At 37.4% G+C, this 288358-nt stretch overlaps 2 protein-coding genes and 1 pseudogene across 5 annotated transcripts; 2 read left to right on the forward strand and 1 right to left on the reverse strand.

Annotated features, from left to right (window-relative positions):
• The first annotated feature begins 67076 nt into the window (after window positions 1-67076).
• APOOL (apolipoprotein O like) lies at window positions 67077-185128 on the forward strand. Of its 4 annotated transcripts, XM_032620768.1 has the most exons (10): window positions 67118-67158; window positions 107350-107586; window positions 109895-109999; window positions 138858-138977; window positions 141880-141934; window positions 143428-143526; window positions 149569-149660; window positions 171783-171896; window positions 173507-173624; window positions 184563-185128. In XM_032620768.1, the coding sequence occupies exons 1-10, from the start codon at window positions 67144-67146 to the stop codon at window positions 184649-184651; spliced, it is 1044 nt and encodes a 347-aa protein (XP_032476659.1). In that variant the 5' UTR covers window positions 67118-67143; the 3' UTR covers window positions 184652-185128. The 4 variants fall into 4 exon arrangements, with proteins under 4 accessions (XP_032476660.1, XP_032476662.1, XP_032476659.1 ...); XM_032620769.1 differs by lacking the exon at window positions 107350-107586 and having other exon boundaries at window positions 67077-67158; window positions 171783-171920; XM_032620771.1 differs by lacking the exon at window positions 107350-107586 and having other exon boundaries at window positions 67077-67158.
• A 4481-nt stretch (window positions 185129-189609) lies between these two features.
• Window positions 189610-220580, reverse strand: SATL1 (spermidine/spermine N1-acetyl transferase like 1). Its single transcript, XM_032618932.1, has 6 exons — window positions 220248-220580; window positions 202749-202800; window positions 191595-191675; window positions 191095-191196; window positions 190500-190540; window positions 189610-189837 (listed from the first exon to the last, which is right to left on the reverse strand). Exons 1-6 carry the CDS (start codon window positions 220578-220580, stop codon window positions 189610-189612), a joined length of 837 nt encoding a protein of 278 aa, XP_032474823.1.
• A 17743-nt stretch (window positions 220581-238323) lies between these two features.
• LOC116747124 lies at window positions 238324-286251 on the forward strand (annotated as a pseudogene).
• The last annotated feature ends 2107 nt before the right edge of the window (window positions 286252-288358 follow it).

The following is a 288358-nucleotide window of genomic DNA, read 5'->3' on the forward strand; positions in this document are numbered from 1 at the left end:
ACCTATCTTTAGTGGTATGTCTGGATTCCTTTTTGTTTTTTGTGTATATCTATTATAGGTTTTTTATTTGTGGTTACTGTGAGGTTTTAATATAGCCATATATATATGTAAGTGGAGCCAAGGTCCTATATATATATATCTATAGCAGTATATAGTAATCATATATATATGATTGTTTTAAGTTGCTGATCTCTTAATTTCAAATGCATTTTTAATGACCTTACATTTGTATTCTCTTCCCCTCATGCTTACTGTTTTTGATATCATATTTTACATCTAATTGTTTTGGGTATCCCTTGTTTCCTTATTGTGGATATAGATGATTTTACTACTTTTTCCTCTAACATTCCTACTAGCATTGTTTGTGGATGATTTCTTACCTTTATTGTATGTTTGCCTTTACCAAGGAGCTTTTTCATTCTGTAATTTTCTTGTTTCTTGTTGTACCCATTTCCTTTTCATCTAGAGAAGTTTCTTTAACATTTGTTGTAAAGCTTGTTTAGTGGTACTGAACACTTTTAGCTTTTGATTGTCTATGAAGCTTTTGATCTCTCCTTCAAATTTGAATGAGAGCATTGCTGGGTAGACTGTTCTTGGTTTTTTCCTTTCATCACTTTAAATACATTATACCTCTTCCTTCTGGCTTACAGAGTTTGTGCTTAATATCAGCTGATAGCTTTTTGCAAAGTCCCATGTTTCTTATTCATTGCTTTCCCCTTTCTACTTTTAGTATCCTCTCTTTATCTTTATTTTTTTTGTCATTTTACTTACAGTGTGTCTTGGTGTATTCCCCTTTGAGGTCATTCTGTATGGGATTCTCTGAGCTTCCTGGACTTGGATGACTGTTTCCTTTCCCATATGCAGGAAGTTTTTAGCCATTATGTCTTCAAATATATTTTTGGTCCCTTTTATTCTCTCCCTTCTCATTCTGGGACCCTTGTAATGAGAATATTAGTGCACTTGATGTTGTCCCAGAGGTCTCTTAAGCTGTCTTCATTTCTTTTCATTCTTTTTTCTTTTCAGCTTCAGTGATTTCTACTACTGTCTCTTCCAGCTTACTGATTCATTCCTCTGTATCATTTAGTCTACTGTTGATTCCTACTAGTGTATTTTTCATTTTAGTTATTGTATTCTTCATGTCTATTTGGTATTCTTTATATTTTCTAACTCTTTGTTAAAATCTTCCAACTTCTTGCTCTGTGCATTCTTCTCCTGAGTTCTTTCATCTTTATGATCATTACCCTGAACTCTTTCTCTGGTAGATTTCTTATCTCCACTTCACTTAGTTCTTCTTCTTGGGTTTTGTCTTGTTCTTTATTCTGGGACATGTTCCTCTGCCACCTCATTTTTTCTGAGTTGCTGCTTGTATTTTTATTTATCTGGTAGGTTAGTTATTCTCCTGACCTTGGAGAAGTGGCCTTCTGTAGGAGACGTCCTATTTGTCCCAGCAATGCACTCTCCTCTCATTGCCAATGCTATATGCTCTAGGGTTTCCCACTTTGAGGGCTGCATGGGTCCTTCTGCTATAGTGGGCCAACTATGTGGTGGTCTGGTAGGCTCAGTTGGCCCCTAGTCTGGCTGGTTTCCTGGTCCTGCCTTATGCAGAGGCTGCTGGTTGCTGGTTGGCAGGGCCTCTTCACGAGGAGGCTGACTGGAGCATCCCAGGGGTACCTGGAGCTAGTTCTGGCTTAGTAATGGGTAGAGTCAAGGTCCAGAAGACTCTGGGGCTGTTGCTCTCCCACTGGTAGGTGAATACATGTCCTGGGCTTATGGCTGAACTACTGGCAAGCAGAACCGGGTCTTTAATTTTTACTTGTCTGAGAACTTTGGGGATCCCCGCGTTGGTGTCAGATCACTTATGGAAGGGGCACAGTTCCTGACACAGCTGGGTACATCGTTTGGGGTGTTACAAATCTTGTTTTTGCCTGCTAGTGGGCAGGGCCAGAGCCCAGCTGGTCCCAGGGTAAGGTCTGGTTGCTGTGGGTGGGCTGGGTCTGAAGGCTGTGGGATTGTGGTTTTCTTGCTTCTGGTATCTGCCCCCTTGTGGATCAGCCTGATCCAGAGGTTAAAGCAGACTTCCTGGAGGGCAGGGTTGGTGCCTGCCCACTGGTGGGTGGAGCTGGGTCCTGGCCCTCTTCTGGGCAGTACTGTCTAGACATACATAGAGTTATGTCTAGAAGCAGCTGTGGACTCAGGAAGTCTTTAGGCAACCTGTCTGCTGATGGATGGGGCTGTGTCCCTGCACAGTTAGCTGCTAGGCCTGTTGTGTCCCAGCACTGGCACCCCTAGCCTGTTGGGTGGGGCCAGGTCTTGGTGCTAATGAGCTAGGGGGAAGATACCATAATGGCACCAGCCTGCACCAGTGTCCATGAGGTAGAAGAAACTCCAAAGTATGGCTGCCATCAGTATCTGTGTCTCCTGGGTGAGCTGCATCCACTGCCTGCCTCTCTGGGGGATGCTCCAAAATCAGCAGGTAGGTCTGGCCTAGGCTCCTATAAAATTACTGCTATTGCCCTGGGTCCTGGAGCATGTGAGATTTTGTTTGTGCCCTTTAAGAGTGAAGTCTCTACTTTCCTCAGCTGTGTGAGACTCCCAAAAGTAAACCCCACTAGCATTTAAAGCCAAATCCTCTGGGGGTTCCTCTCCCTGGTGCAGGACCCCAGGCTTAGAACTGTCATTACTGTGGGTGTACCTCTACAATGTAATTATTCTTCAGTTTTGTGTCAGCCACCTGGGGATATGGGACTAGATTATATCACAAATCTGCCCCTCCTTCCTGTCTTCTTGTGGTTCCTTCTTTGTGTCTTTGTTGTAGATCTTTTCTGTAGCTTCCTGTCTTTTTCATTGTGAATTTGTATTGTGTATTTGTGATTTTTCTGTGCTCATGAGAAGAGCTCATGTTCTTTCTACTCTGCCATCTTGGCTGATCCTCTCCTAGTATAATATTTCTCCTATGTCTTTTGATCAGAGCATTTATTCTATTGATATTTAAAGTGATTATTGAGAGGCATGTAGTTATTGCCATTTTATTACTTGTTTTTCAGTTGTTTTTATAGTTATTCCTTGTTCCTTTCTTATTCTTTTTGTTTCTCTTATTGTGGATTGATGATTTTGTTTTGTAGCATGCTTGGATTCCTTTCTTGATGCTTTTTGTGTATCTATTGTAGGTTTTTGATTTATGGTTACCATGGGGTTCGTATATATTGACCCATAATTGTATCTACTTGATTTGAACTTGTAGTCATGTAAGTTCAAATACATTCTAAAAGATCTGCATTTTTACTCCCCTCCTCTAAATTTTGTTTTTGATGTCATATTTTACATCTTCATGCTTATCCCTTAACTGATTATGGTAGTTATAGTTGTTTTCACAATTTTTTTTTTGTCTTTTAATCGACATACTGGCTTATTTAAGTGATCTTCAATCCTTTCTATATGTTTCCCTTTCTGGGATTTTCCCTTTCCTATAGATTCTTACTTCTTTTCCATTTAGAGAAGACCTTTCAACATTTCTTCTAGGGTAGCTTTAGTGTTGCTGAATTCTTTTAGTTTTTCTTGTCTGAGAAGTTCTTTGTCTCTGCTTCTATTCTAAATGATAATTTAGTGACATTGTGTATTTATTTATTTATTTATTTTTAGTAGGGACTTTATTTCCTTCCTTCCTTTCTCTTTCTCTCCTTCCTTCCTTCTTTCCTTCCTTCCTTCCTCCTTCCTTCCTTCCTTCTTCCTCCCTTCCTTCCTTCCTTCCTTCCTTTCTTTCTTTCTTTCTTTCTTGGCTATGTTGGGTCTTTCTTGCTGCATGCGGGCTTTCTCTAGTTGTGGCGAGTGGGGGCTACTCTTTGTTGTGGTGCACGGGCTTCTCGTTGCAGTGACTTCTCTTGTTGCAGACCATGGGCTCTAGACATGTGGGCTTCAGTAGTAGTGGCACGCAGGTTCAGTAGTTGTGGCTCATGGGCTTAGTTGCTCCACGGCATGTGGGATCTTCTCAAACTGGGGCTCAAACCTGTGTCCCCTGCATTGACAGGTGGATTCTTAACCACTGAGCCACCAGGGAAGTCCCAGCATTGTGTTTTTAATTTCAAATTCCACTTGTTCATTGTTGATATATAGGAAAGTGATTGACATTTATATATTACCATTGTATCCTCAACCTTGCTGTAATTGCTATTAGTAATAACAATAATAATTGTTATTATTAGTAGTAACTAATAATGATTGTTATTATTAGTTCCAGATGTTGTTAGATTTATACCAATTCCATTATTTGGAGTCTTTAATATAAATGATATTTTGTCTTTAATTTTAAATTCTTCTTGTTAATATCTGGTATATAGGAAAACAAGTGATGTCTGTACATTAACCTTGCATCCTACAAACTTGTTAAATTCACTAATTGGCAGGAGATGCTTTTCCCAATTCTTTCATATTTTCTATACAAACAATCATGTATCTATGGAAAAATATAGTTGTATTTCTTCCTTCCAAATCTGTGTAGTTTTTAATTCATTTTTTTCTCTTACTTCATTGTGTAGGGCTTCCAGTATGATGTTGAAAAGGTGGGGTAAGAAGGGAAATCCTAGTCATGCTCCTCCTCTTAGGGGAAAAGCTTCAAGTTTCTTACTATTAAGTATGGTGTTTGCTGTAGGATTTTTTTTTCTCTATGTTCTTTATCAAGTTGAGGAAGGTTCTCTCTATTCATAGTTTGCTGAGAGTTTCATCATGAATTGGTGTTGGAGTCTAATGCTTTTCCTGCAACTTTTGATATGATTGTATAATTTTTCTTCCTTCATTTGTTAATATGATGGATAACATTCATTGATTTTTCTAATGTATTACCAGCTTCACATACCTAGGATGAATCCCATTGACTGTGGTGTATAATTATTTTTTATAAGTTGTTAGATTCAACTTGTTAATATATTGTTGAAAATGTTTGCAACTATGTTCATGAAGGGTGGTGGTCTCTAGTTTTCTTGTGATGCTTTGTGTGGCTTTGGTATTAAGTAATGTTGGCCTCATAGAATGAGTTAAGAAGTATTCTCTCTACGTTTATATTCTGGAAAAGATTGTAGAGAATTGGTATAATTTTCTCTTCAAATATTTGGCAGAATTCACCAGTGAATACATCTGGGCCTGTGCTTTCTCCTTTGGAAGCTTATTAAATATTGATTCAATTTCTTTAATAAATATAATACTATTTATATTGTCTCTTCCTTCCTGTGTGAGTTTTTGCAGATTGTGTTTCTCAAGGATTTGGTCCATTTCATCTAGGTTATCAAATTTATGGCCATAAAGTTGTTCATATTATTGCTTTATTATCCTTTTAATGGTAGTGAGATCTGTAGTAATATCCCATCTTTCATTTCTGATACTAGTAATTTGATTTCTGTCTTTCTCTCTCTCTCTCTTTTGAGTAGCTCATCTAGAGAAGTACCAAATTTATTGATCTTTTCAAAGAACCAGGTTTTGGTTTTGTTGATTTGCTCTATAGATTTTTCTTGTTTTCAATTCTTTGATTTCTGTTCTAATTTTTATTTATTCTTTTCTTCTGCTTACCTTAGATTTAATTTTTACTCTTCCTAGCTCTAAATTTTCCTCTAATCACTGCTTTCACTGTATTTCATAAATTTTGATAAGTTCTACTTTCATTTTCATTTAGTTCAAGATATTTAAATTTTTTTCTGGAGATTTCTACTTTGACCCATTGTGTTATTTAGAAGTGTGCTGTTTAATTTTTGAATTTTTCAGATATCTTTCTGTTGTTGAATTCCAATTTAATTCCATTATTTCCCGAGAACAGATGTCATATGACTTTTATTCTTTTAAATTTGTTAATGTGTGTTTGATGATCTCAAGTGTGGTCTATATTAATGAATGTCCAAGGTGAGCTTCAGAAGAATGTGTACTTTGCTGTATTTGGATGTAGTAGTCTATAGGTGTTAATTATATATAGTTGATCAATGGTGCTGTTGAGTTAATCTAAATCCTTATTAATTTTAATGGGTGCTTGAATTTTACATTTCTGATAAAAGGATGTTAAAGCCTCCAAGTACACTATTGGACTCTTCTCTTTATCCTTGCACTCATATCAATTTTTGCCTCACATGTTTTGATGCTGTGATGTTAGGCACATTAAAGACTGTTATGTCCTCTTGGAGAATTAACCTCTTTATCATTATGTAATTCCATGCTCTGAATTCTACTCTACCTGAAATTATTGTAGCTACTCTAGCTCTCTTTTGATTAGTGTAAATTTAGTATATCTTTCTCCATTATTTTCCTTTTATTTTATATGTACCTGTATATTAAAGAGTGCTTCTGATAGACAACCTGTTGGGTCATTTGTTTTGATTCACTCTGACAATCTCTTTTAATTGGGGTATTTAAAGCCATTGACATTTGAAGTCATTATTGATATATCTTGATTAATATCTACTATATTTCTTACTGTTTTCTATTTATTATCCTTGTTCTTTGTTCAGATTTTTGTTGTTCACTCTTTTTCTGCCTTTGTGGTTTTAACTGAGCATTTTATAAGATTTCATTTTCTGTCTTGTCTTAGTTGAATTATATTTTTAAACTTTTTTACAGTTGCCCTAGAGTTTGCAAGATATATCTACAATTAATCCAAGTCCACTTTCAAATAACACTCAACCACATCACTGGTTAGTGTAAGTATCTTATAATAACAAAATGGTCCTAATTCCTCTATTCTTTTATACCATTGCTGTTACCCATTTCACTTATACAATAGCTATAAATATTCAATGTATTTTTGCTACTATTATTTTGAGAAAATTGGTATCTCTTAGATCAATTCTGAATAATAAAAATAAAAGCTTATATTTTACTTTCACTCATTCCTTCTCCAGTATTCTTCCTTTATATATATATATATAGATCCAAGGTTCTGACCTGTATCATTTCCCTTCTCTCTGAAGAACTTCTTTTAACATTTCTTGTAAAAATTCCCTCAAATTTTTTGCCTCAAGGTCTTTAATTATCCTTCACTTTTGAAGGATAGATAATTTCACAAGATAAAGAATTCTAGGTTAGTGGGGTTTTTTCCTCTTAAGGCTTTAAATATTTCAATCTATTGTCTACTTGCTTGCATGTTTTCTGAGAAGTTGGATATAATTTTTTTTTTTTTTTTTTTTGCAGTACCTGGGCCTCTCACTGCTGTGGCCTCACCCGTTGCAGAGCACAGGCTCTGGATGCACAGGCTCAGTGTCCATGGCTCATGGGCCCAGCTGCTCCATGGCATGTGGGATCTTCCCAGACCGGGGCACGAACCCGTGCCCCCTGCATTGGCAGGCAGACTCTCAACCACTGCGCCACCAGGGAAGCCCCTGGATATCATTCTTATATTTGCTTCTCTCTAGGTAAACTGTTTTTTTTGCACTTGTCTCCTTTCAAGAATTATTCCTTTTCTTAAATTTCCCACAATTTGAATATGATATGCCTAGGTGAAGGGTTTTTTGCTTGTTTCTTTGGCATTTATCCTGATTGGTGTTCTCTGACATTTCTGGATCTGTGGTTTGATGTCTGACAATATTGGGGAATTCTCAGGCATTATTGCTTCAAATATTTCTTCTGTTCTTTTGGTATTCTCACTAAACATATGTTACACCTTTGTAATTGTCCCATAGTTCTTGGATATTCTGTTCTATCTTTTTTTTTTCTTTGTTTTTCAGTTTGGGGAAATTTCTATTGACATATACTCAAGCTCCAAGGTTCTTTCCTCAGCTGTATGCAGTCTACTAATGAGCCCATCAAAGGTATTCTTCATTTCAGTTACAGTGTTTTTGATCTCTAGTCTTTTTGATTCTTCAAAAAGAAGAATTTTCACTTTTCTATTTGTGTTACCCATTTGTTCTTGCATGTTGCTTACTTCTTCCATTAGAACCCTTAGCATATTAAACATAGCTGTTTTGATTTCTCAGTATGATAATTCTAACATCCCTGCCGTATCTCAGTCTGGTTCTGATGCTTGCTCTGTCTCATTAAATATGTGATTTTGCCTGTTAGTGTGTCTTGTAATTTTTTTGTTGAAAGCTAGACATCATGCACTGGGCAAAGAGAACTTTGGCAAATAGGCCTTTACTGATTTAGTGGTAAAGCTGGAGGGAAAGGAAGCACTTATATTTCTGAGATTTAGCCTTAGTTTTTGGTGAGCCTGTGACCTTGGGCTGTGACCTTCATAGGTGCCTCTTAGTGTTTTTCTCCACCTTTGTTGGGACAGGATGGTTAGTAGGCTCTGGAATTTGGTATTTCCCACCCCCCCACCTGGAAGATAGAGCAGACTGGAGTAAGGTATTTCATTTCCTCCAGGTAGGTTAGAGTCTGATAAAACCCTAATAGGTAAGGCTCAGTAAAATATTTTTTCTTGAATTCAGAGCTTCTAAGAGCTGAATGCTCTGGTCCATTTTAAAATGGCTGCTTTTCACCTTCCCTTGCTTGAAGCATAAAGGAATTTTTTCTTTGATATTCACTGTAAGAACCTGGTAGGACCCCTGCTGGTAAAACTCACAAAAGTGTGAGGGTCTCCATATTACTGGACCCTCTCCCCCAGAGTTTGTAAATTTCAGGCATATCCATGCTATATCTCCAGCAATTCATCAATTATAGTCTAGGTTTTTCTACCCCAGTATTGGTTCCCAGGAAGGCTTCTGCTGCTCATAATGAAAATTATGCTCTGATAAGTTGTGATTCTCTTTATCCACTTGTTGGTCTTTCCAATTTTGGGGGCAGCAATTTGTCCTGTGACCTCGCTTTTATGATGTATCTAAGAAGACTTGTTGATTTTTCAGTTTGTTCAAGATTTTTACTTTTTGTTAAGATGGAGCAATGACTTCCAAGCTATTTACATTCCACATTGGAAATAGGAAGTCCTTCTGGGTTTGAGTTATTACATCTTAGTGAAAAAATAGAATGCAGAGCATGTCTGATGCAATTTTAAACATTCGAATATCTTTCATGTCAAATCTAATCAAACCAATATATAATTCTCATTGAGATCCTGACAGCTTGTGGTCATATTCCTTTTACTTTTGTCCTCGAATGAAGTAATTTTCTACACTCTGAAATGCACATAACAGAAAAAGTTTTTTTTTTTATGCTTGCAGTTATTATATTGCATTTGTTCTTATCCTCTGATAAGGACAACATCTAGCACTAAGTCATAGGATTTAAAAAATAGCTTTTTAAATTATCATATGATTTTGTGAAATTGAGGTTTTTTATGACTCTTGATTTGCCTCTACTTTATTAGAGTGACCATACTCTTAGTTAATATCCACAGCATTGCAAACAGATAAAAATCCATACAAATTATAAATTTGTGTAAATTACAAATGCTACCTCTGACAAGAGCACTAAATCCTGATTTTCAGTGAGGCATTAAAGAATGTTTATATCTGATATGAGTACCATGCCTAAATAACTTGCATAAAACTGTAATGGGGAAAAAATAATTTCAGTATGTTAAGAAACCTCTTTCATCAGAGAGGACATATATTCCTCCTTAATAAGGTATAAAGATACACCAAAAATTAGGAGGAAATTCAGTTTGCATTGAATAAATTTAGAATAATTATAGATTTAGCTTAAAGATTTACTTGGTATATAATTCCCTGACATCAGGCAGGCTGGAGGGAGGGTAGAAGGAGAGTCAAGAAGTGGAGAGAAAAAAATGCTGACCTCAGTTGATATTTTCAGCATTTCCATCACATAAACCCTGCCAAACTCTTTTTTTATTATTATTATTTTTTAATTAATTTATTTATTTTTGGCTACATTAGGTCTTTGTTGCTGTGAGTGGGCTTTCTCTAGCTGTGGTGAGCAGAAGTTACTCTTCATTTTGGTGCATGGTTTTCTCATTGCAGTGGCTTCTCTTTTGCAGAGCATGGGCTCCAGGTGTGCGGGCTCAGTAGTTGTGGCTCATGGGCTTAGTAGTTGTGGCTCACGGGCTTAGTTGCTCTGTGGGATCTTCCCCACCCAGGGCTCAAACGCCCCTGGCATTGGCAGGTGGATTCTTAACAATTGCGCCACGAGGGAAGTCCCCCTGACAAACTCTTTGAATCTTTTGCTTTTCGTTAAATCACTACGTACTTTAAGACTGCTTGGCACTTACTGTGAATCTCCCCAATTTCTTAAACTCTTAGTACCAGTCCTTTGCAAATTTTTGTTTTTTAATCAGCTTGCGCACCTGGGGAATATGGCATGTTACAGGTTAATTACCTATAAGGAAGATATCTTAATTGCACAGAACTCTTCTGTAGGAGATAAGAAAATAAAACTCAACCTTTTTTTCTGGTGGTATATCATGTGAAAATTAAGTATTTATTAACTATAAAGTGACCTTTGGGTATGTATGGGAATTCAGCTGTTCATGTTCCCAAGCAGAGCTCCACTGAATACTCTTCAGTTTTCTGGCTGATAGTCCCATAGCACAAGAGAGCATTAACTTAATTTCAGTGAAGGTGACACTTGTTAAAATGTATTGTTTTTCAGGGTTTTTATTTTATTATTGAAGATGTTTTAGTTTTGAACTGATATAGATTATACCTTCCAGATGGAGTTCATCTGGAAGCAAAGTTTTCTAAAAATAATGCTTCTTTCAGGGTAGTCAGTTGGAACTTAGCTCTGCCAGTATGCGGATATTAAAACTTTAATGAAAATGTATATAACAACACTCAAGTAATATTTACTCTGTATTAGGAAAATATGGAGAGGAAAAAATAAGAAACTAAGAATCATCCATACTCTCTATAATTCCAGTAACCAGAGGCAACTTTTCTTATACAGACATAACTTGGAGGTATTGTGGTTGTGTTCCAAGCCACCACAATAAAACAAATATCACAATAAAGTGAATCACAAAATTTTTTTGGTTTCCCAGTGCATATAAAAGTTATGTTTACACTATACTGTAGTCTATGTGTGCAATAGTATTATGTTTGAAAAAACCAATGTACATAATTTAAAAATGCTTTATTGATAAAAAATACTAACCATTATCTGAGCCTTTAAGTCGTAGTAGTAGCATCAAAGGTCACAGATCACAGATCACAATAACAAATATAATGAAAACTTTTGAATCATTGTCAGAATTGAAACACTGTCAAAATGTGACACAGAGACATGAAGTGAGCAAATGCTGTTAGAAAAATGGTGCTGCTAGACTTGTTTGATTCAGGGTTGCCACTAAGCTTCAACTTGTAAAGAATGCAATATTTGCAAAACACAATAAAGTGAAGCACAAAAAATGACATATGCCTATATATGCTTCTAGATAATTTTATCTGCATAAACACAGGCAATTATATCTTTTTCCTTTTACAACTTTGCATTATCCATGTACAGTTTTCAGGACTCTGGCGTTTATTAGTAAAGTATGTGATTTGATTCTAACAGTAACTGAGTAAAGGATTAAAGCATTTGGGGGAGGGGTTTTTATTAAATAGCTCAGACATTCAGTCCCAAGTCCCTCACAGGAATACTATTCACAAAATTGATCAAGTCTAATTAACAGATCTATTTTTAATATCTATTGCTCATTAATTCACTCATTCAACACATATTTTTCTAGCATAAATTATGTGCAAAACACTGTGTTTTGTGCCAAAGGGGATTCAGGGATGTTTCAGACAACATCTTTCTATTTAGCTTTGTTTCAAAGTTGGAAATATCAAAGGGGAGGAATTTTTTCAGAGAATCACTATTGAAGATACACAAATGCTAGTAAGTTCTTTTAAGATTCTGGACTAACAGTTATCTTTACACTAATGGATATTTCATATCAAAAGGGTAATTTAGAAAATAGAGAATTAAGGCACTAAAAGGTGAAGACAATAATTCTGGAGTCAATCATGAGGCCAACTAATTGCTCTTGATGGTGGATGCATTCAGGTCTCTAGGCACTAGCTCCAGCCCACCATAGCCCATGATGAGCTAGGGACCTTATAGGACAGGTAGAAAGAAGTATATCAATTATTTTATAAAGATTTAAAAGATCGTCCTTGTCACCTGACCACCTTTCTAAGTCATGTGTGACCCAAAGACAGAACTACTCTTCCTATTCATCTTTTTTTCCTATTCACCTTTTTATTTCTCACTTGTAATACAGTTTTTTTTTTTTTCTTTTTGCGGTACGCAGGCCTCTCACTGCTGTGGCCTCTCCCGTTATGGACGGAGCACAGGCTCTGGACGCGCAGGCTCAGTGGCCATGGCTCATGGGCCCAGCCACTCCGCAGCATGTGGGATCTTCCCGGACCGGGGCACGAACCCGTGTCCCCTGCATCGGCAGGCGGACTCTCAACCACTGTGCCACCAGGGAAGCCCTGTAATACATTTTTTTTTTTTTTTTTTTTTTTTTTTTTTTTTTTTTTTTAAACATCTTTATTGGGGTATAATTGCTTTACAATGGTGTGTTAGTTTCTGATTCACAACAAAGTGAATCAGCTATACATATACATATGTTCCCATATGTCTTCCCTCTTGCGTCTCCCTCCCTCCCACTCTCCCCTTCCCACCCTTCCAGGCTGTCACAAAGCACCGAGCTAATATCCCTGTGCCTTGCGGCTGCTTCCCCCCAGCTATCTACCTTACTACGTTTGTTAGTGTGTATATGTCCATGACTCTCTCTCGCCCTGTCAAAACTCACCCTTCCCCCTCCCCATATCCTTAAGTCCGTTCTCCAGTAGGTCTGCGTCTTTATTCCTATCTTACCCCTAGGTTCTTCATGACATTTTTTTCCCTTAAATTCCATATATATGTGTTAGCATACGGTATTTGTCTTTTTCTTTCTGACTTACTTCACTCTGTATGACAGATTCTAGGTCTATCCATCTCATTACAAATAGCTCAATTTCATTTCTTTTTAAGGCTGAGTAATATTCCATTGTGTATATGTGCCACATCTTCTTTATCCATCCATCCGATGATGGGCGCTTAGGTTGTTTCCATGTCCTGGCTATTGTAAATAGAGCTGCAATGAACATTTTGGTACATGACTCTCTTTGAATTTTGGTTTTCTCAGGGTATATGCCAAGTAGTGGGATTGCTGGGTCATATGGTAATTCTATTTGTAGTTTTTTAAGGAACCTCCATACTGTTCTCCACAGTGGCTGAACCAATTCACATTCCCACCAGCAGTGCAAGAGTGTCCCCTTTTCTCCACACCCTCTCCAGCATTTATTGTTTCTTGATTTTTTGATGATGGCCATTCTGACTGGTGTGAGATGATATCTCATTGTAGTTTTGATTTGCATTTCTCTAATGATTAATGATGTTGAGCATTCTTTCATGTGTTTGTTGGCATTCTGTATATCTTCTTTGGAGAAATGTCTATTTAGGTCTTCTGCCCATTTTTGGATGGGGTTGTTTGTATTTTTGTTATTGAGCTGCATGAGCTGCTTGTAAATTTTGGAGATTAATCCTTTGTCAGTTGCTTCATTTGCAAATGTTTTCTCCCATTCTGAGGGTTGTCTTTTGGTCTTGGTTATGGTTTCCTTTGCTGTGCAAAAGCTTTGAAGTTTCATTAGGTCCCATTTGTTTATTTTTGTTTTTATTTCCATTACTCTAGGAGGTGGGTCAGAAAGGATCTTGCTGTGATTTATGTCATAGAGTGTTCTTCCTATGTTTTCTTCTAAGAGTTTGATAGTTTCTGGCCTTACATTTAGGTCTTTAATCCATTTTGAGCTTATTTTTGTGTATGGTGTTAGGGAGTGATCTAATCTCATACTTTTACATGTACCTGTCCAGTTTTCCCAGCACCATTTATTGAAGAGGCTGTCCTTTCTCCACTGTACATTCCTGCCTCCTTTATCAAAGATAAGGTGTCCATATGTGCGTGGGTTTATCTCTGGGCTTTCTATCCTGTTCCACTGATCTATCTTTCTGTTTTTGTGCCAGTACCATACTGTCTTGATTACTGTTGCTTTGTAATATAGTCTGAAGTCAGGGAGCCTTATTCCTCCAGCTCCTTTTTTCGTTCTCAAGATTGCTTTGGCTATTCGGGGTCTTTTGTGTTTCCATACAAATTGCAAAATTTTTTGTTCTAGTTCTGTGAAAAATGCCAGTGGTAGTTTGATAGGGATTGCATTGAATCTGTAGATTGCTTTGGGTAGTAGAGTCATTTTCACAATGTTGATTCTTCCCATCCAAGAACATGGTATATCTCTCCATCTATTTGTATCATCTTTAATTTCTTTCATCAGTGTCTTATAATTTTCTGCATACAGGTCTTTGGTATCCTTAGGTAGGTTTATTCCTAGATATTTTATTCTTTTTGTTGCAATGGTAAATGGGAGTGTTTTCTTGATTTCACTTTCAGATTTTTCATCATTAGTATATAGGAATGCCAGAGATTTCTGTGCATTAATTTTGTATCCTGCTACTTTACCAAATTCATTGATTAGCTCTAGTAGTTTTCTGGTAGCATCTTTAGGATTCTCTATGTATAGTATCATGTCATCTGCAAACAGTGACAGCTTTACTTCTTCTTTTCCAATTTGGATTCCTTTTATTTCCTTTTCTTCTCTGATTGCTGTGGCTAAAACTTCCAAAACTATGTTGAATAAGAGTGGTGAGAGTGGGCAACCTTGTCTTGTTCCTGATTTTAGTGGAAATGCTTTCAGTTTTTCACCATTGAGGATGATGTTTGCTGTGGGCTTGTCATATATGGCTTTTATTATGTTTAGGAAAGTTCCCTCTATGCCTACTTTCTGGAGGGTTTTTATCATAAATCGGTGTTGAATTTTGTCGAAAGCTTTCTCTGCATCTATTGAGATGATCATATGGTTTTTCTCCTTCAATTTGTTAATATAGTTTATCACATTGATAGATTTGCGTATATTGAAGAATCCTTGCATTCCTGGAATAAACCCCACTTGATCATGGTGTATGACCCTTTTAATGTGCTGTTGGATTCTGTTTGCTAGTATTTTGTTGAGGATTTTTGCATCTATGTTCATCAGTGATATTGGCCTGTAGTTTTCTTTCTTTGTGACATCCTTGTCTGGTTTTGGTATCAAGGTGATGGTGGCTTCGTAGAAGGAATTTGGGAGTGTTCCTCCCTCTGCTATATTTTGGAAGAGTTTGAGAAGGATAGGTGTTAGCTCTTCTCTAAACGTTTGATAGAATTTACCTGTGAAGCCATCTGGTCCTGGGCTTTTGTTTGTTGGAAGGTTTTTAATCACAGTTTCAATTTCAGTGCTTGTGATTGGTCTGTTAATATTTTCTATTTCTTCCTGATTCAGTCTTGGCAGGTTGTGCATTTCTAAAAATTTGTCCATTTCTTCCAGATTGTCCATTTTATTGGCATAGAGTTGCTTGTAGTAATCTCTCATGATTTTTTTTATTTCTGCAGTGTCAGTTGTTACTTCTCCTTTTTCATTTCTAATTCTATTGATTTGAGTCTTCTCCCTTTTTTTCTTGATGAGTCTGGCTAGTGGTTTATCTATTTTGTTTATCTTCTCAAAGAACCAGCTTTTAGTTTTATTGATCTTTGCTATTGTTTCCTTCATTTCTTTTTCATTTATTTCTGATCTGATTTTTATGATTTCTTTCCTTCTGCTAGCTTTGGGGTTTTTTTGTTCTTCTTTCTCTAATTGCTTGAGGTGCAAGGTTAGGTTGTTTATTCGAGATGTTTCCTGCTTCTTAAGGTGGGCTTGTATTGCTATAAACTTCCCCCTTAGAACTGCTTTTGCTGCATCCCATAGGTTTTGGGTCGTTGTGTCTCCATTGTCATTTGTTTCTAGGTATTTTTTTATTTCCTCTTTGATTTCTTCAGTGATCACTTCATTATTAAGTAGTGTATTGTTTAGCCTCCATGTGTTTGTATTTTTTACAGATCTTTTCCTGTAATTGATATCTAGTCTCATGGCGTTGTGGTCGGAAAAGATACTTGATACAATTTCAGTTTTCTTAAATTTACCAAGGCTTGATTTGTGACCCAAGATATGATCTATCCTGGAGAATGTTCCATGAGCACTTGAGAAAAATGTGTATTCTGTTGTTTTTGGATGGAGTGTCCTATAAATATCAATTAAGTCCATCTTGTTTAATGTATCATTTAAAGCTTGTGTTTCCTTATTTATTTTCATTTTGGATGATCTGTCCATGGGTGAAAGTGGGGTGTTAAAGTCCCCTACTATGAATGTGTTACTGTTGATCTCCCCTTTTATGGTTGTTAGTATTTGCCTTATGTATTGAGGTGCTCCTATGTTGGGTGCATAAATATTTACAATTGTTATATCTTCTTCTTGGATCGATCCCTTGATCATTATGTAGTGTCCTTCTTTGTCCCTTTTAATAGTCCTTATTTTAAAGTCTATTTTGTCTGATATGAGAATTGCTACTCCAGCTTTCTTTTGGTTTCCATTTGCATGGAATATCTTTTTCCATCCCCTTACTTTCAGTCTGTATGTGTCTCTAGTTCTGAAGTGGGTCTCTTGTAGACAGCATATATAAGGGTCTTGTTTTTGTATCCATTCAGCCAATCTGTGTCTTTTGGTGGGAGCATTTAGTCCATTTACATTTAAGGTAATTATCGATATGTATGTTCCTATTTCCATTTTATATATTGTTTTGGGTTCGCTACTATAGGTCATTTCCTTCTCTTGTGTTTCGTGTCTAGAGAAGTTCCTTTAGCATTTGTTGTAAAGCTGGTTTGGTGGTGCTGAACTCTCTCAGCTTTTGCTTGTCTGTAAAGGTTTTAATTTCTCCATCAAATGTGAATGAGATCCTTGCTGGGTAGAGTAGTCTTGGTTTCAGGCTATTCTCCTTCATCACTTTCAGTATGTCCTGCCACTCCCTTCTGGCTTGTAGGGTTTCTGCTGAGAGGTCCGCTGTTAACCTTATGGGGATTCCCTTGTGTGTTATTTGTTGTTTTTCCCTTGCTGCTTTTAATATGCTTTCTTTGTATTTAATTTTTGACAGTTTGATTAATATGTGTCTTGGCGTGTTTCTCCTTGTATTTATCCTGTATGGGACCCTCTGTGCTTCCTGGACTTGATTAACTATTTCCTTTCCCATATTAGGGAAGTTTTCAACTATAATCTCTTCAAATATTTTCTCAGTCCCTTTCTTTCTTTCTTCTTCTTCTGGAACCCCTATAATTCGAATGTTGGTGCGTTTCATGTTGTCCCAGAGGTCTCTGAGACTGTCCTCAGTTCTTTTCATTCTTTTTTCTTTATTCTGCTCTGCAGTAGTTATTTCCACTACTTTATCTTCCAGGTCACTTATCCGTTCTTCTGCCTCAGTTATTCTGCTATTGATCCTATCTAGAGTGATTTTAATTTCATTTATTGCATTGTTCATCGTTGCTTGTTTCATCTTTAGTTCTTGTAGGTCCTTGTTAACTGTTTCTTGCATTTTGTCCATTCTACTTCCAAGATTTCGGATCATCCTTACTATCATTATTCTGAATTCTTTTTCAGGTAGATTGCCTATTTCCTCTTCATTTGTTAGGTCTGGTGGGTTTTTATCTTGCTCCTTCATCTGCTGTGTGTTTTTCTGTCTTCTCATTTTGCTTATCTTACTGTGTTTGGGGTCTCCTTTTTGCAGGCTGCACTTTCGTAGTTCCCGTTGTTTTTGATGTCTGTCTCCAGTGGCTAAGGTTGTTTCAGTGGGTTGTGTAGGCTTCCTGGTGGAGGGGACTAGTGCCTGTGTTGTGCTGGATGAGGCTGGATCTTGTCTCTCTAGTGGGCAGGTTCACGTCTGGTGGTGTGTTTTGGGGTGTCTGTGGCCTTATTATGATTTTAGGCAGCCTCTCTGCTAATGGGTGGGGTTGTGTTCCTGTTTTGCTAGTTGTTTGGCATAGGTTGTCCAGCACTGTGGCTTGCTGGTCGTTGAGTGAAGCTGGGTGCTGGTGTTAAGATGGAGGTCTCTGGGAGATTTCCGCTGTTTAATATTATGTGGAGCTGGGAGGTCTCTTGTTGACCAGTGACCTGAAGTTGGCTCTCCTACCTCAGAGGCAGAGCCCTGACTCCTGGCTGGAGCACCAAGAGCCTTTCATCCACACGGCTCAGAATAAAAGGGAGAAAAAGTAGAGAGAATTAGTAGAAGTATGAGGAAAGAAAGAAGGAAAGGAGGAAAGGAAGGAAGGAAGAAAGAAGCAAAGAAGGAAAGAAAGGAGGGAGGGAGGGAGGAAGGAAGGAAGGAGGGAAAGAAGGAAAAAAAGACAGAAAGAAAGATGATACAGTAAAAATAAAATAAAGTATAATATAGTTATTGAATTAAAAAATATTTAGAAAAAAAAAAGGGACGGATAGAACCTTAGGACAAATGTTGGAAGCAAAGCTATACAGAGAAAATCTTACACAGAAGCATACACATACACCTTCACAAAAAGAGGTAAAGGGGGAAAAATCATAAATCCTGCTCCCTGAGACCACCTCCTCAATTTGGGGTGATTCGTTGTCTAAAGGAGGGAGGGAAGGAAGGAAAGAAAGAAAGAACGAAGGTAAAGTATAATAAATTTATTACAATTAAACTTAATTATTAAGAAAAAGAATTTTTAAAAAAAAGTCATGGACGGATAGAGCCCTAGGACAAATGGTGGAAGCTAGAGTATACAGACTAGATGTCACACAGGAGCATACACGTACACCTTCACAAAAAGAGGAAAAGGGAAAAAAATCATAGATTTCGCTCCTAAATTCCACCTCTTCAATTTGGGATCATTCCTTGTCTATTCAGGTATTCCACAGATGCAGGGTATATCAAGTTGATTGTGGAGCTTTAATCCGCTGCTTCTGTGGCTGCTGGGAGAGATTTCCCTTTCTCTTCTTTGTTTTCACAGCTCACAGGAGCTCAGCTTTGGATTTGGCCCTGCCTCTGTGTGTAGGTCGCTGGAGGGCGTCTGTTTTTTCGCTCAGCCAGGACGGGGTTAAAGGAGCCGCTGATTCGGGGCCTCCGGCTCACTCAGGCCGGGGGTTGGGGGATGGGGGTAGGAGGGGCACTACGTGCGGGGCGGGCCTGCAGCTGCAGAGGCAGCGTGACGTTGCACCAGCCTGAGACCCGCCGTGCGTACTCCCGGGGAAGTTGTCCCTGGATCCCGGGAACCTGGCAGTGGCGGGCTGCACAGGCTCCGCGGAAGAGGGGTGTGGAGAGTGACCTGTGCTCGCACACAGGCCCCTTGGTGGCGGCAGCAGCAGCCTTAGCGTCTCCCGCCCGTCTCTGGGGTCCGCGGTTTTAGCCGCGGCTCGCGCCCGTCTCTGGGGTTTGCGCTTTCAGCCGCGGCTTGCGCCCGTCTCGGGGGCTCGCGCCCTCAGCCGCGGCTCGCGCCCGTCTCTGGGGTTTGCGCTTTCAGCCGCGGCTCGCGCCCGTCTCGGGGGCTCGCGCCCTCAGCCGCGGCTCGCGCCCGTCTCTGGAGTTCCTTTAAGCAGCGCTCTTAAACCCCTCTCCTCGCGCACCAGGAGACAAAGAGGGAAGAAAAAGTCTCTTGCCTCTTCGGCCGGTGCAGGCTTTTCCCCGAACTCCCTCCCGGCTAGTCGTGGTGCACTAACCCCTTCAGGCTATGTTCAAGCCGCCAACCCCAGTCCTCTCCCTGAGCTCCGTCCAAAACCAAAACCCGAGCCTCAGCTCGCAGCCCCGCCCGCCCCGGTGGGTGAGCAGCAAGCCTCTCGGGTTGGTGAGTGCTGGTCGGCACCGATCGTCTGTGCAGGAATCTCCCCGCTTTGCCCTCCGCACCCGTCGCTGTGCACTACTCCGCGGTCCCGAAACAACCCCCTCTGCCTCCCGCAGTCTCCGCCCGCGGAGGGGCTTCCTAGTGTGTGGAAACTTTTCCTCCTTCACAGCTCCCTCCCACTGGTGCAGGTGCCGTCCTTATTCTTTTGTCTCTGTTTTTTCTTTTGCCCTACCCAGTTACGTGGGGAGTTTCTTGCCTTTTGGGAGGTCTGAGGTCTTCTGCCAGCCTTCAGTAGGAGTTCTGTAGGAGTTGTTCCACGTGTGGATGTATTTCTGGTGTATCCGTGGGGAGGAAGGCGATCTCCGCGTCTTACTCTTCCGCCATCTTCAAGGTCCCCCTCTGTAATACAGTTTTAAAGGGAATTTCCTTTATGCCAGTCACTGCATTCTTTTTTCTAAATCATGATACAGAGCAGGAGAAGTTTGTGACCTTCACAGGTCAGTTGTAATAAGAGATGGAAGAGGTGAGGGAGAAAATACTTAGTTTTAGAATCAGATTCGTCTGTATCTATCTGTCTTCTCAATAGAATACTGTAGGAGATAATCAGCGTCTACAAAGACCTTCAGCGTCAGCCAAACTGAGAAACAATGGAGAAGTGTCAAAAACATGGGTGGAGAAGCAGATTGAAAAACAATTAGTACATAATTCTCATATAGTTCCCAACATTCAATGAAATAAGTTTGGAGAGAATGAACTAAAACAAAACTAAACTTTGCAGAGATATTTTGTACAATTTTCTGCTGTTAAGAACTGAGAAAATGTGTTTTAAGTTCTCTACACAAAATACAAATCTATTCAACCACTCATCTTGTTTCATGAATCCTTAGCATTTAATAAGCAGAAACTTCTTCTCAACATAGAACTTGAATTTCGTTTATGAGGATAGTGCCATTTCTCAATGAGAAAAAATTGTGCTTCAAGAAATACAATTAGATATATTTCTGTGTTCTATCTGTAGGCATTAAGTGCTGTCTGATCTTCCTTAGCATGTGGAAAAGATCTCTATATTGTATAATTGTAAAAGGAAAGGACATGCTCCGAAACACTTGCTTGGGAGTATAGAATTTGATATGTAGGTCAGAATGTATGTACTTTTACCACTTACGTATTTTTAGGTGAAACTGAGCAAAACTCGGTGTTTTTCTGTCTTTAATAACTATTTCTTTTTTAGGATGAATTTATAGAAGTGATATTTTGAGTATAAGTTTCCAGCAGGTTCTATTTATTCTTCAAGTAAAGATATATAATCTTGAAGAAAATCAATCAGGAAGGAAGATGTACTTTAATAAAGATATGATGTGCTTTAATTACGGTATTAGTGTTGTATGACCAAAGAGTTGTCCATTCTTGTGAAGTTAGGATTATGTAGGTTATAGTTCAAGGAGCACTGGAGTCAGTTTTCTTCCTTTAAAGGCACATCAAATCATATTTCTGTGGGGACAATCAATAAAAGAAAATATTGTTTTGTAAGTAGCAGTAATAATTATAAACGTCTTCCCTCTTCATTTCCTGCCCTTCTCACTCAATCTTCTCTGTTTAATGTTGTAGTATAATGAGAATGGAGTTAATAGTATATCTTGCCAGTTGCCTGATACAAATCATTTAACTACTCTGTGCCTCAGGTTTTTCATTGTTAAGTGAGAATAATACATAACCTGCCTGCATAGCAGGGTATTTGCCGGAATGAGAAAAGATGATAATGTACATGGAAGCCCTTTGTATGTTATGAAGTGCAGTGTGTAAAATATTAATTGTATTAAAATATTTGTATCATTTGGGGATACATTTTCTTTTTAATAACTATGGATAACTGGTGCTACACATTTTTATTTTTCTAGTGCTTCATAATTTTATGATAATATTTTTACATTTTTTTCATCTACTTTATTTCCCTTTCCCCGTGAATGTCTTCCTTCTTGCCTTTAAAAAATCTTACTGAAGGAATCAGCAATCATAAAAAGAAAATGTAGATCAAGTTAAGTAAAAAGTAGGGGCTTGTCTGTGTGGATTTGAGTTAATAGATTTTAGTACAATTTTTAGTAGACAGCAGTCACTTCAGGAGAGAAGTTGTTATGTATGCTTTTTCCTAACCAACTCTTATGTTTGTGTGTGTGTGTGTGTGTGTGTGTGTGTGTATCTTTTTAAATTTTTTATATTATTGAAGTAATATACATAAATGCATCCAATTTTACTGTGTAGCTCAATGAATTTTTATATGTATATGCATGCATAATGCCACAGATAAATATACAGACTGCCAGCAAACACATGAAAGAATGCTCAACATCATTAATCATTAGAGAAATGCAAATCAAAACTACAGTGAGATATCTCACACCAGTCAGAATGGCAATCAAGAAAAAATCTAGAAACAATAAATGCTGGAGAGGGTGTGGAGAAAAGGGAACACTCTTGCACTGTTGGTGGGAATGTGAATTGGTTCAGCCACTTGGAGAACAGTATGGAGATTCCTTAGAAAACTACAAATAGAACTACCATATGACCCAGCAATCCCACTACTGGGCATATACCCTGAGAAAACCATAATTCAAAAAGAGTCATGTACCAAAATGTTCATTGCAGCTCTATTTACAATAGGCAGGAGATGGAAGCAACCTAAGTGTCCATCATCGGATGAATGGATAAAGAAGATGTGGCACATATATACAATGGAATATTACTCAGCCATAAAAAGAAACGAAATTGAACTATTTGTAATGAGGTGGATGGACCTAGAGTCTGTCATACCGAGTGAAGTAAGTCAGAAAGAGAAAGACAAATACCGTATGCTAACACATATATATGGAATTTAAGAAAAATAAATGTCATGAAGAACCTAGGGGTAAGACAGGAATAAAGACACTGACCTACTAGAGAATGGACTTAAGGATATTGGGAGGGGGAAGGGCAAGCTTTGACAAAGTGATAGAGTGGCATGGGCATATATACACTACCAAACGTAAAATAGATAACTAGTGGGAAGCAACCGCATAGCACAGGGAGATCAGCTCGGTGCTTTGTGACCACCTAGAGAGGTGGGATAGGGAGGGTGGGAGGCAAGGAGATGCAAGAGGGAAGCGATATGGGAACATATGTATATGTATAACTGATCCACTTTGTTATAAAGCAGAAACTAGCACACCATTGTAAAGCAATTATACTCCAATAAAGATGTAAAATAAATAAATTAATTAATTAATGGATAAATGATATGGTTCATATATACAATGGAATATTACTTAGCTGTAGAAAAGAATGAAATAATGCCATTTGCAGCAATATGGATGGACCTGGAGATTATCCTACTAACCGAAGTAAGACACAGAAAAACAAATATCATATAGTATCTCTTATATGTGGAATCTTAAAAAATATGATACAAATGACCTTATTTACAACACAGAAACAGACTCACAGACTTAGAGAATGAACTTATGGTTACCAAAGAGGAAAGATGGTGGGGGGGGGTAGGAATGAATTGTGAGTTTGGGATTGACATATATGTATTATTATATATACTGTGTAGTCAGCAGGGACCTACTGTATAGCACAGGGAACTCTACTCAATATTCTGTAATAACTTATATGGGAAAAGATTCTGAAAAATGATGGATATATGTATATGTGTAACTGAATCACTTTGCTGTAGACCTGAAAATAACACAACATTGTAAATCAACTATACCCCAATATAAAATTAAAAGACAATTTAAAAAATACAGAACATTTCCAACATCCCCAAAATTTCCATTGTGCCACTTCCCAGTGCATTCCCCGAGATAATTAATATTCTTACTTCTATGACTGTTAGATAGTTTGCTTGTTCTTGAACTTCATATAAATAGAATTGTACAGTTTATGCTTTTTGTGTCTGGCTTTTTTCATTCAACAGTGTACCTGTGAGATTAATACATGCTGTTGGATGTGTTAGAAGTTTGTCCATTTCTGCTGTGTACATGCCAGAGTTTATTTATTTATTTATGATATGAATAGAGATACTACAATGATATAACAAATAAACGTGCTATGAGCATTATCGTACATGTCTTTGGTAGACATATGCCCTCATTTTTCTTAGATATACAGCAAGGAATGGAACTGCTAAGTTATATGATAGGCATATGCTTGGTTTCAGTAGGTAGTATGAAAAAGTGGTCCAGAGAGGTTGAAACATTTTACATATCCATCAATAATATATGAGGGAGTGTTTCTGTAATTTCTCTTTCTGATTTTTTCTTGTTAGTATATAGGAATGCAAGAGATTTCTGTGATTAATTTTGTATCCTGCTACTTTACCAAATTCGGTGGTTAGCTCTAGTAGTTTTCTAGTAGCATCTTTAGGATTTTCTAGTTATAGTATCATGTCTTCTGCAAACAGTGACAGTTTTACGTCTTTTCCAGTTTGGATTCCTTTTATTTATTTTTCTTCTCTGATTGCCATGGCTAAAACTTCCAAAACTATGTTGAATAATAGTGTTGAGAGTGGACATCTTTATCTTGTTCCTGATCTTAGAGAAAATGCTTTCAGTTTTTCACCATTGAGAATGATGTTGGCTGTGGGTTTGTCATAAATGGCCTTTATTATTTTGAGGTAAGTTCCTTCCATGCCCACTTTCTGGAGAGTTATTATCATAAATGGGTGTTGAATTTGTTGAAAGATTTTTCTGCATCTACTGAGATTACCATACAGTTTTTCTCCTTCAGTTTGTTAATATGCTGTATCACATTGATTGAATTGTGTATATTGAAGAATCCTTGCATTCCTGGGATAAACCCCACTTGATCATGGTGTATGATCTTTTTAATGTGCTGTTGAATTCTGTTTGCTAGTATTGTGTTGAGGATTTTTGCATCTATGTTCGTCAGTGGTATTAGCCTGTAATTTTCTTTTTTTGTGACATCTTTGTCTGATTTTCATACCAAAGTGATGGTAGCCTTGTAGAAGAAGTTTGGGAGTGCTATATTTTGAAGAGTTTGAGAAGGATAGGTGTTAGCTCTTCTCTAAGTGTTTGATAGAATTCACGTGTGAAGGCATCGGACCCTGAGCTTTTGTTTGTTGGAAGATTTTAAATCACAATTTCAATTTCAGGGCTTGTGATTGGTCTGTTCATATTTTCTATTTATTCCTGGTTCAGTCTTGGAAGAAAATCAGAAAGAGAAATTAAGGAAACACTCTCATTCATCATTGCAAGAAAAGGAATAAAATACCTAGGAATAAACCTACCTAAGGAGGTGAAAGACCTGTATGCAGAAAACTATAAGACACTGATGAAAGTAATCAAAGACAATACAAACAGATGGAGAGATGCATACCTTGTTCTAGGACTGGAAGAATCAACATTGTGAAATTGACTGTACTACCCAAAGCAATCTACAGATTCAATGCAATCCCTATCAAATTACCAATGGCATTTTTCACAGAACTAGAAAAAAGTTTACAATTTGTGTGGAAACATAAAAGACCCTGAACAGCCAAAGCAATCTTGAGAAAGGAAAATGGAGCTGGAAGAATCAGGCTCCATGACTTCAGACTATACTATAAAGCTACAGTAATCAAGACAGTATGGTACTGGCACAAAAACAGAAATATAGATCAATGGAACAGGATAGAAAGCCCAGAGATAAACCCACACACATATGGTCACCTTCTCTTTGATAAGGGAGGCAAGAATATACAGTGGAGAAAAGTCAGCCTCTTCAATAAGTGGTGCTTGGAAAACTGGACAGCTACATGTAAAAGAAAAATTAGAACCCTCCCTAACACCATACACAAAAATAAAGTCAAAATGGATTAAAGACCTAAATGTAAGGCAGGATACTGTAAAACTCTTAAAGGAAAACATAGGCAGAACACTCTTTGACATAAATAGCAGCAAAATCTTTTTTGATCCAACTCCTAATGAAAATAAAAACAAAAGTTAACAAATGGGACCTAATGAAACTTAAAAGCTTTTGCACAGCATAAGAAACCATAAACAAGATGAAAAGACAAGCCTTAGAATGAGAGAAAATATTTGCAAATGAAACAGCTGACAAAGGATTAATCTCCAAAATATATAAGCATCTCATGCAACTCAATCTCAAAATAGATAAAACACAGTATTGTGAAGCAATTATACTCCAATAAAGATGTATTAAAATTCTTTTTAAATTAATTTTTTTTTAAACATCTTTATTGGGGTATAATTGCTTTACAATGGTGTGTTAGTTTCTGCTTTATAACAAAGTGAATCAGCTATACATATACATATGTTCCCATATGTCTTCCCTCTTGCGTCTCCCTCCCTCCCACTCTCCCCATCCCACCCTTCCAGGCTGTCACAAAGCACCGAGCTAATATCCCTGTGCCTTGCGGCTGCTTCCCCACAGCTATCTACCTTACTACGTTTGTTAGTGTGTATATGTCCATGACTCTCTCTCGCCCTGTCAAAACTCACCCCTCCCCCTCCCCATACCCTCAAGTCCGTTCTCCAGTAGGTCTGCGTCTTTATTCCTATCTTACCCCTAGGTTCTTCATGACATTTTTTTCCCTTAAATTCCATATATATGTGTTAGCATACGGTATTTGTCTTTTTCTTTCTGACTTACTTCACTCTGTATGACAGACTCTAGGTCTATCCATCTCATTACAAATAGCTCAATTTCATTTCTTTTTAAGGCTGAGTAATATTCCATTGTGTATATGTGCCACATCTTCTTTATCCATTCATCCGATGATGGGCGCTTAGGTTGTTTCCATGTCCTGGCTATTGTAAATAGAGCTGCAATGAACATTTTGGTACATGACTCTTTTTGAATTTTGGTTTTCTCAGGGTATATGCCAAGTAGTGGGATTGCTGGGTCATATGGTAATTCTATTTGTAGTTTTTTAAGGAACCTCCATACTGTTCTCCACAGTGGCTGAACCAATTCACATTCCCACCAGCAGTGCAAGAGTGTCCCCTTTTCTCCACACCCTCTCCAGCATTTATTGTTTCTAGATTTTTTGATGATGGCCATTCTGACTGGTGTGAGATGATATCTCATTGTAGTTTTGATTTGCATTTCTCTAATGATTAATGATGTTGAGCATTCTTTCCTGTGTTTGTTGGCATTCTGTATATCTTCTTTGGAGAAATGTCTATTTAGGTCTTCTGCCCATTTTTGGATGGGGTTGTTTGTTTTTTTGTTATTGAGCTGCATGAGCTGCTTGTAAATTTTGGAGATTAATCCTTTGTCAGTTGCTTCATTTGCAAATGTTTTCTCCCATTCTGAGGGTTGTCTTTTGGTCTTGGTTATGGTTTCCTTTGCTGTGCAAAAGCTTTGAAGTTTCATTAGGTCCCATTTGTTTATTTTTGTTTTTATTTCCATTACTCTAGGAGGTGGGTCAGAAAGGATCTTGCTGTGATTTATGTCATAGAGTGTTCTTCCTATGTTTTCTTCTAAGAGTTTGATAGTTTCTGGCCTTACATTTAGGTCTTTAATCCATTTTGAGCTTATTTTTGTGTATGGTGTTAGGGAGTGATCTAATCTCATACTTTTACATGTACCTGTCCAGTTTTCCCAGCACCATTTATTGAAGAGGCTGTCCTTTCTCCACTGTACATTCCTGCCTCCTTTATCAAAGATAAGGTGTCCATATGTGCGTGGGTTTATCTCTGGGCTTTCTATCCTGTTCCACTGATCTATCTTTCTGTTTTTGTGCCAGTACCATACTGTCTTGATTACTGTTGCTTTGTAATATAGTCTGAAGTCAGGGAGCCTGATTCCTCCAGCTCCTTTTTTCGTTCTCAAGATTGCTTTGGCTATTCAGGGTCTTTTGTGTTTCCATACAAATTGCGAAATTTTTTGTTCTAGTTCTATGAAAAATGCCAGTGGTAGTTTGATAGGGATTGCATTGAATCTGTAGATTGCTTTGGGTAGTAGAGTCATTTTCACAATGTTGATTCTTCCCATCCAAGAACATGGTATATCTCTCCATCTATTTGTATCATCTTTAATTTCTTTCATCAGTGTCTTATAATTTTCTGCATACAGGTCTTTCGTCTCCTTAGGTAGGTTTATTCCTAGATATTTTATTCTTTTTGTTGCAATGGTAAATGGGAGTGTTTTCTTGATTTCACTTTCAGATTTTTCATCATTAGTATATAGGAATGCCAGAGATTTCTGTGCATTAATTTTGTATCCTGCTACTTTACCAAATTCATTGATTAGCTCTAGTAGTTTTCTGGTAGCATCTTTAGGATTCTCTATGTATAGTATCATGTCATCTGCAAACAGTGACAGCTTTACTTCTTCTTTTCCGATTTGGATTCCTTTTATTTCCTTTTCTTCTCTGATTGCTGTGGCTAAAACTTCCAAAACTATGTTGAATAAGAGTGGTGAGAGTGGGCAACCTTGTCTTGTTCCTGATCTTAGTGGAAATGCTTTCAGTTTTTCACCATTGAGGATGATGTTTGCTGTGAGCTTGTCATATATGGCTTTTATTATGTTTAGGAAAGTTCCCTCTATGCCTACTTTCTGGAGGGTTTTTATCATAAATGGGTGTTGAATTTTGTCGAAAGCTTTCTCTGCATCTATTGAGATGATCATATGGTTTTTCTCCTTCAATTTGTTAATATGGTTTATCACATTGATAGATTTGCGTATATTGAAGAATCCTTGCATTCCTGGAATAAACCCCACTTGATCATGGTGTATGATCCTTTTAATGTGCTGTTGGATTCTGTTTGCTAGTATTTTGTTGAGGATTTTTGCATCTATGTTCATCAGTGATATTGGCCTGTAGTTTTCTTTCTTTGTGACATCCTTGTCTGGTTTTGGTATCAAGGTGATGGTGGCTTCGTAGAAGGATTTTGGGAGTGTTCCTCCCTCTGCTATATTTTGGAAGAGTTTGAGAAGGATAGGTGTTAGCTCTTCTCTAAACGTTTGATAGAATTCACCTGTGAAGCCATCTGGTCCTGGGCTTTTGTTTGTTGGAAGGTTTTTAATCACAGTTTCAATTTCAGTGCTTGTGATTGGTCTGTTAATATTTTCTATTTCTTCCTGATTCAGTCTTGGCAGGTTGTGCATTTCTAAGAATTTGTCCATTTCTTCCAGATTGTCCATTTTATTGGCATAGAGTTGCTTGTAGTAATCTCTCATGATTTTTTTTATTTCTGCAGTGTCAGTTGTTACTTCTCCTTTTTCATTTCTAATTCTATTGATTTGAGCCTTCTCCCTTTTTTTCTTGATGAGTCTGGCTAGTGGTTTATCTATTTTGTTTATCTTCTCAAAGAACCAGCTTTTAGTTTTATTGATCTTTGCTATTGTTTCCTTCATTTCTTTTTCATTTATTTCTGATCTGATTTTTATGGTTTCTTTCCTTCTGCTAGCTTTGGGGTTTTTTTGTTCTTCTTTCTCTAATTGCTTGAGGTGCAAGGTTAGGTTGTTTATTCGAGATGTTTCCTGCTTCTTAAGGTGGGCTTGTATTGCTATAAACTTCCCCCTTAGAACTGCTTTTGCTGCATCCCATAGGTTTTGGGTCGTTGTGTCTCCATTGTCATTTGTTTCTAGGTATTTTTTTATTTCCTCTTTGATTTCTTCAGTGATCACTTCATTATTAAGTAGTGTATTGTTTAGCCTCCATGTGTTTGTATTTTTTACAGATCTTTTCCTGTAATTGATATCTAGTCTCATGGCGTTGTGGTCGGAAAAGATACTTGATACAATTTCAGTTTTCTTAAACTTACCAAGGCTTGATTTGTGACCCAAGATATGATCTATCCTGGAGAATGTTCCATGAGCACTTGAGAAAAATGTGTATTCTGTTGTTTTTGGATGGAGTGTCCTATAAATATCAATTAAGTCCATCTTGTTTAATGTATCATTTAAAGCTTGTGTTTCCTTATTTATTTTCATTTTGGATGATCTGTCCATGGGTGAAAGTGGGGTGTTAAAGTCCCCTACTATGAATGTGTTACTGTTGATCTCCCCTTTTATGGTTGTTAGTATTTGCCTTATGTATTGAGGTGCTCCTATGTTGGGTGCATAAATATTTACAATTGTTATATCTTCTTCTTGGATCGATCCCTTGATCATTATGTAGTGTCCTTCTTTGTCCCTTTTAATAGTCCTTATTTTAAAGTCTATTTTGTCTGATATGAGAATTGCTACTCCAGCTTTCTTTTGGTTTCCATTTGCATGGAATATCTTTTTCCATCCCCTCACTTTCAGTCTGTATGTGTCCCTAGGTCTGATGAGGGTCTCTTGTAGACAGCATATATAAGGGTCTTGTTTTTGTATCCATTCAGCCAATCTGTGTCTTTTGGTGGGAGCATTTAGTCCATTTACATTTAAGGTAATTATCGATATGTATGTTCCTATTTCCATTTTATATATTGTTTTGGGTTCGCTACTATAGGTCATTTCCTTCTCTAGTGTTTTGTGTCTAGAGAAGTTCCTTTAGCATTTGTTGTAAAGCTGGTTTGGTGGTGCTGAACTCTCTCAGCTTTTGCTTGTCTGTAAAGGTTTTAATTTCTCCATCAAATCTGAATGAGATCCTTGCTGGGTAGAGTAGTCTTGGTTGCAGGCTATTCTCCTTCATCACTTTCAGTATGTCCTGCCACTCCCTTCTGGCTTGTAGGGTTTCTGCTGAGAGATCAGCTGTTAACCTTATGGGGATTCCCTTGTGTGTTATTTGTTGTTTTTCCCTTGCTGCTTTTAATATGCTTTCTTTGTATTTAATTTTTGACAGTTTGATTAATATGTGTCTTGGCGTGTTTCTCCTTGTATTTATCCTGTATGGGACCCTCTGTGCTTCCGGGACTTGATTAACTATTTCCTTTCCCATATTAGGGAAGTTTTCAACTATAATCTCTTCAAATATTTTCTCAGTCCCTTTCTTTCTTTCTTCTTCTTCTGGAACCCCTATAATTCGAATGTTGGTGCATTTCATGTTGTCCCAGAGCTCTCTGAGACTGTCCTCAGTTCTTTTCATTCTTTTTTCTTTATTCTGCTCTGCAGTAGTTATTTCCACTACTTTATCTTCCAGGTCACTTATCCGTTCTTCTGCCTCAGTTATTCTGCTATTGATCCTATCTAGAGTGATTTTAATTTCATTTATTGCATTGTTCATCATTGCTTGTTTCATCTTTAGTTCTTGTAGGTCCTTGTTAACTGTTTCTTGCATTTTGTCCATTCTACTTCCAAGATTTCGGATCATCCTTACTATCATTATTCTGAATTCTTTTTCAGGTAGATTGCCTATTTCCTCTTCATTTGTTAGGTCTGGTGGGTTTTTATCTTGCTCCTTCATCTGCTGTGTGTTTTTCTGTCTTCTCATTTTGCTTATCTTACTGTGTTTGGGGTCTCCTTTTTGCAGGCTGCACTTTCGTAGTTCCCGTTGTTTTTGATGTCTGTCTCCAGTGGCTAAGGTTGTTTCAGTGGGTTGTGTAGGCTTCCTGGTGGAGGGGACTAGTGCCTGTGTTGTGCTGGATGAGGCTGGATCTTGTCTCTCTAGTGGGCCGGTTCACGTCTGGTGGTGTGTTTTGGGGTGTCTGTGGCCTTATTATGATTTTAGGCAGCCTCTCTGCTAATGGGTGGGGTTGTGTTCCTGTTTTGCTAGTTGTTTGGCATAGGTTGTCCAGCACTGTGGCTTGCTGGTCGTTGAGTGAAGCTGGGTGCTGGTGTTAAGATGGAGGTCTCTGGGATATTTCCACCGTTTAATATTATGTGGAGCTGGGAGGTCTCTTGTTGACCAGTGTCCTGAAGTTGGCTCTCCTACCTCAGAGGCAGAGCCCTGACTCCTGGCTGGAGCACCAAGAGCCTTTCATCCACAGAGCTCAGAATAAAAGGGATAAAAATTAGGGAGAATTAGTAGAAGTATGAGTAAAGAAAGAAGGAAAGGAGGAAAGGAAGGAAGAAAGAAGCAAAGAAGGAAAGAAAGGAGGGAGGGAGGGAGGAAGGAAGGAAGGAGGGAAAGAAGGAAAAAAGACAGAAAGAAAGATGATACAGTAAAAATAACATAAAGTATAGTTATTGAATTAAAAAATATTTAGAAAAAAAAAAGGGACGGATAGAACCTTAGGACAAATGTTGGAAGCAAAGCTATACAGAGAAAATCTTACACAGAAGCATACACATACACCTTCACAAAAAGAGGTAAAGGGGGAAAAATCATAAATGCTGCTCCCTGAGACCACCTCCTCAATTTGGGGTGATTCGTTGTCTAAAGGAGGGAAGGAAGGAAGGAAAGAAAGAAAGAACGAAGGTAAAGTACAATAAAGTTATTACAATTAAACTTAATTATTAAGAAAAAGAATTTTTAAAACAAAAGTCATGGACGGATAGAGCCCTAGGACAAATGGTGGAAGCAAGAGTATACAGACAGGATCTCACACAGAAGCATACACGTACACATTCACAAAAAGAGGAAAAGGGAAAAAAATCATAGATCTCGCTCCTAAATTCCACCTCTTCAATTTGGGATCATTCCTTGTCTATTCAGGTATTCCACAGATGCAGGGTATATCAAGTTGATTGTGGAGCTTTAATCCGCTGCTTCTGTGGCTGCTGGGAGAGATTTCCCTTTCTCTTCTTTGTTCTCACAGCTCACAGGAGCTCAGCTTTGGATTTGGCCCTGCCTCTGTGTGTAGGTCGCTGGAGGGCGTCTGTTTTTTCGCTCAGACAGGACGAGGTTAAAGGAGCCGCTGATTCGGGAGCTCCGGCTCACTCAGGCCGGGGGTTGGGGGATGGGGGAAGGAGGGGCACTGCGTGCGGGGCGGGCCTGCGGCAGCAGAGGCGGCGTGACGTTGCGGCAGAGGCCGTCGTGATGTTGCACCAGCCTGAGACCCGCCGTGCGTACTCCCGGGGAAGTTGTCCCTGGATCCCGGGAACCTGGCAGTGGCGGGCTGCACAGGCTCCGCGGAAGAGGGGTGTGGAGAGTGACCTGTGCTCGCACACAGGCCCCTTGGTGGCGGCAGTAGCAGCCTTAGCGTCTCCCGCCCGTCTCTGGGGTCCGCGGTTTTAGCCGCGGCTCGCGCCCGTCTCGGGGGCTCGCGCCCTCAGCCGCGGCTCGCGCCCGTCTCTGGGGTGCGTGCTTTTAGCCGCGGCTCGCGCCCGTCTCTGGGTTTCCTTTAAGCAGCGCTCTTAAACCCCTCTCCTCGCGCACCCGGAAACAAAGAGGGAAGAAAAAGTCTCTTGCCTCTTCGGCCGGTGCAGGCTTTTCCCCGAACTCCCTCCCGGCTAGTCGTGGTGCACTAACCCCTTCAGGCTATGTTCAAGCCGCCAACCCCAGTCCTCTCCCTGAGCTCCGTCCAAAACCAAAACCCGAGCCTCAGCTCGCAGCCCCGCCCGCCCCGGCGGGTGAGCAGACAAGCCACTCGGGCTGGTGAGTGCCGGTCAGCACCGATCGTCTGTGCAGGAATCTCCCCGCTTTGCCCTCCACACCCGTCGCTGTGCACCTCTCCGCGGTCCCGAAGCTCCCCCCTCCGCCTCCCGCAGTCTCCGCCCGCGGAGGGGCTTCCTAGTGTGTGGAAACTTTTCCTCCTTCACAGCTCCCTCCCACTGGTGCAGGTGCCGTCCTTATTCTTTTGTCTCTGTTTTTTCTTTTGCCCTACCCAGTTACGTGGGGAGTTTCTTGCCTTTTGGGAGGTCTGAGGTCTTCTGCCAGCCTTCAGTAGGAGTTGTTCCACGTGTGGATGTATTTCTGGTGTATCCGTGGGGAGGAAGGCGATCTCCGCGTCTTACTCTTCTGCCATCTTCAAGGTCCCCCCTAAATTAATTTTTAAAACATACAAACACCCAATTCAAAAATGGGCAGAGGACTTAAATAGACATTTCTCCAGAGAAGACTTACAGATTGCCAAGAAACACATTAAAAGATGCTCAACTTCACTAATTATTAGAGAAATGCAAATCAAAACTACAATGAGCTATCACCTCACAGCATTCAGAATGGCTGTCTTCAAAAAATCTAGAAAAAATAAATGCTCGAGAGGGTGTGGAGAAAAAGGAACCCTTTTGCACTGTTTGTCGGAATGTAAGTTGATACAGCCACAATGGAGAACAGTAGGGAGGTTCCATAAGAAACTAAAAATAGAAGTACCATACAAACCAGCAATCCCACTACTGTGCATATACCCAGAGAAAATCATAATTCCAAAATATACATACACCCCAATCTTCATTGCAGCACTATTTGCAATAGCCAGGACATGGAAGCAACCTAAATGCCCATCAACAGAAGAATAGATAAAGAAGATATATTACAATTATGCAATGGAATATTGCTCAGCCATTAAAAAGAAATGAAATTGAGTTATTTGTAGTGAGGTGGATGGACCAAGCGTGTCATACAGAGTGAAGTAAGTCAGAAAGCAAAACAAATACCGTATGCTAACACTATATATGTAATCTAGTAAAATGGTACTGATGAACTTAGTGGCAGGGCAGGATTAAAGACGCAGATATAGAGAATGGAATTGAGGACACAGTGGAGGAATGGGAGGCTGGGAAGTAGTGAGAGAGTAGCACTGACATATATACACTACCAAATGTAAAATAGAAAGCTAGTAGTAAGCTGCTGCAAAGCACAGGGAGATCAGATCAGTGCTTTGTGACCACCTAGAGGGGTGGTATAGGGAGGGTGGAAAGGAGACTCAAAACGGGGGGGATATGGGGATATATGTATACATATAGCTGATTCACTTTGTTGTACAGCAGAAACTAACACAACATTGTAAAGCAATTATACTCCAATAAAGTTGTATAAAAATAATATATGAGGGTTTCAGTTGCTTCATATATCAAACAATATGTTGTATTGTCAGACTTTTACATCTTTTCCATTCAGAAAATTTTGTGCTTGTGTCTTAAAATCTATTTTGTTCTATAATAAAATAGTTATAAGAAGTGTCTTATGGTATGGTTATGCCTGTTATTTCTTTTCCCATCCTTTTATGTTCCATATTTCCCTTTCCACGTGCCTTAGCTGTGTCTCATAAGTACCATTTTACATGATTTTTAAATTCAGTGTTACAACCTCTGCCTTCAAAATTGTGAGTTTATTCTGTTTTTTAAATGAAATTATTAATATAATAGATGTTTGCATAATAATTTCAGTGCCTTTTATCTACGTTGTTTTTATGTTTCTGATTTTAGATTCTTTTAAATATGTTTTTCACATATTTTTTTCCTTTCCCCTGGTTTGAAATATATGTACTGTATGCTTTTAGAGATTATTCTGGAAATTTAACCCTAAACAGTTAATTTCACAAAGTCTAAAACTGAACAACTAAACCAGTTTCCAAACAATTTGGAACTCCAAACATATTAGCTTCAGTCATCCTCTCCTTATTTTAAGTGCTTTGTTCAGTATTTTAGTTTGGTACTTCTGATAACTCCCCAAATTTGACATTATGTTTTTATACAGAGATATATTTACTTTCTACTGAAAATGTTTAGCTGTACCCACATTTCCTTCTTGTCTCCATCATTCCTTCTTTTTCTTCAGACCATATTTCTGGTATTGTTCTATGTTTTCCCGAAGTTCATCCTTTGGACATTCCTTTATTGAAGGCTTGAAAAGTCTGATGGTATTTCTCCATCTCCTATCCATGGCTCTTCTCTTTGATCCAACGTGGAAATTATACATAGTTCCATAATGAATTCTCCATCATGAGATCCTTGTATAAGTCCTAATAGGAGCCCAGAAATTGCTATCTTTTCTGCACAAAGTCCAAAGATAAATCTTCAAATGAGAATGACTACTGTAATGTGGCCTTTTTCTGTTGCCTGTGAGAGATGATAAGCAAGTAAAATAATTGTTCTATCTTGTGTCTCTTTTGCCTCAGCTCTAAAGCTCTGGGATGGAGTCTTGCCTAGATCTTCTACACTGAGAATGAATTCCTGGTTCCAAGTCTTACTTTCTTATCTCACACGAGCAGGCTTATTTCTGGAGAACTAGGAACTGTGGGCTTTTCGTGTAATTATTTTCAAGTAATTGCAGATGTTTCTCCTAGTGTTGCTTATCTTTTCTTGTTTTTCCCTTGCTTCCTGTAAGAATTCAATTTTTGAAAATTATGGTAAAGAAATTAGTGAAGGACTTAGGAGTGGGTGTAGCAGAGATTGCTATTTATTGCTGTGGACATATTGTGTCCCCCTATAATTCATGTGTTGAAACCTTAACCCCCATTTTGACTGTATTTGGAGATAGGGCCTTTAGGAGGTAATTAAGGTTAAATGAGGTGATAAAGATGGGGCCCTAAATCCAATAGGATTACTGTATTTATAAGAAGAGGCAGAGAGACCAGAACTCTTTCACTCTTTCATATGTGAAGACACAGCAAGAAGGCAGTAGTCTGAAAGTCAGGAGAAAGAGAGCTTTCAGCAGATCCTGACCGTGCTTGCACCCTGATCTCAGACGTCCAGCCTCCATTTCTGTTAGGAAATAAATTTCTGTTGTTTAAGCCACCTAGTCTTTGGTATTTTTTATGGCAGTCTGAGCTAGTACATTTATTATCATAAAATGTAATTAACTACAAGCTGCAGTTGGTTGTAATTATTTTAGACTACAGAATTTTTATTAGAAATATCACAAGAATATGGACATAAAATAAATGTTGAAAACAGCAACCTTTGGGTTTATCTCAAAGTTGGTACACAGGTAATTCAGTCTTTTATATCATGGACAGCTATAGCCTTACTCAGTGTTTTGATTTTCAGTTTAATGCCCTGAAAATCCTAGAGTGTCTTTGTTGTAAAACAAAGGTTTAATTATAGTTAGACTATACTTACTAAGACAGCAGAATAGATTCAGACTTCTATAGAATTATCAAAGAGAGCTCAATCAAGAAGGACTTGTTATTAACTCTGTGCCAAACTCTAAACACATTAAATCAAATCTGTATTACATGAACATTGTATGTTTTACTACAAATTTATTATGAAAATATTTAATATTATATAAAAATTCACATTAATAAACTTTTATAAATTATTGATATTTTGATTCAACATTTGTATATATAGTCACGCCTTGGTATCCACAAGGGATAGGTCCCAGGAGCCACCACGTATACCAAAATCTGCAGGTGCTCAAGACCCATAGTCAGCCCTCTGTGTCCTCGAGTTTTGCATCTGGGTATTCAACCAACCATGAATGGAAATTTCAGTCTGTGGTTGGTTGAATCCGTGGATACAAAACCCACAAATACAGAGGTCTGACTCTATATTTATTGAAAAAAATTCAAGTATAAGTGGATACCCACATTTTAAACCCATGTTGTTCAAGGGTCAAATGTATTGGGAAAAGATCACCACAATAAGTAGTTAACATCCATCTCCATACATAGTTACAGAATGATGAGAACTTTTAAGACCTACTCTCTTAGCAAATTTTAAATATGCAATGCAGTATTATTAAGTATATAGTTGTCACCCTGTACATTACATTCCCATGACCTTTATTTTATAACTGGAACTTTGTACCTTTTGACTCCCTTCACCCACTGTGCACACCCACCACCCTCCACATCTGGCATGAACCAATATGTACTCTGTATTCCAAGAGTTTGTTTTGTTTTGTCTTTGTATTCCATATGTATGTGAGATTATGCAGTATTTGTCTTTCTCTGACTGACTTATTTCACTTAGCATAATGTCCCCAAGGTCCATCCTTGTTGTCACAAGTGGCAAGATTTTATTCCTTTTATGGCTGAATAATATTCCATTTTGTGTGTGTGTGTGTGTATATATATATATATATATATAATTTTCTTTATTCCTTCATCCACTGATAGACATGTACATTGTTTCCATATCTTGTTTATTGTAAATAATGCTGCAGTGAACATGGGGTGCATATGCGTTTTTGAATTAGTGTTTTCATTTTCTTTGGACAAAGTGGAATTGCTGGATCATATGGTGGTTCTGTTTTTAATTCTTGAGGAACCTCCGTACTGTTTTCCATAATGGCTGCACCAATTTACATTCCCACAAAATTGCATAACGGTTTCCTTTTCTCCACATCCTCCTCAACATTTGTTACTCTTGTCTTGTTGATTATAGCCATTCTAACAGATGTGAGGTGATATCGTATTGCAGCTTTGATTCACATTTCTCTTATGATTAGTGATGTTGTGCATCTTTTCATGTACATGTACATCGGCATGTTGTTTTTGGAAAAAATGTTTACTCAGATCCTCTAACCACTTTTGAATTGGATTGTTTGTTTTTTTATTGAGTTGTATGAGTTTTTTAATATATATGGCTATTAACCCCTATCGTATGTATGATTCACAAATATTTTCTCCCATTCAGTAGGTTGCCTTTTAAAGTTATTGATGGCCTTCTTTGCTGTGCAGGAGCTATTTTGTTTGATGTAGTCCTACTTATTTATTTTTGATTTTGTGCCTTTGCTTTTGGTGTCACATCCAAAAAAATCATTGCCGAGACTGATATCAAGGACCTTATGGCCAACATTTTCTTCTAGGACTTTTATGGCTTCAGGTCTTATATTCAAGTCTTTAACCCATTTTGAGTTAATTTTTGTGTGTGGTGTGAAATAGTGGTCTATTTTCATTTTTTGCATGCATCTATCCAGTTTTCTCAGCACCTTTTATTGAAGAGACTGTTCTTTCCCCACTGTATATTCTTGTCTGTTCTGTTGGAAATTAAATGACTATAATGCATGAGTGTTTCTGGACTCCTTATTTGGTTCCATTGATCTATATGTCTGTTTTTATGCCAATACCATAGTGTTTTTTCACTATAGCTTTGTAATTAAGTTTGAAATCAGGGAGCATGATGCCTATAACTTTATTCTTCTGTCTCAAGATTGCTCTGTATTATTTTTTCTGTGTGTGGTTCCATACAAATTTTAGGGTTGTTTGTTCTATTTCTGTTAAAAATATCTTTGGAATTTTGATAGGGATTGAAATGATTCTGTAGATTGCTTTGGGTAGTATGACCATTTTAACAATATTAATTATTCTAACCCATGAGCACTGAATATCTTCCACTTATTTGTGTTTTCATCAACTTATTTCATTAACTCCTTATAGCTTTCAGTGTACAGGACTTTCACCTCCTTGGTTAAATTTGTTCCTAGGTATTTTACTATTTTTGATGCAATTGTAAGTGGGAATTTTGTAATTTCTCCTTTTTGAGAGTTAGTTATTAGTGTATAGAAACTCAACAGATATTTTGTGCATTGATTCTTTATCCTGCAGCTTTACTGAATTTATTTATTGGATCAGTTTTTTGCTTGAATCATTAGGACTTTCTATATGTAATGGTATCGAGTATCTGCAAATAGTGACAATTTTGCATCTTCCTGTCTAATTTGGACGTCTTTTATTTTTTTCTTGCCTAATTGCTCTGGCTAGGACTTCCAATACTACATTGAATAAAAATGGTGAGAGTGGGCATCCTTTGCTTGTTCTGCATCTTAAAGGAAAAGCTTTCAGCTTTTCAGTATCGCGTCTGATGTTTGTTGTGGGCTTGTCATATATGACCTTTATTATGTTGAGGTACATTCCCTCTATACCCACTTTGTTGAGGGTTTTTATCATAGATATTGAACTTCGTCAAATGCTTTTTCTGCATCTATTGAGCAATCGTATGATTTTTATCCTTCATTTTGTTAATGCTGTATATCACACTGTTTGATTTGTGGTTGTTGAAACATGCTTGCATCCCTGGAATAAAATCCCACTTGGTAATAGTGTGTGATCTTTTAATTTATTTTTGAATTTTTTGGCTAATATTTCATTGAGGATTTTTGCATCTATGTTCGTCAGGAATTTTTACCTGTAGTTTTCTTGTTTTGTTGTGTCCTGGTCAGGTTTTAGTATCAGGATAATCCTGGATACATAGAATGAGTTTGTAAGTGTTCCTTCCTCTTTTACTTTTGAAAAAGACTGAGAAGAATTGCTATTAATTCTTCTCTAAATATTGGTATAACTCACCAGTGAAGCCATCTGGTCCTGGACTTTTTTTGTTGGAAAGTTTTTGATTATTGATTCAATCTCCTAGCTAGTAATAAGTCTGTTCAGATTTTCTTTATTTCATGATTCAGTCTGGGAAGGTTGTATGTTTCTAGGAATTCATCTGTTTCTTCTAGGTTGTCCAATTTGTTGGTGTATACTTGTTCAGAGTAGTCTTGTATGATTCTTTGTATTTCTGTGATGTCAGTTGTAACCTTTCCTCTTTCATTTCTGATTTTATTTATATGAGTTCTCTGCCTTTTTTTCCTGACAAGTCTGTCTAAAAGTTTATCAGTTTTGTTTATCTTTTTGGAGAATCAGCTCTTGGTTTCATTCATCTTTTCTATTGTCTTTTTTGTCTCTATTTAATGTATTTCTGCTCTTATCTTTGTTATTCCCTCACTTCTACTAACTTTGGGCTTTGTTTGTTCTTCCTTTTCCATGTCTTTGAGGTGTAAAATTAGGCTTTTTGTTTGAGTTTTTTTGTTTGTTTTTTTGAGGTAGGCATCTATTGCTATGCACTTCCCTCTTAGAACTGCTTTTGTTGCATCCCATACATTTTGGCATGTTGTATTTAATTTTCATTTGTTTCCAGGTATTTTTTTTTTAATTTATTTTTTGTGGTACGCGGGCCTCTCACTGTCGTGGCCTCTCCCGTTACAGAGCACAGGCTCCAGACGCGCAGGCTCAGCAGCCATGGCTCACGGGCCCAGCCGCTCCATGGCATGTAGGATCTTCCCAGACTGGGGCACGAACCCGTGTCCCCTGCACCGGCAGGCGGACTCTCAACCATTGCGCCACCAGGGAAGCCCGTTTCCAGGTATTTTTTTTTAATTTCTCTTGATTTCTTCATTGATTCATTAATTGTTCCACTCTATGTTATTTGGTTTGAGAATGTTGCCCATTTACGTTAAAGTAATTATTGATTGGTGTATACTTATTGCCATTTTGTTAATTGATTTTTGGCTGTTTTGTAATTCCTTTGTTCTTTTCTTCTTCTCTTTGTCTCTTCCTTTGTGACTTGACTATTTTCTGTTGTGATATGCTGATATTCCTTTCTCTTTCTATCTGTTACAGATTTTTGCTTTGTGGTTACCATGAGGCTTACATAAAACAACTTATATTAATTATAGTCTATTTTAAGCTAATGACAACTGAAGATTGAATGCATACAGGAGCTGTATATTTTTACTCTGCCCCCATGTTTTATGTTTTTGCTGTTAAAGTTTGCATCTTTTTTACTTTCTGTATTCATTGATAAATTATTGTAGCTCTAGATTTGTTTACTACTTTTAACCTACATACTAGCTTACAAGTGATTCACCCACCACCCTTAAAACATTAGAGTGTCCTGAATTTAGCTCCATATTTACATTTGCCAGTATATTTATACTTTTATTTTTTCCTTGCTACTAATTAGTATATTTCCATCAGCTTGAATAATTCCCTTTAACATTCTTGTAAGGCTAATCTAGTGGCTGTGAACTCTTTCAAGTTTTGCTTGTCTGGAAAATTTTTCATCTCTCCTTCAATTCTGAAGGACAACTTTGCCAGGAAGAGTATTCTTGTTTGACAGTTTTTTTTTTTCTTTCAGTACTTTTAATTTATCATGTCACACACTTCTGGAATTCAAAATTTCTGCTGAAAAATCTGCTGATAGTCTTAACGGGGGTTTCCTTGTGATAAACAAGTTATTTTTCTCATGCTGATTTTAAGATTCTCTACTTGTCTTTATCTTTTGACAGTTTAATTTTAATGTGCTTTGTTGTGTGTCTCTTTGGATCTGTCTTATTTGTAATTTTCTAGGCTTCCTAAATCTGGATGAGTATATTTCCCCCATGTTAGGGAAGTTTCAGCCATTATTTCTTTGAAAAAGCTATCTGCAACTTTCTCTCTTTTCCTGGATCCCCTGTAATGTGAATATTGGTCTGCTTAATGGTGCCCCATAAGTCCCTTAAGCTATCTTCACTCCTTTTTATTTTTTCTTTTTGCTCTTCTTATTGGATGAGTCTCATTGCCCTACCTTTGAGTTTACTAATTCTTCTTTCACCTGATGTAGTCTGCTGTTAAAACCCTCTAGTTAACTTATCAGGTCAATTATTGTATTTTTCAGTCCTATGATTTCTTCTTGGTACTTTTAAAAGTTTTATATATTTTTGTTGAAATTCTTACTTTTAAATGCATTGCCTTCCTCACTTTGGTGAGTGAGCATCTTTTTGATGGTTATTTTGTGTATTCAGTCAGGGAAATTATATATCTGTTTCATTAGGTTCAGTTTCTGGATTATTTTCTTGTTCCCTTTGGAATATTTTATGTTTGGAAAATATTTCCCTGTTTCTTCATTTTCTATAACCCTGTTGGTGTTTGTACATTTAAAAAAACAGCCACTCCTCATATTCTTCAGACTGGCTTTGTACCAGAGAAACCCCCACCAATCTGCCTGTCTAGAGATTTTCAAGAGCTCTCAATTTTTTTTTGCTAGTCCAACCTTCTTTCATTGTTCTTAGCAGCCCCCAGGTGACTAGAGTATGCCAAGTATTGTCAGCAATCTGTGACAAGCAAGACTTGAAGAAGTCAGTTCCTCAGGCAGCCTCCAGATAAGTTCAGTTGTTGGATGTACAGTGCACCATTTTCCCTCAAGTAGAAGTTGGGAGCAGAGGTTTTTCATCTGTCCAGTTCTATTGAGCCAGGGGCATTGTTATGGAGACTGCCTGAACTGCCATCTCAGTTCTCATTGGCCCTGAGTAGCTAGAGTTATGCCAGGTCCCAGCATTTCAAGACAGATATATAGATGTCAGTCCTCTGGGTGGTCCCTTTGAAAGTTGCAATTTTTGACACATGGTACACCTATTTCCTTCACCAGGAGTAAGATGGGAGCTGTTTTGTTTTGTTTTTTTTCCCACTCACTCTCTGTTGAGTCAGGGAGTGGCTATGGGGACTGCCAGACTGAAACCCCATCTCTTTTCTCACTGGCCCTGGGTGACTAGAGTATGATGTGTCCCATGTCCCATTAGTGATCTGAGACATGTTCGACAGATGCTAGTCTTCTTGATAGCTCCCAGAATAGTTGAGGCATAAGACACTTAGTGTACCTCTTTACCTCTCCAGGGAGAAGCTGGGAGCTGGGGTTTTTCAACTGCTTGCTCTTTGCTGAGCTGGGGTATTGGTTATGATGACCATCAGTCCAAACTGCTGTGTCCATTCTCACTGGCACTGAGTGGCTAGAATATGCCGTGTCTCTTGTCCCTTCAGTAATCTGAGACAGGCTAGACAGTAGTAAGTTCTCTGGGGAACCCATGGAAAAGTTGGGGCATTGGATATATGGTACACCTTTTTCCTACCCCACGGAGAAGCTGGGAGCTGGGTGGTTTTATCTCAATCATATGGTACTGTGCTGGTGGCAGGGATTATGGAAAGAGGATATCTGGAATTTCCCTACTAGGTTCAATGTGGCTGGTTTTGTGCCTGTCCATGGTGCTAGAGCCTCTTTAGTTAATTTATGGGTTTCTCACAAAGGAAATCTGTCCATGAATTGTTGAATCAGTGTGCTCATGTGGGGAAGGAGGGTCCAGGGCTTCCTATTATGCCATCTGGCTGACATCACTCTGCATCTTTTCTTTTTCTTTTGGTCATTACTTTATAGTTCTCTATACTTCCCAAATGGTAACTAGTTCTAATAAGTACACTTCTTAAATGTATATCATATTAGTTTCCTATGGCAACTGTAACAAATTACCACAGACTTGATGGACTGAAACAACCCAAGTTTATTATAATACAGTTATGGGGGTCAGTAGTCCAAATTCAGTTTCACTGCAGTGAAGTCAAAGTGTCAGCAGGGCTGACTCCTTCTGGAGGCTCTAAGGGGAGAATCTGTTTCCCTGCATTTTATAACTTCTAGAGGCCTCCTAAATTCCTTGGCTACATCACTCCAACCTCTTGCTTTCATTGTCACATCTCCTACTATTTTATCTCCTTTTCCTTCCATCTTAAAAGACACTTGTGATTACCTTAAGGCTCACTCAGATAATCCACAATATTCCCATATCAGGATACTTAATCATGTCAGCAAAGTCCCTTTTGCCATTCATTCACAGGTTCCAGGGTTTTGGATGTGGATATTTTATGGTGCCATTATTCAGCCTACTACATGTATTTACATGTAATGTGTGTTGCATGTAATAGGATCCTAGGCAGGAGTTTCCACTTTGGGGATTGAAAGACATATATAAATATGCTATAATGCATAACTTTGTTCATGGTTTATGGAGTCTACTTTTGTGAGAATAGAAAATATATAGATGAGGATAGCATAGTGGGCAGGAAGTAGGCAAGCAATATCAAGAATTTGAAAATACTGTAGAATAAAAATTTTCATGAAGTTTGCTTTTCTTGGCTTTTATTTGTAAGGCTACATAGGCAATGTTTAAATACAAGGAAAGTCTCTAGTGAAGGAAAGTTGGAGGAAAGTTTGATGTTACAGAATAATAGCAGCAGTGAAAAAAATACAGCATTTCAGGGGGAGAAAACTATTTCTTTAAATCTAGATTTGAATTGAACTGAAAGAGCCACTCTTTTCATAGAGAAGCAAAAATAGTCAAAAGTAGCTAACTGAGGAATCATAGCACTGCGTTTCAAGGAGGTACTGGAGTGTTTGAATAAGTGTTAAGAATTGCCTGAGTTGATGATTCAAATGAAAAAAGAGCAAGGAAGGCAACCTCACAGAGGGGTAGCCTGCTGTGGAGTATCACAGCCAAATCAGAGTAAAGAAGACATCCCTGCATTAAAATGGCCTTGCAGAGGAGTAAGACCAAGCTGAGTAAGAAAAACATCCTTGCTAAAGGGCAGTCTGGTGAGGTGTGTCAGCCCAAGCAGGATGAGGAAGGTGTACACATGGAAAATAAGCCTGACATGGGTATTCAGAGCCTCAGCAAGGTGAGAAAAGCATCTCTTCAGAGAGATGGCCTGGCTCAGGATGTCACAGCTTGAGTAAGATGAGGAAGGCATCCATGTGAGTGAAAGAGGACTATGCTTGACTCAGAATTGGGACTCAGAGTGGGAACAGGGAGAAGACAGTATCTGCAAGGGGGAAGGATGTGGCTGTATAAATGGGATATTGATTATTAATCAAGTAAGTAAGTATATTAAGTATAATTAAATCCAGGTTTCTCACTGTCAGAGGATATTGCAAATGCAGAAAGGGAGAAAATCAGAATGAAAACTGTTCATTCTAATGGTTTTGGATTGGAATTGGAAGTATTGGTATTAGCTCATGGTTTTCAATATACGTTGATAGACATAGAAATAAATATAGATGTAAATATGTTTGCATCATTATCTATCTATCAGCAGTCATCTATCTATTATCTATTCCCTTGTTCTGTATACTAAAAGCAGCCACACATTTATATTAATGAGTTCACTTAACACCTAGATTTTGACCTCTAAATACCAATCTCCAAAAAGAATGAGGGTTCCTTGGAGAAATGGCTGATTCCAGGATGGTGGCAGAAAAAATACTGGATGATTCTGGAACAACTTAGGCCAGAGATCCAGGAAGTACAAAAGAATGATGGGGATATGGTGAAAGGATGTCAGCTTTTAAGGGGATCTCACTGACTAAATGAAGGACATTTTGTGCATAAAATTAAATAATGATAATAATGGATTATAAATCATTCATTAAAATCAGAACTATGTATCTTTATATAAATAAACAAGTGGAAAAAATTTTGATGAGGAACAGAATACTTAAATGAGACAAATCAAATTTGTGTGCCATTTGATAGGATGCAATGATAAGTACCCAACATCCTGTGATATATCTGCTGGAGGTGCATAACCTGAATCTAATTATGAGTAAAAATCAGATAAACCCACATTTAAAGACATTAAAAAAACTCATAATTTTCAGAGGAGTCAAGGTCTTGAAACTCAAAGAAAGACTAAGGGACTGATCCTGGTTGAAGGAGACTAAAGTATCCTGGCATATAACTGCAACATGTGATTCTAAACTGGATCCTCTGCCATAAGGGACATTATTGAGACATTTGGAGGAACTTGAATAGGGTCCAGTAGTTCCCTGATTTTGATGGATGTATTGTGATTATAGGTGAATGTCCTTGTTTATAGGAAATACACACTAAATTATTGAAGGGTGGTGGTGCATCTGGTCAGTAACTTATTCTTTAATGTTCCAGAAATAAAAATGTTCTCTACTGTACTTGTACTATTTTTCTAAGTATGTGATTGTTTCAAAATGGAAATATAGATTTCTTGTCCCCCATCCCTAGAAATTCTTATTTAATATCAGGGTCTGGCTTCAGAATTTGTCTTTTTAACTAGTTCTCTAGGAGATTTTGATGCCCATCAAATCTGAGAGTCATTGCAATCAAGAAAATTGTCTTAGCAACGAGTTAGACAGAAGCAGCAAATGTGACTTGATTTCTTTGCTGTGATTGTATTAAATCATGATTGGATGCCATGCCTTAGGACTTTGCTGTATTTTAGAGAGAGAATATTCTTCCAGAATTCTTGTAGTAACAGGGACCACTCGATATTTGTCCAAAACTATTTTACATTGTAATAACACAATAAGGACCTAAGCAGACCTTTTTTTGTCTATGTGAATACTTCATTTATTGTTAGTTTTAAGAGTTATTTGTTATAAGAAATGGAGCAAAATGATTACCAGTTACTACCAGAGTGCCCTTTCATGACCACCTTAATCGTTTACACTGTTTCTTCAACTAGATTGTAAGCTCTAGGCATGTATGAATTGGTTTCTTTTTCTCACCATTATATCCACTATTGCCTGGTACAGTACATGTCCCATGGTTGATGCTCAATTGTATGTTGAAGAAAATGAATGAATGCCATAGCTCCCTCAGGTTTTCTGCAGTAACTCTTTCCTTCTCAATGAAACATTGCCATCAGGATACTGATGTTTGTTCATTCATTCATTGGTTGGAGTAATTTTATTCCATATAAAATGTTTAGCTTTTTAAATCATAAAGACAACCAAAACCATCAGATTAAAGTTGGAACTTAGGTAAGAACAATAGCTATTTTGGTTTGGTCTTATCCATGATTTTTTGTCTCACCAACATAATGTAGTTGGAATAAACTTTAATGTGTATAATATGTAAGTATATATACATATATTTTGACTTATATTCATTAAAAATATAAATATTTGCTCAATACCTGTTTAATAAAAATGATAAACAGTGCTCTTCTAGAGGTATGTTAACCATAGTGGGACCGCTGAAGTTCTTGGAGACCCCAAAAGAAGAAGTCAGCCCATCTACACCCAGAGAGCATCAATGAGATTATTTTGAGTTTGGTGAACTGGGAAGAGAGGCATTTAGCAAAGTTATAGCTGTGAACCCATGCATTACAGAATCCTGGGATGTAATGGAAGTTCGTGTTTCTCATAAATCCTGAGGTCATTAAGCCTTGGTCACACACAACTAGATTGAAAAATCAATTCCTCAAGATTTGAAGTAATGCCATCAAACTTGCTTGACAATTTTTAAAATGACTGGACTATTTTGGGTGGGGTGTTATTGCTTAAGCTTTCAAACACTCAAAGAGTTAACTCTTATTATTTGCTTGCATTAAGGATACCTGAAGTAGGGATGTTTGAACACTAAGCAAAGGGTTTCTAAAAGAAATTTAAAAAGAAAACAACATTTGAATGCAGGTGACACCATTTATTGAAATGTGAATTTACAAATGAAGTTTGTAAAGCAAAAGACAAATTTGGATTCAGAAACAAATAGGTTCCTTTCACTACTGTGCCAAATATATATATTTTTTGCAAATTGATATGTTAGATAAAAATTTTTTATCATTTTTGCAATGCACCTTACACATCATTGTAATGTATTGGAAAATATATGCCTAATGAGGACAACATAGTGACATTTACCATCAACAAGTTTTATCAGACACAAAATATTAACAAGGTAATCTGGCAGGTATATGATAGGAAAAAATGGCATCAATTACAATCAGTATCACAATTTATTTGAAGAGAAACAATGAACACTTACAGCTTACATAACCTAGAGTATAAGTCTCAACATGGTACAAATACGAAATTGAAAAATTTAGGACAAACAGTATATTATTCAGGAGTTGAAATTTAGTTTTAAAGATACAAGAGAGGAATTAATTAATTCCTATTTCTATAGCATCAAACATTTCTAGTGTTCTAGTTTATAAGATTTCTAATCAAGTTTGTGTTTGAGAGAAGAGTTCACTTTCTAAAAATCTTTAATTTTGATGAGACTTTGTGTATAAATAAAACACTTGGAACACATAGAACCAACGACAATTTTCACTGGAGATTAACTGTCCTTTCTATTTTAATTCATAATTGATTAGGACACAAAATTCAACATTTGGCATATCTATTCCCTGGCTTGCCACCTTAGCAAGGCAAAGGTTAAGAACCACAAGTTTATATTATGAATGCAGATGAAGTTATATTGGAAGGAATTATTTGGGAGAAATTATTTTCTAGCAAAATATAAAATAATACTTTTAAGTTGGTTAAGAAAAAATACATTGCATTGTCAAAACTGTCAATGATTGAACATAAGTGCTAATAGTAGTGTATGTACATTTCTTTCCAGATCCCCTTGTCTCTCTGTTATTCACATGTGTGTGTGCACACACAAACCTACACATACATGCCCGCAGAAAAAGATCCAGAAATGAAAACGTCCACATTGACACTACTCTTGGACAAAAGGTCATGGAATAAGAGCAGCAGCTGCATCATCAGGTATAGAAATAATTTTGGTTTCGTCTGTTTTTGAAAATAGTCCTAATGAATGTTTGGTGCATTTTGCTACAGAAATAAGATTAATTTGGTAGTTTAGCTTTTAAATGGTCATAACCCTTTGTACTAGTCTTTATTAAAATTTTAAGTTAGTAAGATATTAAAATACCTGTCGAGAGCTTCACAAGCTTAGGATAACCTCATAGACTGAGCAGCAGGAGTTCTGTAGTCCAGTGCTGTGATAGTTCAACCCCTGAATAAATAAATGCATCACATCAATCTACACCACACTTTATTTAAAGATACAATACAGTCCAAGATACACATATCACAAATACATTAAAATATCACCTTGAACGATACACTGTTTGAACATATCACAGTAGATACTTAATAAATGAGACAGCACGCAACAATGGCCAGCAATTAATAGCAATATACATTTTGAAAAATGTAATACAGCATCAATGTAAAATATTTCACAATACCAGTGTACTTTACTGTCTTCCTTTTCTCTGAAAATAAAACCAATTGAAATGCTTCATTTTCAAAAGGTGAAAAATTTTAATTCATAATGAATGCTAAAATCATAAGCATTGCATCAGCTCTCACTGATTTTCTTGGAGCTGAGCTGTTATTTTTTTCCCCAAGTTAAAACAGATTGTTCTCTAATCACTGGTAATAAATGTAGCGAAAGAGAAATATGGAGTTACTTACTTGAACATATTGGACATAGTCACAACAAACTGAAAACTCAGTTTGAGAGCTTGATGGGTTTATAGGTTTGAGAAGGTGTAATGTGTAAAGGTGTTATTATCAATTTTTAACAATAATGGGTATTTCCAAATCAATTATGCTTTTTAGTTAATTTTTCTTCTTCATAGACTTTTGAAACCCTCCAAGTACTTCACATGTATTAGCATTAACTCTTATTATACTGTACTGAAACGTTAGGTTTAAGGAATGAACTTTGGACATTATAATTCTGCAACTTTAAAATTATCAAATTTATGTGTATTTATTTTCAAATGACTAGATGCATTTCTGGAGGAATTATCAAAATTAGTTTATATCTTCAAGATTCTTGGGCTCTGCGGGACAAATTGGTAATATGATGTTTCTAGCACTGTTTAGTATTATATTAGCTATAGTCTTGAATGTCACTGCATTTTTTAAAGTGAATTTTATTTTGAAGATGATCTTTTAATTTTATTATATGTATAAGAATAGAGAACTTGGTTTCTAGATGGATACTAGTTGCATAAGATAATGAAATTTACTAGAAGTGAATCAGCTTTAAAAATAAACGTTCAAAATATTACTTTTTAATAGCAAAAATATGCTCTAGGTAAATTCACAAAGTGCATATTTTATCTTTTTTCATTAACTTATCTTACAACTAAAATTAAGAAATTGGTGAAGTACAATATATCTGTTCATTTATCCAAAGATCCTAAAATGAGTACTTGTTTAAGTGAAAGGTAGTTTATAATATATGAAAAAAGGGAAAAAAAGCATTCAAGTCTTTTGAAAGTTATTTAAAAATAAAACAGGGCCTCCTATAGACATCTTCTTCGTTATGCTTGGCCTATGACACATTGCTGTGGATCATTAGTCCCCTACCTCTGACATCACGGATTCTTACCTAATGGCTTTAGGACTGAATTGTTCAGGAATAAATGGAAAGGAAGGAATGGGAAAGAAAGGTGTGTTAAGTCTAGGTCCTCTGAGAACTGGATGCCAAGATATGGATAAACATACAATGATTTTATTAAAGGAAATACTCATTAGAGAAAATGGGAAGGGAGCTAGGAAAGACTGGGAGAGCTATCAGGCCTTGAGTAAAAGAAAGAGGGAAAGAAAGTTGGGTGGGAGCATTCTGGACCACTTTACAGTCTAAGGAAGTTTCACCAAGACCATTTTGAAGCCCACAAACCCAAATCATCCTTCAGAGAAGTCCTATGTCTCTCAAGAATGTGCCTACCTTAATTTCTCTGCCATGTTCAGTCACATGTCAAGAGCAGTCCACAGGAGGCATGGTCTCAGTGCAAATGTAACAGTGTATTTCAGAGTGCTGCAGCTGGGGCCCTTGGTCAACTATACTTCCTGTAGTAGTAGATCTAAAAGGGGTATATTTCGAGGGCTCCACAGAAAGAGAGTGAATGATGGGAGAAAGGAGAGGGGTAGTGCACTCAACAGAGCATCTGTAGGTCACACCAAAAGCCGTGTGGCCTTAGTAATGTCACTCTACTACTCAGTTTACTTATCTTAAGCACTTCCACAGTCCAGAGTTTCACATTAAGACACTTCAGGAAGAATTTATTAGAGCTTATTTCCTCAAAAAAAAACAGATATAAGCATTGCAAGAATTTTGGACTTCTGGACTTCAATCTAACATATTCTATTCTTTGCTTGTCTAACACACAACACCCAGCGTTTTACACGTATATATTCAGAGAGATTTCTAATGTTTCCTGAATACATCACAAAAGGAACTAACCATTTTCTTAATGGAGAACAAACTAAATTCACATCTAACTATTGCAGCCAGATGTCAACAGTGAGGCTATTTCAAACACTGCTTGTCATTCTCATATTCATTGATCTCCAGGTGATTAAATTTCTTGTACTCATTTCTACTCCAGTTTTTTCAGGATTCCACCCAGTTGTTATTTGTCACAATTCTACCATTCTAAGTAGTAAATAAAACCACCACTAATACACATTATATATATGATATTAGAGTAAAACCTTAACCACCTGGCCAAGTGGTTATCCATTTAACCCAAATTAATTCAAACCCTGACCTCAGACAATGCTTCTCCAGGATTGGTGGAATATAAGGTGTACAGTTCAAAGTTCTACCTAATAGAAGAATAATCCTTCTCAATTACCGTTCAAGGCTACCTCTTGAATAGCTGTAACACTGCAACAGTCCATTTCTGGCAGGTGCCAGCATATCAGAAAGAGCCATCTGTAAACCAAGGAAGAATCTTTTATCATTGGTCAATTGGCTGTAGGGAAGTCCTCATTAAGCTATAGATGTTATTTGAAAGAGAAGGCATAGAAACATAACAAGTTTATACACACTGGGATTAAGGTAAATCTATTTAATGTTGCCTACTTGTGTCTTTGAAGATTATGGGGGCTATCTTCAACAAACTATTTCAACCTAATGATCATCTATCGTTGAGCACATCAAACCTTGTGACTAAGCAAATGAGACTGTTCTGTGTATGACTAGCATCTCAAGACAAATGGTTCACTGGTTTTCCTTGACTAAGTGTTTGGTCTCCATAATTATCAAGTAGCAATCTGGAAGCTATATCTCAAAAGGGAAGTAGCTAAATACCACAAGGGTCATGTTCTTCCTCTAAAATCCCATGGGGCTCCACTGCATTTTGAGCTTTCCCCAACCTAAAACTTGGTTTTGTCTCAGGCTTCAATAGGCATTCAAATACCATTATATCAGTAAAATTATGAGAATCAATGGATAGAGAAGCATGTGCCTCATCCTGGACTGGCTTGAGAGTTTTCAGACCCATGAAAAGGTAACAGTTTCTCCATTGCACATTAACTGAGTGGGAAAAGGCATGCATGCAAAGTTCATGCTGGCTCCCAAATCCAAAGACACCCATCAGGTGTTGTACCTTCTTCTTAGTGGTAGCGAGCTCAAGATTCTACAGTTTATCTTTCACTTTGCAGGGAAATCCCACATGCCTCATACCACAGCACTTTCCTAATAAAGAACCCCCTTACTGAGGGAACAAATCATAATATTTTCTTCAGTATTTATTTCCCAGTAGTGCTTACCCATATTTAGCATTTTTCTAAATTCCAGTTAACCAGGACCAATGAAGACAATAGCATCTTTATGTGCACCATAAAAGTTATACACCATAATAATTATGGTGCATAAGATGATGCCTTGGAGGAGAGTAAGATGATCAAGTTTCTAGCAGACTAAGTCAATGTTTTGACAAACTAATTTGTGTAACATAGCAAAATAAATGATATATTCCTTGGGTAGAATGGTAAAGATAAAATATAAACACTGTTGGGTGAAGGTGAATTGCTTCAGATAGTCACCTAGTAGATAGGAACAGAAAAAAGGCATTATATAGATTACTATCTACATGTTAAATTAAGAAAGTTAATTTTTTTTGTTCAGAGAGGAAATCCAATCCAGAATAGAAAATATAACCAGAAATATCATTTTGTTAAGTTCTTAGTAGTCAATGGCCATTGGACTTTTGCAATGACTGAACTGAAAAAATGAATAGAAGACGTCACACAAATCTTTGATAGTGACTCTAATTCCCCTATCAAGGTGGTACTATCATCTTTGATTTAGTCTTTTGATAGAAAAGTGGTGTGTCCCTGGTTTTCACTCAGTTTTTCTAACGTTAACCCTTACTCAATGAGTCAAAGAACTTAAAAGAAGGTTCTACCAGTTACCAAAGATATTAGCTTCACTTACTCTTTCAGGAACTGAGCTGATAAATACAGAATGAATTTGAGGACCCACTGAAATTAACATGAGGCAAAAATATCAAGTCTATTACCCTCTGGGGCAGCCATGGAAATGCACCACTCAGATCTTCCTTCAAGAGAGAACTTGCTGTTCAGCTTTATTAGTTAAGTTAGCAGAGAGCCTCCAACAGTTAGCACCTTCAGGATCGACTTTAGTTTTTGAGCTGAGGCCCTCCTCTTCTTAGTAACCCCAGATAGTGACTGAGCATGGCAGAGGTACTAGGGCCTGGCCATTTCTGCCCAATGTGGAACTCCTCTAATAGGAAATCTTTGCTCCTTAACACCCCATTATGTTGGCTGACCCTTCATTACACCTGAAAAGGGCCTGAGATTCTGTGCTTCAACAGGCATTCAAGTACCATTAGATCAGTAAAATTATGAGAATCAATGGATAGGGAATCTTTATTCCTACTCCCACCCAGTAGGCCTCTTACACTTTGAATTCTATTTCAGCATCTGCCTCCTAACCTATAGACTGTCATGAAACTTGAAATCTTCAGGAATTAGTATTAGATCAGGGTCAGTCAAAAACAAGATAATTGGGGAGTTGAGGAAGATGGCAGAAGCTTAGATGCATAGATCACCTTCCTCCCCACAGATACACCAGAAATACACCTACACATGGAACAACTCCTACAGAACACCCACTGAACGCTGGCAGAAGACCTCAGACCTCCCAAAAGTCAAGAAACTCCCCACGTAACTGGGTAGGGCAAAAGAAAAAACAGAGACAAAACAATAGGGATGGGACCTGCACCACTGGGAGGGAGCTGTGAAGGAGGAAAGGTTTCCACACACTAGGAAGCCTCTTCGGGGGCGGAGATTGTGGGTGGCGGAGGGGGGAAGCTTCAGAGCCATGGAGGAGAGTGCAGCAACAGGGGTGCAGAGGGAAAGCGGAGAGATTCCCGCACAGAGGATTGGTGCTGACCAGCACTCACCAGCCCGAGAGGCTTGTATGCTTGCAGGCCGGAACGGTCAGGGGCTGGGAGCTGAGGCTTTGGCTTCCATCGGATTGCAGGGAGAGGACTGGCGGCATGAACACAGCCTGAAGGGTTTAGTGCACCATGGCTAGCTGGGAGGGAGTCCGAGAAAAAGTCTGGACCTGCCAAAGAGGCAAGAGACTTTTCCTTCCCTCTTTGTTTCCTGGTGCGCGAGGAGGGGATTAAGAGCGCTGCATAAAATAACTCCAGAGATGGGCACGAGGAGCAGCTATCATTGCGGACCCCAGAGATGGGCATGAGACACTAAGGCTGCTGCTGCTGCCACCAAGAAGCCTGTGTGCGAGCACAGGTCACTATCCACACCCCTCTTCCGGAGAGCCTGTGCAGCCCGTCACTGCCAGGGTCCCGTGATCCAGGGACAATTTCCCCGGGAGAACGCATGGCGCACCTCAGGCTGCTGCAATATCCCACTGGCCTTTGCCGTTGCAGGCTCACCCCGCATCCGCACCCCTCCCTCCCCCCGGCTTGAGTGAGCCAGAGCCCCCGAATCAGGTGCTCCTTTAAGCCCGTCCTGTCTGAGCGAAGAACAGACGCCCTCAGGCGACCTACACGCACAGGCGGGGCCAAATCCAAAGCTGAACGCTGGGAGCTGCGCTAACAAAGGAGAAAGGGAAATTTCTCCCAGCAGCCCCAGGAGCAGCAGATTAAATCTCCACAATCAACTTGATGTACCCTACGTCTGTGGAATACCTGATTAGACAACAAATCATCCCAAATTGAGGAGGTGGACTTTGAGAGCAAGGCATATTATTTTTTCCCCTTATCCTCTTTTCGTGAGTGTGTATGTGTACGCTCCTGTGTGAGATTTTGTCTGTATATCTTTACTTTCACCATTTGTCCTAGGGTTATGTCTGTCTATTTTTTCTTGTTTGTCATTTGTTTTTTTCTTTTACTTTAAAAAAAAACTTTTTTCTTAATAATGATTTTTTATTTTTAATAATTTTATTTATTTTATCTAAATTTATTTTATTTTATCCTCTTTCTTTCTTTCTTTCTTTCTTTCTTTGTACTTTCTCTCCCTTTTAATCTGAGCTGTGTGGATGAAAGGCTCTTGGAGCTAGAGCCAGGAGTCAGTGCTGTGCCTCTAAAGTGGGAGAGCCAACTTCAGGACACTGGTCCACAAGAGACCGCCCAGCTCCACGTAATATCAGACGGCGAAAATCTCCCAGAGATCTCCATCTCAACACCAGCACCCAGCTTCACTCAACGACCAGCAAGCTACAGTACTGCACATCCTATGCCAAAGAACTAGCAAGACAGGAACACACCCCGATCCATTAGCAGAAAGGCTACCTAAAATCGTAATAAGGCAACAGACACGCCAAAACACACCACTAGACGTGGGCCTGCCCACCAGAAAGACAAGATACAGCCTGATCCATCAGAACACAGGCACTAGTCCCCTCCACCAGGAAGCTTACACAACCCACTGAACCAACCTTAGCCACTGGGGACAGACACCAAAAACAACGGGAACTATGAACCTGCAGCCTGCAAAAAGGAGACCCCAAACACAGTAAGATAAGCAAAATGAGAAGACAAAAAAACACACAACAGATGAAGGAGCAAGGTAAAAACCCAACAGACCTAACAAATGAAGAGGAAATAGGCAGTCTACCTGAAAAAGAATTCAGAAAAGTGATAGTAAAGATGATCCAAAATCTTGGAAATACAATAGAGAAAATGCATGAAACATTTAACAAGGACCTAGAAGAACTAAAGAGGAAACAAGCAATGATGAACAACACAATAAATGAAATTAAAAATAATCTAGAAGGGATCAATAGCAGAATAACTGACGCAGAGGAACGGATAAGTGACCTGGAAGATAAAATAGTGGAAATAACTACTGCAGAGAAGAATAAAGAAAAAAGAATGAAAAGAACTGAGGACAGTCTCAGAGACCTCTAGGAAAACATTAAATGCACGAACGTTTGAATTATAGAGGTCCCAGAAGAAGAGAAAAAGAAAGGGACTGAGGAAATATTTGAAGAGTTTAAAGTTGAAAACTTCCCTAATATGGGAAAGGAAATAGTTAATCAAGTCCAGGAAGCATAGAGAGTCCCATACAGGATAAATCCAATGAGAAACACACGAAGACACATATTAATCAAACTATCCAAAATTAAATACAAAGGAAACATATTAAAAGCAGCAACGGTAAAGCAACAAGTAACACACAAGGGAATCCCCATAAGGTTAACAACTGATTTTTCAGCAGAAACTCTGCAAGACAGAAGGGACTGCCAGGACATATTTAAAGTGATGAAGGAGAAAAACCTAAAACCAAGATTACTCTAACCAGCAAGGATCTCATTTAGTTTTGATGGAGAAATAAAAAACTTTACAGAGAAACAAAAGCTGAGAGAGTTCAGCACCACTGAACCAGCTTCACAACAAATGCTAAAGGAACTTCTCTAGGCTAGAAATACAAGAGAAGGAAAAGACCTACAGTAAAAAACCCAAAACAAATAAGAAAATGGGAATAGGAACATACATATCGATAATTACTTTAAATGAAAATGGATTAAATGCTCCCACCAAAACACACAGTTTGGCTGAATGGATACAAAAACAAGACCCATGTATATGCTATCTACAAGAGACCCACTTAAGACCTAGGGACACATACAGATTGAAAGTGAGAGAATGGAAAAAGATATTCCATGCAAATGGAAATCAAAAGAAAGCTGGAGTAGCAATTCCAATATCAGACAAAATAGACTTTAAAATAAAGACTATATGTATAGCTGATTCACTTTTTTATAAAGCAAAAGCTAACTAACACACCATTGTAAAGCAATTATACTCAATAAAGATGTAAACACAACAATTATTATTATTTAAATGCAAATGGATTAAATCCTCAATCAAAAAAAAGAAAGATATTCAGTGGCTTAATAGATTAAAAAATAAGATCCAACTTTATGCTTGTCTACAGGAAACTCACTTTAGATTCAAGGACACACATAGACTGAAAGTGGACGGGTAGGAAACATAGTCCACACAAATGGTAATAAGAAAACTGGTGTAGCTATACTTATATCAGACAGAATAGACTTTAGGTCAAAAACTGTCTGTATTATTTGTAGTGAGGTGGATGGACACAGAGACCGTCATACAGAGTGAAGTAAGTCAGAAAGAGAAAAACAAATACCATATGCTAATACGTATATGTGGAATCTTTAAAAAAATGGTTCTGAAGAACCTAGGGGCAGGAGAGGAATAAGGACGCAGACGTAGAGAATGGGCTTGAGGACACGGGGAGCGGGAAGGGTAAGCTGGGACGAAGTGAGAGAGTAGCATTGACATATATACACTATCAAATGTAAACTAGATAGCTAGTTGGAAGCAGCTGCATAGCACAGGGAGATCAGCTTGGTGCTTTGTGACCACCTAGAGGGGTGGGATAGGGAGGTTGGGAGGGAGACACAAGATGGAGGGGATATGGGGATATATGTATACATATAGCTGATTCACTGTTTTACAGCATAAACTAACACAACAATGTAAAGCAACTATACTCCAATAAAGATGTTAAAAATAAAATAAAATAAAATTCTTAAAATAAAAAACTGTCTCTAGAAATAAAGAAAGTCATTATAATGGGAAGTGGGTCAGTTCACCAGGAAGATGTAATAATTATAAATATATATGCACCCAACGTTACATCACCTAAATATATAAAGCAAATATTGAGAGATCTGAAAGGCGAAATTGATAGCAATACAATAATAGTGGGACACTTCAATACCCCCACTTTTAATAATAGATAGAACATCTAGACAGAAAATCAATAAAGAAACAGCTGACTTATATAACATTATAGACCAAGTGAACCTAACAGACATATACAGAATTTTCACTAAAGAGTGGAAGAAAGCACCTTATTCTCAGCAGTACATGGGATATTCTCCAGGATTGATCACATATTAAGTTACAAAACAAGTTTTAACTAATTTAGAAGACTAAAATCATACCAAGTACTTTTTCTGAGCACAGTAGAATGAAATCAGAAATTAATAACAGAAAGAAACCAGGAAAATTGACAAATACATGGATAATACACACTTGAACAACCATTGGGTCAAAGAGAAATCAAAAGGGAATTTTAAAAATATTGTAAGAAAAACAAACAACATACCAAAACTTATGAAAGGTAGTAAAAGCAGTGCTAAATGAGAAGTTCATAGTGATAAATACCTACATTAAAAAAGAAGAAAAATCTCAAATAAAAAACCTACCTTTACACCTCAAGAAATTAGAAAAAGAACAAATTAAGCCCAAAGTTGGCAAAAGGAAGGAAACAATAAGATTAGAGTAGAAATAAATAAAGAGTAGAAAAGCAATAAGAAACAGTCTATAAAACTGAGAGTTGGTTTTCTGTAAAGATAAACTCTTATCTAGATTACCTAAGGAAAAATAAAGAGAGAAGACTCAAATAAATGAAATGAAAGAGGACATATGACAATGGCTGCCTCAGAAACAAAAAGGATCATAAAAATCTATTTTGAATTTTATGTCAACAAATGGGATAATCTAGAAGAAATGGATAAATTCCTAGAAATATACAAGCTTCCAAGACTAAAACAAGAAAAATTGGAAATCCAGAACAGGCCAATAACAAATAAGATTAAAACGGTAATTGAAAACCTCCCAACAAAGGAAAGTCTAGGACCAGATAGTTTCACAGGTGAATTCTACCAAACATTCAAAGAAGAATTAATATCAATTCTTCTTAAATTCTTCCAAAATAGAAGACAGAACACTTTCAAATGTATTTTATGAGACCAGCATCACCTTGATATCAAAGCCAGATAAAGACACCAGAAGAAAACTGCAAGTCAATGTTCCTAATGAACATAGATGCAAAATCTTCAATAAAATACTAACAAAATGAGTTTAACAGTGAATTAAAAGGATTAAACCCCATGATGAAATGGGATTTTTATTTAAGATGCAAGGATGATCAACGTATGCAAATCAATCAACGTGATTTGTGGTATGCTTTCCTAGTAATGCTTAAGACATGGGTCATGTGTGGTTTTGTTTACACCCCTAGCTGATTTTAGTCCTTTGTTGGAGTGTATCTGAAAACATTTAGATTCACATGGCCACCAATGTCCTAGTTCTATGATTGTTTTCAAGTTTATATATATAATTAACTCACAATATAATTAACTAATCAAAAGATCTCTTCTGTGTAATACACTTTTAGTGATGTACCCAACAAGATTGTAGAACATTTCTCTCTTATAAGAATTGGACTTATTTCAAGAAATAGTTCATGTTCTGCATATGTGTGGTTTCACATCACTGTAAAGAAAATGTATGCTAGCACATACTCTTTTGTACCAGTTTTATTAAGATACAAGTTATATAAACATTCACCCTTATAAAATTGTTTTAGTATACTCACAGAATTGTGCAAGCATTGACACAATCTAGTTTTAGAACATTTCATAATCCCAAAGGAAAGCCCTTACCCATTAGCAGTCACTTTCCATTTCCCCCCAACTTTTCAGCCCTAGGAAAACACTAATGTACTTTCTGTCTCTATAGATTTCCCTATTCTGGATATTTCATATAAGTGGAATCATACAATATGTGGACTTTTGCTACTGGCTTCCCTTTTATTTTAAAAAGATATCATCATTTTATTTAGGCAACAAATATTTATTGAAAAACTATAATAAGAAAACAATGACAATAAACATTTTATTAACATGGTTATTTCCCTTTGAAGACCTCATCATACACAGGCATATGGAGGAGGAAAGATAATTGTGACCAATTATTTTGGAATTAGGCTGTGTGTTTAAAGGAAAAAAAGTATGAATAATCATGGGATGAGTAGTTAGGGGAAATGTGATTACATTCATCCCTATACTTATAAAACTGCATTTATTTGTAACACATTTAAAAATGAACGGTATGCAGTTCTTCCTATCTGATAAATATGGATGGCTACTAGATAACATGAATTTTATAAATTCATGTTTACATATATTTTACATATATATAATTCATATATATATATATATATAAAACTTGCCTGTTACACAAATAATTTAAATCATCATTTAGAAAACATACAAGAATATTAGACTTCACAAAAATTCACTTCTTATTTTATTCCAGTTAGTGTGACTGGCTTCTTTAACTTAGCATAAAGTTTTAAAGTTTCAACCATGTTGTAGTGTATATAAGTACTTTATTCCCTTTTATTGCCAAATAATACTCTATTTAATGTATATACCATATTTTGTTTATCCATTCATCAATTGGTGGACATTTGGCTTGTTTCCACTTTTTAGCTACTATGAATAGTGCTGCTGTGAACATTTGTGCACAAGTTTTTGTGTGCACATACTTTTCATTTCTCTTGATTAGATACCTAATGGTGGAATTGCTGGCTCATAAATTATTTCTAGGTTTAACAATTTGAGGAACTGCCAAACTATTTACCAAAGTGGCTATACCATTTTATGTCTCCATCAGCAGTATAGGAGGGTTGTCTCCACATCCACACCAGCAATTGTTATTCTCCATTTTTTTAATTATAGCTAATCAAAAAGTGAGTGTGAAGTGATGTTTCATTGCAATTTGGATTTGCATTTCCCTGATGACTAATGGTGTTGAACATCTTTTATGCACTTGTTGGCCATTTGTAAACCTCCTTTGTAGAAATGCCATTTCAGGTTCTTTTCTCATTTTTAACTAGGTTGTCTATTGAGTTGTAAGAGTTCTTTACATATTCTAGATAAAAGTCCCTTTTTCAGCTATATGATTTGCAAAACTTTTCTCTCCCATCCTCTCTCTCTCCATATTTTATATACATATTCTTTTCACTTTCTCAATGGTGTCCATTGAAGCACAAAAGTTTATAACTTTGATAAGTCCAACTTAATCTTCTCTTTTTGTGTTTTCATTTTTGGTATTATATCTGGGAAACACTATATACAGGAAATATAGAATACCTAACCCACAGTCATGAAGATTTGCCTTGTGCACATCCTTTATAATAATTTCTCTCCTGTCTTGTATATATCTTTGATATTATGCAATGTGTAACAGTATGGTTTCATAGAGGAATTTTACCAACAGTTTGTTCTCTCTGTACAAATGCTTAGTGGCTAGCTTTACACAGTTCTTAGCAAAAGGAAGTCTTTTCCTCTGTTTCCTATGATAAGTACATCTTTGAATGATGCTTCTTTGTTTTGGTCTCTTCCCAACTTTTAGAGAAAAAAGTCATCAATTTTATTTCATAAATAATTACTTTGTACTTGTTTTAGAAAAACTCAGTTTACATTGAATGTACTCTGAACATGGCACGAAAGCATAAATAAAATCAATCCATTATTTTCATAATTCTCATAATGGACAACATCCTAAGGATTCGGAGTGAATGCATCACTGGTCCAATGAAATCTAATTTCTAGATATTTACCATTGTAATTCCTGGTACCTTTTTTCCTTTTTTTTAAAAGCTACTTATGCTACTTTTGCAAAATTATCACATTTCCAGATTCATGTGTCTAAGTGCCTAATGACCAATAGTCTATATTTGCTCAAAAAGTATACTAAAAATACACTACTATTTTTTCCTTCTAGATAATAAGGAAGTCTTATTAATAATTAATGTCTCATTATTAATTAACTAATAATGTCTTACCTCTGTCCATAGGGAAAGAGTTGTTTATACTGTTTTCTCTAACACTTCACTAATTCTTCACCTTTTTATATCTTTATTTTTATTAAATATGTAATACATGAATACATCAGAAGAAATTTCAACTGATACAGAAATAGAGAAAAACATAAAAGTTATGTTCACTATCCATATTTATATTGTTATGGCTTGTGGTTTTCAGGTTATTCATTGTAGTACTTAGACTATCTTAACAACTCTTTTACATATTATTGACACACTCTTCCACCAATGATAAATTTTTGTTAATTGAAGACCTAAAGCAACCTAATTAGTAACAATAAAATGCAAATTTAACAAATCTAAAGATAAAATGCAAATACTGGAAAATATACTAAGCAAGAGAAAACAAACCATTAACTAGAAATTAAATAAAATAAAATGTCCTTGATGTGCACACATAACCTTTGAGTCTACAATTATTATTAAGACTATAAAGAGATTTCTGTAAAAATATTAATCTAAAATCTCAAATTGGTGAATATGTGAACAAAATTATTTTCTCATATTTTTACTCTAAAACTTCCAAATAACCTTAAGAGATAACTGGGAGAAAGACCACTCTATGCTCACCATGAGCAACCTCATCTGTTGATCACCTATATACAAGATTCCAAAATCTTTGTAGACAGTTCAGACCTCTCATCCAAGCTCCAATATGTAACTGAATGTCCCACAAATATCTCATACTTGGCACATCCAAAACTGAACTCATCATCAATTCACATCCTCCTTTGATCCACTATACAACTGTCCTTGGGCACATTTTATTGTAATAAACAGAAATTTACTCAAGATCGATCACATTTCTTTTTTTCATCTCATGAAACCCAACTGCTGCAGAGCATAATAGTTATGGGATTCGGTTTTCTGCTTGAATGATGAGCTTCTCTTCTATCCTAGATTGAGGGACACTAATTGTACAAATTGTGGAGTATTTATTCATCTCTTCCAGTGAAGGAAAATTCTATTTCCAAGGACTTTGGGAAAAGATGTAAAAAATTAAAAGTTAATGTGTTGTGAAGGACTGGGGACATCAGGCTCTTTCTCATGATCATCAGGCCCTATTATGGGGGAGACATTTTAGAATGAAAGCTTTTATGAATAAAATTCTAAAGAAAAAGTGAGTAGAAAGAGTGGGGCAAAAGACAGATTGAATAGGCTCTGTGTCCTGAAGTTCATATGCCTGGCCATAACCTTGAGTCCCATAAACTATAGTCTGGAAGGTGCTGCAGCTAGTGCGTTGCTATGAAGGGCACTGTGCAAGTGCCCAAAATCTCTTATTAAATGGAGAATTCATACCAGCACCATAGCTTGGAGATGACTCACCTGGTTAGGCCACTTAACCTGAGTGGAAACCTTGCCATATTGTGCCTCAAGGTATTGCAATGAGATAGGCTTGGACCTGGGACCCTTTGCTGCAGTGCTTGCACCTAGACAAATATTTCCTCGAGCAACAGAATACAAGGAAACTCTAAGGGACTAAAAATAACTGCATACATGCACAGTTGAGGCAAATTATGAGCAACAAGATACAAAAAGACCAAAACCCAACTGCCACTTCTGAGGTGTCGGGGCAAAAGCAGGATACTTCACAAGATCCCTGCAGATAGCACCACCAAAGGGGTGAGCAGACCACCTAAGCCACCCCTCTTGCCTAACCCACGAGTCTGCCCCCACCCTCACCCCATTTAAGGGACCAGCTTGCTCCCCCTCAGGAATTGAGCAAGGGAACATGTTTCCTGTTCTCACTCCCCCATGCAGCAGCATGAACCGCAATAAAGCCTTGTCTGAATTTTCTTGTCTGGCCTTATATCAATTTCTATTGATTAAAGAGTCCAGGAACCCTGGTCGGTAACAACAATACAAAATGAGCACAAGACTTGGGACTTCCTGCCACTTCCTACTACTCATAACGTCCAGGATTTAGGTTGCAGACTATGAGTGTGGTCTAAATATCTAAATATCAGAATACTTTGTTTTGAAAACTTGGAACTGAGTAGAAGGAACTGCTGTAACGTTTGTCAGAATATCTCTCTCTTTCTATTGTCTTCCTGATGCTGAGGCTGAGTACCAGGGGCCACTGATCATTGCACTAGTGTTGTTTTCTTTGTATCCTTTTTTCCAAAAATGGGAAAATAAAAGGTAGACCAAAAAAAGCTATATATTTCTTACATGTCTTGTACTTCACTCATTTAGGTTAACAGATTATGAATAATTTTGTGCCAACATATTTGACAACTAAGGTGAAATGAGATGTCAGTACTACTATAACTCAACATATGAATCCCTAAAAATCAATGCACCATGAAATCATGAATAAAAACTGAAGATCTTATGGAGAAAATGAGATTAGAGGCACAACACCCAAACACTTCATCAGTGACCCATTACAAAAAGATAGGAACTTAATAAACATGCTAGCACACTTTTAAGAAATATATAAATACTACATACAATACATAGGAAAGTCAACTGAAGTTTGCTTATAGCAGTGGATGTAGGAAGGGTTGCAGCTTGTGCGTCATTGTGAAGTAGTTTAAAGCAGGGTTATCAAAATTTGCAATCTTTCACAGCCTTAAATCTTAGGTCATATTATTCTTTCTTTCAAATGTAGGCCCTTCAAGAGATGCATATATAATAGATAACTGTTTCATTAAAATTGAAAATGTAATCCAATGTAATCCTTCTTCTTCAATTATCATGTGTTTCACTGCTAGAAATTCTTCTGCAAGTTTTAAATCTGCAATCACATCTTCACCCAGGGCTGAAAGCTTTGGAAATTGCAACAGTGTTTTAAATCACCAAACCATCATTGAAGGAGCCACTTCTGCAGGATCTGACAATTTTCTTTTAAGGCCTTTGTGTATAGATAGTGCCTTCTCATTGCATGTGAGAAAGGTTGTTCTTAATTTTTTTTACTGTCTAGTCTTCAATCCATAGATTCATCAATTTTTTCATTTCTTCTATTACTTTAGGTCTCATTACTGATTTTGTATTTCTTGAAGTTTTTCCAGACATAGGTGTTTCCTTTATTTTCACTGTATTGTCTCAGAAGGTCCAAAAATGCATATTTCTTTACACCTACTGCTCAGGAGATATCACATATTCTCACACTTCTTTCAAAATTCTTGGTTACTTCAAACTTCACCTGATATTTAAAGCTTTCCTTTCTCATGCAGTGCTTGGCGTTTGGGGGCCAGAGTGTTTAGAGATGTTTAGGATATTGTTTACTTGCATAGAAAAATTCACAATTAAAAAATAGTAACAAAACACAATTTTGTAGGTAACACCTGAGTGAACCAAGGTATCTGGTAGATGTTTGAGGAGTCTGTGTGTGTGTTTTGTGCATTCTTACACAGTCTGCTTGTGCTGGGTGCTGTTTTCTGCATTCACATCGTGTTTCTTATGGACGAAACAGTGCATGAGTGAACATGAAATGTATGTAATTTTCAAATTGTTTCCTAATATATCCACCATTTTGGAACAAATTCACGTTTTTAAATAAGTGTTATTGTAGAACTGACTGTGCACAACTCAGCAAAGCAGCCACAAGAAAGAATGGAAAATCTGAGAGCATGTTAAATAGCTTGAATTTATAACTAAAAACCTTATTACAAAGAAATCTCCAGGCCTGGATGGCTTCATTGGTGAAATATTTCAGATATTTAAGGAAGTAATAATGCCAATCTTAAACAAACTTTTCCTGAAAATAAAGAGGAAACAATTCCCAATTTGTTTATGAAGCTAATAAAACACTGATACCAAAGTCTTAAAAGAAAATTACAAACCAATAACCATCATGGACATAGATGTAAAAATCCTAATGAAAATATTAGCAAATGAAATTAAGCAATATATAAGAAGAATAATGTATTAGTCTGCTTAGGCTGCCACAGCCAAATACTATAGACTGGGTGGCCTAAACAACAGAAATATATTTTCTAAGCTCTGGAGGCTGGAAGTCCCAGATCCAGGTCCAGCAGGGTTGGTTTCTGGACACCATTGAAGGGATAAAAAGGCAAGCCACAGTGTGAGAGAAGATATTAACAACACATAAAACTGGCAAAGTGCGTGTATACAGTCTTCTGAAGAACACCTACAAATAAATGAGAAAAATGTACAACAGAATAGAAAAAGTGGGCTAAAAACTTGAATAAGCACTTTATGAAAGATAACATCAAAATGGCCAATTGAAATATGTAATGGTGATCAATTTCATTAGACATCAGGGAAATGCAAATAAAAACTTGAATGAGGGACTTCCCTGGTGGCGCAGTGGTTAAGACTCTGTGCTCCCAGTGCAGGGGGCCCGGGTTTTGTTGCTTGTAATCAAAGAATGCTGACCAATACAGGAATTGGTATCAGGAATAAAGAGTAGTTCAGAGAGAAAGGTGTAGGGATTTTGAATAGTCTTAGCCCTCCAGATCCTCCCAGATAGTCCCCTTAAAATGTCAGACTACCACTCTCTCCTGCTCAAAGTTCTAAATTTTTAAATAAGTGACCTATCAAGGTTAGGTATAAATTCAACTGAAATAATTTTAGAAACCAAGGGAATCAGTCTTTGAGTTTAGCTTTTAAAAATCTCAGCTTTTCTTGACCATGAGAAGTAAAGGGGCTTTCTTTAGTATGGCCATCAGAGGTCCCTGAGATTTATTATATGCCTAGGGGCAAATTTAAGAAGCTGCATATACTTTTCCTCTCACGTTAAATTAGTCAGTGCCATCAGATGTAGCCACTTCTGATACACCGGCCTTTTTCATTGCTGTTCCTTCTGCATGGAAGGTTCTTCCCTAAATTCCTTCAGGACTTTTCTCAAATGTCACTTTATCAGAAAGCCTTTCCCTAATCTATCTAAATCAATAAATTCCCAACCCATCCCCATACTGTTTTATTTTCCTTCATAGCATTTGGCACTTTGTAACATTTATTTGTTTCTCTTTTCCCCCTGGAATCACAAGCTCCGTGAGGGAAGGCATTACGTTATGTCTGTACTTTGAACAAGTGCCTGGCACGTAGCAGGCACTTAGTGACATACTCTTAGGCTGTATGAACTTGCCCACGTATTGCAGAGGTAACATGTTCTTTTTGTGACTATACAGTTATTTATTAAGGCAGCCGGACTTGGATTTTAAGTCCTCAACTAGACAAATCACATATGCCTGAAAAAAACGAACATAATGAAAAGTTCTGCACCCAGCAAAGTAACTTTCAAATGGACTATGGAGAATATTCTGAAAGGTGTTATCAGGGATAGCGACAGTCAACCACAGGGTTGAACCGTTTTCCCCGGAGAGAGAGAGGGCCAACTTGTGCAACTTCCTAGAGCGGCACTAGGAAGGCGGAGAAAAGGCGGAGCCGACGGCGAGGGGCGGAACTGGGTGGGGCTACTTTGAGCGGTGCCTAGTTGAGCTGTTTTGTCCCTTTCCGCTCTCCGTGCGAAGACCTGGGCGGAGAGCGCTACAGCTATGGCGGCCGTTAGGGTAAGTAAAAGTTACTTTGCTTAGTTTCTCTGGATGCTGGTAGCCCTCTGATAACTGTAGAAGGGATCCTCCTAACTTCAGAAGGGAGTCCCACAGCAAGAGGCGAGGTGGAGATGGGGTTGCGAGAGAATTGGCAAGGTCAGGGAATCTTTAACGTTTGAAGCCTCAAGACACCTGCTTCTCCCCTTTAGAGTTTCCTCAGCCTGGGGCGGTTCTCTCTCCTCAATCCCCTGCTGTTGACTGTTTACACAGCAGCAGGGTGAAAACTGGGAAACAGCTGGGCGAAAATGGCCCGCCAGCCGACAAGCAGCGAACAGACTTGGGTCTTGAGATGAAACAGAGAAAAGAATCCTGGGCATTTGTCTGGGTGCATAGGGCGGGGCCTCACGACCCTTTGAAGGACTTTGTTCAAACATTATTTCGGGTGAAATAGACCAGGATAGAGACGTCTCAAGTCTCTCTGCAGTGCCTGGGTTTGTATTCACTGTTGTTATTTTACGGGTTTGAATGACAAACTTAAGTTTCTTTTGAGTTCTGTAATGGGAAAAGGTGCCTTTACTTAGGAATCTGTGTACAGGAAGTGACACATGTGGCTGCTAGCTGCAGTTCCCTAAGTGGGTTTCAGTAACAGTAGTCGACAAATATCTATGAGTAGACAAATACCTACGGGTAGATATTTGTAGCGGGTTTTAAGTGTAAAATGCACTGCTTGCAGGAGATACAAATATGAATAATTCAGGCTCAGTATCCGTCTTGATTCGCCATTCTCACTCCATTTCTGCTTTCAGAATTTATTTGAATTATCACAACACCCTTCTAACTGGACTCGCTGCCTCTAGCCTGGCTCTCATGGAATTAACTTCCCCCTGCACTGCCAGAGTACTAAAATGTAAATCTGATTATGCCCTTCCACTACTTAAAAATCTTTATTGGCACTCCATCATCTGCCCTCTAGGGTCAGGTCAGGCTCCTATGTCTGGAAGAGCCGACTCTGCTTTGGCTTTCCAGCTTCATTTCCTGTCTCTCAGGAACTCTCCTAATATCTGTACTCCAAGCCTTTTTCCCTGCTCTTTCTCTGGGCCTGAAGTGCCGTTTCCCATCCTCATCTAGTTAGTTCCTATTCATATTTCACTCGTTCATTTAACAGGGATTTGTGTACTGCCTCCCCGTATGCTGAATACAAAATGCCTTTTCCAAGATAGTGTCCCAGATCTCCCCAGTCTGATTTAAGTAACTCCTCTTTGTGCTCGAGAGGATTCTGGGCATACTTTTACCATAGGACTTATCATACTGCATATAGTAGACTATTTACTTGTGTATTCTATCCTCCTAAACTATAAGCTACTTGAGGTCAGTAATTATAATATGTTAATTTTTGTACCTAGCACATATATGAGCTATATTAGGGACTCAATAAATTCTACATGAATAAATAAGTGCCAGGCAATGGACATAAAAGATATTAAATTAAGTAGTGGAGATGTATCATATAACAAATGATTGTCATTCAGAGTAGAGGAAGTGCCTTGTTCTCAGGAGAAGTACAAAGTGATCTGAGGGTTCAGAAGAGAGAGTTCACACTTGGTTGAAGAGAATAAAGAAAGACATCATGGAGGGAGTGCAGAGAGAGAAGGAATGGTCAGTGGTTAAAAAGCAGACCTGAATAGTGTGTTGTCACTGAAGCCTAGAGAAGGAGCGAGTTGAACAGTAGAAGGAGCGAGTTGAACAGTCTTTTGATTTGGCTATTAATAAGTCACTGGTAGCTGCCATTTATTAAGTGCTTACTGCAAGGCCAGGCACCATGCTAAAATACTTTGCATATGTTATTTCACTTAATTCTCAAGACAACTTTATGTTGTAGATGATAATGATCACCATTTTACAAATGAAAAACTAAGGTTTAGAAAATTCAGTTAAATTGCCCAAAGTCACAATGCTAATAAGAGCTGAAGTGAGGTAAAGTGGTAGAGTGAGAACCTAGATTGTAAGGGGTTAGGGAAAGGATAAGGGGTGGGAAACTGGCATTCATTTAGCACCTACTTTGACCACCTGCTTTACATGTATTATTTCAGTTTAATCTTGATGACCCTAAGAAATGGGTAGTATCCCCATTTTACATATGAAAAAACTGAGGTTTAGAAAAAGTGCTTGCTCTGGGTTTTCCAAGTGGAAGAACCAGGTTCAAACACAGATATATTTGGCTTCAAAGTCCCTGATCTTTCCACTACTCCTTGCCTCCTCTGGAAGGGAGGTGTACATTACTCTTTAGAGAAATGTTGCAGCAAAAGGTAGGGAAGAAATCTTGAGTTGGGGGTAGCAAATTCCAGGAAAGTTTCTTTTCATTTAAAAAAGTAGGAGACTATATGCCAATTAAATCTCAATAAAACTGGTGAAAAAAATTCAGGAGACCTGAGCAGGTTTGGAGACAAGTGGAAATATGCCAAGAACTGGTAAGAATTAATAATAGTGATCACAGCTATTATGCTATTGAACATTTACTGTGCTAGGCATTTTGCTAAGCACGTTATGTGAATTTTCGCATTTATGCTTCACAGTGGCCCTATACCTGGGTACTGTTATTACCAGCATTTTAAAGGTGAAGAAACTGAAGCTTAGAAAGGTTGAGTAACTTTGACACAGTCACTCAGTCATAAGTGGTAGATCTGGATCTGAAATAGCTATGGTCTGAGTTCGGATCATGGGGCTTAAGCTTGAGGAAGCATCTGTGAGGCCGAGGTACAAAAATGCTGATCTGTGTTAATTTTGAAGCCCCAGAGATTAATAACAATGAATAAGGTAGAAAGGAGTCCTGAAAGTTGGTAGATAACTCTGAAAATAGTTTACATACATTTTGAGAGATAAGAACTTTTTGAGCAAATGTGATGGTGGAACACTGATGTGGAATTAGCCTTGAGAACAAGTACTGTACTGATCTCTCCTCCTGACCTCTTGAATCAGAGAGAATGTCTGGACGACTGGCTTTCATTTAAAAGGATTGGGAGGAATGTAGTGTCAAAAGCTAGATTTCATTAATGCCAGAGATTGAGTGAATTTGAGGAAAATTTTCATCCTAAAAGATACTTGTTTCTAATAGAATACTTAATATTGAAATATGGCTACCATGTATTGAGTATTTCCTATGGGTCAGACACTGTATTACGCTGTTGATGCACATTATTTCATTTAATTCCCTCAAAAAGTTTTCTGTGGTAGATAGTTTTATTGGCTTAAAGAACGGGAGTAAAGCAGTAAGGAAAACAAAGCTGAAATAGGAGGTTGTAGTCAGAGAAAAGCTTGTTGAGTTTATGATTTTAGCTATTAACAAGTTCTGGGAAATGGTAAATTCAGGGTGTACTCATGGAGTGGGTAACTGCAGTGGAGTGAATATGAAGGTCTAAAAAGGTGAGGTCAAAGAAGAGTGAGGTGAGGCTTTTGAGTGGTTCAGCCATATGGACGTTAAAGTCATTCAGAGTTATGGCAGGATTTAGAGTATAGAAGAAGACTATTAACCAGTATCCTAAATCTTCAATGCGATGAAGTGACCAGGAGGCAGGTGCTAAGGATGAATAGATGGGTGGTGTAAGTCTCAGAGAAGAATTACTTTTCTTTCCTTTATGAAAACTTTCTTCAGTTGAAGTATAGCATACATACAGTTAAGTACACAAATCATAAGCAGCTTGGTAAAGTTTCAAAAGTGATCATACTTGTTCACCCAGCAGCCAAATTAAAAAAAAAAAATTACCAGCAGCCCCGAAGCCCTCCCCTTTGCTCCTTCTCCACCATAAATTAATTAGCCTATTTTTAACTTTATGTAAATGGAATAAGGCAGTATTTACTCTGTTATGTCTGGCTTCTTTCACCCAATATTGTTTTTGAGATTCAGCCGTTACACATGTATGCTAGTTCATTTATTCTTATTGCTCTGTGATATTCTAGAGGGTGAATATATCATGAGTTATTTATCCATTCTGCTGTTAATGGACATTTGAATTATTTTCAGTTTTGAGCTATTACAAATAATGCTCCCATCAACATTCTTGTATATGTCTTTTGGCGCACATAAGTGCACATTGCTGTTGAGTATATACCTAGGAGTGGGATCGCCAGGTCATAGGGCATGCAGCTTTGGTAGCTACTGCCAAATAGTTTTCCAAAGTGGTTGTACCAATTTATATTCCCATTCATGAGAGTTCCAGTTGTTCCACTTTCTCACTAACAAGAACAGAGATTTTTACCTAAGGCTGGGGAAGTAATGGCTTAGAAGCAGCATTGGCAATCAGAAGAAGAAAAACTCTACCTCCTATACCTGAGACACTTTGAATAGCCTCCACTTGAGAGTTACAAGGGAAGCAGTGACCTCAGGGGACAGTCATGTTTCATTTCAGGCAAGGAGAGAAGAGGGTAGACACAATGGAAGGGCTTTTGGAGTTTGGTGGAGTAGCAGGAACTTTGGTCAGTGAAGAGAAAATACAGATCACTGTAGAAATTAGAATACAGGAGATGATACATGACTCTGGATTTTGTTTTGGGGCTTGAGTCAAGGATGATGGGGACAGGAAGGAACATGGATGCCATAGACCTAAAGGTTTCAAAATCCTTGATAATACCAGCCTTTGTGTCAACTTTAGTCTTTGTCTCTTTCCTCTTTTGTTTCATGTGACTGATATCAGAAAGTAGTTGGAACCTAACAAATGAAGTTCATTCTTGGGAAAACGGTTGGTTATCTCCAGCAAAATCAGTTTTTCACTTTCCACTCAGCATTGTTGAGCATCTGTATTTTCAGTGCAACTTTGAAAGTATGCTTTGAAACCCTTAACCATACTTGGTATAGGTTCCAGGATGTTGCTTTATGCCATAGAGTGAAAATGATCTGTGCCTTGCCTCCTACCACACCTATATGACTGAGCTATATTCCCTGTGATGCCATCCTCACAGGTGGCTGTTAGGTGTTCTGTGAACCTCATTTAATATGGAAATTAAAAATTGCTTGACATGGACCCTAAAATGTTTGCATAATGGGCGCATGTAAGTCAATATTTCCTGATCTTAGCTGTGCATTAGAATCATCTGGGCAGCTTAGAAAAGGTACTGTTGCCTGAGCCCCACCCCAGATGGGGCATTTTAATATTTTAAAAGCCCACGAGTGATTCTGATGTGTTGCTAGGTTCGAGAACCACTGATTTAGGGGAGAATTTGTGGCTTTTATACAGGTTAGAGAAGAAAGGGTATTAGGCTTTTCAGGTTATGAAGAACAGAGGCAAGTTCAAGTCATCTTAAGTGGTAGTTTATTGGAAAGTTGCATAGGTTAGGAAGAAAGCCTAGGAAACTGTCTCAGCAGCTAAACAAATCTCAAGAAGAACCGTTCAGGATACCATAGCAACTCTGGTAGTTACCATTCTCATGACTTCTGCTTCTGCTAACTCTATATGTTTCATATCCAGACTTCCCTAGAGAGAAGATCTGATCAGGTTGGCTAGTCACTAACCACTGCAAAATACGCTTCTTAGGCAGAAATTGTACATCGGGCCCCTTTGTAAGGCAGTCTCTTGTTGGCTGCCTTTGGCTCAGATACCAATCCCTGGTCCAGTCAATTTTGGCCAGTGAATCAGTCCTGTAGTTAACAGCATAGTGACCTATGTTAGAAATCACAGAAGGGAGCAATATAGTTGTCAGGTGCTCTAAAACTTCTTAGAAGGGACAAGGCAATGGATGGATACTTTTGGGGTTCATGGCCTGGTACAATTTACTTTTGAATACTTTCCAGAAGTGATACAGTTGTTGAAAATATGGTAGGATATATTTAGAGTTGTTATTAAAAGCTAACTTATTAAGATCTTGTAATTTAAATTGGGGAATTGGTTGCCCAAGGATAAAAAAACACTGAGACAACCAGTGTAAGTAGCAATCTGTGGTGGATAATAAAATTTGCTTAGTATAATTTGAACATATTCAGGGAAAATGTAATCCACTTCTGTAATCTCTCCTGAGTTATATAGACTTGATGGATATTAGTACTCTAAGCTAAGGCATGAGTTGCATACTTAATGTAGATTTGGCCTGGCTGTTTTTGGATCTTTTCTCTCAGTCATTCTGAAACTTAATAGGGACTTCTCATATCACTAGGCTAACTGCTGCTGTCATATCCCCTCAGCCTGGCTCTAGAGTTCACCTCATTCATTCATACATCCAAATTCCTATTTGATATCTTTAGGTGCATCAAATTCAACATGTGCAAAATTCCTTTATCTTTACCACATTTGATTTTTCTGCTGTATTGCATCATTGTAAAGAATCATCTACATCCATACTGTTAACAAGTCTTGTGAATACTTTATATTTTCATACATTCTTATTCTTTTATACATTCTTTCAAAAAGATCTTAATGCCTATAATATGCAGGAGATGGTGATAAACATTGGGGATACAAAGATCAACAAGATAAGAACAAGAGGTATATAGAAGAGAAAACACTAAAACTAATAAGCACATGAAGAGATGCTCAAAATAATTAACAGATAACTACATATTAGAACAATGAGATAACATTTTATTAAGCTAGAGGAAAATAGAATGCTGGTTAAGTCCAAATGTTGTTAGGGATATTGGAATGTAAGCACCCCCATGGACTGCTGGTGGGAGTATTGACTGGTACAGCCACTGTGGAGATCAATCTGATATTATTTAGTGAAATTAAATATATACTCATGTCCTATGGCATGGCAATTCTGTTCTTGAGTGTATATCACAAAGCTATACAAGTTCATGAGGGCACTTATAGGAGGATATTCATTGCAGTGTTTTTTTATGGTGATGGGGAGTTTGAGGCAATATAGGTGTCCATCACTGACAGGGATAGTTGAAATGTGGTGGATGTACATCATGTAGTACTATATAGCAGCTAGAAGAAATGGGTTATATGTACACATAGGAACACAGATGGATATAAAAGGCTATGTTTTATGAAAATAGGATAAGAAACAAAACAACTGTAATACACCATTTTTGTGAAAACAGTAAGAAAAAATGAGATGTATAACAAAATTAAAAATACATGTACACATTATACTACAATATGCATTTTGTAAAAATTCAAACAAAAAGATAATCATTAAATATTTGAAAATAGCTACCTATGCTGGATGAATTAGAGTGAAATTTGGCAATTAAAGGAAATGAATGAATTAATCAATCAGTTACAAAGGAGGGAGGGCAAAGAAGAACAAGGCCAAAGTACTGTCCTCAAGGAATGGACTCTAGTGGGTGAAACTGATAAGTAAACACAAGTTGTATTCAAAATAAAAGGTATCTAAAAGTTACTATGGGAGAAAAGAGGAAGAAGTAGTTTAAATGCCTACAGAACATAAGGCTGCTTCATAATATTTGTTCATTTTAGTTCATTCATTTAGTTCTTCAACAAGTATGTATTAAGCACCTACCATGGGTTAAGAGCTGCTACTTGCCGTGTAGTGGTAGATTGTATTTTTTATTTCAAATATTTGCTTTCTCTTCCTGTGAGAGGATTATACACCCCTGCCTAGATTTCGTATTCTTTCCCTCTACCTCAAGAATGACTAGTATTACTTTACTAGGTAAATAATTTTATAATTTGTTTTTGGCATATTTTGGTACTGATCAAAATATGGTTAAAGCAAAATATTTACTCTACCTTAGTCTAATTGAAACACAAGTCCTTCTGTTTATCATGAAAGAGCCAGTAGAGTTAAACAGAACTTAATTTTGTAAGCAGAGAAAATACCGTTATATCCATCCACTCATCTGGACTAATGGAAGGAAAGGAACAGCATAAATAATTGAAAACCAATATTTGCACTTAACTTTGGGATGTATTTTTATACTTATATTTCTGCCTATAGCAAAACCTGAAATTTTGGGCCCCTGTGACAAAATTCACAATAGAGCTCTTGTGACAGAAATTCACAGAGCCATGTAACTGGCAGGGACAATTCATCCTCCCAGTGAATTGTCTTGGCACATTTGTCAAGAACTAATTGACCCTAAATGTAAGGTTTATTTTTGGACTCTCAATTAATTCTATTCCATTGATCTATATTTCTATCTTTATGCCAGTATTGCACTGTCTTCATTGCTGTAGCTTTTTATTAAGTTTGAAATGGGAAAATGTGAGTGCTCTAACTTGGTCCTTTTTTTAGTATAATTTATTGTGAAATAATTTCACATTTACAGAAAAGTTGCAAGAAGAGTACAAAGAACTCATCTCCTTAAATCAGATTCTACAGTTGTTAACTTTTGACATTTTCTCCCTTTCTCCTCTATTATAATTATTCCTTTTCTGATCAGTCTGAGAGCAAGTTGCAGACATGTTGCTATTTCACCCCTAAATATTTTACTGTGTATTTCCTCAAAAAGAAGTATACTGTTCTATAACCTTTGTGCAAGCCTCCCAATCGGGATGTTAACACTGATACAACACTACCATCCAATCCACAGATGCCATTCAAATTTCACCCACTGCACAACGTCTCCTTTTCCTTTCTAGGCCAGGATCCAAATCTAGGATCATGCATTATGTTTCCTTATCATATCTCTTTGATCTGCTTAATCTGGAATATTTCCTTACTCTTTCCTGTCTTTCATAAGTGACCTTGACAGGATTTTTTCTTCCAGTTTTATTGAGATATAATTGACATATAGCACTACATAAGTTTAAGTTGTACAGAATGATTTGACTTACATCATGCAATGATTATCACAGTAAGTTTAGTGAACACCTATCATCTCATTTAGATACAAAATTAAAGAAATAGAAAAAAATTTTTTCCTTTGATGAGAATACCAATTTTGATCTTTTTTCTCAAGATGTTTGACTTTTCTAGGTTCCTTGCATTTCCATATGAATATTAGAAACAGCTTGTCAATTTAAAAAAAGGGCATCTGGAATTTTGATAATAACTCTCTTGAATCAGTAGATCACTTTGGGGAGTATTGCTATCTTGACAATGCTAAACAATGCTAAGTCTAACAATCCATGAACTTGGGATGTCTTTCAGTTGATTTAGGTCTTTGATGTTGTTCGACAATATTTTGTAGTTTTCAGTCTAAAAGTCTTGCACTTATTTTGCAAGTCTTGCAAGACTTGCAAATTTAGCCTTGCATTACATTTATTCCTATTTTATTCTTCTTAATGTTCTTGTTAATGAAATTGTTTTTGTAATTTCATTTCCAGAGTATTCCTTACTGGCAAATAGGAATAAAATATATTTTGGTGTATTGATTTATATCCTGTGTACTTTGCAACATTGCTGAATTCGTTTATTAGCTTGAATAGTTGAGTGCACGCATGTACGTGTGTGTGAGTGAGTGTATTCCTTAGGATTTTCTACATACAAGATCATGTCATACGTAAATAGAGGTAGTTTTACTTCTTTTCTAAACTGCATGCCTTTTATTTCCTTTTATTGTCTAATTGCCCTGACTGGAACGTCCAGTACAATGTTGAATAGAAGTAGTGACAACAGACATTCTGTTCTTGTTCCTGATCATAGGGGGAAAGCTTTCAGCTATTCATCATGAAATATGTTAGCTGTGGGATTTTTTGTAGGCCCCCTTCACCAGGTTAAGGAAGTTCTTTTCTATTCCTAGTTTGTTGAGAGTTTTTTTTTTTAAACATGGAAGAGTACTAGTATTTGTCAAATGCTTTTTCTATGTCTACTGATATGGTCATGTATTTATTGTCCATTATTTTATTAATATGGTATATTACATTGATTAATTTTCGTATGTTAGACTAACCTTGCATTCTTGATATGTTAATATATCCCACTTGGTCAATACATAGTTATTTTTATATGTGTCTTTATTCAGTTTCTATTATTTCATTGAGGATTTTTAATCTATATCTATAAACAGTATTGGTCTGTAGTTTTCTTATGACGTCTTTGGTTTTGGTGCCAGGGCAGTACTAGCCTTATAGAATGAGAGGGGAAGTGTTGCCTCCTCTGCTATTTTTTGGAAAAAGCTTTTGAAAGATTAGTGTTAATTCTTCTTTAAACTTTAGGTGGAATTTACCCATGAAGCAGTCTGCCTGGGCTTTCCTTATAGGAAGATTTTTGATTATTAATTAAATCTCTTTACTGGTTACATACTCAGATTTTCCATTCTTTCATCCTTTTGGTAATTTGTGTCTTTCTAGGAATTTGTTCATTTCTTCCAAGTTATCTAATTTTTTGCTGTATAGTTGTTCATAGTATTAACTTAAAATGTTTTTTATTTCTGTAAGGTCAGTATGTGATATCCTCTCTTTCATTACTAATTTTCATAATTTGAGCCTTTTCTTTCTATTTTTTCTTTGTTACCTTATCAAAAGGGTTGTCAATTTTGTTGATCATTTCAAAGAAATGACTTTTGGTTGTTTTGATTTTCTGGGTAGATTTTCTTTCCTGTATTTCATTTATTTCCACTCTAATCTTCACTCTTTCCTTCGTTGTGCTTGCTTTGGGGTTAAGTTTGCTTTTCTATTTTCCTAAGGTAAATTATTAAATTATTAATTTGAGGGTTTTTTTTTTTAGCATTTACAGCTATGTATAAATTTCCCTTTCAGCCCTGCTTTCACTACACCATAAGTTTTGGTGTCTTTTGTTTTCATTTTGTTTCATTTCATTCAACTCAAAAGTATTTTCTAATTTTACTTGTGACTTTTTTTCTTTGGCTTATTGGTATTTAGGAGTATTTTGTATTTTAATTATTTTTCACATACTGGTGCATTTTCCAGATCTTTTTATTGTTAATTTCTAATTTAATTTTGTTGTGGTCAGAGACCATGCTTTGTTTGTACAATTTTTTTTTTTTTTTTGCCGTACGCGGGCCTCTCACTGTTGTGGCCTCTCCCGTTGCGGAGCACAGGCTCCGGATGCGCAGGCTCAGCGGCCATGGCTCACGGGCCCAGCCGCTCCGCGGCATGTGGGATCTTCCCGGACTGGGGCATGAACCCGCGTCCCCTGCATCGGCAGGCGGACTCTCAACCACTGCGCCACCAGGGAAGCCCTGTTTGTACAATTTTAAATCTTTTGAGACCTGTCCTATGGCCTACTGTATGGTCTATCCTGAAGAATGTTCCATATGCACTTAATAAGAATGTATATTCTGCTGTTGTTGGGTGGAAGCGTGCTGTGGAAGTCTGTCAGGTCTACTTAGTTTATATTGTTGTTCAAATCTTCTATATTGCTGACTTTCTGCCTAGTTGAATTCATTATTAAAATGAGGTATTGAATTTTCTAACTATTATTATTACATTGTCTATTTTTTCCCTCTGTTTTCTTTGTTCTTTGTTTTCTGTTTGTTCTGCTTTTCCTTTCTGTGTTTTCTGTCAGTTTTTGTTTCAAGTATTTTGTGGCTCTGTTGTTAGGTGCATATATGTTTATAATTGTTATATGTTTCTGATAGATTTACCCTCTTATCATTATAATGTGTCTCTTTAACTCTAGTAACAATTTTTGTCTCAAAGTCAAATTATGGTGGCTGTTTTCCTGGTATATCTTTTTCCATGCTTTTACTTTTAACCTAAATATATCTTTAAATCTGAAATGTGTTTCCTTTGGACAGGATTTTGTTTTTTTAATAAAATCTGACAATCTTTGTCTTTTGATTGAATTGTTTAACTCATTCAGATTTAATGTAATTATTAATGTGATTGGATTTATTTTTGCCATTTTGCTTTCATTTTCTATGTCTCATGTCTTTTTTGTTCTTCTCTTCCTTCTTTACTGCCTTTTCTTGTATTCAGTGGATATTTTATGCTGTGCCAATCAGGTACTGTGAGTATCAGAACAGCTCTTTAGCAGCATAGAGATATGAGGGAATAGGGGACTGGAATTTTCACCAGCTGCTTTCCTGAATCCTCTCCATGGAGCAGGATCTAGGGATGGGGAATCAGTGTGTATGGTATCTGCCAGTTTTCACCAATTGCCAAATCTACCTAGAATACCTCTTTTTAGCTCAGGGGAAGATGGGAGTTACCACTCTGCTGGAGAGCTTTCTAGAATAGCTCTTCTATAACACAGCACTGGTTAGGGGGGAGGGCTACAGGCTCTAAGTTGAGTGCAACTGTCTCCCACTCTTCTTACCATGTTCTGTAGATTTTGTGGAAAGAAGCATCTCAATTTGTTTTAAGCCCTTTGATCCATATCCAGAGAATTTGCTAATTTGACTAGTTTAATAGATGTCTCTTTGAGGGAGAGGTTTCACCAAGCTCCTCACACTACATACAAGAACCAAACGCAAGTTTCCAGTTTGGGTCTGTTACAAATAAAGCTACTATGAAGAATCATGTACACAATTTTGTGTGGATATAAATTTTCATTTCATTGGAATAAATGCCCAAAAGTGTGATTTCTGTGTTCTTTGGTAATTATGTTTAGTTTTTTGAAAAACTGGTTATTGGTGGATTGACCACTGTATTAGTTTCCTATTGCTGATGTAGCAAATTACCACAGACTCAAATTTATTACCCTACAGTTCTGGGGGTCAAAAGTCCAAAATCAATTTCACTGGGCTAAAATCAAGGTGTTGGCAGGCCTGAATTTCTTCTGGGGGTTCTAGGGGGGAATCCATTTCCTTGCCTTTTCTAGTTTCTAGATACCACCTGCATTCCATATCTCATGACCTCTTCTTCCATATTGAAACCCATCAATGGCTGGTCAAGTCTTTCACATGATGCATTACTTCAATACTCCTCTTCTATAGTCAAAAATCCCTCAACATCCTTATAAGGGCAGTCATGATTACATCGGGACCACCCTGATAAGCTACCGTAATCTCTTTATCTCAAAATCTATAACTTAATCACATCTGCAGAGTTCCTTTCACTATCTAAGGGAACATATTCACAACTTCTGGGCATTCAGACATCTAAATCTTTGCAGGAGCGTAAGGTATTATTCAGTCTATCACAGTCCTCTTATCATTTTAAATGTCTCTGACACTGGTAATTTTCTTTGTCCTGAGTTGGTCTTTACCTGATATTAATATAGCCTGCTTTCTTTTGATTACTGTGTTTTCTTTTCCCTGGGTTTTTCTATGGGTTTTTTGTACCTGTTTTATAACTCCATTTTGATTTATCTGTAGTACTTTGGCTGTATCTCCTGTATAACTCTTAGTGATTTTTCTAGGAATAGCTATTTGATTTGTAGTTATCCATAATTTTACTCTTTCCACTGTTATTTCTTCCTTCCTGATGTCCCAAGGTTCCTTCTTTTATCATTTTCTTTCTCTTTAGAGAACTTACTTTAACCATTCTTTTAGGGTTGGTCTGCTGGTGAAAAATTCTTTTAGTTTTCTTTCCTCTTCATTCCTAATGGAAATCTTGTCTGGATATAGAAGTACAGGTTAACAGTCCATTTCTTTCATCACTTGAGAAATGTTGTGCCATTTCCTTCTGGACTCCGTGATTTCTGATAAGAAATCTGCTGTTATTTGAATCATTTTCCCCCTATACTTTAGATGTTGTTTCTCTTTCATTGTTTTCAATAGTTTCTCTTTTTCTTTAGTTTTCAGAGGTTCAACTATGATGTGTCTTGGTATGAACTTCTTTGGGTTCTTTGAGTTCATCCATTGAGTTTTTTATTTCAGTCATTGTATTGTTCAGTTCTAAATTACCCACTTGGTTTTTCTTTATATCTTGTATTTCTCTGCCAAGACTTTGTGTTTCTTTGCTGTGACTTTCTATTTTTTAATTTGCTTCAAATATGTTTATAATTGCTTGTTGAAGCATTTTTATGGTGGTTGCTTTAAAATATTTGTCAGATAATTCTAGCATCCCTGTCATCTCATTGTTGGTATTTGTCTATTGTCCTTTTAAACTCAAGTTGAGATTTTCCTGGTTCTTGTTATAATGAGTAGTTTTCAATTAATATCTGTATGTTTTGATATTATGATATAATCTTATTCAAAACTTCTGTTTCAGTTGCTTCCTCTAACACTACTCTGGCAAAGGAAAGGGCAGTGCTGCTTTGTTACTACCAGGTGGAGGGTAGAAGTCAAGGTTCCCTGCTCAGTCTCTTGACACCCAAGGAGAGGAGGGCCCCTTTGCTATTCCTGGGCAAGAGTGGGAGTTTAGGTCTCCCATAGGCTTCTGCTTTTACAACCCTGGCTGGGAGAGGTAGGAGTACCTCATTAGTGCTCCCCACTAATGACCACTGTTGGGGCAGTGGGGGGGAGTGACCTTGTTACCATTTGATGATAATGAAAATCCTGACTCTCCACTAGGCCTTCTCAGATACCACCTTAGCAGGGAAGGGGAGGGTCTGCCTCATTAACATAAGGTGGTGAGGGATATTCATGTTCCCTATATGGTCTCCACTAATATCTTGGGGGCCAGGGCTCATTACCACCTGGCAGAGATGAAAATTCTACCTTCTTTAACACTACCTTGGTGGGATGGGGAGTGTTAGAATGCCTTACTTCAGCCGAGCTAGAGTGGAAGTGGAGGCTCTCCCCTCAGGTTTTGCTTGTGTGGGTGGGGTTATGGCCTCAGTTTTGTCTGTGGTGTTTGGCTATAGTAGAGTGGCTGTTGTATAAAAGTTTTGTGTCTTGCTAGGCTGCCCCTTTTCTGGTGTTTTGGCTAGAGAGAGCAGGCTTTTCTTGGGTCTTTGTCTTCACTGGTTGCCATTTCTGTGTTGCTAGCTTCTCCAGCACCCAGTCTAAGACATATGAGGCAAAAAGAAAATCCAGGGACCTCACTGCCATGTCATTCCTCAGGTCCTGTCGTCGGTAACTGGTCTGCCATCTTCTCTGCACCATCCAGAGTCTTCCTGTACTTATTTTCTATATAATATCCAGGCTTTTGAGCTATACTCAGTAGATGGAATTGGAAAAAGTATATCTACTTCATCTTTCCATAAGTGAAAGTCCTCCATCATATACTTTTATCATCCTTTACTGGTGATATATTTGTCTGACTCCCACACTAGAGATTATACAATACTTGAGGACAAGAACAATGTCTTTGCATATTTATACCCCTCATGGCCTAAGAGGGCACCTGCCTGGAGCATAGTGTTTCTTCAGGAAGTATTTGTTGACTGAGTTAAAACTTTGAATAACTTTTAGACTTCTTGCCCTTAAGAACAAAGTATCCTGGTTGGAGAAATATTAATTAAGTAATAGTTCATAATAGTACATGGTTAAATCCTAAATTATCCCAGGCCTTCATAGACTGGGCAGTTTATGTCCTTTGTAGGTAAAATTTTCCATCTCTTTGAAATACTTGCAAATGAGGATATGTTCCTTATCTCTGCCCCCTAAATAGAATAGATCAATTCCTTCTCTGTGTCCCCACTGTACACACTTCTGTTATACTGCTTAAAACCATGTATTGCATTTATTTTTGTGTTTTTCTCCCACATTAAGTTGAGAGTTTCCTTAAAAACAGGGACCATGTTTTATTCATATTTGTATCTCAAGTCTCTCAGGCTCTTGAGATAGAGTATACAGTAGACACTTGAATGGTTGTTGAATGAATGAATGAGTGCATTCTGTGACACCCATATAAGCAATTATAAGATTAAATTTTTTATGTTTAGGTATTTATATTTAAATATATTTAGAGGGAAATTTATCATAACTATAGATTTTAAAATAATTGATTAAAAGGGTAATGTTAACATGCATTTTTTTCAAAACTTCATTTGAAAAAATTTTCTTTAAAGAATGACTCTTCTAGTGATTTGAAGTTTGAACCTTTATTGATATTTTTGATAATATTTCTGCAGTCCAGAAGAAATATTTGAAGAAATAATGACAGAATTTTCCAAAAATAATGACATACATCAAATCACAGATCTAAGAATCAGAAAAAACCTCGTGTAAAATAAATACAACACACACACACACACACACACACACACACACACACACAAACACATCCCACTCCCTGGTACACATCATTTCCGTACTTCTGAAAAAAAGAGAAAATCTAGCCAGAGAAGAAAGACGCATTACATAAAGAGTAAAAGAGATGAGAATTACATTATATTTCTCAGAAAGTACATAAACTAAATATTTCTTAAGGAGAGTATTCTTTGTGATTTTGCCTGTGACTCAGTTGTTAAATTATACTTCTTACTTGCTTTTCTTTTGAACAATTGAGGTTTCTCATCTTTAAAAACAAAAATAACCCCCAACTCCAAAATCTGCACCTTATACTGGTAAAGGAAATATTTAATTGTGCCCTATACCAGATTTTATATCATGGTAATCACACTTCAGCTTCCTTATCAAATAGAGGTATGTAGTTACTTTTTTTAGGACTGTATCTTTAACATCATTCCACGATGGGGTGTTTGATTTGTCCTGAACCTCTGTTATGAACTTGTATTTAGGAATTTCTTATTGTATTAAAACCTAAATTATCTGAGGATTCTAGCTCTACAAAATGCCTCAAGTTCCGTTCGACTGCTGAAATAGTATTGATTACACACCAAGTACAGTACAGGTGTGCACAAATTCTACAACATCATTTCTGATCTAAAGGAGCTTACTGTTTTGTTGACGGAAGACATATCCACATGCAATGGATAATGTGAGAGCATATATTTAAATAATAAAACATGTAATATATATAAAAATCCTTAGCAATTCAAGAAGTAACCAACATATATTATGATAGTATAAGGCCTCTCAGAACTTGAATGGTAGCATTTAGTTTACTAAGAATGAAGCAGTTAGCTTGTCAGCAATGGCTTTGGGTTAACATTGTTATATGTTCTAGGAACTTAAGACAGTTAGGCTGACTAAATCAGAAAGGTTAATTTGGGTTTACTTATAGAAGATACAATTGGATTAGAAATAGGAAAATGGTGGAGTGTTTGAATGCTAGGATAAGTTGGAATTTTATTTTATTTTATTTTATTTTGGAATTTTATTTTGAAGGCAGCAAAAGCCATTGAAACAGATCCAAAATACTTTATGATTTTTTAAATTTAATGTAAAATATTACCAACGTACAAAGAGGTATTAGTGAACACTGCAAGTGCAGTTGAAGCCTCCTGTGTATCCTTCCAACTCTGATTGCATTCCCCTTGCTTCCTGAACTCCCCATAGCCACTCTCCTCACTTTTGTATTTAACATTGCTATGCTTGTTTTTAAGCGTTATATGAATTTTATTTATGCTGCTTATGTTCTCCTGCATCTTGTTTTTATCAAAGCATTGTTTGTGATATTTATTCATGTTTGTATGTGTAGCTCTAGTTCATTCCTTTCCATTTTGCGTAGTATTCTGCTCTAAGAATATACCACATTTACTTCTCTATTCTTTTAATGGATGTTGTGGTGACTTCCCCCACACATTTTTCTGTTACAAATAAGACTGTTATGAGCAATCATATGCAAGTCTCCTTGGGCTCGTGTGAGAGTTTCCCTGCTCTACCTGCTGTATGACTTTGGTCAAATCACTTAACCTGTCTAAACCTTATTCTGTAGCATTTTATACTAGGAAATATTAAAAGATAATCTATGCTGTGCACAATGCTATGCCCAGGCTATAGCAAATGTCCAGTAATTTCTAGCTGCTGTTTTTATCAATATTTAAAAGGATCTTTATATTCCCAGCACCTAGTATAATGCTACATTTCTTCTGACCTTCAGATCCCAATTTAAATCACACCTCCTTCATGCCAATGGGCTGATAACCTGTTTCTCATGGCAGTGAACATCACTAGTCTCAAGCAAGTAGAATAGGAATTTGTTGTGTTATATTATCAATTTTTATTAAGATGAGTATATATTTACAGCCTTGTTTCTTCTTAGACTTATTTTGATTTCTTTCAGACCCTTGATGGTTATTCATGATGTTTTTAATAACAGAAATCATTTTTAAAAGTATAAAATATGTGTTTATTTGGATACCATACCATTTATGTGTAATTTGAATGCAGAGATTGTTGCAGAGATTGTTTACTAAAAAACTATCCTGTGAAACATGACTTAAGTTTCTTTTAAGAATAACCCAGATTTAAGGATTCTATTGGTAAAATTCTAGTAGAGTGGGAATGAGGTTTTTGTTGATCATCTATAAAAGCCTAACTGATAAGAGTGTAAATTAAGGCATACTAGAGTCTCGAAACTTTAAGGATTGAGATGCTAAAGGCTTTATAGTTTGTGGCTGTTTTACCCCTATAGCTTTTTCACAAGTTCTTTATTTTTGATCTCAGTATTTCAGTCCTTTGAAATAGACTGTTTGAAATGCTGACATGGAAGGCCCAAATTGTACAGATACATTTTCATAGTTTGATTATTTGTTCTTCAGTACCACTATCTTTTTCAAGAGTTTTATGAAAAAATACAGGCAGAGTTTTCAAATTCCCTATTTCAGCAAGGTATCTGCTTTTCATGTACCAGTATAATAAATAATGCTGTAGCTGATAGACTCTGTTCTCAGTAGATTAATGATAGTTTATTCTCTTAAAGATGATTCACCCACTCATTTTCTGAAGAAAATAAGCACCATGATATATACAGACTTGTTAGTGACTCACTGGTGATTACTTTAAAACAGGACATCCTTGTGTAAGAGTTTTATGTTGCTGTCGAGAAATATTAGCTGTTACACGATAGCTACAAAATGAAGCATTAGCACCTTTTCTTGTTTCAGTTTTACTCAGAAAAAAAATATGGTAATATCTCTGTTAAAACGGAAGATGAGTTCAGTAGCACTTGCCATTGTCAGAAATTTATTACCCTTGGAAGTAGTACAAGGAGACACAGGAGTGCATTCCAGAAGTTAATAATGGGGAATTAAAATATGCTTTCATTGGCAAGAGTGGCTGGACCTGTGCTGCGTGACCCAAAGGACTGGAACTAGGAGCCGTGAAAATTGTATGGATATGTGTTTCAGTTCAGTCTATGGAGGAACTTTCTTAAAGAGCTGTAAAAAGATGGAATGATCTATTAGTGGAGTTTCCCATTACTAAAGGGGGTCATACATAAACTTGAGGGTCACTTGATAGTGTGTTACAGAAGGGATTCTATCATCAGAGTAATGGTTGGACCAGAAGACCTTTAAGGTCCCTTTGCATTCTGAGACTAAAACTCTAGTACAAAGAAGGTAGTATGCCTGAAACTCAGCACTATATTTTGAAACCAGTCTCTCTTTTACCATTTTATGTTGGTTTCAATAATCATTAGTTTACTCAGGAGCAGTACTTGATCTTTCAGGCCAATTTTTGTTCTTCCCATCTCCTACCTAATATTTCAGAAGAGGCTAAACTGTATCAGTTGTATAGTTATGCCCCTGTGTTTGGTTTCCTCTGGAGTATTTGTACTTTAGCTCGGTGGACAAAGGAAATCACTCAGTAAGTCACAGTCTTCTCTCCCCTGCCGATAAGGCAAGCTCTTAGCCCTTCAGATCTGCCAAGCAAAGGAAAGGGAGAAAGAAAGAAAAGTGGGAAATGGAGGTAAAATAGGATTGAAAAATAATTGGAACAAATAGTCGCTGAAAAAAATAAAAGGGTGGGGGAAAGAGGTGAGGACAAGAAAGAGCAAAAAGTGGGAGCAATTGGAGATGATTGGAGATGGGTAAGCTACTTTTTCTTCTACCAGGGATGGAAGACTGTAACTTTCCTCTCTTCCCTACCCAAGTCTAGTGGTCTCAAATCATAAACAGCCCTGTGGTGATGAGATTTTCGTTGTGAACAGCTCCTCAGGCACCAGCCCCACACTGAAAGGAATACTTTTTTTCATACCTTTCCAACTCCCCCCATTTCTGAATCTTTTGACCTCCAAAAAATGAAGCCTTTTTAAAACTATATTTAAGCAATTATGGTATAAAGGAATATTTTTTCCTACGGGATTCTTTAAGCAAGGTATTATTGACCATTCTAGCTAAAAATGCATCAATTTAGATAGAAAGTATTATATTTTAAGGTATTTATTTGATTTAGTATAATAATCACCACATTAATTTGGCCAAGAAGTTTTGTCATGGCACATTGAAAGTAGAATGTTGTTTCTAGTAAGAAATAATCAGGCTTGCTCTGTTGTCCACTTAGCTATAGTCTTCAGAAGTTTGAAATTTAGTCAAGAAATGTGTTATAAGAATACTACCTTCCATTTATCTAGCACTAAACAGTTTATAAAATTTTCATGTATTATAGTATTTGATTCTTAGAACATTCTTGTGAGAATTTTTAGTAAGAAGAGAAATATTCTCTATTGCATTTATACTTGTATCAGGATAGGATGCATTTGTGATAAATTTTAGTTGTGGTGGGCCTGGATTTAATTGGGTCCCCAAATGCTTCAGAGAGTATGGTGGAGCCTGCAAGCATATGCAAAATTTTGAGAATAACTACATTTTGGGGGACCATAATGCATAATTTTCATTAGATTCTCAAAAAATTAAGATCATTAAATCAGTCTTACAATTTCAGATCAGCTTTAGGACTTTTAGTTATCATTTGCCTTCACAAATACTTGGCACATAGGTAGTCAGTAAATGTTACATAAAAGAACTTGCTAGATTACCTATGTACACTGCCTTATTTAAACCTGTGAATGATTTTATTACTTTTTTTGAGATCCTTAGTCCTGCAAAGCCCTTTGAATACAAAGAGGCATAAGACTACTCACAAGGAACCTGCATTTTAGTAGAATAGGCTATATATATTTCAACGGGTAAATAATAACGTAACATTATGTTTGTTTAATTCCAGATTAGTGTTTCATACAAATAAGAACTTTATGAACTCAGAGAGATGACTATGAGTGATCTAGTAGGACTTGAGCTAAACCTTCAAGGAAGGACAGAGTTTAGGCAGTGTATTCATTCAACAAATAGTTGTTGAGTACCTGCTACGTGCCACGCACTGTTAGGCGCAGGAGAGGTGAAGACATTCTAGCAGGGAAAATGAAGTGAGTGAAGGCACTGAGGAAGGAATGTACTTGACATGTTTCAGCCTAGGAAGATTAATTTGGCTAGAGCCAGAGAGCCTAACAGGACATTGGTTCATAAGGCATTTGGTTTATAAGACATTTGGACGACACCAAAAAGTCCTTGAAATTTGGTCCTATCTAAAACGTCCATGAGCATATTTGGTTTGTGCCAAATGGTTTTGGACAGGACCAAATATCAAGGACCTTTTGGCATGTCTTTTGGACGTTTTGCACAACACCAAATATCTGCTAACCCCAGAGGGTATATAGAGAAGGTTAAACTAAGATGGTTTATTTGTTTGTTGAACCAGGAGAATAAAGCAGTATTTTAGAAAGATTCATTTCATTTCCTGTATAGTTTACTTAATCTTATTTTGAAATTTAGCAGCAACTGAATTCTAAATGGACAACATCTTGAAAATCATCTCTTACTGGAGTATTACTGTCTTCTCAAGTAAATAGAATGCTCTCAATATTCCTTTCCCACATCACTACAGGGTAGATATAGCCTAATTTCTTTGCTATAGATAGCACACGTTTGTAAATATGTATTGTGAAAGGGAGCTGTTAGGTATTTTTTTAAATTTAGTTACTGATTTTGACAATAAGTTAGTATTTGTCTGACCCTGATTACCATAAACTTACTAAAGTTGAATTATGCCAATCTGTGTTACTATTTCTGGAGGATTTTAAAAAAATGTTTACGTAACTGCTACATTCCCTGTTTTTATTTTTAATTTTCTACTTAAATTTTTATGTATCTAAGGTAAACTTTTGACACTTTCAAGTGTTACTCAGTAACAATTACATCACAATTATTGAGTGTTCATAAATTCTAAAATAATTTTGTTCTTTCGTACATCATAATTAAAGTACTAGGTGCTTGAAATGCTTTAACATTAATTAATGTTCTATAATTTAATAATACAGTAAAAACCATACCTATCCAAGCCACACTGAGGTGGGCAGTTATTTATTCTGTCTAATTTAAGATTGGCCTTTTAAGTGCCAGAACTTTAATTTTGATGAAGATTAGAGCTCAAGTGTACCATGTACTTCCCATCCATCTTAAACCTATTCATCATCATTCGGTATCTTCATTGTTTAACTTTGCCGATTTTAATATGCTATAGCTGTTATTCTTAATGAAGATGCTATATAGATAGTGAATGGTATTGAACGCAGAAATAGCCTTAGGATACACTATCTTGAAAACATTTCTGGTGTCATTTTCTTTTTTTGAAATAAAATATATGCAACTTCTTAGCTTTGTGGGCAGTGTCACATGCTCAATAAACTGAAGGCAGCCTTTTTCCAAGTGTTTTTCTGCCCTCCAAAGGTCACTGCTGATACTTGTGTCCTTTTCCTTGTCTGCCCCATTGAAAATATTCTGTATGTTTCCTGCACCATTAACATAAGATACTTTCTGATGCATAGTAGTAGGCATTCAAAAAACATTATTTATCCCTTTCCTGTTACTAATATATTAGAGCAGAAGTATTATTTTGTCATCACATTTATCTTCAGATAATTTCACTTTTACAGATGCGCTATAGGTCACTACTTCCTCTTAGTATTCCTTGATATTTAATTTCCAAGAAAAGACCAGATCCTATGCACCATTTCAAATGGCATTTTAAATATAGGCAACAGAGCAGAGAGATGGAAGAACCTGGGTTTTTGATAAGTCACCAAATCAATCCTAAAGTTCTGTCTACTTCTAGACTTCCTATTACATGAGAGAATAATGTTTGTCATTGTTGAAGCCTGTTTAAGTTGGGGGAGATTCGAAAACTTTAGCCAAAACCATCCTAAATCCCCAATATTGAATTTTTGTAAAGATTAAAAAACTCAGTGGATGTAAAGCACCTGGCACATAGTAAGGGCTCCAAAAACACAGAACACCCTGTCTTCAGGGATCCTTTATATTTTCAGGGACATTATATTAAGGCATAGAACAGGTACCACTACCAGGTTGTAGAGCTGTTGCATTTTTAACTTCATTGCTGATTCTCTTTCTTTCCCAACCATGGTGTGTGCCTCTGCTACTATCTTTTATTCTGCTTTTATTCTTTCTTATCTCTTACATTTCTTGTTACTTTTTCCACTTTTTGGCTTTTGTATAATAAATCTAGCCTTTTATAAACACAACTAGCCAATTAGAATACGCTTGCCTGTAATACTCATCTCTATGGTTCTTTTCCCTTTTGTCGGTTACTGGATGTTCAGGGACAGCTTCTTGGCCACAAGAGATTCTACAACATGAGGTCTTGTTTCTTTTCCCCCTACCCACGTTTTAGAACTCCTCTAGGTACCTAAAAGTTTTAGGTAGCAAATGTCATACTGTACCTAATAATAAGCATGGTTTATGAAACAGACAGATTTCTAAAAGCTGCAGGAAAATTAATCTTACTTTGGAGTCACACCATTTTTCTTAGTCAGCTCCAGCTGCTATAACAAAATACCCCAGACTGGCTGGTTTAAACAACAGGTATTTATTTCTCACAGTTCTGAAGGCTGGGAAGTCCAAGATCATGGTGCCAGCAGATTTGGTTGTTGATGAGGGCTCTCCTCCTGGGTTGCATACTGCCACCATCAAGCTGTGTGCTCTCATGACATCTTCTTTGTGCATGCTGCAGGGGAGGTGGGGAGAGTTCTCATGTCTCTTCCTTTTCGTATAAAGACACTCATCTCATTATTGGGGGGCTCCACCCTTGTGACATCTTCTGAACTTAATCACTTCGCAAAAGCCACACCTCCTAATACCACCACATTAGGGGTTAGTACATCAACATAGGAAACTGGGGGGATACTACAAACATTCAGTCCATAGTACCATGTATATTTTTACATCTTAACATTAGGTAAGTTTGATGTCATTGGGAAAAAAATACATTTTCTTGCAGAATGTCTCCCGAGCACCCCGTTATTTCAGTTTGGGATTGCATTTAATCATCATGTGTCCCCATAGTGTTGTTAGACTAGAAGTAATAAAACTGCTATTCAAATATTTTATAAATATTATTTTAGAAAAACACTGGGTGATAGTGGATAGCTATCATAGAAAGAAGCCTTGTGTTTATAGTACAAGTAACAGGTTTCATAATTTTTCCCAGGTGGTACTATTTTGGTTTTGTTTTTAGCAAAAATGTCAGTTCACGGCTAAGGGGAAAATAAGAACTTTCATGATTTGACAGGTTTTATGTCAAATAAGCGAACAAATGTTTCTTTAATAGATTTTGGATTTATTTGTAGACTTTTCATGACCATTAATAAATTACACTATGTTCGTATTTCATAAGCTTGGTGTTTCATACCATAACAAATTTCAGATGAGAGACCTGTTTGAGGCATAAATCTGGCTTATTCCAAGATTACACCTATGGAATAATATATAATAATGTATAAACAAAGAGGTTATCCTCTTTTATTTTATTTATTTATTTATTTTTACATCTTTATTGGAGTATAATTGCTTTACAATGGTGTGTTAGTTTCTGCTTTATAACAAAGTGAATCAGTTATACATATACATATGTTCCCATATCTCTTCCCTCTTGCGTCTCCCTCCCTCCCACCCTCCGTATCCCACCCCTCCAGTTGGTCACAAAGCACTGAGCTGATCTCCCTGTGCTATGCGGCTGCTTCCCACTAGCTATCTACCTTAAGTTTGGTAGTGTATGTATGTCCATGCCTCTCTCTCACTTTATCACAGCTTACCCTTCCCCCTCCCCATATCCTCAACTCCATTCTCTAGTAGGTCTGTGTCTTTATTCCTGTCTTACCTCTAGGTTCTTCATGACATTTAATTTTTCTTAAATTCCATATATATGTGTTGGTATACGGTATTTGCCTTTCTCCTCTTACTTACTTCACTCTGTATGACAGACTCTAGATCTATCCACCTCATTACAAATAGCTCAATTTTATTTCTTTTTATGGCTGAGTAATATTCCATTGTATATATGTGCCACATCTTCTTTATCCATTCATCCGATGATGGACACTTAGGTTGTTTCTATCTCCGGGCTATTGTAAATAGAGCTGCAATGAACATTTTGGTACATGACTCTTTTTGAATTATGGTTTTCTCAGGGTATATGCCCAGTAGTGGGATTGCTGGGTCATATGGTAGTTCTATTTGTAGTTTTTTAAGGAACCTCCATACTGTTCTCCATAGTGGCTGTACCAATTCACATTCCCACCAGCAGTGCAAGAGTGTTCCCTTTTCTCCACACCCTCTCCAGCATTTGTTGTTTGTAGATTTTTTGATGATGGCCATTCTGACAGATGTGAGATGATATCTCATTGTAGTTTTGATTTGCATTTCTCTAATGATTAATGATGTTGAGCATTCTTTCATGTGTTTGTTGGCAGCCTGTATGTCTTCTTTGGAGAAATGTCTATTTAGGTCTTCTGCCCATTTTTGGATTGGGTTGTTTGTTTTTTTGTTATTGAGCTGCATGAGCTGCTTGTAAATTTTGGAGATTAATCCTTTGTCAGTTGCTTCATTTGCAAATATTTTCTCCCATTCTGAGGGTTGTCTTTCGGTCTTGTTTATGGTTTCCTTTGCTGTGCAAAACCTTCTAAGTTTCATTAGGTCCCATTTGATTATTTTTGTTTTATTTCCATTTCTCTAGGAGGTGGGTCAAAAAGGATCTTGCTGTGATTTATGTCATGGAGTGTTCTGCCTATCCTTTCCTCTAAGAGCTTGATAGTTTCTGGCCTTACATTTAGGTCTTTAATCCCTTTTGAGCTTATTTTTGTATATGGTGTTAGGGACTGATCTAATCTCATACTTTCACATGTACCTGTCCAGTTTTCCCAGCACCTCTTATTGAAGAGGCTGTCCTTTCTCCACTGTACATTCCTGCGTCCTTTATCAAAGATAACGTGACCATATGTGCGTGGGTTTATCCCTGGGCTTTCTATCCTGTTCCATTGATCTGTCTTTCTGTTTTTGTGCCAGCACCGTACTATCTTGATTACTGTAGCTTTGTAGTATAGTCTGAAGTCAGGGAGCCTGATTCCTCCTGCTCCATTTTTCATTCTCAAGATTGCTTTGCCTATTCTGGGTATTTTGTGTTTCCATACAAATTGTGAAATTTTTTGTTCTAGTTCTGTGAAAAATGCCAGTGGTAGTTTGATAGGGATTGCAATGAATCTGTAGAATGCTTTGGGTAGTAGAGTCATTTTCACAATGTTGATTCTTCCAATCTAAGAACATGGTATGTCTCTCCATCTATTTATATCATCTTTAATTTCTTTCATCAGTGTCTTATAATTTTCTGCATATACGTCTTGTGTCTCCTTAGGTAGTTTTATTCCTAGATATTTTATTCTTTTTGTTGCAGTGGTAAATGGGAGTGTTTTCTTGATTTCACTTTCAGATTTTTCATCATTACTGTATAGGAATGCCAGAGATTTCTGTGCATTAATTTTGTGTCCTGCTACTTTACCAAATTTATTGATTAGCTCTAGTAGTTTTCTGATAGCATGTTTAGGATTCTCTATGTATAGTATCATGTCATCTGCAAACAGTGACAGCTTTACTTCTTCTTTTCCGATTTGGATTCCTTTTATTTCCTTTTCTTCTCTGATTGCTGTGGCTAAAACTTCCAAAACTATGTTGAGGGAGAGTGGTGAGAGTTCAAAACCTTGTCTTGTTCCTGATCTTAGTGGAAATGCTTTCAGTTTTTCACCATTGAGGACGATGTTGGCTGTGGGTTTGTCATATATGGCCTTTACTGTGTTGAGGAACGTTCCCTCTTTGCCTACTTTCTGCAGGGTTTTTATCATAAATGGGTGTTGAATTTTGTCGAAAGTTTTCTCTGCATCTATTGAGATGATCATATGGTTTTTCTCCTTCAATTTGTTAATATGCTGTATCAGGTTGATTGATTTGCGTATATTGCAGAATCCTTGCATTCCTGGAATAAACCCCATTTGATCATGGTGTATGATCCTTTTAATGTACTGTTGGATTCTGTTTGCTAGTATTTTGTTGAGAATTTTTGCATCTATGTTCATCAGTGATATTTGCCTGTAGTTTTCTTTCTTTGTGACATCCTTGTCTGGTTTTAGTATCAGGGTGATGGTAGCCTCGTAGAATGAATTTCGGAGTGTTCCTGCCTCTGATGTATTTTGGAAGGGTTTGAAAAGGATAGGTGTTAGCTCTTTTCTAAATGTTTGATAGAATTCGCCTGTGAAGCCATCTGGTCCTGGGCTTTTGTTTGTTGGAAGATTTTTTAATCACAGTTTCAGTTTCAATGCTTGTGATTGGTCTGTTCATATTTTGTGTTTCTTCCTGATTCAGTCTTGGCAGGTTGTGCATTTTTAAGAATTTGTGCATTTCTACCAGGTTGTCCATTTTATTGGCATAGAGTTGCTTCTGGTAATCTCTCATGATCTTGTGTATTTTTTAAACATCTTTATTGGAGTACAATTGCTCTACAATGGTGTGTTAGATTCTGCTGTACAACAAAATGAATCAGTTATATATATACATATGTTCCCATATCTCTGCCCTGTTGCATCTCTCTCCCTTCCACCCTCCCTATCCCACCCCTTCAGGCGATCACAAAGCACCGAGCTGTTCTCCCTGTGCTATGCTGCTGCTTCCCACTAGCTATCTACCTTACGTTTGGTAGTGTATATATGTCCATGTCTCTCTCTCGCTTTGTCACAGCTTTCCCTTCCCCCTCCCCATATCCTCAACTCCATTCTCTAGTAGGTCTGTGTCTTTATTCCTGTCTTACCCCAATTTTCTTCATGACATTTTTTTTCTTAAATTCCATATATACGTGTTAGCATACGGTATTTGTCTCTCCGTTTCTGACTTACTTCACTCTGTATGATAGACTCTACGTCTATCCACCTCATTACAAATAGCTCAATTTCATTTCTTTTTGTGGCTGAGTAATATTCCATTGTATATATGTGCCACATCTTCTTTATCCATTCATCCGATGATGGACACTTAGGTTGTCTCCATCTCCGGGCTATTGTAAATAGACCTGCAATGAACATTTTGGTACATGACTCTTTTTGACTTATGGTTTTCTCAGGGTATATGCCCAGTAGTGGGATTGCTGTGTCATATGGTAGTTCTATTTGTAGTGTTTTAAAGAACCTCCAGAGTGTTGTCCACAGTGGCTGTATCAATTTACATCCCCACCAACAGTGCAAGGGTGTTCACTTTTCGCCACACCCTCTGCAGCATTTATTGTTTGTAGATTTTTTGATGTTGGCCATTCTGACTGGTGTGAGATGATATCTCATTGTAGTTTTGATTTGCATTTCTCTAATCATTAGTGACATTGAGCATTCTTTCATCTGTTTGTTGGCAGTCTGTATACCTTCCTTGGAGAAATGTCTGTTTAGGTCTTCTGCCCATTTTTGGATTGGGTTGTTTGTTTTTTTGTTACTGAGCTGCATGAGCTGCTTATAAATTTTGGAGATTAATCTTTTGTCAGTTTCTTCATTTGCTAATATTTTCTGCCATTCTGAGGGTTGTCTTTTGGTCTTGTTTATGGTTTCCTTTGCTGTGCAGAAGATTTGAAGTTTCATTAGGTCCCATTTGTTTATTTTTGTTTTTATTTCCATTACTCTAGGAGGTGGGTCAGAAAGGATCTTGCTGTGATTTATGTCATAGAGTGTTCTGCCTATGTTTTCCTCTAAGAGCTTCATAGTTTCTTACCTTACGTTTAAGTCTTTAAGCCATTTTGAGCTTATTTTTGTGTATCGTGTTAGGGAGTGATCTAATATCATACTTTTACATGTACCTGTCCAGTTTTCCCAGCACTACTTATTGAAGAGGCTGTCCTTTCTTCCCTGTACATTCCTGCCTCCTTTATCAAAGATAAGGTGACCATATGTGTGTGGGTTTATCACTAGGCTTTCTATCCTGTTCCATTGATCTGTCTTTCTGTTTTTGTGCCAGTGCCATACTGTCTTGATTACTGTAGCTTTGTAGTATAGTCTGAAGTCAGGGAGCCTGATTCCTCCAGCTCCCTTTTTCGTTCTCAAGATTGCTTTGGCTATTCTGGGTCTTTTGTGTTTCCATACAAATTGTGAAATTTTTTGTTCTAGTTCTGTGAAAATTTCCAGTTGTGGTTTGATAGGGATTGCATTGAATCTGTAGATTGCTTTGGGTAGTAGAGTCATTTTCACAATGTTGATTCTTCCAACCCAAGAGCATGGTATATCTCTCCATCTATTTATATCATGTTTAATTTCTTTCATCAGTGTCTTATAATTTTCTGCATACAGGTCTTTTGTCTCTTTAGGTAGTTTTATTCCTAGATATTTTATTCTTTTCATTGCAATGGTAAATGGGAGTGTTTTCTTGATTTCACTTTCAGAGTTTTCATCATTAGTGTATAGGAATGCCAGAGATTTCTGTGCATTAATTTTGTACCCTGCTACTTTACCAATTTCACTGATTAGCTCTAGTAGTTTTCTGGTAGCATCTTTAGGATTCTCTATGTATAGTATTGTGTCGTCTGCAAACAATGACAGCTTTCCTTCTTCTTTTCCAATTTGGATTCCTTTTATTTCCTTTTCTTCTCTGATTGCTGTGGCTAAAACTTCCAAAACTATGTTGAGGGAGAGTGGTGAGAGTTCGAAACCTTCTCTTGTTCCTGATCTTAGTGGAAATGCTTTCAGTTTCTCACCATTGAGGATGATGTTGGCTGTGGGTTTGTCATATATGGCCTTTATTATGTTGAGGAAAGTGCCCTCTATGCCTACTTTCTGCAGAGTTTTTATCATAAATGGGTGTTGAATTTTGTCGAAAGTTTTCTCTGCACCTATGGAGATGATCATATGGTTTTTCTCCTTCAGTTTGTTAATATGGTGTATCAGGTTGATTGATTTGCGTATATTGAAGAATTCTTGCTTTCCTGGAATAAATCCCACTTGATCACGGTGTATGATCCGTTTAATGTGCTGTTGGATTCTGTTTGCTAGTATTTTGTTGAGGATTTTTGCATCTATGTTCGTTAGTGTTATTGGCCTGTAGTTTTCTTTCTTTGTGACATCCTTGTCTGGTTTTGGTATCAGGGTGATGGTGGCCTCGTAGAATGAGTTTGGGAGTGTTCCTCCCTCTGCTATATTTTGGAAGAGTTTGAGAAGGATAGGTGTTAGCTGTTCTCTGAATGTTTCATAGAATTAGCCTGTGAAGCCATCTGGTCCTGGGCTTTTGTTTGTTGGAAGATTTTTAATCACAGTTTCAATTTCAGTGCTTATGATTGGTCTGTTCATATTTTCTATATCTTCCTGATTCAGTCTTGGCAGCTTGTGCCTTTCTAAGAATTTGTCCATTTCTTCCAGGTTGTCCATTTTATTGGCATAGAGTTGCTTGTAGTAATCTCTCATGATCTTTTTTATTTCTGCAGTGTCAGTTGTTACTTCTCCTTTTTCTTTTCTAATTCTATTGATTTGAGTCTTCTCCCTTTTTTCTTGATGTGTCTGGCTAATGGTTTGTCCCTTTTTTTTATCTTCTCAGAGAACCAGCTTTTAGTTTTATTGATCTTTGCTATCATTTCCTTCATTTCTTTTTCATTTATTTCTGATCTGATCTTTATGATTTCTTTCCTTCTGCTAACTTTGGGAGTTTTTTCTTCTTTCTCTAATAGCTTTAGGTGCAAGGTTAGGTTGTTTATTCGAGATGTTTCCTGTTTCTTAATGTAGGATTTTATTGATATAAACTTCCCTCTTAGAACTGCTTTTGCTGCATCTCATAGGTTTTGGGTCATCCTGTCTCCATTGTCATTTGTATCTAGGTACTTTTTGATTTCCTCTTTGATTTCTTCATTGATCATTTTATTATTAAGTAGTGTATTGTTTAGCCTCCATGTGTTTGTATTTTTTACAAATCTTTTCCTGTAATTGATATCTAGTCTCATAGCGTTGTGTTTGGAGAAGATACTTGATACAATTTCTGTTTTCTTAAATTTACCAAGGCTTGATTTGTGACCCAGGATATGATCTATCCTGGAGAATGTTCCATGAGCACTTTAGAAGAATGTGTATTCTCTTGTTTTTGGAAGAAATGTCCTATAAATATGAATTAAGTCCATCTTTTTTAATGTATCATTTAAAGCTTGTGTTTCCTTATTTATTTTCATTTTGGATGATCTGTCTATTGTTGAAAGTGAGGTGTTAAAGTCTCCTACTATGACTCTGTTAGTGTTGATTTCCCCTTTTATGGCTGTTAGTATTTGCCTTATGTATTGAGGTGCTGGTGTGTTGGGTGCATAAATATTTACAATTGTTCTATCTTCTTCTTGGATTGATCCCTTGATCATTATGTAGTGTGCCTCTTTGTCTCTTCTAATAGTTTTCATTTTAAAATCTATTTTGTCTGATATGAGAATTGCTACTCCAGCTTTCTTTTGATTTCCATTTGCATGGAATATCTTTTTCCATCCCCTTACTTTCAGTTTGTATGTGTGTCTATATTTTTAGTGGGTCTCTTTTAGACAGCATATATATGGGTCTTGTTTTTGTATCCATTCAGCCAATCTGTGTCTTTTGGTGGGAGCATTTAGTCCATATACATTTAAGGTAATTATCGATATGTATGTTCCTATTCCCGTTTTCTTAATTGTTTTGGGTTCGTTATTGTAGGTCTTTTCCTTCTCTTGTGTTTCTTGCCTAGAGCAGTTCCTTTAGCATTTGTTGTAAAGTTGGTTTGGTGGTGCTGAAATCTCTCAGCTTTTGCTTGTCTGTAAAGCTTTTAATTTCTCCATCAAATCTGAATGAGATCCTTGCTGGGTAGTGTAATCTTGGTTGTAGGTTTTTCTCCTTCATCACTCTAAATATGTCCTGCCAGTCCCTTCTGGCTTGCAGAGTTTCTGCTGAAAGATGAGCTGTTAACCTTAGGGGATTCCTTTGTGTGTTATTTGTTTTTGTTTCCCTTGCTGCTTGTAATATGTTTTCTTTGTATTCAATTTTTGACAGTTTTACTAATATGTGTCTTGGCGTATTTCTCCTTGGATTAATCCTGTTTGGGGCTCTCTGTGCTTCCTGGACTTAACTATTTCCTTTCCCATATTAGGGAAGTTTTCAACTATAATGTCTTCAAATATTTTCTCAGTCACTTTCTTTTTCTCTTCTTCTGGAACCCCGTTAATTCGAATATTCGTGCATTTAGTGTTTTCCCAGAGGTCTCTGAGACTGTCCTCAGTTCTTTTCCTTTTGTTTTCTTTATTCTGCTCTGCAGTAGTTATTTCCACTATTTTATCTTCCAGGTCACTTATCCGTTCTTCTGCCTCAGTTATTCTGCTATTGATCCCTTCTAGAGTATTTTTAATTTCATTTATTGTGTTGTTCATCGTTGCTTGTTTCATCTTTAGTTCTTCTAAGTCGTTGTTAAATGTTTCTTGCATTTTGTCTATTCTATTTCCAAGATTTTGGATCATATTTACTATCATTATTCTGAATTCTTTTTCAGGTAGACTGCTTATTTCCTCTTCATTTGTTAGGTCTGCTGGGTTTTTATCTTGCTCCTTCATCTGCTGTGTGTTTATCTCTCTTCTCATTTTGCTTATCTTACTGTGTTTGGGGTCTCCTTTTTGCAGGCTGCAGGTTTGTAGTTCCCGCTGTTTTTCATGTCTGTCCCCAGTGGCTAATGTTGCTTCAGTAAGTTGTTTAGGTTTTCTGGTGGAGGGGACTTGTGCCTGTGTTCTGGTGGATGAGGCTGGATCTTGTCTTTCTGGTGGGCAGGTCCACGTCTTGTGGTATGTTTTGGGGTGTCTGTGGACTTATGATTTTAGGCAGACTCTCTGCTAGTGGGGGGGCTTGTGTTCCTGTCTTGCTAGTTGTTTGGCATAGGGTGTCCAGCACTGTAGCTTGCTGGTTGTTGAGTGAAGCTCGGTGCTGGTGTTGAGATGGAGATCTCGGGGAGATTTTCGCCATTTGATACTATGTGGAGCTGGGAGGGCTCTTGTGGACCAGTGTCCTGAATTTGTCTCTCCCACCTCAGAGGCACAGCACTGAATCCTGGCTGCAGGACCATGAGCCTTTCATCCACACAGCTCAGAATAAAAGGGAGAAAAAAGTAGAAAGAAAAATTTAGAAGTAGAAAGAAAGAAATAAAGAAAGAAAGAAAGAAAGAAAGAAAGAAAGGAGGGAGGGAGGATGGAAGGAAGGAGGGAAGGAAGAAAAAAAGAAAGAAAGAAGATAAAGTAAAATAAAGTAAGATAAAATATAATAAAGTGATTAAAATAAAAAATAATTATTAAGAAAAAAAAACGGACAGATAGAATCCTAGGACAAATGCTGGAAGCAAAGCTATACAGACAAAATCTCACACAGAAGCATACACCTACACACTCACAAAAAGAGGAAAAGGGGAAAAAATCATAAATCTTGCTCTCAAAGTCCACCTCCTCAATTTGGGATGATTCATTGTCTATTCATGTATTCCACAGATGCGGGGTACATCAAGTTGATTGTGGACCTTTAATCCGCTGCTTCTGAGGCTGCTGAGAGAGATTTCTCTTTCTCTTCTTTGTTCTCACAGCTCCCAGGGGCTCAGCTTTGGATTTGGCCCTTCCTCTGCGTGTAGGTCGCCGGAGGGCATCTTTTCTTAGCTCAGACAGGAAGGGGTTAAAGGAGCAGCTGCTTCGGGGACTCTGGCTCACTCAGGCCGGGGTGGGGGGTGGCACGGAGTGCAGGGCGAGCCTGCGGCGGAAGAGGCCAGCGTGACGTTGCACCAGCCTGAGTGAGGCACGCCGTGCGTTCTCCCAGGGATGTTGTCCCTGAATCCCGGGACCCTGGCAGTGGTTGGCTGCACAGGCTCCCCGGAAGGTGGGTGTGGATAGTGACCTGTGCTTGCACACAGGCTTCTTGGTGGCGGCAACAGCAGCCTTAGCGTCTCATGCCCGTCTGTGAGGTCTGCGCCTTTAGCCGCGGCTCGCGCCCGTCTCTGGAGCTCCTTTAAGCAGTGCTCTTAATCCCCTCTCCTTGAGCACCAGGAAACAAAGAGGGAAGAAAAAAATCTCTTGCCTCTTTGGCAGGTCCAGACATTTCCCTGGACTCCCTCCCGGCTAGCCGTGGTGCACTAACCCCCTGCAGGCTGTGTTCTTGCCGCCAACCCCAGTCCTCTCCCTGCACTTCGTCCGAAACCCCCCATGCCTCAGCTCCAAGCCCACCCTGCCCCATCGGGTAAGCAGACCAGCCTCTTGGCACTCACCAGCCTGATCCTCTGTGCGGGAATCTCACCGCTTTGCCCTCCGCACCCCTGTTGCTGTGCTCTACTCCGCGGCTCCAAAGCTTTCCTCCTCCGCCACCCGCAGTCTCCGCCTGCGAAGGGGCTTCCCAGTGTTTGGAAACCTTTCCTCTTCACAACTCCTTCCCACTGGTGCAGGTCCCGTCCCTATCCTTTTGTCTCTGTTTATTCTTTTTTCTTTTTCCCTACCCAGGTACGTGGGGAGTTTCTTGCCTTTTGGGAGTTCTGAGGTCTTCTGCCAGTGTTCAGTAGGTGTTCTGTAGGAGTTGTTCCACGTGTAGATGTATTTCTGGTGTATCTGTGGGGAGGAAGGTTATCTCTGCATCTTATTCTTCCGCCATCTTCCTCTCATCCCCCTCCTCTTTTATTTTTTATTGAGGTATAGTTGATGTATAATATTATATAAATTACAGGTGAACAGTATAGTGTTTCACAACTTTTGAAGGTCATGTCCCATTTATAGTTATAAAATATATTCCCTCTGTTGTACAATATATCCTTGTAGCTTATTTTATATGCACTAGTTTGTACCTCTTAATCCCCTACCCCTGTACAGTCACTTCCCCTCCCTCTCCCCACTGGTAACCACTGGTTTGTTCTCTATGTCTGTGAGTCTGCTGCTTTTTTGTTATATTCACTAGTTTGTTATATTTTTTAGATTCCACATGTAAGTGATATTTGTCTTTCTCTCTCTGACTTATTTCACTTAGCATAATGTCCTCCAAGTCTATGTTGCTGCAAATGGCAAATTTTCATTCTTTTTTATGGCTGAGTAATATTCCATTGTGTGTGTGTGTGTGTGTGTGTGTGTGTGTGTGTGTGTGTGTGTGTATACATACATCTTTATTGATCTATCTGTTGATGGACACTTAGGTTGCTCCCATATCTTGGCAGTTGTAAATAATGATGCTGTATGAACATTGGGGTGCATGTAAAATTTCAAATTAGTGTTTTTATCTTTTTCAGATATATACCCAGGAGTGGAATTGTTGGGTCATATGGTACTTCTGTTTTTAGTTTTTTTGAGAAGCCTCCGTACTGATTTCCACAGTGGCTGCACCACTCTACATTTCCACCAACAGTGTACAAGTGTTCCCTTTCAGAGAGGTTATCTTGGATATACTAATTATTATCCCCATCTCTAAGTTTTAACACTTCAGGAGAGTGGTAATGATCTGTAGGCCAAATGAAAATCTAAAGAATGGATAAAGGTGATATGATTACTTCATATTTTAAACCTTACATCTTACATTTGTCCAAGGATAGGTTACTTTGACCTGATGATTTACTATCATGTTAGTTTATACTAAAACATGTACTTGATACAAGGCTGGAGTAAAGTAGCTACAACTGCTAAGATTTAGTCCTTGTCTTTAAGGAAAATGCCCTTGGAAGTAGTACAGGAGACACAGTATTATAGGTTTGTTTTCATGATTTTATGAGACTATTTTCTGATTTATAGATTTAGACCATCTTTTAGAACCATTCCTATAAAAGGATAAAATTTCTCATTTTCCTATTTTCCTTTTACTTTCTTGAAAATGTAATGCCATTATATTCTTCTACAGTGGTATAAACAGTGTCCAGTTCTTTCTTCTGCTGTTTTCAGGTTAGCATATATGCCCTGAATGGATGGATATAGAGTTAAAACTGGTATGTTTGAAAGCAAAAATCATATAAATCATTTTCTTTTCTTATTGAATAAGTTTGACATGTAATGTTGTGTAAGTTTAAGGTGTACAGAGTGTTACTTTTATACATTTATATGTTATAATATGACTGCTGTTATAATAATATTTATCAAATTACATAATTACAGTACAATATTGTCTTTATTGTGCATTAGATCTCTGTGGCTTATTTACTACTTATAAGTTTGTACCCTTAAAACCCGTCAATCTTATTCCCCTCTCCCACTTCTCTTAGTAACCATCATTTTACTCTCTGGTTTTTACAGGTTTGACTTTTTTAGATTTCACATATAAATGACATCATCCAGTACTTTTGCTTCTCTGACTTACCTGGCTTAGTATAATGTGCTCAAAGTCCATCCATGTTGTTGCGAATGGTATGATATCCTCCTTTCTCATGGATGAATAATATTCCATTTGGTACGTGTACCACATCTTTTTTATCCATTCATCCATTGGTGGGTTTTTGGGTTGTTTCCGTATCTTGGCTGTTGTGAGTAATGCTGTGATAAACATAAGAGTGTATATATCTCATCAAAATCTTTTTTAATTAATTAATTAATTTTTTAAATTTTTGGCTGCATTGGGTCTTCATTGCGGCATGCAGGATCTTCTTTGAGGCATGGGAGATCTTTGTTGTGGCATGTGGGCTTCTCTCTAGTTGTGGCGTGCAGGTTTTTTCTCTCTAGTTGTGGCGCGTGGGCTCTGTAGTTTGCAGCATGTGGGCTGTCTAGTTGAGGTCCGCAAGTTCAGTAGTTGTGGCCCGCAGGCTTAGTTGCCCTGCGGCATGTGGGATCTTAGTTCCCTGACCAGGGATTGAACCTGTGTCTCCTGCATTGGAAGGCAGATTCTTTACCACTGGACCACCAGGGAAGTCCCCTCATCAAAATCTTAATCTCTTCTTTTTGATAGAATCATAAGAAAATCCTAAAGGTTGGAGCTCTAAGGCAGTGCTGTCCAATAAAACTTTCTTCAGTGGTGAAAATGTTCTATTTCTGTGCTGTCCAGTATGGTACCCACTGGAGTCACATGTATCTACTGAGGCCTTGAAATGTGGCTAAGGGAATGAAGTGGCCTTATTTTTCCAGCTCTCATACTGTGAACAAGTGTCCCTTTTGTGATAAATAGTGCTAAGTGTTTTCACTTTTTTTTTTTTTGGAAAAACTGAATTTTTAGTTTTTAAATTTTCATTAATTGAAACATAAACTTAAATAACACATGTGGATATTGTCTACCTTATTAGATAGTGCAATTCTAAGGCCCTAAGAGATTATCTGCTCAAGGTCTTTCATTTTACAAATAAAGATGCTTTGGCCCAGAGAGATGACATGACTAACTAGAGATTACATAGTTGTTCAAGAACAGAGCTGGGACTAAACACAAGTGTCTTGATGGCCAAGTCAGTGGTATTACTAGATCACTTTGAAATTTTAAGTTGCTAATCAAATTGGAATTATTACTTTTATTCCATTTATTGTGTTTAGTAATAATTACCCATTTTTCCTATCCTTTCTACTGCTTCCTCTCCTTCACACACACTTACATTATCTCCATTTTAAAAAAAATGATGTCTTTTTCAGCTCGGTGCTCTGTGACCACCTGGAGGGGTGGGATAGGGAGGGTGCGAGGGAGAGAGATGCAAGAGGGAAGAGATATGGGGACATATGTATATGTATAACTGATTCACTTTGTTATAAAGCAGAAACTAACTCACCATTGTAAAGCAATTATACTCCAATAAAGATATTAAGAAAAAAAATGCTGTCTTTAGGAAGAAGTTTTTATTTTTTATTTTTTTAGGAAGAAGGTTTTAAATTCATTTATTTAAGTAAAAGGTAATTTTTAGTTGTGTATGTTTTTAAATGACTTTTAAATTCTTGAAATTCCCTCTGTGGTCTTCGCATTTAAGATGTTCGGTGTGAGTAAAAGTGTGATTCTGATTATATAATCTAGAGTATTATTTCAATATAAGGTAATTATTTGTTGGTGACTTTCCTTCTGGTTTTTAGAGAAACAAAATGGCAATATCTTATCTGTAGTAAATTATATACTTGGAAATTATCACTGAACTTTAGAATCATGCATTGTCAAAATTAGAAGGAAGTGTAGACATTTTGTAGTGCAGCTTCCTTTCACAAATGGGCAATCTGACACACAGTGAGGGGGAATTAACTTGTAAAAGGTGACATAGTGAATTATTAGCAGAGCACAGACTAGAACACAGCTTTTCCAATTCACAGCCTGGTGTTCTTTCCACTGTATCACTACTTCCTCTCAGATCTTCACAAGTAAACAACTCAAAAGGCACTACAGCATACAAAGTTCTGTTAAGCTGCTGATGGCTGTACTGAACTTTGATGACTAATGTCAACTTGTCACAACTCATTGGGTGCTGAAAATAGACTCACCAAGTTCTTGAGCCAAATATTTTAAAGCAGTTTACACTTGCAATATTGCAAGCACAATTGAATTTTCTTACAAATCTCAACTCGAAGGTCTATCTGGCTGTTTGCGTGGGGTACTTTGTTGCATAGCTATATTCCAGTACACCATGGTGTCTTTTAATGTATTTCTCCGTCTTCTATATTTCCTGTGTCATGATAATATAATCAACTGATAAATCTTATTCCAATTCAGAACTACAGAATCTTGCTTTAACTTCATTAATCTTACATCTTTCTCCCACACTGAAAATCCCAATCTTTAAAATGCCAGCATATTTAAATGTCTCCTTGTATAACATACACAGAGCAGGTTCATAATAAAATATCAAAACTGCCACTAACAATATGATTATTAAGTTTTAAAGTTTGTTTGTTTGTTTGTTGATGTTCTCTTTGTCCTTTGGATATAGCCCAATTACTGGTTGTAAGTTCATTTTGAATTGTTCCTGTCTGTGTGATCATTGCCTCAACATTGTTTATTTCATTTTTCTTTTAGTTTTTAGGGCTTACCTTTCTAAATTTCAGTTTTGTTTTATACTTATCACAGGACTCTTGATTTAATAAAATAGCATTTACTACATGATAATATATCTCTAAAGCAGAATTAATGGTTAGGACTGATTTTAGATTAGCCTATAATAATTATATGCTCTTTCTTACAAAATAAGTAACAAAAATTCTTATAGAAGAGAACTTTAAATTTCAATTCTGTTAGTAAAGAAGAGAAAACAGATATGTTTGTACTCCCAAGTAAAGTTGGACCAGTTAATTCTCTGCCTTATTTTTCCGGCTCTCATACTGTGAACAAGTGTCCCTTTTGTGGTAAATAGTGCTAAGTGTTTTCACTTTTTTTTTTTTGGAAATGCTGCTATTTGAAATGTCTCCATGCATAGTGCAGAAGTGCTATCTAGTGTTCTTAAGTGCAAGAAAGCTGTGATATGCCTTAGGGAGAAAATATGTATGTTGGATAAGCTTCATCGTGGCATGAGTTATAGTGCTGTTGGCTGTGAGTTCAATGTTACTGAATCAACAGTATATAGTAAGCAAGGTGTCTTTAAACAGAAACACATATAAAACAAGGTTATGTATTGATCAGTTGATGAAAATGTAACCAGAGGTTCACAAGAAATTAACCCTGTATTTTCCCTAGGAGTAGTGTTCATTATTCCCTAAATCAGTGTTCATGGCTACTTTATGGAATATAACTACTGCAAATAATGCGAATCAACTATATTTTGATTACAGAAGTAATTGGAAGGGTTGAGTCTCATGGGGGAGTTAACTGATGCTCATCTTCAGTCTTGCTATTTGTAAATCTCTATATGATAGAATTCTGTTCTAGGGCCTGTTTGTTATCTTTAATAGGAAGGTAATTGATTTTAAACAAGACACATAATTTTGAATTGACAAGTCATTATTTTGAAGTTACAAATAATTTTAACTCAAGGTCTTACCTTGTGAAAACTAGGATTGCCTCTGCCCAATTTTAATACTATTTAACTAACAGCCTTATGAGCCTGTAAATTTTATAATACCCCCTGATGTTCTTTAAATATCTTATTTTATTTTCTAAATTAGGCATTGGCAATTGTTTTTTCTATAAAGGGGCAGATAGTAAATATGATAGACTTGTAGGACACAAAAGGTCACATATTCTTCTTTGTTTTCTGTTTATTTTGTTTTTATAAATTTTTAAATATGTTTTTAAAAAAAGCATTTTTAGCTCAGAGTCCAGACCAGATTTAGCCCAGATCTGTAGTTTACCAATCCATAGTCTAATTTTTTCAGTGTGGCATATAATCAGCTGTCTCTCTGGATAGTGATGCCTTTTTCATCAGTATAACCTGTGTTTTGAAAAGGCCTGAGTGTGCCAATCTGCCTCTTTTCTTTTCTTTTCTCTTCTTTTTTTGCAGTATGCGGGCCTCTCACTGTTCTGGCCTCTCCCATTGCAGAGCAGAGGCTCCGGATGCGCAGGCTCAGCGGTCATGGCTCATGGGCCTAGCCGCTCCACGGCATGTGGGATCTTCCCGGACCGGGGCATGAACCCGTGTCCCCTAGCATCGGCAAGTGGACTCTCAACCACTGCACCACCAGGGGAGCCCTGCCTCTTTTCTTTTGATCAAAGTCTTGGCCTTTTTTGTTTAGAGGCAGTAAGTATGCTATGTTTTTTATTGTTATTATGGCCCTCAGTAGAGCCTGATTAACATCAAATACATGTGAGAAGAAAAATGGGGAGTAAGCACCACCACTTAACATCTTTATTCAGCAATCAGAAAGAATGGGGAGCTAGAATTAATTGCCCATTTACCAAGTGCAAGCCATTTTTATGTAATTCTTTAATCCTCAAGATAATCATAAAAAGGAAGGCATTCCCATTTCTTTTCAGATATATAACCTGAGACTCTTAAGATAGCTCTGTTCAGTAGAAATTTCTTCAGTGATGGAAATATTGTATATCTGTGCCCTACATTATGCTGTTGAGCACTTGAAATGGGGCTAATGTGACTAAGGAACTAAATTTTAAATTTTATTTATTTTTAATAAATTTAAATTTAAATAACCATATACATCTAGTAATTACCATATTGGGCAGCATAATTCTTAAGAGCTTAAGTAACTTGCCCAGATTTAGATAGTAAGTTCCACAACTTGAGTTCAGAACAAGGTCTGTGCAACTCCTAAGCTTATGTTTTTACCATTATGCCACACTGCCTTATTAATAAAAGTCAAGGTGGATGGACCCTGCCCTAAAGAGTAGAAAATGTAGCAAAGATACTTAAGCATTTTTCAAGGTATACTGTATTAACTTTTTAGGCCACTAGTTCCATTAGTCAGTCCACACTCTGGAGCAGTTGATAATAATTATTAAGTAATACCTATGAATTTATTTTATAGTCTACATGCTATTATTTTTCCATTACGTGAAATAAAATAACTATACTAAGAACATAGGGTATTGAAATTTTTTCAGATATTAGCATACTTCAAATGTTCTATCTAGGGAGTAAGGTCTAATCCGGTATTTTTTAAATAGGTTTTAAATATTGTAAGAATTGACATGCTTCAAATAATCACTTCAGAGCTTTATTGAAAATTTTTTTCAGGTACACGGGAGAACATCCATTGCTGGCATCCATTTTAATATGTTTTTTATTGATACCCAACATTAGATACTGAGTGGAAATCTTATTTCATTAGTGAATACCAACTGTGTGTAAGAAATCAGAAGTGATGCCTTTTGGAAGGCAGGCCTAGATAAATTGTTCTGTGATGCTGACTTATGTACTAGAGGGAGGCTTGAAGGGGGAAAAACAGTGAACACAATTTCTTTTATTAGTGTTGAGTCTTCCTTTTACCCTATATTTCTGGAGTCTCAATCTAAATCAGAATCATGCCTAGTTTAAACAGGAAATTGCTTAACTAGTGCCTGCAGCTTCCCGTATTCTGTCCAGAAAATATTGAAAAATATGTCAGAAATGAAGTGCAGACACGATCACTGTTATTCAATAAGATTTGGAATCCTTTGGCCAGTGTTTCTTCCAGTTCTTGAACAATTCCACTTATGTGTAAGCCAGAGAGACCTCTTCCCTCTGGATGTCTTTGGTCAATTTCAGCAGGCCTCCTTCTGAGTCTAAAGAATCAAGCTCTTAAAATAGTCATTCCCTGGAAAGCTTTTCATTTGGCCTTGTTGAATGAATAATCTTTAGGAATTATTCTGTACCTGGATAAACACTGGAACACTTTGTTCTTAGAGCCAGTAATTTTCCTGCATTCTTAATTCAAATCAAGTTATATCTAAAACCAAGGTCACTTTTGGCTTTAGATCAAGCATGAAATAGGTGAAAAGGAATATGTTAGTTAGGGGCATAAGATTTGTAATGGTAGGTTGTTATTTTTTATAAATAATGTAATTATAAATTTTATTTCAAAATACAACCTGAATCACCCAGTACTCCAGATCACCCTTATCCTTTACTTTTTCCATAGCATTTATCGATTTTAATATACCATATAATATATGTATTATGTTTATCTCCTGCCTCTTCTCCACTAGAATGTCAGCTCCATGAGAGCAAGGATCTTTGCTTTGTTCCCTGATGGGTCTGGCATATAGTAATTGCTCAATAAATATTTGTGGACTGAGTGAATATCATAATCTATATCTCACTTCATCCCTCAAAGCTTATATTCACTTCTAACTAGTAATTATTATATTGCTATATTCCATATGAAGTAGATAGTTAACAAATTGGTAAAAATAAGACTCTACCATGAGAAAAGAATTTTAGGAATTATATCCTAAAAATGTATGAATAATTTGGATTGCTTGAGTTTTTAATAAATTTAATAAATTTAAATGAAACCAATAGTGTTCCTCAGATGCCCCCCAAACTTTATCAGGAAATAGAGGGTGGGAAGCTTTCAATTAAAAATACCTTTTTGATATATCTTTCTCAGATGGGAAAGCTGACAACCATGCCAGCAGCTCTAATATGTGCATCTATAAGTGTGCATGCGGCCAAAGAAGAGGAGTCCAGAAAGCATCTAGTGAAACCAGAGCAGGTAACTTGCCTACAAAAGTTTGAATTTTGTATAACAGAAATATGATGTAAAAGCTGTGAGGTTGGTTTGTTTGTTAGCTCTATTCATCAAAAACGTCTTTGAAGTATTTGTTAGGCTCGTTTTTTAAGTTGTGAGAAATAGTTACAAGGTGTCTCAAAGTAAACACTATTATATTTAATCCAAACATCTAAAATCCTAACTCCAATGAAAAACAATTGGTGATTTTTCTTAACGAATAATCAATGAGTAGTACAGGGTTTTAGTTCTTCTAAGCAGTCTGACTTTTCTTTCTTAAAATGTTTATACAGGTACACCTGATATTTGGAAGCCTGAGTTTAAGAAATTCATTAAGATCTCAGTTTTGAAAGTAATCTTAAATGTTTTCTAGTTCAGTCTTCACTGTGGTACCGTAGTCCCCTCTACAATAGGTACGCTAACTGGCTGTTTTCTTCTACATGAATAAAACTCTGGATAAAGGAACCTAAGGCAGTCCATTCCATTTTCTGGAAGCTTTCATTCAACTTAAGGTCCTTTCTTATGTCAAACATAAACCTGTGTCATAATTATAAGTTCTACCCATTGGCCCTGTATCTCTTGCATTGGTGCCATACAGAACAATTCTCATCTCTCTTCCACAAAACAACTCTTCAGATGTCAGTTACACTTTAAGTAGTTTTGCTTCCTGGATAAGTGTATTAGTAGTTTAACCATTCCTCATATGTCATAGCTTTGAGTTCCTTCACTTTCATGATCATTCTCTGCTAAACATGTTCAGGATGGTTAGTGTTTTCTTCGGGTGTAAGTATTTTGACTACCGCAGGATAGAGTCAGACTCTGAATTCTCTTGTTCTACATAATATATTTCTGTTAAAGCTGCCTAAGATCACATTTGTTTTTATATTTATTTTTGTTTTGAGTCATCACAATCAACCTTGCTTATAATCAGCCTTTGACCATGATATAGTGATTGTGCAGTTCTCTAAAATTCATTAAACTTTTTTACATGGGCCACTGGTAAGCTATGTCTTTTCTCAGTCTGTACTTAAGCATATAGACTTTTTGGACTTAGTTACAGGCACATTTATGTCTTTTTAACTTTTATCTTGTTGATCTAATCTATCATGCCAGCCTATTGGTATCTCATTGTAGTAACTGATTCTATTCACCATTGTACTTTTCATCTTTTCTAGCCTCAAGCTATTCTTGAATTTATCTACATGCTTAGAAATATAAACTCGAGTCATACAGGCCTGAAACTGAATCCTGACCCCACCACTGAGTAGTTGGATGGCATTGGACAGAATTCTTAGCAGTGGCATAAATATTCTGTGTATGAATATACCATTTTCAAATGTATAATTTTCATAAATTTTTGGAAATTTAACATTTCCAATTATTTTGCTAATGTAATCAATGCTTTGTCAAAACACCTTGTACATAAATCTTTATGTACATCTATAACTGTTTCCTTAGAATAAATTTCTAGAAATGGAATTGTAAGTCAGAAGGCATGAAAAATATCAATGTATTGCCAAACTGACATACATAAAGGTGGTATTTATTCATTTATTAAACAAAAAAATATTTCCTGAGCTTCTCTTATATATGTTTGAGTCATATACAAAGCACTGGGTAAAGTTTTTTTAATTTTCATTAGCAGTCTAGAATAGATTCGCTCTCCTATATACTTGCTGACTCTCAGTATTTTTTCTCCTTTTTATTAATCTTAGAGAGATGATGTTTTTAAGCCTACCTTGACACTCCTATGTTTGGAAAGCTCAAAATCTAGATTGGATAATAAGTAACTAGCATTTGTCCCTAATAGCTGAATTTACATATTTCTGAATTTTAAAATAAATTTTTGCTCTTTACTATATTATAGAATAAACAGGATTTCTTGGTATTTATTGTATTCCCCAGTACATTTTAAATAGAATTCAATTGAATTACTTATTAAATAAAGTTGCCAGCTGAGTGCTAGGGACTATTCATATAATCAGGATTCAATCCTTGAGAAACTTAGAATTGCTGAAGGAATGAAAATGTGATTTGCATGAACTATTCCCCGGTACTTTTATTGTGTAAAGTGAGTTATGCCTTTGTTTAAATCTATTTACAATAAATCTGTACTAAGCCAGAATGCTTTATGAATGAGGTGTTCTGGTTAATTGACTCTTCTGGTAAACTTGTGGCTAATGAGAAGATCCTTTTTCAGTTCAACTCTCTTGTTAAACATTGTTTTCAACTGTATCAATATACTCCTGCCTTATTAATTATGATGTCATGAATGTAATTAAATCTCTCTATTAGAAAACTCTGCAGAGCTGTGGGGTGACCCTTTTCTTAAACCATAAAATTCTCAGTATACAGACTGTAAAATGACTGGAGGTTGGGCTGTGTGTATACAGTCAGCCATAGACATTACCAGATGTTTCTTTTTAAAGTATTTCTATAATGTGAGTTTGACTTATTTGCTTGTCATTTGCTTGTTTTCGGCAAAAAATAACAGAGAAAAATATTGATTTGAGAGTTCTAGTTACTTTTGTTCAATTTAATTTAAATGTTGTTTTATAGTTTACTAAATCTAATCTTAATTTCTAATTGAATACAAACAAGTTGTATTTATACAATACAATAAATGGCTTTTAAGCCAGGGCCTCCAATCCAGGATGAGAATATTCATTTAAAGTATACAGCTTGATGTTTGGACATATGTATACATTGTGAAATGATCACCACAATCAAGCTAATTAACGTATATGTCACCTCATATAATTACCATTTTATTGTGTATGTGTGTGTATGTGGTGAGAACACTTAAGATCCACCCTCTTAGCAAATTTTAAGTATACAATACAACATTATTAACCATAGTCACCATGATATGTATTAGATCTCTGGAACTTACTCTTCTTGCATAACTGAAGCTTTGTACTCTTTGGCCAACACCTTCCCATTTTCCCCTCTACCTTAACCCCACACCGGTAACCAGTATTCTTCTCTCTGCTTTTGAGTCTATTTTAGATTATACATATAAGTGAAATCATACAGTATTTCTCTTCTGAGTCTGCCTTATTTCACTTAGTATAATGTCCTCCAGGTTCAGCCTTGTTGTCAGAACTGGGAGGATATCCTCTTTATTCCATTGTATGTATGTGTATGCATGTGTGTGTATACACACACATGCACACATATATGTATATACACTTTTAAACCATGAAATTTGCAGTCTTCAGTATTAACACGCACACACACATATACACACATACATACACACATGATATTTTCTTTATCCATTCATCTGTTGATGGACATTTAGGTTGTTTCCATATCTTGGCTATTTGAATAATGCTGCAATGAACATGGGAGGTGCAAGTATCTCGTCAAGATCCAGATTTCATTTTCTTTGGATATAGTCCCAGAAGTGGAATTGCTGGATCATATGGTAGTTTTATTTTTGAGTTTTTGAGGAGCCTCCATACGGTTTTCCATAATAGCTATATCAATTTACATTCCTACCAACAGTGTTTAAGGGTTCTCTATTCTCCACATCCTTGCCAACACTTGTTATCTCGTGACTTTTTGCCATCCAACAGTTGTGAGGTGGTATATCATTGTGGTTTTGATTTGCACTTCCCTGATGATTAGTGATGCTGAGCAACTTTTCATATACGTGTTGGCCATTTTTATGTCTTCTTTTGAGAAATGTCTATTACTGTTCTTTGCCCATTTTTTAGTCAGTTATTTTTTTGCTGTTGAGTTGTATGAGTTCCTTATATGTTTTGGATGTTAACCCTTATCAGATACATGGTTTGCAAATATTTTCTACCATTCTATAGGTTGCCTCTGTTAATTGTTTCCTTTGCTGTACAGAAGCTTTTTAGTTTGATGTTGTCCCCCTTGTTTATTTTTGCTTTTGTTGTCTGTGCTTTTGGGGTCATTGCTAAGACCAATGTCAAGAAGCTTTTACACTGTGCTTTCTTTTAGTAGTTTCACATTTCATTTTTTTTTTTTTTTTTTTTACACGGGCCTCTCACTGTTGTGGCCCCTTCCGGACGTGCAGCCTCAGCGGCCATGGCTCGCGGGCCCAGCCGCTCTGCGGCATGTGGGATCTTCCCGGACCAGGGCACGAACCCGTGTCCGCTGCATTGGCAGGCGGACTCTCAACCACTGCGCCACCAGGGAAGCCCTACATTTCAGTTTTTACATTTAAGTCTTTTTTTTTTTTTTTTTGCGGTAGGCGGGCCTCTCACTGTTGTGGCCTCTCCTGTTGAGGAGCACAGGCTCCGGACGCGCAGGCCCAGCCGCCATGGCTCACGGGCCCAGCCGCTCCGCGGCATGTGGGATCTTCCCGGACCGGGGCACGAACCCGCGTCCCCTGCATCGGCAGGCGGACTCTCAACCACTGCGCCACCAGGGAAGCCCTACATTTAAGTCTTTAATCTATATTGAGTTGATATTTTCTATGGTATGAGATGGGAAATTAGGATCCAATTTCATTCTTCTGCATCTAGATACCCAGTTCTCCCAGCACCATTTATTGAAATGACTATCCTTTCCCTACTGTGTTTTTGGCACCCTTGTCAAAGATCAGTTGGCCATAAACGCATGGGTTTATTTCTCTGTAATCTGTTCTGTTACATTGGTCTATGTGTGTTTTTATGCCAATACAATACTGTTTGGATTACTGTAACTTTGTAATATATTTTGAAATCAGGATGTGTGATACCTCCAGCTTTGTTCTTGCTCAAGACTTGCTTTGGCTATTCAGGGTCTTTTTTGTTTCCATATAAAATTTAGGATTTTTCTTCTTTTTCTGTAAAGAATGCTATTGGGATTTTAATAGGAATTGCATTTAATGTGTAGATCACTTTGGGTAGCATGGACATTTTAATAATATTAATACTTCCAATCCATGAACATGGGGTGTCTTTCCATTTTTTTTTTTTTTTTTTTTTTTTGCGGTACACGGGCCTCTCACTGTTGTGGCCTCTCCCGTCGTGGAGCACAGGCTGCGGATGCGCAGGCTCAGCAGCCATGGCTCACGGGCCCAGCCGCTCCACAGCATGTGGGATCTTCCCGGACCAGGGCACAAACCCGTGTCCCCTGCATCGGCAGGCGGACTCTCAACCACTGCGCTACCAGGGAAGCCCATTTTTGTGTCTTTAATTTCCTTCATCAGTTTTTTTATAATTTTCAGTGTACAAGTCTTTCACCTTTGGTTGAGTTTATTCTTAACTGTTTCATTCTTTTTATTGCTATTGGAAATGGAATTGTTTTCTTAATTTTTTTTGGATAGTTCATTGTTAGTGTATAGAAACACAACTGATATTTTGTATGTCGATTTTATATCTTGCAGCTTTAGTGAATTGGTTTATTAATTCTAATAGTTTGTGGTTGTCGTTAGAGTTTTCTACATATATGATTGTGTCTTCTGCAGATATTTAACTTCTTCCTTTCTGATTTGAATTCCTTATATTTCTTTTTCTTGTCTAGTTGCTCTGGCTAGGACTTCCAATACTATGTTAAATGGAAGTTTCAGATGTGGACACCCTTGACTTGTACTGGATTTAGTGAATAAGTTTTCAGTTTTTCCCAATTGATTTTGATGTTAGCTGTGGGCTTTTCATATATGATGTTTATTGAATTAAGTTCTTTCTATACCTATTTTGTTGAGAGCTTTTTCTCATGAATGGATTTTGAATTTTGTAAAATGCTTTTTCTGTATCTACTGAGGTGATCACAAATGTGGTTTTCATCTTTTATTCTGTTAATGTGGTGTGTCACATTGATACACATATGGTGAATCATCCTTGCATCTGAGGGATACAGTCCACTTGTTCCTGTTGTATAATCCTGTTAATATGCTGTTGGATTTAGTTTGTTATTACTTTATTGAGGATTTTTGCATCTGTGTCTGTTAGGGATATTGACTTGTAGTTTTCTTTTCCTGTAGTGCCTTTGTCTGGCTTTAATATCAGAGTGATACCATCAAATGAATTTGGAAGTGTTCCCTCTTCTATTTTTTGGGAGAGTTTAAGAAGAACTGGTATTCTTTGAATACCATTCTTCACCCATGAAGCCATCTGACCTTGGGTTCTTCTTTGTTGAGGGATTTTTGATTACTGATTCAATCTCCTTATTGGTTATTGGTCTGTTCAGGCTTTCTATTTCTTCTTGATTCAGTCTCGGTAAGTTGTTAGTTTCTAGGAAGTTATCAATTTCTTCTGAGTTATCAAATTGTTGGCATATACCTATTCATAATAATCCTTTATTATCCTTTTTGTTTCTGAGGCATCCACTGTAATGTCTTATCTTTCATTTCTAATTTTATTTATTTGAATCTACTCTTTTTTTATTAGTCTAGCTAAGAGTTTGTCAATTTTGTTTACCATTTCAATAAATACTTTTATCATAAACCTTTCAAGTGTGCTTGAATGCCCATATCTAAGAAGGAAAATACAGCACTGGTTCTTAACCATTTTGACCCCTTTGAGAATCTGATGAAAACTTCGGATGCTCTTCCTAGAAAAGTACATATACAAAATTTTGCTTACAGTAGACCACAAATAACAAACCTGTTCTTTAAACTGTTAAGCTAATTTATACTAGGGTATAAATGAAGAATCAGTAGGTTTTGATTAGGACAGAAGAGAGAACAAGAACACTTAATGACTCATAAAGTTTGGAATTGAGGAGCATAAAGAATAGAGAGGATGGGGACATAATGGACAAATGTTATCTACTTTAACACCCATGTATCCACATGCATTCTTCCCTGAGGAGTTGGGGAACTTCCTTACTTGCTGTGTGCCTGCTTTTTATGCATGTAGTGCACCTTTAATATAAAATTGCACCTCTGACCTTCCTAACTATACATAGTTGCCAATGTGGTGAATTTAAATTTCAAGTATTAGCCTGGAAAGATAAACACTTTAATCCTGGTACAGGTAGCAAAGGCTCATTTATCTAATGGTAAAAACAAGACTTTTGTGACCCATTACTGTTAAAGTTTTACAAAACCTACACTGTTTCATGTTTGTTACTGATAGAAGATCAAATCTGAAGCTATTAATAATCTAGTTCCCTTGCTGTTGATTTGTAAACTTGATTCTCCCCAAATATATCTTTACCAAACCTTATAGAAAGGTGCTATACCCTGAACATAAAGTAAAAAATAAGTATTTTTGAAGGAAATAAGTCCTTACCTCATTAAATTTTTCATAATTCTTTTATGTTTTATATTTGTTTTTATTAAATATGGATTAGAACCAAAAGACTGTTTAATCAGTTTATGAAAGGTATAAAAATAATAACATGATGAACAACCATATACCTACCTACTACCCAGTTTAAAGGTAAAACAAAATAAAATCCCCTGATTCTCATCCTATTCCCTATCCATTCAGAGATAACCACTACCCTACCCTGAATTTTGATTATTGTTCCCTTTCTTAATTTTTTAACTTCACCTTATATGTCTGTATTACTAAACAATGTTTTTGAGCTATATATTGATAGAAATATATTACATATAATTTTCTACATTTTACCTTTTTTGCTCTACAAATACTTTTTTATGCTCAAATTCCTGAAATCCATCCAGATTTTTCCATGTACCTGTAATTTATATGTTTTCCCCTAATTTATAGTATTTCATTTTGTGGATATATCCCAGTTTAATTATCCATTCTACTGCTGACAGACATTTGAGGTGTTTCCAGATTTTTGCAATTAAAATGTTGCTGTGAACATTATTGTACATATTTCTAGGTATACAATTACAATTGTTTCTCTAAATATACCTAGGAGTGGAACTACTGAGTCATACAATATCATTTTCAAATTTGCTATAGTATGCCAAATTGTTTTTCAAAGTATATGTACCAATTTACATTCCCATAAGCAGTATATAGATGTTGAGGTTGCTCCACATTCATGCCAACACTTGATACTGTCAGACTTTAGTTTGCCAAACAGTTGGAGTTGAAATGCTATCTCACTGTGGTTTTCATTTGCATTTCCATGTTATTAATGAAGTTGAACATCATTTTATATATTAGTCATTTTAGTGGTTATGTACAGGCATGGCACTGTACATTTAACTTGCAGTTTTCTAATGACTAATTATGTTGAGCATTTTTCATGTGTTTATTTGCCATTCTTCTTTGGTGCAGAGTCTGTTAAAATGTTTGGCCCATTTTTATTAGGTTGTTTGTTTTGTTATTATTGAGCTTTGAAAGTTTTTTATATATTTCTGGATTTTCATCCCTATATCAGGTATATAGGTATGTGTTTTGCAAATAATTTCTCCCAAACTGTGGCTTATCTCTTCCTTCTGTATTACTTTTTCATTGTTTCTGTTACAAACTACCATGACATTAGTGATTTTAAACAGCAAAATTTTATTATAGTTTCTGTTAAGTTAGAATTCTAACACATGTACGTTGGGCTAAAGTCAAGATTTGGCAGGGTTGCATTTCTTTCTGAAGGCTGTTGAGAAAATCCATTTCCTTCATTGTATCATCTTGTAGAGACTGGCCCACTTTCCTTGGTTTGTGGTCCAATTCCTCCATTTTCAAAGCCAGGAAAAGTAGTGTAAGTCATTCTCATGTCACATAACTCTGACCATGCTTCTGTAGTCACATCTTCTGTCATTACCATTCCACCTCCCTCTTCTACTTTTAATGTCTTATGGTTACTTTGAACCCACCCAGATAATCCAAGAAAATTTTCCTATCTTAAGGTCACCTGATTAATGTTAATTACATATGCAACCTTAACTCCACTTTGCTATTGTAACATAACATATTCATGGCTTCTGTAGATTAAGACATAAATGTCTTTGGGTGGGGAATCGTTCTGCACACATTACCTCCTTTTAAAAGTGTCTTTTGAGGAACAGAAATTTTTAATTTTATAAATTCCAATTTATCCATTTTTGAATTTATAGATTATTATTTTGCTGTCATGTCTAAGACATTTTTGCCTAACGAAAAGTCACAAGCATTTATTCATGTTTTAGTTGTTTTTCTTTTCTTACAATTAGTTGGGTTTTAGTATATTTAGAGTTGTGCAATCATTACTGCTAATTTTATTTTTTTTAATTTTATTGGAGTATGGTTGATTTACCATGTTGTATTACTTTCAAGTGTACAGCAAAGTGAATCAGTTATACATATACACATATCCACTCTTTTTTAGATTCCTTTCCCATATAGGCCATTACAGACTATTGAGTAGAGTTCTCTGTGCTGTACAGTAGGTCCTGATTGGTTACCTATTTTATATACAGTAGTGTGTATATGTCAATCCCAATCTCCCAATTTATCCCTCCCCCACCCCTTGCCCGCTGGTAACCATAAACTTGTTTTCTACATCTGTAACTCTATTTCTGTTTTGTAGATAAGTTCATTTATACCTTTTTTTTAGATTCCACATATAAGTGATATCATATGGTACTTGTCTTTCTCTGTCTGACTTACTTCACTCAGTATGACAGTCTCCAGGTCCATCCATGTTGTTGCAAATGTGGTTGCAAATTTCGTTCTTTTTAATGGCTGACTAATATTCCATTGTATATATGTACCACATCTTCTTTATCCATTCCTCTGTTGATGGACATTTAGGTTGCTTCCATGTCCTGGCTATTGTAAATAGTGCTGCAATGAACATTGGGGTGCAGGTATCATTTCAAATTATGTTTTTCTTCAGATATATGCCCAGGAGTGAGGTTGCTGGATCATATGGTAGCTCTATTTTAGTTTTTTAAAGAACCTACCTACTGTTCCCCAGAGTGGCTATACCAATTTGCATTCCCACGAATAGTGTAGGATGGTTCCCTTTGCTCCACACCCTCTCCAGCATTTATTGTTTGTAGGTTTTTTGATGATGGCCATTCTAACTACTGTGAGGTGATACCTCATTGTAGTTTTGATTTCCATTTCTCTAATAATTAGTGATGTTGAGCACCTTTTCATGTGCTTTTTAGCCATGTGTATGTCTTCTTTGGAAAAATATCTATTTATATCTTCCATCCATTTTTTGATTAGGGTGTTTGTCTTTTTGATATTGAGCTCCATGAACTGTTTGTATATTTTGGAGATTAATCCCTTGTTGGTTGCTTCATTTGCAAATATTTTCTCCCATTCTGAGGGTTGCCTTTTTGTTTTGTTTATGCTTTCCTTTGCTATGCAAAAGCTTTTAAGTTTCATTAGGTCCCATTTGTTTACTTTTGTTTTTATTTTCATTACTCTTAAGAGGTGGAACCAAAATGATACTGCTGCGATTTATGTCAGAGTGTTCTGCCTATATTTTTCTCTAAGAGTTTTATAGTATCTGGCCTTACATTTAGGTCTTTAATACATTTTGAGTTTATTTTCGTGTATGGTATTAGGGAGTGTTCTAATTTCATTTGTTTACATGTAGCTGTCCAGTCTTCCCAGCACCACTTATTGAAGAGGCTGTCTTTCCTCCATTGTGTATTCTTGCCTCCTTTGTCATAGATTAGGTGACAATAGGTGTGTGGGTTTATCTCACAGCTTTCTATCCTGTTCCACTGATCTATACTTCTGTTTTTGTGCCAATACCATACTGTCTTGATTACTGTAGCTTTGTAGTATAGTCTGAAGTCAGGGAGCCTGATTCCTCCAGCTACGTCTGTTTTCCTCAGGATTGCTTTGGCTATTCAGGGTCTTTTGTGTTTCCATAAAAATTGTAAAATTTTTTGTTCTAGTTCTGTGAAAAATGCCCTTGGTAATTTGATAGGGATTGCATTGAATCTGTAGATTGCTTTGGGTAGTAGAGTCATTTCCCAATATTGATTCTTCCATTCCAGGAACATGGTCTATCTCTCCATCAGTTTGTGTTATCTTTTATTACTTTCATCAGTATCTTATAGTTTTCTAAGTACAGGTCTTTTGCCTCCTTAGGTAGGTTTATTCCTAGGTTTGTGTGTGTGTGTGTGTGTGTGTGTGTGTGTGTGTGGTATGCTAGCTTCTCACTGTTGTGGCCTCTCCCGTTGCGGAGCACAGGCTCCGGACACACAGGCCCAGTGGCCATGGCTCATGGGCTCAGCCGGTCCACAGCATGTGGGATCCTCCCAGACCAGGGCATGACCCCATGTCCCCTGCATCGGCAGGCGGACTCTCAACCACTGCACCACCAGGGAAGCCCATATTCCTAGGTATTTTATTTTTTCTGATGCAATGGTAAATGGGATTGTTTCCTTAATTTCTCTTTCTGAACTTTCATTGTTAGTGTGTAGGAATGCAAAAGATTTCTGTATATTAATTTTGTATCCTGCAACTTTACCACATTCATTGATGAATTCTAGTAGTTTTCTGGTAGCATCTTTAGGGTTTTCTATGTATAAAATCCTATCATCTCCAGAGATAGTTTTACTATTGAGTTGATCATATGTTTTTTCTTCTTCAATTTGTTAATAGGGTGCATCACATTGATTGATTTGCATGTGTTGAAGAATCCTTGCATCCCTGGGATAAATAAATCCCACTTGATCATGGTGTATAATCTTTTTAATGTGTGGTTGGATTTGGTTTGGTAGTATTTTCTTGATGATTTTTGCATCTATGTTCATCAGTATTATTGGCCTGTAATTTTCTTTTTTTGTGATACCGTTTTTGGTTTTGGTATCAGGGTGGTGGTGGCCTTGTAGAATGAGCTTGGGTATGTTCCTTCCTCTAATTTTTTGGAAGAGTTTCAGAGGAGTAGGTGTTAAGTCTTCTCTAGATGTTTGATAGAATTCACCTGTGAAGCCATCAGTTCCTGGACTTTTGTTTGTTGGAAGATACTTAATCACAGCTTCAATCAGTTTCAGTATTTGTGATTGGTCTTTTCATATTTTCTATTTCTTCCTTGTTCAGTCTTGGAAGGTTGTACCTTTCTAAGAATTTGTCCATTTCTTCTAGGTTGTCCATTTTATTGGCATATAGTTGCTTGTAGTAGTCTCATGGTCCTTTGTGTTTCTGTGCTATCAGTTGTAACTTCTTTTCATTTCTAATTTTATTGATTTGAGTCCTCTCTCATTTTTTCTTGATTAGTCTGGCTAAATGTTTATCAATTTTGTTTATCTCTTCAAAGAACAAGCCTTTAGTTTCATTGATCTTTGTTTTCTTCATCTCTATTTCATTTATTTCTCCTCTGATCTTTATGATTTCTTTCCTTCTACTAACTTCAGGTTTTGTTTCTTCTCTTTTCTTTAGTTGCTTTAGGTATAAGGACAGATTGTTTATTTGAGATTTTTGTTTATCTTGTTTCTTGAGATAAGATTGTATTGCTATAAGCTTTCCTCTTAAAACTGCTTTTGCTGCATCCCATAGGTTTTGGGTCATCATCTTTTCATTGACATTTTTTTCTAGGTAATTTTTTATTTCCTCTTTGATTTCTTCAGTCATCCATTGGTTATTTAGTAACATATTGTTTAGCCTCCACATGTTTGCGTTTTTTACAGTTTTTCCTGTAATTGATTTCTAATCTCATAGTGTTGTGGTCAGAAAAGATGCTTGATATGATTTCAGTTTTCTTAAATTTACCAAGGCTCGATTTGTGACCCATGATGTGATCTATCCTGGAGAACGTTTCTGTGCACTTGGGAGGAAAGTGTATTCTGCTGCTTTGGGATGGAATGTCTTATAAATATCAGTTAAGTCTATCTGGTCTAATGTGGTATTTAAGGCTTATGTTTCCTTATTTATTTTCTGTCTGGATGACCTGTCCATTCATGTAAGTGGGGTGCTAAAGTCCCCCACTATTATTGTTTTACTGTTTATTTCCCCTTTTATGGCTGTTATCCTTTGTCCTATATATTGAGGTGCTCCTATGTTGGGTGCATATATATTTATGATTGTTATATCTTCTTGGATTGATCCCTTGATCATTATGTAGTGTCCTTCCTTGTCCCTTGTAATAGTCTTTATTTTAAAAGTCTGTATTGTCTGATATGAGTATTGCTACCCTAGCTTTCTTTTGATTTCCATTTGCATGGAATATCTTTTTCCATCCCCTCACTTTCAGTCTGTATGTGTCCCTAGATTTGAAGTGGGTGTCTTGTAAACAGCATATATATGGGTCTTGTTTGTGTATCCATTCAGCCAGTCTGTGTCTTTTGGTTGAAGCTTTTAATCCATTTACATTTAAGGTAATTATCGATATGTATGTTCCTACTGCCATTTTTGTAATTGTTTTGGGTTTGTTTTTTTTGGTCTTTTATCTTCCCTTTCTCTTCTCTTGTGGTTTGATGACCATCTTTAGTGTTGTGTTTGGGTTACTTATCTTTTTTGTGTGTATATCTATTGTCATTTTTTGGTTTACATTTCCCATGAGGTTTTGATAAAGCAGCCTATATAGAGAAGGTTGTTTTAAGTTGGTGGTCTCTTAATTTCAAATACAATTCCCATTTCCTGCATTTGTATTCTCTTCTCACAGTTGCTCATTTTGATATCATATTTGTGTAAGGATGATTTCCTGCTTTTACTGTATGTTTGCCTTTACCAGTGAGCTTTCCTGTTTGTAATTTCCCTGTTTCTAGTTGTGGCCTCTTTTGATTTTTTCCTCTGCCTACAGAAGTTCCTTTTGCATTTGTTGTATAGCTGGTTTGGTGGTGCTGAACTCTCTTAGCTTTTGCTTGTCTGTAAAGCTTTTGATTTCTCCTTCAAATCTGACCAAGAGCCTTGCTGGGTAGGGTATTCTTGGTTGTAGGTTTTTCCCTTTCATCACTTGAAATATATCCTGCCCCTCTCTTCTGGCCTACAGAGTTTCTGCTGAAAAATCAGCTGATAACCTTATGGGGATTCCCTTGTGTGTTATTTTTTGATTTTTCCTTGCTGCTTTTAATATCTTTTCTTTGTATTTAATTTTTGTTAGTTTGAGTAATATGTGCCTCGTTATGGTCCTCCTTGGGTTTATCCAGTATGGGACTCTGCGCTTCCTGGACTTGGGTGACTATTTCTTTCCTCATGTTAGGGAAGTTTTTGACTATAATCTCTCCAAGTATTTTCTCTGGTTCTTCTTCTTCTTCTTCTTCTTCTTCTTCTTCTTCTTCTTCTTCTTCTTCTCCTTCTTCTTCTTCTCCTCCTCCTCCTCCTCCTCCTCCTCCTCCTCCTCCTCCTCCTCCTCCTCCTCCCCCTCCTCCTTTCTTCCTTCTTCTTCTTCTTCCTTTTCTTCTTTTTTCTTTTTCTTCTTTCTTCTTTTTCTTCTTTCTTCTTCCTTCTTTCTTCTTTCTTCTTTCTCCTTCTTCTTCTTTCTTCTTCTTCTTTCTCCTTCTTCTTCTTCTTCTTCTTCTTCTTTCTCCTTCTCCTCCTCCTCCTCCTTCTCCTCCTCCTCCTTCTTCTTCCTTTCTTCTTCTTCTTCTTCTTCTTCTTCTTCTTCTTCTTCTTCTTCTTCTTCTTCTTCTTCTTCTTCTTCTTCTCTCTTCTCTCGTCCTCTTCCTCCTCTTCCTCCTCTTCCTCCTCTTCCTCCTTTCTCCTTCTTCTCCTCCTCCTCCTCCTCCTCTTTCTTCTTTCTTCTTCTTCTTCTTCTTCTTCTTCTTCTTCTTCTTCTTCTTCTTCTTCTTCTTCTTCTTCTTCTTCTTCTTCTTCTTCTTCTCCTTCTCCTTCTTCTTCTCCTTCTTCTCCTTCTTCTTCTCCTCCTTCTTCTCCTCCTTCTTCTCCTCCTTCTTCTCCTCCTTCTTCTCCTCCTTCTTCTCCTCCTTCTTCTCCTCCTTCTTCTCCTCCTTCTTCTCCTCCTTCTTCTCCTCCTTCTTCTCCTCCTTCTTCTTCTTCTTCCCCTGTAATTTGAACTTTGGTGCGTTTAATGTTGTCCCAGAAGTCTCTGAGACTGTCCTCATTTCTTTTTGTTCTTTTTTCTTTATTCTGTTCTGCAGCAGTGATTTCCACCATTCTGCCTTCCAGTGCTCTTTCCCTTCTTTTGCCTCAGTTATTCTGCTATTGATTCCTTCTAGTGTATTTTTCATTTCAGTAATTGTACTTTTGATTTCTGTTTGTTTGTTCTTTAGTTCTTCTAGGTCTTTCTTAAACATTTTTTATATCTTCTTAATCTGTGCCTTCATTCTTTTTCTGAGATCTTGGATCATCTTTAGTATCATTACTCTGAATTCTTTTTTAGATAGATTGCCTATCACCTCTCCATTTAGTTGTTCTTGTAGGTTTTTATCTTGCTCCTTTATCTGCAGCATATCTGTCATCTCATTTTGTCAAACTTAGGGTGTTGTGGTCTCCTTTCTGCAGGCTGCAGGATTGTAGTTCCTGTCACTTCTATTGCCTGCCCCCTAGTGGGTGAGCTTGGCTCCGAGGCTTGTGGTCTTATCCCCTTGATAGGTGATTTGACTGGTGGTGTGGTGACCAGAGCCTGCCCTGGATATTGAGAGGGCCTCCCCTTTGTTCTGTGGTTGTCACTGCGCTGTCAGGGGCAGGGTCTGCTCCCTAATTGTTGGAGTAGATGTCTCCAGATCTTAGCTGTGTTTCTCATCTGCGGTGCGAAGTGGTTGGGATTGGAGCACTCCCACTGGGAGAGAAGCCAATGTGTATTCCTTCTCTGGAGCTGTTCACCTGTGAATGTGCTCTGTTGTGTCCCCTTTCGTCCATTGTGTGGGCTTACAAAGTACACTGTTGTTGGCACTGCTGTTGGTCCCACCTTAACTGTGGGTATGCGAGCACTTGGCCATAGTGACTCTCAAGCATTGGTTTCACCCGGTCACTCACACAGATCTACTGAGGTCAGGTCCCAGGACTGCAGTAGTTGTGCACCTGGACCTGCTGTGGGAGCTATGGAGGCAGCTCAGACTCTGACCTGGCCCAGTCCCCACGTGTACATGCCCACAAAGCCCACAGCTGCTAAAGCCAGACCTGTCCCAGCTACAGGAGCACTTGTCCTTTTGGATGTTTCGCAGGCACTGAATTTAGGAAGCCGTCAGTGGAGGTGTAACTCCGTGGTTCACACAGTGCGAGGAGAGATTTCAGCTCTTCTTCCTTAGTCCCACGACCCCTGGGGTGCAGCTGTGGTTTCAGCCCCACTTCTGCATGTGTTCCTCCCACTGGAGTCTCTCCAGAGGTTGCTAGAGTACACGAGCCCATCAGGCAGGAAGGAGCCAAGGCAGCAATTGGGGCAAGCAGGCCACCCTGGTGGCAGGGCGCTGGAGCAGCAATTGGAACACGTGAGCCCATCAGGCAGTGACTGGGGCGAGCAGGTTGCCCAGGCAGAGAGGTGGGGGGGCAGGGGAGACGATTGCAGGGGCACATGTGCCGGCTCCGGTGGGAGCCCTCCCAAGTGCTCATGGAGGCATGGGCTGACACTTGAGGAGAAAGGCTGCAATGGGGGCCCCACCCACTGCACATCACTCAACACGAACACATTGCTTCTGTGGTGGTCCTGGCTCCCTCCATGAGCATTCCTGATTGCAGAGCTCCTCACTCCTGTCCCCTCAGGCTGTCTCCTCACAGCCAGCAGCAGCCCTCTCCCCTGGTCTGCTCGCCAAATCCCATGTTCCAGCACACAGCCCCTGTGTGCACCAGCAGACATCTGTCTCAGGCTGGGGTGTGCAGTGCTCTGGCACAGACCCCCTGTGTAGGTCTCACTGTCTTGCCTGCCACCAACCAGTTGCTGGGCTCCCCTCCAAGCTCCCGAAGCTCCCCTTCTGTCCCAGCTGATCTCCTCGCTCGCGAGGGGGCTTCCGCAGACACAAGAACCTCTCCTCATCTTCAGCTCCCCGCCAGCGGTGCAGGTCATAACCTGCTTCCTCTCCTCTTCCTTTTCCTTTCTTCTTTCTTTCATCCTACCTGGTTGCGTGGGACCTTTCTTCTCCTTTTATGTGTCCGAGGTCCTCTCTGCTAGTGTTCAGCAGGTGCTCTGTGAGAATTGTTCCATTTGTAGATGTATTCTTGATGTGTTTGTGGGTAGAGATGAACTTCACATCCTCTTACTCTTCTGCCGTCTTGGAAAGCCCACTACTGCTAATTTTAGAAAAAATTCATCACTACAAAAAGAAAGCCCCTCCAAGAGAAAAAAGAAAGAAAGAAAGCCTATACCCATTATCATCACTTTGATTTCAGTCTCTCCTAAGCCCCTGGTAACCACTAATCTGCTTTCTTTCTCTGTGGATATGCCTATGCTAGACATTGCATATAAATAGAATCATATAATATGTGGCCTTTTGTGACTGACTTCTTTCAATTACCAAAATATTTTCAAGTTTCATCCATGTTATAGAATGTATTTGTATGTCATTTCCTTTTATTGCTGAATAATAGTTCATTCTGTAAATACAGCAGGTGTTTATCCATGTATCAATTGATGGACATTAGGGTTATTTCCCCTTTGGTGCTATTATGGCTGATACTTCTATGAACTTTGTTGTGTAAGTTTTGTGTCAACATATGTTTTCATTTCTGTTGGGTATGGACCTAGGAGTGGAACTTCTGGTCCATATGGCAACTGTATCTTTAAACCTTTGAGGAACTGCCAGGCTGTTTTCCAAAGCAACTACACCATTTATAGTCTCACCAGCTGTGTATGAAGGTTCCAGTTTCTCCACATATTTACCAACCCTTGTTATTGTCTCTTTTTTGATTATAGCAATCCTAGTGGGTGTGAAATGATACTTCATTGGAGTTTTGATTTGCATTTCCCTAATAAGTAATGATATCAAGCATTTTTTCATGTGCTTACTGGTAATTTGTACATCTTTGGAGAAATGTCTATTCAAATTCTTTGTCAATTTTTAAATTGGGTAATCGCCTTTTTACTGTTGAATTGCAAGTGTTCTTTATATATTCCAGATACAAGTTCTTTATGAAATACATGATTTGTAAGTATTGTTCATAGGTTGTCCTTTTACTATATTGATGGTATCATTTGCAGCACAAGTTTTTAATTTTGATGAAGTCCAATTTATTTATTTTTTGCTTTTGTTGCTAGTGCTTCTGATGTTGTATATAAGAAATCATTGCTTAACCCAAAGTCATGAAGATTTACCTTTATGTTTTCTTCTGAGAGTTGTATAATTTTAGCTCTTATATTTAGTTCTGAGATCCATTTTGAGTTAATATTTTGTATGTGGCATGAGGTAGGGGTCCAACTTCTTTCTTTTGTATGTGAATATCCAGTTATCCATGTACTGTTTGTTGAAAATACTATTGTTTCTCCATTGAATTTTCTTTGTTACCTTGTTAAAAATCAGTTGACCATAAATGCATGGGTTCATTTCTAGACTCAAAATTCTATTCCATTTATCTATATATCTATCCTTATAACAATACCATACTATTATTTTGTAACAAGTTTTGAAATTGAGGAGTATGTGTCCTCCAATTTTGTTCTTCTTTTTCAAGATTGTTTTGGCTCTTCTGTTTGCCTTTCACACCTGTATGAATTTTAGCATCAAATTTTCGTTATATGGGGAAAAGAAAGACAAGCAGGATTTTCATAGTGGTTCCTTCAGGTCCATGGATCAATATGGGAAATATTGCCATTCTAATAATATTTAGCCTTGTAATCCAAGAACATGGGATGTCTGTGATGTATTTCCATTTATCTACATGTTCTCTCTTGCTTTCAATATTTTTGTAGGTTTAAATGTACAAGTCTTACACTTCTTTGTTGAATTTATTCCTAAGTATTTTAGTTTTTGATGCTCTTTTAGATGGAATTGCTTTCTTAATTTCATTTTCGGATCATTTATTGCCAGTGTATAAAAATACAATTGATTTTTGTATATTGATCTTTTACCCTGCAACCTTACAGAATTTGTTGTAGTAGGTATTATGGGGGTTCCTTAGGATTTTCTATATACAAGATCATACCATCTGTGAATGGAGATAGTTTTGGTTTGTTTGCTTGCTTGCGTGTTTTTTACATCTGTATTGCAGTATAATTGCTTTACAATGGTGTGCTAGTTTCTGCATTCTAACAAAGTGAATCAGTTGTACATATACATATGTTCCCATATCTCTTCCCTCTTGCGTCTCCCTCCCTCCCACCCTCCCTATCCCACCGCTCTAGGTAGTCACAAAGCACCGAGCTGATCTCCCTGTGCTATGCAGCTGGTTCCCACTAGTTATCTATTTTATGTTTGGTAGTGTATATATGTGATGCCACTCTCTCACTTTGTCACAGCTTACCCTTCCCCCTCCCCATATCGTCAAGTCCATTCTCTAGTAGGTGTGTTTCTTTATTCCTGTCTTACCCCTAGGTTCTTCATGACATTTTTTTTCTTAAATTCCATATATATGTGTTAGCATATGGTATTTGTCTTTCTATTTGTGACTTACTTCACTCTGTATGACAGACTCTAGGTCCATCCACCTCATTACAAATAGCTGAATTTTGTTTCTTTTTAAGTCTGAGTAATATTCCATTGTATATATGTGCCACATATTCTTTATTCATTCATCCGATGATGGACACTTAGGTTGTTTCCATCTCCTGGCTATTGTAAGTAGAGCTGCAATGAACATTTTGGTATATGACTCTTTTTGAATTATGGTTTTCTCAGGGTATATGCCCAGTAGTGGGATTGCTGGGTCATATGGTAGTTTTATTTGTAGTTTTTTAAGGAACCTCCATACTGTTCTCCATAGTGGCTGTACCAATTCACATTCCCACCAACAGTGCAAGAGTGTTCCCTTTTCTCCACACCCTCTCCAGCATTTATTGCTTCTAGATTTTTTGATGATGGCCATTCTGACTGGTGTGAGATGATATCTCATTGTAGTTTTGATTTGCATTTCTCTAATGATGTTGAGCATTCTTTCACGTGTTTGTTGGCAGCCTGTATGTCTTCTTTGGAGAAATGTCTATTTATGTCTTCTGCCCATTTTTGGATTGTGTTGGTTTTTTTGTTGTTATTGAGCTGCATGAGCTGCTTGTAAATTTTGGAGATTTATCCTTTGTCAGTTGCTTCATTTGCAAATATTTTCTCCCATTCTGAGGGTTGTCTTTTGTCTTGTTTATGGTTTCCTTTGCTGTGCAAAAGCTTTGAAGTTTCATTAGGTCCCATTTGTTTATTTTTGTTTTAACTTCCATTTCTCTGGGAGGTGGGTCAAAAAAGATCTTGCTGTGATTTATGTCATTGATGTTTTCCTCTAAGAGTTTGATAGTTTCTGGCCTTACATTTAGGTCTTTAATCCATTTTGAGCTTATTTTTGTGTATGGCGTTAGGAAGTGATTTAATCTCATACTTTTACATGTACCTGTCCAGTTTTCACAGCACCACTTAGTGAAGAGGCTGTCCTTTATCCACTGTACATTCCTCCCTCCTTATCAAACATACGGTGACCATATGTGCATGGGTTTATCTCTGGGCTTTCTATCCTGTTCCATTGATTTATCTTCCTGTTTTTGTGCCAGTACCATACTGTCTTGATTACTGTAGCTTTGTAGTATAGTCTGAAGTCAGGGAGCCTGATTCCTCCAGCTCCATTTTTAGTTCTCAAGATTGATTTGGCTATTCGGGGTCTTTTGTGTTTCCATACAAATTGTGAAATTTTTCGTTCTAGTTCTATGAAAAATGCCAGTGGTAGTTTGATAGGGATTGCAATGAATCGGTACATTGCTTTGGGTAGTAGAGTCATTTTCACAATGTTGATTCTTTCAATCCAAGAACATGGTATATCTCTCCACCTATTTATATCATCTTTAATTTCTTTCATCAGTGTCTTATAACTTTCTGCATGTAGGTCTTTTGTCTCCTTAGGTAGGTTTATTCCTAGATATTTTATTCTTTTTGTTGCAGTGCTAAATGGGAGTGTTTTCTTGATTTCACTTTCAGATTTTTCATCATTAGTATATAGGAATGCCAGAGATTTCTGTGCATTAATTTTGTATCCTGCTACTTTACCAAATTCATTGATTAGCTCTAGTAGTTTTCTGATAGCATGTTTAGGATTCTCTATGTATGGTATCATGTCATCTGCAAACAGTGACAGCTTTACTTCTTCTTTTCCGACTTGGATTCCTTTTATTTCCTTTTCTTCTCTGATTGCTGTGGCTAAAACTTACAAAACTATGTTGAGGAAGAGTGGTGAGAGTGGGAAACCTTGTCTTCTTCCTGATCTTAGTGGAAATGCTTTCAGTTTTTCACCATTGAGGACGATGTTGGCTGTGGGTTTGTCATATATGGCCTGTATTATGTTAAGGAAAGTTCCCTCTATGCCTACTTTCTGCAGGGTTTTTATGAAAAATTGGTGTTGCATTTTGTCGATAGCTTTCTCTGCATCTCTTGAGATGATCATATGCTTTTTCTCCTTCAGTTTGTTAATATGGTGTATCACGTTGATTGATTTGTGTATATTGAAGAATCCTTACATTCCTGGAATAAACCCCACTTGATCATGGTGTATGATCCTTTTAATGTGCTGTTGGATTCTGTTTGCTAGTATTTTGTTGAGGATTTTTGCATCTATGTTCATCAGTGATATTGGCCTGTAGTTTTCTTTCTTTTTGACATCCTTGTCTGATTTTGGTATCAGGGAGATGATGGCCACGTAGAATGAGTTTAGGAGTGTTCCTCCTTCTGCTATATTTTGGAAGAGTTTGAGAAGGATAGGTGTTAGCTCTTCTCTAAATGTTTGATAGAATTCGCCTGTGAAGCCATCTGGTCCTGGGCTTTTATTTGTTGGAAGATTTTTAATCACAGTTTCAATTTCAATGCTTGTGATTGGTCTGTTCATATTTTCTGTTTCTTCCTGATTCAGTCTTGGCAGGTTGTGCTTTTTTACGAATTTGTCCATTTCTTCCAGGTTCTCCATTTTATTGACATACAGTTTCTTGTTGTAATCTCTCATGATCTTTTTTATTTCTGCAGTGTCAGTTGTTACTTCTCCTTTTTCATTTCTAATTCTATTAATTTGAGTCTTCTTCCTTTTTTTCTTGATGAGTCTGACTAATGGTTTATCAATTTTGTTTATCTTCTCAAAGAACCAGCTTTTAGTTTTATTTATCTTTGCTATCGTTTTCTTCATTTATTTTTCATTTATTTCTGGTCTGATCTTTATGATTTTCCTTCTGCTAACTAAGGGGTTTTTTTGTTCTTCTTTCTCTAATAGCTTTAGGTACAAGTTTAGGTTGTTTATTCAAGATGTTTCCTGTTTCTTAAGGTAGGATTGTATTGCTATAAACTTCCCTCTTAGGACTGCTTTTGCAGCATCCCATATGTCTTGGGTCGTCATGTCTCCATTGTCATTTGTGTCTAGGTATTTTTTGATTTCCTCTTTGATTTCTTCAGTGATCACTTCGTTATTAAGTAGTGTATTGTTTAGCCTCCATGTGTTTGTATTTTTTACAGGTCTTTTCCTGTAATTGATATCTAATCTCAAGGTGTTGTGGTTGGAAAAGATACTTCATACAATTTCAGTTTTCTTAAATTTACCAAGGCTTGATTTGTGACCCAAGATATGATCTATCCTGGAGAATGTGCCATGAGCACTTGAGAAAAATGTGTATTCTTTGGTTTTTGGATGGAATGTCCTATAAATATCAATTAAGTCCATCTTTTTTAATGTATCATTTAAAGTTTGTGTTTCCTTATTTATTTTCATTTTGGATCATCTGTCCATTGGTAAAAGTGGGGTGTTAAAGTCCCCTACTATGAATGAGTTACTGTCGATTTCCCCTTTTATGGCTGTTAGTGTTTGCCTTAGTTATTGAGGTGCTCCTATGTTGGGTGCATAAATATTTACAATCGTTATACCTTCTTGGATCGATCCCTTGATCATTATGTAGTGTCCTTCTTTGTCTCTTCTAATAATTATTATTTTAAAGTCTGTTTTGTCTGGTATGAGATTTGCTACTTCAGCTTTCTTTTCGTTTCCATTTTCATGGAATATCTTTTTCCATCCCCTCACTTTCAGTCTGTATGTGTCTCTAGGTCTGAATTGGGTCTCTTGTAGACAGCATATATATGGGTCTTGTTTTTGTATCCATTCAGCCAGTCTGTGTCCTTTGGTGGGAGCATTTAATCCATTTACATTTAAGGTAATTATCAATATGTATGTTCCTATTCCCATTTTCTTAATTGTTTTGTGTTTGTTATTGTAGGTCTTTTCCTTCTCTTGTGTTTCTTGCCTAGAGAAGTTCCTTTAGCATTTGTTGTAAAGCTGGTTTGGTGGTGCTGAACTCTCTCAGCTTTTGCTTGTCTGTAAAGGTTTTAATTTCTCCATCAAATCTGAATGAGATCCTTGCTGGGTAGATTAATCTTGGTTGTAGGATTTTCTCCTTCATCCCTTTAAATATGTCCTGCCAGTCCCTTCTGGCTTGCAGAGTTTCTGCTGAAAGATCAGCTGTTAACTTTTTGGGGATTCCCTTGTGTGTTATTTGTTGTTTTTCCCTTGCTGTTTTTAATATGTTTTCTTTGTATTTATTTTTTGACAGTTTGATATGTGTCTTGGTGTGTTTCTCCTTGGATTTATCCTGTATGGGACTCTCTATGCTTCCTGGACTTGATTAACTATTTCCTTTCCCATATTAGGGAAGTTTTCAAGTATAATCACTTCAAATATTTTCTCTGTCCTTTTCTTTTTCTCTTATTCTTCTGGAACCCCTGTAATTTGAATGTTGGTGCATTGAATGTTGTCCCAGAGGTCTCTGAGGCTGTCCTCAGTTCTTTTCTTTCTTTTTTCTTTATTCTGCTCTACAGTAGTTATTTCCAGAATTTTATCTTCCAGGGCACTTATCCGTTCTTCTGCCTCAGTTATTCTGCTCTTGATCCCATCTAGAGTATTTTTAATTTCATTTATTGTGTTCATTGTTGCTTGTTTCATCTTTATTTCTTCTATGTCCGTGTTAAATGTTTCTTGCATTTTCTCCATTCTATTTCCAAGATTTTGGATCAACTTTACTATCATTATTCTGAATTCTTTTTCAGGTAGACTGCCTATTTCCTCTTCATTTGTTAGGTCTGTCGGGTTTTTCTCTTGCTCCTTCATCTGCTTTGTGTTTTTCTGTCTTCTCATTTTGGTTATCAAACTGTATTCGGGGTCTCCTTTTTGCAGGCTGCAGGTTCATAGTTCCCGTTGTTTTTGGTGTCTGCCCCCAGTGGCTAAAGTTGGTTCAGTGGGTTGTGTAGACTTCCTGGTGGAGGGGACTAGTGCCTGTTTTCTGGTTGATGAGGCTGGATCTTGTCTTTCTGTTGGGCAGGTCCACGTCTGGTCGTGTGTTTTGGGGTGTCTGTGGACTTATTATGATTTTAGGCAACCTCTCTGCTAATGGGTGGTGTTGTGTTCCTGTCTTGCTAGTTATTTGCCATAGGGTGTACAGCACTGTAGCTTGCTGGTCGTTGAGTGAAGCTGGGTGCTGGTTTTGAGATGGAGATCTCGGAGACTTTCACCGTGTGTTATTATATGGAGCTGGGACGTCTCTTGTGGACCAGTGTCCTGAAGTTCTGTCTCCCACCTCAGAGGCACAGCACTGACTCCTGGCTGCAGCACCAAGAGCCTTTCATCCACATGGCTCAGAATAAAAGGGAGAAAAAGTAGAAAGACGAAAGAAAGAAAGAGAGAGAGAGAGGGAGAGAGAGAGAGAGATGGAGAGGAAGGGAGGGAGGGAGGAAGGAAGAAAAGAAGGAAAGAAAGTGGATAAAATTTTAAAAAGTAAGATAAAATAAAATAATTTAGTAAAATAAGAAATAATTATTAAGAGAAAAATTTTTTGAAAAAAAAAATGGTCGGATAGAACCCTAGGACAAATGGTGAAAGCAAAGCTATACAGAAACAATCTCACACAGAAGCATACACATACACACTCACAAAAAGAGGAAAATGGGAAAAAATCATAGATCTTGCTCTCAAAGTACACCTCCTCAGTTTGGGATGATTCGTTGTCTATTCAGGTATTCTACAGATGCAGGGTACATCAAGTTGATTATGGAGATTTAATCCGCTGTTCCCGAGGCTGCTGGGAGAGATTTGCCTTTCTCTTCTTTGTTCTCACAGCTTCTGGGTTTCAGCTTTGGATTTGGCCCCGCCACTGAGTGTAGGTCGCCAGAGGGCGTCTGTTCTTCGCTCAGACTGGACGGGGTTAAAGGAGCCGCTGATTCGGGGGCTCTGGCTCACCCAGGCCTGGGGTTGGGAGCGGTACGGATGCAGGGCGACCCTGCAGCAGCAGAGGCCAGCGTGACATTGCACCAGCATGAGGCGCGCTGTGCGTTCTCCCGGGCAAGTTGTCCCTGGATCCCTGGACCCTGGCAGTGGCGGGCTGCACAGGCTCCCCGGAAGGGAGGTGTGGAGAGTGACCTGTGCTCGCACACAGCCTTCTTGGTGGCAGAAGCAGCAGCCTTAGCGTCTCATGCCCGTCTCTGGGGTCCTCACTGTTAGCTGCGGCTTGGGCCCTTCTCTGGAGCTCCTTTAAGAAGTGCTCTTAATCCCCTCTCCTTGCACACCAGGAAACAAAGGGGGAAGAAAAAGTCTCTTGCCTCTTCAGCAGGTCCACACATTTCCCCGGACTCCCTCCCTGCTCGCTGTGGTGCACTAACCCCTGCAGGCTCTGTTCACGCCGCCAACCCCAGTACTCTCCGGTCGGCACCGATCCTCTCTGCGGTAATCTCTCCGCTTTGCCCTCCACACCCCTGTTGCTGTGCTCTCCTCCGCGGCCCGGAAGCTTTCCCCCTCCACCACCTGCAGTCTCCGCCCATGAAGGGGCTTCCTAGTGTGTGGAAACTTTTCCTCCTTCACTACTCCCTCCCTCTGGTGCAGGTCCCGTCCCTATTCTTTTGTCTCTGTTTATTCTTTTTTCTTTTGCCCTACCCAGGTACGTGGGGAGTTTCTTGCCTTTTGGGAGGTCTGAGGTCTTCTGCCAGCGTTCATTAGGTGTTCTGTAGGAGTTGTTCCACGTGTAGATGTATTTCTGGTGTATCTGGGGGGATGAAGGTGATCTCCATGTCTTACTCTTCTGCCATCTTCCCGATTTGAGATAGTTTTATTTATTCCTTTCCAACTTAGTGTCTTCTATTTCTTTTTCTTTTCTGAATGCACTGGCTAGAACGTCCAGTAAAATGTTGAACAGAAGTGGTGAGAGTGGCATTTTGTATGTTTCTGATGTAAAGAAGAAAACACTCATTCTGTTACTAGTAAGTATGACTTAGCTGTGGGAGTTTTGTGTTAAGAGAACATGTTCTGTATATTAGTCCTTTGAAATTTCCTAAGACTTTCAATTCCTGAAGTGGTCCAGGGTGCAGTCAGTTTTTTATACATTTCCATTTGTGCTTGAAAGTATTATGTAGTTTGCAGTTGTTCAATGCACTGTGCTATATATGTTCGTGAGATCAAGCTTGTTGATTATATTTTTCTGTACCAGGAGTCAATAGAGTTTTTTCTTAAAAAGCCCTATAGTAAATATTTTAAACATATGTAACTCTGTCACATCGTCTCAACTGCTGTTGTAGCACAAAAGCAGCCGTAAACAATACGTTAATGAATGAGTATAGCTGGTGACCCTATAAAACTTGATTTACATAAACTGGTGACTAGTCCATGGGCTATAGTTTGCCCACTTCTGCTCGTTACTATTAGTTTTTATTTTTAATCTGGTTTTTGATCAGCCATCATGGAGAATAAGTAAAACTTCCTCTATGATGGCAAATTTGTCTATTTCCCCTTGTTTCATGTATTTTGAGAATATATTAATAATGCATACAAGTTTAAGAATGTACTCTCTCATTATTTAAACTTTTTGTCTTAATATAGGTCCTTGATCTCTAGTAATGATTTTTGTCTCAAAGTCTGTTTTGTCTAATATTAATATAGCTTATAGTAGCTTTCTTTTGGTGGCTATTTGCCCAATATGTATTTTTTATTCCTTTTTTTCCCTAACCTTTCTAAATAATTGTTTTAACAATGTCTCATAAACAAAATGTTGGCTGTATTTTATAAATGCAATCTCGTAATCTTTGTCTTTCAACTAGATCATTTTATCCATTTGCATCTATTATAATTTTTAATATCTTTGGAATCATTTCTACCAAGTTTTTGTGGTTTTTGTTTTTCTTACCTCTTCTGTTCTTTTATTTCCTTTCTTTGCTTTATTTTCTCTCTCTTTTTTTTTTCTGTAACATAGTTTGTTAATTCTGCCTTCTTTTTATTTTCTTTTATTGGTCACCCTAGAAATTTTAACTTGCATTCATTTCAAGTCTCATCAGTATATTTACCCTCTGTCCAAACCATATTAAGAACCGAGAACATTTTAATTTCTGACATCCCTTCCTAACTTATACTATATTGATACTCAGGGATGTAGTTCTATTTTTTAAACACATGCCTAAAAATTATTATTTTATATATTCATTGTTTTAGTTTTACCTATGTATTTACCACTTTCTTTGCTAATCATTCCTTCTTCCATCACAGACCTTCTCAATGGGAATATTTTTCTTCTGCCTTAAGTACATGTTTTAAAATTTCCCACTGAGGGTCATTTGGTTACACATTATCTTGGGTTTTGTCTGTATGTGTCCTTCTCCCCTCATTTTTGAAAAAAAGATATTCTACTGAGTATATAATTCTCAGTTAAGTTACTTTTTTTTTAGTGCATTGAAGATATTATGTTGTGCCTTCCAGTGTTGTTTTTGAGAAGTCAAAGTTTATCTAATTTTTATTCCTTTGAAAGTAATCTGTCTTTTCTCTCTGGCTTTTTTTTTTTTTAATATCCCCTCTTTGTCCTTGGTGTTATAGAGTTTTACTATGACTTTTCTAATTGTGGAGTACTTTTTATTTATCCTGTTTGGGATATGTTAGTTTTCTGAACCTGTCAAGTGTTCATAAGTTCTGGAAAAATCTTGACTATTCTCTTCAAATATTACTTCTGCCCCATCTTTCTCCTTTTCTCTAGAACTCTGATTAGGCATATATTAATATTTCTCACTCTATCATACATATCTCTTTCATACTTATTTTTCATTTCTTTGCATAAAAATTTCTTTAGGTCTACTAATTCACAAAATCTCTCAGCAACTGTAAACTGTATCCAATCTATTAAAACTTATCAATTGAATTCTTTATTTGTTTTAATTTCCAGTTCTAGAAGTTCTCTTTCTCTTTATTTTCATTAGCTTTGGTAATTTTTGTAGTCTCTTGCTCTTAACTCGAATTTCCTCTTTTATTTCTCTAAAAATAAAAAATATATGTATTTGATACCATATGTTCTAGTATATACATTTTTTGTGGCTCTGATTCTGCTCTTTGTTGTTTCTGCTAGCTCTTGTCCAGATGCTTCCTTGTGTTTTCTGATTTTGCTTCTTTGTGTTTTTTAATTTTTCAAAATTGTGGTCTCATATTTCTTGGGCCTTTATCTGTTGTAAATCTTTGAAGTCTGGGTAGCTTCCTTCAGAGAGGAGATGTTCATTTGCTTCTGCCAAGCATCTGTGGGGGATACCAGCCTGGGAGCACCTTAAATGTATACTTAATTTGAGATTTCTTAGATTATCAAGATAGTTTTATGCTGCACATTATGAGTTCTCACTTGTGATTGCCAATTCTTAGGAAATATTTCTTTCCTCTCTACTCCATGCCCAATCTTTGAGACAATCAGTTTTCCTAACAGTTCCTTGGAGTGAACTGTTTATTTCTAGTTCAACCTTAAATTGAGCATGCAGCACCTTGAGATGCCAATTTTATAGGCTCTCCAGTAAGATTGCCCACCTCAAGCTCATTCTGGGTTTTGTTTCCTGATCCCATACTCCATGAACCATCTGTTTTACAGCAAATGACATCAAGGTAAAAGCTGGCTTAAAATACATTTTATCAGCATTTTTAGTTGTTTTCAGTAGGAATGTTGATGAGGATTCTTATTCTGCCATACTGCTGGAAAAGGAAGTTCAGCTATTTTATATTTTTGACATGAATTTTTTTCCTTCTAGCTCCCCATATATACTGCACCACCGCTCCAGTCTAAATATGTTGATGAGCAGCCTGGTCATTTACAAATGGGCTTTGCGTCCATTCGCACTACAACTGGTCGTTATATTGGCTGGTGCAAGGTAAGTGAATTCTGATAGTGGTTTCATATCAGAGGGTTCTCATTTTATTACATAACAGTTGTTCCAGTTATTCATTGATGTGTAACAAACTACCGCAAAACTTAGTGGTTTAAAACAGCAACTGTTCTATCTCATGATTTTGTGAATCAGAAATTTAATCAGACTTCAGACAGCTGATTCTTCTGTTGCATGTGGTGTTGACAGAGGCCACCCAGTGGTATTCATCAGGTGAATGGGCTGATTTAGAGGGTCCAAGACAGCTTCATTCTCTTCGCTGGCACCTTGTCACAGATGGCTAGAAGGCTGGGCTCAGCTGGGAATGTTGACTGAAGCATCCACACCTGGCCTCAGGTAGTCAGATAACTTACATGGACAGTTCAGGGCTCCTAGAGAATATGTTGCAAGAGGCCTTAGTCAGAATTTGCCAAGCTTCTTACCTGTCTTCAGGTGTCCAGGAAGGTTACTTCTACAGCATTCTGTTGTTAAATGAAGTCATTAAGGCCAACCCAGTTTTTATGGGAGGGGAATTAGATACCATCTCTCAATATGAGTAGCAGCAAAGAATTTGTGGCCATATTTAATCTACTCTACCACTACTGCATAGATTAAAGTAGTTCAGCAAGCATTTATGTCACGTGGCATGTACAAAACATTGCTTGACCTTTTATATGAAGTTCTGAGATTACTTCTGCATTGTTAGTTATTTGGCTGAGTAAAATATTCACTTGTTAGGTTTAGTTCATAAGACCGTTTTGACTATAGTCAGCTATTGGGCAAAATAGAATTCACCTTATTTTAATACTTAGCCTTCAATCAGCATTATCCAGCAGCAGAGGGGTGGAGTAAGCTAGTACAATACTGCTGCTTCATAATCATCGCGTCAACATAGATGTGTGCTAACATCAACATCTGCAGTGTCAGTGTCATAATGATAATGGTGGTACCATTGTTTTCATCATTCTGACCTAATAACCACAAAACTTTTCCTCAAGTCTAACCTATCCAATTGTGAACCCTTGCGCTTTTTCTTGTTTCTAATCCATTCTTTTTAAAAAGAAAATTCTAATGGTCTTATGAAATATCAAATCTGTGAACTCTGGTCATTTCAGATATTTAAAACGTCTGATGAATACATGGTGTTATTTTTTTTTAATTTGTGCTTGTCAAACAATTCTAATAGACTTTTATAATTCTAATAATACACTTTTAATAGTTTGACTAGTTGTACCACACACTATTAATAGTTTGGTCTCAGCAGGAAATAGCTTAACTAATTAGGGTCTGAGTCATGCCCCTGAGGCTGTATGCCAACAGCTGGATGATTCAGACTGAAGTCTCTTGACACCTAATTTTCCGTAGTGTTCTCAAAGTTGTTTTCAGTGAGGTTAATTGTTCCTGTGAGATCTTTAAATTGCTATTGTTACTATCACCCAATTTAAGACTAAAAGAACTTTTTACTCTGGTAATATGCTGAAATGAATAGATTGAAGAAGGGCACTTTCAAATGCATTTCATCTTCAATGTAAACATTTCCTCTCTAATGTTCTCCTTAAAATGTAATCTATTCTTTAAAAATTACCTCCGGCTCAAATTACATTCTGCATTAAACTTAGAATCGCAGGGCAAATTCAATTTCTATTCCTACTCCTTAGTGTTTCGAAATTTAGGTAGCAGCGACCTCCAGTGGTAAAAGTGAATTCCTAAACACAGCTAAGGAAAATTTCCCCAAAGTTTTCTTCCTCAACAGTTACATTATTCCCAATCAACTGATCAGTAAGCATTATAATTTTGAGGTGAAATTTTCTCAAGAGACAGTCCCCAAGGAGAAGTAGCTCAGTGGCAGTTAGGATCTGTGTTGGTTTGTACAGCTTTAAACCATGATGAACAGGATGAACTTCTGCATCTGATCATCGTGAAAGTATCTGTCTGAGACAAAGTTACTAATACCAAGATATATCAATAGAAATAATTTAATTCTTTCCTATCTAATATAATAATATCTATTGTCTTTGCTTTGAAAATCTCTTTTTTTGTTTTTATCCCATGGTTTCATAGCAACTAGTTCAGAGATGGAGACCACATATTTAGACTGTGTTTTCTAGTTTTATCAATAGAGTACAGCATGACTGTGGGCAGTTACTATGGGTAAATTATTCCATGCCTTCATTTTTCTTCTGATGTACTTGAGATAGTACATATCAAAAAATGTGTTTAACAATATTTCTTGCATTAAAATAAATAGTTAGAAACAGGTAAAAAGAATCTTTGATTTAAAGCTTTAATCCCTTCAGTGGGCTAATATAATCTTGATTTGCAGGTAATTTATGTTCCTGTTGAAAACAAGATGGACACTAGTCTGTGTAGGATGATTTCTATTCTAAGATAAATGTCTTATTTAGATTTATTTTTCTCATTCTAATGAACACTAAGAAAAGGGGAGAAGATGAAGCACTTTTCTTTAGGCTTTTTGTTGTTTTCTCCACAAATCATTATGTTGTTGCTGCCTCATCTTTATTAATCAGATGTTGCTTCTAAGCTGAAATATACCTCTCTTCATGCTTCTAAAAAATTCCATTCATTTTTCTACGCTATCATAAAATAAGATGATAAATCTTTGTACTTCTGTAATAACTTTTCTGTGAGCTGCTCTGATTATTTTATTGGCATTACTTTACCCATTTATGTGAGGAATATAGCAAACAAGTATTATCCATGTTAAATAGAATGAAAAGCAAGAAGTGAAGAGAAGCTAAGTTCAACAAGTGTCCACATAGAGAATAAACAGGAAAACTAGATTTAGATTTTGGTGCAATTTCATATAATCTCAAAGATGTGGGCTATTTGACCTAATTGTCAACATCTTCAAAAATGCAGATGTCCTTTTTTCCCCCTTTTTACTTAGGGTGTTTATGTCTTCATGAAATATGGGATAATGGATACAGTACAATTTGGAAAAGGTAGGTTGAGTGAACTGTCTATAATTAGAAATGTTCTATTGTCTTTTTAACTTGCAAGGTTTAAATGTGAAAAAAATAAACTTGGTATGTTATCCATTATCATGTTTTACCAACTCAGAAGATACTCTATATAGCAGTTTATAATAATAATAACAAAGCAATAGTATCTGTTATTTATTTAGCAATTATATGTTGAGGCATTATGATGAGCATGTTACATAATTTATCTAATTTTATTTTGTAGCAAATTTCTGGATGTTGGTATTATAATGACTCCCATTCTACAGATGAGGAAACTGGGGTTTAGAGGGGTTAAGTAGATTACCAAGGTCACATAGCTAGTAAGTGGCAACACCTGGACTCAAACTGGCTGTTTTAGCTACGAAACTTATATTGTATACTCATACAGCATAAATTAAACATATATCTCCATTGTTATTAATTAGTTTAAATAAGTACTATTTGATGTTAAAATGCATAGTATTTTGCTATTGATTGCTAAGAAACACGATATCAATTAGTCACCCTAGAATATTTGAGCTAGTGTTGGAAAACAATTGTGTTTGACTCGTTAGTTTGATAATGTTGTTTGGCAGCAGGTATAGCTCCCTAACATTTTTTAGACTAAGCCAGTTGTCAAAATAAATGTGTATTGGGGGACAGAAAGGACACCTAAAATTTTAAATGCCTCTGTGATGTTGAAATGCCTCTGTGTATGTATTATCATTATTTAATGTGTGTAGGAATTAATTCCAATTAAGTCCAAATTATATTCCTCATCAACCTTGAAGAATATGATTAAATTCCATTAAATAAATAATAAATAAATAATTATGATAGAAGAGTGTGTTTTTTGGATTGCATGGAACCAGAAACCATTTAAATATATAAAAAGCCAAGAAATTTGGACCTCTGCCCCCTTTCCATCTATTTTTTGTCTAGACTCACTTCTCATTCTGCTCATTGGTTTTAACCAAGAGCAATGGCTTCTCTGAGTTTACTGGGGAGTAGTGGCAAGCAGAGTCATAGCTGAATGCTTCCTTAGACTGTTATTCAAAGTTTCCTGCTAAAGTATCTATTTCAGTTCTTACTAGATCCTACCAATGTTTGAACAGATAAGGCCAGAAGCATTTCCATTATAAGAATATAATACATACACAATGAGGAATTTGCTTTATAGTAATTCATCTTAATCCATATAATGCTAGTGTACACTCTAGCATTATATTTCATTAAAGTGTAATAATCGCCTGTATTAAGGAAACAAATACCATTAAATCAGCTGTGGAAGGAAGATTTTATTTTGTAACAAGTAACTATTAACAACTGGCTTTTTAAGTTGCTGCTCAAATCATTATTTTGTGTAGTTCTTTTGAAGAATGTTTAAACCATCTGCTATTATCTTAGCAAATCTCTAACTTTTCTTCATCATACCTATATAGAATGTCAATTATAGTAAGTTAGTTATATTATTTTTTAAATGATTTCTTGAGATGCATATGTCTATTTGAAGAATCCACCTCGAGATTTTCTTCCGAAAATTGGAGTGATTACAGTTTCAGGATTGGCAGGCTTCATTTCAGCGAGAAAAGGTAGGGTTAAAAATATATACTCTTTCTTTTAATGCCATTATATTAATTTCTGAATTTATTTATATAAACAGTTTAAGCACAGTGTACAGTAAGTCCCCTACATATGAAACTTCAAGTTGCAAACTTTCAGAGATGCAAACAGGCATTCACATGTCCAATCATGTAAGTTAGTTCACGTGTCTGGCATTGCTAAGAAGCACCAAGTGATAACGATGGAAACAAAAGTGAAAATAATTGAGAGAGTAGAGCGAGGCGAAAAGATGGTAGACGTCACTCTTTCTTATAACATGAATCACTCAACCATCGGCAAGATTCTAAAGAACAAGATCGTGGAACATGTGAAGTCTATTGTGCCAGTGATGTGGACAATAATATCAAAGAAGCGTGGAAAAGTGATGGAGGACATGGTGAAACTTCTCAGTGTGTGGATGCAGGATCAGCATCAGCGTTAAGTCCCACTTAGCTTAATGCTGGTTCAAGGGGAAGGTAAAAGCCTTTATAAAGACTTGAAGAACAAATACAGCAAAGAATCAGAGGGCCCATCTTTTAATGCCAGGCATGGCTGGCTTCATCGGTTCAAGGCTAGAGCCAACATTTACAACATAAAAGTAAGTGGCGAGGCTGTGAGTGTAGATATGGTAGCTGCCTGGGAATTTCCTAAAATGTTTCGGGAAATTATTGATGAAGGTGTGTATTTACCCGAGCAGGTTTTTAATGTGGATGAGACAGGACTGTACTGGGAGAGGATGCCAGACCGAAGTTATATCAGCAAGGAAGAAAAGTTGATGCCAGGCTATAAAGCAGCAAAGGGTAGGCTAACTCTGTTGTTTGGTGGCAGTGCTTCCAGCAAGATGAAGCTGAAGCCTCTCTTAGTTTATCATTCAGAGAACCCAAGAGCCCTTTAAAACAGCCAAGGGCTCTCTTCCTGTTGTGTGGAAGAGTAACCCCAAAGCCTGGGTTACAGAGGCCATTTTCCAGTACTGCTTTTTCCACCACTTTATTCTGGAGGTAGGGAAATATTGCTTGGAGAAGGACGTCCCATTCAACATTCTTTTGCTGCTCGACAGTGCTCCAGGCCACCCCCCATTCATGGATGACTTTCATCCCAATGTCAAAGTAGAGCATCTACCACCGAATACTACATCGCTCAGCCAACCTATGGACCAGGGAGTTATAGCCACTTTCAAGAAATATTATTTACGTCACACTTTTCGTCAGGAAGTAAAGGCAAGTGACGAATCAGGAACAACCTTGCGACAATTTTGGAAGGACTATAACATCTACAAGACCATAAAATACATTGACTTTGCTTGGCGTGAGGTTACGGCCATCACCATGAATGGGGTTTGGAAGAACCTTTGCCCGCAGTTTGTTCACAATTTTTGTGGATTTGAAAAGGTGGATGAGGAGTCCAAAGAGGTCTTCAGCAACTTAGTGACCCTCAGCGAGAAGCTGGAGCTAGATCTGCAAGAGGGCGACTTCATTGAACTGCTTTCTGTGCAACATGAGGAGCTTAGTAACGAAGACCTGATGGAATTGGAGGCCCAGAGAAAGGATGAAGAGAGACAAAAGGAAGAAGTAACTGAAGAACTGAAGAGATACACGGCGCAGGAAATGGCAAGGGGATTTTCTTAGTTTTTGAGGCACAGGACCCTAACGTAGAATGGTACACAAAGGTTGCAGTAGCCGTTCAGAATGCAATCCAGTGCTACAGTGTCATCTGTGACGAGAAAAAAAGAGCTACTACCCAGACATCACTGGATCGTTTCTTTTAGAGGGTAGATAGAAATGAATCCAGCAAGGAGCCAGAACCTATGCCATCAACGTCAGGCATGAGTGAAATTGCAGCTTGCCCTCTATTTCCTGTTGCTGATGATCCTTCAGCTCTACATCTCCCATTTCCTCTCCCTCCTCCAGTCAGTGACTCTCCTTGCTTGTTCACTCGATGCCAGCCCCTGTATGCCAGCTGTTGTACTGTATTTCTGTACTTCTCGAGGTACTGTACTGTAAGATTAAAAATGTTTTCTTTATTTTTTGTGTTTGTTTTTTATGTATTATTTGTGTGAAAAGTATTTTAAACCTATTACAGTACAGTACTGTATAGCTGATTGTGTTAGTTGGGTACCTAGGACTAACTTTGTTGGACTTAACAAACAAATTGGACTTACAAACACGCTCTCTGAATGGAACTCATTTGTATGTAGGGGACTTACTGTACCACTCTTCTGATTCAGGGAACATTTTCTGTTAGTGTAGTGAACTGCTTACCAGTCAGGTTCCCAGATGCCAGCCAATGGCCAGTCCTGTAAGCATGCCTTTCTAACAATGGCAGTCTTGGGCATATGTTAACTCTTTTCTGCACATCACTAAATAACTCATTCATAAGCACATGCTGAATTTTGTATTTGCCCATCTTCCATCTCTGGGTATAGAAATCTCTCTCAGTAGGATTACTGCCTCCACTCCTCACCTAAGCCCTTACTAAGCTGGTGCAGTTCTCTGGTCAGTAGCCATCTGGGGCACCTTCCATTCATCCTCTGTCCCCAGTGCCAGTCATTGTCCGCAAATTAAATTACATGTTGTTGCAAGTCACAGCTCTGAACCAACCTGGAATCTGACATCAGATATGTTATGGTTGGTTTGCTCAGCTTTAGTCCTTAAAGTAGCCTTAACCCAAGTACACCTAATCAGATACAAAACATCTGAATTATAAGAACATTCCAGCATTCTAACTCTAGCCCATATATCTTATCCCAATAGATCTTCCCTATAGCTAGTATTAATCATAGCTTGTATCATATTTTTTATTCTAACACTATATGCAACTTCTAATTGAATACATGTTATAAATTATTCATTAGGAAAGACATTGAAAATCAGGATCACCACATGTAACAATAAGAGAAAGAATTAAATTTTGAATGAAACCGGCCAAAGCATATTACTCATTTCTCAGTGAGAAACTCATAATCCACTTGTAAGAGAAACTGTTCCTTAGGTCATTCACAATGACTCCAAGTGTCAGAGCTAGAATAATCTAACCCAGTATTTTTCAAATTACAGAGCTCAGTATATAAGTAGGTAATGAAATAAATGTGGTGGCTCTCAGGAAGCATTTTATTAAAAAATATAATAGAGGACAATAGCAAATATCAGAGTGTTTTGTACTCAGTATGGATAAATATTGTGAAACTTCTGTTTCAGTGGAGTGTGTATGTGTGTGTGTGAAAGAGAGAAACGTCAGAGACAGAAACAGAGAGAGAGAGAGGTCATAATGTAAAATTTGTTCTTTAGTATGAGTCATGGTCAAAAATGTATGAAAGATGTTGGTTTAGTCTAACCCTATAATGCTACAGCTAGAGGTCCAGAGAAAGGAAATCATTCAATGATTTCATAGTACATATTACATAGCTAGTTAGTGTTTTGTGTCTAGAGTCCTTTCTACTTACAGGAGTAGGGCTATTGAACCCAAGTGAAATTTATTTTCTTGTAAACTGGCCTTTCATATCAAGTAAAGAGAGGATGAATGTAAGTCTTTTTAATATTGAAAATAATAACAAAGATGTGGTGTGTGTGAGAAATATTCCATTGTGTGTGTGTGTGTGTGTGTGTGTGTGTGTGTGTGTATATGCAATGGAATATTACTCAGCCATAAAAAAGAATGAAATAATGCCATTTGCAGCAACATGGATGGACCTAGAGATTATCATACTAAGTGAAGTAAGTCAGATGGAGAAAGACAAATATCATGTGATATCACTTATATGTGGAATCTAAAAAAAATTATGTAAATGAACTTATTTACAAAACAGAAATAGACTTACAGACATAGAAAACAAACTTACAGTTACCAAAGGGGATAGCGGAGATGGGGGTGTAGGGAGGTAAATTAGGAGTTTGGGATTAACAGATACATACTACTATATGTAAAATAAACAATAAGGGCCTACTATATGACACAGAGAACTATATTCAATATCTTGGAATAACCTATAATGGAAAAGAATCTGAAAGAAAATATATATAACTGAATCACTTTGCTGTACACCTGAAACTAACACAGCATTGTAAATTAACTATACTTCAATTTTAACACATTATTGACTGGGGGATTTTTGCAGAAACTGACACCTGTGGCCATAATACATCTCTGGTCAAAAATGTGTTGAAAGGTTTCAAAAAAGTATAACAACTACAGAAAAAGTAAATAAAAAATAAAATAAGATGACACATCAAGGAAAAACTGCCACCTTCCAAGTTTAGGAACAGCACAATTAGGGGAATTTGGCTGAGTCAAGGAAACCTACATTAAAGGATGCTAGGTCAGTAAAATCAACAACCAAACTACAGATACTAGAATAATAGTGAGCAAGACATATTTTAATATAGCTAGACCCTCTTTCCCAGTATCACAAAAACCTGTCAATATTTAAAGGAAAGCTACAGTAAAGGTTGAAGCAGCCTACTACCCACCTCCCTCAATGCTCTGTCTGTTGTAGACATGACTGTAGAAGGCCTCCTTACTAATAGTTAAACTGGACAGATAAATACATCTTGTTTTTACCTACCCTAAACTGTAAAGTTGCCTGCAAACATTGCCAGGTATTTTTCATCATAGTCTTTACTGATATACCAGATAGGGTGTCTCATTTTTAAATTAAGGGTTGTAAGAGCTGTTCCAGAAAATAAAAGTACTTACCCTAATTAGAAACCCCATCATCTAATTGTCCAGATCACATTTACAGTCCAGGGTACCCAGACAAGCATTTAAAATACATATTGTTTTCAACCAACAGTCTGTTGGAACTAAGCTGTGGCTTAGAGTGGTGGGTTTCACACTATTTAATAGAACCTAGGGTTCCATGGAAGTGTTTAGGGGTTGTATAGGGATAAGGAAAAAGCGGTGTAGATAGGGCTTGATAATGAGCTTCACTCCCTCAGGCTAACCAGAGTAGCTTCAAGTCTGTAAGTTTTATATATGAAGTTCCAGGTGAGATTCTATTTGAAAGACTTTTTTAAAGGATTTTGCTATTAAAAAAAAAAGTTTGAAAATGACTCAGATGCTTAGTTAAGGCACTTTTGGAAATGAATGAATTATTGCAAGTTACTTGCAATTTTTTTAACTTTTTATTTTATATTGGAGTACAGTTGATTAACAATGTTGTGTTAGTTTCAGGTGTACAACAAAGTGATTCAGTTTTACATATACATGTATCTATTCTTTTTCAATTTCTTTTCTCAATTAGGTTGTTACAGAATATTGAGCAGAGTTTCCTCTGCTATACAGTAAGTCCTTGTTGGTTATCCATTTTACATATAGTAGTGATGTGTACAAGTCAATCCCAAACTCCCTATCTCTCCCCACTACCCATCCCCCCCTGGTAACCATAAGTTTGTTCTCCAAGTCTGTGAGTCTGTTTCTGTTTTGTAAATAAGCTCATTTGTCACATTTTTAAAAGATTCTGCATATAAGCGGCATCATATGATATTTCTTCTTCTCTATTAAATTGTTACTTTAGTATTCAAAATCAGTGACACGAAGGAATTATGTTCCTTTTAAAATCCTTAGCTGACCAGTTAGTTGGATCCTTTAGCTATCTAAGGACTTAATCAAAAAAGGATCTCTGAAGAGTCCATTTCAGTTTAACATGGTGTCACAAAAATGGTAGTTGATTAATTCTCTATATTGTCATGTTTTATTAGATACTTGAAAAAAATGTGGTTACAACTGTGGGTTTCTTAGGACATGAAAAAATACCTAGTTTTTTAAAAGAAGAAAATCATCAACCCCCTTTGTGTAGGTAATTATCAATGTTAGATTGAGTATACCTTTCTTAAATTAGACATGACAACTAAGGGGTATTAATTGAACTGTAATACTTAAAGACATTTTACCTATCATCTTGATTGGTATTATTACCTAAAGAAAATTTAACATAGGGTGATGGCTTAAAGGGGAACAAAGAAAGCCTGAAAGTTATAAAAGCATCAAGTCTCTGGTAGCATCTGTTTGGAGTTTAATAGTTTGTTTGAATGTCATAGGTTCTAGGTTTAAGAGAATTGCTTATCCACTGGGACTGGCCACTTTAGGAGCAACTGTTTGCTACCCTGTTCAATCAGTAATAATTGCAAAGGTAAGTTCTTTTTAAGCAATAGCTTCATTTCAGTACTTGTTTAAACTCTCAGTGTGACAATGCTTAAATGTCATACAGCACCTGCAACATTTAATTTTCAGAGAAATATAGTTGGTATTCTCTTATGTTGGCAAAATCACATCAGCATCTCAGCGTGGTAAATGCCATGGTTGATTACATGATTATCACAAATAAATAGGATGAATTTGTTTAAATATTATTCAAGGAAGTAAATGCTGATTTGAGGGTTAAGTTCAGAGACAATGAATTAGAATTTATGGGGAGAAATACTGCTCCATTGTTGAGCTGTGTAAAATTCAGTTTTTAATTAACAGAAAATTATACCTGCTGGCAGTTGTCAGTTCAGCAATTTAAAATAATGCAAGAAATAACCAACTGATAGAAAACAGAGGCTTCTGAGGATTAAAAAAAATACATATGCACACTCAATTTTGAAATCCGTATTATAGTTGTTTTGTCATTTTCTTGTGAGTTTACCCTACAAATCCAAAGATTCTCCTAATGATTTGAAGAGTTTGTGTCAGTATTGTTATTTTATTTTTTAATACATATTTGGATTGAGAAGGAGAGCTTTAGGATATAGTTTTTTTCTTCCATTCCTTCTCCTTTAATTACCAACATTTAACATTTCCCCCTCACATGTGAAGTATTGTGTGGTGTTACCAGGACTTTCTGTACTTGTATTCTCATTACTTCATCTCTTTAATTATTGATGTCGATAAAGCTGCCTATTTAGTATTTTGAGAATGTCAAGGATATAGTGCCCTATGTAGTTTCTAATATGATCAAGCTATAAAAGCTTACAGCAAAGGAAGAGAGCATTATTCATTAAATCTAGTTAAACTTGAGGTAATTGATGGATAAAATGATAAACTTATTTTTTAAAATATTTTCTAAGAATTTACATAGGAATTAGCCACTTAAGTTCATATAATGTTAGTACTAAAAGAAACCTTTGAGCTCATTAGGTTCAACTTCCTCATTTTCTCATTTGCCAATTTGGAAACTGTGGCCCAGAGAAGTTCCAGTGACTGATTTGTCCAGGGTTCTATTCAGTTTCAGACATCTTGCTTCCCTGTCCATTTCTCTTCCCAGTGCATGATGCTGCCACTGATTGTTTTTGTTTAGAATAATGACTTTGTGGGGTTTTTTAATAAAATTGGTACCTACTAATTCTTAAATAATTTAAGCATTACAAAACAGAATAAGAAAAAACCAACTAACCACCTGAAATTTTTCCATCCAGAAAAATATGTGTTAAAATTTGATAGAATGCTATTCTAGACATTTCTTCATGCATACATAGACATAGAAACATAGATGGATGAATAGATACAGTTTCGTAAGAACAGGATCATAGTATAGTATGCATCTTATTTTTAATTTTAAAAATAAAGTATGGGGCTTCCCTGGTGGCGCAGTTGTTGAGAGTCCGCCTGCCGATGCAGGGGACACGGGTTCATGCCCCAGTCCAGGAAGATCCCACATACCGTGGAGCAGATGGGCCCATGAGCCATGGCCACTGAGCCTGCGCGTCCAGAGCCTGTGCTCTGCAATGGGAGAGGCCACAACAGTGAGAGGCCCACATACTGCAAATAAATAAATAAATAAATAAATAAAGTATGAAGTTTAATTTTACTTTAACAGAAGGAAAATAAACAAAAGAATTGCAGGACTCCAAATAAAAAGTTCTATGGTAAAAGATATTAATGTGAGTTCCTAAAAGTTCTTCTGTAGTTAAATAATGATTTTTCTTTAATTCCTAGAGTTGAGACCTTTGCTTTTCTTTGACTGTCATATAACAGCATCACATGTAATATCTAGTGAATTGTAATATATATACATATGTGTGTATATATATATATATATATATATATAGAGAGAGAGAGAGAGAGAGAGAGAGAGAGAGAGAGAGAGAGGGAGGGAGAAAACATGGGTTCTTATCCTGAGATCCATGATAGACTTAAGAGAATCTGTGACTCCCCTGCCCAAAACTATATAAAAACTTGTAGGTATACAATAGGAGCCTTCTAATTTGATATTATCAGGACCAGTAGTTAACAATTAATTGAAAATCTTAAAGCAAGAAGTTTTTTAAAAATCATAAATATGTATCTTAAATATTTTATTTCAATTTAAAACATAATGTGTGTTCATTTCTCTGTCTTTTGAAGTAGGACTTTTCTATGAGTATGAGTCTCCTAGTTAAAGGTCCATAACATCTTTCTTATAATTATCCATATCTGTAATATGTCTTCTACTGTTTGCAGTTTAGAGGTTTCTTTAAAATCTAATGAACACCTTTTTTTGGCTGGGGGGGCCACACCCACGCAGCACGCGGGATTTAGTTGCACTGACCAGGGATCTAACTTGCACCGCCTGCAGTGGAAGCAAGGAGTCTTAACCACTGGACTGCCAGGGAAGTCCCAAACATCAAGTCAACACTTAAAAATATTTTTTAAATAATATGAGTGCAGAATCCTGTTTAATTTTTTTATTTCTCCTAGCCTTTTACAGTTATCTTGAGCACCTCTAATTTGACAGTAGTTTTTTTTTTTTACTAATTCACTTTTGAGTCTTTACAAAATACTTAATTTTTGTAAACAGAACAATTCTCTTTACACTTATATTTCATCCTGTTATGTTACATTTAAACTGTTTAATTATAGTAAAGCTGATTAGAGATCTGGAAACAAATACAACTTACTCTTGATAAGCATACAAATCACTTGTGAAAGACAGTAGTTGCGTATATTGTACAGTACCTACTAATGATGAATGTTCAACATTCTATGACCATCATTTATTATAACTTTATTTTAACATCTTTATTAGAGTATACCTACTTTACAATGGTGTGTCAGTTTCTGCTCTACAACAAAGTCAATCAGTTACACATACACACATGTCCCCATATCTCTGCCCTCTTGCATCTCCCTCCCTCCCACACTCCCCATCCCATCCCTCCAGGTGGTCACAAAGCAACGAGCTGATCACCCTGTGTCATGTGGCTGCCCCCCTCTACCTATCAATTTTACGTTTGGTAGTGTATATATGTCCATGCCAATCTCTCACTTTGTCCGAGCTTACCATCCCCCTCCCCATATCCTCAAGTCCATTCTCAAGTAGGTCTGCATCTGTATTCCGATCTTGCCCCTAGGTTCTTCTGAACTTTTTATTCCTTTCCTTTTTTAGATTCCATATATATGTGTTAGCACACGCTATTTGTTTCTCTCTTCCTGACTTACTTCACTCTGTATGACAGTGTCTGTGTCCATCCACCTCACAACAAATAACTCAGTTTCATTCCTTTTTATGGCTGAGTAATATTCCATGGTATATATGTGCCAGATCTTCTTTATTGATTCATCTGTTTATGGACACTTAGGTTGCTTCCATGTCCTGGCTATTGTAAATAGAGCTGCAATGAACATTTTGGTACATGACTCTTTTTGAATTATGGTTTTCTCAGGATATATGCCCAGTAGTGGGATTGCTGGGTCATATGGTAGTTCTATTTTTAGTTTTTCAAGGAACCTCCATACTGTTCTCCACAGTGCCTGTATCAATTTACATTCCCACCAACACTGCAAGAGGGTTCCCTTTTCTCCACACCCTCTGCAGCATTTATTGTTTCTAGATTTTTCGATGATGGCCATTCTGACCGGTGTGAGATGATATCTAATTGTAGCTTTGATTTGCATTTCTCTAATGATTAATGATGTTGAGCATTCTTTCAGGTGTTTGTTGGCAATCTGTATATCTTCTTTGAAAAAATCTCTATTTAGGTCTCCTGCCCATTTTGGATTGGGTTGTTTGGTTTTTTGATATTGAGCTGCATGAGTTGCTTGTATGTTTTGGAGATTAATCCTTTGTCAGTTGCTTCATTTGCAAATATTTTCTCCCATTCTGAGGGTTTTCCTTTTGTCTTGTTTATGGTTTCCTTTGCTGTGCAAAAGCTTTTAAGTTTCATTAGATCCCATTTGTTTGTTTTTGTTTTTATTTCCATTTCTCTAGGAGGTAGGTAAAAGAGGATCTTGCTGAGATTTATGTCATGGAGTGTTCTGTGTGTGTTTTCCTCTAAGAGTTTGATGGTGCTTGCCCTTACATTTAGGTCTTTAATCCATTTTGAGTTTATTTTTGTGTATGGTGTTAGGGAGTGTTCTAATTTCATTCTTTTACATGTAGCTGTCCAGTTTTCCCAGCACCACTTATTGAAGAGGCTGTCTTTTCTCCACTGTATATTCTTGCCTCCTTTACCAAAGATAAGGTGACCATATGTGCATGTGTTTATCTCTGAGCTTTCTATCCTGTTCCATTGATCTATCTTTCTGTTTTTGTGCCAGTACCATACTGTCTTCATGACTGTAGCTTTGTAGTACAGTCTGAAGTCAGGGAGCTGGATTCCTCCAGCTCCGTTTTTCGTTCTCAAGATTGCTTTGGCTATACGGGGGCTTTTGTGTTTCCAGACAAATTGTGAAATTTTTTGTTCTAGTTCTGTGAAAAATGCCAGTAATTATTTGATAGGCATTGCATTGAATCTGTAGATTGCTTTCTGTAGAATAGTCATTTTCAAATACTGGTGAGAGTCGGCAACCTTGTCTTGTTCCTGATCTTACTGGAAATGGTTTCACTTTTTCACCATTGAGGACAATGTTGGCTGTGGGTTTGTCCTATATGACCTTGATTATGTTGAGGAAAGTTTCCTCTATGCCTACTTTCTGGAGGGTTTTTATCATAAATAGGTGTTGAATTCTGTCGAAAGCTGTCTCTGCACCTATTGAAATTATCCTATGGTTTTTCTCCTTCAATTTATTAATATTGTGTATCACATTGATTTGCGTATACTGAAGAATCCTTGCATTCCTTGAATAAACCCCTCTTGATCGTGGTGTATGATCCTTTCAGTGTGCTTTTGGATTATGTTTACTAGTATTTTGTTGAGGATTTTTGCATCAGTGTTCATCTGTGATATTGGCCTGCAGTTTTCTTTCTTTGTGACATCTTTGTCTGGTTTTGGTATCAGAGTGATGGTGGCCTCGTAGAAAGAGTTTGGGAGTGTTACTCCCTCTGCTGTATTTTGGAAGAGTTTGAGAAGGATGGGTGTTAGCTCTCCTCTAAATGTTTGATAGAATTCGCCCGTGAAGCCATCTGGTCCTGGGCTTTTGTTTGTTGGAAAATTTTTAATCACAGTTTCAATTTCAGTGCTTGTGATTGGTCTGCTCATATTTTCTATTTCTTCCTGGTTCATTCTCAGAAGGTTGTGCGTTTCTAAGAATTTGTCCATTTCTTGCAGATTGTCCATTTTATTGGCATACAGTTGCTTGTAATAGTCTCTCATGATCCTTTGCATTTCTGCAGTGTCAGTTGTTACTTCTCCTTTTTCATTTCTAATTCTATTGATTTGAGTCTTCTCCCTTTTTTTCTTGATGAGTCTGCTAATGGTTTATCAATTTTGTTTATCTTCTCAAAGAACCAGCTTTTAGTTTTATTGATATTTGCTATTGTTTCCTTCATTTCTTTTTCATTTATTTCTGGTCTGTATTTATTATTTCTTTCCTTCTGCTAACTTTGGTTTTTTTCTGTTCTTCTTTCTCTAATTCCTTTAGGTGTAAAGTTAGGCTGTTTATTTGAGATATTTCTTGTTTCTTAAGGTTGGCTTGTATAGCTATAAACTTCCCTCTTAGAACTGCTTTTGCTGCATAACATAGGTTTTGGGTCGTTGTGTTTTCATTGTCATTTGTTTCTAGGTATTTTTTGATTTCCTCTTTGATTTCTTCATTGATCTCTTTGTTATTAAGTAGTGTGTTGTTTAGCCTCCGTGTGTTTGTATTTCTTACAGATTTTTTCCTGTAATTGATGTCTAGTCTCATAGCATTGTGGTTGGAAAAGATACTTTATACGATTTCAAATTTCTTAAATTTACCAAGGCTTGATTTGTGACCAAAGATATGATCTATCCTGGAGAGTGTTCCATGAGCACTTGAGAAGAATGTGTATTCTATTGCTTTTGGATGGAATGTCCTATAAATATCAATTAAGTTCATCATGTTTAATGTATCATTAAAGCTTGTGTTTCCTTATTTAATTTCATTTTGGATGATCTGTCCATTGGTGAAAGTGGGGTGTTAAACTCACCTACTATGACTGTTTTACTGTTGATCTCCCCTTTTATGGCTGTTAGTATTTGCCTTATTTATTGAGGTGCTCCTATCTTAGGTGCATAAGTATTTACAATTGTTACATCTTCTTCTTGGATTGATCCCTTGATCATTATGTAGGGTCCATCATTGTCTCTTGTAATAGTCTTTGTTTTAATGTCTATTTTGTCTGTGAGAATTGCTGCTCCAGCTTTCTTTTGATTTCCATTTGCATGGAATATCTTTTTCCATCCCCTCACTTTCAGTCTGTATGTGTCCCTAGGTCTGAAATGGGTCTCTTGTAGACTGCATATATATGGGTCTTGTTTTTGTATCCATTCAGGCAGTCTCTGTCTTTTGGTTGGAGCATTTAATCAATTTACATTTAACGTAATTATCGATATGCATGTTACTATTACCATTTTCTTAATTGTCTTGGGTTTATTATTGTAGGTCTTTTCCTTCTCTTGTGTTTCCTGCCTAGAGGAGTTCCTTTAGCATTTGTTGTATAGCTGGTTTGGTGGTGAATTCTCTTTGCTTTTGCCTATCTTTACAGCTTTTAATTTCTCCATCAAATCTGAATGAGATCCTTGCTGGGTAGAGCAATCTTGTTTGTAGGTTTTTCTCCTTCATCACTTTAAATATGTCCTGCCACTCCCTTCTGGCTTGCAGAGTTCCTGCTGAAAGATCAGCTGTTAACCTTATGGGAATACTCTAATCTGTTTTTTTTATTTATCCCTTGCTGCTTTTAATATTTGTTCTTTGTATTTAATTTTTGATAGTTTAATATGTGTCTTCGCATGTTTCTACTTGGGTTTATCCTGTATGGGACTCTCTGTGCTTCCTGGACTTAGATTAACTATTTCCTTTCCCATATTAGGGAAGTTTTCATCTAAAATCTCTTTAGGTGTTTTCTCAGTCCCTTTCTTTTTCTCTTCTTCTTCTGAGACCCCTATAATTCAAATATTCATGCATTTAATATTTTCATAGAGGTCTCTGAGACTGTCCTTAGTTGTTTTCATTCTTTTTTCTTTATTCTGCTCTGAAGTAGTTATTTCCACTATTTTATCTTCCAGGCCACTTATCCGTTCTTCCACCTCAGTTATTCTAATATTGATGCCTTCTAGAGAATTTTTAATTTCATTTATTGTGTTGTTCATCACTGTTTGCTCTTTAGTTCTTGTAGGTCCTTGTTAAACATTTCTTATATTTTCTCTGTTCTATATCCAAGGTTTTGGATCATCTTTACTATCATTCTGAATTCTTTTTCATGTAGACTGCCTATTTCCTCTTCATTACTTTGCTCTGGTGGGTTTTTGTCTTGCTCCTTCATCTGCTGTGTGTTTCTCTGTCTTCTCATTTTGCTTAACATTCTGTGTTTGTGGTCTCCTTTTTGCAGGCTGCAAGTTCGTGCTTCCTGTTGTTTTTGGTGTCTGTCCCCAATGGTCAAGGTTGGTTCAGTGTGTTGTGTAGGCTTCCTGGTGGAGGGGACTAGTACCTGTGTTCTGGTTGATGAGGCTGGATCATGTCCTTCTGGTGTGCAGGTCCACATCTGGTCGTGTGTTTTGGGCTGTCTGTGGCTTTATTATGATTTTAGGCAGCCTCTCTGCTAATGGATGTGTTTATGTTCCTGTCTTGCTAGTCGTTTGGCATAGGGTATCCTGCACTGTAGCTTGCTGGTCGTTGAGTGGAGCTGAGTCTTGCCATTGAGATGGAGATCTCTGGGAGATTTTCGCTATTTGATATTACATAGAGCTCGGAGGTCTCTTGTGGACCAGTGTCCTGAACTTGGCTCTCCCACCTCAGTGGCACAGCCCTGACGCCTGGTTGGAGCACCAAGAGCCTGTCCTACACATGGCTCAGAATAAAATGAAGAAAAAATAGAAGGAAAAAAAGAAAGAAGATAAATTAATATAAAATAAAATAAAGTTATTAAAATTAACAGTAAAAACTAACAAAAACAAATTTTTCAAAGTAAAAAAGAAAAAAAACGAAGACAAAATCGTAGGACAAATTGTAAAAGCAAAACTATACAGGCAAAATCACCCACAGAAGCATACACATACACACTCACAAAAAGAGAAAAAGGGAAAATATATATATATCATTGTTCCCAAAGTCCACCTCCTCAATTTGGGATGATTCATTGTCTATTCAGATATTCCACAGATGCAGGGTACATCAAGTTGATTGTGGAGATTTAATCCGCTGCTTCTGAGGCTGCTGGGAGAGATTTCCCTTTCTCTTCTTTGTTCCCACAGCTCCCAGGGTTCAGCTTTGGGTTTGGACCTGCCCCTCCGTGTAGGTCACCTGAGGGCATCTGTTCTTCGCTCAGACAAGACTGGGTTAAAGGAGCAGCTGATTCGGGGGCTCTGGCTCGCTCAGGCCCAGGGGAGGCAGGGGTACGGATGCCAGGTGAGCCTGCGGCAGCAGAGGCCAGCGTAACATTGCGCCAGCCTTAGGCTCGCCATGTGTTCTCCCAGGGAAGTTGTCCCTGAATCATGGGACCCTGGCAGTGGCGGCCTGCACAGGCTCCCGGGAGGAGAGGTGTGGAGAGTGACCTGTGCTTGCACACAGGCTTCTTCGTGGCGGCAGCAGCAGGTTTAGCATCTCATGCCCTTCTCTGGGGTCCATGCTGATAGTCGCAGCTCATGCCCGTCTCTTGAGCTCCTTTAAGCAGTGCTCTTAATCCCCTCTCCTCACGCACCAGAAAACAAAGTGGCAAGAAAAGGGATCTTGCCTCTTCAGCAGCTCCAGACTTCTTTCCGGACTCCCTCCCGGCTAGCTGTGGCTCACTAGCCCCCTTCAGGCTGTGTTCACCCAGCCAACCCCAGTCCTCTCCCTGGGATCCGACCTCTGAAGCCTGAAACTCAGCTCCCAGCACCTGCCCGCTCCGGTGGATGAGCAGACAAGCCTCTCCAGCTGGTGAGTGCTGGTCGGCACTGATCCTCTGTGCAGGAATCTCTCCACTTTGCCCTCCACATCCCTGTTGCTGCGCTCTGCTCCATGGCTCTGAAGCTGCCCCCCTCCCCCACCTGCAGTCTCCACCCACGAAGGGACTTCTAGTGTGTGGAAACCTTTCCTCCTTCACGGCTCCCTCCCACTGGTGCAGGTCCCGTCCCTATTCTTTGTGTCTGTTTTTTCTTTTTCACCCTACCCAGGTGCGTGGGGAGTCTCTTGTCTTTTGGGAGGTCTGAGGTCTTCTGCCAGCATTCCGTAGGTGTTCTGTAGGAGTTGTTCCACATTTAGATGTATTTCTGATGTATTTGTGGAGAGGAAGGTGATCTCTGCGTCTTACTTTTCTGCCATCTTGAAGCTCCTCCTATTATACATTTTTAAAACAGCTTTAGTTAATCAGACAAGTCTCTTAAAACAATGTAAGGTATATGTGTATTTTTCAGAAGGAAATGGCTCATACATTTCAAGAGATTGTCCAAGATTGTCTATGGTGTAGAAAAGGTTACAAAATGATAGTCCAGAAGGTTCTTTGAAAAATAAAAGTCACATTCCAGTTATTCACTATTTTGGAAATACACTTCAAAATGGAATTACTCTTTGCTTTTTATATTTTTTTCCTCACAAGATTTTCATTATTAACTTACGTAAAGAGTAACAAAAAATTTGTATTTGAAAACTATAAAATATCTAGGAATAAAGTTATCAAATAATGTTTTAAAACATATATTTCAAAAACTGTTAAACTTTACTGAACAGCATTTTTTTTTAATTCAATAGGTTTAGTGATATGTCTTGTTGTCTGGATGAAAGGACTCAATATTGGAATATGGCAGATGTTCTCAAATTTATATATTTAATTCGGTTCTTACAAAATTCCTGCATTTGGAGGAAACGTGACATTCATTCAACCAGAGTTTGTTGTCCATGTACCATGTATTGGGATCGATACTAAGCTATAACATACATAATAAAATATACCAAGAGAACAAAAGAAAATGTCCAAAAACTAATTTTTAGAGTATATCTTCGTATACGTGGTGGAGGGAGGGGGAGGGTATGGTAGAAGTGGCATTTCAGATCAGTGTGTAAAGAAAAGGTGGACGGAAGCAGAGGAAGATGGTGGAAGAGTAAGACGCAGAGATCACCTTACTCCCCACAGATACATCAGAAATACATCTACACGTGGAACTGCTCGTATAGAGCACACACTGAATGCTGGCAGAAGACCTCAGACCTCCCAAAAGGCAAGAAACTCCCCACGTACCTGGGTAGGGCAAAAGAAATAACAGAGACAAAAGAATAGGGATGGGACCTGCACCAGTGGGAGGGAGCTGTGAAGGAGGAAAGGTTTCCACATACTAGGAAGCCCCTTCACGTGCAGAGACTGCGGGTGGTGGAGTGGGAAGCTTCGGAGCCATGGACGAGAGCACAGAAACGGGTGCAGAGTGCAAAGAGGACAGGCTCCCACACAGAGGATCAGTGCCGACCAGCACTCACCAGCCGGAGAGGCTTGTCTACTCACTTGCTGGGGTGGGCGGGGGCTGCGAGCTGAGGCTCGGGCTTCATTCAGATTGCAGGGAGAGGACAGGGGTTGGCTGTGTGAACACAGACTGAAGGGGTCTAGTGTGCCACAGCTAGCCGGGAGGGAGTCCAGGAAAAAGTCTGTACTGCCGAAGAGGCAAGAGACATTTTCGTCCCTCTTTGTTTCATGGTGTACGAGGAGAGGGGATTAAGAGCCCTGCTTAAAGGAGCTCCAGAGACGGGCACAAGCCGCGGCTATCGGCGCAGACCCCAGAGACGGGCCTGGGACGCTAAGGCTACTGCTGCAGCCTGTGTGCAAGAAAAGGTCACTATCCACACCTCCCCTCCCAGGAGCCTGTGCAGCCCACCACTGCCAGGGTCCCATGATCCAGGGACAACTTCCCCAGCAGAACACATGGCTCGCATCAGGCTGGTGCAATGACACACTGGCCTCTGCTGCCGCAGTCTCGCCCTGCACACTGTACCCCTCCCTCCCCCCTGACTTGAGTGAGCCAGAGCCACCAAATCAGCTGCTCCTTTAACCACACCCTCTCTGAGCAAAGAACAGATGCCTTCAGGTGACCTACATGCAAAGGTGGGGCCAAATCCAAACCTGGACCCCGGGAGCTGTGCAAACAAAGAAGAGAAAAGGAAATTTCTCCCAGCAGCCTCAGAAGCAGCGGATTAAAGCTCCACAATCAACCTCATGTACCCAGCATCTGTGGAATACCTGAATAGACAATGAATCATCCCAAATTGAGGAAGTGGTCTTTGGGAGCAAAACATATTATTTTTTCCCCTTTTCCTCTTTTTGTGAGTGTATATGTGTATGCTTCTGTGGGAGATTTTGTCTGTATATCTTTGCTTTCCCTATTTGTCCTAGGGTCCTGTCCGTCCATTCTTTTTTCTTTTTTACTTTAAAAAATTTTTTTCTTAATAATTATTTTTTATTTTAATAACTTTATTTTATCTTACTTTATTTTATTTTATCCTCTTTCTTTCTGTTTTTCTATTTTATCTCCCTTTTATTCTGAGCCATGTGTATGAAAGGCTCTTGGTGTCCCAGCCAAGAGTCAGTGCTGTGCCTCTGAGGCGGGAGAGCCAACTTCAGGACAGTGGTCCATCAGAGACCTCCAAGCTCCATATAATATCAAACGGTGAAAATATCCCAGAGATCTCCATCTCAACACCAAGACCCAGCATCATTCAACGACCAGCAAGCTACAGTGCTGCACACCATATGCCAAACAACTAGAAAGACAGGAACACTGCCCCATCCATTAGCAGAGAGGCTGCCTAAAATTATAATAAGGCCACAGAGACCCCAAAACACAGCACCAGACATGGACCTGCCCACCAGAAAGACAAGATCCAACCTCATCCACCAGAACACAGGCACTAGTCTCCTCCACTAAGAGGCCTACAAAACCCACTGAACCAACCTTAGCCACTGGGGACAGACACCAAAAACAACGGGAACTATGAACCTGCAGCCTGCGAAAAGGAGACCCCAAACACAGTAAGATAAGCAAAATGAGAAGATAGAAAAACACACAACAAATGAAGGAGCAAGGTAAAAACCCACCAAACCTAACAAATGAGGGGGAAATAGGCAGTCACCCTGAAAAAGAATTCAGACAAATGATAGTAAAGATTATCCAAAATCTTGGAAATAGAATAGAGAAAGTACAAGAAACTTTTAACAAGGACCTAGAAGAACTAAAGAGGAAAAAAGCAATGATGAACAACACAATAAGTGAAATTAAAAATACTCTAGAAGGGATCAATAGCAGAATAACTGCAGCAGAAGAACGGATAAGTGACCTGGAAGATAAAATAGTGGAAATAACTACTGCAGAGCAGAATAAAGAAAAAAGAATGAAAAGAACTGAGGACAGTCTCAGAGACCTCTGGGAGAACATTAAATGCATGAACATTTGAATTACAGAGGTCCCAGAAGAAGAAGAGAAAAGGAAAGGGACTGAGAAAATATTTGAAGAGATTATAGTTGAAAACTTCCCTAATATGGGAAAGGAAATAGTTAATCAAGTCCAGGAAGCATAGAGAGTCCCATACAGGATAAATCCAAGGAGAAACACAACAAGACACATATTAATCAAACTGTCAAAAATTGAATACAAACAAGACATATTAAAAGCAGCAAGGGAAAAAACAACAAATAGCACACAAGGGAATCTCCACAAGGTTAACAGCTGATCTTTCAGCAGAAACTCTGCAAGCCAGAAGGGAGTGGCAGGACATATTTAAAGTGATGAAGGAGAAAAACCTGCAACCAAGATTACTCTACCAACAAGGATCTCATTCAGATTTGATGGAGAAATTAAAACCTTTACAGACAAGCAAAAGCTGAGAGATTTCAGCACCACCAAACCAGCATTACAACAAAAGCTAAAGGAACTCCTCTAGGCAAGAAACACAAGAGAAGGAAAAGACCTACAATAACAAACCCAAAACAATTAAGAAAATGGGTATAGGAACATACATATCGATAATTACCTTAAATATAAAAGGATTAAATGCTCCCACCAAAAGACAAAGACTGGCTGAATGGATACAAAAACAAGACCAGTATATATGCTATCTACAAGAGACCCAGTTCAGACACAGGGACACATACAGAATGAAAGCGAGGGGATGGAAAAAGATATTCCATGCAAATGGAAATCAAAAGAAAGCTGGAGTAGCAATTCACATATCAGACAAAATAGACTTTAAAATAAATACTATTACAAGAGACAAAGAAGGACACAACATAATGATCAAGGGATAGATCCAAGAAGAAAATATAACAATTTTAAATATTTATGCACCAAACATAGGAGCACCTCAATACATAAGGCAAATGCTAACAGCCATAAAAGGGGAAATCAACAGTAATACATTCATAGTAGGGGACTTTAACACCCCACCTTCACCAATGGACAGATCATCCAAAATGAAGATGAAAAAGGAACACAAGCTTTAAATGATACATTAAACAAGATGGACTTAATTGATATTTATAGGACATTCCATCCAAAAACAACAGAATACACAATTCTCTCAAGTGCTGATGGAACATTCTGCAGGATAGATCATATCTTGGGTCACAAATCAAGCCTTGGTAAATTTAAGAATATTGAAATCATATCAAGTAACTCTTCCAACCACAATGGTATGAGACTAGATATCAATTACAGGAAAAGATCTGTAAAAAATACAAACGCATTGAGGCTAAACAGTACACTACTTAATAACCAAGTGATCACTGACAAAATCAAAGAGGAAATTAAAAAGTACCTGGGAACAAATGACAATGGAGACGCAATGACCCAAAACTTATGGGATACAGCAAAAGCAGTTCTAAGAGGGAAGTTTATAGCAACACAATGCTACCTTAACAAACAGGAAAAATCTCAAATAAACAACCTAACCTTGCATTTAAAGCAATTAGAGAAAAAAGAACAAACAAAACCCAAAGTTAGCAGAAGGAAAGAAATCATAAACATCAGATCAAAACTAAATGAAAAAGAAATGAAGGAAATGATAGCAAATATCAATAAAACTAAAAGGTGGTTCCTTTACAAGATAAACAAAATTCATGAACCATTAGCCAGACTCATCAAGAAAAAAACGGAGAAGACTCAGATCAATAGAATTAGAAATTAAAAAGGAGAAGTAACAACTGACACTGCAGAAATAGAAAGGATCATGAGAGATTACTACAAGCAACTCTATGCCAGTAAAATGGAAACCTGGAAGAAATGGACAAATTCTTAGAAATGCACAACCTACTGAGACTGAACAAGGAAGAAATAGAAAATATGAACTGACCAATCACAAACACTGAAATTGAAACTGTGATTAAAAGTCTTCCAACAAACAAAAGCCCAGGCCCAGACGGCTTCAAAGGCGAATTTTGTCAAACATTTAGAGAGCAGTTAACACCTATCCTTCTCAAACTCTTCCAAAATATAGCAGAGGGAGGAACACTCCCAAACTCATTCTACGAGTCCACAATCACCCTGATACCAAAACCAGACAAGGATGTCACAAAGAAAGAAAACTGCAGGCCAATATCACTGATGAACATAGATGCGAAACTCCTCAACAAAATGCTAGCAAACAGAATCCAACAGCACATTAAAAGGATCATACACCATGATCAAGTGGGGTTTATTCCAGGAATGCAAGGATTCTTCAATATACACAAATCTATCAATGTGATAAACCATCTTAACAAATTGAAGGAGAAAAACCATATGATCATCTCAATAGATGCAGAGAAAGCTTTTGACAAAATTCAACACCCATTTATGATAAAAACCCTGCAGAAAGTAGGCATAGAGGGAACTTTCCTCAACATAATAAAGGCCATATATGACAAGCCCACAGCCAACATCATCCTCAATGGTGAGAAATTGAAAGCATTTCCACTAAGATCAGGAACAAGACAAGGTTGCTCACTCTCACCACTCTTATTCAACATAGTTTTGGAAGTTTTACCCACAACAATCAGAGAAGAAAAGGAAATAAAAGGAATCCAAATCGGAAAAGAAGTAAAGCTGTCACTGTTTGCAGATGACATGATACTATACATAGAGAATCCTAAAGATGCTACCAGAAAACTACTAGAGCTAATCAATGAATTTGGTAAAGTAGCAGGATACAAAATTAATGCACAGAAATCTCTGGCATTCCTATATACTAATGATGAAAAATCTGAAAGTGAAATCAAGAAAACACTCCCATTTACCATTGCAACAAAAAGAATAAAATATCTAGGAATAAACCTACCTAAGGAGACAAAAGACCTGTATGCAGAAAATTATAAGACACTGATGAAAGAAATTAAAGATGATACAAATAGATGGAGAGATATACCATGTTCTTGGATTGGAAGAATCAACATTGTGAAAATGACTCTACTACCCAAAGCAATCTATAGATTCAATGCAATTCCTATCAAACTACCACTGGCATTTTTCACAGAACTAGAACAAAAAATTTCGCAATTTGTATGGAAACACAAAAGACCCCGAATAGCCAAAGCAATCTTGAGAACGAAAAAGGGAGCTGGAGGAATCAGGCTCCCTGACTTCAGACTATACTACAAAGCTACAGTAATCAAGACAGTATGGTACTGGCACAAAAACAGAAAGATAGATCAATGGAGCAGGATAGAAAGCCCAGAGATAAACCCACGCACATATGGACACCTTATCTTTGATAAAGGTAGCAGGAATGTACAGTGGAGCAAGGAGAGCCTCTTCACTAAGTGGTGCTGGGAAAACTGGACAGGTACATGTAAAAGTATGAGTTTAGATCACTCCCTAACACCATACACAAAAATAAGCTCAAAAGGGATTAAAGACCTAAATGTAAGGCCAGAAACTATCAAACTCTTAGAGGAAAACATAGGCAGAACACTCTATGACATAAATCACAGCAAGATCCTTTCTGACTCACCTCCTAGAGTAATGGAAATAAAAACAAAAATAAACAAATGGGACCTAATGAAACTTCAGAGCTTTTGCACAGCAATGGAAACCATAAACAAGACCAAAAGACAGCCCTCAGAATGGGAGAAAATATTTGCAAATGAAGCAACTGACAAAGGATTAATCTCCAAAATTTACAAGCAGCTCATGCAGCTCAATACATAAAAACAAGCAACCCAATCCAAAAATGGGCAGAAAACCTAAATAAACATTCCAAAGAAGATATACAGACTGCCAACAAACACATGAAAGAATGCTCAACATCATTAATCATTAGAGAAATGCAAATCAAAACTACAATGAGATGTCATCTCACACCAGTCAGAATGGCCATTATCAAAAAATCTAGAAACAATAAATGCTGGAGAGGGTGTGGAGAAAAGGGAACACTCTTGCACTGCTGGTGGGAATGTGAATTGGTTCAGCCACTATGGAGAACAGTATGGAGGTTCCTTCAAAAACTACAAATAGAACTACCATATGACCCAGCAATCCCACTACTGGGCATATACCCTGAGAAAACCGAAATTCAAAAAGCGTCATGTACCAGAATGTTCATTGCAGCTGTATTTACAATAGCCCAGAGATGGAAACAACCTAAGTGCCCATCATTGGATGAATGGATAAAGAAGATGTGGCACATATATACAATGGAATATTACTCAGCCATAAAAAGAAAAGAAGTTGAGCTATTTGTTGTGAGGTGGATAGACCTAGAGTCTGTCATACAGAGTGAAGTATGTCAGAAAGAAAAAGACAAATACCATATGCTAACACATATATATGGAATTTAAGGGAAAAAAATGTCATGAAGAACCTAGGGGTAAGACAGGAATAAAGGCGCAGACCTACTGGAGAATGGACTTGAGGATGTGGGGAGGGGGAAGGGTGAGCTGTGACAGGGTGAGAGAGAGTCATGGGCATATACACACTAACAAACGTAGTAATGTAGATAGCTAGTGGGCAGCAGCCGCATGGCACAGGGATATTGGCTCGGTGCTTTGTGACAGCCTGGAGAGGTGGGATAGGGAGGGTGGGAGGGAGGGAGACGCAAGAGGGAAGACATCTGGGAGCATATGTATACGTATAACTGATTCACTTTGTTATAAAGCAGAAACTAACACACCATTGTAAAGCAATTGTACCCCAATAAAGGTGTTAAAAAAAAGCAAACAAAAAAAAAGAAGTAAAGCTGTCACTGTGTGCAGGTGACATGATACTATACATTGAGAATCCTAAAGATGCTACCAGAAAGCTACTAGAGCTAATTAATGAATTTGGTAAAGTAGCAGGATACAAAATTAATGCACAGAAATCTCTGGCATTCCTATACACTAATGATGAAAAATATGAAAGTGAATTTAAGAAAACACTCCCATTTACCATTGCAAAAAAAAAGTGTAAAATATCTAGGAATAAACCTACCTACGGAGACGAAAGACCTGTATGCAGAAAATTATAAGACACTGATGAAAGAAACTAAAGGTGATACAAACAGATGGAGAGATATACCATGTTCTTGGATTGGAAGAATCAACATTGTGAAAATGACTCTACTACCTAAAGCAATCTACAGATTCAATGCAATCCCTATCAAACTACCACTGGCATTTTTCACAGAACTAGAACAAAAAATTTTCACAATTTGTATGGAAACACAAAGGACCCCGAATAGCCAAAACAATGTTAAGAACAAAAAAACAGAGCTGGAAGAATCAGGCTACCAGACTTTAGACTATACTACAAAGCTACTGTAATCAAGACATTATGGTACTGGCACAGAAACAGAAAGATAGATCAGTGGAACAGGATAGAAAGCCCAGAGATAAACCCACACACATATGGTCACCTTATCTTTGATAAAGGACACAGGAATGTATAGTGGAGAAAGGACAGCCTCTTTAATAAGTGGTGCTGGGAAAACTGGACAGGTACATGTAAAAGTATGAAATTAGGGCTTCCCTGGTGGCACAGTGGTTGAGCGTCCGCCTGCTGATCCAGGGGACACGGATTTGTGCCCGAGTCCGGAAAGATCCCACATGCCGCAGAGCTGCTGTGTCCATGAGTCATGGCTGCTCAGCCTGCACGTCCGGAGCCTGTGCTCCACAGCGGGAGAGGCCACAACAGTGAGCAGCCCCAGTACCGCAAAAAAAAAAAAAAAAAAGTATGAAATTAGAACATTCCCTAACACCTTACACAAAAATAAACTCAAAATGGGTTAAAGACCTAAATATAAGGCCAGACACTATCAAACTCTTATAGGAAAACATATGCAGAACACTCTATTACATAAATCACAGCAAGATCCTTTTTGACCCACCTCCTAGAGAAATGGAAATAAAAACAAAAATAAACAAATGTGAACTAATGAAACTTAAAAGCTTTTGCATAGCAAAGGAAACCATAAACAAGACCAAAAGACAACACTCAGAATGGGAGAAAATATTTGCAAATGAAGCAACTGCCCAAGTATTAATCTCCAAAATTTACAAGCAGCTCATGCAGCTCAATAACAAAAAAGCAAGCAACCCAGTCCAGAAATGGGCAGAAGACCTAAATAGACATTTTTCCATAGAAGATATACAGATTGCCAACAAGCACATGAAAGAATGCTCAACATCATTAACCATTAGAGAAATGCAAATCAAAACTACAGTGATATATTTTTTCACACCGGTCAGAATGGCCGTCATCAGAAAATCTGGAAACAATAAATGCTGGAGAGGATGTGGAGAAAAGGGAACCCTCTTGCACTGTTGGTGGGAGTGTAAATTGATACAGGCACTATGGAGAACAGTATGCAGGTTCCTTAAAAAACTGAAAATTGAACTACCATATGACCCAGCAATTCCTCTATTGGGCATATACCCTGAGAAAACCATAATTCAAAAAGAGTCATGTACCAAAATGTTCATTGCAGCTCTATTTACAATAGCCAGGACATGGAAGCAACCTAAGTGTCCATCAACAGATGAATGGATAAAGAAGGTGTGGCACATGTTTACAGTGGAATATTATTCAGCCATAAAAAGGAATGAAACTGGGTTATTTGTAGTTACATGGATGGACCTAGAGACTGCCATACAGAGTGAAGTAAGTCAGAAAGAGAAAAATACCGTGTGCTAACACATATATATGGAATCTAAGGGAAAAAAAAGGTGATGGGGTACCTAGGGGTAAGATGGGAATAAAGGCACAGAGTTACTAGAGAATGGACTTGAAGATATGGGGAAGGTGAAGGGTAAGCTGTGACAAAGTGTGAGAATGGCATGGACATATATACACTACGAAACATAAAATAGATAGCTAGTGGGAAGCATCTGCATAGCACAGGTAGATCAGCTCGGTGGTTTAGCTAGTGGGGTGGGATAGGGAGGGTGGGAGGGAGGGAGACGCAAGAGGGAAGAGATATGGGAACATATGTGTATGTATAGCTGATTCACTTTGTTATAAAGCAGAAACTGACACACTGTTGTAAAGCAGTTATACTCCAATAAAGATATTAAAAAGAAAAAAGTAAACTTAACTGGGAATCAGAAAAAAAAAAAGAAAGAAAAGTTGGACTCTTCAAGAAATGTGTTGGAATAATTGGTTTTTTGGAAAAATACTTAGACCTTTACTAAATATCATGCAAAAATAAATTGCAGGTGGAATAAAAATCTAATGATAAAATATAATGCTCTAAAATGTTAGACGAGAAAAGAGGAATTTTTGTGTAATCTTAAGATAGGAAAGGCTTTCTTAAGCAAAACACAATCCAGAAGCCATCGAAGAAGAAAAATGAATATATTTTACTACATCAAAGTGATACATTTCTGTTGACTACAGTATACCGTATACAAAGTAAATGGATAAATGAAAAACTGGAAGACCTATTTGCAACATATTAACAAAGGATTACATAATATCCTTCCATATATTAAACACTTCTATAAATCGATAGGAAAAGGATGAATGCCCTCTATGAAAATTAAGTATATGAACAAGCATTCCACAAAATAAGAAACATAAATGGCCTAATATATGAAAGATGCTTAACTTCATCAGCAATCAAATAAATGAAAATTTAAATCATTTAGATACTGTTTTTTAGCCTTTCCATTTGACAAAGATTTTAAAAAATCATAACACTTCTGCTGGTAAATGGGGTTGGAAAACATATATACTCTTGGTGGGAGTGTAAATTGCTCCAGTATAGCACTGACTTTCTAGAGGCAATGTGGCAATATTATCAAAAATTAAAATGTATATAATATTTAATCCAGATATTTCACATCCAGAAATTTTTTCCAAGGAAATACCACAGCAGTATATGGTCCCAGTTATTTGTGTAAGGGTGCTAATTACAGCAGGCTTATAATTGCCAGGATAAAAAGGGAAGTATTCCATATGCCCATCAACAAGGGATTTGTTAAACAAGTCATAATGCCCATATGCCCATCAATAGGGGATTTGTTAAATGAATTGTGATGTATCCATATAGAATACTAGCTGTGTGGCTGTTAGAAGCAGATCTACTGGCATATAAACTGATATGGAAACATCTCTGTGACATATTGTTAACCTTTTAAAAAATCACACCTCAATATGTATCACGTGATTCCATTTGTGTTTAAAAAGGAAAAAAAGTGTCTGTGTGGGCAGTTTATTTTCAATGTTAATTTAAAACATAATTGAGGTTGTAGTTGGTAATCTATTCTTCTCTTTTTTGCAATTCAGTGGTTCATCATGGATTTCTATCCATGTCAGTGCATATAGGTCTACGTCATCCCTTTGGTAGATGTATAAGTATCAACATTCTGTTTGTTTTAAAATGCTATGTGTGTGCATATATAATGAACATAAAAGAGTAAAACTTCAAGAAGAATATCCGTACAGTTGTTAACAAAGGTTACACTGAGAGGAGGAAGAGGACTTTCATTACTAGTGGATTGACTGATTTTTCTTAAGTATAGATATATACTTAGCAAAAATAATAAAAATATTTCTATTTAAGGAAGAAAAACATAGTTTTTAAAAATTTATGTTTATAGAAAGTGTAAAACTAGAAAGCGCCTCAAAACCTCTTTAAAGTTTGAGAAATCAATAGCTATTAACATTACTTTAACGATAAGAAGAAAAGGGTGGGAAAAGAATAGAAAGGAGGAATCAGAAAGAGATTTTTTCCAAAGGAAAAGAGATATGAATGAAAATAATAGCAGCTTCAGGAATTCAGTTAGCATCCTAGCCTCTGCTTTAGTGTGTTTGTAGTTCATTGTTTATTTCACGTTTCTACCAAAAAAGTATTATTCTCTAGAGAAATACATTAATTGTTTTTCTTTGTGATTGGAGAAAGCAACATAAAAATTTAAGCAAAAGCATTAACTTTTTAGCATCTTAAAATCTTTTTCTCAGTCAGCTGTTTGTTATCTCAAACTGTCTTTCCCAAACTCCTGTTAAACAGAGTTTTAAATTCACGTTACAGTGTGAATGCAAACTATACATTTTTAAGACTTTATTAATTTTTTAGAGTACTTTTAGATTCACGACAAAATTAAGGAGAAAGTACAGAGATTTCTGGTACACCCCCTGCACCCACACATGCATAGCCTCCTCCTTTATCAACATCTTCACCAGAGGGATACATTTTTTACAATTATGAGGCTGTGCACTACCTACTGTGCTAATGAGTCTCCTAATTATTTTACAATTGATTAGCCTACACTGACACATCATTATCACCCAAAGTCCACAGTTTACATTAGGATTCACTCTTGGTGTTGTACTAAATATATATATTTTAGCCTTTTACATGAGGCAAATAATTTTTCATATAAGATATAGAAAATGAGGCTTTGTGTTCTCATGATCTAGAGATTTATATCTTTATTATTGATTCTGACCTGAGTGTTCTTATAAAATACCAGATGTAAATTTTTTAGTATTTGTTATTTTAACTTTTAAAAGTGTATATTATTTGACTCACTTTTTGTTTTAATTAGGTAACTGGGAAAAAGACATATGCTACAAGCCAGCAGATTTATGAAGCAGTTAAATCATTGTGGACAAAAAACAACAAAAAAGAGTCACTTCCTGAACCTAAAGAAAAAACTAAGGTAGAGTTTAAATGGACCAAAAAGGTAGATTTTGAGTTTTGTTTGGGTGGGTTTTAGCTTGTAATGAGAGTCCTAGACAGAAGTCAAGGATGGATTGAAAAGAGATGAAGGAATATACTACCTTTGCATGCTATAATTTTCTTTATTTTTCTGTGAAAATTCAATGTATTATTACATACCTAGTACAAAGAATAGTGCCTAATACATAGTAAATGAAAAAAATAATAATTTTCTTAATTTTGTATATAGTAATATGAAAAAAACTAAAAATGACTGCTTAGAAGAGAAACAGTTTTTCCTAGAGTTAAGTCCTAAGACATATGTTGCTGTTAGGTCTTTGTAAAGTGTGTATGATATTCTTGGCAACAATATATGAATAGAGTCCTTAATCATAACATCTTCCATTCTAGTCAACAACATAACATAAAGCCCATTTCACTGGAAGCAATATTAATATTAATTATGGACTAAGCAATGAGGTCTAGATTTTTCGTGTTCTGGTTTGATTTTAAGATGAAATTTTGGATATCTATAAAAATAAATTCCTTTAGGAATTATGCCATTAAATCAATTTTCACAACTAGAATTTTGATGAGTTAAGCAACAGTTTGTTTTCTTATAAAAATGTGGAAATCACATATTACATGTTATTGCTTAAAGACAGAATTATATTCTTAACAATCAACCAAAAACAGACTGTTTGAACTTATATAGAAGATTATTTCATAGTTCCTTATTGATTAGTTTTAATCATGTTTCCTATGACACCAATACTCTCAAACTTGAGAACATTTCATGCTTTGTATTAGGAATAGGGCAGCAAGAACTATTATAGCACATACATTGTAAAGATAGCATTCGTATTAATTTTCAGTCCCTGATACATAGCATTTAAACTCAAGATTGACATAAAATCAATTAGCAAAAGAAAGTCAGTTTGTAACTAAGTTATGTATGGCCTTATTACCAATTGCATTTTGATTTACAGTACTGTATCATTAGCATGCTACAACTTTCCTTATGGCTATTTCTATTTTGAGGAAGGTTTTATAAAATCTTTTTCTTTTACATCTTTATTGGAGTATAATTGCTTTACAATGGTGTGTTGGTTTCTGCTTTATAACAAAGTGACTCAGTTATACATATGTTCCCATATCTCTTCCCTCTTGCGTCTCCCTCCCTCCCACCCTCCCTATCCCACCCCTCCAGGTGGTCACAAAGCACTGAGCTGATCTCCCTGTGCTATGCGGCTGCTTCCCACTAGCTATCTACCTTACGTTTGGTAGTGTATGTATGTCCATGCCTCTCTCTCGATTTGTCACAGCTTACCCTTCCCCCTCCCCATATCCTCAAGTCCATTCTCTAGTAGGTCTTGAGCTATTTGTAGTGAGGTGGATAGACCTAGAGTCTGTCATACAGAGTGAAGTAAGTCAGAAAGAGAAAGACAAATACCGTATGCTAACACATATATATGGAATTTAAGGAAAAAAGTGTAATGAAGAACCTAGGGGTAAGACAGGAATAAAGACACATGCTATAATTTTTTAAGATATTTTATTCTTTTAGTAAAATGATTTACTTATAAAAGAAAAATCCTTTTTGGTAAACAGCTAGGAAGCTCTGATGAAATAGAAATACCTGCAAAAACAACTCACAACCTGAAACATTCAGTGCCTTTGTCAACAGAACTCAGCTCTGAAACAAAGACCAAATCAGAATCCACCTCAGGTTTGTTTGGAATAATTCAATTTTGTTTTCATTCTTTTCTTAAATAATTTTATAGTATTATAATTAGTAGTTTGAACTTATTTATGTGTTTTCCTCATAAATGTTTTATCTTTCTCATATCTGTAGTCTGTGTATCTTTTTAGGTTATGAGGTACTCAGATACGTGGAACTTTTTCTAATTGCCACATAGCTCATAACATAGTTCTTGGCATATGGGAGTAGAGAATAATAGCACTGGCTGGTTGGGTGAGTGAAGCATTTAATCAATTTATAGATGTGAGATTTTTAATCAGGTGGAGGAAAATGTGTCTTTCTGGATTCTACCAGTTTACAGGCTATGATGAGTCACATCTACATAGAAGAAATATCAGGTTTCCATTTCTTGTGCTATCTACCCCTATCAATCTTCTCTTCTACCATCAGTTTAGTTTAGATACTAAGAACTTTCAGCATCAAATAATAAAAATAACACAAGTTATATAATATTAATATCTTTGCTAGTATTAGATACAGGCAATTAATACTCTGTGGGACCAAATAGTGACAATTATACTTCCTAGGCAAATACTACCATGGTTTTACTCTGATCAAAAAGAAAGTAACAGAGTGTTTAGTACCATTTCAGTAGTGTATTCACATAAACTCACCAGTCACTGGTTTATGTAGGTTTGTTTATCTATACCAAGTAAATGGTACTATGCATTAAGTTGTCTTATTACAAAGGAAATAGGACCAACTCAGAGGTAGAGAATTAGGGAATAATGAAAATATCTCCCCTTTACTGAGCAACTACTGTGGTACAAAGAACTGTTAGTATGTTATGTTATTCAATCCTCTCCCAAAAAGCAAAACAAAAAAACTCTGGTATATATGTAATTATAATTGTTTTATGATAAAGAGACTGAGACTCAGGGAGCTTAAGTAACTTGCCCAAAATTATAGTTTATGAATAGAGTTGTGTTTATAGTCTAGATATTACTGACACCAAAGTCCCAGCTCTTTCCATTGCATATAGATTATCTAATTTAAAGCCAGAGTTTAGTCTCTAATTTCAGCCTCCTCCTCTCTTACTTAATCTTTATAAAAGCTGTCACTGAGTAAACCTGATTTGAGTTTTACTATTTCCTGTCACGTCTCCTTTCTAATCAAGGTAAGTTATACGGTTTTTAGACTCTCTCTGAGTAATCCACAGTTGATCGTATTCCCACAGGCATATAATATATCTGGTCATTTCTTTAAATGCCTGTCAACTCCAGAGATCTTTGTGGAGATGTTGCAGCTTCACAATGGGACCAAACCATCCCCAGCCAATGTCTTTTCTTCACATACCTGGATTCTGGAACATTTTGCCTGCCTGTCATGGGTAATGTGGTATATGAAAAGCATTCTAAGGAGACATGTAGAAGAGAGAAATACCCAGTACTATTCATCCTTATATAGTATTCAGATTTGTTTATACTTGAGACCCTTGAGACTATTTCCACATTTCATATGCAATCCCAAAGGTCCAAGACACAGAAAACAGTAGTGATTATGAGTACAGGTTTTAGAATAGAACCTGGATCTGAATCCTAAATCCAACATTTACTAGTTTTATTGCCTGGGGCAAGTTATCTAATACCTCAAGCCTTGGTCTCCTCATCTGTAAAAGGAGGACAATAATAGTGTTTTTCTGACATGCTTGTTGTGAGGATTAAATGAGATATTGCCTGTAAAGCAAAAAGTACAATGTCAAGCACATACTAAGTTCTCAGTAAGTGTTAGAAGATATCATTATCATTGGCCTAGAGTAATTAGCCGTTTTGCCGATAAACAAATTTATTGTCATTGAGCACACTTTGGGAGCACATTACTTAGCTAGGGAACTTAGCCATGGCCACCACTTCTCACCATACAGAATAGATTGGGTGTACTGTCCAACTATATATCATAGCTCTGAATATGAGTTTGGTTATTCTCTATCATCCATATACATTTATGCCAATAACTTATTTTGGGAATCACAAATTCGGAAATTTGGTGACATGGACCTATTCAAAATCTGATGAAAGCAGAATGAGATCTCTCACAGTCTCACAAGATTAACGTCCCTCTCAGAGGTTGGCAAACTATGGACCCTGTGCCAAATCTGGCTCACGGACTATTTTTGTACATTTCATAAATGGTTCCTATGTGATTAAAATAGTTTAAAAATCAAAATAAAAATATTTCATGACAAGTTAAAATTGTATGAAATTCAAATTCCAGTGTCCATAAATAAATAAAGTCTTATTGGAACACAGCCACACTCATTGTGTATTGTCTTGTCTGTGGCTGCTTTCACCCTAAAATGGCAGAGTTGAGTGGTTGTGATGGAGACCTTATGGTTTACAAAGTTGAAAATGTTTACTTTGGCCCTGTGCAAACAAAGTTTGCTGATTTCTGTATTAGAGGGATGATGTGTGCCATATATACATGACTCATCTTCCCCTCTTGATATTTCCCAGATTATTTTATAAGTCATAACACTAAATAGTCAAACTCAAAACCCTGAAGGGCAAAACCAAATTTCCTACAGTCTTTTAGTGTGAGGGAGACAGAAACTCAGGCTGTCAATCAGAAGCTAGAGAGTATCATACCTGAGGAGGAGGGAGGAACCAGAGGTTGACTGACTCTTACTATAACTGCAGCTCAGCTCAGTGCCTGATTGGAGTGAAATGATAAGTACTTCACCCTTCCTAAAAGAGGAAAAGGGTCCCCCCTCTGGCCGATGATATCATCTGGAGCTTCTTCAGTTCTTTTTTACGCGGTGTCCACCATACAAATAAAATACTAGTCATGCAAAGAGGCAGGAAGATGTGACTAACAAAAGAGAAAAAAAATAACAGCAGACCCACAGGTGATCTAAATATTGAAGTTAGCAGAAAAGCACTTTAACTATTACTAATATGTCAAATGGAAAACGTGATGAACAAAATGGATAAAAAGATGGAGAATTTCACAAAAAGTTGAAATCTATTAAAAAATCAAGTGGATATTCTAGATGTGAAAAATACAGTACATGAAATTATGAACTCATTGGATGGGTTTAATAGCAGATCATATATAAAAAGAGGACAGAAATAATGAACTCAAATACAGAACAATAAAAAAATAGCCAAACTGAAGTACAGAGAGAAAAAAGATTGGAAAGAATAGAACAGCATGTGAAACTACTTTGCAATGACTAATATCTTTTAGTGTTTCAGTTACTGAAAAGCTGAATACTGAATATCATCCCAATTTTATACAAAAGAAACAAAAATAGAATCTCTAACATTCGTAACTTCACTCAGCAATTTATTAGTGATCTGTCCTATTTTTTTTGTACCTAACTTGCTTAAAATATAAATAAGACGTGAACTAAATTATCAGTGAATAGATAACACCTAATGGCTATTTGAGATAATTCATTGCTGTTTTATAACTTTAAATATCTTTATTCCTTTCCTGTTTGTATAACACCAGCTTTTTTTAAAGTCTACTAAAAAAAAGCTAAGCATAAATTGTTTTTTATTAGAGATTTAAATATGATAAAGTACAAAGAAAATCATTACAATGATTAGGGGATTGAGATTCAAGAAGAGTTTTTATGATTGGTAATTCTTTGGGAGGACAGAGAGCCCTGGATCAAAAGCGATGAAGAAATTTCTAAGAGGAAAGATATAATCCTTAATTACTCAGAAAAGCATGAGATGACCCTTTAAAAAAAAAGGCAGAAATCAAATGACCTAGGTTGAATGGTTCTAAACCAGAGGGATCCACATCACAATTTCTTGAGTTTTTTTTTTTCTAAAATTCACTCTAACAAGAATTATAAATCAGAATCTCCAGAGGTGAGGCCTCCAAGCAGGTGGATTGTAGGAAAAGCTCCTCAGGGAATTCTCTATGCATATTCCTCTAGTTAATAATATCTGACATAAGCTATGGATAAACTAAGAATTTGAAGCCTTTCAACAAATTTTGAGAGGTGTAGCTCTAAAGGCACCTCTAGATCTGACCCTTTGACCATATTTTGGACAAGAATATAAATTAAGGTAGTGAGTAGAAGTGTTAGAGATCTTAGTCAATTGGTTGACATTGTTAAGAAAATTAGACACATTCAGACTTACATAAAATAACTATTTGTCAATGCTTACTATAGTATGTCTGTTTGATTAAAAAAAGACATTGATTAAACTATTTCGTAGTATACTTTTCACTTGTACTGAGCAAAGGCTTCCACCAGGTGGCAGTAAAGATGCATTTGGGAAAGAAGCAGACAGAACCACTAAGCTTAACCTTTTCTGTGTGCTACAGACCCCTTCTCAGAATGTTTTAAATGCATAAACTAAAATACATAGTAATGTATGAGCTTCCTTAATTGTGTTAATCAACAGTATCTAACAACATATCTGATTAAGGCTATAATTTTGAAGTAGTAGTAAGTGTAAATATTTCAAGATATCTGCAACTGCAACGTGGTTATCTGTGATTTCTATTAGTGGCAAAGTCTAAGGTACCATGGATAGTATTGTGGTTTGTTGCCTGCATTCATTATTGAAGAAAACGTTCATCTTCAGTCAAAGGTTAATGAAAATAAAGACAAATTTTCCCCATTCAACTTCATAGATCACATGAATTCTATCCACAGACCTCCCTCCCCCAAAGGGATCCCAGGTTAAAAATCTGTCTGTGGAGAACTGTATTAATGTCATTTAAGATTTGGCTGTTTTTAAAATATACTTAGTGGTGAAATTACATATAGGTCTATCCCAGTTCATAAAGCAGAAACTGTTTATGAAAAGGTAGGTGTAAAATAAATAACTGTATGTAAATTTTTCCCCTTCAGTTTCATCATAAAACTGGAAATTAAATTCCTCTATGGAAAAAAGATGTGTCTTCCAAATGTAAAAAAAAAATCATTTCAAAATGAATCAGAGTTTGAAAAACATTTAAAATAAAAACAAGTTTGAAAAACATATTTTTAGTCTTATGTCACAAAGTAAATATAAAAATTGTTCTTACCTACTTACCATGCATAGGGTATTGTATGTACCACTTTGTGTGCATTATGTTGAATACTAAAAATACATAATTAACATTGTTACTGCTCTAAGCCCCATTTTACGGAAGAGCCAGGGTTGTGTTTATTTCAGATTTTTCTTGTTTCTTGAGGTAGGATTGTATTGTTATAATCTTCTGTCTTAGAACTGCTTTTGCTGCATCCCGTAGGTTTTGGGTCATCATGTTTTCATTGTCATTTATTTCTAGGTAATTTTTTATTTCCTCTTTGATTTCTTCAGTGATCTCTTGGTTGTTTAGTAGCATATTGTTTACCCTCCATTTGTATTTTTTGCTGTATTTTTTCCTGTAATTGGTATCTAGTCTTATAGTGTTGTGGTCAGAAAAGATGCTTGATACAATTTCAATTTTCTTAAATTTACCAAGGCTTGATTTGTGACCAAGGATGTAATCTATCCTGGAGAATGTTCCATGTGCACTTGAGAAGAAAGTATATTCTGTTGTTTTTGGATGGAATGTCCTATAAATATCAATTAATTCCATCTGGTCTGTTGTGTCATTTAAAGCTTGTGTTTCCTTTATTTTGGGTTTGGATATTGTCTGTCCATTGGGGTAAGTCAGATGTTAAAGTTGCCTACTATTATTGTGTTACTGTTGATTTCCCATTTTATGGTTGTTAGCATTTGCCTTATGTATTGAGGTGCTCCTATGTTGGATGCATAGATATTTACAATTGTTATATCTTCTTTTTGGATCGATCCCTTGATCATTATTTAGTGTCCTTCTTTGTCTCTTGTAATAGTCTTTATTTTAAAGTCTATTTTGTCTGATATGAGAATTGCTACTCCAGCTTTCTTTTGATTTCCCTTTGTATGGAGTATCTTTTTCCATTCCCTCACTTTCAGTCGGTGTGTGTCCCTAAGTCTGAAGTGGGTCTCTTGTAGACAGCATATATATGGGTCTTGTTTTTGTATCGATTCAGCCGGTCTGTGTCTTTTGGTTGGAGCATTTAATCGATTTACATTTAAGGTAATTATTGATATGTATGTTCCTATTCCCATTTTCTTAATTGTTTTGGGTTTGTTATTGTAGGTCTTTTCCTTCTCTTGTGTTTCCAGCCTAGACAAGTTCCTTTAGCATTTGTTGTAAAGCTGGTTTGGTGGTGCTGAATTCTCTTTTGATTTCTCTGTCAAACCTGAATGAGATCCTTGCTGGATAGAGTAATCTCGGTTGTCGGTTTTTCCCTTTCATCACTTTAAATATGTCCTGCCACTCCCTTCTGGCCTGTAGAGTTTCTGCTGAAAGATCAGCTTTTAACCTTCTGGGGATTCCCTTGTATGTTATTTGTTGCTTTTCCATTCCTGCTTTTAATATTTTTTCTTTGTGTTTAATTTTTGCTAGTTTGATTAATATGTGTCTTGGTGTGTTTCTCCTTGGGTTTATCCTGTATGGGACTCTCTGTGCTCCCTGGACTTGATTGACTATTTCCCTTACCATGTTGGGGAAGCTTTCAACTATAATCTCTTCAGATATTTTCTCAGACCTTTTCTTTTTTTCTTCTTCTGGGACACCTATAATTCGAATGTTGGTGTGCTTAACGTTGTCCCAGAGGTCTCTGAGACTGGCCTCCATTATTTTCATTCGTTTTTCTTTATTCTGCTCCTCAGCAGTTATTTCCACCATTCTATCTTCCAACTCACTTATCCGTTCTTCTGCCTCAGTTATTCTGCTATTGATTCCTTCCAGAGTATTTTTAATTACAGTTATTGTGTTCATCACTGTTTGTTTGCTGTTTAGTTCTTCTAGGTCCTTAAACATTCTTGTCTTTATTCTATTTCCAAGATTTTGGATCATCTTTACTATCATTACTCTGAATTCTTTTTCAGGTAGTTTGCCTACCTCTTCATTTATTTGTTCTTGTGGGTTTTTATCTTGCTCTTTTGCCTGTAAGATATTTCTCTATCTTCTCATTTTGTCTAATTTACAGTATTTGAGGTCTCCTTTCACTAGGCTGCAGGGTTGTAGTTCCTCTTGCTTCTGTTCTCTGCCACTGGTGGTGGGGTTGGTCCAGTGTCTTGTGTAGGCTTCCTGATGGGAGGGACTGGTGCCTGCATTCTGGTGGTGGAGCTGGGTCTTTTCCCTCTGATGAGCAGGGCCGTGTCAGATGGTGTGTTTTGGGGTGTCTGTGAGCTTAGTATGACTTTAGGTTTTCTGTGTGCTGACGGGTGGGTTTGTGTTCCTATCTTATTTGTTGTTTGGTGTGAGGCATCCAGCACTGGGAGCTGCTGGCAGTTGGGTGGAGCTGGGTCTTAGATTCAGATAGAGGCCTCCATGAGAGCACTAGGTGATTAATCTTCCCTGGGGCTGGGAATTCTTTAGTGGTCCAGCATCCTCGACTCGGTGCTCCCACTCTGGAGCCTCAGGCCTGACTTCTGGTCGAGGGACCAAGACCCCACAAGTCGCTCGTCCCAGTGATAAAGGGGATTCAAAAAAAAAAACACTAACAAAACCCCAGACAAATGGTAAAGAGTAAAATCGAACAAACAGAAACAGAAACAAGGAAACACACAAACACACACAGAAAACAGAGCCAGATAAATCAAATAGCAAGAGACCAGACAGACCAAAGAACCCAAGAACAAAATCAAAGAATTAAGAAGAAAGCTGACAAAAACTCAAAACCAAAAAACAAAACCAAAGCAGAGTGCCAACTGAAAGATAAAGCAAAGAAACAAAACAAACTGAAAAAATGATATTTAAAAAAGAGAAAAAGAGAAAGGGGAAAGAAGACAGAACAACAGAAAAGCAATGTAGAAACAAATATAAAAAAAAATAAAATAGAAAATATATTAAAGAAAAAAAAAGGAACAAACAAAACCAGAGCCAAATACAACAAAAAGCAAGAGAACAACCAGACAAATAGAAGAACTCAAAAATGAAATCAAACAATTAGGATTAAAACTAACAAAAGCATATAACCTAAAAACAAAACCAGAGCATGTGCCATGCCAGCCAACTGAAGAATAAAGCAAGGAAACAGAACAAACCTATAAAAGTGATTTTTTTTAAAAAATAATAATAAAATAAAAAGGGAAAAAAAACAGGACAACAGCAAAGCAAAGTAGAAATAGAAATATATTAAAAATAAGAAAAACACATTAAAGAAAAAGAGGAAAAGAAGGGAAAAGAACACAACAGAAAAGCAAAGTATAAATAGAAATATATTAAAAAATAAAAATATGTTATAAAACACAGAGATCCCAAAAGACTAAAAAAAAGAAACAACAAACAGAAAAAGAAACCAAAAAATAATCTAGAACCAACAACAGAAGGAATCAAAACATAATAAAATTAATAGTAATAATTATGTTTCCCTGGGGTCTCCACGGTAATTGTCCTTGCACACGCTGTGAACCACAGCCCAAGAGGCTCTCCTCTGCCTCTGGGCTGGTCTCTGGACCTGCTGTGGGCCCTGTGGGTACCACTCTGACTCTGATCTGGCCCAATTCCTGTGTGCACTTGCCCCCAAATTCCACAGCTGCCACAGCTAGACCAGTTTCATTTGTGGGAACACTCACTGTCTACTCAGATATTCCATAGATGCAGGGTCTACCTAGCTGATTGCAGGGATTTAATCTGCAGCTTGTACAGCTAATGGAAAGATTTTCAGTCTTCTTCCTTAGTCCCCCCATCCCTGAGTTTCAGCTTTGGTTTTATCCCCATCTCTACGTGTGGTCCACCCACAGGTGTCTGGTCCTGAGGCTGCCTTGGAGCTCTTGGGTCAGCCCCGGGAGGACCAGGCACAGAGGTGGTATGACTGCTTGGATCGCAGGAGCCCTGGTGGCACCAAATGTACAGAGAAGCCAGCAGATACAGGCAAAAGAGATATGGCCTTAGTGAGGGCCTTTTCTGGCACCCAGCATAATATGTATGAGGGCCAGCCCTGGCCGGGGTTTTTCTGGCACCCGGCAGCAGGTGTGTGAGGGCCAGCCCTGAGAGGGCTTTTATTTTTATTACCCTGCAGCCAGTGCATGAGGGCCAGCTCTAAGGGGGCTTTTTTTATTGCTCAGCAGCCAGTGCACAGGAGCCATCCCTGAGCAGGCTTCTTTTATTGTCATTGTCAGGTGCTGGCATGTGGGAAGAGGCTACAATAGTGGCTCCTCCACTTACGTGTGACTCAGCAATAGTGCCCTGCTTCCATGGTAGTCTGGTCTTCCTCCATAGGCATTCACTGCTGTGGATTTTCTCCCTCCTGTCTCCTCAGTCCGTCTCTGCACAGCCAACAGCAGTTCTCGCTCTGGGCCTGTTCTCCAATCCCCACGCACCAACTCCCAGCCCCCTTGCACACCTGTGAACACATGTCCCAGTCTGGGGTACGTAGGGCTGTGGTATGGACCATCTGTATTTCTTACTCTGTCCTGTCTGCCACAGATCGGCTGTGTCACCCTCTTCTGACAGCCTCAAATGCTTCCCTTCTGTCCAAATTGATTTCCCCGTCAGAGAGGGGGTTTCCTCAAATTCAGGAATCTCTCTGCTTCAGCTCCCCAACCCCAGGGTGCTCTTCCCATCCCGCCTCCTCTCTTCTTTTTTCTGTCCTACCCAGTTATGAAGGGATCTGTATAGTCCTTTCGTCCAAGGTCTTCTGCTAGTTTTCAGCTGGTGTTCCGTGAGAATTGTTGCATCTATAGATGTAGTCCTGCTGCACCCATGGAGAGAGATGAACTCCACATCCATCTATTCCACCACCATCTTGACTCTCCTCTCCTAATGTTCTTAACCTCAAAAAGTTGCAGTATCCAAAGGGCTCATTTCTTGGACCTCTTTTCTGATGTTCTGGAAGACTTCATATGGTCTCATAGTTTTAAATGCCATATATAGGCTAGGAGCATACAATTTATAAACCAGCACAGGCTACTCCTGTGCTGAACTCTAGATTCACATTTCTAACTGCTTACTCAATATTTGTATTCAGATGTCTAGTTAGCAATTCAAATATAGCACATCCAAAACTTAACACTTTGTTTGCCTTCTCCCAAACATGGTTCTACACTTTCCCCTATCTCAGTAAATGTCAACTCCACTCTTCTAGTTTCTCAAGTTAAAGAGTCTCACTCACACAACATATTGAGTCCATTTAGGAAATCTTGTCCATTCTACCTTAAGAAGTTATCCAGAATCCAGTACCTTTTCACCACCTCCACTGCTACTGCCCTAATAAAAGCCATCAGCATCTCCCTCCTGGGGTACTGCAATAGCTTCATAACTGCTCTCCCTACTTCCATGCTTGTTTCCCTATACTCTCTTCTCCCCATAGCCAAGAGTAATCTTTTAAAAAACATAACATCATGTCACTCCTCTGCTCAAAACTGTCCAGAGACTTCTCATTCTCTTAGAATAAGGAGAAAAACTTTGCCATGGCCCTATGTGGCCTGACCTTCCATTGTTTTCTGATCATGCCTCCTACCACTCTCATTATACCCACCATCAGCATATCTTGCCAACTCTGTTCTAGCCATATTGGCCATTTTATGGCTCCTCAGGCATGCCTAAGTTCTATTACACTTGCTGCCTGCTCTTCCTGTAAGGCATTTCCCTCGGTTATCTACAGGGCTCACACCTTCACCTCCTTCAGTTCTTTGCTCAAATATAGAAGACTTTCCCTGGCCACCCTATTTAAAACTGCAAATCACCCAAGCACTCCATATGCCCCTCCTTCCTGATTTATTTAATATTTTTTTGCATAGCACTTACCACCTTCTGGTATGTCATTTAGTTTATTGTCTCTCTCACCCAACTTGAATGTTAGGTCCATGTTGGCAGACATTTTTATCTGTTTTGTTCGCTGATGTGTGCCCCATATCAACAGGAAATTTGTAAAATGAATGACTAATATTTTTCATTTTAATACTTTATCAGGTGCTACACAGTTTATGGCTGACCCCAAGCTCATGGATCACGGGCAGTCCCATCCAGAAGATGTAGATATGTACAGCACTAGAAGCTGAAATAGTCTGCATAGAGAACTACAAGATGTGTGAAGTTGTGAATAACAATGAAAAAAATCATATAATGGGTAACTGTGATGCATGGAGTATAATTTAAACCAAGTTTTTCCCTTACATCTTCTAATGTACAGTTAGACAAATCACATAAGTGATTAAAACTCAAATTGAATACAATCCAAACAATACTAAATGATCGATGAGGAGGCAGAAGTAAAAGTATTAGGATGCATTTGGTGATTTTTAAGGGTATTTATAAAAAAATAAAAGTAAATATATGAACACTAATGAGACTAAAATCTGAAAAAATATGTATGTGTGTATATAATTATGTATATATATATGCACATATATGTTTGTTTAACTTTTATGAATTAACGTCAGCTAAATTAGAATTGTGTGTGGAAGAATATGTTCCCTCCCCCTCTGTTTTTCATTTCCCAGAGCTGGAATAAAATATCCATATTTTATGACACTTGGGCTTGGCTTTGTCTCTGTTTTATTAATGTTAACTCCTCTTAAATCCCAAAATACCTCTAACTATTTGAGAGGAACATATGCTACATGGGACCCCCGATGCTGCTTAGCATTCCTTCTTCTGGTTCCTGGGTGGTTTCCTATTCTGTTTTCTAGGAGAGGCATTACAGACCTTTTATTCTCAAACCTCCTATACCTGCCAATGATGACTGTCTCCTATTACATAGAGAAAAAATAAGTTATTACACATAGTTTTTCCCAACTTCTTCACATCTACCTTCAAGACTTACCTCTTTTCAGCCATGCATCCCCCTTTTCTAAAGCTAATGCTTCTATTTGTGTTCCTGACCTCCTCCTTTCCTATCTTTTCCAGTACCATATTCCATCCCATTTAATCTTCAGTCTTTGGTTTCTCTTTTCATTCATTTTGTTTTCTCAATCTCTAAATAGCTTCAGATCTTCTTTATCCAAAGACAACAGTAACAAAAATCTTTCCCCAACTCTACCTCTTCCTCTTGAGCTATCTTTTCTTTCTCTTTCCCATGATTTTCAGACTTCATAAAACAGTAATTAATGTCACTTTCTTATTTCCTCACTTTCAATTCCTCTCTAAGTTGTGACACCTTGGCCTCTATACCTACTTGAATATTCTGTAATGTTTGACTCTTGACCACTCCCTCCTAAAATTCAGTCCTCCCTTTGGTGTCATTGCTGCTCCTCTCGTTATTCTTCATTCTTCTCTTGCTCTGAATCCCTTAAATGCTGAGGCTCCTCAGGTTGCATTTCTAGTCTTTTCTCATTCTGTGCTCTCTCATTTCCATTCAACATACTTTACTGACTTCAGCTACCATTTATATGTCATTATTATTTATATTTCCAGCTCCTGTATTTCTCCAGAAGTGTATACCTATCTTTCTAATTATTTGTTAGTCATATCCACCTTATATCCCATAGATATCCTCAAGGTCAATAGACTTAAAACTAAATTGTCTCTACATCTCTCTCATTTCTGTGTTTCTCAAATCTTTTCTACCTTCTCTAATCCTTGCTCTCATTCAAGTCTTCTTCATCACTTTCCTGGATTATTATAGTAGCCTCTGGTTAATCTGCCTGATATCAATCTTGCTTTTTGTCACTTAACAATGCATTCTCCTTATAGGTAACAGTAAACCAGTTAACTGTAGCTTAAATAAGTGAGAGTCTATTTAAAGTCTGGGAATTGGTCAGTACAGGGTTGGTATAGTGGCTCATTGGTATCATCAATGATCTAGGCATTTTCTCTTTCTACTCTGCTCTTTAGCATGTTGATTTGTCACCTCATGATCACAAAATGGCTCCTATACCTCTGGGGAACACATACACACTCAGAGTAGGAAGAAGGGTTACAGAAACTGTACCAGATGCTTCTGACCCCCTTTTATCAGAGAAGTAAGTGCTTCCTCAAAAGACTTATGTCTATATCTTGACCAGAATTTGTCATGTAAGCCACATTTAGCTCAAGGAAGATTGGCAAGTCACATTTTTGTCTATGGAGAGAAAGGCAAGGGGTAAGGGATTTGGAATGGGTGTTGAGTTTAAGCTAACACACAGTGTCTGCCACTTTGTTCTTCTAACCCATCTGTCATATTATTATGACATAGTTATGTTTCTAACAACTGTTATGGGTAGTTGTGTTCCTGAAGTCCTCAGTGGCTAATCATTGCCTACAGAATCAAATAAAGACCCCTTAGTATGACATACAAAGCCCTTCATATATGATCCCAACTAAACTTTAATCCTTCCTTCCTTCTCCCCACCCACCGTACTGCCAATGTATATTTTATCTATAACTTACCACTTGCTTCTTGAACATGCTTTGCTATTTTATGTCTCTTTTTCTCTGCCTATGTTGGTGTTTCCTCTTAGGATTTTTTCTGTCTCATCCTGCTTCATTCCAACTTCCTACTCATCCTTCAAACCCATCCTTTCTCAGTTCTCCAAGGTAGGATTTAGATGCTCTCTCCTGTACATTCCCTTACATTTGGTATTTATAGCTGTGATAGCACATACATTTTATTATAAAACTAAAACTAGGTTAGTATTTTTTCACTTACAAGGCTCCTTGTGGGTATGACTGAATCATATTTGTGTAGCTTTTATGCCCATGAATACCTGGTATGTAGTAGAAACTCACATGTTCTACCATGCTAGTTGTAACACAGAATTATAATTATTTTTGCACCCTATCAAAAGGCTTACATTCTACTAGAAAGGATAGAAACATACACAAATACAGTGTTCTATGTAGTATCTTCCCTAAGATAGCTACTACAAAAGAACTATGGATGCTCAGAGATGGAACATAGTTCTGAGATGAAGTTAAGGAGGCAGTGGTCCTTGATCTGCTCAAGGTGGGGAAGCAGTTCACTTGCTAGTTTTTTATAGGTAAGCTTTTCAAAATTAAGCTTCAGTATTTTAAATAAATTTTTTTACCTCAGATCTGTTTATAAACAAATGCACCGATATTTCATCAAATCCAAGAAAAAAATGCTGCCAGGTCACCTTATCTTTGATAAAGGAGGCAAGAATATACATTGGAGAAAAGACAGCATCTTCAATAAGTGGTGCTGGGAAAACTGGACAGGTACATGTAAAAGTATGAAATTAGAACACTCTCTGACACCATACAAAACAATAAACTCAAAATGGATTAAAGATCTAAATGTAAGGCTAGACACTATCAAACTCTTAGAGGAAAACATAGGCAGAACACTCTGTGACATAAATCACAGCAAGATCCTTTTTATTTTTGCAGTACGCGGGCCTCTCACTGTTGTGGCCTCTCCCGTTGCAGAGCACAGGCTCCGGACACGCAGGCTCAGGGGCCATGGCTCACGGGCCTAGCCGCTCTGTGGCATGTGGGATCTTCCTGGACCAGGGCACGAACCTCTGTCCCCTGCATTGGCAGGCAGACTCTCAACCACTGTGCCATCAGGGAAGCCCTTTTTGACACACCTCCTAGAGAAATGGAAATAAAAACAAAAATAAACAAATGGGACCTAATGAAACTTAAAAGCTTTTGCACAGCAAAGGAAACCATAAACAAGACCAAAAGACAACCCTCAAAATGGGAGAAAATATTTGCAAATGAAGCAACTGACAAAGGATTAATCTCCAAAACATACAAGCAACTCATGCAGCTCAATATCAAAAAACCAAACAACCCAATCCAAAAATAGGCAGAAGACCTAAATAGACATTTCTCCAAAGAAGATATACAGATTGCCAAATAAACACATGAGAGAATGCTCAACATCATTAATCATTAGAGAAATGCTAATCAAAACTACAATGAGATATCATCTCACACCGGTCAGAATGGCCATCATCAAAAAATCTAGAAACAAATGCTGGAGAGGGTGTAGAGAAAAGGGAACCCTCTTGCACTGTTGGTGGGAATGTAAATTGATACAGCCACTATGGAGAACAGTATGAACGTTCTTTAAGAAACTAAAACTGGAACTACCATATGACCAAGCAATCCCACTACTGGGCATATACCCTGAGAAAACCATAATTCAAAAAGTCATGTACCAAAATGTTCATTGCAGCTCTATTTACAATAGCCAGGACATGGAAGCAACCTAAGTGTCCATCAACAGATGAATGGATAAAGAAGATGTGGCACATATATACAACGGAATATTACTCAGCCATAAAATGAAACGAAATTGAGTTATTTGTAGTGAGGTGGATGGACCTAGAGTCTGTCATACAGAGTGAAGTAAATCAGAAAGAGAAAAACATACTGTATGCTAACACATATATATGGAATCTAAGAAAAAAAAGTTCATGAAGAACTGAGGGGCAAGACGGGAATAAAGACACAGACCTACTAGAGCATGGACTTGAGGATATGGGGAGGGGGAAGGGTAAGCTGTGACAAAGTGAGAGAGTGGCATGGACATATATACACTACCAAACATAAAATAGATAGCTAGTGGGAAGCAGCCGCATAGCACAGGGAGATCAGCTCAGTGCTTTGTGACCACCTAGAGGGGTGGGATAGGGAGGGTGGGAGGGAGGGAGATGCAAGAGGGAAGGGATATGGGAACATATGTATACGTATAACTGATTCACTTTGTTCTAAAGCAGAAACTAACACACCATTGTAAAACAGTTATACTCCAATAAAGATGTTAAAAAATAAAAAGTGCTGCCAGTTAATGATAATACTTACCCTGATTTCAGGTCTGTTAGTGTGTAAAAATATAAGCATTTGAAATATAATAAGATATGGAGGATTAAAAATAAATATCCTAAGGCCAAGTGTAAGTTACTTTTGAATTATCTGCTATTTTGGATCATTAGCTCTGCTACTAGCCATTAGTATATTAGTTTGGATAATGGAAAGTTGACTGGTAAAATCTCTTTCAGAGTAAAAGATCTGCTGAAATGAGAGTTTGTTCACTTGTACAACACTCAAAATCAAACTGCTATTGGACTCAGGTGACATTTAAATATTGGAGCCTGTATTGGGACAATTTGTGATGAGTCATCTTTAACTCTTCTCCTGCCATGTCCATTAGTTCTTCTCTGTTAAACCTGAACAGATGCCTGCCCTCCTCGGAGGAAAGGTCTAAAGCCCCTCGACGAGTATAGTAGTCAGTAGAAGCCTGGTTCCAAATGACAACCAGCAACTTCATGCAGTTACACTGGCTTCTGACGGCTATCTGTTTAAAAACAAATGGATATTACTGTTACTTGAAAGTATAATCTTCATTAGTACATTTATTTTATTAAAGGTCTGTATGCAAGGCACTGTGTGTGTGTAAAATACTCCCAAAAAATAATACAATAGTTATCTCTTGGACTTCTCTAAATCTGTAAAAAGAAAAAAATTCCCATCAAGTTTTAAAATACTTTCTTTAGAAGTCCAAAACACATTTGCAAAATCTACTCATTGGTTTTATATAAATCTACTTCACTATTTTTTTCTTTATTCTATAGAAAAAGTTTACCTAAAATTCTCTTGTGTATTTCCAAAATATAAAAGAATCTTTTTATACTGTTCTCATATTCATACTGTAGACCTATTTTATGGGTAAAATTGCCTTCTAATCTCCCTTTTGCTTACTTCTGCTTTGTAGCACAGAGGTATATAATGTGGTTGTGTGTTATATAGAACACAACTCTTAATTAAACATAACTCAATTATGACCTGTATGAATATCTGATTTGAAGATCCAGTGTAATTAGAATTTAAAAATTAAGCATATTTTGAGATTATGTTCAGATGTTAAGATAAATTATCTAATTTATGCCATGTTAAGTAATAACATTTGATGAAGAAAAGGATAGCATATAGAATAAGAATACTAATTGTAATATATACCTGACCTAGCCTCTTCAGCATTTCAGCTCCAATACCTAGACCTTTTAAATAGATAATGCAAAATGAAAAAAACATAAGTTGAAAAACTCCATTTAAAAAGTTATTTGCTTTACTTTAAACCCTGTATCTGGTTGTTACATATTAGTAATAGCTTGTGTTGAAATTCAACTCATGAATGTTTTTCATATCTCTTTTTCCTAATTGGCATGTGGTTCCAAAGGTAATTGAAAAGATTTTGGATTTACTTTAAAGATCAGTGAAGAGGAAATGTGTCCCTATCACTATCATCTTATCACAGAATATATTTCTTATTCATTTTAGACAAACCAACACAAAATGTAAAAGCACGTTTTAAACATGAAAGTATAGCTTTCATAACTTGGCTTATTCAAGCCTTGATGGGAACTAATAAATATTTTTCTAATCTGTGATTGAGTCTTCACCATAAGCAAGGATAACTAGGATAGTGATCAGGCTCATGAAATAGAAATGAGTTACATAAACTAACTTAAACACATTTATACTAACTCTCCTTAAATTAAAATATACCATTTTAATTTTTAAAGTATAAGTAATACTATAAGTGTTACTTGACCTCGGTAAGCTTGTATGACATAAAAGTCCTCTAGGTAAAGTAACTTGCCAATCCAGGGGTCATATGTAAAGTAGTACATGGCAAATCCAACAGTCACTTTGCCTAGGAAGAGGAAAGAGAGGGTATAAAGAGGTTAATGCTTTGAATCTTGTAATGTTCTTTCCTCCAAAATAACTATTAAAGTAATAAAAGCTTGCTGGACAAAATTTCAAGCAATACAGAACTGTATAAGGTAGAAGGTTTAAGTCCTTTATAATACAACCTTTAAGAGATAACCCATCTTTTAACAGTGTGGAGTATACTCTTCCTAAAATGTTTTTTCTATGCATTTACAAACGTAAGTACATACCATACATTTTCTCTTAAAAACAAGACTCAGTTTATGTACTTATGCTCTTCTCCTCTGCTTAATAGTAATTATATGCTATCAAACTGTACTTTGTTTTCAGGATAGAGAAAATATACTCTAGATTAAATTGAAAAAGGAAGGTTTATTTTACCTAATGGTTTTTGATGATTGTGTACTTCTGCAATCAAGCAGTAGAAAAGGGGATGGTCCCCAAAGCCACCCCTGAGTACATCTGAAATATCAATTCACATAAAATATGTTAGAAAATTTACAGTAGAGAAAAGGAAGATGGTGTAGTTGGCAGCACCAGAATTCCTTTCTTCACCTATACAACAACTGTACTGGCATAAACTGCCTGAAGTGAATATTTTGGAACAGTAGAGTTTATTTGAATACTTACAACTTCCAGAGGACAGCTTGACTGGTAAATGCAGTTAATTTTGGCAAAATTCAGCCATCAGCCCAGTGGTGGTTTCCAAGCACACACCCCCCAACTCCATCATGTCCTACCTCATCTCACGGCAGGCAGTTGTAGGGACTGCTGAGACTCCTGAATTGCTGGAGTGGATTGCTACTCTCAATGCTGAGGTGAGGACCTAGAGGTTGGCCGCTATTTTTCTAACCTCCACAAACTAAAGCAGCTTCTAGAAGATTTAAAGGAGCCACACCAGTTTTGTTAGACATTCAAAAACAACCATGTATACAGAAGAATCTAGAAAGCCACCATGCATGATCAGGGAAAGACACAGACTTAGAAAAGACCTTAAAATACCTTTAAACATTTAACTCAGATTGATCTCTGACACAGGCACCCTATAACAATAAAAAAACAGCCAACCCTGGGGAAGCAAGAGAATTTGATTTCAAGAGTTGACACATTATAAGATTAAAATGTCCAGTTTTCAACAACAAAAAATCACAGTGCATACAAAGAAACTGGAAAGTATAGCCCATTCAAAGGAACCAAGTAAATTAAGAGAAAGCATACCTGAGGAACCCCAGATGTCAGACTTACTAAACAAAGACTTTAAAACAACTGTCTTAAAGGTGCTAAAAGAGCTAAAGGGTGACATGCACAAAGACAAGAAAAAGGTGTATAAACAAAATAGGAATATCAATAAATAGAAATTATTAAAAAAAGAATCCCCATCAAAAAACTCTGAAGCTGAAAAGTATAATAAATGAGAAGTGCACTCTAGGGGTTCAAAATCAGAATTTCTAAGCAAGCAGAAGAAAGAATGAGTTAACTTGAAGATAGGACAACTGAAATTATCAAGTCTGAGGAACAAAATAGATGAAGAAAAGCAAAGAGCCTAAGGTATCTGTGGAACACCATCAAATGGACCAAGATACAAATTATGGGACTCTCAGAAGAAGAGAGAGAAAGGAAAAAATATTTGAATAACAACTGAAAACTTCCCAGATTTGATGCAATACATCAATCTACAAATCCAAGTTCAACAAACTCCCAAGTGGCATAAACCCCAAAAAGTCAACACCAAGACATGTAATCAAACTGTTGAAAGACAAAGAGAAAATCTTGAAAGCAGCAAGGCAGAAGTAACTTGTCACATACAATGGATCTTCAATGGGATTATCATCTGCTTTCTCATCAGAAACCTTGGAAGCCAGAAGGCAGTGGATTGATATACTCAAAGTACTGGGGACAGGGAAGGAGGGGAGAAGCGCAGAAACTTGTCAACCAAGAATTCTATATCCACCAAAACTGTCCTTCAAAAATGAAGGAGAGGGGGCTTCCCTGGTGGCGCAGTGGTTGAGAGTCCGCCTGTTGATGCAGGGGACATGGGTTCATGCCCCAGTCCAGGAGGATCCCACATGCCACAGAGCAGCTGGGCCCGTGAGCCATGGCCATTGAGCCTGCACGTCCGGAGCCTATGCTCCACAACGGGAGAGGCCACAATAGTGAGAGGCCCACATACTGCAAAAAAAAAAAAAGAGAAATTAAGGTATCCCCAGACTCATCCCCCCTAAACAAAAAACCTGAGGAAGTTTGTTATCTCTAGACCTGCCCTGCATAAAATGCTAAAAGGAGTCCTTCAGATTGAAATGGAAGGAAAATAAGTAGTAACTCAAAGCCATATGAAGAAATAAAGATAAAGGTAATGGTGCCTAGTTAAAGGTAAATACATGGGGAATTATAAAGAACTAGTGTTATTTTAAATTTGTTTGTAGTTCTTTTTATTTTCTACATGATTTAAAAGACAAGTGCATAAAATTAGTCATTAGTGTGTGTTCTTGGGCACACAATGTATAAAGATGTAATCTGTGACATCAATAACATAAAAGGGGAATTGACATGTACAGGAGAAGAGTTTTTGTATGCTATTGAAATCAAGCTAGTATAAATTCAAATTTTATTGTTATAACTTTAAGATGTTAAATGTAATCCCCACAATAACAACAAAGAAAATGTCTATAGAATATATACATAAGGAAATGAGAAGGGAATCAAAACATTTTACTACAAAAATCAACTAAATACAAACGAAGGTAGCAATGTTGGAAGTGAAGGACAAAAAACTATATAGAAAACAAATAGGAAAATGTCAGAAGTCCCTCCTTATCAGTAATTACTTTAAATGTAAATGGATTAAATGCTCTAATCAAAAGAGAGATTAGCAGAATGAACTTCTAAAAATGATCCAACTATATGCTGTGTGTAAGACAATTACTTTAGATTAAAAAAAAAACAAGAAGGTTGATAGTGAAATGATGGAAAAAGACATTTCATGAAAATAGTAATCAAAAGAAAGCTGGGATGTCTGTAATAATATAAGACAAAATAGACTTTAAGTAAAAAACTCTTACTGAAGAGAAGGATATTATATAGTGATAGAAGGTTCAGTTTACCAAGAAGATATAACATTTATAAACATTTATGCACCAAACATCAGAGCTCCAAAATATATGAAGCAAATATTGACAGAATTGAAGATAGAAAGAGCTCTAAAATAATATTCAAAAACTTCATTACATCAATTTCAATAATGTACTTAACAAACAGACCAATGATAAATATGTTAATAGATTATTCGAACAAAACTATAGATCAATTGGACCTAACAGAAATATACAGTGCATCCCACCCAACAACATAATACACAATTTTTCTTGAACTTTCTCTAGGATATATCATACGTTAGGCCAAAAAGCAAGTCTTAATACATTTTGAAAGATTGAAACCATACAAAGAACCTTCTCCAATCACAATGGATTGAAACTAGAAACTGATAGATGGAAACTAGGAAATTCACAAATATGTGGAAATTAACCAATGCACTCAAACAACTTCAGCTCAAAGTAGAAATAACAAGAGAAATTAGAAAACAGAGATAAATGAGAATGAAAGCAATACAAAAAACTTATGGGATTCAGTGAAAGAAGTGCTCAGAAGGGAACTTATAGTTGTAAATTCCAACATTAAAAAAGGGAGGGAGGGAGGAAGGGAAAGAAAGAAAGAAAGGAAAGAAGGAAGGAAGGAAGGAAGGAAGTAGAAGGGAGGGAGGGAGGAAAGGAAGGAAGGAAAGGAAAGGAAAGGAAGAAATAAAGGAAAGAAAAAAAGGAAGGAAGGAAGGAAAGAAAGAAAGAAAGAAGGGAAGGAAGGGAGGGAGGGAGGAAGAAAGATCTCAAGTCGTGACCTAATCTTACACATTAGAAACTAGAAAAAGGAGTAAACTAAGCTCAAATCTAGCAGAAAAAAAGGCAAATAAATATCTCTTATCAATACAGATGCAAAAATACTCAACAAAATAGCAAATTGAACTCAACAGCATATTAAAAGGATCATTCACTATGACCGTGTGATTGATCCTAGGAATGAAAGGATGGTTCAACATAAGGAAATCAATCAAAGGGGGAAAAAAACACAAAACCATCTCAATTGGTGTAGAAAAGGCAATTGACAAAATCCAACACCCTTTTATGATGAAAGCCCTTAGAAAACTAGGAATAGAGGGAAATTCCTAACATGATAGTGGGTACCTATTTTTTTAAAAAGTTAACTTTAATGGTGAGTGACTGAAAGCATTCCCCCTAAGATTAGGAACAAGACAAGGATGCCCACTCTTACCACTGCTGTTCAACATTGTACTGGAAGTTAGACAATTAGACAAGAAAAAGAAATAAATGCCATCCAAATTACAAAGGAAGAGGTAAAATTATCTCTATTTGCAGATGACATGATCCTACTGATTGACAATCCCAAAGAATCCAAAGAAAGCTACTAACACTAATAAATTAATTCATTAAAGTTGCAGGCTACAAGATCAACCAAAAAAATCAGTTTTATTTCTATACACCAGCAAAGAACAAACCAAAAAGTAAATTTAAAAAGCAATTTCATTTACAATCGCCTCTAAAATAATTAAATACCTAGGAAAGAATCTACGCAAGGAGGTGAAATACTTGCATACTAAAAACTATAAAACATTGCTGAAAGAAGTTAAAGACCTAAATAAATTAAAAGATATCCCGTGTTCATAGATAAGACTTAACATTGTTAAGATGTCAATAGTACCCAAAGTGATCTAAAGATTCAATGTCATCCCTATCAAAATTCTAACATCCTTTTTTACAGGAGTGGTAAAGCTGATCCTCAAATTCATTTAGAATTCCAAGTGTATAATTTTATACAGACTTTTCTTGACCTACAATAGGGTTACATCCTGATAAACCCATCATAAGGTGAAAATGTCATAAAAGTCAAAAATGCATTTAATACACCTAACCTATCAAACATCATAGCTTAGCCTGACCTACCTTAAACCTGCTCAGAGCACTTGCATTAGCCTAGAGTTGGGCAAAATCATCTAACACAAAGCCCATTTTATAATAAAGTGTCAAATATCTCATGTAATTTATTGAATACTAAGTGAAAATAGAATGGTTGTATGGGTACAGAATGGTTGTAAGTGTATCAGTTATTTACCCTCATGATCACATGGCTGACTAGGAGCTGTGGCTCACTGCTGCTGCCCAGCATCATAAGAGAGTATCCTATTGCATATAGCTAGCCCAGGAAAAAGACAAAATTCAAAATTTGAGGTACAGTTTCTACTGAATGCGTATTGCTTTATAAAGTTGAAAAATTGTTCAACGTCATACCGTAAGTAAGTCAGGGACTGTCTGTACACTTTAATCATCTCTTTTCTCAGTGTTCACATTTTCTGCCTAAAATGTTGCAATTCATCATAAAACACTAGCATTGGCTATTAATATTGCTGGCTCTCAAAATGTAGTAAATATCTTGAAAATAATTTTAAGTCATTTTGCTTTTATCCATTTCATCCTATCAAGCTACTACTAACATTGGGCATTAAATTATATTGTCTTTGACCAACTACACTTCTCATTTTACATTTCTAAAATTAGTTGAAATTTATTGACACTGTAAAGATGTAAAAGCTCTTAACTATCAATTTCATACTTTAAAAATGAGGAAAATATAAAATAGTGGTGCACTGACAAAGCTATTAAACAATAGCTTTTTATACAAACTTTTGCCCTGTATATCTAAATACTATTGGTCGGCGGGAAGATGGCGGAAGAGTAAGACGTGGAGATCGCCTTCCTCCTCACGGATATACCAGAAATACATCTACACGTGGAACAACTCCTACAGAACACCTACTGAAGGCTGGCAGAAGACCTCAGAGCTCCCAAAAGGCAAGAAACTCCCCACGTACCTGGGTAGGGCAAAAGAAAAAAGAAAAAACAGAGACAAAAGAATAAGGACGGCACCTGCACCAGTGGGAGAGAGCTGTGAAGGAGGAAAAGTTTCCACACACTAGGAAGCCCCTCCACGGGCGGAGACTGCGGGAGGCGGAGGGGGGAGCTTCGGGACCGCGGAGTGGTGCACAGCAACGGGTGTGGAGGGCAAAGCGGGGAGATTCCTGCACAGACGATCGGTGCCGACCGGCACTCACCAACCCGAGAGGCTTGTCTGCTCACCCGCCGGGGCGGGCGGGGCTGCGAGCTGAGGCTCGGGTTTCGGTTTTGGACGGAGCGCAGGGAGAGGACTGGGGTTGGCGGCTTGAGCATAGCCTGAAGGGGTTGGTGCGCCACGACTAGCCGGGAGGGAGTTCGGGGAAAAGCCTGCACGGGCCGAAGAGGCAAGAGACTTTTTCTTCCCTCTTTGTTTCCTGGTGCGCGAGGAGAGGGGTTTAAGAGCGCTGCTTAAAGGAACTCCAGAGACGGGCGCGAGCCGCGGCTAAAAGCGCGAACCCCAGAGACAGGCGCGAGCCGCGGCTGAGGGCGCGAGCCCCCGAGTCGGGCGCGAGCCGCGGCTGAAACCGCGGACCCCAGAGACGGGCGGGAGACGCTGGGGCTGCTGCTGCCGCCACCAGGGGGGCTGTGTGCGAGCACAGGTCACTCTCCGCGCCCCTCTTCCGCGGAGCCTGTGCAGGCCGCCACTGCCAGGTTCCCGGGATCCAGGGACAACTTCCCCGGGAGTACGCACGGCGGGTCTCAGGCTGGTGCAGCGTCACGCCGGCCTCTGCCACAGCGTCACGCCGCCTCTGCCGCCGCAGGCCCGCCCCACACGCAGTGCCCCTCCTTCCCCCATTCCCCAACCCCCGGCCTGAGTGAGCCGGAGCTCCCGAATCAGCGGCTCCTTTAACCCCGTCCTGTCTGAGCCAAAAAACAGACGCCCTCCAGCGATCTGCGCGCAGGGGCAGGGCCGGGTACAAAGCTGAGCTCCTGTGAGCTGTGAGAGCAGGGAGGAGAGGGGGAGGTCTCTCCCGGCAGCCGCAGAGGCGGCGGATTGAAGCTCCACGATCAACTTGATGTGCCCTGCATTGTGGAATACCTGAATAGACAGGGAGTGATCCCAAATTGAAGAGGGGGAATTTAGGAGCGAGATCTGTGATTTTTTTCCCTTTTCCTCTTTTTGTGAATGTGTGCGTGTATGCTTCTGTGTGAGATCTTGTCTGTATACTCTTGCTTCCACCATTTGTCCTAGGGCTCTATCCGTCCATGGTTATTTATTTTTTAAAAAAAAAATTTTTTTTAAATAATTAAATTTAATTGTAATAACTTTATTGAACTTTACCTTCGTTCTTTCTTTCTTTCTTTCCTTCCCTCCTTCCCTCCTTTAGACAGCGAATCACCCCAGGTTGAGGGGGTGGTCTCTGGGAGCAGGATTTATGATTTTTCCCCCTTTGCCTCTCTTTGTGAACGTGTATGTGTATGCTTCTGTGTAAGATTTTCTCTGTATAGCTTTGCTTCCAACATTTGTCCTAGGGCTCTATCCGTCCATGGTTTTTTTAAAAAAATTTTTTTTTCTTAATAATTAATTTTAATTGTAATAACTTTATTGTACTTTACCTTCGTTCTTTCTTTCTTTCTTTCCTTCCTTCCTTCCCTCTTTTAGACAGCGAATCACCCCAGGTTGAGGAGGTGGTCTCTGGGAGCAGGATTTATGATTTTTCCCCCTTTGCCTCTCTTTGTGAACGTGTATGTGTATGCTTCTGTGTAAGATTTTCTCTGTATAGCTTTGCTTCCAACATTGGTCCTAGGGCTCTATCCGTCCATGGTTTTTTTTAAAAAAGAATTTTTTTTTCTTAATAATTAATTTTAATTGTAATAACTTTATTGTACTTTACCTTCGTTCTTTCTTTCTTTCCTTCCTTCCTTCCCTCCTTTAGACAGCGAATCACCCCAGGTTGAGGAGGTGGTCTCTGGGAGCAGGATTTATGACTTTTCCCCCTTTGCCTCTCTTTGTGAACACGTATGTGTATGCTTCTGTGTAAGATTTTCTCTGTATAGCTTTGTTTCCAACATTTGTCCTAGGGTTCTATCTGTTCTTTTTTTTTCTTTCTTTCTAAATATTTTTTAGTACAATAACTATATTATACTTTATTTTATTTTTACTGTATCTTCTTTCTTTCTGTCTTTTTTCCTTCTTCCCCTCCTTCCTTCCTCCCTTCCTCCCTCCCTCCCTCCCTCCTTTCTTTCCTTCTTTGCTTCTTTCTTCCTTCCTTCCTTTCCTCCTTTCCTCCTTTCCTTCTTTCTTTCCTCAAACTTCTACTAATTCTCTCTACATTTTCTCCTTCTTTCCCTCCTTCCTTCCTTCCTTCTCCCCTCCCTCCCTTTCTTTCCTTCTTTGCTTCTTTCTTCCTTCCTTCCTTTCCTCCTTTCCTTCTTTCTTTCCTCATACTTCTACTAATTCTCTCTACATTTTCTCCTTCTTTCCCTCCTACCTTCCTTCCTTCCTCCCTCCCTCCCTCCTTTCTTTTCTTCTTTGCTTCTTTCTTCCTTCCTTCCTTTCCTCCTTTCCTTCTCTCTTTCCTCAAACTTCTACTAATTCTCTCTACATTTTCTCCTTCTTTCCCTCCTTCTTTCCTTCCTTCCTCCCTCCCTCCCTCCCTCCCTACTTTCTTTCCTTCTTTGCTTCTTTCTTCCTTCCTTCCTTTCCTCCTTTCCCTCTTTCTTTCCTCATACTTCTACTAATTCTCTCTACATTTTCTCCTTCTTTCCCTCCTTCCTTCCTTCCTTCCTCCCTCCCTCCCTCCTTTCTTTCCTTCTTTGCTTCTTTCTTCCTTCCTTCCTTTCCTCCTTTCCTTCTTTCTTTCCTCATACTTCTAATAATTCTCTCTACTTTTCCTCCCTTTTATTCTGAGCCGTGTGGATGAAAGGCTCTTGGTGCTCCAGCCCAGGAGGCAGGGCTCTGCCTCTGAGGTAGGAGAGCCAACTTCAGGACACTGATCAACAAGAGACCTCCCAGCTCCACATAATATTAAACGGTGGAAATCTCCCAGAGACCTCCATCTTAACACCAGCACCCAGCTTCACTCAACGACCAGCAAGCCACAGTGCTGGACAACCTATGCCAAACAACTAGCAAAACAGGAACACAACCCCACCCATTAGCAGAGAGGCTGCCTAAAATCATAACAAGGCCACAAACACCCCAAAACACACCACCAGACGTGAACCTGCCCACTAGAGAGACAAGATCCAGCCTCATCCAGCACAACACAGGCACTAGTCCCCTCCACCAGGAAGCCTACACAACCCGCTGAAACAACCTTAGCCACTGGAGACAGACATCAAAAACAACGGGAACTACAAACGTGCAGCCTGAAAAAGGAGACCCCAAACACAGTAAGATAAGCAAAATGAGAAGACAGAAAAACACACAGCAGATGAAGGAGCAAGATAAAAACCCACCAGACCTAACAAATGAAGAGGAAATAGGCAATCTACCTGAAAAAGAATTCAGAATAATGATAGTAAGGATGATCAGAAATCTTGGAAGTAGAATGGACAAAATGCAAGAAACAGTTAACAAGGACCTACAAGAACTAAAGATGAAACAAGCAACGATGAACAACGCAATAAATGAAATTAAAAGTACTCTAGATAGGTTCAATAGCAGAATAACGGAGGCAGAAGAACGGATAAGTGACCTGGAAGATAAAGTAGTGGAAATAACTACTGCAGAGCAGAATAAAGAAAAAAGAATGAAAAGAACTGAGGACAGTCTCAGAGAGCTCTGGGACAACATTAAACGCACCAACATTCGAATTATAGGGGTTCCAGAAGAAGAAGAAAAAAAGAAAGGGACTGAGAAAATATTTGAAGAGATTATAGTTGAAAACTTCCCTAATATGGGAAAGGAAATAGTTAATCAAGTCCAGGAAGCACAGAGAGTCCCATACAGGATAAATACAAGGAGAAATACGCCAAGACACATATTAATCAAACTATCAAAAATTAAATACAAAGAAAGCATATTAAAAGCAGCAAGGGAAAAACAACAAATAACACACAAGGGAATCCCCATAAGGTTAACAGCTGATCTCTCAGCAGAAACCCTACAAGCCAGAAGGGAGTGGCAGGACATACTGAAAGTGATGAAGGAGAAAAACCTGCAACCAAGACTACTCTACCCAGCAAGGTTCTCATTCAGATTTGATGGAGAAATTAAAACCTTTACAGACAAGCAAAAGCTGAGAGAGTTCAGCACCACCAAACCAGCTTTACAACAAATGCTAAAGGAACTTCTCTAGATAAGAAATGCAAAAGAAGGAAACGACCTATAATAACGAACCCAAAACAATATAGAAAATGGGAATAGGAACATACATATCGATAATTACCTTAAATGTAAATGGACTAAATGCTCCCACCAAAAGACACAGATTGGCTGAATGGATACAAAAACAAGACCCTTATATATGCTGTCTACAAGAGACCCACCTCAGACCTAGAGACACATACAGACTGAAAGTAAGGGGATGGAAAATGATATTCCATGCAAATGGAAACCAAAAGAAAGCTGGAGTAGCAATTCTCATATCAGACAAAATAGACTTTAAAATAAGGACTATTAAAAGAGATAAAGAAGGACACTACATAATGATCAAGGGATCGATCCAAGAAGAAGATATAACAATTGTAAATATTTATGCACCCAACATAGGAGCACCTCAATACGTAAGGCAAATACTAACAGCCATAAAAGGGGAAATTGACAGTAACACATTCATAGTAGGGGACTTTAACACCCCACTTTCACCCATGGACAGATCATCCAAAATGAAAATAAATAAGGAAACACAAGCTTTAAATGATACATTAAACAAGATGGACTTAATTGATATTTATAGGACACTCCATCCAAAAACAACAGAATACACATTTTTCTCAAGTGCTCATGGAACATTCTCCAGGATAGATCATATCTTGGGTCACAAATCAAGCCTTGGTAAATTTAAGAAAATTGAAATTGTATCAAGTATCTTTTCTGACCACAACGCCATGAGACTAGATATCAATTACAGGAAAAGATCTGTAAAATATACAAACACATGGAGGCTAAACAATACACTACTTAATAATGAAGTGATCACTGAAGAAATCAAAGAGGAAATAAAAAAATACCTAGAAACAAATGACAATGGAGACACAACGACCCAAAACCTATGGGATGCAGCAAAAGCAGTTCTAAGGGGGAAGTTTATAGCAATACAAGCCCACCTTAAGAAGCAGGAAACATCTCGAATAAACAACCTAACCTTGCACCTCAAGCAATTAGAGAAAGAAGAACAAAAAAGCCCCAAAGCTAGCAGAAGGAAAGAAATCATAAAAATCAGATCAGAAATAAATGAAAAAGAAATGAAGGAAACGATAGCAAAGATCAATAAAACTAAATACTATTAATGGCAACTTCTTTGTGTACCAAGGACAACAGTGTCCACATATCTAGGTACAAGTAGTGCTTTGTGCATACATTATGCCATGCTTCTTTTTCTAGCTCTGAAAATACCATAAAACATCTTACCCTTTGCTGTTAACTTCATTGCATCTAGCATGTTTTCACAGGCAGCCAATTCCTGTCAAAGTAGAGAAAACATTGAGTTTATGGTTTAGTAACAAAATTTTTTAAATTACTTTTCAAATTACTTTTTTAAATGTTTTGGCTCTACTGAGCACCTTGTGAGATCTTAGTTCCCTGACCAGGGATTGAAACTGGCCCACAGCAGTGAAAGTGCCAAGTCCTAACCAGTGGACCACCAGAGAATTCCTAGTAACAAATTCTAAAGATGATAGGCATGAAGATTTTATTGAGTATTTATTAACATACGACGTCCTGGGTAGTATTAAAAGTGAGTCAGACTTAACTCCAGTCATCTAGAAACTTAAAATCCAAAACAGCATATGCAACAAGACAATATATAGAGAGACGATTAACTATGTCGATACATAATTCCTGTGAAGGTCAACTGTCTAGGTAACTAGCCTTGGATACAACCAGAAATCAGGAAGTAAAGCCAAAAGTTTTTCTGAGCATTCAACGTAGATATCACAAAGTCTATGAATTATAAAGCTCATAGACTTTACAGAGAAGTCTGTTGTGATTGCTTGTGAGGTGTTCTTCCCAATTTAACTTTAGACTTTGTTTATTTGGCTTTTTAAAATAATTCTACACATTCAAGTCAATTCCTCATAGTTTGGATCTCAAGCTTGGAAGGGAAATCCCCACTTTTGGATTATAAAAATAGTCACTTTTGTTCCCTTCTTAATTTTTTTTTATTTTTTCCAGTTTTATTAGGATATAACAGACATATAACATTGTATTAGTCCAAGATGGGCAATGTAATGATTTGATGTATGTATATGTTGTGAAATGATTACCACGATAAGGTTAGTTAACATCAATAATCTCACATAGTTACAATTTATTTCTTGTGATGAGAACTTTTAAGATGTACTCTCTTAATAACTTTTAGATATACACTATGGTTTTGTTAACTATAGTCACCATACTGTACATGACATCCCCAGAGCTTATTTATCTTATACCTGGAAACCTTTAACTTTTAACTACCATGACCCATTGCCCCCACCCCTACCTCCCCCCTCTAACAACCACCAATCAGGTTTTTTTTTTTTACATCTTTATTGGAGTATAATTGCTTTACAATGGAGAGTTAGTTTCTGCTTTATAACAAAGTGAATCAGTTATACATATATATATGTTCCCATATCTCTTCCCTCTTGCGTCTCCCTCCCTCCCACCCTCCCTATCCCACCCCTCTAGGTGGTCACAAAACACCGAGCTGATCTCCCGGTGCTATGCGACTGCTTCCCACTAGCTATCTATTTTAGGTTTGGTAGTGTATACATGTCCATGCCACTCTCTCACTTTCTCACAGCTTACCCTTGCCCTCCCCATATCCTCAAGTCCATTCTCTTGTAGGTCTGTGTCTTTATTCCTGTCTTACCCCTAGGTTCTTCATATTTATTTCTTAAATTCCATATATATGTGTTAGCATACGGTATTTCTCTTTCACTTTTTGACTTACTTCACTCTGTATGACAGACTCTAGGTCTATCCACCTCATTAAAAATAGCTCAATTTCGTTTCTTTTTATGGCTGAGTAATATTCCATTGTATATATGTGCCACAACGTCTTTATCCATTCATCCTATGATGAACACTTAGGTTGTTTCCATATCCGGGCTATTGTAAATAGAGCTGCAATGAACATTTTGGTACATGACTCCTTTTGAATTATGGTTTTCTTAGGGTATATGGCCAGTAGTCAGATTGCTGGGTCATATGGTACTTGTATTTGTAGTTTTCTAAGGAACCTCTATACTGTTCTCCATAGTGGCTGAACCAATTCACATTCCGACCAGCAGTGAAAGAGTGTTCCCTTTTCTCCACAACCTCTCCAGCATTTATTATTTCTAGATTTTTTGATGATGGCCATTCTGACTGGTGTGAGATGATATCACATTGTAGTTTTGATTTGCATTTCTCTAATGATTAAGGATGTTGAGCATTCTTTCATGTGTTTGTTGGCAGTCTTTATATCTTATTTGGAGAAATGTTTATTTACGTCTTCTGCACATTTTTGGATTCGGTGGTTTGTTTTTTTGTTATTGAGCTGCATGAGTTGCTTATAAATTTTGGAGATTAATCCTTTGTCAGTTGCTTCATTTGCAAATATTTTCTCCCATTCTGAGGGTTGTCTTTTGGTCTTGTTTATAGTTTCCTATGCTGTGCAAAAGCTTTGAAGTTTCATTAGGTCCCATTTGTTTATTTTTGTTTTTATTTCCATTTCTCTAAGAGGTGGGTCAAAAAGGATCTTGCTGTAATTTATGTCATAGAGGGCACTGCCTAAGTTTTCCCCCAAGAGTTTGATAGTTTCTGGCCTTACATGTAGGTATTTAATCCATTTTGAGCTTATTTTTGTGTATGGTGCTAGGGAGTGTTCTAATCTCATACTTTTACATGTACCTGTCCAGTTTTCCCAGCACCACTTATTGAAGAAGCTGTCCTTTTTGCACTGTACATTCCTGCCTCCTTTATCAAAGATAAGGTGACCATATGTGCATGGGTTTACCTCTGGGCTTTCTATCCTGTTCCATTGATCTATCTTTCTGTGTTTGTGCCAGTACCATACTGTCTTGATTACTGTAGCTTTGTAGTATAGTATGAAAACAGGGATCCTGATTCCTCCAGCTCCGTTTTTCGTTGTAAAGATTGCTTTGGCTATTTGGGGTCTTTTGTGTTTCCATACAAATTGTGAAATTTTTTGTGCTAATTCTGTGAAAAATGCCAGTGGTAGTTTCATAGGGATTGCATTGAATGTGTAGATTGCTTTGGGCAGTAGAGTCATTTTCACAATGTTGATTCTTCCAATCCAAGAACATGGTATATCTCTCCATCTATTTGTATCATCCTTAATGTCTTTCATCAGTGTCTTACAATTTTCTGCATACAGGTCTTTTGTCTCCTTAGGTAGGTTTATTCCTAGATATTTTATTCTTTTTGTTGCAATGGTTAATGGGAGTGTTTTCTTGATTTCACTTTCAGATTTTTCAGCATTAGTGTATAGGAATGCCAGAGATTTCTGTGCATTAATTTTGTATCCTGCTACTTTACCAAATTCATTGATTAGCTCTAGTAGTTTTCTGTTAGCATCTTTAGGATTCTCTATGTATAGTATCATGACCTCTGCAAAGAGTGACAGCTTTACTTTTTCTTTTCCGATTTGGATTCCTTTTCTTCTCTGATTGCTGTGGCTAAAACTTCCAAAACTATGTTGAGTAAGAGTGGTGGGAGTGGGCAACCTTGTCTTGTTCCTGATCTTACTGGAAATGCTTTTAGTATTTCACCATTGAAGACGATATTGGCTGTGAGTTTGTCATATATGGCCTTTATTATGTTGAGGAAATTTCCCTCTATGCCTACTTTCTGCAGGGTTTTTATCATAAATGGGTGTTGAATTTTTCAAAAGCTTTCTCTGCATCCATTGACATGATCATACGGTTTTTCTCCTTCAAGTTGTTCATATGGTGTGTCACGTTGATTGATTTGCATATATTGAAGAATCCTTGCATTCCTGGAATAAACCCCATTGATCATGGTGTATGATCCTTTTAATGTGCTGTTGTATTCTGTTTGCTAGTATTTTGTTGAGGATTTTTGCATCTATGTTCATCAGTGATATTGACCTGTAGTTTTCTTTCTTTTTGACATCTTTGTCTGGTTTTGGTATCAGGGTGATGGTGGCCACGTAGAATGAGCTTGGGAGTGTTCCTCCCTCTGCTATGTTTTGGAAGAGTTTGAGAAGGATTGGTGTTAGCTCTTCTCTAAATGTGTGATAGAATTCGCCTGTGAAGCCATCTGGTCCTGGGCTTTTGTTTGTTGGAAGATTTTTAATCACAGTTTCAATTTCAGTGCTTGTGATTGGTCTGTTCATATTTTCTATTTCTTCCTGATCCAGTCTTTGCAGATTGTGCATTTGTAAACATTTGTCCATTTCTTCCAGGTTGTCCATTTTATTGGCATAGAGTTGCTTGTAGTAATCTCTCATGATCTTTTGTATGTCTGCCGTGTAAGTTGTTATTCTCCTTTTTCATTTCTAATTCTATAGATTTGAGTCTTCTCCCTTTTCTTCTTGATGAGTCTAGCTAATGGTTTATCACTTTTGTTTATCTTCTCAAAGAACAAGCTTTTAGATTTATTGATCTTTGCTATCGTTTCCTTCATTTCTTTTCCACTTATTTCTGATCTGAACTTTATGATTTCTTTCCTTCTGCTAGCTTTGGGATTTTTTGTTTTTCTTTCTCTAATTCCTTTAGGTGCAAGTTTAGTTTGTTTATTCGAGATGTTTCCTGTTTCTTAAGGTAAGATTATATTGCTATAAACTTCTCTCTTAGAACTGCTTTTGCTGCATCCCATAGGTTTTGGGTCGTCATGTCTCCAATCTCACTTGTTTCTAGGTATTTTTTATTTCCTCTTTGATTTCTTCATTGATCACTTTGTTATTAAGTATTGTATTGTTTAGCCTCCATGTGTTTGTAATTTTTACAGATCTCTTCCTGTAATTGATATCTTGTCTCATAGCTTTGTTGTTGGAAAAGATAGTTGATACAATTTCAACTTTTTTTCAATTTTCATATCTTGATTTGTGACCCAAGATATGATCTGTCCTGCAGAATGTTCCATGAGCACTTGACAAAAATGTGTATTCTGTTGTTTTTGGATGGAATGTCCTATAAACATCAATTAAGTCCATCTTGTTTAATGTATCATTTAAAGCTTGTGTTTCCTTATTTATTTTCATTTTGCATGATCTGTCCATTTGTGAAAGTGAGGTGTTAAAGTCCCCTGCTATGAATGTGTTACTGTCGATTTCCCCTTTTATGGCTGTTCGTATTTGCCTTTTGTATTGAGGTTTTCCTCTGTTTGGTGCATAAATATTTACAATTGTTATACCTTCTTCTTGGTTTCATCCCTTGATCATTATGTAGTGTCCTTCTTTGTCTCTTCTACTATTCTTTATTGTAAAGTCTATTTTGTCTGATATGAAAATTTCTACTCCAGCTTTCTTTTGGTTTCCATTTGCATGGAATATCTTTTTCCATCCCCTTACTTTCAGTCTGTATGTGTCTCTAAGTTTGAAGTGGGTCTCTTGTAGGCAGCATATATATGGGTCTTGTTTTTGTATCCTTTCAGCCAATCTGTGTCTTTTGGTGGGAGCATTTAGTCCATTTACATTTAAGGTAATCATCGATATGTATGTTCCTATTACCATTTTCTAAATTGTTTTGGGTTCGTTATTATAGGTCTTTTCCTTCTCTTGTGTTTCTTGTCTAGAGAAGTTCCTTTAGCATTTGTTGTAAAGCTGGTTTGGTGGTGCTGAACTCTCAGCTTTTGCTTGTCTGTAAAGATTTTAATTTCTCCATCAAATCTGAATCAAATCCTTGCTGGGTAGAGTAATCTTGGTTGCAGGTTTTTCTCCTTCATCACTTTAAGTATATCCTGCCAGTCCCTTCTGGCTTGCAGAGTTTCTGCTGAAAGATCAGCTGTTAACTTTATGGGGATTCCCTTGTGTGTTTTTTGTTGTTTTTCTCTTGTTGCTTTTAATATGTTTTCTTTGTATTTAATTTTTGACAATTTGATTAATATGTGTCTTGGCGTATTTATCCTTGGATTTATCCTATATGGGACTCTCTGTGCTTCCTGGACTTGATTACCTATTTCCTTTCACATATTAGGGAAGTTTTCATGTATAATATCTTCAAATATTTTCTCAGTCCCTTTCTTTTTCTCTTCTTCTTCTGGAACCCCTATAATTTGAATGTCGGTGAGTTTAATGTTGTCCCAGAGGTCTCTGAGGCAGTCCTCACTTCTTTTCATTCTTTTTTCTTTATTCTGCTCTTCAGTAGTTATTTCCACTATTTTATCTTCCAGGGCACTTATCCATTCTTCTGCCTCAGTTATTCTGCTATTGATCCCATCTAGAGTATTTTCAGTTTCATTTATTGTGTTGTTGATCATTGCTTGTTTCATCTTTAGTTCTTCTAGATCCTTGTTAAATGTTCCTTGCATTTTGTCTAATCTATTTCCAAGATTTTGGATCATCTTTACTCTCATTATTCTGAATTCTTTTTCAGGTCGACTGCCTATTTCCTCTTCATTTTTTAGGTCTGGTGCGTTTTTATCTTGCTCCTTCATCTGCTGTTTGTTTTTGTGTCTTCTCATTTTGCTTATCTTATTGTGTTTGGGGTCTCCTTTTTGCAGGCTGCAGGTTTGTAGCTCCCATTGTTTTTGATGTCTGTCCCCAGTGGCTAAAGTTGGTTCAGTGGGTTGTGTAGGTTTCCTGGTGGAGGGGACTAGTGCCTGTGTTCTGGTGGGTGAGGCTGGATCTTGTCTTTGTTCTGGGCAGGTCCATGTCTGGTGGTGTGTTTTGGGGTGTCTGTGGACTTATTATGATTTTAGGCAGCCTCTCTGCTAATGGGTGAGGTTGTGCTCCTGTCTTCCTAGTTGTTTGGCATAGGGTGTCCAGCACTGTAGCTTGCTAGTCGTTGAGTGAAGCTGGGTGCTGGTGTTGAGATGGAGATCTCTGGGAAATATTCGCCATTTGATATTATGTGGTGCTGGGTGGTCTCTTGTTGACCAGTGTCCTGAAGTTGACTCTCCCACCTCAGAGGCACAGCACTGACTCTTGGCTGGGACACCAAGATCCTTTCATCCACATCACTCAGAATAAAAGGGAGAAAAAGTAGAAAGAAAAGAAAGAAAGAAAGAAAGAAAGAAAGAAAGAAAGAAAGAAAGAAAGAAAGAAAGAAAGAAAGGAAGGAAGGAGGGAAGATGAGAGAGAGGGAGGAAGGAAGGAAGGAAGAAGGGAGGGAAGGATGGAAGGAGAGAAGGAAGGAAAGAAAGAAAGAAAGAACAAAAGAAAGAAAGAAAGAAAGGAATAAGATAAAATAAAATAAAGTAAAGTAAGATAAAATAAAGTTGTTAAATTAAAAAAAGTAATTATTAAGAAAAAAAATCGGATGGAGAGAACCCTAGGACAAATGGTGGAAGCAAATCTATACAGACAAAATCTCGCACAGAAGCATACACATACACACTCACAAAAAGTGGAAAAGGGGAAAAAATCATAAGTCTTGCTCTCAAAATCCACCTCCTCAATTTGGAATGATTTGTTGTCTATTCATGTATTCCACACATGCAGGGTACATCAAGTTTATTGTGGAGCTTTACTCCGCTGCTTCTGAGGCTGCTGGGAGGGATTTCCCTTTCTCTTCTTTGTTCTCACAGCTCCCGAGGCTCAGCTTTGCCTTTGGCCCCGCCTCTGAGTGTAGGTCGCAGGAGGGCGTCTGTTCTTTGCTCAGATAGGACAGGGTTAAAGGAGCAGCTGCTTCAGGGGGCTCACTCAGGCTGGGGGGAGGGAGCGGTACAGAGTGTTGGGGGAGCCTGCAGCGGCAGAGGCCAGCGTGACGTTGTACCAACCTGAGGTGCGCCGTGCGTTCTCCCGGGCAAGTTGTCCCTGGATCCCGGGACCCGGGCCGTGGCGGGCTGCACAGGCTCCCCGGAAGGGGGTGTGGATAGTGACCTGTGCTTGCACACAGGCTTCTTGGTGGTGGCGGCAGCAGCTTTAGTGTCTCATGCCCGTCTGTGGGGTCCACACTTTTAGCTGCTGCTCACGCCCGTCTCTTGAGCTCCTTTAAGCAGTGCTCTTAATCTCCTCTCCTTGCGCACCAGGAAACAAAGAGGGAAGAAAAAGTCTCTTGCCTCTTTGGCAGTTCCAGACTTTTCCCCGGACTCCATCCCTGCTAGCCGTGGTGCACTAACCCCCTGCAGGCTGTGTTCACGCCGCCAACCGCAGTCCTCTCCCTGAGCTCCGACCGAAGCCCAAGCCTCAGCTCCCAGCCCCGCCCACCCCAGCGGGGTGAGCAGATAAGCCTCTCGGGCTGGTGAGTGCCGGTCGGCACCGATCCTCTGTGCGGGAATCTCTCCGCTTTGTCCTCCACAACCCTGCTGCTGTGCTCTCCATGGCTCCGAAGCTTTCCCCCTCCACCACCCACAGTCTCCGCCAGCAAAGGGGCTTCCTAGCATGTGGAAACCTTTCCTCCTTCACGGCTCCCTCCCACTGGTGCAGGTCCCGTCACTATCCTTTTGTCTCTGTTTATTCTTTTTTCTTTTGCCCTACCCAGGTACGTGGGGAATTTCTTGCCTTTTGGGAGATCTGAGGTCTTCTGCCAGTGTTCAGTAGGTGTTCTGTAGGAGTTGTTCCACGTGTAGATGTATTTCTGGTGTATCTGTGGGGAGGAAGGTGATCTCCACGTCTTACTCTTCCACCATCTTCCTCTTCCTCCACCAGTCTGTTTTAAATTCCTTATATTAAATTGATTAATTTGGTTTTGTTTGTGTGTGTTTATGTAAGACAGTGGAATTTCACCTTTCTCTTTTTCTCCCAGTTATCCCAACACTGTTTATTTAATAATGTATCTTTTATTAACTGACTTGAAGTTTCCATTTTATCATGTACTACATTCTCATATATACTTAACAGAATTTCTGGACTCTCCATTCTGTTCCAATGATCTATCTCTGCATCTATCATAATAGGTTACCATAGTATTTTAATTACTTACGGTTTTATAATATCTGATAGGGATCTTCTCCCCTCATCACTCTTCTTTTTGATATTTTTCTAGAAATAGTCACATGTTTATTCTTCCACGTGAAAATTTGGGGATTTTGACTGGAATTGCATTAAATTTATAATGGAAAAAATGTATAAAATATATAAGGAAGACAGCAAGGGCCAGATTGTGTACATCGTTGCTAAGAAATTTGGATTTTATTCTCAGTACAACCAGAGCCCAATGGAATTTGAGCCTCTTGGCTGCTGTTTTGAGCACCTTCCCTAAGACGCTGTAAGCTCTTTGAGGGCCAGGACTATAATTTAATAATCTGATATCCTTTATAGTACTTAGCACATGGCCTTCCCCTAGTATGCACTCAGTGTTTGCATAAGGAACAAAAATCAGATATTAATAGTACACAGTCCTTCGTATGGATCATCAATGGTCCAAAAACCACAGTTTGAGAACCACCATAATAAAAGGCATTAAATGGAAAGTCTGGTAAGCAAGAAGTTATAGCTGCCTAGACATAAAGTGACTAGATCCTCAAATAATGCTGTGGTATTATTTGATTAAGAATAAGATAAAACAGATTCATACAAAGGATGGTTGGAAGAATTTTAGTGGCAGGGCAGTAAGTAAAACCTGAAAAATACTCAGTTAAGGAATGAGTATTTATATATGTGAGTTATATATATATATGTGTGTGTGTGTGTGTGTGTGTTATATATATATATATATTACACATATATATGTAGATGGAAACAGTTTGTAGATGCACACATATATATGTACATGGAAACAATTTGTAGATGGCAAACTCTCATAAATCCCTTGCAAAGCAAAGAGAGAATGCTTTGAAAACTTATCAGTGAACAGGAGTTAGGGTGAATGGACATGTATGTATCAGAGAATAACATCCCAAACCTAATTAATCATTATATTCATGTCTGTGATGCAGAGTAATTTAGCTTTTCTATTATTTTTCTACACTGAATAGTCATTAGAATTATTTCCAAGAAACATCTAGTGTATAGTCAGGTACATGAGGCAAATTCAAAAGTAAATGTTGTTAGGAACTTCACAGATACAGGTTCACTGAAGTCGGAGAATCTAGTGATGTATTTTTCCCTTGGTGATAACAATGGGCACTGTTTGGAAAGATAAGGAAGGTAAGTTTTCTGGATAGAAAGATTCACTGTCGTTCATTAATAAATTTATTAATTGCCAACTGGGCGTCAGATACTAAGCTAAGAAAAAAAAACCTTTAAAATTATTTTCTACCTGGAAAAATGTGCTTCTAGAATAATTAACATGTTGGGCATAGTATTTTGATTGATGACCTAGTCATGCGGATTAATGCCAGTTAGAGAAATGATGTGGGAACTTTTGGGGATAGAATAGAATGGAAGGCATAGGAAGGTAGATAACCCAGTTCTTACAGATCTGTAACCAGGCCTAGCATCATTTCAGCAGATAGATTTCACTAGAAAACTTCTGGTATTTTATTTTGTCCATTAAAATGCATGCTCTGATCAAAGGGAACAGAAACTTGGCCTAATTTAAATTATATACATATACATATACATATATATATATATATATAAATATATATATGGAAACAGTTCCATTACAAAACTCTTTTACAAGTTTTCCTTACCTATAACCTGTGCCTTGTTCCAGCCACATATTTACTCTTTTAAAAAATCTAGGCTACTGCTTTTATATGGGCTTTTATATGGAATTGTTTAGGTTGTGTATTACATACATGATTGCCTTGAGTGCCACAGAACTTCAGCACAGTAGCTGAAGTATGGCTAATAGTTTGTCACCTTTACTGCACTGGGATGATTTCCAGGAAAATCATTAAAATGAATTTTAAATCAGAAACTTAAACCCTGCTCCTTGGACTTCTGGGAGGCTATCTGTGGATGGGCTTCAGGAGTCAAAGAACAGTCTGAAATTATATGGAAAATTTGTTGTGGATAAATATTGTTTTCTGGGCAGTCAATCATTAGCTTCTACATGTAGGTGTGGTCTTCAAAGCAAGAGGCCCTACCCTAAAATCTTAGCCATTAATACCTGAAATTCTATCACTGACAGGTCATTCATTTGAGTTAAGCATTCCTTTTATCAAAGATCCTCTTTCCAAGTTAAAATTGAGGAGAAGTCAAGATGGCAGAATAGGAGGACATGAAATTCATTGTTCCTCACAAGTACATCAAGAATACATCTACAAATGGAACAGTTCTCATAGAGCACCTGCTGAACATTAGTGGAAGACTTTGGACACCTAAAAGGACAAAAAAATCCCCTCAAAACTGGGTAGGTAGGATGAAAGAAAGAAGAAAAAAAGGAAAGAGGAATCAAAACAGGGACCAGCAACCCTGGCGGAAAGCTGAAAGTGAGGGGAGGTCCCCACGCCCAGATAAACTCCCTCACGGTGGGGAAAGCAGCTGGGACAGAAAAGGACATTCAGGGGATCAAAGGAGAATGCAGTGGATGGTCTGTGGAAGGCAGGACAAAGTAAGAACTGCACACATGGCCTACACAGCAGCTCTGCACATTCCAGCCTGAGTCGTAAGTCACCTGTTGTGTAAGGGGGCTCGGTGTTGGAAAGTGAGGTTTGGAGTGTGGACCCAGGGAGGGGACAGCTGTTGACTGTGAAAAGACAGGCTGAAGGGACAGGAGTAAGGAGCTCCACAGCCAGGAAAGTCTTTAGAAAAAGCCCAGGACACCATAGAATCAAGGCATCATTGCTGAGTGGCATACAAGGGGTGGAGCCACAATTACAACCCTTTTCCCCACCAGCTGGCTTCTTCAGCCTCCACAGCCACTGGGAGAGTCACCCATCTGAGCAGCCTTGCCCACCCCTCAAGCCAAGGTCTCCTCCACCCGTGTAGGCTCTGGGGACCCGAGTGCCGCCCATCCCAAAGCCTCCTTGGGAATCAGCCCTGGTCACCCCTGCCTGAAATGGGAATCCACCAAAGCTGATGGGGGCTGAGTGCTAAAGCATGGGGTTAAGAAAGCAGATCCAGGGGCAGGACCAATGTTGGCTGTGCATATATAACAAAGGGGATGGGGGTGAGGGGCTCCACAGGTGGAATGCCCCTAGAGGAAGCATGGTCTACCTTGGAAACAAGGCTCCATTGTTGAGTGGCATGCAAAGGGGCAGGGCCACCACTGCCTCCACATGCCAGCCCCTGCCTCAGCAGGCACTGGGAGGGACTCCCACAAGAGCAAGCACACCCCGGTCTGTTGCAACTGTCTATGCAGCTGCAGGCAATTCACACACACCCCAGTTGTGGCCGCCATGCCCCTCCCCGGCCTAAGTGAGTAAGTGTGCCCCAATCAGCCACTGCTTTCACTCCCTCTCACCGGGGAAAGAAACAGGCACCTGAGGGTGATGCACACACAGAGGTGGGGCCAAAACCAAAGCTGAGCACCAAGGGTGGTGCAACTAAGGAAGAGGAATGGAAATCTCTCCATGCAGCTGCAAAAGCTAAGGAATAAATCCCAGAGATCAGCTTGGTAAACCCTGCATCTGTGGAGTATGTGAATGGACAAAAAGTGCTATCACAACTGAGTCTGTTCTACCTTTAGAAGCAGTGGACTTTGGGGGAAAGTACACACAGGAGTTGGGCCAGCCCAGAGTCTGAGCTGCCCCCACAGTACCCACAGCAGGTCCAGGGACCTAAATAGAGGTATTGGAGGGCCTCCTGGGGAGGCAGGGTTTGGCTCTAGCTCACTGTGGGAGTAAGAACACTGACAGCAGACAGCCTAGGAAAATATTATTATTACTATTATTCTTTTTTTGTTTCTTTCATTTTGTTCAGTTGTAGTTGTTATTATTTATTCTATAAAAAATTTTAATATATTTTTTGATTTTTCTATTTTTACTTTAGTTTTCTGTTGTTTTGTGTTTATTTTTGGTTTTGTTCTTTATATTTTTTGATCATTTTTATGTATTTGTTTTGTGTTTGCTTTTTTTTTTTTTTTTTTTTTTCAGTACACGGCCTCTCACTGTTGTGGCCTCTCCCACTATGGAGCACAGGCTCCGGACACACAAGCTCAGCAGCCATGGCTTATGGGCCCAGCTGCTCCGCAGCATGTGGGCTCTTCCCGGACTGGGGCACGAACCCATGTTCCCTGCATCAGCAGGCGGACTCTCAACCACTGCGCCACCAGGGAAGCGCCTGTGTTTGCTTTCTGTTTTTGTTTTCTTTTTCATTTTTTGTTCTTGTTCATTTAGTCCTTATTGACTATTCTCATTTTTAAGTTCTTTTGTATGTTTATTCTCTTGGTTTATTTTATTTTTTCAGTGTGTGTGTGTGTAGTGTTGTTATTGCTGCTGTTTGTTTGCCATTGTTTTTGCTATTTGTCTTGGGTTTTGTTTGTCTGTTGGTTTTCTTTTCTTTTCTTTCCTTTTACTCTGGCCACATTGTGCAGCTTGCAGGCTCTTCGTTCCTTGGCCAGTGGTTGGATCTGAGTCTCCAGAGTGGAGCACCAAGTCCAGGACACTGGACTGCCAGAGAATTCCTGGCCCCAGGGAATATTATTCAGCATGCACATTTCTGGAGGAGTCCATATTAACATCAAGACCCAACCCCACACAACTGCCTGCAGGCTCCAGCACAAGAAAACTCACACCAAACAACCAGCAAGACAGGAACACAGCCCTAGCCATCAGCAGACAGGCTGCCTAAAGTCGTACTGAGCTCACAGACACTCCAAAACACATCACCTGACACGGCCCTGCCCTTCAGAGGGAAAAGACTCAGCTCCACCCACCAGAGTGCAGGTACCAGTCCCTCACACCAGGAAGCCTACACAAGCCCCTGGAGCAACCTCACTCACCAGAGGGCAGACAACAGAAGCAAGAGGAACTATGACCTTACAGCCTGCAGAAGGAGACCATAAACACAGTAGGTTAGACAAAATGGAACAACAGAGAAATATGTTGCAGACAAAGGAGCAAGGTAAATCCCACAAGGCCAAATAAACAAAAAGGAAATGGGCAATCTACCTGAAAAAGACTTCAGAGTAATGACAGTAAAGACGTTCCAAGATCTCAGAAATAGAATGGAAGCATAGATCGAGAAGACAGAAGAAATGTTTAACAAGGACCTAGAAGAACTAAAGAACAAACAATGAGTGATGAACAGCACAGTAACTGAAATGAAAAATACACTAGAAGGAATCAACAGCAGAATAACTGAGGCAGAAGAACCACTAAGTAAGCTGGAAAATAGAATGGTGGAAATAACTGTTGAGGAGCAGAATAAAGAAAAAAGAATGAAAGGTAATGAGTACAGTCTAAGAGACCTGTGGGACAACATTAAACAACAAACGTTCGCATTATAGGGGCATCAGAGGGAGAAGAGAAAGAACCTGAGAAAGTACTTGAAGAGATAATAGCTGAAAACTTCCCTAACATGGGAAAGGAAACAGTCACCCAAGTCCAGGAAAGGCAGAGAGTCCCAGGCAAGATAAACCTAAGGAGGAACACACCGAGACACATGGTAATCAAATTGACAAAAATTAAAGATAAAGAAAAATATCTTGAAAGCAACAAGGGAATAGCAACAAACAATGTACAAAAGAACTCTAATACTGTCGTCAGGTGATTTCTCAGCAGAAACTCTGCAGGCCAGAAGGGAGTGACATGATATATTCAAATTGACGAAAGGGAAAAACCTAAAACCAAGAATACTTTACCCAGTAACACTCTCATTCAGGTTTGAAGGAGAAACCAAAAGCTTTACAGACAAGCAAAAGCTAAGACAATTGATCACCACCAATCCAGCTTTACAACAAATGCTAAAGGAACTTCTCTAGGCAGGAAACACAAGAGAAGGAAAAGACTTACAAGAAAAAACCCATGACAATTAAGAAAATGGTAATAGGGACATACATATTGATAATTACCTTAAATGTAAATGGATTAAATACTCCAACCAAAAGACAGACTAGCTGAATGGATCCAAAAACAATACCCATATATATGCTGTCTAAAAGAGACCCACTTCATACCTAGGGACACACACAGACTGAAAGTGAGGGGATGGAAAAAGATACTCCAAGCAAATTAGAATAGCAATACTCATATCAGACAAAATAAACTTTAAAATAAAGACAATTACAAGAGACAAGGAAGGACACTACATAATGATCAAGGGATCAACCCAAGAGGAAGATAATTGTAAATATTTATGCAACCAACATAGGAGCACCTCAATACATAAAGCAGATGCTAACAGCCATAAAATGGGAAATCTACAGTAACACAATAATAGTGGGAGACATTAACACCCCACTTACACTGATTAACAGATCATCCGGACAGAAAATAAAAAAGGAAACACAAGTTTTAAATGACACAATAGGCTAAATAGACTTAATTGATATTTATAGGACATTCCACCTAAAAGTGGCAGAATACACGTTCTTCTCAAGTGCTCATGGAACATTCTCTAGGATAGATCACATCTTGGGTCAGCAATCAAACCTCTGTAAATTTAAGAAAATTGAAATTGTTTCAAGCATCTTTTCTGACCACAATGTTATAAGATTAGAAATCAATTACAGGAAAAACAAAAACTGTAAAAAATACAAATATATGGAGGCTAAACAATATGCTACTAAATAACCAAGAGATCACTGAAGAAATCAAAGAGGAAATCAAATCATACCCAGAAAAAAAATGACAAAAACACACGATGGCCCAAAACCTATGGGATGCAGCAAAAGCAGTTCTAAGAGGGAAGTTTATTGCAATACAATCCTACCACAAGAAACAAGAAAAACGAAAAATCTCAAACAAACAACTGAATATTACACCTAAAGCAACTAGAGAAAGAAGAAGAACAACAACAAAAAACCCTTGAAGTTAGTAGAAGGAAAGAAATCATAAAGATTACAGTAGAAATAAATGAAATAGAAATGAAGAAAACAATAGCAAAGATCAATAAAACTAAAAGCTGGTTCTCTGAGAAGATAAACAAAATAGATAAACCTTTACCCAGACTCATCAAGAAAAAAAGGGAGAGAACTCAAATCAATGAAATTAGAAATGAAAAAGAAGAATTTACAATGGACACCACAGAAATACAAAGGATCATAAGAGACTACTACAAGCAACTATATGCCAATAAAATGGATAACCTGGAAGAAATGGACAAATTCTTAGAAAAGTACAACCTTCCAAGACTGAACCAGGAAGTAACAGAAAATATGATGAACAGACTAATCACAAGTACTGAAATTGAAATTATGATTAATTATCTTCCAGCAAACGAAAGTCCAGGACCAGATGGCTTCACAGGCAAATTCTATCAAACATTTAGAGAAGAGCTAATACTTATCCTTCTCAAACTCTTCCAAAATTTAACAGAGGGAGGAACACTCCCAAACTCATTCTACGAGGCCACCATCACCCTGATACCAAAACCAGACAAAGATGTCACAAAGAAAGAAAATTAGAGGCCAATATCACTAATGAACATAGACACAAAAATCCTCAACAAAATACTAGCAAACAGAATCCAACAACACATTAATGGGATCATACACCTTGAACAAGTGGGGTTTATCCCAGGGATGCAAGGATTCTTCAATATATGCAAATTGATCAATGTGATATACCATATTAAAAAATTGAAGAATAAAAACCATATGATCATCTCAATAGATGCAGAAAAAGCTTTTGACAAAATTCAACACACATTTATGATAAAAAAAAACTCTCCAGAAAGTGGGCATAGATGGAACCTACCTCAGTGTAATAAAGCCCATATACAGTATACGGCAAACCCACAGCAAACATCATTCTCAATGGTGAAAAACTGAAAGCATTTCCTCTAAGATCAGGAACAGGACAAGGATGTCCACTCTCACCACTATTATTCAACACAGTTTAGGAAGTCCTAGCCATGGCAATCAGAGAAGAAAAAGAAATAAAATGAATCTAATTTGGAAAAGAAGAACAATAACTGTCACTGTTTGCAGATGACATGATACTATACATAGAAAATTCTAAAGATGCTACTAGAAAACTACTAGAGCTAATCAATGAATTCAGTAAAGTTACAGGATGCAAAATTAATATACAGAAATCTCTTGCATTCCTATTCACAAACAATGAAACATTGGAAAGAGAAATTAAGGAAACATTCCCATTTACCATTGCAACAAAAAGAATAAAATACCTCGGGCTACCTAAGGAGGCGAAAGACCTGTACTCAGAAAATTATGATACTGATGAAAGAAATCAAAGATAACACAAACAGATGGAGAGATATACCATGTTCTTGGATTGGAAGAATCAATTTTGTGAAAATGATTATGAAAATGATTATACTACCCAAAGCAATCTACAGATTCAATGCAATCCCTATCAAATTACCAATGGCATTCTTCACAGGACTAGAACAAAACATTTTAAAATCTGTATGGAAACACAAAAGACCCCGAATAGCCAAAGCAATCTTGAGAAACAAAAACGGAGTTGGAGGAATCAGGCTTCCTGACTTCAGACTATACTACAAAGCTACAGGAATCAAGACAGTATGGTGCTGGCACTAAAACAGAAATATAGATCAATGAAATATAGATCAATGAAACAGGACAGAAAGCCCAGAGATAAACCCACGTACCTATGGTCACCTAATCTATGACAAAGAAGGCAAAAATATACAATGGAGAAAAGACAGCCTCTTCTATAAGTGGTGCTGCGAAAATTGAATAGGTACATGTAAAAAAAATGAAATTAGAACACTCCCTAACATCATACATAAAAATAAACTCAAAATGGATTAAAGACCAGACACTATAAAACTCTTAGAGGAAAACATAGGCAGTCTTGAGCTTCTGCAGGTCTTACTTGGAAAGAATTCACGCTTGGTTGCCTCATGCTTGATTGTCTCCTGCCTGTTTGGCTCATGGCTGTTTGTCTTGTGCCTGATTGGCTCAGGCCTGGTTGACTTGTGCTGGATTGCCTCGGGCATGGTTGCCTCATGCCTGGCTGACTCATGATTGATTGGCTTGGGCATTTTTGCCTTATACCTGGTTCATTCATGCTGGATTTGCTTGGGTCTGGTTGCAGTTGACTCATGCCTGATTGACTCAGGCCTGGCTGACTTGTGCCTGATTGGGTCGTGCTTGATTGGCTCACGACTGTTTGCCTAATGCCAAGTTGACTCAGGCCTGCATGCATGTGCCAGGTTGCCTCATGCTTATTTGGCACAGGCCTAGTTACCTGGTTGACTCAGTTGGTTAGTGTCAGGTTGGCTTGTACTTGGTTGGTTCATGTCCAATTGGTTCATACCACGTAAGATCGTGCCTGGCTGGTTCATGTCTGGTAAGCTTGATTGATTCATACCCAGTTGATTCGTGCCTGGTTGGCTGAGGGCTATTTGGTTTAGAACTAGTTGGTGGATGATGGGTTGGCAGACAACTGGTTGGCCAATGACTAAGTGCCTTCATGTAACAGGAGCCCTTAACTACAGTGCTGTGGTGGGAGGCTGTAGGATGTTTCTATTTTTTCTCAACTTGATTCGTTCTTTGAGATACCCTTCTATCAAGATGAGAATGGGAAAAATAAAGGAGTGCTACCTAAAGAAGATTACTGATGCCTCCGATTTGCTGCAGTTGACCTTACCAGCTATCACAGCTGTAGACTTGGCTGGATTTCAAGTTGTCATCTGGCCTTTCCCTGCCAACAGGCTGGTAGTGAGGGGAAGAAGAAAATGACCCTGGGAGAGTATTACTGCTTCACCACCTTGCACCATCACTGCATCAGTGATGAAGTCACAGTGCCCTTATTATGTGTGTGAGTGCTCCCCCACGTGGTGGGGGAGGGGCGAGGCAGAGGCCGCTACACCACTTTATTTCCTCCTCCCAAGAGCTTAAGAGGCTGAAGCAAAAAGCTGGGAGGAATCTCAGAGCATATGCTTGACACCCTAAGAGTGTCCACTGTTTTAACCAACAAATGTAAGGATATTTGCCCTAACCCATTCTGTTTTCCCCATGCCCCAGCCCTGAAATAATTCACTTCCTATTTCTGTTCTGACTTTCACTTATTACCTTTTCCCCACACCATAGAAAGTGGAATGCTTAAAAGGGTTCTCCTATTGAGGTGCTCAAGTCCCTAATGAAGAAAATATTTGTTTACAAATAATTAAGAATAATTATGGCTACTATTTATTGAGTTATTTTATGACCTAGGTTCAGTGGGAGGCACTTTGCATTTTGTCATTCAATCCCACAGCAACCCTATTATCCCCAGTTCTAAGGAAACTGATTCATAAGATTTGGCAACCTAACCAAGACATGAACAGTTGGCAAAGAGCCTGAATTCAGACCCACGTCTATCTGATTCCAACTCCAGGGTTTTTACCATCACACTATCCTGCTCCTTACACATGCTATGCTTATTCTCCACCCCCCACATCTGTAAGATCAGGTATATTGTCCATTCACCCCATCCCCCCTCGCAGAATTCCTTCTCCCATCTTTTTATCTGTTGGCTCACTTCCTCAACAATGTATATTATATAACTGGTGCTAATATTGTTGTAGATGGAGTGTCTTTTATTTTCTAAACATACCAGAAAACATTGGTTGAAGCTGTGAAGTCTCACACTTTGCGAAAAGGTCTTTAGGTATGCATAACTTATTTAATCATCAAAGCAACCCTTTGAGATATATACTCTTGTTCCCCATTTTTATCAATAAAGAAACTGGAACTTAGAAAGATTAATTTTCCAAAATCTAATACATGCCAGAATGGGGAGAGTCCAAGGCCCATCCCATAGATGGAAGGTTCGAATAGAACTAAAGAGTACAATCACCATTTTGCCTATACTAGCTATAAATGAAAACTAGAGAGCCCACCTTCTTAGCATGACAGACAAATTAAGTCACATCGCAGAACTATGCCAAACCCAACACAAATTAGATGTAGATACATTCCTGATCTTGATCGACCTGTAATAACAATGAGAGCTAAAATTTTATGAATGCTTCCTGTGGTGTTAGGCATGGGTCTAAGGAGCAATTTACTTATATTAGCTCACTTAATGCTCACAATAATCTAGTGAGGTAGATTATATTATTATGTTCATTTTTCAAGTAAAGGAACTGAGATTCAGAGAGGTTAGGTAACTTGATTTAAGTCACACAACTGAAACTCCAGACAAAATAAGGAAAACCCAGTTCTCATTTTGGCTTTTCTGAAATGCCAGAAAAGAGGTGAAGGAATTTTGCTGTTTGCTTTACAAAATCAAATCACTTTCATAATTTATTGTGGGGATGAATGACGTTGCTTTTTTGCTTTATAAAAGGAGGAGACGTGTTAGGTTTCTGGCTGATGCCTTAAAGGGGTAAAATTAGAAATTTATAGTTTAGTGATCTAGAGTTGTTAACAAGTTTCTTTTGTACTTTGGCTCATGAACTTTCCATCACTTGAAGGTGATTTAGGTGTTCGTTTGTTTTTAATTTTTAATGTTTTTTTAACATTATACAATAGTGATTTTAAGGGGACACACAAAAATGCATATTCTTGCTCACAGTTACTTATTAACACAACTTGTTCCATCTTAGAAACAGAATGAGACTGTCTCCATCAGCCATGCAAATTATCTCCACACTATAACTGGTATATTATCAGGGAAAAAATAGTTTTTTGCAATATTTAAACAAAAGCATCAATAATAAGTCTTTGCCACAAGGTAGAAATGTAATCCAGTTTAGAAACAAAGTCTAAATGATAAACATTGCAACCTTGTTTATATTTAATAAAGGTGTACATATTATTTAAATTTCAGGTTTTTATCATTTCCAGATATTATCAGAAATTTTCTAAAATATAATCTTAGTCTTAACATACAGATCTTTTATTACAGATCTAGTCTAGGTGGTAAATTTTGTAAGCCAATACGTGCCAAATTCTAAGAATTCAAAATGTGTGTTCATGGTCTGCTCTACCAGAATGTTTTTAATTTAGTATGATGTATAAGCCATCTCCCATAGCTGTAAAAACATGGATATGTTTATGCACTTAAACTCTAATTACTACAATATATTAGACCCCCTTTTCTGAAGATGCTATGTAAAATCCAGCATTCGGAATTCTGACCCCAGCTTGGTTTCATCTAAATGAATTAAATGAATATTCACAATTGAGAAAGACATTTATATAATTTTCATCTATAGCAAGCAGACAAATTTGTTGGAATCTCCCTGTACCTCAGAGCCCATCTTTTTCCTGTCCCTTTTAAGTTCACAAGCTTTTTATTTTTACCCCTGTAAGATGCAAACAAACAAAAAGAAAGAAAAAGAAAAAGCAGGAGGTGGGGAGTGGGGTGAGGAAGCACTTAAGGCAAGGAGAACAGAACAAACATATGTGGATATTTTCTGAAATGAAAACTTAAGACATTCATCAATTAAAAGATTAATATTTTATAATATTTGTTGTATTTTATTTTATTTAGAATACATGCTCATTGTAAAACATTTGGAAAATATCTGTAACAGACAGACAAAAAATTACCTCTAGATTTTGCACTGGTTAAAATTGAGCACATCCAAGAATATGAATTTTCTTCCTTTCCAGATATTATCAGCAAATTTCCAATTAAGGGAAAATCATGACTTTGCTTATGCTGTCTCTTTGCTTAGCTGAGGGTGTAGATCATGGGTGCATGGCTTTTTTGTTTAGAAAAGTTCCCCAACAGTAACCTTATGTGAAAGGCAAGATGGGTCCAGCCAGAGCCTAGTCTGGGATGAAGACTGAGAAATAGATTTCTTTGCATATAAAAAGAACTTGGATTTTTTTCCAGGGAGCAATCTGGAGAAAAAGGCTGGGTGTTTCAGGAACTAGGAAAAGAGAGATTAAATGGAAATGAAGAATTCTTGGCTTGAGGAGCAGTACCTGGCCAAACGGTGGTAGGCTAAGGTCTAGGACACAAGATAGCCACTAAATGTTCTCTTTAAGATATCAGTATTCAGTTTTAACTTGTTTCCTATTAGATGCTGTATGGAAAAACACTTACCAGTAATTTAGTGAAAGTCAGTAGACTAGCCTTGGTGGTTTGGGGCCATGAAAATGGAGAGACGAAGGCTACATGCCTGACAGAGGTGCTGAAAGAAGACAGCAGCTGCAGGAGTTGAACCCAGGGACTGGGAAAACTGAAGCTTGGACTAATTCATGAACAGGTATCTAAGAAGAAGGTTACCCTAGAGGAAGAGGGGTGGGTAGCGAGCATAGACCCTGCCGTTACCTAGGGTAGGAACTCAAGACATTTGGTTATTACAGGAATAAATGGCTCCAGAAGACTGGGAGACATTTGGGTTACCTAAGAAATGCATAAAATAGAAATCAAAAACCTCTCAGAGTCCTATCTGTACATAACCATTTTTTTACGTTTCAATGATTCAAAACTATCTTTTGTCTCTATATATAATTTCTCTCTCTCTCTCTCTATATATATATATATATAATATTTTAAATAAAATTGACATCATAGTAACTGTCTTTCTTTACTTAACAATGTATTATTAGTCTTCCCCAGCTGCTATAGCATAACATATAACATTTTAAAAATTTTGTTATCATTCAACAAATCTTTATTAAACACCAACCATGTGCCAAATTGTTTGAGCCCTGCATTTATCAAGTGCCAGGTACTATGGCACATATTTTATATACATAATCCCATTTAATCTTCACAGTGAGGTAGGCACAATGATCCCAGTTTCATAGAAAAGGAAATTGAGGCTTAGAGAAGTTAACCTGCCTGATATCGCACAACTTGGGAATGGTTGAGTCAAGATTCAAACTCAGGACTAGTGTGACCTCCTGAGCCCACTGCTCTAAACCAGATGCATAGTCACTTCACTCTTCATGTATATGCTTTCTTTTATTTAATCAACCTCATATTTGATGTGCATTTTAATTGTTTCCAGTTTTGTGGTATCAAACAACTTTCCAGTGAACATATTTGTGCAATAAATTTTTAAAATAAATTTCACTTTAAATATTCCGGAAAGGGCTTCCCTGGTGGCGCAGTGGTTGAGAGTCTGCCTGCCGATGCAGGGGACACGGCTTCGTGCCCCAGTCCAGGAAGATCCCACATGCCGTGGAGTGGCTAGGCCCATGAGCCATGGCCGCTGAACCTGCGCATCCGGAGCCTGTGCTCCGCAACGGGAGAGGCCACAACAGTGAGAGGCCCGCGTACCACAAAAAAAAAAAAAAAAATTCCGGAAAAACCCAGAAATTTTTTGGAAAAATAGCAGTAGATGAAGCCCAGACAAAAGCTCTATGTAAGATGCTTAAATACCTGGCATTTGATATATAGGACTCTTAGGCAAATGATCTTCCTCAGTATACAAGTTTCAGCAAATATCCAGGGAGTGTCAAGTTAGAACTTTCTTTTCAAGTTAAATTTTTTTTAAAATTCTAACTCCTCAAATATCTTAAGGAGAATCAGAGGAAATTGGTGGAGTAAAGCTATCCTTAAAAAGAGTGTTTTGATACCATTAGTAGCAATTAATGATATTTAAAATTTCTGGGTTTTTCCATTTTAATAACAAAGTAAAATCAGGATAAATTTATTTTTAAATTAAATGAATAAAAAACTAAAAGGATCTTGTAATATAATGGAGTATAATCTGCAAAAATACTGCATCACTATGCTGTACACTTGAATCTAATACAATATTGTAACTCAACTACACTACAAGTTTTAAAAAGACTAAAAGGAAAAATCCAAGTAAACTGGCGCAGCCACTATGGAAAATAGTATGGTGTTTCCTTTAAAAACTAAAAATAGAGCTACCATATGATCCTGCAATCCTACTCCTGGGCATATATCAGGAAAAGACAAAAACTCTAATTAGAAAAGATACATGCACCCCAGTGTTCATAGCCGCATTATTTACAATAGCTAAGACATGGAAGCAACCTAAATGCCATCGACAAATGAATGGATAAAGAAGATATGATATATATACACAATGTAATACTACTCAGCCATAAAAAGAATGAAATAATACTATTTGCAGCAACATGGATGGACCAAGAGATGATCATACTAAGTGAAGTCAGACAAAGAAAAATATCATTTGATATCATTTATATGTGGAATCTTTATAAATGATACAAATGAACTTATTTACAAAACAGAAAGAGACTCACAGACATAGAAAACAAATTTACGGTTACCAAAGGGGAAAGCAGGGGAGGGATAATATAGGAGCTTGGGATTAACAGATACACACTACCATATATAAAATAGATAAACAACAAGGACATACTATATAGTACAGGGAGCTATATTCAATATCTTGTAATAACATATAATGGAAAAGAATCTGAAAAAATGTATATATATATATATATATATATAAAACTGAACCACTATACTTCAATGAAAAAAAGACTAAAAATAAAAAAAATCAAGTAATAGAATAAAATAATTCAAGAAATATTTATGAAATAACTTATCCTTGCTTTAATTCTTATTAAGAAATTTAATGTAATTTAAATCCTGCTTTTTCCCCTTCAAAGACTCCTTTTAAACTGCCTAGTAACCCAATTAAATATTATTATAATCTTACTTTTCTAGTCTCTTCAAATATCCCTGCTCCTGAACTAGTTCTCTGGGAAAGCCTCTCCCTCCAGAGTATGGTGGAGGCAGTGGACTGATACTGTAGCTATGTCCCCAAAGAAATTTTATTTTCTCTTCCCCTTAATTGTACCCACTAATCTTACTAACCTTTAACCACTTAGTTATTGTCTTCCTGAAATGTCCCCAGTTTAAAAGGAAATCCCAACTCTAAAACAGGAATAATGACAGTCTTTCTCCACCTCTAGTGTAGAAGTAATATTCTTGGAGAAAATGAAAGGTAAAATTAGAAACTCTTAAGAAGAACATAATTCTGGGGTGAAAGCAGACCAAAAAGGATAAGAAAGTTGATGAAATTGATAATTCAGTTCTCTTTGGAGTTATTAGGAAATATGCAAACAAGGAAGCAAAGTTAAAGGAAGCACATTTCCAGAAACTGAGTTTATGTCAATGGTGTTTTATGAGAGAGCTCTGCTTCATTTGAACTTTGAAACTGAAAATCATAGCAGTAAACTATCTTCTGTAATATCCTGGGCTGTTATAGAAAAGGTTATTACCATGAATATTGTGCTTAGTTAATAAGTACTCAAAAGATGCTGGTGATTTTGCAACATATACTCTAAGACACACTCTTTTTCTTCTACAAGCCTATCTGTTACAAAAAATTTAGAGTTATCCATCACAGAGAGGGGTGAAAACGAATAGGTCCTGCTTAAGATGGCCCTGGGCCCTGTGCCATCATCACTAGTTTGGTGATGATATGCTGAACTTTGTAATGGCTTTCAGTTGGCTAGAATGTATAGAATTTTGGAAGATAAAGTCAGAATTCATAATACCCTCAAATAGGGAAATAGTACAAGAACATTGGACTTGGCATCAACAAACACCAAAATAAATCATAGCAAACATAAAAAATCCTAGTTCAAGAATCAATTCTGTGTTTCTTAGCAACTTTGAGGCCTTAAGAAATTTAACTTCTATGAGCCGTAGTTTTCTCATATGTAGAATGGAAATAATAATTCCTGCCCAAACTACCTCACAGATTTGTTGTGAGGGTCCACTCAAAAGAAAAAATGTATAAGAAGGTACAAATGTAAGGGATTATTTTTATATTTAGAGAGAAAATGATATATGTATAAATGGAAAAAAAGAGATAGTTAATTGACCAAGGATATGACAGAAAATAATTGAATGGCCCTTGTTAGTCTTCTTGACCTCTTCCTCCTCCACACTTCCTCTAAATGTTAACAATCCCTGTGGTACCAACCTTGGTTATCACCTCAAGCTACCCTTTCCATGGTGGTTCTTACCCAGCTACCCACCTGCCATTTACCTACCCACCTCAAACTGTATTCTTTAGCCATATTGAACTTCTTTCATTTCCTGAGTGTAGGCCCTCTCCCTCTCAGATTCAGGCAAGTCTCTGTTCTTATGCACTTACCCACTTCCCAACCCCCAACTTCCAATTGCCTAGTTAATATTGACTCACCATTCAAGTCTCAATTTAGACATACTGTTTGCAGAGGTCTTCCCTGACTCCCTTTAAACAAACTTGCCCCCCACTCACTCCCTATTGCACTCCTTCTTCCTCTATATGTCACAGAAAGAAAACACTCCCATTGGAACCACCTGGGAGCTTATTAAAATGCAAATTTATGGTATCCACCCTCTAGATTAGTGGGTCTGGTGTAGGACCAGCCTGCAATTTAGCCAGAATCCCAAGTGATTCTGCTGTGCACTAAAGTTTAAGAAGCACATTCTCTCATACTATTCATCACCCTGAGTTAAAATAGTATATTTGTCTCTTCCCTCTAACCTGTAACGAGAGCAGGGACCACGTCTGTCTTGCTCACGATTGTATTCCCAGTGCCAGACATATAGTAGGCACTCGATACATATTGGAGTAAATAAATAAATGAATGACTATATGAAAGAAAGAAAAGAAGGTGAAAGAACAGGTTTCCTAAAGTAGGAAGAACTATATGAACTTTGCATGGCCCTTTGAACCTTGCATCTCAATTATTACAAAGATGTGCTCTAAGAACAAGCACACTAAATGCAAAACATTTACCAACATCTGGACTCACTGTCATAATAACTGTCAATTATGAGTTTCATAACAGTTTTTAATGGAAAGTGTAGATGATTTTTCAGAAACAAAAAAGGCATGTTCACAACACATCAAACTGTCAAATCTGGTTACTGCCCGAGAGCAGGATTGGGAGAGAAGGTAAGGGATTTGGGGTTTTACTTTATACACTTCTGTATTGTTTGACTTTTTAAAATTAAGAGTATATATTACCTTTTTATTGGAGTATAGTTGACTTGCAATATTGCATTAGTTTCAGGTGTACAGCAAAGTGATTCAGTTATACATATACATATATACATATTGTTTTTCATATTTTTTCCATTATAGGTTATTACAAAATATTGAATACAGTTCCCTGTGCTATACAGTAAATCCTTGTTGTTTATCTGTTTTATATATAGTAGTACATATCTGTTAACCCCATACTCCTAATTTATCCCCCATCCCCTTTGGTAACCATAAGTTTGTTTTCTATGTCTGTGAGTCTCTTTCTGCTTTGTAAATAAGTTCATTTGTATTTTTTAGATTCCACATATAAGCAATAGCATATAATATTTGTCTTTCTTTGTCTGATTTACTTCACTTAGTATGATAATCTCTAGGTCCATCTGTGTTGCTGCAAATGGCACTATTTTGTTCCTTTTTATGGCTGAGTAATATTCTATTGTATATATGTACCACATCTTTATCCATTCATCTGTTGATGGAAACTTAGGTTGCTTCCATGTCTTGGCTATTGTAAATAGCACTGCTATGAATATTGGGTTGCATGTATCTTTTCGAATTATGATTTTCTCTGAATATATGCCCACAAGTGGGATTGCTGGATCATATGGTAGCTCTATTTTTAGTTTTTTAAGGAACCTCCATACTGTTCTCCACAGTGGCTGCACCAATTTACATTCCCACCAACAGTGTAGGAGGGTTCCCTTTTCTCCACACACCCTACAGCATTTCTTATTTGTAGACATATTACCTTTTAAATTTAAAAAACACCCAAAATAAAATATGTTTTTAAAAGTTCAGGGCTGTGTTACTGATGTCAAAATTTATCAATACGCTACTCTACAAAAATGTATTTGGGTAGTTGTTTGTAATCCAACTTTCTCTGTGATATTTAGATATTTGGGAATTAAAGCGAAAGTATTTAGCTTCAAATATTTACCTTATTCTTTCCTTCTGTTTCTTTTAAATATGGCTTGCTAGTACATCCTTTACATCACTGAGTCAATGGAGAAGTCACACTAGACAGACACTGAAGCAATGTAGTAAAGGCTTGGAGATGGGGGACCTGGGGAGATGTTGTTTAAGGGTAAAAACTTGCAACTAATAGGTAAATAAGTTCTGGAAATCTAATGCACAGCATAGTGATTATAGACAACAAAACTCTATTATAAATTTTAAAGTTGCTAAGAGACTAGATCTTAACTGTTCTCAACAAAAAAATGAAAGGATAATTATGTGACATGATAGAGGTGTTAGCTAGCACTCCTGTAGTGATCCTGTTGTGATATATAATTTACACAATGTTGTATGTCAATTACATCTCAATTTAAAAAAAAAAAGAAGCAATATGGTAGAGTTAGAGCACTAGCTTTGAAGTCAGAGGATCCTCAGTTTGAATCCTGACACTGCCAGTTAATAATGCTGTGATGTTAGAAAAATTGTTTAGTCTCTCTGACTTTCATCCTCTTATAAATGTGCTAATAGTACCTTCCTCACAAAACTGTTATAAAGAATAAATGTGAGTTATGTGAAAGTGTCTAGCATAGGACCAGGTGTTCAATAAATGCCATCTTTCTTCTCCACTTTGTTCATTAAACAAATATGTACTGAGCACCTATGTGGTAGACATCACTTTATGCACTGGGAATACACTGGTGCACAAAGCCAGCGTGGTCCCTGGGGGACACAGACATTAAATTATATCTATCTGCCTAGAGAAAAAGGTGTGATATGTACTGTAAAGAAGAATCAAAGGGTGCTATGAGAGAGCAGCACAGGGTAACCCAATAATTTGTTGGGTTTTCTTTTAACATGGAAAAGTAGGTATCTTCCTTGGGAAGAAACTGATTAGGAGTTGGCCAGGCAAAAATGAAGGCAAAAGCAAAAGGACCCCTGTATTGCATTAATCTGAAGCATGATTTTTCTTCCTTCCATTTGAAGGTAGAAAAACAGGAAAGTTTGTGTGCCTGCGTGTAGGGAGAGAAAAAAGAATGGAGAATTGCCCACTGGCTTATGTAAATGGTAGATAACATTTCTGAACTCTGCACACTTGAGAACTTATCTCAAAGTCAATCTGTAATGAGCCCATAGGAATTTGCTTAACCAAACATCTACAGTAACATAACATGCAATGTACAGATTTCAGATGAAAAACCATATGTATATCTATCTCTATCTCTATCTATCTCTATCTATCTATCTATCTATCTATCTATCTATCTATCTATCTATATATATATATATATATATCTTGTAGGAAAAAAAACCCAAAACCGTGTTTGAATGCTCAAGTACTTTTCAAATCTTTTTACTAGCAAACTGTAAGTTTTCTTTGCAATGTATCAATGCCGTGAAACTTGCAATACTAAAACTGTCCTTCCACATTCCAGTCAATTCATTCTTGAATTATTCCATTGAAGACCTCACCGAATATGTGATCCATTGCTGAGCAATGCCTTAAATTTGTATGTGTGATTTTTTTTCAAAAATTGTGAACTGCCTGCTCAAGGTTCTTAATGAACTCTGAAGGGAAAGAATTGATTGACCCATGATGTAGTTTAAGCGATTTAAGTATGCTTCATTCATTGTAATCCTGTGTTGCTCCTGGTCTAAAAAATCTCTTCAGGGCCTAGGACAGGGCTAGGTACCTAATAAGTTGCCCAAGACTTGAGCAAACCTCCAGAGGTTGAAATATCTAATGATGACCTTTATTCCTCTCATTACAAATTTCACCCTGCTGATTATTTTAAGCTGATATATACCATTATAGGAAATTATTCACCATAGTTAAAATGACTCATGAATCAAGGTTCAAAATTATTGTGAAACATTGGAAAACGGACTCAGGGAGTATTTTACTTTATCAACTCAACTTCCTCAAAGTCTGACATTTTATAATTCTTTAGTGAGGTATTTTACCAAAAGGAGAAGATAAAATTAAATTAAAAAGCGAATTAATTTTTGTTACTAACTTGCTGATTCAGATTCCTATTTAGTTTATTGTGATTTATTGTGTGATTTAGAGCTAAAGGACTTGAATCCTAGTCCCAGCTCTACATCTTTACTAGTTATATAAATTTGAGAGGTTATTTAATCTCTTTAAGCCCTTCCTCCACCACCACCTGCTTTCTCATCTATAAATTGGGGATAATATTTGCCTTACCTCAAAGATGGTTTTGAGGATCAAAGAGGATAATGCATCTGAAAGTACTTTTTAAACTTTAAAGCAGGGCTTCCCTGGTGGCGCAGTGGTTGAGAGTCCGCCTGCCGATGCAGGGGAAACGGGTTCATGCCCCGGTCCGGGAAGATCCCACATGCTGTGGAGCGGCTGGGCCCGTGAGCTATGGCCCCTGAGCCTGCGCGTCTGGAGCCTTTGCTCTGCAACGGGAGAGGCCACAACAGTGAGAGGTCCGCGTACCGCCAAAAAAAAAAAAAAAACCAAAAAACTTTAAAGCACTATACAACTGTAGGTTTTATTATTATTATTCATAGTATCAGGTCTGAGAACAGAAATGTTAGTTTACATTAGCCCCTAATCTAAACTGTGGGATTTGATTGAAGGCATTAACTTCCCTGAACCTCATTCTCACCATTTGTAAAACAAAGCAGCTTACAGTTTTAACATTTTGTGATCTAATGATCTTAATTTCCTCCATATCCTGTTGGCAAATAACAGAAAAACTGATACTAAAAAACAAACAAAAAAAAAACTGAATTGTTACTGAATTTTTTCAACCCATGCCATTTTATGTCATTGTCTTGCATTGCCATTTAGTAGTTACATAACTCTTTTGCATGAATAAATTATTTTAATTCCTCCTGTTTTCTATAATTATAAATGATGATGAAGCAAATGCTGTATGTATATTACCTTATATGGAAAAGAGTAAATTAATCTCCTTGCATTACACAAAAATAAACTGAAAAAATAGATATTTTAGAGAGCTCTTGAAGTAAATAAAATAAGCTTGTACCGGGAGCAAATACTTCTTCCGTGCTCAGAATTAAAACTCAAAAAGTATATGAACTCTAATGAATGAGTATTCTGTTTCAGTAATAACAACATAAAAGTTCTTTGAATATATATGTGTATATGTATATACACACACACACAAACACACAAAGTTTTCTCCCAGTGGAACACTTCAAGACAGAAGTCTTTAAGACATTAAATCAAAAAAGAGAAATGTTTGGCTTATAAGAAAGGGAAGAAATGAGTGAAGGAGAATGTAGAAATTTGGAGATTAGATTGAATAAAGGGGAAAAGGATTCATTCAGTTAAGCATTTATTCATAAAACTTTATTGATCATCTACTTTATGTCAGACAGATATTACATTAGGCTCTGAGGAGGCAAAGATGAATAGGATAAATCTCTGCTCTCAAAGTTTTCAGTATTCTTGGAGAGATAGATAGATAGATAGATAGATAGATAAAAAGTCGGTGTAAGTGCTGTGCTAGAGATATGCAGAGGCTGGCAAAGGAGCAGATGAAAAGAACATCTGTTTCAAACTGAAGGGTCAAGTAAGGCTTTTTGGAGGAAGTGACATTCTGAGCTAAGTTACAGTTGAGAAATAGGGGTTATTCATATTAAAGGAGAGGGGGTGTATTCCAGGGAGTAAAAGAATCCTTTATGAAAGTCTGGAGATAACAAAAAGCAAGAAGGATTCCAGAAATCTGCAACTTGTTCAATGCTTAGAGTGTGAGGGAAGGAGGAGTAGCAATACATGAAGTTGAAGAGATCAGAGGGAGCCAGATCTTGAAAGAACTTGGTATGACTTTGCTAAGGAGTTTGGCTTTATCCAGAAGTGACTGAAAGCCATCGAAGAAACTTAAGCAAAACAGTGACAAGTTTTGTGTTTTAGAGATAAATCTAATGAAAAGAGGAAAGAGCCAAAACCAGTTGAGAGTTCGTTACTTTAATCTAGATTTAAGGAAAAAAATGAGGTTCTGAAGTAAAGCTGTGAAGATGGAGGGAAAGGGACACATTCAAGAATTCTTTAGAAGGTAGAAGTGAGAAGACTTTGTGACTGACTACATGTGAGGATGAGGGAGATGGTAGGTCATAGGAAGATCCCTAGTTTGGGGCTTTAGTGAGTAGATGGATAAGAGTACAGTTTAATGAAACATGGCAAATAGGAAGGGAAAGGAGCAGGCAAGGAAGCAAAATTATGTGTTCAGCCATAATCAAACTTGAGTTATCTTTGAAATTTCCAAGCAAAGATATTCAGTTAGCAGTTCGACATCTGCGCTGGAGATAGATTTAGACCTACTTTCAAAGACATGGTATTTGAGGACACAATCACAGCGAGGTTACTCAATAAACAGTATAGAAGGTGAGAAGATTAAAACCCCAATGATAGAGTCCTAAGGAGTACCAATGTATATAGACTAAATGGAAGAAGAGAAGCACCTGAAGAAGATTGAAAAGAATTGCCATAAAGGTATGGGAAAAGTCAGAAAGATAGTGACGTCACAGAGGCCAAGGGAGCAGAGAGTTTCCAGAAGGGAGTGGTCACCAGTGTCAGATGCTGTAAATGTTCACAGGAGATAAAGATTGTAAAGTACCCACTGGATTTACCAACAATTAGGTTGTATATAAACTTATTGAATACAGTTTCGATTTCAGTAAAATGAAGGAAGTGGAATCAAACTGCAATAGGCTGAGGAATGGATAAGAAGTGAAGGAGTAGAAGCAATGAATGAGTGTGACTCTTCCAACTAGGTGTACTATGAAGAAAGAAATAGTGATAACTGAAGGGGCAATGAGCTTGATGGAGGTCTCTCCCTCTCTCTCCTTCTCTATTGACATATTTTCTAGCTCAGATTCTTTCCCCAGCCATGTCCAGTCTAATAATAAGCCCATTAAATGTGTCCTTCATTTGTTACAGTGTTTTGCTTTGCAGCATTTCATTTGACACTGTTTTACAGCATCTATTTTTCTGTTTACCTTACCCATCTATTCCTACATGCTGTCCACTTTTTCCATTAGAAGGTTTAGCATATGAATCACGATAATTTTAAATTTCCAATTTGATAATTCTGAAATCTCTGCCATATCTGAGTCTAGTTCTGATACTTGGTTTGGTTGCTTTTCAGACTTTATTTTCCCTGATTTCTAGCATGTTTTTTAGCATGCTAAATTTTTTTTTTTGAAAAATAGATATAATGTATGAGGTAGAAGGAGCTAATGTAGGTCGACATTTAGTGTGAGGTATTATGTTTAGCTGGAGTTAGGCTGTACTTACTGTTTGCTATAGTTGTGGTGTCAGTGGCTAAAATGTCCTCTACTCTCCTTGTTTTTGCCTCCTATTGTCTTTGGATTTTCCTAGAGACTCCTTAAATAAAGTCTGTGACTTGTAGCTCTCTCAGTTGTAATCCACTGTTATTATACTGCAACCCTGTTGATGTGGCAGTAAGGTATTGGGGAGGGGAAGCATTCTACAGTCTTGTGATTAGATCTCATTTTGTTAGTGGACCTGAGTCCTTGGGCTGTGATTTTCAGAAGTATTTCTTAGTTTTTTTTCACCTCTTGTATCTGAAAAAGGAAAACTATAGTGGGCTGGAGTTGCCTAAATGCCCTTCCCTTAAGTCAGATAAGGCTCTGGTAAAGTAGTTTCCCTTGAGGGCAGGGCTTTGTTACAGAGAAAAGAACTCTATGGACATTTCAAAGTGGTTATTTTCCTCTGGTCATATTTCAATGTGGTTACTTTTCCCCTCCACCTGCCCAAAATATGAGAAATTTTCATCTGATCTTCACCATGAGAATCTGGTGGGACTCCTGGAGTTAAAATTAATGAAAGTGTGCCCAGCCCCTAGACCGGGCCCCAGGAGTTTTTTAACTCTCCAGCTGGTCGATGTTCAGCCTCCAGCAATTCTTCAATTAGCATTTAAGTGTTTCTACCAGTTACTGGCTCCAGTGGCTTCTATTCCAGATAAGACAATCTGGACTTTTATTTTCTATGTTCACCTGTCACTCTAGTTTTGGGGGCAATGACTTGGCCTGTGACCTCAATTATCTGATGGGTCTAAGAAAATCACTGATCTTCAGTTTGTTCAGCCTTTTCCTTGCTTTAAGGATGGGAGTGACGACTTACAAGCTCTTCACGTATGGGAGCTGAAACCAGAAGGCCATGATAGCTTTCTACTGTCCCCCTGCTTCTACCCTTTACCCTTGAAGTATTTTATCAGTAGCCAATGTGATGCTTTTAAAAACTTAAGTCATATAATTGTAACCGAGCAGGACCCAATGGAGCCTTCTCAGAACAGTACCCCTCCATGTCCTCCACCTGCCTCTTGTCTGTAGAAAAACTGTAGCCTCCTAAGCTTCCTCGAGTTCCAAAGAGTACATTTAATCAGAGAAGTGAGAAAATGCAGAAAGAAAGGAAAACAGTCAAGCAAGACAAAATAATAATAGTTTAGCCATTAAACAAAGTCAAGGGTATTTAGTTCCTCCTCAAGGGCTATAGATCAGTGGTCCTCAACCTTTTAGGCACCAGGGACCAGTTCCGTGGAAGACAGTTTTTCCACGGATGGGGATGTGGAATATGGTTCAGGTGGTAATGCGAGTGATGGGGAGATATGGGGAGCAGCAGATGAAACTTTGCTTGCTCACCTGCTGCTCACCTCCTGCTGTGTGGCCTGGTTCCTAACAGGCTGTGGCCCGGGGGTTGGGGACCCCTACTATAGATAGTATTCTGAGCCATGTCTTTTGAGCTGTTTTGCAGATACTGAAAGCCCCACCAGGTAGAAGAAGTTAACCGTATGCTGCCCCAGACCGGTTGGAACCAGAAGGTTGATGATGTTGACTCCTGATTACCTCACCACCAACCTATCAGAAGACTGTCCATGAGCCCATCACACACCCCACAACCCCATTCCCTCACCCTGTCTTTATAAACCTTTCCCTGAAAACCTTCAGAAAGTTCGGGTCTTTTAAGCACTAGCTGCCCTAGACTCCTTGCTTGGCACCCTGCAATAAATACTGCACTTTCCTTCACCACAACCCAATGTCAGTAGATTGGCTTTACTGCACGCAAGCAAGTGAACCCAAGTTTGGTTCGGTAACATGATGTCATCCTGTTCCCTTTGCCCAGAATGCCCTTCAGGTAGAAAACCACGTGACTCCTCCATTAATTCCTTTAAGTCTCTGCTTAAATATCATCCTTGCCTTCATAAATCTTACCTTTTAATTGAGGGAGACAGAAATAATCAGCTAACAAAATGTATAGAATGTCAGATGGTTATAACTGTTATGAAAAAACATAAAACAAGGAAGGAAATTTGGAAGAGCTGGTGTTGTGGAGGTGATGCAAAATTAAATTAGGGTGGCCAGGAAAGGCCTCACTTAAAAGTTGACATTTAGCAGAAACTTGAAAGAATGAAAGAGTGAAATTTTTGGATATTTGGAGTTGGAGCATTACAGGCTGAGGGAACAACAAGTACATACTCCCAGAGAAGGAGAGTGCCTAACATTTTGGAATAACAGTAAGGAGGCCAGTGTAGTAGTTTGAAGCTCAGTAAATAAGGAAGCAATTAGAAGGATATATGGTTAGAGTATGTACAATCTTAGTCTATTGTAAGACTTTGAGGGGTTGGTTTAAGGGGAAAGATCAGAAGGGGCTTTTGGAAATAAGTTTGAGACACCTATTACACAACAAAGTGGAAAAGTTAGGTAAGTTGTTGGATATTTGAGTCTGGAGTTCTGAGTGGTTTGGGGTAGAGATAGAAATGCAGGAGTCATTTGCCTGGGGTGAGATGATATCTCCTATGAAGTGAGATAGAAAAGAGAAGAGGTTTAGCTATAGACCTGGGTTAAGAAATTAACAAGCCAACAGAGACAACTCCGAAGGAATGGCCAGAAAACTAAGAAGAAAAGCAAAAGAGAGGGATGTCCTGGAACCCAAGTAAAGAAAGTTTTTCAAGAAATAAAGAGTAAGCAACTGTGTCAAATAGGTATGGTGGGGTGATCAAAATGGGACACTTATGAGAGTGACAGATAACAGTATTAATAATCATGTGGGTAGAACCGGCTAAAACCGTGACTGTCCTGGGCAAACTGGAACACATGGTCACCAAAATAAGTCAAGTAAGTTGAGAATTGAGAATTGGCCATTGTATTTAGCATCATGGTAATCCCTGGTGAGCATGCTAGGAGAAGTTTTAGTGGAATAGTGAGAAGAAAGTTTGACTGAAGTGGGTTCAAGACAAAGTGGAAGAAAAATTGGAGATAACAAGTCTAGACATCTCCTTTGAGGAATTTTGCTGTTAATGGGAGTAAAGGAACATACCTGGAGGAAGATGTAAGGTCAAGGGATTTTTGTTTGTTTTTGAGATGCTTGGCATGAGAGCACGTTTATTGATGGGAATGATACAATGGAGAACCAAAAATTCTAATGCAAAAGAGAGAGGGAAGCATTGCTGAGCAGAATCCTTAAGTAGGCAAGAGAAGTTGAGAACCAACATATGAGTTGTTATCATTATCATTAAAAATGTTACTGTCACTCATTTTTCCTTTCAGTACAAAAAAATCTTAATGTCTTAGAAAGGATAGAGATGAAGAAGGGGGACATTAACTACACCCGTAGTAAATAAGTTAGCTGAAATATTCTCTTCCCACAACTTGTCTGCCACTGTGCTTCTGAAGTCTCACCATATGACAGGTCTTTCAGTGGTCCATGGTGAGTTTGCTCCATATTGACTGGAAGTTTCAGGAGAGTAGACTTTGGTTTAATAGGACTAATACTTCTGACAGAGCTGGCTGCTTCCAGAGGGTCTGAGTTACCTGTCACCAGAATGTTTAAGCAGAGCACTTTAGGGGCAATAGTAATCTATAAATTCTGAACCAAGAGAAGCTGAGATTCATCTCAAAGGCCAGTGTAATTTTGTGAAGGGAATTCTGATAGAGGTTACATAGAGTTAGATTCTACTACCCTCTATGGTTCATAACCCTTTGTATCTTATTTCTTACTAAACACTCAAATAAGGACTTGGTTCTCACGATAATATAAATAAATTAAAAATTCCCATTTTTCAAAGATGGGTATATATATTCTCATAATATTGTACTAATACCATGAAGTATCTATTTTACTGCTCTAAGTATTCTAAAACAAGGAGATTATTTTTCAAATGAGATATAGTTACTGGAAACAAATAAATTATAGTAGGTCAAGGTGGCCAGGTAGATAAAAAATTATTTGCATTAACAGGTGGCATGAATCACCCTGGAATTCTCATTCTCATGAAACTTCCATTTTATTGGTTTCCAGGAAGAAGGAGTGGAGAATAAAGTACAAAATGCATATATTCCAAGCAGGAAATAGTACATAAAATATATTTGCCAATAAGTAAGGGAAGTAGTAGAATTTGAGGTACACAATGGGTAGAAGGTTAACAACTTATCAAAATGACCTAAATGGAAAATATATGGTAGGGAATATTAGCAGAATGTGAAGTGACATCCTGGCAAATGTAGACTTGAGGGAGAGAGAAAGAAAGACAGAGGGAGAGAGAGAGAGAGAGAGAGAGAGAGAGAGAGAGAGAGAGAGAGAATGAATCTTAACGAAAGCCTGGTGTCCCAGCTGGATTACATCTGTGTCTGTTGCCCTGCCTAATACTTCTTTCCCTGTCTCCTCCTTATTTTCTCTTCCTGGCAACTCTCCTTACCTCTGTTTCACTCTTTCTGTCTTTTTCCACTTGCTTTTTTTCCCTTACTTTTTCTTCATCTCTTCTCCTTGCCAATGATACTCAATGATATCCTCAGATTATTGTTTAGCAGTCCTGGTGGCTATAAGGTCAGAGATCTCTGATTTGCACAGGGTTGAAAACTGCATTCATAGCAGTATATTTCATGCATAAGATGTGGGGGATTTTTTGGCAAATAATAAAACATGATGAAACCTAGTACAAAGATGAACAAATAGCTTTTACAAGTAACAAATTCCTGTGACTAAACACAAGCAGTATACAACTCACAAACAAGTCATGTATGTTCTATATATAGGAACTATAGATGTGAGGAACCAACAAGTGTACAACGAAAAAGTTATCTAGTAATTTACGCAGGGTGGAGGAGAAAGCTCAAAATCCATGCTCACTTATCTCCTATATTAACCACTCACAGTCTCTGTGTGCTGATCTTCTCTCATAATTGCAGTAGTCGTTAAGTGCTGCTGTGAGGACTGTTTGTATTTCTGTCTTACTCTCACGATGGTGGATTGCATGTTTATATTGACTCGAATTTTCTTCATCTCCTGCTGTTTTCTGACTGTACATTGTGCACAACGTAAGAAATTTTTTAATTGCTTTATTTCCATAGGTTGAAGATGTAAAGAATTCATTAGATATTAATCAGAGAAGGAATCAAGGCTGCAGTAGGTAGCCTAAGGGACTAAACAGAACTCTAAGCAAAGGTTCTATTGTTAAAAATTCACAAACCTGAAAGTATCTGGTTCTTTTAAAAGATATTTATTCTTAGAAGGGATAAATAATTGTTTTATCTTGAAGCTGACATGTTTGTCTCTGATATCTAAGATAAATATGAAAAATTCTATGGACTACCAACTAAAATGTTTACTTGCATCAATATTAGTGGTTGTTTTAGGCTATTTATATTTAACACTTTGTTTCTTACAATATATAAGGTTATACTTTATTTTTCAGAAAAATTTTGCTCTGTTAACATGTCCAATACAAACAGGTACTTACTTGACATAATATAAACCATGTGAATCCCTATAAAAGGAAAGAGATATCCAAAGAAATAAATTATATAATCATATTGGTCTGTAAAATGGCCTAACATCTTTGCTGAGACCAGAAGTACAATTCTTTTTCAAAATATTGCCTGTTGAAATTTCTCCAAGCAATACCATTTGACTCACTAATTCTGGTGAGGGAGTTTTGCAATGTTAGTTGGTACTTAGATGGTCAGTTGTGCATTTTGGTCAACTGAAATGGTTTCCAGATTCGAAGAAACTGTTTTAAAGTACTGTATTTTTCTGATGTCACTCTTTCATTTATTTAAAAAAATATGTTTATGTAGCAAAATCAATGTGTCATATTTTACATTAGGAAAAAATATGCTCTCCAAAGGGCAAACAGTTTTCTTTTGGATTCTATAGACCTGATCTTATTGGAGCTGTTTTCCCTTCTTGCCTGTCACCTCTAACCTTGGGACTTGGGCAATCTGAAGTCTCACGCTTATAGAATTTCTTCTTTGTGTTTAGGCTGGTGGAGGGTCAAAATAGTTTTCCCTTTCTTGAAATTACAGTTTCTGTGCATGTTTATAGGTCCTGTGACTCCAGATAAATGTTCCTACTCACTGATTTTCAGACTCTAGAAAACCTTTTCTGAGTCCAGATTTCTGGAAGGGGTACTGCAGCCATATCATTGACAGAATGACTCTCCAGGGTAACCTTAGAAATATCAGAAAATCATCAAGGATTGGGGCTGAGGTGTCTGCCACCCCCAGTGACCTACTAGTAGGGTAACTAATCTACCTGTCTCAACCAGAACACTTTGAAAGTGAAGAGAGAAGTATTAATATTTATTCCAGGACAACAGACACAAACTGAAACTGTCCTTGCAAACCAGGATGTGTGTTGATCCTATCTTTGGATATATTGTTATGTCTTCCCTTAGCCAGAGATGATTCTCAAATTTAGTACAAAAGAACTTTATTTCAAATGTTAGATAGCCTTTAAGCTATAATGGCGTGTAGTGACTGTTTTTGAAGCCATGTTGTAAAAATCCATCAGGTACAAAATAACAGAATGAAATCACTTGTGTTGTTCATCTTGATTTTTGGAGACTGGTACTTGAAAATATGGTATTTGAACATTTTCAAAGTACAACAAAGTTATTTTCATTTTTATGTTTTAAGATTCTTTAACATGTAGTTTTTCTAACATGTAGAACTTTTCACATGTGTATTAGCTAAGTTTGAAACATTTGTTCTATATTGTTGAGGGATTTTTGAATGTTGTTATTTACAGCCAATTGTACATCTGTGACTGACTTTGATGATTGTCGAGGGAATATAGCACATTTCTGTCCAGAGAATATTGTTTGTGCATGCAAAGATGGAAAGCCTTTTTGCAAGTAAGTGGTTATGTATGCTGTAAAAGCAAAGTACAATATACTGTAAGTAATAATGCACTTTGTTTTTGTTTGTTATATTCAACAATGCAACACTTCTTTTAAAATAATATTTTAATCAGAAATAACCCCTACACATATAGTACAGTTATTGTAGATTCCCTAAAACAGTTTAATCTACTGTTCTAAAAGCAATATAATAAAATTTAAAAGATTAACTGAGACACTTTTATTAACTTTAAGAGATTAGCATCATTCAAAAGAGCTTTCCTCAGACAGACTTTTAATAGATTAGTTATATATACTCATGAATAAATTATTTTGCTGTTCTAAAGAAGAAGAACTTAAGGTGTGCCTCATGTTATGCAATAGCAATAATCCTGAAATGTTATGTGTAAATAAAGTTTTTTTGTAAATCAAGAAATATCTTAAATGTACTGTGGTTCCCCCTCTTTGTTTCCAGGTTTGCTTTTTATAAAAGTATGTATTCTTTGATATGAATTTAGGCAGATTTTCTACTTTGCTCTAATCAAAAATATGAGAGTATTTGAGCAAAAAATAGAAGGAGACCTAGGAAAAAACATAACACAAGAATCAGAAAGCATTCATAAGTGAGAGAAAGAGAGGATAGGTGGGGATGGGGCAATAGTGAAAGGTTTTCCTGGGTCCCTGCCTCTTAAACTGATAGTAAGAAAACCAGGGGTAGGCAAAGGGACCTGAGGTTTGAGAGAATTTTGTGTTTGGAGAAATGTGACTAGTTTGCACACCATGCTCTGGATGTACTGAATAACAGTATTTGCAGTTCTTCAAGTGCACTATTTTCTCTCTCACCTTTGGATGTTGACATATACTACAACTTCTCTCTATTACTGTTCATTCACCCTCCCTCCTCTCATCACAGCTCTTCTTCCCCTGGTGAATTCCTACTTAACCTTCAAGAGTAAGCTCCATCATATTTCTAACATAGCACTTAAACTACTCTACTGCAATTTCTGGGTGTCTTTCCTCTCAATTTTATTTTATTTTTTAAAAACATCTTTATTGGAGTATAATTGCTTTACATTGTTGTGTTAGTTTCTGCTGTATAACAAAGTGAATCAGCTATATGTATACATATATCCCCATATCCCCTCCCTCTTGCGCCTCCCTCCCACCCTCCCTATCCCACCCCTCTAGGTCATCACAAAACACCCAGCTGACCTCCCTGTGCTATGTGGTTGCTTCCAACTAGCTATCTATTTTACATTTGGTCATGTATATATGTCCATGCCACTCTCTCGCTTCATCCCAGCTTACCCTTCCCCCTTCCCATGTCCTCAAGTCCATTCTCTACATCTGTGTCTTTATTCCTGTCCTGCCCCAGGTTCATCAGAACCTTTTTTTTTTAAGATTCCATATATATGTGTTAGTATATGGTATTTGTTTTTCTCTTTCTGACTTACTTCACTCTGTATGACAGACTCTAGGTCCATCTACCTCCCTACAAATAACTCAATTTCGTTCCTTTTTATGGCTGAGTAATATTCCATTATATATATGTGCCACATCTTTATCCATTCATCTTTCGATGGACACTTAGGTTGCTTCCATGTCCTGGCTATTTTAAATAGTGCTGCAACAAACATTGGGGTGCATGACTCTTTTTGAGTTATGTTTTTCTCAGGGTCTATGTCCAGTAGTGGGATTGCTGGGTCATATGGTAGTTCTATTTTTAGTTTTTTAAGGAACCTCCATACGGTTCTCCACAGTGGCTGTAACAATTTACATTCCCACCAACGTGTAAGAGGGTTCCCTTTTCTCCACACCCTCTCCAGCATTTATTGTTTGTAGACTTTTTTTTTTTTTTTTTTTGTGCGGTACACGGGCCTCTCACTGTTGTGGCCTCTCCCTTTGCAGAACACACTCTCCGGATGTGTAGGCTCAGCGGCCATGGCTCATGGGCCCAGCTGCTCCACGGCATGTGGGGTCCTCCCAGACCGGGGAAAAAACCCATGTCCCCTGCATCGGCAGGAGGGCTCCCAACCACTGCGCCACCAGGGAAGCCCTGTTTGTAGATTTTTTGATGATGGTCATTCTGACCGGTGTGAGGTGAAACCTCATTGTGCTTTTGATTTGCACTTCTCTAATGATAAGTGATGTTGAGCATCCTTTCATGTGTTTGTTGGCAATCTGTATATCTTTGGAGAAATGTCTATTTAGGTCTTCTGCACATTTTTGAATTGGGTTTTTTGTTTTTTGATATTTAGCTGCATGAGCTGCTTGTATATTTTGGAGATTAATCCTTTGTCAGTTGCTTCACTTGCAAATATTTTCTCCCATTCTTGGGGTTGTCTTTTCGTCTTGTTTATGGTTTCCTTTGCTGTGCAAAAGCTTTGAAGTGTCATTAGGTCCCATTTGTTTATTTTTGTTTTTATTTCCATTTCTCTAGGAGGTGGGTCAAAAAGGATCTTGCTGTATTCCTTTTGTCATAGAGTGTTCTGCCTATGAATGTAGGGTGTATGTTTCCTTTTTGAAAGCACCACAAGAACAAAAATTTAGTTTTATTTATCTCCAGCACCTAGCACAATGCCTGTCATATAGAAGACGTTCTGCAAGGGTTTGTTGAATGAATCAGTAATTCAATAGTGCAAAATATTGGAAAAATATTGAAAAAGATAAAAAGTGATTTTAAAAATCCATTGGATTTAGCATTTAGGAGTTGTTGGTTATAATCTTTGAGAATATTCCAAGACTGAGATGAGAATACAAACCAGATTGCAAAATTACATCCAAGGAGTAGGAAGTAAATGTAATACGGCAATGAAGAAACATATATAAGTCATCTGACAATTTTAATGTTATTTGTAAACTCTTAGTTGGAGGAATTCTGGAGGCATGTAATCAAAATTTTGGCTAAAAGCTAATTACCTTTTACCTGTCTTCCTAATCCTTATTATAATTATGTACCTCATTTCTTTTACAAGTCTTTACAATTGTTAATTGCCACATCACATTGACATTAGGCCTATTTTAAAGTTTTTCTCCACAAAGTTGATTCAAACAAATTACTTCAACCTATTTTACTGGTAGATCTCAATGTGGAGCATAACTGCTCTGGACTTGGTGTGCCTGTGTATATATGTATCTGTCAGGTTCTTTGAATGTCTACCTAATGACAAGGGATCATTTTTATTACTAAATATATTAGCACCACACAGTTTGAGTCAGTTATTTTGACATTGCTAATCAGAGTTAGGCACTAACAAATTATAATTGAACATATCAAATTAAATGGTATGATCATTATTTTTAAGTTCTTAAAACATTTTAATGGCATTGCTGAAATTGTCAGGATATATATACCATCACCACCACCCACGCCCCTCCAGGCAGATTTCTGTCACACACACACGTACATGCACAGATGTTCCAAATATTTCATTCAAATAATGAATGAACAAAAGCCAAATTTAAAATATATTTAAAGATAAACAATTTAAGAAAATTGGCCAAACTAAGAACACATGCCTGATACACACTTTTTAATTTTTCAGTCATGTTTTGTTTAAAAGAACTACATTTTACATTGATTCAAATAGAATAAAGCTTATTTAAGATCATTTTATATTTTTAAAAAAATCAATTATGGGCTTCCCGGTGGCACAGTGGTTGAGAGTCCGCCTGCCAATTCAGGGAACATGGGTTCGTGCCCTGGTCCGGGAAGATACCACATGCCGTGGAGTGGCTGGGCCCGTGAGCCATGGCCGCTGAGCCTGTGCATCCGGAGCCTGTGCTCCGCAACGGGAGAGGCCACAACAGTGAGAGGCCCGCCTACCGCAAAAAAAAAAAAAAAAATTCAATTAACTCTGACCCCCTATGTCCATCACTCATCAAAATGAGAATCAGTACCTCAGTATATTTAAACAGGATGCAAATCTTTTTTTGGTATTCCTGTTTTATTGAGGTATAATTGCTCTACAAAAATTGCACACATTTAATGTTTATATCTGGATGAGTTTGAACGTATGCATACACCAGTGATATCATCATCACAACCAAGGTACTAAACATATCCATCAACTCCAAAAATGTTCTTGTGTTCTTTTGTGTTATCTTTACTTTCTTCCTTGCTTGCTTCCCCCCCACCCCACCTTTTTTTTCTTTGTTTAATAAGAACACAACACGAGATCTATCCTCTCAAAATATTTTAACTCTTTCTTAAAAACATCTTGTAACTTCTCACTCTGTGTATCCATTCTTTTCCTGAGTTCTTGGATCATCTTTACAATCATTACTCTGAAGTCTTTCTCGTGTACATTGCCTATCTCCATGTCACTTAGTTGTTCTTCTGGGGTTTTATCTTGTTCCTTCATCTGGAACATATTCCTTTGCTGTCTCATTTTTTATAAATTCTATTTGTGTTTTTATGTATGTAGTAAGTTAATTATGTTTCTCGATCTTGGAGAATTGGCCCTCTGTAGGGGATGTCCTATGTGTCCAAGCAGTACACTCTCCTCTTGTCACCCAAGGGTCAGGGACCAGCTGGTCCCAGGATCAGTTCTGACCCATGTTTGCAGACTCAGTTCCACAGGCTCTGATATGACAGTTTTCTTGCTTCTGGTGTCTGCCCCCTGGTGGGTGGATCTGGGTCTTGACCCTCTGGTGGGCAGGGCTGTGTCAAGGGAAGTGTCTAGAGGTAGTTGTGGGGTGAGGAAGTCTTTGGGCTGCCTCTCTGCTGAAAAGCGGGTCTTTGTTCCCACCCTGTTGGTTGTTTGGCCTGAGGTGTCCCAGCTGAGCCTACAAGCTGTTAGGTGGGGCCAGATCTTGGTGCTAATGACTCGAGCAAGGGTCTTGCTGTCAACCCCCAGCAAGAGTTCATATAGATGAACAGTCCCCGATATGTCCACCACTTCTTATGACCCCAGAGAGAGCCACTGCTGCCCCTAACCTCCCCAGGAGACCCTCCAAGACCAGCAGGTAGGTCAGGCCAAGGCTCCTATGAAGTCAGTGCTTTTGCCTGGGTCTCAGTGTGTGATAGACCTTGTGTGCACCCTCTAAGAGCGGAGTCTTTGTTTCCCCCAGTCCTGTGGAGCTCCTGCAATGAAGCCCCACTAACCTTCAAAGCTAAATGCTCTGGGGGCTGTTCCTCCTGATGATGGACCCCTAAGCTGGGGAGCCTGATATGGTGCTCAGAGCTCTCACTCCTGTGGAAGAACTTCTGCAATATCATTATTCTCCAGTTTGTGAGTTGCCCACCCAGGTTGTATGGGATTTGATTATATCCCAAGTGCACCCTTCCTACTATCTTGTTGTGGTCTTCTTTATGTCTTTGGATGTATTAACAGAATATCTTTTTTGGTAGGTTCCAATCTTTTTAATCGATGATTGTTCAGCAGTTAGTTGTGATTTTGGTGTGTTTGTGAGAGGAGGTGAGCTCAAGGTCCTTCTTCTCCACCACCTTGTCTCCAATCCCCTATCCTCTTAATATATTTTAAAGTGCACAATTCCGTGTTGTAAACTATATGTACTATGTTGTACAACAGACTCTAGAACTTACTCATCATGCACAACTGAAACTTCATACCCATTGAGAAATAATTCCCTATTTCCGCCCCCAGCCCCTGAAAACCACTATTCTATTCTCTGCTTCTATGAGTTTGACTATTTTTACTTGGAACAGTTAATGTATCTCTCAACCAATATTCACATTTCTCACATACTTACTGGTTTCTGAGGAAAAAAAAATCTAAACTATATTTTAAGTGTATTTTTATATAACGGCTTTATTTTCCATTTATGATAGAAAAAAATTACATACCTCCCAGGATTGCTATGAGAATTAAGTAAGATAAAATACTTAAAATTCCTCATAAAGTAACTGGTTCAGAAATGTGCTCCCGCAAAGTCAGTTCATTTCTTCTCCCTAGCCACTATGATGTTAAGCTCAATGGTCAATTCTCAGTCTTCATCTTACTTTACCCAACAGCAGCAATTAACACAGTTGATAAATCTCTCTTCCTTGAATTTTCACTTAGCTTCCAGGATATCCCTCTCTCCTGTTTTTATTTTTTTTCTTCTGCTTCACTGCCCACTTCTGAATTACTTTTGCTAATCTCTTCTCTTGTCCCCACCTACTTAATGTTGGAGTGTCCGACGACTTAGTCCTTCATCTTCTTTATCTGTACCTCCTCCCTTGGTGATCTCATCCAGTCTCATGTCTTTAAATACCATCCAACTGGGAAAATTCATACCTCCAGACTTAGAGGTATAACTGCCTACTCAACATTTCTACTTGGATATCTAATACTCCTTTCAAAATCAGCAAGTACAAAACTGAACTCCCCAACTCCCATCACTCCCAACCCAAAATGTTCTTTCTACACAGTCTTTCCCATCTCAGTTGATGGCAACGCCATCCTTTCATTTGCTTAGGCCAAAAAACTTAAAGTCATCCTTCAGTCCTCTTTTTCTTGCACACTCTCCTTCTTGTCTATCAGGAAATCCTGCTGGTTCTATCTTTAAAAAGATAAGCAGAAATCAACCATCTTTTATCCTCACCCCCACTGTTATCATTCTGGTCTAAACTACACTGGTCATCTCTTACCTGGATTACTGAACAGCTTTGTGACCTTTCTCCCTGCTTCTACCTTTGTCCACTATAGTCTTTTTTTCAATACTGTAGAAAACAGAGCGATCCTTGTAAAACAACCTAGATCATGTCACTCCTCAAAATCCTGTAACTATTCCTCATTTCATTCAGTATAAAAGTTAAAGTCCTTACAATGACCTATAAGGACTTTTGTGATCTGGTCTCCTTCTTTCTTTGGCCTTATCTTCTACCCTACTCCCTTACTCTGCTTCAGCCACACTGATTTTCCTGTGATCCTCAGACATGTAGGCACATTCCATTCTGCTTTAGAACCTTTGTACTTGCTGTTCCTGCTTCTTGGAATGCTCTTCACCCCAAATAAACCTGTGTCTAACGCCCTCACCTCCTTCAGTCTTTCTTCAAATATTATCTTCTCAATAAGGCCTGCCCTTTAGTAACCTATTATATCACTGCAACCTGTCCCACTATCCTGCCCCCCCCAAATTGCTAATCCCCCTTACCCTGCTCTACTTTTTCTTTATTCCTTAGCACTTATCACCTTTAAACATTCTATATAATTTACTAATGATGCTTATTTTTGTTGTCTGTCTTCCTTTCCTACATTTTAAGATGCTTGAGAACATGGATCTTTGTTTTATTTACTGGTCTATCTCAAATGCCTGGCACAGTACTTGGTACATGGTACGAACCCAATAAATGTTGTTGAATAAATGAATGAACTGTTACTGTTTTATATATAATTCCTTTTGTGACTCAGTCCTAAATTAAACAAGAAATACACTCTTGAAAAAGTCTTTTTTTCTAGGAAGAAATCTGTGAGAGTTTATAAGACATATTTTTCAAACATATTTTAACTTGCTTAAATGAATTACATTATATTACATATTAGAAGCCATGTCCCATTGAGTAGATTACTACCTATTTGAAGCTGGTAGCTGCACTTTATTATAGAAGCCTAGAGTATCAGAGCTATAAAAGATTATAGTAATCATCTAATCAATCCCTTCATGTCATCCATGACAGTACCCAATGTATTGGAACAATACAAACCAGGTTTAGTTTACTTAGGATCTGACATTCACTGTTAAACTGGGTAATCCTTTATCAATTCTACAGGAGATAATGAAGTAATCTCTAAAGACACTACATGAACTAACCTCACCATTAGTCACTCTAATTGAGGATGGTGAGAAGTCACATTTTTCCTTTCTACAAACCCATAGACATTTCTATGTGGGTGTGTGCTATGCCAGTTCAATCTAGGCACCAGAGAACCACACTCAGGTTATCTGGCAAAGTATCAGGCTTTATAAAAACACAAGAAGTTTATGTATGAGTCAGTTATTTCTTTAAAATAGAGGAGGAAGATCTGGAGTCATGGGAAAGATGGAAACAGGCAGATTTTGCTGGCAGACAGTCTATTCTCACCTTCTCATGTTTCTTCTTGTATTTGCTGTCGAGTGGCATAGTCAGGCTGTTAACCTGCATTCATCACTGTAGGAGTTGGTCAAGGGAACACCCAGCTGCAGTTACAGAACTAATAGATTAGGCCACTTCAAACTGTTTTCATAGCAGTCATAGAACTGAAGTAGCCAGAGTGAATAGAGGCATGAGCAATGGGCAAAATGTGGATAGTTGTAAAAGCAGTGTTGAGACAGCCATTCTGGGTGAGACTTTTTTTTCACTTCTAAGTACCACATCTTCATTAGCCAATGGTTGGGAAACCCTGACCACCTTCTGCATGCTAATTCCATGTGTTCAAACCTGTACATTTTAGCATATTTGCTCAAGTGGAAAAATAGGACAATAGAAATCTCTTGAGGGCCTTAAAGGGAAAACTTATGGTTTAGTAACAATGAAAGATTGTATTCTTTCAGGGGAAACAATTTGTTTTTATTTCTCTAATTTGTGAGCTTTTTCTATTATTATTATCTCTATCAAGATGTCCAAATTTCAGAGGCCGGTGGGGAAATTATTGGTACATGGGGACCAAATGTGACCAGCTCTGGAATACCCTGGACCTGATTTTAGTAGCAGCATTGCCTGGAATAGGACTGGCTTTACTAGTTGGTGTAACAATCCAGACTATCCACTACTGTAAAAAGAAGTCAAGGAATACAAATGATCACCGGTAAGAAATTTCTAAATACATCTGAGAATGATGGGAAATCACTTGTGAGATCAGTAAATGATTCAAGAAATAATGGATATCATTTATCATGCATACAGCTGATATATTCCCTTCCATATTCATCAACATTTAATTAAATTAAAACAAAAGTCAGGATAACTAAATAAATTTTGTTCAGGATTTGGATACAACAAAAACTGTAAAGCCCCTTCCTCAGATAAAAACCAAGTGAGCCAAGTGTAATTCACTAAACAATTGTCCTACTTCATTGCCTTCCTTCCACCAACGTGCTATTTGTATGCACCACACATACTGTCCTAAGAGTTGAGGTGGGGGAAGGGGGACAGCTGTACCAGTATCTCCTATTTACCCCAACCCCCAGCATCCAATAGGCTTGACTGTATTCTGACTCTGTCTTGGGCAAATCTCGTCACTTCACTGGGCTTCAATTTTCTCAGCTGTAGAGATTGCTATAATCTGACCTACACATCTCACAGAGATGGTGAGATTGACACTGAAAACAACAATCATTTACAGATAGCTTATTATATGTATCAGGCTGACTTATAAATGTTTCATACCTAACGGCCCATGTAATCCTCACAAGAACCCTATAAAGTACAGATGAGATTACTAAGGCACAGAGAGATCAAATAACTTGGCTGAGGTTACAGGGCTAAGTCTATACCCAGGCAATCTGACTCCCAGGCTTAAACTCTTAATCCCCATGCTACACTAATGGACTCTAATGAGATAAAACAGTGCTCTGAAAGCTGTAAAGCCCTGTTGCATTCCTTTTGTTTTTTTGCTTAAAAGCAAATAGTATCCTTTATATTTTGCACTGCCTCTAAATGATAGAAATATGAAAGGTAAATACCAGTAGGGTAAAATCTCACCAATTTTATATCAGTTAATTCAAATTAGCATCTACTTTAAAGTATCATTCTCCAGTGACAAGATAATGTTACCCTCTATGCAGTATGAAGATAGTTTGAAATATTACTTTAAAATTGGAAGTGGCTTGTACTGTCAGCCTTACACTTCTAAGAATAGAATTAGGTTGGAAACCTCCTGAGATTTTAAAGAATCATTTTAATTAGAAATCATACCCATAAACAAGTCACCTTTTAAGTATTCTCCATAATTTTCCTACTCCAAAGCTTTCTAGAAGACTAGATTTGTATTCCAATCCTCTCTCTTCTACTAATTGTCTATGAGTTTGAGAGGATCACTTAGCCCCTGTTTCCTCCTTTATAAATGAAGAGTTAGGTATACATATCCTTCTTCTCTATAGTTGTGAGAATCAAATGAAATAATTAATGGAAAACTGCATTGAGAAGCAAAAGCAAAACAAAAAGCTTGATTATAGATTAGAATAGTAGTAGTGTTTATAAGCATTTAGACTTATTTACAGGTTTTTTGGGTAAAGAATTAATCTGCCTTATTTTTCTTCAGTTAAAATATAATTTAGTTTGAGCTCCTTTTTTTCCCTTCTGCCATTCCCTCAATTGTGAATTGACAGAGTGTTTCTATATATACTCTGGAAGATTCCTTAGTGTAGTGGAAAATGTATGGACATAGAGCAAGACAGACTGGGATTCAAATCCCTGCCCTATAAATCACTGACTGTGTGGCCTTGGGGAATTTCCTTAAAATTTCTCAGCCTCAGGTTTCTCATATGTAAAATGGAGTTAATAATACTTATCTTGCAAGCCTTACTCAAGTAAGATAATGTAATTTTTGTGAAATAAACTGATGTGTGAAATTTACTTTCAATTGCATTAAAAATATAATGGATTAATGGGTGGATAGAAGGATGGATAAATGGATAGATATATGCAAAAGCAAGTATAGTAAAATGTTAATGATTAAATCGAGGTGGTAGATACATGGGCATTCACTATAAAATTCAATTTTGGTGTGTGTTTGAAAATTTTCCTAATAAAATGTTGGGAAAAATCAGATAATGTAAAGTAAAACACTTTGAGCATGGAAAATACTCAACAAATGGTAGCCAATATTATTGCATTCTCTCGGGTACATATAATAATGGAGTCTTAAGATGGGAACATTCATTCTGTGTTGTCAAAAATGAGTTTATTTTAAAAAGTGATTTATAACCAATTAAGCTACTTCTCTATCCTAACTATATATATATATATTTTTTTTAATTTACTGTGCCAGAGAACAGAGGAGTTTATCAGGACTCCAACCTCAGTATAATTCTGCACATGCTTTTGATACTGCTATGAGACCTTCTCAACCTGATCAAGGCCAGGTAAACACTGAAATTCATTTGTAAGGTAAACTAAGTTTACAGAAGACACCAAAGAGATAAATGCCTTAGAGAAACAAAAAGAACTTTGGGAGATTAAAGAAGTAGTCAGAGACAACAAAATGAAGTGTGATCAGAAGATCAAATTGTACAAATATGGGATTGTTGATGACAAGTTATTTATCAGTAGAGTACAGGCCAGGCCTGGGGCAAATTACACTGGGAGTTCTCTCTCCTTCTTTTCTCCAGCATTTGTTTCCAGGTAAAATCAAGTTAAAACATATATCAAAGGCAGCCTTGGGGAAAGTTAAAACACATATCAAAGGGGAAAAGGAAGCCACTAAAAGAGGGCTAGAAAGATATGGGTAACAGGACACGGATTAGAGCTATGTGGTTTTTTTTTTTTTTGAATTAGCTGAAAATCTCTTCTTATCTAACAATATGTTCTCAGTAGCACAGATCCTCTGAAACAGAAGACTTGTGTGGATCTCTTCAATTCATTGTACCTTAGGAATAGCTCTGAAGTAAGAGGTCTGGATGTCATACCCAACCACAAGTGTCAGAAGCAGCAGCAATGCTTTTATTGTTTTAAATCAAACAAATCGCTAGTAAGACACTGCAGCATCATCTTTTTGTTATGGTATTTTAGTCCTAGAATATGCCCAATTATGATCTCTATATTTTAAGGAAGACCTACTTTGAGACTAAAGAACACAAGCCTCAGTATAATTCTACATATATTCCTGATATGGTACCTTCTCAATAGTATCAAGGCCAGTTAAAATTAAAATTCATGAAAAGGTTAAGATAAAAAGTTGATAAACGGTGGATGAGTGAATGATAGTGGTCATATATTTTCTATTAGAAGTCAGAACAGTTAAATATTGGAACTTAGAGAATGAGGATAGGATTTATGTGTTTCTGAATATATCTGTGTCTATCTATCTATCTAAAACATTTTTCAAAAACGAAGTTTAAGGTACTCTGGATGAATATACTATGGTGAATAATGTTGATGTTATGAAAGGCTAACTCTAGGGCTGTCAGATTGTTTTAGTTGTCAGTTGTTCTCCTGAAGTGACCAACTATTTTGTAGATGAATCCTATGAGTTAGAAAAGCAAGCAGGGAGGTGGTGTTTTTCCTCTTCTAAGTATTCACTTATTCTTAGCCTCTGTAGTTACTTTGGCTACCCACCTATTTTTCAAATCTCCTTCTCTCCTTTCATCATCCCTTTTTTACTTAATGCTATACAAGCTCTAATAGTGGATAAAATTCAGGAGGAGGGCCAATATAATGCACATCGTTTAGGCTATATTCAATAAATGTTACTCTCCCTTTTCCTGGTCTCAGTCTTCCTATGGCTAAATGTCTGCTCCGTTCCTGTTACATCTATCTGAATACCTCCACTGTAGACACTTTCTCTTCATTGCTGTGAACATTTCCTAAATTTCCCTTTACTGAGGACGGCACAAGTGAACCACCATGCCTGGTCTCAATCTACCATATTCTTCTCTTCTTGAGGGTTTCCCAGAGTATAGGGCATTAGGAAGTAGAAGTGGACTGCAGGTTAACAATTTAATAGAGGACTAGGAAACTTTTCAACTGAGTTAAACTTTTTAGAAGGGTGTCCAGATGCACTGTGCTCTGAGTGTACATTTAAAATATTGACTTTGGCGTGTGATGACTTTTCAGAAGCTAAGGCCCAGATCAGGTTTCCACAGACGTGAATAATGCTTTTTCATGCAAATTAATCACTATTTTCTTTATTCAGCTAACTCACACGCAGAGAACCAGGAATTAATAAGCAGAGCCTGAGTTCATTCTTGAATTTTCAACGTTAATCTTTTCTAATTGACTTAACAATTAGATTTGAGTGGGTGGAGGTAAGACTACATATTTGCTACCTCTTCTTCACCTCCATCCACTTTTACTTTTAGCACAGAATAGCTTGTGGCTTTCAAAGCTGTTACAATACTAGCATGAGCATATAATTAGAAGTCCCAATATATTCTGTGAATCTCTGGCAGGAAGGTGTGCTGCATAGTTTAGTCCTGTGAGAATTCACCATTGCTACTGTTGTTTTTTTTTAGTTATTGTTCTGATCATAAATATGTTTTTTTAAGTTTATCTGCCTTTAAGTTTATCATGCCAGGTAATGATTCAGCCACATTCAGCCACAGGATATAACATGCTTTAGCTACTTTCACCTGGTGAAAATATATGACAACTATGTCCAGAGGGGGAAAAAAATACCCTTACATTTAATAGAGACCCAGGTAACTGGCATAGTCTGAAGAGCAAAGAAATAAATACTGGTATGACTTAAAGAGCATATAATAAATCATATAGTGGAGGCAACAAATATTGAGATGTGCTCACTGAAAAGGAAGAATACTTTGACTAAAAATAAGATCTTCTAAATTTGGCATTATAATCACAAACTTACCAAATTGCTGGATTTACTGTGTTTTCAAATAGAATGAATTGAAAGCAGGAGGAGATAATGAGCTAAGCTTTAAATGATCAATTTACCAAATCCAGGAGATTATTCTTCCTAGATAATAAATGAATATAATATCCAATAATTAAAGTATTCTTTACTGATACCTGAGAATATTATATTATTTAAGTAATTTCTCACTAGAAGTTGTTAATATCATCTTCAAACAGTTAAACATTATCAAGAACTCCACTACAGATGGCACTGTGCAAATTGTGATAATCTCCAGACCGTTGCTACATTTTCAGTCTGCATTATCTTTGGATATGTACATTATTCTACCTTATCAGTAAACAATTAGTCACAGCTTTATGAATATTTGCATAGTTAAAACCTTATGTCGTGTCACTTATCCAATTCATGAAATTAATTTGTCCATGACAACCAGTTATGTAAAGTGAACTGGAAATCAGCAAGGTAGAAATAATATCTTTTACTGAGATTAGTTTTTTTCAACAGTCCAATATTCTGCTTAGGAAAATAATATTAATTGGTTAGAAACACTAAAGGAATCTTAGTAATTGGAAGGGGAATATTATTTTGCAGCTTTTTTAACCTTTATTTTATTTTTTTTTACTTTTTATTTTTATACAATTTTTAAAGGTTACTTTCCATTTACAGTTGTTGCAAAATATTGGCTATATTCCTCGTGTTGTACAATATATCCTTGAGCCTATCTGACACCCAATAGTTTGTACCTCCCACTCCCCTGCCCCTATAGTGCCCTTCCCTCTCCCTCTCCCCTGACTGGTAATCACTAGTTGTATTCTCTATATCTGTGAGTCTGCTTCTTTTATGTTATATTCACTAGTTTGTTGTACTTTTTAGATTCCACATATAAGTGATATCATACAGTATTTATCTTTCCCTGACTTATTTCACTAAGCATAATAACCTCCAAGTGCATCCATGCTGCTGCAAATGGCAAAACTTCATTCTTTTTTATGTCTGAGTAGTATTCCATTGTATATCTATACCACATCTTCTTCATCTGCTGATGGACACTTCGGTTGTTTCCTTGTTTTGGTTATTGTAAATAATGTTGCTATGAACATTGAGGTGTATGCACCTTTTTGAATCAGTGTTTCGAAGAAAAATATGTTCTGACTAAACTCCTAAGCTTCCTTAATCTTTGTTCCTATTTTTGTCATTTTATTTAAGATTATCACGCACCCAAATTTTCTGGAATTTTTAAGATATGTTTTCAAAAACAATAAAATATCCACGCCACAGGGGAAAGTCACTGGATGAAATTCTCCATATTTACCAACAGATGGCAGTGATCAACCATTAAGTGTATCTTCCTAGGCCGTTCTGGTTTGCTGAGGAAGAGCCTCCTTTGTAAAAATTCAAAAGCAGAAAACCTGTAGTTAAGCACTCAGGGCCAAATCATTGAGAGGCCTTACCATCAGTATCAAATTATGGCGATTCTGATAAAATCTTAACTGATTTGTGTCACACTAACAGCATTGTAAAGCAAGCATCAATCAAGTGGAAAATAGGAAAATAGAAAACTGTAATGCTGAAGGATCACAACTATCCTTTTTCTAAAGTATACATATATGATGGAAATACGTATGCCAAAATATTAACAATACTTTTCTTTAGGTGGGAAACTATAGGTTAATTTTCCTTAATATATAAAAATTCTTCATAATCGTGAAGTAAATGATCAACAATTCAATAAAAGAATGGACAAATTTGATGAACTGACAGTTCATTGAAAAGGAAATTCGAATAGCTCTTAAACATATAAAAATATGTTAACCTTCCTTCATTATTATGAAACATGACTGTAATTATACTGAAATACCATTTTTTGCTTATCATTTTAGTAAAGATCCAAAAGTTTGATAATATATTCTATTAGAAAGGCTCTGAGGAAAATGGCTGGTGTAAAGGCAGTTTGGCAATTACAAATGCATATATCATTTGACCTAGCAATATCACTTGGGGGAGTGAATATCCTGCAGATATATTCCCATAAGTGCAGACTGATATGTTTATAATATTTTTATTGCTGCATGGATTACAATAGGAAAGGATTGGAAACCACACAAATGCCTATCAAGAGAGGCTAGTTAAATAATCTATAGTACATCCATACAATGGAACGCTATTGGACTTTACAAAAGACGAAATGGATTATCTCTGTACTGATATGAAAATATCTCCAAGACAGGTATAGTGAAAAACAAAAAATGGTGCAAAAAAGTGTGTATGGTGTGCTTCGTTTTGTATAAGAAAGAGGAGGAAGTAAGAATATATATTCATGTTGCTTATATTTATATTAAAAAACTTTGGATTAATACACAAGCAACTATAAAAATGATTACTGCTTAGGGGATTGCGGGTGGAGACTGAATTGTTGGAGGTCAGGAGTGAGAAAAAGAAATTCATTGTTTAAATTATTACTCATTCAAAAATTTTCAGAGTATTTTGCTTTTAATAATGGAAAAAAAAAACTTTAGTTAGTTAATTAGTTACAGCTGTTAGTAATATTGTGCCATTATTATTTTCCTGATTTTGATAATGTACTATGGCTATATAAGATGTAAACTTTAGAGGAAGCAGAGTCAAGGTAATATAGGAACTCACTGTGCAATTTTTGCAACTTGTCTATAAGTCTAAAGTCATTTCAAAATAAACGTTTTAAAAAATAAACATTGGTTGAAAACCTCTTTGGTCCAAAGTCCTGCTGGAATGTGTAGGAAGACAGATGAACATCATTATGCCTGGTATCCAGGGATATGATAAAGATCCATGAAACAATGGACAAGTCTAGGTCAGGTTCCTTTGCTATACCCTCTTTTTATTTTTTTAAATAAATTTATTTATTTATTTTATTTATTTTTTGCTATGTTGGGTCTTCGTTGCTGCATGAGGGCTTTCTCTAGTTGCGTTGAACGGGGGCTACTCTTCGTTGTGGTGTGCGGGCTTCTCATGGCAGTGGCTTCTCTTGTTGAGGAGCACGGGATCTAGGCGCGCGGGCTTCAGTAGTTGTGGCACCTCGGCTCAGTAGTTGTGGCTTGCGGGCTATAGAGCGCAGGCTCAGTAGTTGTGGCACACAGGCTTAGTTGCTCTGCAGCATGGGGTATCTTCCCAGACCAGGGTTTGAACCCACGTCCCCTGCATTGGCAGGCAGATTCTTAACCACTGCACCACCAGGGAAATCATGCTATACCCTCTTGCAGGAAGATGTTTCTTCCTTAGTAACATATCTTATTTTGCAACTATATTCTGGTTTGGGTGACTTTTTTTTTAATATCTTCTTCCCCACTAGGAGCAGGAAAATGTATGTACATATTGTACATGATAGGTGTCTTAAAGCATGTGTAGGGAATGTAAGTGGAAGAAAGATTATTTTTCTTTTGCCTAGCTCCGAAATTCAGAACCAAAACCAATGGTGGAGATTATGGTAGGCAAACTTCAATCCGATGTAATATATCTATTTTCTAACAGTTGGAGCAATCAAATAATTAAACAGATTGGTCCCGTGAGGGGAGCACTCCTCAAAACTGAAAATATTCCAAAAAAGGGTAGGATGAGACAGGAGTGACATCTTCAGGTGGAAGAATAGACTAGATAACAGATAAGATTCTATGATAGTCACTGCTAAGATTCTGTATCCTTTCTGGCATATCACCCTTTAAATTTGCTTCAGCTTCCTTCATATTTGAAGAATCAAAGGAGCTTTTGTTTATTGCTATCCTTCAACTCTGTGTTTTCAGTATGTTAAATGCCAAGGTTATTGTTTGAAGCTCATTTTCTAATAAGTAATATTTAGCTCATTGAAGCTTATCTGCTGAGTTCTACCCACTCACTCAGTCTTGTGAGATCTCCACGCAGATTATCCTTGTCAGCTTGGCAGTTCATTTTCAGGAAGGTCAGCATCAGATGTTAGTATGGAAGAAATTTTAGAGACCATCTATTCAATGACAGACACTTTAACGGCCTTTGGTGTGGAAACTTGTAAAAGTTTTTTGAAAGTTTAAGTAAGTTATAACCATTTCAACCCCCTTACTCAAAATGCTCAAAAAACCCAAGTTGATTTTGTCAGTCATAATTTTCCTTTATAGAAATCATGATTGCTTTTACATAATAAGTTATGTTTTCTTAAGCATCTGATGATATTGCTGTTAATCTTCCACCTCACCCACAATGTAAGAATAAGAATTATTGGTCTATTGTTCTCAGGATTCTTATGGATTGGAGTCAGCATAGTGGCCATTTATAACAAAATGTAACACTTCGTGGTCATCTATTCCACGATTTCAATTTTGACTTTCTTCAAACTGTTCAAGAGATGCTCTCCAGCCCTTATGATTCTCCTACACCTAGTATTTTGACTAAGACTTGACAAGTGATTCTGAATAAATCTTTCTGCAATGAAAAAACTGTTCTATAAATCTGTGCTGTCCAATGTGTCAGCCACTAGCCACATATGGCTATAGTGGACTTGAAATTCAGCTAGTATGACTAAGGAGTGGGTTTATTTTATTTTAATTAATTTAAATTTAAATAACCAAATCTGACTAGTGACTACCATATTGGATAGAACAGGTATAGACCACCCTACACATTTAAAGTAACTTTTCTCTGACACCTTTGATTCTTTTTAATCTACATTTTTTAATGTATTTATTTGGCTGCATTGGGTCTTAAGTTGCGGTGAGTGGGCTCTTTGTTGCAGCATGCCAGCTTCTCTCTAGTTGTGGCATGTGGACTCCAGAGCACATGGGCTCAGTAGTTGCAGCACATAGGCTTAGCTGCCCTGTGGCATGTGGGATCTTAGTTCCCCGACCAGGGATCAAACTCCCGTCCCCTGCATTGGAAGGCAGATTCTTAACGACTGGACCAGCAGAGAAGTCCCCTTTGATTTACTAAACACTTTCAGGAAAGCTTTATTCTTAATTTCCCTCAGTAAAAACCAATGAAAATAATTCATGTAATGTCTTCACTAATCTTATTGTTAATTCTAAAACTAGCTTTTTTGTCTGTTCTCTCATTTCCCTCTTTGGGTTATGGTGTAAAAATATCTGAGCTTGGAATCATATGATCAGAGCCTGAGAAATAGTTCTGTGATCTTTTTACATATAGAATTTATACAGTCTGAATCTGTTGAATCGTTGTAATCAAGGAGTTCAAATGATTTTTTTTTCCCAATCAACCGTCCATTCAGTATCATTAAGACTTTACTGTGATTGAGGTACTCTGGGATATAAGTAAGGTAATGGAGTAGAGAAGAACTAACATTTATTGAACATGTCCCATACACAAGGCATTTTTAAATCACAGAATGTCTGTAACATAGGATATCTATTTGAATCTTCATGACTGCCCCTGTCTAGTCTTATTAATCCTATTTTTAATAACGAGGAAATCAACAATAAGATAGGTAAAGTGACTGTACACTTTTTCTGGGTTTTTTGGTACATTTAAAATGCATACCTCTCAAAATAAAACAAGGCTTCATTTTTTAAAAGTTCTAGACCTTTTAAATTTCTGGAAATTTCTAACCCTTACTCTATAATTGTAAAGAGAAAACAGACTACCACAGAATTCTAATAGTTTCTAACTTATTCATCTAAAAAATACTATGACTCTACGAATGGTCTCTGGTATGTTTTAAGCATATTCTACCATTTAATATCTCTTTGGAAATAATTTTTTACCTTTCTTGAATGTAAAAAATGTAGTATGTAAAAAGATATTTGGGGCAGAGTTTCAAGATGGCAGAGGAGTAAGACATGGAGATCACCTTCCTCCCCAGAAATACATCAAAAATACATCCACATGTGGAACAACTCCTACAGAACACCTACTGAACGCTGGCAGAAGACCTCAGACTTCCAAAAGGCAAGAAATTCCCCACGTACCTGTGTAGGGCAAAAGAAAGAAAGAAAAAACAGAGACAAAAGAATACGGACAGGACCTGCACCTCTGGGAGGGAGCTGTGAAGGAGGAAAAGCTTCCACACACTAGGAAGCCCCTTCACTGGTGAAGACGGTGGGTGGGTGGGTGGGGAAGCTTTGGGGCCACGGTGAAGAGCACAGCAACAGGGTTGTAGAGGGCAAAGCAGAGAGATTCCTGCACAGAGGATTGGTGCTGACCAGCTCTCACCAGCCTGAGAGGCTTGTCTGCTCACCCACCGGGGCAGGTGGTGGCTGAGAGCTGAGGCTTGGGCTTTGGAGGTCAGATCTCAAGCAGAGGACTGGGGGTGGCTGTGTGAGCACAACCTGAAGGGGGCTAGTGTGCCACAGCTAGCCAGGAGGGAGTCTGGGAAAAAGTCTGGACCAGCCTAAGAGGCAAGAGACCACTGTTTTGGGGTGCATGATGAGAGGAGATTCAAAGCACTGCCTAAATGAGCTCCAGAGATGGGCACGAGCTGCGGCTATCAGCACAGACACTAGAGATGGGCATGAGATGCTAAGGCTGCTGCTGCAGGCCCCAAGAAACCTGTGTGCAAGCACAGGTCACTATCCATACCTCCCCTCCAGGGAGCTTGTGCAGCCCCGCATTCCCAGGGTCCCGTGATCCAGGGACAACTTCCCCAGGAGAAAACACGGTATGCCTCAGGCTGTTGCAACGTCATGCTGGCCTTTTCTGCTGCAGGCTTGCCCCACAACTGTACCCTTCCCTCCCCTTGGCCTGAGTGACAGAGCTCCCTAATCAGCTGCTCCTTTAACCCTGTCTTGTCTGGGCAGGGAACAGACGCGCTCAGGAGACCTACACGCAGAGGCAGGGCCAAATACAAAGCTGAACCCCAGGAACTGTGTGAAGAAAGAACAGAAAGGGAAATTTCTCCCAGCAGCCTCAGGAGCAGGGGATTAAATCTCCACAATCAACTTGATGTGCCCTGCATCTCTGGAATACCCAAATAGACAATGAATCTTACCAAAATTGAGGCAGTGGATTTTGGGAGCAACTGTTGACTTGGGGTTTGCTTTCTGCATCTAATGTGTTTCTGGTTTTAAGTTTATCTTAGTTTAGTCTTTAGAGCTTATTATCATTGGTTGATTTGTTTACTGATTTGGTTTCTCTCTTCCTTTTTATATATATATATTTTTTTCCTTTTTCTCCTTTTATGAGTGTGTATGTCTATGCATCTTTGTGTGATCTTCTCTGTATAACTTTGCTTTTACCATTTCTCCTAGGGTTCTGTGTCTCCGGTTTTTTTTTTCTTTTTTTTGTACTATATTTTTTAGCACTTTTTATCATTGGTGGATTTGATTTTTGGTTTGGTTGCTCTCTTTCATTCTTTTTTATTTCTATTACTGTTTTATTTTTAATAATATTTTTATTTTTAAATTAATAACTTTCTTTCTTTCCTTCTTTCTTTCTTTCTTTTCTTTCTTTCTTTCTTTCTTTCTTCCTTTCTTTCTTTCTTTCTCTTTCTTTCCTTCCTTCCTTCCTTCTTTCCTTCCTTCCTTCTTCTTTCTTTCTTTCTTTCTTTCTTTCTTTCTTTCTTTCTTTCTTTCTTTCTTTCTTTCTTTCTTTCTTTCTCTCCCTTTTCTTCTGAGCCGTGTGGCTGACAGAGTCTTGGTGCTCCAGCCGGGTCTCAGGTCTGAGCCTCTAAGGTAGGAGAGCTGAGTTCAGGACACTGGTCCAACAGAGGCCTCCCGGCCCCACATAATATCAAATGGCAAAAGCTCTTTCAGAGATCTCCATCTCGACTCTAGGACCCAGCTCCACTCAATGACAAGCAAGCTACAGTGCATGACACACTATGCCAAACAACTGGAAAGAAAGGAACACAACCCCACCCATTAGTAGAGAGGCTGTCTAAAATCATAATAATTTCACAGACACCCCAAAACACACCACCGGATGCAGTCCTGCCCACCAGAAAGACAAGATCCAGCCTCATCTGCCAGAACACAGGCACCAGTCCCCTCCACAAGGAAGCCTACACAACACACTGAACCAACGTTAGCCACTGGGGACAGACACCAAAAACAATGGGAAACACGAACCTGCAGCCTGCAGAAAGGAGACCTAAAACACAGTAAATAAGCAAAATGAGAAGACAGAGAAACACAAAGCAGATGAAGGAGCAAGGTAAAAACCACCAGACCAAACAAATGAAGAGGAAATAGAGTCTACCTGAAAAAGAATTCAGACGAATGATAGTAAAGATGATCCAAAATCTTGGAAATAGAATGGAGAAAATACAAGAAACCTTTAACAAGGACCTAGAAGAACGAAAGGGCAAACAAACAATGATGAACAACACAATAAAGGAAATTAAAATTATCTAGAAGGAATCAATAGCAGAATAACTGAGGCAGAAGAACGGGTAAGTGACCTGGTAGATAAAATAGTGGCAAGCGCTACCACAGCACAAAATAAAGAAAAAATAATGAAAAGAATTGAGGACAGTCTCAGAGACCTCTGGGACAACATTCAACACACCAACATGCAAATTATAGGGTTCCCAAAAGAAGAAGAGAAAAAGAAGAGACTGAGAAACTATTCGAAGAGAATATAGTTGAAAAGTTCCCTAATATGGGAAAGGAAATAGTCAATCAAGTCCAGGAAGCACAGAGAGTCCCATACAGGATAAATCCAAGAAAAAACACGCTAAGACACATATTAATCAAACTACCAAAAATTAAATACAAAGAAAAAATACTAAAAGCAGCCAGGGAAAAGCAACAAATATCACACAAGAGAATCCCCATAACGATAACAGCTGATCCTTCAGCAGAAACTCTGCAGGCCAGAAGGGAGTGGCAGGACAAATTTAAAGTGATGAAAGAGAAAAACCTACAACCAAGATTTCTCTACACAGCAAGGATCTCATTTAGATTCGACAGGGAAATTAAAAACTTTACAGACAAGCAAAAGCTAAGAGAATTCAGTGCCACAAAACCAGCATCACAACAAATGCTAAAGGAAAATCTCCAGGCAGGAAACACAAGAGAAGGAAAAGACCTAAAATAACAAACCCAAAACAATTTAGAAAATGGTAATAGGAACACACATATCGATAACTACCTTAAATGTAAATGGATTAAATGCTGCAACCAAAAGACATACAATAGCTGAATGGATACATAAACAAGACCTGTATACCTGCGGTCTACAAGGGACACACTTCAGACCTAGGGACACATACAGACTGAGAGTGAGTGGATGGAAAGCGTTATTCCATGCAAATGGAAAAGAAAAGAAAGCTGGAGTAGCAATTGTCATATCAGATAAAATAGACTTGAAAATAAAGATTATTACAAGAGACAATGAAGGACACTACATAATGATCAAGGGATCAATACAAGAAGAAGATATAACAATTTTAAATATTTATGCACCTAACAAAGGAGGACCTCAATACTTAAGGAAATATTAACAGCCATAAAAGGGGAAATCGACAGTAACACAGTCATAGTAGGGTACTTTAACACCCCAATTTTACCAATAGAAAAATAATGCAAAATGAAAATAAATAAGGAAGCACAAGCTTTAAATGATACATTAAACAAGATGGACTTCATTGATTTATAGAACATTCCATCCAAAAACGACAGAATACACTTTTTTCTCAAGTGCTCATGGAACATTCTCCAGGATAGATCATATCGTGGGTCACAAATCAAGCCTTGGTAAATTTAAGAAAATTGAAATCGTATCAAGTATCTTTTCCGACCAAAATGCTATGAGACTAGATATCAATTACAGGAAAAAATCTGTAAAAAACACAAAGACATGGAGGCTAAACAATACACTACTAAATAACCAAGAGATCACTGAAGAAATCAAACAGGAAGTCAAGAAATACCTAGAAACAAATGACAATGAAAACACAATGACATAAAAGCTATGGGATGCAGCAAAAGCAGTTCTAAGAGGGAATTTAATAGCAATACAGTCCTACCTCAAGAAACAAGAAACAACTCAAATAACCACCTAACCTTACAGCTAAAGTAATTAGAGAACGAAGAACAAAAGACCCAAATGTTAGCAGAAGGTAAGAAATCATAAAAATTAGACCAGAAATAAATGAAAAAGAAATGAAGGAAACAATAGCAAAGATCAATAAAACTAAAAGCTGGTTCTTGGAGAAGATAAACAAAACTGAAAAACCATTAGCCGGACTCATCAAGAAAAGAATGGAAAAGACGCAAGTCAACAGAATTAGAAATGAAAAAGGAGAAGTAACAACTGACACTGCAGAAATACAAAGGATCTGAGAGATTACTACAAGCAAATATATGCCAATAAAATGGACAACCTGGAAGAAATGAACAAATTCTTAGAAATGCACAACCTTCTGAGAATGAACCAGGAAGAAATAGAAAATATAAACACACCAATCACAAGCACAGAAATTGAGACTGTGATTAAAAATCTTCCAACAAACAAAAGCCCAGGACCAGATGGCTTCACAGGCAAATTCTATCAAACATTTAGAGAAGAGCTAACACCTATCCTTATCAAACCCTTCCAAAATATAACAGAGGGAGGAACACTCCCAAACTCATTCTATGAGGCCACCATCACCTTGATACCAAAACAAGGCAAATATGTCACAAAGAAAGAAAACTACAGGCCAATATCACTGATGAACATACATGCAGAATCCTCAACAAAATACTAGCAAACAGAATCCAACAGCACATTTAAAGGATCATACACCATGATTAGGTGGGGTTTATCCCAGGAATGCAAGGATTCTTCAATATACACAAATCAATCAATGTGATACACCATATTAACAAATTGAAGGATAAAAACCATATGATCATCTCAATAGATGCAGAAAAAGCTTTCAACAAAATTCATCACATATTTATGATAAAATCCCACCAGAAAGTAGGCATAGAGGGAACTTACCTCAACATAATAAAGGCCACATATGACAACCCACAGCCAACATCATTCTCAACGGTGAAAAACTGAAATCATTTCCACTAAGATCAGGAACAATACAAGGCTTCCCACTCTCACCACTATTTTTCAACATAGTTTTGAAAGTTTTAGCCACAGCAATCAGAGAAGAAAAGGAAATGAAAGGAATCCAAATCGGAAAAGAAGAACTAATCTGCTACTGTTTGCATATGACATAATACAGTATATAGAGTATATCAGAGACGCTTACAGAAAACTACTAGAGCTAATCAATGAATTTCATAAGGTAGCAGGATACAAAATTAATGCATAGAAATCTCTTGCATTCCTATACACTAATGATTAAAAATCTGAAAGAGAAATTAAGGAAATACTCCCATTTACCATTGCAACAACAACAACAAAAAAATACCTAGGAATAAACCTACTTTAGGGTATGAAAGACCTGTATGCTGAAAACTATAAGACACTGATGAAAGAAATTAAATATGATACAAACAGATGGAGAGATATACCATGTTCTTGGATTGGATGAATCAGCACTGTGAAAATGACTATACTACCTAAAGCAATCTACAGATTCAATGCAATCCCTATCAAATTACCAATGGTATTTTTCACAGAACTAAAACAAAAACAATCTTCAATTTTTATGGTAATACAAAAGACCCTGAATAGCCAAAGCAATCTTGAGAGAGAACAAGAGCACTGGAGACATCATGCTCCCTGGCTTCAGACTATACTACAAAGCTACTGTCATCAAGACAGTATGGTACTGGCACAAGAACAGAAATATAGATCAATGGAACAGGATAGAAAATACAGAGATAAACCCATACAAATATGGTCAGCTTATCTTTGATAATGGAGGCAAGAATATACAATGGAGGAAAGACAGCCTCTTCAATAAGTGGTGCTGGGAAAACTGGACAGCTACATGGAAAAGAATGAAATTAAAACACTCCCTAACACCATACACAGAAATAGACTCAAACTGGATTAACAACCTAAATGTAAGGTCAGACAGTATTAAACTCATAGAGGAAAACATAGGCAGAACACTCTATGACATACATCATAGCAAGATCCTTTTTGACCCACCTGCTAGAGAAATGGAAATAAAAACAAAAATAAACAAATGGGACCTAATGAAACTTAAAATCTTGTGCACAGCAAAGGAAACCATAAACAAGACAAAAGACAACCCTCAGAATGTGAGAAAGTATCTGCAAGTGCAGCAACTGACAAAGGATTAATCTCCAAAATATACAGGCAGCTCATACAGCTCAATATCAAAAAACAAACAACCCAATCCAAAAATGGGCAGCAGACCTAAAGAGACATTTCTCCAAAGAAGATATACAGATTGCCAACAAACACATGAAAGGATTCTCAACATCACTAATCATTAGAGAAATGCAAATCAAAACTACAATGAGGTATCACCTCACACTGGTCAGAATGGCCACCATCAAAAAAATCTACGAACAATAAATGCCGGATGGGGTGTAGAGGAAAATTAACCTCTTGCACTCTTGGTGGGAATGTAAGTTGATACAGCCACTATGGAGAACAGTATGGAGGTTTCTTAAAAAACTAAAAATAGAACTACCATATTACCCAGCAATCCCACTGTTAGGCATATACCCTGAGAAAACCATAATTCAAAAAGAGTCATGTACCACAATGTTTATTGCAGCTCTATTTACAATAGCCAGGACATGGAAGCAACCTAAGTGTCCATTGACAGAAGAATGGATAAAGAAGGTGTGGCACACATAAAAAGAAATGAAATTGAGTTATTTGCAGTGAGGTGGATGGACCTAGAGTCTGTCATACAGATTTAAGTAAGTCAGAAAGAGAAACCAAATACTGTATGCTGACACATATATATGGAAACTAAAAAAAAAAAAAAAAAAAACAAAGATTCTGAAGAACCTAGGGGCAGGGCAGAAATAAAGACACAGACACAGAGAATGGACCTGGGGACACGGGGTGGGGGAAGGGTAAGCTGGGACAAAGTGAGGCAGTGGCATAGACATACATACATTACCAAATGTAAAATAGATTGCTAGTGGGAAGCAGCCGCATAGCACAGGGAGATCAGATCTGTGCTTTGTGTCCACCTAGAGGGGTGGGATATGGAGGGTGGGAGGGATATGCAAGAGGGAGGAGATATGGTGATATATGTTTATGTATACCTGATTCACTTTGTTATACAGCAGCAACTAACACAATAATGTAAAACCATTATATTCCAATAATGATGTTAAAAAGTAAGTTTTTTACAAATAAATTATTACAAATAATTTTTACAAATAATAAGTTTTACAATAATGTAAAACAATTATAATTCCAATAATGATGTTAAAAAATAAGTAAGATATTTGGCCATAACACACATGTGAAAATGCAAAATAAATATGCTTTAATGCAGTGGGTATATGGTGCTCTCTTTTTCATACTTTCCATAAAATAATTAAATTTAAAATTTCCAGGCTGGTGTGGGTTTGAAGATAGTTTTACATGTCTATGAGTTGGGTGACATGTGGGGAAGTGGAAAGATTTAAGGAGACGTTTGGGAAGAGCTGTGTGTGTGTGTGTGTCTTTTATTGTAAGAAGTAAAAATAGTTAAAATTATAAAACGGAATATCTAAATGAAAATAATTGTTAATATAAATTAGCCACAGCATTTTCATGCAGAGATAGTTTTCTCAAACGTGTTTGTACATGCAAAATAGTATATTTCAAAATGGAGATATTATAAAATATTGGGAGGAAATATCTTCATTACTTTTCCACTTGGATTGCAAATTTCTTAATAAATAGGATGTGACAAAATTCATCTTGATATTTCTGTATGCTTATATGAGTGCTATGTACCACATGAACGCTCAATTAATTTTCTTTAATGATGATGAAGAACAGATATTTAGTAAACAGTGCCACCTTTTACTTCTCACTTCTAACTCTCATACGTATTAAAGCAAAGCATTATTTATATCAATGTTTGCCAAATTGTTCACAATATTTTTGGATTTTTTATTTCAGTGTATAGAACAAATTGTTGATCATGCAGTTAATTAGCTCACCCAAGCAGCAATATAATTTAACCATTAGGCTTATCAAAATAACCATACCAAATTCTTTCAAGCTCCAGTGATTTTAGTCATATCGGCCAAACACAGAAACTGTGAAGCTTCATTTCTGTTAGCTTTGCTAAAATGTTCTTTCTTTGAAAGTTTCTATCTCTCATTCTATGGGCATGATATCTCAGAAAACTTGCTGCTAAGGGGGTCCTTTTTGGAAGTAAACAAAATTTTGTTGTGGCATTTTGTTGTATCAAAAGGTCTTCATCCAGGTTTCAGCATTTCAACTTGCTGAATTCTGAATAAGTGTGGAAGTTTTTGTTTTCCCCACAGTCCTAGGCTTAAATGTAATCACAGATTTCCTGATAGCTGCACAGCACCCAAAAAGGGAGCAACTTTGTGTAACTGTTGCTTCAAAATCTCAGATAAAAGTTCTCTATGAAATTAATGCTAATAACCACTTGAATCATACATGGAGCTTTCAGACATCAGGCACAGCAAGATATCTGTAACATGAGACTATGAATGCTACTTGGCAAGATTTAATATTCAATTGTCATGTAGCGCTCTAATATGGATGTTGCACAGTTGGAGCCAGACAGCCGCTAACTATACAGCATGGTCAGAATAGTTAATAGCAGCATTCAATAAGTGAATGCTCACAGAAAGTAACCTCTTATCTCTTTTTTAATCATTTCCTTGCTGATTTAGTCCCATACCAATCTATTACTAAACTGAAAAGTATGATTGTCAAACTCTTTTTTAGAAATGAAAAAACTTAAAAATATGAGCATTTATGTATTCATGCTTAAAAATGTTCTTTTACTGAATTACAAATAAATATAATGTCCAGTTGTAGCCTTTACAGTTATTGCAGAATGGTCTTAATACAATTATTTTGAAACATTTATTCTGAAATTATGGTTATAAAACAGCTACACTTGGCCAATAATGTGCCTCTATTTGTCATCATGAGCTAAGGACAAAATAGTCTAGCCTGTAATATAGATACATAAAATTAGAAATAGCAGAAATAAAATTTAGAAATAACAAAAATAAAGGACTTTTTCTCTCACCAGGAAAATTCTATTCTAATAACCAATGTCCATATCCAATAGTGTCTGACCTGTTTGAATAAGATATAGTCATCTGATATAAAAATAAATTAATAATAGTAATAATACTAAAAACTCATGATTTCTACAGATGGTTAATCCACACATGTTGGTGTCTAACCCAGCTGGATAAAGGTGATGGTCTTATTTTTCAAGGAACTCAATCCAGTTTGTATTATTCTCCTAATAGGCATGATAACTGGGTTAAGGCTAATCACTAGGAAATGTGCTATAAGAGAACTATGAACATTAATGACAGGATATCTTAGGTAATACCCACTAAAAGATATACTAGATGTTAGAACAAATACTCTACTATTTAATAAAATTAATAATGAAATGGAACTTATTCAGTTAGCAGTTGTACTTTATTGTCTTATCACTAGACCCTGTCATTCGTTCAAAAGAGACACAAGTTCAAAATTCTACTATAAAATAATGAAGCCAGTTCTCATAAGCTAAAGAAAAAATCTGAAGTTAATGATTTTAGTGCTTTTCTATGTATGGGAAGATGCAAGAATCTAGGGTCACTGAAATTCTTCCTTAGATGTGCATCTTAACTGTTGAGGGGCCCCGTATACCCAAAACACAGAATGCTTCCTGTTTTTCCATCCTGAATTCCCCTCAGGCCACACTGCAGTGCGCTGCAACTTAATCCTTGTAGAACTGGAAGGGCAGGCAACATTCTTTGTTTACCCTGTGTATTTATTTATTATTTGCAATGTATATTTCTTTTATTGGGAGGTAAATAGTCACCTCATCTAATCTTTTTTTAACATCTTTATTGGAGTATAATTGCTTTACAATGTGTTGTGTTATTTTCTGCTGTATAACAAAGTGAATCAGCTATTTGTACACATATATCCCCATATCCCCTCCCTCTTGCTCTCCCTTCCACCCGCCCTATCCCCCCCCTCTAGGTCACAAAGCACTGAGCTGATCACCCCGTGCGATGCAGCTGCTTCCCACTAGCTATCTATTTTACATTTGGTAGTGTATATATGTCAATGCTAGTTCTTGCAGAGGTATGGCATCATGCTTATTTTTTCATTAATTTTATTTCTTTTTGACTGCGTTGGGTCTTCGTTGCTGTGCGTGGGCTTTTTCTAGTTGCGGGGACTACTATTGCGGTGCACAGGCTTCTCATTGCGGTGGCTTCTCTTGTTGCAGAGCACAGACTCTAAGTGATCAGGCTTCAGTAGTTGTGGTGTGCAGGCTCAGTAGTTGTGGTGCACGGCTTAGTTGCTCCATGGCATGTAGGATCTTCCTGGACCAGGGACTGAACCTGTGTCCCCTGCATTGGCAGGTGGATTCTTAACCACTGTGCCACCAGGGAAGTCCCTGGCATTATAATACATTTAGCAAATTTCCATTATTGAAAAAAAAGTTACATGAAGTCAGTGTTGTCCCTATAAAAAGGTAAGACATATGGTTGCTCTATTAGGTGTAGTGCTAATGGAGGAAACTGTGAGTAACATGAGTCATACTGTCTCAGGATTTAAATTACAACCGTTGTAAAATGTATACCTTTGGCAAATGCATTCACTCTTTCTGGTCTACAATACCTCAGGATACTGTTTTGTGGTACTAAATAGAACCCAAAGAGGTGACTGCATTTTAATGTAGCTTCCAACACACTCACATAAATGTGTGTTTGTGTGTATGTTTTTGTGTGCATGTATGTGTATGTGTTTCTTAGATCAAAAGTAAGAAAAATTTTACTCGAAACTTTAAAATACTAATTTCATTAGACTTTGGTGCTTCTGGCTAGAGAGAATTTAAACACAGCCTAGGATGTTGCTAATTAACATGAATTTTTAAAGGAGATTAAGGCTCTATTATGCTAGTTTCAAGGCCCATTTTAAAGACTGTATCATGTGTTAATATAGACTTGATCTTTTTTAAGTTGTACTCTCAATGAGTTGTTTTAACTCTGTTTATACATACTTTACTTATGGATGTGTTTCTTTGTTTTGTTTTGTTTTGTTTGTCATGGGTGTGAAACTTTTCTCTGAGTTTCACAGGCCAGTCTAGCAAGTTAAAAACTCACTTCACAACTGATCCAAAAGAACTCTAGCAGGTCTAGAGTCACTGTTTTTGGTGGACAAGACTATTATTTGAGGCAGAAGCAGGAAAAGAAACAGTTCCTTTCTGTTGGAGTAATCTTAGAGTGGGGTTTAAAGAGTACTTACCTCTTTCACTTTCTTCCGTTTCTTTGACTCACTTTTTCCCTGGATAGGTGACCACTATTCACCAGATCTTAAATTCCTAATGCTTAATTATCTTTAGTCCTGACCAAGAGGTGAGACAAGAGGAAATGTGGATATATTAAATCTCTAAACAGAAAATTAATCAAATTTCCTTTCAGAATAATTTTTCTTCTACCAACTTTTGATTAAAGCTGCTAATGGAAAACAAATTGATAAGTTTGAGTATCAAATTTTATTTTTTCATTCTTATTCACCTTAGGAGGGCACAAAGGTACCAACAGGCAGGCAGTAAGAAGGATAGAGAAGTAAAATATCCTAGATAATCAGTACACTAGTTCTGATTGAGAGCCCACTATGCCTTATTATTGTTCAGATTATTCCTCATCTGTGCTTGATATTCTTTCAAGATAGGTATATTATGAGGCCATTAAAGTAGAAGGTCACAGCAAAGGGATTGCAGACCCCAAACAAGAAGGAACCAATGTTTCACTTTGGTTCTTAACATAAAAATGTACTCAGTTGTGTTCATTAGATATCATTATTCATTTATCCATTGAACAAAAAATTTACCAAATGCCTACTATGTTCTTGGAACTGTTCTATACTCTGAGGATACAGTGGTATTTGAGATTAAATCTTGTCCTCATTGATCTTACATTAGAGAAGGGAGAGGAGGCAGACAATAAACAAATAAGCAAGTAAATAAATAAGATAATTTCAGATTGTGATAAATTCTATAAGTACAATAAACAGTGATATAATAGTGACTTGGAGTGGGGAAACGTTAGATGGGAAAGTCAGAGATGACTTTTTGAAAATGTGATATTTAAATTAAGACTGAAAGTTGTAAAAAACACTTCCATATAAAAAGTCAGGGAAAGAACTTTCTAAGCAGAAAGAGTACAAAAACCCTAAGGGAAAAAAACAGGCTTGATGTGCTCAAAAAAAGAAATTCAACATGACTGAATTGCTGGTGAGGTAAGCAGATTATACTGGGTTTTTGTAGGATATGGTAAGGTATGTAGGATTTGATTTTGTTATTAGTTCAGTGGAAAGTCACACTGGAGGACTTTCTCCATGGGAATGATTCTGAATGCTGAAAACTTACTGACAGAGTGTATATGAAGCATGAGGAAAAGAGAGGAACAAAGGATGACTTCAAGGATTTTGATTTGAGCAACCAGATGTATGAGGAATACTGGAGGAAAAGCAGAGTGTTTTTAGATGGAAGAGGGGTCAAATTTTTGGGGTTTTTCATGGTTAGTTGGGTATGTCTATTAGACTTCCAAGTGGAGGCCTTGAGTTGGCAGTTGGATATATGAATTTAGATCTCAGGGGACAAGTACAAACTGGAGATATGAATTTGATAGTCATCAGGATATGAGTGCTAATTAAAGTCATGTTACTGGACTTATAGACAGAGTATAAATATAGAGGAAAAGAGAAGTTGGTAACAAGCCCTCAGGTGTTCCAACATTTAGAGATCATGTAGCAAAGGAGAAGCTGGGCCAGAAAAAGGATCTGGGATGGATCATATACAGCAATAGGAGAAAAACTAGGAGAGTGTAGTCTCAAGGAAGCAAAGAGAGAAAAGAAAGTATTTCAAGAATTAGGGAATGATCCACTATATTAAATGATACTGAGAGATAAAGTCAGGTGAAGACTGAGAAATAACATTAGATTTGGTAAAATGAGATGGCTGGTAACCTTCACAAGAGCTGTTTCAGCAGAGTGGTGGGGACAGAAGCAAGACTGACACGGACTGAACAGTGAAAGAGAGGTGAGAAAACGGTTACAATGAGGGTGTCATTTTTTTGTGATGTTTTAATGTAAGAAGCAGAAAAATGAGGCAGCAGCTGGGAAATTATGTGGAGTTAAGAGAGTTTTGTGTAATGCAAATCTACATATTAATAGGAATGATCCAGTTGAGAGGGAAAAATGTGACACTATTGGATAGAATGCTAATAATTGCATGAAGAAAAGCCATGGAAGGGCAAAAAGAGGGATCCTGAGAACATTTGGAAGAGTTGGTCTTTGATACAAGAGACATTTTATCCATAATAGAGTATGTGGATACAGATTCAGGTCGGTTGGTAAATTTGCTGGTTGGAAAATGAAATAGTTCTCTTCTGACTGTTCCTATTTTCTTAGTGAAATAAGATGTGAGGCCATTAACTGGGAATAAAGAACATAGAGGAGAAGTTGAAGATTTGTGGAGAGACGGAATGGTGAAATAGTTGTCTCAGAGAATAGGAAAATAAATTAGGAAATTGTAGGATTGCTAGACAGTGCTGTTTGGCCCTTTGGAGATTTTTAATCATACATTTTAAAATACGAAATTCATCTGAGAAACTAAAATCCAGCCCTCCATTGGCACAGTCTACTCCTGGTTCCAGGTATTGATGCCCTAGAAAGAGCCTTGATTGTAACAATTGGAAAAACTTCACTGGCATTGGAGAAGAGAATGAATAGGACAAGTAATTTGCCTCTGACTCTCAATACATGGGGCACCTAGTCAGGCTGTCCCAGATATATTAGAATGACCTGTGGGTCTTCCTACATACAAATTTTGCTCTTTGGAATGTCATCACAGAGTTCCAGAGACTTCTCTTGATTTCTTTAATTTTCCCAACCCTCACATGATGTTTTGCTCTTTGATCATAGATTTAAATCAGAATCTGCTGACTTTTCTACACTTATCATATGCTAATTTTTCCCTCCACATGGCTTTTTCATTCTCCTTTGAAATTGTCAAGATGGACCATGGCTTAATGCTTTACTGAACACATCTGTCTCACACACTCACAGGGTCAACCTACTTGTGGGTGCTGAACAATGGAATTAATGATTGTGCCTATGTAATACCAAATAGGGTATTTCAAGGTTTTCTGAAGTAAGATATAGAAGAGAAATTTCTTTTGATGGAGAAAGTGGAAGCCGTATTGACTGTATTTCTGAAAAACAGGTGGAGGCTCAGCTTTTGGTTACAACAACAGTGATTTCAATGTAGGGTGATCAGGATAGCCCCACTTTCTGTTGGTTGTTCCAATGTAAACATGAACAGTTACCCCTGTCACTTTCATAAGTGTTCTGGTTTGGGCAATAAATTATATAGTCATTCTACCTCAAGAGGCTGATACAGTCATTGATTGTGGAGAAAAATGTCTTCATAGCTAGCTGCTATTCTTTCTGAACCCCTATGGGCTCATAAGAGTAGGATGTCACTATCAAACTCTTAGAGGAAAACATAGGCAGAACACTCTATGACATAAATCACAGCAAGATCCTTTTTGACCCACCTCCTAGAGAAATGGAAGTAAAAACAAAGATAAACAAATGGGACCTAATGAAACTTCAAAGCTTTTGCACAGCAAAGGAAACCATAAACAAGACCAAAAGACAACCCTCAGAATGGGAGAAAATATTTGCAAATGAAGCAACTGACAAAGGATTAATCTCCAAAGTTTACAAGCAGCTCGTGCAGCTCAATAACAAAAAAACAAACAACCTAATCCAAAAATGGGCAGAAGACCTAAATAGACATTTCTCCAAAGAAGATATACAGATTGCCAACAAACACATGAAAGAATGCTCAACATCATTAATCATTAGAGAAATGCAAATCAAAACTACAATGAGATATCATCTCTCACCATTCAGAATGGCCATCATCAAAAAAATCTACTAGCAATAAAGGCTGGAGGGGGTGTGGAGAAAAGGGAACCCTCTTGCACTGTTGGTGGGAATGTAGATTGATACAGCCACTATGGAGAACAGTATGGAGGTTCCTTAAAACACTAAAAATAGAACTCCCATATGACCCAGCAATCCCACTACTGGGCATATACCCTGAGAAAACCATAATTCAAAAAGAGTCATGTACAAAACTGTTCATTACAGCTCTGTTTACAATAGCCAGGACATGGAAGCAACCTAAGTGTCCATCAACAGATGAATGGATAAAGAAGATGTGGCACATATATAAAATGGAATATTACTCAGCCATAAAAAGAAATGAAATTGAGTTATTTGTAGTGAGATGGATGGACCTAGAGTCTGTCATACAGAGTGAAGTAAATCAGAAAGAGAAAAACAAATACTGTACGCTAACACATATATATGGAATCTAAGAAAAAAAAAGTTCATGAAGAACTGAGGGGCAAGACGGGAATAAAGACACAGACCTACTAGAGCATGGACTTGAGGATATGGGGAGGGGGAAGGGTAAGCTGTGACAAAGTGAGAGAGTGGCATGGACATACATACACTACCAAACATAAAATAGATAGCTAGTGGGAAGCAGCCACATAGCACAGGGAGATCAGCTCGGTGCTTTGTGACCACCTAGAGGGGTGGGATAGGGAGGGTGGGAGGGAGGGAGGTGCAAGAGGGAAGAGATATGGGGACATATATATATGTATAACTGATTCACTTTGTTATGAAACAGAAAGTAACACATCATTTTAAAGCAATTACACTTCAATAAAGATGTTAAAAAAAAAAGAGTAGGGTGTCACACTATGATCACATGACCATCACCACCACCCCTAGGACCTGATCTCAAAAAATAAATAAATAAATAAGTCACCATGTCAATCTGACCCTGCCTTGTATTCTATAAGTTTATACTCCTTAGGTTCTGCCTGAAACACTTTTCTACATCTATCTAGCTGTATCAAGGCCCAGGTCTGGCTTAATGAATTTAAATTAGGCCCAAAATGGACAAGTGGGAAGTATGCAGCATTCCTCTATATAGTAGCGGAGACTCACCTACTACTTCCTATGGGATCCTTCTCCCCAAATATATCCATACTGCTTCAGCTAGAAAATCTGTTCTGTGGTCCGCAAATCTAAATTTTAGATAGCTCTCTTTTCATTGCATCAGATATGCTATTCTCTCTTGCCTGCTGGAGAAAAAGGCCTGGACCAATGAAATTAAGTCCATGGAAGGAAAGGTAGCCCCTTTAAGAACTGATGTACAGAATGCTCAGAAACCCGTGATTCTGTCTACTATGACATCAGGGAGCCAAGAAAAGAGGGACTGGCTATAGACACAAGTGAAGCTTTCTTGCCAAGCTTCACTGAAATCACACTTTCAAGAGTCATGGTTTTCTTTTTTAGTTTTGTGGGTTTTTTAAATTTTATTTTAAAGAAGATTGCAAAAACAAAGCAGAAAAGGAAAGCTCAAAGACAAATATTTAAACAATAGAGGAAAAATATTGAGTCTGTCTCATTCTTCCTGTTTGTATCAGTTTTTTTTTTCCCCAGATGATACTTAACCTTTATCTCATCTCCAACATTATTATCAATCCAAGGTTCCTCACCACCCCCTCCTCCAGGGGTGGTTGTGGATGGACATGAGCTTAAACTTAAAAATGAGTCATGGTATATATTTCACATCCAATTTAATCTTATTTTAATCAGAAAGTGCAATGGATTATTTTATAGTCTGCATCAAATTCCCCCGTGTCAAAATGTCTCTATCAAAGTACCTATATAAAAATATCCTTAATTTCAATATGGCTCCATCAAAATGGCTATGTCAGAATGTTATGTACCCACACATAACCAGTATGGCTGTAAGAATAGGCTCTGTGTAGATCTGGTCTGGATCCACTTATATGCCTCACATCTGTGTTAAAATGCCAATTCCTTATTTCAAAGTCCGTATTGCTACAATTTACTCTTTGCTTATGTACTTAAAGTATGGTCTTTAAGAACCAACTCTTTATCAATTGATTTGTATTTGTTTCCCTCCAAAACTCTGCTGTATGCTGTAACTGTTTAATGTTGCAGTTCTCTATATTCAGCTTCAGTATTCTCTAAGTTACTTTTTGTCAACTCTGTTTTGTCTGGGGATTAGCGTTTTTCACACTATGACAATAGGAAGGGGGATTTATATTTAATTCTTTTGACTGGAAGCTTCACGTATTGCTTAGAGTACCAGCTGAAATGAATCTTCCATTTGCATTTCCCCTTCAGTAAGCCATTCTACATCATAGAGAGAAAGATAGATAAATATAAATAGATAATAGATAGAAATAGACAAAGACCTGCTAAATTACCACTATAATATGTAAACATTTGCCTTTTAATAATACCTTTGCTTATTTGTCATTTTTTAGGAGCAGGCCTGGAGGTATCTTAACATTTAGATATTTAGCATGTGGTATCAATATGAGCCATTGTATTTCAAATTTCCTTAAAATCATGGCTAAACCTTTCCTCTCTCCCTTAAACAAAAAACAAAATCTACCTGCAGAATCCCTGGAGTTCATCCCTTCAGAGCATCCTTCCTAGAAGTCCTGTATCTCCACCACAACAGTTCTCTGGAAGAAATTACAAGTAAGCAATCCCTTAAAAGGAAATTTAAAGCTTGTAAATACTGAAAAAGAAAGAAAGCAGGATATTATTTGGAAAGAATTTTAGCAGAAAGTTTTATGTATTTATTTTTCAGTAGGAGGTGGGGTTGCAGAGAAGGAGAGGCATAGTCAGAGATAACAGTGTTTCTAACTATGAATATATACATAATTGTGTTTATGCCAGAAGATAACACATTTCCTGAGGAAAAAAGCACTGACCTAGATTAATCTGTAAGATTTTTAAAATTGTATTTCCTTCACTTATCTAAGTACCATAGTAATTTCTCAGACATTCTTAGACCATAGGAAATATTCCCTAAAAAAACCCTAGTCTTAGTGAGGAATAGAATAAAAGCAGAACCATTTTCTTTGTTTTATGAAGATGCCATTATTTTAGTATATCTGCTATACCGGTCTAATGTGCCTTCTGGATGGTTTCATTTATTTGCTTCCTAGAGAATATAGTGATAAGAATCTGTGTGTGTTTGATATTTTTAAAATATCCTGAAATATTTCATGTTTGTTTTTTCATTTAAAATAGCATTATGACTTATGAGCCCAAAGAGGACAATCCTTACATCCATCCATCTTTTAATTGGAATGGCTCTCTGGGAACAGCTAGACCTGAAGCAAATTATGGGGACAAGTATTCTTCAGCCATGCATATGAAGCCACTTTTCGTATGTATCATGCATTTCCATTTCTATATATGGTTATCATCACCGTAGTTCTAGTAAAGGTAATATAATGAATACTAAGACTTTGCTATAGCAAAATGATATGACAGAATCATTTGAGATAAAGATATGGAAAGTTTAGCTTATAAGACTCACTATCACTACTATTTCATTTTGTTAAATGGGATTAGGAAATATGAGTCAAAGGTATAGTATATATAATACTTCATATGTATAAATATACTATGTATGTAACTTAAATTTGCAATCTTTAGAAAGGAGATTTGAGATCAAAGGAAGACTGGTTAAATTCCGTGAGACTGGTCTTATGATAATCATTAAATTATCATAATTTAACAAGGCAACTGCTATTTTGTGTTTTAGTGTACTTAATACATTAAATAGTACATTGCTCAAGCTAATGCTGAATACTGGCTAATTGCTGATCTCTAATTACAAGACATATTAACAATTATCATGAAGTGCAAACTGTGTTTCTCTGTATAAGTGTTTAAAACCAGAAATCAGAAAAAAAAGTGAAATGGATCATCACCCGAAAGTTATCTTTATGAATGTTCTTGACAAATGCAATGAATTATAGAAAAATGAAAATAATTCACCAAAAATGAATACCTTATGTTTGTTGACATATTGAATTTTTGTGTTTTTTGGGGGGAAGGGTCATTTTTAGTTGAGTGACCACTGACAAAATAACCTTCCCCAAAAAACCCACAGTGGAGAGAGTGATATCACCAAGATGGCAACATATGTCATTCCTGACTTCACTCCCCCTCAGAAGGAAAACTAATATCTATTCAAGTACATGGCACTACTGAAAGAATTCTAGAAATAAGGGTGAGACTAAAGCACCCCCTGCACCACAGAGAGCAAAAGATACTGCTTCAGAAGGATAAGAGAAGCTGCTACACAATGACTGCATTGTCCCTCCCATTGCCAGTGTAGCAACACACAGAGAGGTCTTCCCTGAGTCTCTGGTTCCTCCAGTGGGAAAGGAGAGGCAAGGGGGACAACAAACCTCCTAAGTTTCTTGGAGCCCCTACTCATGTGGGAGCCCCTACTCTGGTCTCGCTACATGGAGACTGCAGGGAAATCTGCAGGGCTCAACCACTGGGAATCTGACTGTTATGGAGAAGAGAGAAGGGGCTTGCAACAAAGATCTTGGCAGACCAAGTTCATACCTGCAGTGCCCAAGTAGTAATCCTAATTAATGGCTTTGCCCATATGCAGAACCAAGTCAGTGGTGCACTTTGACTAGGGAACCCATTAAGATGCAGATCTGACTGATTTGGGTACTCAAATGAGGAGTTTTTCTGGCCGTAGAGCCTGGACCAAGGAGTCTGAGGCAAGGAGCTGAGTCATAGATCCATCCACTAGGAAGAGTGTCTCCCAGCCCCATCTGATGAGTAGCTAGTGAGAGCACCGGGAAGTTGTGTAGCCTAGCAACACTCCAGCTGAGAGACATGCAGAGCTGATTGCCCCCAGAGTAAAGTCAATACTGGGCATGGAGGGTTCTCTTGCTAAGCCCAGGCAGGGGGATTAACTCATAGCCAAGGCTGAGGGTAGCTCCCAACCCCTCAAGACCAGAAAGCCTGCTTGGAGAAAAATGGGAGTTGCCTGGAGTGACCCTTCACTGTCCCACTCAAGCAAGTGACCTGAAACATAGCCCCGCCCATTGTGGCTCCAGAGCTCCATCTGACCACAAGAGCTGGCAAGAACCCCTAGAAGCTGTGTAACCAACAATGCTTGAGCCAAGATGCGGGCCTGCCCAGGCAAGGGAACTGAGACATATCCCCACTCACTGTGGACTGTATCTCTCACCCCATCTGATCAGAAAGGCTGGCAAAAAAACTGGAAGCTGTGCAGCCTAGCAGCACTCAAGGCAAGAGGCAGGCAGGCAGAGCTGATAGTTCGCAGAGCAAAGCCAATGAACCTGTTCGGCCAGAGAACTTGGAGTGCAGGTTGGCTTTAGTTAAGACAACAAAGAGCTTTACTGGCTTTATGTTGCTTCTCTCACTGCACCCAGGCAGGAAAATTAATTCATAGCCCTGCTCATTGCTGAATACAGCCTCTAGCCTGCCTAACCAGGGAACCTAATCAGAGCACACAGGAAGCTGCATAGCCCATCCAACAGCCCAGACTAGAGTGGCACTTGAACAGAGAGCACAAGCCATGTCTTTCCCCATTTGCAGAAAAAAACTGGTGGTCTCACCTGATCAGGGAATTCAGTGTACACTGTCGCCTGATCTGGGTTCCCAAACAATAAGCCCATACAGGTCCTTGCTACCCTACCAGGGAGTGAAGCTAATTCATAGCCCCATCTACTACTGAATATAGTACCCAGTCCCAACCATTTAGTAAGCCTGACCAGAGAATCCAGGAAAGTACAGCACCATCTAACAGCCTTACTTGGGTAGGGAACCAAGCCAGCAGTCCTATCCAACTGTTCTCAGCCAGTGGCACACCTTCCCACCCCCAACCTCAGAGCTTGAACAGTTGCCTCCCTCCACCCCCAGCATAAGAGTAGGCCCCACTTGCCTAAGCATATTACCAACAAATATGCCTAGAGATCCAAACTGAGCTGACTGGTGAAGATCTGTCTCTGCCAAGGCAAACCTGTAAAGTCTGTATGAGGACCCCAATTACTCAAATGTGCAGGTACCAATGTAAGGAATCAAGGATAACGAAAAACCAAGAAAATATGACACCAACAAAGGAAACTAATAAAGCTCCAAGAACTGACGCTAACAAAATGGAGATCTATGAACTGTCAGACAAATAATTCAGAATAATTCTCTTAAGGAAATCTAGCAAAATACAAGAACACACACAAAAAAAACTAAATGAAATTAGGAAAACTGCTTTCATGGATGGAGGTCAGGCCCGCAGCCAGAGGGAGGTGTTGTTCAGTGGAGAGGCTGCTCTGCAGGAGGACACCTAGATATCAGAGAAGGCTAGAGCTGAAAAGTACCCTGCAGGTCATCTAGTCTAACCCTCTCATTTTACAGTGAGAAGCCTAAGGTTATGGGAGGGACAGGGCTTGGCAGGATTTAGACACCTGATTATTGGCAGAGCAGGAAAATTCCAGGTTTCTTAAGTCTTGTTTGACCTTTTTCTACCATTAACTTTTTTCAGCTCAAGGCTCTCTTTGGGGAAGACAAGCAGCTTTGCCCATATTATATAGCATATATCCAAAGCATATGCACTGATATGTTTAAGTATTGTGATTGTAAAAAGACCTTAATAAACCAGGCTTAAGTGGACTGCTCAGCAGTTCTGAAAGAAATGGTTCTTGATTACTAAACAATACAATTGTGTAGCATCAGACCTCTTCATAGCTTCCTTAGGAACTGGTGATGAGCCCTGGAAGTAGACTCTTTAAAACTTAGGAAAGCACCTGATGTTTCCCCAAGTTGTAAGACTATGTTTGCACTGGTTAATTGCCAGAGTGCCTGTTTGTGGCTCATTGGTTAAAAAGAATTTCAGATGAAGAGTATCAGTCTGGGCGCTCTCCTGCCTGACTAATCCTGTCCTGATCAGTCACTGGGTCATGTGACAGCACTGCAGTGTAAGGAAGAAGGAAAAGACTTGATTCTATGGTTTGAGGAGATGTGCTTTTATAAAAAAAAATTTTGTTGATTTAGAATATTGTGTTAGTTTCAGGTGTACAGCAAAGTGATTCCGTATATATACTCTTTTTTTTTTTTTTTTTTTTTTTTTTGCGGTACGCGGGCCTCTCACTGTTGTGGCCTCTCCCGTTGCGGAGCACAGGCTCCGGACGCGCAGGCTCAGCGGCCATGGCTCACGGGCCCAGCCGCTCCGCGGCATGTGGGATCTTCCCGGACTGGGGCACGAACCCGTGTCCCCTGCATCGGCAGGCAGACTCTCAACCACTGCGCCACCAGGGAAGCCCTATATACTCTTTTTAAGACTCTTTTCCCTTATAGGTTATTACAAGATATTGAGTATAGTTCCCTGTGCTATACACTAGGTCCCTGTTGGTGATCTATTTTATAAACAGTAGTGTGTATATTTTAATCCCAAACTCCTAATTTATCCCTCCTCTCCCAGATGTGCTTTTTATAATGGGAATTATTTGCATTAGAGAATGCCTTTGGGGAGTTTATGTGAGCTGAAGTAGATGTGTCAAGTAACTGACAGATGTTGCATTCTTATGACAATAAATTTATACCTAACAATTATAAATACTCTTTTATGAATTTCATTTATATGTTTTGCCCCTAGGAGGGGCAGCTTCTAGGAAAAGATTATAAGGGGCAGCTGTCACTTTTCCATATAATTATTCACTCAATCTCAATTCAGAGAGTATCAACTGAAACAATAACATAGTTTAAAGAGTACTCCATGATTAAGGTTGTAAACCCTTAAGGGAGATAACTATGATTTCTCAACATTCAGTGTGTGCTTAGCCAGTGACCGAAGAACTTCTCCAGTGGCTACACTCCATTGGAGAAAGGTTGTTTTTCAGTAATGATACAGAGTGTCCCAGACCACAAAAAAATGAACAGTTCAGTTTTAGAATTTGAGCAGCAGCATAGAGTTAAAGAACAAGTGATGAGCCAGACAGTTGATTTTAGAAAGTCTTTGAAAAACAATATTTGCATGCTTTTAAAATGAGAACAATGAAGAAATTGTTTTAGGGCATACAAGACAGTATCAGGAGTCAATGGTCCACTAGTGATCTTAGTTCATGTTAAGTTTCCCAGATACGCTAAGATTGTGCACTTGACATTACCTGATGGCATGAAGCGGAGTGGGCAAGTTCTAGATGTCAGTGGTTCCAAAGCAGTCGTTCAGGTATTTGAAGGGACTTCAGGTATAGATGTCAAGAAAACGTCCTGTGAGTTTACTGAGGATATTCTCCAAACACCAGTGTCTAAGGAGGTGCTTGGTGGGGTATTCAATGGATTAGAAAAAACAATCAACAGAGGTCCTGTTGTACTGGCTGAAGAGTTCATTGACATCATGGGCCAGGCAATCAATCCTCAGTGTCGAAGCTATTCAGAGGAGATGATTCAGACTGGTATTTTGCCCATAGATGGCATGAAAATTCCTGTCTTCTCTGAAGCTGGCTTACCACACAATTAGATTGCAGCTCTAATCTATTGCCCGCCTGGTATGGTAAAAAAAAATCCAAAGATGTAGTGGACTACAATGAGGAAAATTTTGTGATTGTATTTGCTGCTATGGGTGTAAACATGGAAACTGCCCGGTTCTTCAAATCTGACTTTGAAGAAAATGACTCAAGGGGCAATGCCTGCCTCTTTTTTAACTTGGCTAAAGACCCAGCTATTGAGCAAATTATCACTCCTCATTTGGCTCTAACCACAGCTGAGTAGTGAAGATCAGTATGAAAAACATGTATTGGTTACACTAACAGACATGAGTTCTTATGCTGAAGCACTTTGAGAGGTTTCAGCAGCCAGGAAGGAGGTTCCTGGTCAACGAGGCTTCCAAAATTATATGTATACAGATTTACCCACAATATATGAATGTGCTGGTCGAGTGGAAGGTAGAAATGACTCTATTACTCAAATTCCTATTCTCACTATGCGTAACAATGATATCACTCACTGAATCCCTGACTTGACTGGATATATTACAGAGGGGCAGATCTACACACGGACAGATTTCCCCACCTATTAATGTGCTGCCTTCATTATCACAGTTAATGAAGTCTACTATTGAAGAAGGTATAACCAGAAAGGATCATGCCAATGTATCTAACCAGCTGTATGCATGCTATGCTATTGGTAAGGATGCACAAGCCATGAAAGCTGTAGTTGGATATGAAGCCCTTACCTCAGATGATGTTCTTTACTTAGAATTTCTGCAGAAGTTTGAGAAGAACTTTATTGCTCAGAGTCCTTGTGAAAATTGCCCTGTCTATGAGACTTTGAACATTGGCTGGCAGCTGCTTCAAACCTTCTCCAAAGAAATGCTGAGGAGAATCCCTCAGAGCACCCTGAGCAAATTCTACCCTCAAGACTCTGCAAAGCATTAACTGCTACTTCATCACTGGCTTGATTCTTTTGTGAAATACTGGTTCTGTTTTCTTTATTCCTTTTGCACTCCCCCATCCCTACCTTTGTGTTGGAGTTTACTGTGTTACCCTGTAATTAAAAACAAGGAATAGATAACAAAAAAACTGAAATTACAAAAACAGTACATGAACAAAATGACAAGTTCAGCAAAGAAATAGAAATTATCAGAACAACCCAACCAGAAATCCTAGAGTTGGAAAATATGAAAACTGAACTGAAGAATCCAATAGAGTTTCAAAAGCAGACTCGACCATGCAGAAGAAGCAATCAGCAACCTGGAAGACTGGACATTTAAAATTATCCGGTCAGAGAAGCAAAGGAAAGAAGAATGCAAAAGAGTGAAGAAAGACTATGGGACTTATGGGACACAATGAAAAGAAACAATATTTGCATGATTGGAATTCCAGAAGGAGAAAAGAAAGAGAAAGAAACAGAAAGTATATTTATAGCAATAATGGCTGAAAACTTCTGAACCTGGGGAGAGAAATTGACATCCAGATCCATGAGGCCCAAAGGACCCCAAATAGGTTGAACCCAAATAGGGCTACACTGAGACATTATTTAAATTGTCAAAAGTCAAAGGCAATGAAGAATTTTAAAAGCAGCAAGACTAAAAAGAGAAGTTACATAAAAGGGAACCCCCATGAGATTATCAGCAGATTTCTCCAAAGAAACTTTTCAGGCCAGGAGAGAATGGGATGACATTCAAAATATTGAAAGAAAAAAACCTGTCAACCAATAATTGTATACCCAGTGAAGCTGTCCTTCAGAACTGAAGGAGGGATAATGACTTTCCTGAAAAAATAAAAAAGCTAAAGGAGTTTATTACCATGTGACCTACCTTACAAGAAATGCTAAAGGGAGTTCTCTGAGTGGAAGCAAAAGCACATTAATTAACATCATAAAAACATTAAAAAGGTAGCAAAAACTCACTGTTAATGGTAAATATATACTCAAAGTTAGATTCTATAATATGGTAATGGTGGTGCGTAATTCACTTACAACTCTAGTTTAAATGTTTAAGAAAATGAATGTGGTAAAGATAACCATAACTACAATAATCTGTTATTAGTTACACAACATAATATATGTAAATTATAACAGCAGTAACATAAAATGTAAGAGGGAAGAGAAGGAAAAGTGTAGAGTTTAGGAATTTCATTGAAGTTAAGCTTTTATATATATTTTATGTAAGCCTCATGATAACCATAAGGGAAAAAATCTGCTGCAATTACACAAAAGAATAGGATAAAGATGTCAAAGCTTACTGATACCAAAAGCATCAAAACACAAAAAAAGAGAGCAGGATAAGAAACAAGAAACAATGGATCTACAAAACAACCAGAAAAAAATTAACAAATTGGTAATAGTAAGTCCTTATTTATCCATAATTACCTTAAACTGAAATAGATTAAATTCTCCAATCAAAAGACATGAAATAGCTGAATGGATTTAAAAAAAATAAAAGCAAGATCCAATGATTGGTTGCCTACGAGAGACTTACTTTAGCCTTAGATGAATACACTGAGAGTGAAGGGATAGAAAAAGACATTTCAAACAAATGGTGACCAAAAACAAAAGCAGAAGTAGCTATTCTTATATGAGAAAAAGATGGACTTTAAACTAAAATTGGTAAAAAGAGACAAAGAAGGTCATAATATAATGATAAAGTAGTCAATCCATCAAGAAGATATAACAATTGCAAATATTTATGCACCCAACATTGGAGCACCTAAATATATAAAACAAACAATAACACATTAAAAGGAGAAATAAACAGTAATACAATAACATTTGGGGACTTTAATACCCTATTCTCAACAATTGATAGATCAGCCAGAGAATTAATAAAGAAACAGTGGATTTGGATTTGAACAACGCTATAGTCCAATTGACCTTACAGAACATTCTATCAAACAACATCGGAATATACATTCTTCTCAATTGCACATGGAACATTATTTAGAATAGACCATACATTAGGCCACAAAACAAGTCTTAGTGACTTGAAGAAGACTGAAATCATACCAATTACCTTTTCTGACCACATGGCATGAAACTAGAAAT

Source organism: Phocoena sinus, chromosome X (genome assembly GCF_008692025.1).
Source record: "Phocoena sinus isolate mPhoSin1 chromosome X, mPhoSin1.pri, whole genome shotgun sequence".
NCBI classification, from domain to species: Eukaryota; Metazoa; Chordata; class Mammalia; order Artiodactyla; family Phocoenidae; genus Phocoena; species Phocoena sinus.

Bases quoted from the DNA above. Each gene is read 5' to 3' on its own strand.
- SATL1 (XM_032618932.1), bottom strand. From the start codon at position 220,580: ATGCATGCAGGCCTGAGTCAACTTGGCATTAGGCAAACAGTCGTGAGC. The intron at 190,541-191,094 runs GTCAAGTAACAC...TCTATTTAAAAG, and splicing joins TGTCATACAAGCTTACCGAG to GTCTAGGTATTGGAGCTGAA. The intron at 189,838-190,499 runs GTATATATTACA...GTTTTTAAACAG, and splicing joins TGCTGAAGAGGCTAGGTCAG to ATAGCCGTCAGAAGCCAGTG.
- APOOL (XM_032620768.1), top strand. The intron at 171,897-173,506 runs GTAGAGTTTAAA...TTTGGTAAACAG, and splicing joins AACCTAAAGAAAAAACTAAG to CTAGGAAGCTCTGATGAAAT. The intron at 173,625-184,562 runs GTTTGTTTGGAA...ATACTTTATCAG, and splicing joins CAAATCAGAATCCACCTCAG to GTGCTACACAGTTTATGGCT.